Genomic DNA, 288358 nt, shown 5'->3' on the forward strand with positions numbered 1-288358 from the left:
TGACCCATTGCTAACAGTGAGGAGAAGGCAGTAGTTTCCCTTCAGGAGGCTGATGGGCAAAGAGCATTCCCTCTCATTGCTGCCTTTTCCAGACCTCCCTTCCTCAGAGGGAAAGCCAGGGAGGGAATTCTGTAGGAGACTGTTTTCTATGCGAACGGGTTGAAAGCTCCAGCAGTTTAGCACAGTAAATATTTTTTCTTCCACTTTTCTTAGTGGCAGAAATCAATACAGTTGACTAATAGCAAGTCTCTCCTTCTTCCAAATGTTCTAACATAGGAATTCCAGGGAATTAACCTTCAAAATGCCTCTTCTTTGAGTTTCTTGTGTTTTATTTATCTTTACAAGAAATGAACACGGTTCATGTCACTGTTCTTGTTTTTGTAGGGGATTGGCAACCTCTTTTTTTCTGCCTGCAGGCCTTGGAATAAATGCAATCTGCAGTCTCTGTAAAACCATTAGTAAATGTTTGTGTATTAGAGGAGCAGCTCCTAAAAGAAACGCCGATGTGAACTTACCAAAATAAGAGGCTTGAAAGGCCACAAGTCCTGTAAAGCAATCTAACGTAACTTAAGGTAGGCAAGTCTTAAAACATACAGGTTTAGACTTTTTAATCCTCCTCTCATAAAAGTGACAGACTAAATACAAAGTTCTGTTTTCCTTAGAAAAGGCTGTTTTCTTCAAGACAGGCAGAGAGCCCAGCTTTAGCTGCTTGCTTTCTGAGATTCCTGTCAGCGCATAAAATGTAGGTAGTATACATCACCCTTTCTCCTAAAATGAAAAGAAAAACTTCCCTGATTGGTGGCTGAAGTTAATGGGGATTGATAAATTACTTTCCATCCCAGTGGACATGAATTCGCCGAAGTTTTAGATTTCAATTGAACAGGAAATTACTTCTGCAACTCAGTCAACAGGATCGAAAGTAACTGTGGGGTTTTAATCTTATCAGAATGTGACAAAAATCAGAAAATTCATAGCTTTGTGACTGCAATATGTGAATGCACAAGTCACAAGCACCCTGTTTAGAGACCCCTAATTTATGAGTGCCACTTTCACATTCACAACACTCATTTAAAATGTCAGAATCCTTGGGATGCAGCTCCACAAGTACTACCAGCAGCATTGTCTGGAGGGTCTGGAGGAAGGGATGATGCAGAAAGGGTTACTCCTTTAGCCAGACAAGCCCTGTTTTCACACTTGCCCTGGCACACCTTGCTCTCAAAGGCACTCAGAGCTCTCAGGCACAACAGTTAGTTAAAATGCCATGGTATGCACAAAACCACTGGCTAGAGCTGGGACTTTTCTCCTTTTTATGTCTCTCTATTTGGAAACTTCAGCAATAATCACTTACAAATAGTCTTTTAGAGGAATTCATTTCTCATGTGTTTGCGCTACCCCAGGAGGTGGGGTGGAGGACCAACAGGGCTGTGTTTGCTGCTGCAGGTCTGCATTCTCACACAAGCCCAGGGTTAGCAAGCTGATACAAATGAAGTCTTATTAGAAAGGACATTTTCCAAGTGGCGCCTGAGATAGTTATGAGAGAAACTGCCCTCTCCGCAGGAGGCATTTGCCCTTCAAACAGAGTGAGTGGCATGGAGGCTGTGTGTCCTGTCACAGCCAATCTCCCCCAGATATAAATAGCAGCCTCAGCAAGACATGCCCTCAGTCAGCCAAGAGATTGCAGCCGTTCATCCCTGCTGGGGCCAGCGCTGGGATGCTCCAGGCTTTACTCACCTCCAGGCTACTTGCGGCAGCACTGGTGGGTGATGTGATATGCAACAAATCCAGGCAAATACAGTGAACTGCCTGCCTTAGACAAGTACTCTGCCGTTGCCTCTCCACCCATCCTCCCTTCTGCCACATTCTCTGCTGCGAGGTCTTGGTGCTCCCCACACATCCCACTTTGTTCCATGGACCAAAGTCTTTGCCCTGCAGAAGCCTTGACCAGCACAGCCCAGCAGCACGGCCTGGCTGGGTTTCTCCTGGAGCAAGGCTCGTGCTGGGAATGATCTAATTTAGGAACGTGGCACAGAGTTCAGATGCGTATCCAGAGTTTGGGGAGCAGATGAATATTTTATTCTGCGAAATTTGGCTAGGTCTCGAGGTCCTTATTCAGGCAAAACTACAGCTGGCTTTAATGGGAGTTCTGACAGAGGAGATTAAAAAACAACAACTGAACACCTTAACCCCTGCAACATTTAGCTGAAATTCTCATGAGATTTGTTCAGGCTACAAGAAAAATTTCAACACACATTTACTTTTCTGCTTCCAGTCACAACCTTAATCCTCAAACGTCGAAATAAGTGCCAATGAAAAAGATATGAGAAAATCTTAAGAGATAAAGAAAACAGAACAAGAAGTCAATCACTGGACAAACAGGACAAAGCCTTATTTTATTCCTGGATTTGTAAGGAACAACAAAAGCATGGTCTCTCATCCTTCACCAAGAGATGTATATTTTAAATGTGCCTGTTATTGTATATGTGCAATGCCACATATGCAAAAAGTTCTTTCTTTTGACTGTGTAAAGACCCTGTCTGGTCTGAAATACATTAAACCAGCAACGGCTGCCAGCGATGTACATCTGCCTATGCACGACACAGAGAGAGTGCTGCTGTAGTGCACATGTACTCTGTTATTTGTGGAGGCTCTGTGTGAGGAAGCCAGTCATTTTCTCTCTGACAATAACAAGCTCGATAGCCATCTAATCGTGTATGGTAGGAGTGTAACTGCCTACTTCCCACTATAGCCACAAGACACCATTTTATTTCTGGCTCATCTAGCTGTTCAGTCTGTTGTGTCCCTGAGGATAATTAGTCCTCAACTCAGGGAAACTATTTATCTTACACCAGGGATATTCTATCAAATACCTCTTCACACAAAAACTCATTTAAAAGGATAAAAAATACTCCCTGAGGAATTGAATACATTTGCAGTCTTCTAGTCAGTTCCAGCAGGTGACATATCTGAAATCACAGAGCCTCCCTTTGGTAACTAGGTGGGAGACAATTAGCATCATTTTGAACTGAGGAAGCTGCATCACGACAGCCTCTGAGGAGCAAGTCCTGTTTGCTGTAAACAAATCTGATTTACTCAGTTTTGCCTCCCTACAAATATTGTACAACAGCCATAGAGAAATTTGTTTTACAGGGCAAGCCCCCATAGTCACTGAGAACAGGCATTGTTTTTTTCTCCCCAGGGAAGGAAAAATAAACATGACAGTTTGCAGCTACCACAGGTAGTGGCTACAAACTAAACTCTCTTAACAGAAATTCCCCCCAAGGCTCCTTTAAATATTCCATGACTTAACTAGGCCCAAATGCATCTCCCAAATGATCAAAGTACATTTTTCTTTCATTTGACAAAAGGCACTGAGCACTTGCTATCTGTTTGCTCTTAGTCCTTTTGCATCACTGAAAGAAATATCCTTTGCACTTTTCTTCTGATGCAGTAACTGTCCATGCCACCAGGGCTTTGCCTCGGCCAGACATGCCCATAGTAGTCTTTTGGGGAGGACAAGCATCTTGTTCACACCCCATTAAAAGAGGGAGCTCAGCTTTCACAACAGTTTGGCAAGTCTCTGACTCTGTAACTAGAGGTTTTCTGGCCCCGGAAAAAGAAAGAAACCCAAATTAATAGGACTAGGAATTTAAAGCAGATGAACTCATTTATAGCTAAGTCCTAGGTATGTACTACAGCTTAACTAGTAATGCAGGCATGCCCTGATCCCCATATTTGTAGAAATAAAGTACCTTTAACACATTTTAAAATTAAAGGAGTTAAAGGACTAGAGCACTTACATCTGCCTGGGTCTTCTCCTGTGTGCAGACACAGCCCTCGTGCACTGTAGTCTGCGGTATGAGAAGTTCAAGCAAAGCCCTTCATGAATCTTGGCGGAAGACTATCTCCTCTGCAGTGAGCATAAAAGGCACTTGCTCCTTGTGAGCAGCACAAGGTAAATCTGAAAGCCTTGCACTGTGTCACAGTTCCACCCTTACTGAGGAAAAAATCTCCAGTTGAGGACTGAATAATGGTGTGAAGCTAAGACATGTTTATACCAGTCGATCAGGCTAACTGGCTTAGATATGCTGCCTGGATAATAAATGCTATTCAGTCCCCATTAACTTGTCCTTTATTAAAACCTGTATGGAGAGGGCAAAGATAAAAATTACAATGCATAAAACTGACACCAGACATGGACATCATGGTGCAGGCAGTGCAACATGCTGGCTCCATGGGAGTTTGCCCTTGCTTTCCTGGGGAAACTAGATTTCCAAATTTAAGCAGCAAGTCAAGTGCAGGATGTCATATCCCAGCCTGCTAAGATGTTAAGCAGAGGGCTGTGACCAGGTAGAAAATAAAGTGATTTTAGTATTCTTGTTGACCTAACATGGGTAGATCTGGATGTATATTGCCTAGGTTGAGAGCCCTCTAGGTTGTCTATACTAAATACCCATTAATCTCCATTAATTCCAAAATATTAACTTTTTTTTCAGCAAAGCTGGTCAATAAAGTTCTTGCCCTCTCTTCAATCTCAGGCACTAATACTTGCTTCTCTCTTTCTCCTGTCTGGGAAGTCATGGCTTAGAGAAGGTCGTTGAACAAACACAAAAACCAACAAAACATAACATGGAAATTTGGAAAGGGCTGTTTGTACTGTTTTACCCTTACAAAACATTTATTCGCCTTAGGCAGGGTGAAAGCTTGTCTCCCTCTATGCATGTACAGCAAGGAGTACATGCTTCTTTTGAAATGGACCATCACCCTATCCGAAGTCCTGATTTGGTTTTGTTTCCGTCTTCAACAAGTAAAAGCTCCCACAGGTATCAGCTCTCATTAAGGGCTGGATAAGGAGATAGGACCCTTAGCAACATGTTACTACTGATCTGCTTTCCAGAAGGCCCCACAAACAGCCGAACTGGTGTGGCTGAGAGGAAGGGAAAACTGCAGATGGAGCTGTGGGAAGGGGAAGAAAAGACTGGAGAGACTGTAACACAAAACCCAGCTCCTGGGTCCCTGAGCACCTGGGAACAAAGTGTCACTGTCCCTCAACTTCACCATATTTCCTTGTTGTAAAAGGCCTTTCCCAACTAAAACCACATTGACAGGGCTTCATTAACTGAGGTCTGTGAAGCACTTTAATGAAGACAAATGCTGTGTTAAGTTGCCAAGTATTATACTTCCATGCATGTTAAGCTATTAACAACAAAGACAGGGAGCTAGGAAGATCTGGCAGAAGCATGCTGAACTTATCATGCTGTGGTAGACCAAAGTGAAGTAGACACACTCTACAAGGCATGTCTCCATAGCAGCAAGATCAAGATTGCATTAATTGTCATATTTATCTAGACTTCACCATGAACTTAATCATTGTGAGGGAAAAACAGACCCATAAGAAAACAAAAAAGTCTTGAATAATTATATTATATTAGACCCCTTAACAATATTGAATCCTCTGATGCTAAAGTTTTTCTACAGTTTATTTAATTATTTTTAACCTCCTGGGGATCTAAGATCAGGGAAAAAAGTGGATAAAGCATCTGTGTTTTGCGTCCTTCTGCAGCATGCACATGCACTTGACAGCTGTAAAAGCAACTGATTTTAGCTGATTTTATTCTTCAGTAATTCCTAGGTAAGGAAAGATTCAGCTGTCCCTGGGTCACAGGCAAAGAAGAAATGATGCTCCCAGAAATTCCCCCAAGATGAATTTTGGTAAATACCACCTTCATAACTGACGTCAGCAGACATGACAAAGCAAATGAAGAGGACTTCTTAAAACAAAACATGCGGGCACAGGGCAGATGAGTAATGGGGCTAGATGAGGCATGGTATCGGGTTTTGCAGAAATGAGGTTTGTGTTTGGAAGCTGTCAGAGGTATGAGACACAGTCTCAGACAGGGATTTGGGAATGAGTGGAGACTAGCAAATGGTATTTATTTTGTTTCAAAATACTCCAGAATGCTCATCTGAAGCCCTGCATCATCTAAGGCCACCCCCTTCTGGGAGACAGGTCATATGTAGTTACATAAAATAATTACGTATTTTACTAAATACCTGAGGACTTACTTTTAAACATGTATATTATAGTCATCCCACTGCTAAAATCTTTACATTGACCTATCTCAACCCATGTGTACACACCTTTTGAAATGTATATCACACTCTTCAGGTCACAGCAACCTTAAAATCTGTTACCACAATTCCTCCAGGCTCACAGATCATTACTGGCAATGAAGACTTTGCAAGATAAACAAGGTGAAAGCTCTGCTGATTGAACACAGGGATAAGAGCTTGTAACATATTTCATAATAGTTTTAAGAAACAAACAAATGCACAACTGTATCTGTGAGCATGTGCCTGAAGCAAAGTATATTCAAGGAAAAGCTGGTGAATAAGAAAATTATGCTTTTCACATTTTTTCTAACTTAATTAAAGTTTAAATTTCCCCTTCAGTTTTCATGAGGAGAATATATTTTTAATTATTGCACATGACCATTTTTGTATTTTACCCTGAGCATGAAATATCTGGATCAATGAAAAGCAATTTAAAGCAACTTGAATGAACACATGCCTATCTGACAGAGGAAGAATGTGAAACTTGCACTCAAATTTCAGTAGCTCTTGAACCTACCATCTCATGTGGATGTTCCAGAGCATTTAGGAGACCTCAGCGAAGGACGTGTACTTCCATGAGAAGCAGAGCTCTGCCCTCTAACTGGTAATACACAGAGTCATACCCATGCATTTTCCTGAAGGTTTTTTTTTTTTTTTTCTTCTGTAGTCCCCTTTCCCTTTACTTATCACAGAATCATAGAATGGTTTGGGTTAGAAAGGACCTTAAGATCATCTAGTTCCAACCCCCCTGTAATGGACAGGGACACCACACACTCAACCATGTCACACAAGACTTTGCTTTTCATAGTTCCAGGGAGCTGAAGTCCAGTGCATGTGGGAATTCAAGCATCTGTGCATAACAGGACCTTCTCCACTGCAGGACTTTCCACCAGCTTTTGCGGGAGTTTTTCTTTCTCCTCGTCCTAATCTGTACTCATTGCAATAAAAAAAAGTCATACATAAACTAACAAATAAGCCTATTCATCCACCTAGGAAAGAGTGGTGTGGACTCTTGAGAGCTGTTGCTTGGATAAATAAGGTTACATTTAGCAAAAGAAACAGAAAAGACATTTGACAATGTCCAGACATCTTGGTTCAAGAAAACACATAAAGGTAGAGTAGTTTGTCAGAAGTGTACATCACCCTCCAGCCACAGAATAGCCTTTTGCCTCCTTTCATTCTGCACTGAAGTGTACCCACCTGGTTAGGATTACATGACCTCAGGTAATGAAAGTTTAATATAAAAGTGAAAAGCATGTCTCAGATTAGTATTGTGAAAATATATTCTTTTACTGGAGAACAGCACATTTTTATTGCAATAATAGTGTACCAGAGTTGGGTGAACATTTCCCACCAAGAGTGGAAAATGCAAAACTGCTGAATGACAACTGCAATATCAGCATATAAGCATCCAGGGTAAGATGGAGTCAAAAAGTATTCTAAGAACAAGTCCTTAGAAAATTCATTTAGCATCATTATCAAGAATAACATAGTTTTCATGGCATGATGGAGCAGAGGGTGGGAAAAGACATGATCACACCAAGCCGGGCAACCTTCATCTGTTAGTCATCACAGAATTGTTCAGAATTGGTTCATTAGACAAATTAAGTCTTTGTAATCAATACTGTACAGTGAATTTGTGCCTTCCTTGCAGATTTAAAATTTTGTTAGGATTTCATTTAAAAAAGGAAAAAGTGCTTCCCTCTGCCATGCTCAACTCATTAGTCTTATCTAGGAATATAATTGTGACTTTGTAATCTCTAAACGATAAAGCCTGAGCCATGAAACCCATATGGAAGTATAGAGGTTACTTAGAAACACAAAGGAAAAAGAAAAAAACACTGTTTCCCAGATCTTGGTAGAAGAATCTCATTAAATAGAGGGAGAAAAATAAGTTATCCTAGAAGAGAAGCTATTTAATTAGACACAAACATGTCTGCAATTTTCTGTTATGAAGTATTGTTGAAGGCAGAAGACATACTGCTTTTTCAAGTGGCATATATATACATATGCACATTTATATATGCATTTGTATCAGCCACTATTGTTGTCCAGTTCTGGACTCCCCAGTAGAAAAGAAACATGGAGCTCCTGGAGGTTCCAAAGGGCTATTAGAATGATTAAGGGTCTGGAGCATCAATCTTATGAGGAATTGCTGAGGGAGATGAGCCTGATCAGCCTAGAGAAGACTCATGGGGGGATCTGATTAATGTATATAAGTATCTGAAGGGATGGTGTCAAGGGGATGGAGCCCGACTCTTGGTGGTGCCAGGCGACAGGACAAGAGGCAACAGGTTTGTCTAAACTATAGGAAGTCTAAACTATAGGAAGTTCCACCTGAACATGAGGAAAAATTTCTTTACTGTGAGGGTGACTGAGCACTGGAATAGGTTATCCAGAGAGACTGGAGTCTCCTTTTCTGGAAATATCCAACAGCCATCTGGACACAGTCCCGAGTAATGTACTTTAGGTGACCCTGCTTGAGCAGGGAGGCTTGACTAAGTGTCTTCTGATGCCTCTGATTCCAGACTCAACAGTTCTGTGACCCTGTGATTATTAAGGTAGTCTTTAATAAGCCCCATGACCATCCCTCTCTGTCGCCCCTCACACTTCCTCCTGGTCCTTCCTCTTCTGTGGCCCCTGACTCAGTGTTGCTTGCACAGCTGGTTTTGTGAGTGCATGTGCCAATCCAATGGAAATAATTCTCGTTGTATGCTAGGTTAACAGCAGTACACAAACAAACTGATTTTTAGCCTGAGTAGTCCCTGGGTTGCACTGGCTTGCACCTGCACAAAGGCGGGGGAGAGAGATGTTTAATATAATACTCCCATTAAAATAAATGCTTGTGATACTATGTTGTTATGAACAAAGAATGGGTCTTCTAAGACTCTAATAACACACAGTTGCACACAAAGGCGGGAGCAACTTTTGTATCATGGCAGCTAGACGGATGAGGCTCACTGATACCTTTGCATCATTATCACTGAAAAGGTTAAAAGTAACATCCCTAGGATGCTATGAGAAATTCTCAGACCACTCATAGTACACAAATGCCTTGGCTATCTATAACAAGATCATGGACTCATATGGGTTTGTCATATAAAACCTATCTCCCAGAGAAACTGAACCCAGTCAAAAAAGTTTCCTAAAATATCCTTAATCTCTAAATAGCCTACCTGCAGAGAAAGGCTTCTACTGCACTTTTCACCAAGGACAGAAGGGATCCTCTTGACTGATTTCGTCTTGACTCTGAAGGAAAGGTCAGTGTCTGGTAATACAACTCTTCTGTTTGCCACACCTACGAAAAAGACACAGTCCTGCTGAATTAAATTTTTTTACCAATTAACACGTGGTCCACACACATGCAATTGCGGTAATTGAGCTGTTCTGGGGCAGAGGTATAAATAGGGTGAAATATTTAGAATAATACATTAATAGTCCCAATAAGACTCAAACTGAGAATCCAATTTGATGGGTTTAGAAAAACCAGGATTATTTATTTTTAGTGAATAAGTCTTAGTACTGGGATTCAGGTGATTCATCCTGATCCTAGCTCTGTCACTGATTCAGAATGGGAGTTTGGGCAAGCCACTTTATTCTTTTTATTTTGCATCAGAAATGACAAACGCTATTCCTTTCAGCAGAACGCTTAATGATGTCCCCAAGGAAACACACAAATATTTTTACCTCTCTCATGTATATGATATAGACTGTGATACAATGGACAGCTAAAGGAATTTGCCAAGGTTGCCTCTATGGATCAAAGGTAGCTTGGTGGGAAGAGGACAAATGATTTCAGAGGAAGTCTATTCTAAGTGGCCTCACAAGGGTATTAGTCACACTGATGACTCAGGGAAGGTAACTCTTATTAAAGCTATTGGCAACCAAACAAAATGTGAGTAAGGCCAGTTCCTGAGCACTTTAGCACATAGCACTGCTAATGACTTTTATATTAAAAGCTACTACTTAGCTGGAAGCAAGGTAGTGTCATCAGAAAGTTTTCCAGCGTTGTGTTGGCAACACAACAGCAATGTTATGTTACATACAAATCATTGGATGCAGTTTTAACTACCTTTTCTAACGGCTGAGATACCTCCCCAGATATCAAGCTAATAAAAGTTACATTGTGTAATTTCACAATTGACAGGTCTGCAGAATACAGCTGTCAATGAGGTGGTTTTAGTTCAAAGTAATACAGTTGCTGTCTCAGACAGATTAGTCTCAATCTCTGTAGAAAATCATGAAACTTGCAACTATATACTCCAGGCAGTCTTATCTAAAACCAGATATCTACTCCTCATCCATTCCCCCTCTCTTTTGGCCTGTTACCCATGCAGCAGGTCTATGCTCTTCCTGGCAATAAACAAAACATCTAAACAAAAAAAGAACTCCTGAAGAGCAACACACCTGACATTGATGGATCTCATTAATGCTCCTTTCATGAAGGACAGCTTTATCTACTTAACTGAATAAAGTTCATCAGGTGCCTTGCATAAAGCCATTTCAATCATTTGAGGTCAGATCTTCCTCACCTCTTTTCTGCCCTCTTTAGAGCGGGAGTGGGAGGAGGCCAAGGAGAGAGGACTTGAAGAAGCAACAAGAAGGAAAAGGCAAAATAGCACCAGTACACAAATGTTCCAGGATTTCTTTAATCCTTGACATAAGGTTGTAGGCTCTGTGCTTGTATAGGAATGAGATCGTGTCAGTTTGATGGAGTCCTGGCAATGGACAGTAGTAACAAGTCCACACTTAATTCTTTCAGACTTGTCAGAAACACCAAATATTATACTAGGAAGCTCTGCTGATAACTGGGAGCTGTGGCACCATGGAGAGTACTACCACAGTGACTCATTGATGGGCCCATGGATTGTACAGTAGCAAGGAGTAGTGACTGTGGCGTACGCTCCACAGTGCAAGACCAGCACGGAGCAGTTCATGTAACAGTGGTCAGACAGAGGTAAAAACCACTGGCCGCCAGAACCAGCTTATCTAATTTAAAGGTGTTATGGATAAATCCTTTTGATGCCTTACTTTTGTAAGCTGCAAAGTGTGTCAAGACACCAATGGGCTGGGCAAATTTAACCAGTGCAGGAAAGAAGGAGGTATAGTTTCAAGATATTGCTGACACCATCATTGAGATAATATAAATGCTGTTTCAATGCATTTTTAAAGCCACTGTGCATGAAGTGAAAAATTGACAAGCATACTGAAGTTATTGTAAAGAGTAAAATGCGTTGGTGGCCATCAGTGATCTCCAGCCCTTATGGTATATTGGACACGTGTCAGGATGTATGAAAACCAAGACTGTAGTGCATTCCAGACAGGTTGGCCCAGAAAAAAAGCCTGAGCACATTGGAGGATTATCCCTAAAAAGTGGCAGTACGAAGATGCTCTCAACTAATAGATGAGTCCCCATGAAGAGGTGGAACAAGCTTGGATGAAATGGGAGCTGTAATCTCGTGGCTGAATGCATGACCAAAGAGACACTAGTTCCAAGATAGTTGTCAGAAAAGCAAGTCACTGGCCATTGCTTGGAAGCATGGCTTGTAGGACAGAAGCAAGAAATTTTATCCTGTGGTACTGCCCATTGGCAAGAGAGATAAGCTACAGGAGAGGTCAGGGCCTCAAGTATTTTCCAAGTGCTTTCAGTAATGCAGTGATTGTGGTCAGACAGATCTCTGCTACACCTGTGTACTGCACTGTGGTGTTCCCAAGGGGTCAAGCTGAAGCCCAAATGTCTCTCAGACAAGGTGTGGGGCAGCTGTGCACTGAGGCAGGGGATCCTGATACACACAGAGGTGTAATTCCATAGGAGTAAGTGCAAAATCCTCCCCTTATGTAGGAGTAGGTGGTGAGGTTAGCAGGGCAGCAGCTATACAGGAAGGGGTACGCACAGAGGTAAAACAGCTCTTGGGTATGCCTCAGAACACAACATGATGCTGCTTGGGTGAAAGCAGAATGTCATTGTGGGATGAGCAGAGAGTCTGTGTTAGTAGGAAGTGAGAAATGATCCATCTCCCCTCCACAGCACCACCCCAGGCATGACGTCCTCTCCAAAGAAACAGTGGGTCCACTTTCATGCCTCAATAAAGACACGTGCCAAGCCAAGGGAGTTGAAAGTTTGAGAGGGTGAACAGTCAGAGGTCTAGAGATGATAGCGAGCAGAGAGAGGAGGATGGTGGTTGTTTAGTGTAGGGAAGAGAGGAGCAAGGAAAGACATGATAACGCTTTTCTAAAAGCCTGCTTTAAAGAAAAGGCAAACAAATGTTCTTTAGCTCTAGGGAGAGTAGGATAAGAAATACTGAGCTTAGGCTGCAGCAAGAGCAACTTAATTTAGATATTAGGAAAACTTTCTAATTATAAAGACAGTTAACCACTGGAATTGGTTATCTAGCAAGGCTGCAGGCTCCCTGTCATGGGAGGAGATTTAAGGCCAGCTTGGACAAACAAACAAACAACACAGGAATCTGTCTTAGAAAGGGGAGTGAGCCAGATTATATTAACAGGCCCCTTCCAGACCTACTTTTCTCTGATTCTCTGTCCTAGCCATAAAATCCAGCTGTGACTCTCTGGAGCAGCCTGTGTTGAATACAGCATGGTTTAAATGTTTCTTGAATGAGTTTTCTGAAAACAAAACAACCACAACAATAAAAAAATCTTAGTCCTGCAAGCTTTTATGACTTTGTCTTCAGTCTCACTGTACTTGACCCATTTTTTAAAACTGTGGCTCCTGGAGTCAAGCAGATTCACGGAAGCTTAGCTTAAATAAGCAAAAAGCTGTCTAAATTTATGGTGCAGGAAAAAATGAAATAAAACAGATAAAAAGCATGACAGAGAAGTACTTCCAGCAGTTATAAATCCACAAGGGTGGTAAAATGCATTCTTTAGCTTAAAAAAACAAAAAAGGGTTGATTAAAAAAAAAAAAAATGATTGGGACTGACTCCATTTCTTAGTGTTCATTAATGTTTTAGTCTAGGCCTGAAGTTGGCAGAAAAGGAAATTGTGTCACTGAAGAAAAGGCTCAGAAACCAAAAGTCCTTCCCTCTAATGGCATAGAGATACCCCCTTTCCCTCCCAATGAAACCATCAGGTGACAAAAAAACAACGAACCAATCAACCAACGAAACAAACCAAACCAAAAGCCAAGAATATTTTGTTCTCACAAGAAATGCAGCTAAGAAAGAGGAAAGTCTTGCCACAGGATGCTGCGGATCCTGTGTGTGTGCCTGGCAATGCTGTGATTGTGCCTACATATGTGAGCCTTCAGTGCAGGAACCCTAAAAGCCACAAATTGTTGGTGACTGGGGGAATATTTGGGAGCAACTAACACCCTGCATTTCCTCTTCTTTCATGGCACGTTCCCCCTCCCCACCAGGGAGCTCTTATGGGTCACTGTTGAAGAAAGGCTACCAGGCCAGACTTTTAATGTCACTACGGAAAGATGGTCTCTTGTTCTTTTACTCTTTCATTGTGTTCCTGATGAGCTGAGGCATACTGGCAGGGCTGCATGAGGAAATTTTACATCCGTCCTGTGAATTGCAGACTTCTTTTTCCAAGGCTGTCAATCACACTCTGCCAATAAATTCCCTAAATAAAAACTTTTAAAATAAATAAAACCCACAAATAAAACTGATAGTGAAGAATTAGTTGAGTGCATGAATATAATATTTAGCATAAGAATCGGTGCAATGTGAGTTTTCATCTGACCCATCATCACTCTGTGATCTTTGTCATTATCATAAATCAAAAAGCATTGTTTGGTTTAAATCTCTTGCTGCTTAAAGATGAATCACCTTTGATTTCCAGAGTTTTGCTTACGGCAAAAAGAGGGAAAAAAAACCTTTCGAAACTGTACAACAGTAAAAATTTCTGGTCTCAATTTGCATAAAAATCCTCAAAACTCGGAGAGCTCTAAAACTTAATCTAGCAAGCAACATAAAATGGAATGGAACTGCAATTTGGGGGGGGGGGGGGGGGGAATATTTCTCCATCTGCAGAGCTATTAATCTACAGCTTGGTCCAGAGAGTTCATATACAGCAGTCTGTGAAGAGGGACCCCAAGCTCTAATGGCTTGAAGAACATAGGCCCTCAAATGTTTAATCTAACTACAGGTGCATATCTAAGCTTCTCTGTAACATCTGTCCCTGTGGATAAGAAACCACTAAGCATCCTGCACTGGATTGTGCAGACACCAGCTAAGTAGCTTAAAGCATATCCTGTATACTGATGAATAATGTGCAAATCACCCAAGCCACCCCAATAGGTTTGCCCAGCGAGCTCCTCCATTTGAGAAGCAGTCCTCCTGTCCATCCCACCACCCTGACATTATTCCCCATGACCAGAAGTGCAATTAGATTCTTCCCACTTTTTCCAAAGTCAGGAAAAATAGGGTCATTTAAAAAGTCAGTTGAATAAACTGATGAGCCCAATGGGCTGGAACAGCAAAACAGATCACAACTTGGTGTAAATCATGCCGAGAGGGAGACACAGAAATAATATGCTGCATGCAATTGTATCTAGGTTTATTCTGTGAAGAAAATTCTCATAAGAAAAGAAACAGCCCAAATAAAACAGGCTTCATTCTTTATGTCTCCCATTAGCTAGAACCCTCATGGCAATTCCCATCAATTTAACTTTTGGATGTCTGGATACTAGCCAGGGAGCACTCAGCTTCCATATGCTCAGCAAAGAGAACAACAACAACTATGCAATACTGTTGTCAGGCAAGGCAGGTAAATCACTGCATAATTCTACACAAGGCAAATTTTCTGAACCTTGCCACTCAACTTCAAGAAACTGAAATTAGCAGAGGCTGGTAATGGGCCCTGTATGTCCCACAAGCAACCCTCAACCTCAGAACCTGCCTGACAGAGCTGGCTGTGTTTGGCCATTCAGCCATACTTTTCGACCTTCCTTTATGCCTGTGCGGAGAAGTGCAAATGGCTTCCTGCACAGAATCTAGAATTTTGTTGTCCTTGGGAGGCAGTATAATCTGAAAGAAGGGGAAACGGGGGAAGACTGGAGTTGGGTTCACAGGTGTCTGAATCTCAGTTCTGTTGCTAACTGTCTTCGGGGAAGTCAGCTCATCTCAGCCTCACTTTCCTCTTTCCCTATAAAACAGAGACCTTATACACAACTGTGGGGAAAGCGTGCAATTTGTTAAACATATGAAGCAGTAAAAGGGCAATTCATCTTGTTAATTTTAGCTGTCTGTAAGTTAGTATCTGGTCTATCTAGGTTGCCTCTATAGCCCATGGGCAGACAGGAACTGCATAAATCACCAACTTTTCCTCCACTGACTGTAGAAGGAGGCCAGGCACTGGGCCACATTTAGGCAAAATTAATCCCATCTTCAATGTCCAGGGTCACAGTAAAGGCCAGGAATCTTCTGTTGTTGACATATCCAAATTCCACTATTAGAAAGCTGAAGGATGCATTCATGGTGAGTAGGCTTCTGAATTTTTCTCTTCAGAAACTGGGTAAGTTCAGAAGCTCTCTTTTCTTTTACTTAGCCCTTGATTATTTGAGACATTAGGAAAACATCACTCCCTGGCTTTGATCTATCACTGCTACTAGGTTGCCAGCTTGCTCCCTTCTGGCAGTACGTCAGCCACTATGTAGTACACAGGTGGGATTTTTTGTCTGTGAGCATCCCTTGTCTCAAGTTCAAATCAGATTATTGTGATAACATGCGCATATACTTTAATGAATACCCCTGACACTGCACAGGCAACCAGTACAGACCCCACTGCTCACAATCTTTAACTAGAAGTTAGATGTGTCTTTTGGAAGAGCAATGAGGGAGAGAGGAGTGCAGTGGGGGTTATAAGCCCACAGTCTCTCCTTAGACCTCTAAATTCTACACATGTACAGTGATATTGCAGAACACCCTCAAATCTAATATATAAGCCAAACAGACATTAAAAAAGAAGGACTTGTGGTCACTACTGCCTGACATTGAATTCACTTGCAAGTCTCAAGGAAATTGTACTGAGTTTTGAAGTCTGACCCGTGCAGTCACGGGACTGTATTCTTGGTGGTATCTTTCCCTTCAAGATGAAAGTTCATCATATGGAATAATAGTTCGTACTTCAAAAACCAGCCACTGGTGAATCTGTGGTGCCTTTTGCCCTCCAAGTCCCTTGGCTAAGCTAAAATTTTCTCATGTGTTATATCACTTCTATTAACGGTAATAAACAAGCATTTCCATAGCAATTTCCATAATCAAAGGTTCTCCACTCGAGAGCTCCTCTGGAACTATCAGCTGACTTTGCAAGGAGGAAACCAAGGCAAAAGAATTATGCAAAATGCTCAAAGCCACAAAGTGAGTCAGACTCCAAGGAAAAAAAAAAAAACAACAAGAAAAAGGGAAAAAATCCCTTTAGTTCTTCTATCTGTACTTATGCCCCAAGGCAATCCCTGTCTCTCACAGCTAGGGACCAATTCAGATAACATTTACACAAAGATAATTCCACTGACACGTTCAGAGTTAGCCCTGATTTACTGCACCATCTGCGAGATCAGCATGCTGCACAAGACACTCTTATGACTGGAAAATACTTTGCTGACAAGGAAAATATATATACATTTTCCTTCTTGCTCTCTGCACTAATCTTTAAAGGCCACCTTTCTTCAAATGCCTTCACTCAATTTTTGACCAAAGCAAGAATTTTTCAAATTTAAGTAGCCTTGTTAATTGGGTTGAGTATGATGCATTACACTGGCCATGCTGCTCCTTTGGCACACAGTCTGACCTTGTTGAGACGCTTGTCCTAGTACTTCTCTTTTCCATTTGATTGTGTTTTCTGCTTCTTGGTAATACAGCCGTCATCTACATTTTGTTATTTGCATTACATCTCCCATCTTCTCAGCAATAATAACAGCCTGTCTGTGGAAAAAAATCCTCCAAACAAAACCCTGTATCTTCTAGCCACTCATTTGATTACAGGGAGGTCCCCAGCTATACCTGGAGAATTTTAACAAAGCACTGATGTCTCACTGAATCATCCAGCATTGCTCCTCTCTGAAAGGTATGTATAAACAACACTGTCTGGCACCTGTGCTCATGCAGGTACAATACATTGAGAGTGAAATAAAATGTTTACTAACACACAAATAAAAAGAAGTGGCCTGTAACTAGTGTATTTCCAGTGCTTCTCTATCCTGCCTTTCTGAAGGTATACTTGCAAAGTCACTGAAAGAAAGACTTATTAACCTTATTAACAAGTGTGAAATGAAACCACTGATATTAAATCACTCCAGTGATTAAATCACTCCAGTGTGAAAGATTTGGTTACCCAGGGGAGCCCACTCCCTAGGTTGTAGTTTAGGTGAATTCCCGTATCACTGATTGCCAAAACTTCTGAATCGTTGCTATCTCTTCCCCACTTTGGCACAGGAGCCCATCTGGGATGTACCTATCTCTGACCCTTCTCATGTTGCAAATTCTAATGTAAATAGAGAAAAAGTCCAAAGCTCATCTGCGCTGCTTGTAAGCAACAACAAGCTATGTCCTTCTTCCCCTGCTATTCAGAGAACAAAGGGAGTAAAATATTAGCAACTTCACTCTTGCTTTCCCTTGAGCTCCTGAGGTAACTTTGCAACAGAGAAAAGCCTCTGCATCCTTCTCAGGCTGCTGCCCAGGCCCCTGCTGCGTGAGGACCAGGCTTGTTTGCTCCTCTGAGGGCCATGCAGCAACAGCAGTTGTGTTGGGGCTGCTAGTGCTGCCAACAGAGTCAGCACAGGTGTTGTCAAAGCGACCAAAACATCTGGGTCCGGGACCCAAAGCATCTGTGTTGTCTTTCTGGTTACTGACATCAGTATCCGAGTTAAATTAAAAATACATGGCCATGGGTATTTGTAGGTACAGCACATGTAATTTGTTCTCGTGAGCACGTATCCTGTGAAACACTGGAAAAATACTAATTCTCATTTCAGATCTTACCACTAAAAGGCTCAGAAATACGTAATCTGGATAATAATTTTAGGGCAGTTGCTCAGATTTCTGTGCTGTTGAACTGGTAGTGAAAACTGTGGTTTCTGAAAAGTGCAATACCTTACACTACTAAGGCAACTACGTTCCAGAGAAACTTCATTTTGGGCTGCATCTCCTTCTGCCCTGAATGCAGCTTCTGTTGGACCAGGCTGGAAAACAAAATTCTTCCCTTGGTCTGTCTGGGCAATTTATTAGTTCTTGATGGTACCTGGTTTTTTTACCATGTATGAAATTACCATCAGTGATAAAGCTGGTGTACAAGAAAAGATTAAACAGTGGCTCCTTAGCTAAGGAGCTCCTTAGCTTGAAAAAGGAGATATGTGACTGAAAAGAATCATGCAAGATGTCAAGAATGATTATCAGAAGTGCTTTTAAAAACTCAGCGGGGAATATTACTTACCATTCTTCGCAGTGCAGAACTGTGGGGGTTGTCACGAAAATCATCAGGCTGCAGGGTAAAAAGGAGAAAAAGAAGTACATTTTCACATAGCACCAGGTTAAACTGTGGAACTCATTGCCACTGGACAGCGCAAATACCAAAACCACAAGCAAACTCATGTGCTCATTTTAAAAGTCTATAGGAAAGAGCCACTAATTGAGGCTAAATTGATGGACCTAACCTGAAGTCCAAGAAATACATAAACTTGCCAGTTATCCCAGGATATCCTGGGAAAAGGACAGACACAGCCACTGAGCAGACATCCACCTGCATCTGCTAACAACATATATATCCTCTTCATTGGATGTGGCTAGTGTGAGCTGGCTGGGATCAAAGATGGATGGCAGAAGGGGAGCAGAACCCTGACTAGGTCTCCTTTCAGCTCTGGGTGTATTAATGTTTGTTCAGGTAAGGAGCTAGCAATCTGAGAAAACGATTAATAGGCATAAATACCTAAATCTAAATTCTGCTTTAGCAATCCTGACTAATTTGCCCACCAGGAAAACAGGAACTGCAAAAACTTTCTTCTCAGAAGTGTTTTGCGGACTAACCACATCAAGACCCTGAAGTGTTTCTAATTCTAGCAGCGGTATCACCAAGCCACTTAACACGTTCATTCCACCTTTGGCCTGTGCCTTTAGAACAGCAGCTATTAACAGTGACTTTGTAGATGCCACTCTTGGCCAGGATCCTAAAACACCCTTGCTCTTTATCAGCTCACAGATGTAAGAGGTGGCAAGGGAGCTATTTCCATCAGTGATGTTCCATTTATCTCAGAATGGAGAAAGTAGATTTTTGTCTTGGAATTGGAAGAGGCGGGAGAAAGGGAAAAAGAAGAAAAGACAAGAAATTCTTACCACACATATGACAGGTTTCTGTAGGTGGGAAAAAACATAAGCTCCTTGGGGTCAGTCATAAAGAAAATCTGGAACCCTACCAAAGTATTATCCCTAATTAGTGCCATTAGTTGAATCAAGCTGTGTTTTCATGTGGAGAGTGCTAGAAAGACACAGTGCTCATCTCCTGCCTCTGTCTTCTCTCCCTGCTGCTCACCACCAGGCTGGTCACATTGCAGAAAGCGGCTGAAACCATCCTCCAGCACGCACAGCTCTCCTGAACCCCAGTCTGCAGGCACACCAGCTCCAGCAAATTCTGCATGTGTCTTTGTATTCCTCTAGATACACATAGTCCTTAGGTCAGTGTTAGCTTCAGACAGCTGCTTCAGAAGTCTGCATCAGATAACCCATTCACAGCTTAGGGAGAATCCAGGAGTACAAGGGCATAACCAGTTTTCTCAAGAATACCAATACATGCTGTGCTAGCTGCAATGATCCCCTTATGCCCTAGGCCTCGCATGAGCATCCTGGTCTTGGCACTCATCATCTCTGGAGCACAGGATAGGGGGCCAGTTTCAGGTTCCTCCAGGCCAATCTCCTGTTATCAGGGCAGTCATGTAACAGTTACTCAGTGCTACAAACACAAACCCGTGCTGCCTATCCAGCACTGCAAACCCTGTCATAGGGAGAAGAAAGGGAAGAACAAAGCTACAAAATCTCTTGCCTCCGTCCACAACTGAGGTACATCCTTTCCCCTGATGTTTAGCTGCTGTTTGGCACTGACGGATTATAATGCAATGTGGGACCTAAATATTTGTCCTGAAGGTTCCTATGTATCACTGGCTGCAAAACCAGGTCCTTTTTTGCCTGACAGCACAGAACACAAAATGCAGCTGTGCAAGGCATTATGGTTAGTAACGTTCAGTTTGGGAACCATTTTATGGAAAATGCCTTCTTTATGATAGGTGTTGCACAAAAGGAGGTGAATCTCTTCCAGATAAGGACAGTAACATCATTTAGAACAGCATTTTTTTTTTGTCTGTTTACCACATCTCCATCAGACTTGTTGCTGTCCAGGATAATATGGTTTCTCCTCTTACGAATGAGTTTAGCCTTTTGCAGGCATGTAATTAGAAGGCCAGATTGACCTTAAACAGGGTACATAAATTAAGAAGTATGTTACAATGTTCTGCTTGTCTCTGGCATGCCACACATTAGTTGACATTTACTTTCAAGTGGCTGGGACTGGATAGTACTCAGAAATCTTTGCTAGCAGGATTCAGTGCCCTGCAATCTGCCCACCTAGAGACCTGGTCTTTGGAATTGAGATCATAGAATCATAGAATGGTTTGGGTTGGAAAGGACCTTAAAGATCATTTGGTTTCAACCCCCCTGCACTCACATGGTCTTCTTTTGGCACAAGACAAAGATGGAGCACTCAGGACAGTCTCACTGCCCAAAGCTGTAAAGGAGGCAAGTCACCATATACGTCTCCTGGGTGTATTATTTGTTCATTTGCATTCTTCCCTTTCCTAAACCAGCCATCCCACCATGTTTACAGTTGGCATGCAAGCCAAGCTCCCCAGTAGCCCAAACTGGGTTATTATGTTCTTCAATATACAAAGGTGGGTGCCTTTTCCACTCTTCAGTAAGAAGTACAAGGGCTGGAAAAACTGGCAGCAGAACATACATGCTCTCCCCTGCCAACCCCGGCAATTCCGCAAATGACATTTGCTATCTCACATGGACTCAGGATGTTAACTGAGCTGACAAGGACTATACAGCAAAGAGAGGAAAGAAAGAAAACTCCTGCTTTTCCAATCCAGTGGCTGCAAATAAATTTACTCTTAGGAGTCTCTCAAGCAGAGCATACAGAGGGTTTTGAAAATCTGGGGTCTCCTGATGAAAGTGCTGTTATGTTATTTTCAGTGTCACAGCTAGGCAGGGATTGTGTTTTGGTCTTCTGAGAACAGGGAGATAGTTTCCATGTCTACTTATACTGTTTCTTAAGGCTCCCAGAGTAACTTCACTGCACAGAATCACTGAACATATACAAAGTGGGCAAAGGAGGACTGATGCTGCCTAAGAAAGTTTCCATCATCATCTGGATGATTCATCCTTCTCATACGTAAAGTCCTAAAGAGTACACATCCTATCTTTTTCACAAGAAATAGAGATATTCTATTTAAACTGTAAAGCCTGGCTTTCTGTTGAACACTGTGAAAATAGGCATATAGCAGATGCCTGCTGTTAGCATGACATATAGTAATGAATCAGTTAGCAAAGAAATTTCAGTGGAAGTGTTGATTCATGACATGAAAACAGGAACTGAGTTTTTTTACAGCATCTTCCTGACATACCAGCTCCATTCAAAGCTGTTCTCACAGCACCACTTTTCCACCTCAGGTTTCAGCAGTTGGTTGAATACAGCATCCCTTTGCAGATTTCAGGGGAATAGCACCATACAAGTAACTTTGGGTGTTGGAAGCCCTTGAATTGAAGAACTTGTGCTCAGAAAGAGTTTGTTCCATATTCTTTCCTTTTTACTGAAGATTGGACGTGCAAATCCATCATGTCTCCACTTGACTCTGCACTGCGGAGACACACACTGTGACACAGAGGGATTTTGGCAGTAGAAAAATAGGCTTCAAAAACACTTCACTGAGCCTTGAAACATGCCAAAAAATACCAGGCGCTAAGGATGGAAACCTGCCAGGGCATTTCTTGGTTAGAGGGAGGCTCATCTGCCCAAGAGGGTGAGGGAGAGCTGTTCTCCAATGACCCACTCCCACCCTTCTCAAAAAAGCATGCCATGAACACACAGCAGATGTCAGTCATGGCAGAGCAGCAGGATTTGCTGTCCCTCATCATATCCACACCACCCACAATTTCTCCAGGTGCCCAGCTCCTGTGTGGGATGAGGATTTGAGCTGGGGTGGCCCATCATGTCTGACAGCACTGCAAAGCACTGCTAGTTCTCAGTTCTGAGCTCTGAGCTCCCACAGTGTCTGTGGCAGAAGATTGTGGGCCTTTTTAGCTTCTGTGATGATGCACAGTTGTGGCGGTTTTTCTCTCACACTGCCTAATCTCTATACCTGCTCTGGAGAGGGACTTTTTACAAGGGCATATGGTGATAGGACAAGTGGGATCGGTTTTAAACTGAAAGAGGGGAGTTGTAGATTAGATATAAGGAAGAAGTTCTTTACCATAGGGGTGAGACACTGGAACAGGCTTCTCAGAGAAGTTGTGGATGCGCCATCCCTGGAAATGGTCTAGTGGAAGGTGTCCCTGCCCACAGCAGGAGGATTGGAACTAAATGATACTTAAGGTTACTTCCAACCCAAACCATTATATAATTCTTGGTATTTAGCAGATAACTTCCTTATTAGAAAGATCAAACATGTATTTGAGAGGCTTCATTTTTTAAATGTCACCATTTCGGTTTACTAGATTTCTTGCTGTGCTTAACACAAACAGTGGGTATTTAAAGTAACAACAAATATGCTGTTAGCTGGGAGCACTCAGCAGCAGGCAAGACCTGCCCCAGGACAGCCCTTGCTGGTGCTACCAGGACAGGGGGAGCTCAGCGATGGGCCATTGGCCCCCTCCCTGAGCACCCCTGCTCCTGCCTGGCTCCAAATCTGCAGGCTGACAGGGAAAAACACCAGTACCTCTTCTGAAAAGCCATTTCCCAGCTTCAGCAGGATCAGCCTAATTCTCTGCAGTGGTCCCTGGCTGCATCTTCTCCCTGACAGTATTTTGCTGAGGACATGATGGAGTCAGATTCACCAATCAGTGGATGCAGGGATATGCCATCACTTCAGCTCCTGGGTACCACTGGCACCAGCCTCTGCGAGACAAAATACGCACATGATGCTCTGTGCACAGAAACAAAGGCAATCCCCTGCTGCTCTTCAATGAGACATCTGCAAAAATTACCCAGGGTGGGGAGATGCCTGATTTCTGCTTTCATAATTCTGTCAGTAACAGGTCAGGAAAACAAAACAGCAGCCCATCTAAAGAATGGTTTGGATGGGGGAGGAGATTGTGGGCAGAAGTCCACCCTGGAGTCAGAAGAGAGGATTTCAGTGGAAGTGTGCAGTTGGATGCTCAGCAGTGCAGAGGATAGGGAGCACTGGTGGCACAGCTGACCCCCTTCTAAAAGAGACAATGGCACATTGAAGGACAGCTGCAAGAGTGATAAAAGACCTGGGTTTGAGCCACAAAGCTCTGATCCAGGTTGCCCCCAGGTCTTGGCTCTGGGTCCAGTTTCTCTGACAAGCAACATTTTTAGAGTTAGACTGAGTCACCTGCCAGTCTGGATGCTGGTACCTACAGGGGGCACAGTCCTGACATCAGGTTGTCATAGCCATGCAGCCTTACAGCCAAACTAAATCTCCCTTTGTTCAATTTTTGGTGAGAGTGCTTTTATTGCTTTCCAAAACAGGGATCCCCAATTTCTCCAGCAAGCCCCTAGGAGGAATGATAGGTGCTTGCCATCACCTTCAAAAACCTTGGCTTACACCTTCAGCAAGAGCTGGTAGTGAATAGGTTAAGAATTAGTGAGCCTAAAAGACTGCTTTTTGAGGGGTGGGTTTGGGGCAACCTGAATTAAGGAAGCAGCCTTAACAATATAAGAAAAGGAAGTGCTGGTCATTGGTTTGTTTGTTTATTGTTTCAGCAGTTTGTACTGTGTGTGTCTCCTGCTATCTTCATTCCTCAGTCTCCCAGCCGGTTAATTATCCGGGGGAAGCAGCGCTTCCTGCCAGCGACCTCCTGGGTCCCCTCCCATTGTTCCCGGCACTGACACACACTGCTGGAGACAGCAGAAAGGGCTGCTCATGCCTCAGCCAGTGAGAAACACTCCAGAGGCTGTGGTTAGTTAATAAAACAGATGGGTTTATTGGCATCGGCAAATTTCAATGCTACTGATGCGTTTAATAGGGTTCATCCAAAGAATATCCCAATAAAAATAAAAAAAAGGAGTTTGGGGGCAGGTGGATAGACATAGGAGAGACAAGAAGATGGTCCATACCTCCATCATCTCCAGCAAACCTGCAACTTCTCCACAACCTTCAAGTCTCATCAATGGGATCACTCAACAGCTCTTTCTCTGCTAGGACTTATAAGTCAAGTCAGCTGGAGAAGAGATCCCTGCCTCTAAAGGCCAGGCTCAGCTGGCCTGAATCTCATCAAATCCTTATGCTAAATGGGGTCTTCAAGTTCCTTTATACAGGACATCTGAATGATTTTCAAAGGCCTGGTGATTTCCCTTTACTTAGTACAGGGGCTTACGTGGAAATGAGGATGACTCCAAGCCCCTAATACTGCAAAAACATTTTCTGCTAAAGCCCCAAGTGCCTTATGTCCCTGCCGAATTTCTTTTCTGTGCCTCTGGAAAGATCAGACAGCAGCACGTTACAGAAGGAATGTGCTTCTCCTCTAATGCTGTACGGACACTCCAGTATTTATTTTTTTTAGAAGAACACTATGTACAATCCCGAAGTGGGGCCTGCAGCAATGCAAACAACAGCAAACAGCAATGGGCTCGAGCTGTAGAGCTGGGATCCAGATGTGCATCTCAACGTGAGGAAAGTTTGAGGGTGCTTAAGCTGGGAGTGGGTTAATCTCCCTGGAAAATCAAAAATGAAGTGAGATAAAGGGAGAAAACATAAGAAAAATGCAATTAACAAAACATAGAGGGGCACCCCTGCATCTCTGTGTGTTTGATAACTCCAGTCTTTTGAAAGATGTGACCCCATCTCTTGAGGAGTTAGGAACTGTGATTTGCCAAGTTTTTGCTCACTGACATCGGCAAAAGTAAAGCAACCTGTTTCAAAGAACTGCTTTAAAACACGTATCTCCACTTCGCTTATACAGATATTAGGAGAAAGAGGGCTTTGCTCTAAGTCACGTAGTTTTGTTAATTTTCTCCACATACTTTCACTTTCTCGTGGGTGCTGTCCTATGTAACTCCAGTGCCCAAATGCATCTTAGAAATTGTGCCCCATTTGGGCCAGCTTATGGCATTTAGGAGTCAAAATTCACTTGTCTAAAGTTTGTGAGGAAAACTAAAAGCAAAAATCCCGGGGTTTCTGTTTGGAGGGAGATGCCATTTCCAGCTGATTCTTCCCTTTTGGGACAGGAAGTGGCCAGAGGAGCACTGTCACTGCTGGAAGTTTTCTTTCATGAGGAAATATTATTTACACATGCCACATCCAAATGACAACAACGGCAAAGAGGACCGTCAATCGATCCTGCTTTAAATAGCTAATTTTCTAAGGCAGGGAGGAGTGTTTTCATGGCCATTTCCGTAACAAGATGTTCCACTCACTTCTGGCCCAGCAGTTCAGCATCTTGATATTGCCTTCCCTTCCTTTCCCTTCCCTTCCCTTCCTTTCTTTTCCCTTCCCAACCCTTCCCATCTCGCCTTCTGTCAACAAACATGTAAGAAAAGAATTTCACCATGTCAGGAATTTAAGGCTTTTGAGATGGAGCGCACACACTTGACACTACCCAGCCTCAGGACAGAGCTGAGTTGTTGGCCAGATGGGAGGTCAGTCATGATTTTTTACAGATGTTTGGGATCAAATCATAGCGTTTGAAAGAATAAAAAAATAAAAGAAAAACAAAAAGAAAAGAAATCTCCAGACGGTGCAGAGCCATGATAAATAATTTAGAGAGTGGTTAGACAAATCATGTGAAAGCTCTGAGACTGGATCTTTTGGCTCCCTGATGGGGATACACTTAAATTAAACAGCCAGTAAATAATGAGCCAAAGACCATCATGCCCCTGAATAACAAAAGCAGTTAAAGAGCTGGATTGAAAAGATGAGTGGATATTGAGTGCCTGCCATCATTTCCCTCTTCCATCTTTCCCTGATGAGGAAGAAAAGGGAAAATAGTAAAGAATGAGCAGGGTCCTGGCATCGTTCATATCCTCTTTCCTGGTGAAGAAGCCATCAGAGATGAAGAAACAGAAGGAAAGCAGAAATTACTCATTTTCCTCCTCACCCTCCACTCCCCCGGAGAAAAAGAGAGTAAAACAGCCACAAAGACAGGAAAAAATCCTTAGGGAATTTACTCTTGTTTGTCAGAGTAAAACCTTGCAGAGCTGAGGGATAGCAGAGGAATGCTCCCCCTCCCCACTTAAGTACTTTGCCTTGTTCTGTTAGTCTGCATTATTTAATATTTTCAATAATTACAAACAGCCCTGACATCAACTCTTTCAAATGTATAGTGACCACTGAACAACTTAGGGAGCTCTTTCTCCTGCAGAGTTCTTCTGGGGCAGAAATTAAGGCACTGCCATTTTTCAAATATTCCCAAATCCAGACCAGAGGAAGAAGCAGCTACTTATTTTCCAAAGGACTAAAAAAAGGGATGCACTGATTTATGTAGAGTGAATTAAAAGCTGAAAGCAACCTGTATTTAATGGATGGGAAGGCTAATCAACAAACACTCTTGACTCAATGTTACCTAGTTTGGCAAAATCCCTAACACTGTTATTTAAATCTAAGGACAGATTATCATAGACACAAGTTGCTTCTTGAGGGATGCATTTCTACTGCACGCTGTGAAGCAAGGCTTCTGCTAAAATCAGCAGGAACTGTGCATGGTTAAGGACAATGGATCAGGCTTCACATATAAGAAGTTTCCTGCTGCCACTGCAACACCGGAGGGTAGGTGATGCTCAATAACCAGGAAAATCTCTCTCTGTATAACTATATAAAAGCTACTGAGTGATGGCTGAACACAAGGGCTCGTGCTTGGGACACCAGCTGCTTCCTGATTACTGCAGCTAATTTTGTCAGTGGGGCAGGACTGCGGTGCCTATGAAACTTGAGGCAGGATATAGATTATAAACATTGTTTCCCTGAGATCTTGCTCCAAGTTGCTGAAAATTATTTTCAAAGGCAGCACAAATTAATCCTCCACCCACTCTCCTCTGAGATCCAGTCATATTTAACATAAAGACAACAAACAGTCTTCAGACTGCAGACCAGGGTCCAGGCTCCTTCTCTCGCTTCCTCCAAGACCTTTTCCTTAGCATTAGATCTATGCTGGAGCCTTTACCAAGGCAAAGTGCAATAACTAGACTTTTTTCGTAATGCCCATTGGCAATGTTCGTGTGCCACCCAGGACAGAGCTGGGTTAATTAAGAAATTCTCTTGGACTGCCTGTTGCACCAGGTAAGCAGCCAGCAAATAAAGAACAGCAACATCCATTCAACCCCTGCCAGCTCACATGCTCCCAACTTTGATTGCTTGTGGTTGCTTTGGGCTGAAAAAGAGAACATATCAGATCTCTGCCAATGGTGGGTCTAAGTTATTTGCAGATAGAAAGCCGCACTGTTTCTCCTACAATAACAAGTAGTAACACAAACAGAAGCAGCCAAGCCTTGTTTCCTATGGGCGGTGTCCCTAGCTGAGCTCCCGTGTGGAGTCTCTAGCAAAGGGTGATCTTGTAGCCCAACCTCCTCCACGGTGGAAGCAGGAGAAAGAGCTTGCACTGATCATTTCCTCCAAGCTTGTAGGATTTACAGTCTGTGAGCTCTGTACCTCTCTACCTCGCCAGGCTGAAATTAGCTCACGGGGACAATTTGGAGAGGATCTGGCACATCTACCCTGCTCACACACACGCAGCAATCACATGAGCCTTGTTTCATGGGAAACCAGGTCTGCATCAAACGATCTTCTTGCTGAGATTAACTTCAAGACTAGAGGATTCAAACCACAGACTTTGGCAACAATTAGAGAGGCTGGATATTCAACACGATTGGTGTTTCATTAACAGCTGTTCTCCCAATGGTGCTCTCCCAGAGTGTAGCTCTCAGGGAACTACACTCAGTTTATGGGCAAGGAAACTGAGGCATGGCTTTTCCAAGAGAAACGGTTGGGTGTTGGTCACAACCCAAAGTAAAACCACTGCAAGTGTGCTCCTGCTCCAGGGTGTGACGCACAGCTGGCCAGCAGGGTGAAGGACCCCCTTACCAACCGTCAGACCATGGCATGGGGTGATGATAGTGCAGAGCACTGGTGCATGGGGGCTGTCAGTGGGAAGCCTTCTGCCTGTGAAACCTCTCTCCTCAGCCCAGATTTGCTGCGTGGCCTGTGCAAATGCTGAAACAATTGTTTTTGCAGTGCCAGTTATGTCTGAAAGGGTACCCACCAGCACAGCGAGAAGTGTCATTAGGCTGCTGGCTGGGCACTGGAAGATGGATGTGTTGTTCATTTTTGTGCAGGCAGTTAACAGCACAGCTATTTGGTTACATGAATTTACAAGCTTAGCTGCTGAATAAAGGAGACCACAGGTTAACAGCAAGGGGTGAAGGTGCTTGTAAAGGTGCAAGCTGAGCCCTGAACCAAGGTGATTACAGCTCACTGGGAGCCTCTGAAACCCATTAGTGCCAGAGCAAGGAGCTGTCAAGACCCACAGATGAGCAGTTAAGTCTGCAGACTCAGAGGTGACTACGTGCAGGGAAGGGAATTTGCTTTGCTCTCAGATAGTCTCTCCCTCTTCTCTCTCCCACACCAGCCACCTGCAAACCGGCCCTCAGCTTCCTCTGTCAGGGACAGGGAACTCCCAGCCCATCCTCCTTTTGAAAGCCACACCGCTACCTCCACCCCTGTGCCTCCCCAGCTCCATGGGCAGCATCCCCACTCTTTGCCAGCGCCTCGCAGGAGCCCTTTCACCAGAAAGTACTGCTGATCCCCGGCCTGGACCAAGCTTCAAGGTGTGCAAAACCCCTCCACACTTCAGAAAGCAACAAAAAATGGTTTTCCCTAATAAGCCTCTTATTTCCTTGTGCTGTTCTCCCCCCCCAAAATAAATAAAAGTACTTCAAGGTGTCAGACAAGCTGTCGCACTTTAATTTCTCCCTTTGGCAAGCCTAGCCACTAATTCAGTCTTGTTATGGTTTTCCCACTAGAGACAAAATATATACTGAGCTTTGAAAACCCATTGTGTAGCAGCAATTGTTGCTGTAAGCCGGTGGCTGTTTTGCTTTGTTCAGCACTGTGTGCTTGTGTCTCCTGTGAGATATTGTTTTGTTAAGGCCTGCTATTGATTAATAGGGAGAGGAACTGAATTCCAAATGAGAGTAGCTGAAATGTTCCAAAATGCTCCATAAAAAATGTGAACATTTAAAATCATCTTAAAGACAGGTAGCTCTCCTAAACCAGATCCATTTTTCCCTCAATCTGTACCCACTGCAGTATCTCATGTCAGGGCAGTCTTGCAGTTCAGGCTAGGACAAAGGCCACATCCTCACCCACATCTTTGGGGCTGATGGATGTTGCTGAGCAATCTGGGGGCTGTGCCAAGGGTGACATCAAGCTCTGGGGCACTCTACGGGGAGCAGCTCTGGGCATTTGTCCTGTCTCCTAATACTGCTTCAGAGGCACCACAATCTCAAGTGAGGATACAGAAATAAGTAAATAGGCATAAAGGTGTGCCAGGCTCCTACAGCTTCATCTTCTACCCTATACAAAGAGATTGATTATTCCCTCATTGAGCATCAAATAGATTGTTTTGGTCTACAACAGAGAATTTTTGTCACTATAACTACCAAGCTGCACCAGAGTAACATGACAGGGGGTGCTCCAGCAGAGCAGGGCAGGGGCTGAACCCACCTGGCTGCTGCCCCACCACAAGCAAGGGGGAGGGAGGGCAGGGGTCCTGTGGGGTGCCAGATGGCAGCCCCATCACCAAGTCAGACCTGCTCTTCTGCATTGCCAGCACCACACAGCATATGCTGCTATCCATGCCAAGCCACAGGCAATTGCCCAACATGTCTTGGATCCTCTTGGTGGCACCAGCTGGATTCTGAGCTGCAGCACCAGAGGCTTATGGTGGTTGCACAGTCTCCTGCTGCAGGCACTTGTCTGTGTATTGTTTTAGCCCTGTTGTGCAGAAGCCACAGGATGAGGAGATGCTGTGGCACTGGTTTTCATCTGTCTGGGCAAAACTCATTTCACTAACCTTTGAAGTAGTTTATGGGGTGGAGCTGAAGAGAGAAAGGATAGATTTCTAAAACCTCTTCTACCAGTTTCAGCATTTGCACTAGAATAATAATTGCAGGGTTGTGACATCTTTGATGCAACCTGCTAGGGGTAGTGGATCTACCACTTGGGAAAACCTGGTGTCATTTAATAAGAGAGCAATTCAAGAGTGTACTGCAGGAGTTAGACTGAGAGATTTTGATAAGGAATGGTGGAATTCCTCTAGGATTTTCTGACCATCCCATAGAAATAATAGCATGGAACACATATCAGGTTTGCTGTAGGATTTAATAGAAAACAGAGGTTTTCATAAGACCTGACATGCAGCCTGCTGCTGGCAGTCTTCAATAACAAAAACTCTGCTTGCGCCACTGTGCTAGAGGCAACTTACCAGAAGATACAAGAGCAGAGGCAGACAGGAGGAGCCAGGTCCCTCTTCCCACACGCTGCTGGAGGAATAACCGCAAATAAATGCAACAGAAAAGCACAAGGGACCACAGGTTGTGTCTCCACCACTGATTCCTACCCACTTTACCTTAGAGCCAATTAGCCTTTGCCTTCAAGAGTTTCAGCTCATTTTGCACGTTACCATGTCAACATTTAAGTATGAATGATAGTAGTATCACATCTGTAAGAACTCCTCTTGGACTCAAGAGTTCTCAATAGGCACTAAGCCCAATGCTAAAATCCCTATTAGAGGGATATGGAGCTAAAATACAGCTCTAAAGCAGGTGGTCCGGAAGATGTGCTTCCTGAGGTGAGATCCTGGCAATGATCTTGCCACAAGCAGCACCTTCCCAAGCTAGCCATGCTCAGCAGTGCAGCTCTCCCAGAGCAGCTTCTCCCAAAGGACACATACTCTGTGCTGAGTAGCACTGCTGTACTCACAGCATCAAATAAAAACCTGCTTAGCAAAAAGAGAGTAATGGTTACAAAATGTAGGCACACTTGTTCAAAACGTCATTATCAGAGAGTTTTCTGGAAAAGGTGGCTGTGCTTGACAGGAACAGTCCTGTGTTTCAGCTGAAGGAGCACCGGCAGCAATGCCCCCCACTGTGATGTGCAGCAGTGTTTGTGGAAATAAGGATACAGGGTGGATCAAGAGCATACGCAGATTACAGCAGCCTCCGCCTGTGTATACATCCCTGGCCCCAGCCCAGGTCGCCACATAACCCTGTGCTGGACAGTGATCAAAGGGTTCAGCGTTAGCTGAGAAGGTCACACAGGGAGGAGGGAGAGCGGCAATCCCCAGCCTCCAGCCCACTCTTTGTTCAGATCACTCACGAGTTTCCTAGTTGTGTTTGAACTCCCATCTCAAATACTGCCAGCGGTTTTGGGGAGATGAGCAATCAACCTTGACTTCACATTAACTTCATCTGAATTACATTCGGGTCATTTCCAGATAAGCATTTTAAAGCTTTTTGTTCAAGAGAGGGTGTAGACAGGAGGGGAAAAAGAAGAGACTGCAAACATGGGGGAGGGAATTATATTTGAAAGAGCCCTTTGGAGTTATTTCAATTAATCTGGGTACCAGAGACTGCTGGAGAAAGGCTCCTCTTAGAGCTACTGAAGTAGAACAGAGCGTTTCAGGGTCTCACTTTCACACTGGAATAGCAGCAGCACAGGAAAAGAGCTTTTCCTCCCAATTCATTTATCTTCATGAATAGGGCTGCTCTCAACACTCACAGCAGCAGCTCACCTCTGATAGGTTTTAGAAGCATGTGCCTGTGGCCTGGCAGAGAGGATGCATGCAGGCACAGCACCAGAGCCCTCAGACATGGTGATTTGAGAAGTGGAAACGAACAATTAATTGTGGCACTAGTGACAAATGGGGGCCTGCTGGTCATTCCTCACCTTGCTGGTCGTTGATGCTAGCTGGGTGGTCAATGCTCTGAAGCATGGAATATGGAACAGCACTTGATTTAGAGGACCCATTTGTACTAGGCAGAGCCTTCTTGATGAAGAAGCCCACTTGCACCTAAAGGCTTCACAACACATCATCAGTAGGACTAAGAGATTTTCACGTAGGCAACCCCTCAGTTATGAATTTCCAGGCATTCCTCAATCTTCATAACACCAAGAAGATCCCTCAAAACAATCAGGCCAAGACCCAAAGAAGCGCACTGACTGGTTTGCTTGCAAAGACTCTTGTCATTTCTGTCTCTGGTAACTCAGTCTTTTTAGCAGGAGAAGCTGAGTGACTGTGTACATTGGCCTACGTGTGTCCTGCAGCATTTATTCCCAAGAGCAACACAAAGCAGAGTAGTAAGAGGAGCAAGGCTGGCTGGGCTGCACAGCATACCAAAAGGGAGGTTGTAAAGGTAATGTGCCTGAACCTATCTATTTTTGTCGCAAGTTAACAGGCCAGGTTTCTCAAGCAGAAGCCCCTAATTGACAAGAGTATGTCCTGAAGGTTGGAAACAGATTGATGGCTGACACTGAATAAAAGCCTATTTCCTTTTGGCTCACAGCAGTTTGGCACTGTTGCTGATACCACAAGTGTCTGAGCCCAGTATCAGTGCATATGTAGCAGAGAGAATATTTGTTGGAAACAGAGCCTAAATTATTCATGAAGGCTTTACAATCTTGAATCCTTTAATTCCTTCATGTCTCCAGTACAAAATAAAACACTAATGTTCCCTGCTTATAGATTTTGTAGAACAAAATTGGCCAGCAAAGCCTGACAGGTGAAACAAAAAAAATAGTTGCTAAGCATCGGTTACTGTACCTTCCCTGCTGAAATTAGTAGAGCTGATGCTTGAAACAAAATCTGAGACAGAGCTCTCAAGGAAGCAGTGAACAAGTTTGTTTGCAGGCCGTTTGTAATCACCCATTACAGCAATATTTGCATCTTCCTCCAAAAACTCAATGTGACTACAAGGCAGGACTCAAGGCTAGATGGGCTACAGGTTGGATCCAGGTATGTGGCAGTTGCCACCAATGCACATTTGTTTGCCAGCTATTCCTTTCAGTAGTGGGAATCTGACTTAAATCCTTGTTGACACTAGAAAAAGGAAAGGAGACCAGAGTCCTATAAATTGCTGTTCAGACTCCAAGTCCAGTATCAAAACGCTTCATAATTACTGGCCAAGTGCACGTCCTGTGGCCAATGACTTTTCAGCAGGAGCTCACAGATATTATTAAATGTTAGAACAAGCTTTCTCATAGGCAGGAAAATTCACCGATGGGCTACTGGAGTCATACTTCATCTTCTCAAAGGGTCCTCTGGGAGCTTTCAGCTGGACAATATCTCTCAACACATAACAGAGAATCCTAGTTTGGACAGAAATGCCTTCCACCTGAAAACTTCTGTCTCATCTTTCTTCAGAAGACAATGGGCTACAGGGGGGAAATAAGTCCTTTGTCAAGAACAAAATCCAGGTCTTTCAACCAGGGCTGCATCTTGCCAGCAATTTTCATGTTACTTCTCATTCTTCTGTATGGAAGACCCTCTGTCCATTCCCAAAGGGTGAGTAGCTGCCTGGTATAGGAGAGCTACCAAAATGCACTGTATGCAAAGTTGCCCAGTACACAGAGGAAACAAAGGGAAGAAGGAAAAATTTCTCCACTGACAAGTAATCTTACATGTTGCTTATTACAATGGGAAGCAAACAACAGGCAGAAAGATGATTTTTCAAGCTGACAGAACTGATTCCAAGCGTAGAGCCTAGCGGAACCCCGGTCCAAGCCCACAGTGAGTGCTCGTGAGACCCTTTTCACTTACAGTAGAATAGATGGGGCCAGACATTCTGGCAGCCTCACAAAGGCACAATGAGCATGAGCCCTCTTTCCCCATATTCATATAAACACACACACTCTACAATCTTTCACTGCAACGTGCCAAAGCAAACACCAAATCAACTGGAATATTTCAGAGAGATGGCAGAAGCTCATAAATATATTCCATGCGATCCCCTGGAACAATCCAGTGCTTTCATTAGCACAAAGGTGAAAATATGCATAGTGCAGAAAAGAGAGATTAATTTTAGAAAGAAACATACCTAAACAGAAGCGGGTCTCAGTTTGGCCAGGGCTCACTCTGATCCCAGCAGAAGCAATGCCAAGTTTGAGCACTAGGGTGCAAGGTCAGGCCCACCTCATGCAACACATCATGCTTTGTTTCCAGGTAGGTTAGCTGGCAGTTGCAACTCCTCAAAATCCTGTCCTCCTTGACGCAAACTGATTTACTTGAAAATGGGTGATGCATTCACATCCTTCTGCTCCAACACAATCTCTGTTTATGAAACAACAAGGTTGAGGCAATCAGATAGAGGATGGCAAGCCAGGCTAGCCAGTCTTAGTGCACTTACAGGCAGCAGGACCCAAAAGCTACAAGGTCCCATCCCGAACGGCTCAGGAGACACCGATCTTCCTATAGGCCTATGATGAATCTCAGTGTCCAGTAGCACGTGTGATGTGGCCAATAAACAAATGACTAGATTACAACTAAAATAATGGCAAAACAGCATAAGTGCTGTGCATAAGTGTTTAGTGGGATTTCATCGTTTTGTGTAGCTTATTTTTTGCCATAAACTTGGCTTGGAATCAAACTGTCATCTTCAGCTTGTGATTTGTGGAGCTATGAAGTTGGCCACAGTCTGAAAAGAGCCTTTTTGAAACCCAGAACAAGCTGAAGCACTTCTTGCTGTTTGTTCCTACTGTTTCACTATATCCCACTTGCATCCAGATGAATTTTCGTGAAACCATGAGGGGAATCAACTTAAAAACAGATGAATAACAAAAAACAAAAAACTTTCAACCTGAACTGGTTCCCCTGATGATTTGCCATGTACTCATGCCAGACGTTTGCTGACACTACTGAGTTAACAACACAGGAATGTAAGGGAAATGCTCCTAGAATTGCATTCTAAGGAAAGCAAAGCTCTTGTCAGTAGAGCGCTATGCTCCCCTTTCCAACGGGAAACATCTGTCAGCTAGGTCAGCTAGGACAGTTTCAAGTGTCCAACCCATTCAGCACACAAACTAGTGATGTTCAAGCTAAGTCAAGGACTTGAAATGCTGTTAGGTTTCCCTGCCAAGTATCTCTTCTCCAAGCTGAACAGGCCCAGGTCCCACAGCCTCCCCTCACAGGAAAACGTTCCAGGTCTAGCCATCCATGAAGGACCTCAAGATTTCTCTATTGAAATTTTATTTACTGGTCTAAAATCTCACTTAAAAACCTGCATTCACAAGACTCACAAGACTCTCACATCAGTATAAACTGAAACTGAGGATAAGTTTCCCAGATGACTTGTGACTCTCATATGAAACCACTATAAAGAAGATTTAATGGTTGTTGTAACGTAATAGGAATCTTATGCAATAAAGATGACTACATCAGGCTTAGCCTCCAGCACAGTAGGGTCATGTATGCGGTTTCACTCGAAGGTCATGAAAAGCTTCCAATGTTTGAAAGTTTCAAAAGAGATATAGCAAAACAAAAGCAAGGACATCTTGCATTTGCCTACTAGCCCAAAGGCATCTGACTTGTGCACATGGGATTCATTCACCAAAATCAAATCTTGCAACAGCGTACCTTTGGAGGTCCCTCCACACAGCATGGACCAGGCTGAAGGTGGAAGTGAAAGCGAGACAGACTGAGAAACAGAAGGTGGCAGGAGGTCTGCTCTTCCACCCTTGCCTTACCAAAAATAGTTCAAAAAGTTACCTCAAAGGTGTTCATCTGGTAACTGTTGACCAGCAAACCACAGCTGACCAGAGAGATTCAGTTCAAGTCACCTTCTCCTAGAAGGAAATAAAATACAGAAGAGCAACGTCAATTTTAAATTAATTCAGGTAGAAAGCATGACTGATCATTTCTTAATGCCATTTAATTTATCTATGCCTAGTGTCCTAACTAATTTACCACTTTGTAAGCTCCATTTACTTTTGGTGTTTCTCCCGAAGCAAATACTAAAGATCAGATGAGTTATTTAAGTTTTAGGTTTTGTTTTCTGATTTTGAGAGACAATTCAACTATGGACCACAGAAGTTCATATTTCTCTATATTCAGTGAAGGAAGACTGAAGAAACCACTGAGAGCACTGACGCAAGACACCCTCAACAAAAGTTAGCCTTTGCAAATATTATTCTTTACAGGCTTAAGTACTGTATCTTACTTGTTGCAAATGCAGCAAAGGCAAGGTTTAACCAACTTATCCATTAATTCATCTCTTCATATATTAATATTTAATAAAATTATCTATTATTTTCATGTTACATTTCCTAAGGTGAAATGGAAGACTTCCCATTTTTATATTTTAAAAGCAACATAGATAAATTTTAAACCTAAGATTATTTCATGCAGCTCCTTAGTTTTCAGAATTCCTTATTATATCTGTGTTACTTAGAAGCCATGTAATAAGTACAGATCATTGAACACCTGATAAAGGGAGAAATAATAAAGTCAGAAAAGCCCATATCTTAAAGTAATACATGAAATTGTGCTTACACAATTTCAAAAAATTCAAAAAGTATGCAACAAAATGAGGAAGAGGACAGATACAGAGATGACAAGAATTGTCAGAGGAATGGGTCAGCTTCAGAAAAGGGGACACTAAATAAGCCTTGGAAAAGGAGGAGACAACAAAGCAGAATGAGGCTATTAACCATTGTTTTTCTTAACACAAGGGTAAGAAGGTACTAAAAGGAGTCATCAGGCAGAAAGCTGGAAAATGAGCAAAAAAGTACCATTTTACAAAGCTATGTGACAGCACTGTACAAAGCACCCTTACAAGATGTTGTGAAGCCTTAGACCACCCAAAGGTTCAAGAAATCATTAAACAAAGTTATGGCAGAAAGGTTCCTTCAGGGCTGTTAGATAGACGCAAACATATCTCACAGCTCAGAACATCCCAAGCTGCGTAGGGTATAAGGATCAAAGAGGGTTATGATATGGTCAGCATTATTGTACACTAGCCCTGTTTCTTATACTCCTTTCCAGAGTGCTTGCTGTTAGCTTAGGTAAGGAAAGAGAAGCCTCGGGGGAGCTGAAAGGCCCTGTTCTTGCATTTTGCCTTCAAGATTAGTCTGCTTGAGCCAGGACACTCTGTCACTCAGCTGAGCTTCAGAGGTGACAGCATCAGGCAGACTGGGAAGAAGCACCACAACACCTCTAAACGCTTCCAAGAAAAATGATCCCTCTTTATTATGCTATAGCTTGTCATATAATAGCAATAATCACAATTGCTTTGTAATACACTCACAGCAGCTTTGGAGATTGATTAAATGCTTCAGCTTCCCTTCAGGTTTAATCAAACTCAGCAGCTGTTTATCGCCCAGAATACTTTCAATCAATAGAGCTTATGCCTTACTTATACCTTTAAAAATAGTATGCTCTATACTAGCTCCCTTGAAGCTGCAAGCAGTTAATTACAACAACTGATTGTACTCCATAGAGTCAAAAGTCACAAAATTGATAAAATCTCTGCTGTTACTAGTGTAACACACTTGAAACGCAGCCTTTCCTAGGTGTAGATTTATCCTAAGCTCTTTTATAAAGGAGGGACTGGAAAGGCTGTGAGCAAAATTCTGCTCAGACCCTGCATCAGCTTGAACATAAGGACCAGAAGACAAAGGAGGACACTTGCCCATCAACCTCATAACTGTCCTCCAGGAGCCCAGCAGCTGAGGAAAATCACAGGGTAAGGTTGCCAGGAAGTCCTAAGCACAAATGAGAATACCTCAATTTAGATGATAGTGCAACAACTGAAAGCATCAGTTTTAATGATTCCATGAGGCACACTTCTGCCTTGTGACTACGCTCAGCCAGCAATTTCAGATGCATATTTTGATTACATAAAAATATGCAAAAATAACACTGAAGACAGCGTGAAAACTCCTGACTGACTTCCACAAGCCTAGGACCTCACACTCTATTAATCATAGTGAGTTAAGTGAATGAAAGTTGAACTCCAGGCATAAAATCATCAAATCCAGATGAAACATACTGGAAAAGTCCATTTCATCATGCTGCCAGACAAGACAAGACAAACTTTTGGCTGGTGCCTTGAGAAGACAAATATTTGGACAGGAAAAGAAAAGTCATTGCTTCTAAAATGATATGTTATGGAAAATCATTGCATCACTTTTAGCAACAGTTCACAGCTAGTCATTAATTTTGCAAAATTACAGCAGCTGCTACTCTCTGAGGTCTTCTGGAGCAGCAGAGTGTCTTGTCTACTCATAATGGGACAAAAAGCAATGCCTCAGAGTACCACCACATGAAAAATAGTGTTTATGTGGAAGGTGACAAGATTTGGTTCATTCTATACACAGCCAGGACCTGTATTTGAAAGAGACAGCATTAGGACTGGCTTTTCCGCCCACACATGCACAGCAATACAAGTCGTTTCCCCAGCAGGGAAGACACTGTAATATGGTATTAATGTCAGGTTGTGTCAACAAATACATAACACACCAGGATTTAGGAACCCTTTATGTGGGCTAGCCCTGAAAACCTCATCTGATCCCAGCACAGAAAAGGGAGAGGAGCAAGGAAATTGACAAACTAAACTACTTTAAAAAGCACTGCAAAATATGCCACATACTACATTTGCTTAGTTAAGAGATTGAGGCATATGAGGTTAATGATCAATAAAATCTAATTAAGAATGGAGGGGGGAACATTCTGGGTGCTTAGAAGGCCCCAGACTTCCAGTCAGGCAGGCAATGGTAGGAGAAAGTGGATGAAATGAGATGAAGGCAGCCTGCCGTTATCATTGCCATTCAGAAGAGGAGGAATGTGGGATAATCTAGAGCTTTTCCACTTTATTTAGTTTTGCTGGGTTTCTCAGACTTGTCTGGGATTTCAGCTGTTAAAAAAAGGAGGGAGATGAGGAAAGACTGGCTCTTCAAGTTATTTTATTAACCCAGCAAACACTTCACGCCTTTAAATTTCTGCCACTCTGTGTGTTTCTTTTCACACTGCTAGCCACTTGAAAGCATCTTGCAGGGGAGAAGCTGCCAGAGAAAATAGTTTTGGATGCTCCTTGTTTATTATATGCAGATCAAGCAGTTCTTATTAACTCAGTTTCCGTTCTTCCCTCATAGGTAGCAGTGCTGTGATATTATTTGCAAGAAGCCAAGGTAATTACCATCCAGCAGGGTCCAATTGTTTTCAATTAAAAGCTTGACTGAAGTCTTTAGTTTTTAATACCATTGTGACCATCTGCTTTCACTGAAGTTCATCAGCAAAGGCACAGGTCTCATTCTAATGCTGCTTAATTATATGGAGGAACTTTTTTTTTTTGGTCAGAGATTCATTTTTCCCTGCTAAAGAAAAGAAATGGGCAGCAAAGGGGCTCCCTGTGTTTGCTAACAGCCTGCAGTAAGATGGAGCATCCAGGAAGATCATTACCTTTCTGCAAGATCCAGCTGTTATCGCACTGACAAGAAGATCCAGCGGACCAACAGGAGAAAGCAGTTAGCCTCAGCCACCCTCCTCTCCATTCAGCCACTTGCCTCCTTCTTCCAGCAAATCTGAAAAGGCCACAGGAAAGAGGAGTTCATCTAAAAACAGGCATCACAATCCTCCCCTGCTGATTACACTTTCAGACTCCGTTCCAGGCCAGGAACTCAGGCAGGCTCTCCTGTCTGGGCACCGCTCCCTCCTCCTTGCACGTGTGGTGAATCTCTTGCAGTCCTGTATCATCTCAGATCTGAGTATCTCCAAATCCCTTACAGGCATTCATTAAGCCCTGCACAATCCTCAGGAGAAGTAAGTAAATATAATTTTCCAGATGGGGAAATTAGGGTGGCAAGAGGTTAAGTGACTAGCCTGAGGCCAAACAATAAATAAGTGGCAGAATCAGCATGAGGATCTGCAAAGTCCCAGGTTTCGAGCGCTAAGCTCCAGAAAAGGAAAAACAACACCCCAACCCCCAAATCCTCAGGACTCTGAACTCATTTACTGCAGCTCTGCTTTATATGTGCCACTGCTAATAAGCGTGACTTAACATTTCCAACTGTACTGTGCAGAGAAAGGCATAATTCAGGAACTGCTGCTCAAGGCAGGGAAGCACATTTGATATTGCTTCGTACTACTGGGCCAGGCAGGCGCACATCTTCATTACAGGTGCCTGCTGCCATTTCTGTTACACATGGCTATTTCCAAGGATCAGCCCCCCAAGAGGCAGGTACTTTGCCAAGTACCAGTTAAAGAAGAAGAATATATGGTATAACACTGTCAAAGCTGAGGAGATTCACTGCTCTAGTGGCAGTTTGAATCCCTATAACAAGAAGCTGGAGGCCTTTCCATCTTCTTAGCTAGTCCTATAGGTACACTCATCTCTCAGGTAAATCCCAGTAGCATTCATCCAAGACTTAAGCCCTGCTCATCACTAATCTTTGGAGAAAGTTGAGTTTCAACCTTACACCTAGGGAGGCTGCTCTCCTTGGCATGTGCCTTCACTCTCTAACACAGTGCGTTAGACCCACATAACACTCCCTCCCAAAGGCCGACTATCCTGCTTCAAGATGGTACATCACACAGGAGCACTAAATATATTAAATAAAGACTGTTGTACAGCCAAGCCCAGCCCAAGCCTCTCATGCTATACTGAGACAGCTCCTCTGCAAAGGCATTGCAACTGGAATCTGAGGCTTGGGAGAAAATTACTTCAGGAAACGGTGTAAATGACTTCAGTATTTTGAAAGTCTTGAGGTGTTGCTCTTCAACTACCTTCAGCTATTGCAAATGTAATGCAATCTGTTCCCATACAGGTTTCTTTTAAAGCTGAATGTAGTATGTGTCCTAAATACATAATTACACACCAGAGTATAATGGCTCATTTGGGCTTATTTTGTAACCAATATGCATTTTAAAAGCAAATTCAGAAGGAATATGTAGCGACAAACATGCAGCACACACTCTGGAAGATAGTTGTCTTATACTCTTGCTCCTAAGAAGCTCCCAGAGGCCTATTCCTGCCAGAGAAACAGACAAGAAAAAGTGAGAAGAAATAAACCCTTTCCTTAAGAATTACCTTGAAGAAAACATAATGATCCTGTTAAGAAAATAGTCCAGTAAACACATTCTTGGCATGACTGTCCTGTGAATTGGATGGCCTAGGAAACTGGTAATAAGATTTTGTATCTTCCTGCGTTTGAAACTAATCTGTGCTCATAGCCAGTCAGCGTAGCTATTCCAAAGAGCTTTTCAGTGACCTATGCAAAATGATTTGGCAGTGTCCTTTCGGGCAGCTCTTGCAGCACTATGCGTGCACTGCAAGAATTACAGAGAAACTTCTGCCCATTTCCTAAGTACTCTCTATAATCCCCTGAAATCCAGTGAAAAGTCCAACAGTGACAGGAGCAATAATGCATCAGTGCATGCAAGTGAAAGATTTAAACAGCACTCGGCTGATGGGAGTCACCTGAGGTTGATCTCTAAAAGTATTTCAGACGACCACTCCTACCTAAGTTGTTAGTAGTTCAACATGCTGCTTTATTCACTAGTTCTAGCCAAAAATGCTTGGACTCTTCTTTCTTTTGTAACCCCATTGTTACAAATTTAACAATGTTGTGTAAGTTGTGCAAGACAGGAGCTGCTTTTTGAAAGAAGTGTATAACCTGTAGTAGTGCCTTCCCTTACATCTTCTCAGAAAGCTTCCGACACTATGAAGAGCACTAGATCCATCATGCTGAACTGGGAGCATTTGAAAGGGAGATGCTGAAATCGGGTCCATCTGCATCAGGAACCTGGCACTTCCACAGGGCGCCTATGGCCTGTATGTCCTTTCAGAAGCATTTCTCTTTCTCCACCAACTACAGAGGCAATTTAGCACAAACAGGCTCCTAATTCAGGCACCTGAGTTAATTGCTTAAATAAAAATAAGAATTAATTGATTCTGCCTCTTTGAAACTACCTGTTAGCTATATTTAAGCACAGGAGCTACTGGATGTCAGATGCTCCCTGTTTTAAAGCTGAAAGGGAGAGAAATACCTTGCTTTCTACTTTATGGTTATTGTGCATGTAAGTAGGTGAGGCAGGGCAAGAAGAGAGATATCATGAGTCTGCATGCCAGTGGGTAAAGCCAGTGGTGTACTCTGTGAAAATCCATTTGGGCAAAGAGGCAGGGGACTGTAGGTCAAGTCAAATATCAGAGTCCTTGTGTGAATAACAGGGACTTGCTCTGCTTTGGTATCTGGCAATGACTCTATGGCATTCTTCAAAGCAATAAATAAGTTAAACCACACTGTCATTGCAGAGAGGTTTTGACCATGTTTGTAGAGGGGAGTGAAACAAGCATGGAAGGCAGCCCAAGTTTAGCAAAGGCAGGAGGAAAAGCTGAATATCTGAAGGGGGCCTGCAGGGATGCCAGAGAAAGACTCTTCATCAGGGGCTGTAGTGGTAGGGCAAGGGGTAACGGATCAAAGCTTACGCAGGGAAAGTCGAGGTTAGATACAAGGAAGAAGTTCTTTACTGTGAGGGCAGTGAGGCACTGGAATGGGTTGCCCAAAGAAGTGGTAAATGCCCCATCCCTGGCAGTGTTCAAGGCCAGGTTGGACAGAGCCTTGGGCAACATGGTCTAGTGTGAGGTGTCCCTGCCCATGGCAGGGAGGTTGGAACTAGATGATCTTGAGGTCCTTTTCAACCCTAACCATTCTGTCATTCTAACATAACTGCATTCTAGCTAAATATGAGACCACATTATCAAATCTTAGGTGCAAAATAGACAGCTCTTCCCACTTTCTCTTTATGAGCCTGTAGCCTATGCACCTATACTGTACAGAAATGTGCTTTTCTGCCCACTTGGCAGGCCCATGCACCAGCAAGCAAACAAGGCCTGCACATAAACACCCATGATGTATAGCTATAGGTTTCTAATCTTGTTTCTGAAAGTGCAAATAAGTCTGCAAGAGGCTGACACGGACACAACAGTATTTGAAAGGAAAGTAATAATCTCTTCTTTACCAGATGAGCTAATTCCATTTTTCCTATTATTCTTCCATCTGACTAAAGTAAAAAAATCCAAAGGTTATTTCTCTTTGTCATTGTTCTTTTGATTAATTCAATATAAACATCATAGAATTTTTAAGTGAAAGTATATGAAAATTACTCACAGCCCTGGGATTTGTCCGCCAGGTCTGCAGCACATCATTGCTGGAGCTCCAAAACAAGGAAAGCTTCATTCATTTGCCTTCTTCCAAATAGCACTTTCACCGAATCCTAACGGGATCTGAAATTTCAGTGTATGTATTTGAGGTCAAAGAGCTGCAATATTAATTAATGTTGATATTTTACCATACTTTTTCAGAACTGAGGATAAAGGAGATTTCCAAGTACATCTGCATCATAACACCTCTATTGTATCTCATAATCCATTCTTTTTAGATCTGAATATTGCAGTTCAAGTCTGAGACAGCTGAGCCTAATGAGATGGATCGGTGGAAAAGGACCCTTCGGCCTTGAGACACGAGAGGCGTGCCACACCAGTCGGTGCTGAGGGGGAGGCTGATTACTCTTTCAGGTTTTTCTGGATGATCTCTATGTTTTGGTCTCCTGACTTTTTTTATCTCTTCTCCCTAAGTAATTCAGCACCCACCCCACTTTTTTAGAAACATGTATTCTGCAGCAAAATGCTTCAGACCCAGCTGGAGGTGAGGGAAAAGAAAACCAGTATCTCACACTTTGTACATTATCTTCTGCGTAAAAGAAAAAGCTCTCTTGGTCTTTTCACTGTTCTTATCTCTTCTTAAAACACCCAGACAGCTTAAAAACATAGTTGCATATATCAAGAATATATGTGAAAAACAATATTGTCAGAGGATCACTCTGAAAACTTGTATTTCAGTGAGCTTTGTGCCATTTCCTGAATAACACCCTCAGATCTCATGTAGTGTCTTATAATTACAAAAAATATAACTTGATATAGCATGCACTATGTCAGGTTTGATTATGCCAGCAGAGAAAGACATGGGATACATAGAGAGAATAAAGGGAGAATGATGGCTGTCTACTGGCTTATCAATTTACATCTCTCTACAGTAAACGTTAAGTCCTTTGTGCTGTCAGTCATGCACTCCTACGACGGTGATTGCTGGAATATGAAAATCACAGCTTTGAGATCCATTTGTACATTCACATATTTGCACCTCCTTTCTGGGCTTATTGTTTCAGCGGCTGCAGCATCCCCTATCAGCATAGGCCCCGTGATTTGAGGCTTGATGTTTCCCTCTGCTATGCAGCTTATGTGTGACAGTTCATACCAACACTCTCTTAATCTCCCTCTCCAGTTCAAATTAGGAAGGAAAATGGAAAAAGTCCTCAGGAAACTGTAAAGGTAACAAATGATCCTGTGCTAGATGACATATTTCAGGCCTATAAATCCTGATAATATTTTGTGATTGTGGCTAAAAATAACACACCTCCTCATCAAATATTTGCTGTGACATAAATAGCCACCTAGCCGACATCATGCTTTTGAACGGATTAAAGCAACTGCATATTTTCAGCTGAAATGACATACTGGAAATTAATTGAGACAAAATGACATGAACAAAAAACACCTCACTGATGCTGTTGCTTCTGCAGCAACTCTCAGCAGCAAAGAGCAGCTTCCTACAAATTTCAGAGGCATGGTGCTCAGGAAACAAAAATCATTCAGGCACAGCACGCGGTCATGTACACATATACACTAAAACTAAATTTCCTGTGAGCTGAGCAGTAATTCAGGGCTTCACCCTTCCCAAGTTCCCTACTGTCATGACCCACAGCCAGGAGTGGGTCAGCAAGGTTTCTTGCAGTTGTAAAATACAAGTGGTCATAGAAAAACTTCCCAAACTTTTCATACAGCCAGTGAGGGCAAACACTCCAGCATGTAATTTCCCAAAGGACCATAGGTAACTAGTAAAGAGAAGAATCAAAAACCATCCTTGCCCCAGAGAACTGCCCTCAGCTATTCCTTTAACATGGAGTAAGCATTAAAATCTGTAGCTGAGTACTAACATCTGAATACCTGAATATAATTTGCCTTTAATGGGCTAAGAATTGTGATGCAAGGAAAACAAAAGCTACTCGGAAATATAGCAGGGTAATAAATTATTGCTGATTTCCTCAACTTACATAAATTGATCAGAATCCCTTACAAAACTATTCAAGCAGTGTTTCTGTCTTAAAATTCCCCGCATTAAAAAAGAGGAAACCGTCATATTCATGCACTTGGCTTTTGAGCTGCATTCCGTAAGGCAAGTACAATTCTTCCAGATCAGCAAATCTGTACAATATGGCAGTGTTTGGTTCCCACACTGAATAAAACGTGGTCTGTCCTATCCAAACCTTTTATTAGACTCAGCATTATTTTCTCACTATAAACATTCCTAATAGCTTTGGAGCTTTTTTCGTCATGAAGTAACAAGAGCACAAAGTCACCGGTGTGCTTAAAATAAACTCCTACATTATGTTTTGGGTTGAGTTTTTAACTCATATTAAGGCTCAAGTCTCCTAATGCTCAGTATTCTATGGGGCTTCTGCCACAGAAGGTTATTTCCTCCTTGCCATCTCGTAAAATCATCAAATTGATGCATCTGGGATGAAGGGGCATTACAAGCGAGTAAATGACAACAGAAAGAGCAGAGACAAACTTTTTCATAACTTACCCTTAATTTTAACTGGAAAAGATACTTGAGACTTGGAGTTCAATTTCAACTAGTAAGGATCCTCATTCAGGGAACAAAGTTAGCAGCAACAAATATAATTTTGCAGCATTTGTTACTGGTAATAAATAACCCAAAATAATATTTTCTATTTTTGCAGCTCCTTAGACATCCATGATGCCTCCACTCAAAGCCAGTTTCCCTTATGGTAAGACCATCACCCTCTGCACCATCAGGACTAATAGCTCTGGGATTAACCTAAGGCCCACCAAGCTGGTAGCCTGCTACTGACAGTGGCTGACTGACAATGTCCAGGAAGCAGTAAAAGAGCTTCACCAAGCCACACTCATAGACGTGCATTTCTCTTCCATATCTGTGTGCAGCGTGAACTAGCTTGACTTTTACATTTTAAGCTGCTGCCTGCTGCTGCCTTGGTAAGTCAAAGACAGAGCCCAAAAACATAGTGTAGGGACTGTCTAGTCTTGAGTTTTAACTAACAGGTCTTGACTTAATCTTGCCAAAACCCTGAGATTGTATCCGTGAGCATAACTAGAAAATCCATTTAAACACTACTCAGTATTTCACCCACTCTGTGTTCTTTCACTTTTGAGACACGTTTTTGCATGAGAAGTATTTGAATGACAGCCCTAGCAGCAGCCTATCACCCTGCAATAATAAAGGATTAATTACCTCCATCATCAGCACTCTATTATTATTTGTAGCATCAAATGCCTGCTCTTTTCTTGTGAGCTACAAATGCCTAGGAACACAGAAAAGAAGACACTATGCAATAATTCAACAAGTCTTCTAGCCTGCACCTGCTTTTAATTAGTTACTCTCAAATCAGACCTGCAGAGCCAGAAGCTGCAAGTGAGAGCACCGCTGACTGCTGGCCTGGCTGGGCTGCTGGCATAATTAATTGCATTCTTACCATGGCTCTGTCCTCTGTGCCAACAAAAGTCAATCATCTGCTGGGAAAGTCTGAGCTGATGCTTCTCCGCCATTTGAGCCAGGGCATAGAACACTTCAATAACCGCATCCCCCAGCTTTGTATTACTGCCTGCCTCCCAAAGTGGCATGCTGACCACCTCAGTGCCACTGGAGACTACACAGAGGCAGGGGGTGAGAAGGTATAAAGGAAAAGAAAAGAGATGTGAAAAACTGAACTAGAGAACTGCTGACCACAGAAACCACCACTCAGCAGCTGTCCAAAAAACAAAGGCTTGCTCGGACAGAGGTTTGGCAAAATGACAGCTAATAACCTGGCTGTGTTGGCATTCCTCTAGCCCTCAATGTTACAGCATTCATGTAAGCTTCAAGCTATTCATATACATTAATTACTGTATCCCCAAAGTACTCTTTGGGAAGAGGGAAGTTCATTATTGCTATTTAACACATGACAAAGAGAGTGGCTAAGGGTCTTCTCCAAAGTTTCCACAGGAACCAGCAGAAAAGCAAGGTCCACTGTGCCTTGGCATGGCTGCTGTTTTCAGCACAAGAACATTCCTTTTTGCCAGGAGCTCGGGCAACCACAGGCTATACCTCACCAGAGGGCTGGCAAGAAGACAGTGCAGAAACAGAGGTTTAGGCATGGAGCTGCTATACTTCCAAACCAACAGTATCTGTGGAGCATGTTTGAATGGAGAGGACAGTGTACAGGTCTGAACAGGAACCTTGCACTTCCATTGCTGCAGAGGAGTGAGTGGGTTATTGCTGACAATTCCATGTCTTCTACGCTTTCCTATAAGTGCAAGCAGCACTGTTTCCAGGTGGTATTGATAGGGCTGGAGCAGAGATAGGAGATGCAGAACAGGGAAAGCAATGGCAGAGCTTGGCAAGCCTGGAAGTGAGAAGAAGGTTCATTGCCCTGCTTGCTGGAATAACCCTCTGGGGTGATATGAACTTTCTTCTATATGAATAAGCAGCAGATAGACTGTTTGTTTGCAAAGGGAGAAGATGGACTCAACGAACAACAATCCTTGAAGGTTTTGAAAAACACAGTTTTGAAATTATGGGCTTTCTTTTTAAATCTTTTTATTTCACTTTTTGAGAGGAGCCTGGTACATCTCTTTTTAAAATTAATGACATATACTTGATCAAAAATGCTAAAATGCTAGTTCCAGCAAATTACACAGATAATGAAGCCTAATTTCAATAATGCTCTGAAACACTATTAATAAATCTTTGGGCTCTTGCAGTCCTTGAATATACACAAGCTACTTCATGAACACCAAATTCCACACTCACAGCTCCTTTTCTGTCGAGCTTTGGCAACCCCAAGCTGAATTCTGCTGCCAGTTATATCCCTGTAAATCTGGAGCAACTGCTTGTCCTCAGTGGCATAACTCAAGATTACAGCTGTGTAAATGAGTGCAAAATGTAGCTTGAAACATTGTAAATCTGACCTTCAGCTTGCTTCCATGAAAGGGGAAAACCCAGGAACTTGTTTTCACATCCAGTAAGCTTCTTGAAAAATGATCCTGCGTAAATATTATGATTTCAGTCATACATATAGCAGCACTAAAATGGAGCTAAAACTGCCCAGTGCCTAGGTCTACCAGGAGAGGGCAAGATGCAGTGTTATGAACTATCACAAGCTATGCTTGTTTTCAAGCACTGATATGCACTTTGTCCCCCTACTATGGCATATCAAGACCTTCACCTTATTCTTGGTTAGTAGGTTGGTGTTTGACCTCAAGATACTGAGCATTTCATCACTGGCAGCACTTGAATGTTGATCACTGGACCTCCCAACCCACGTAGCTGGATCTGTTCTTTTGGGGGAGCTTGGGGACTGTGAGCCTCACAGACCACCAGAGAGAATGAGACCTTTATGGACCTGGGCAGCAGCATTGCTCCTGCTGAGCTGTTAGCATACTGACACCCCAAAAACCTGATCCAAGCTATGTGGGGCCACCTCTTCACATGGATATGGACAGATTCTGTCCCAGTGCTGCCCTATGCAATGGGCACTTATGTCTGTACTCTCCAAATTCCTGCATACAGAGAGGGGCCAGGGAAGTGAAATTTGCCTCGTTGCCCCAACTCCTCATGATGAGCAGGGCAAGCAAATAAGAAAAACACTCTCATACCTCTGAGTACTTTCCCAGTCTCCTCTTAGTCACCATTCCTTTGAAGTCTTCTCTGTACAGGACTTGTTAAACAAAGAGTATTGTATAACACACTTACCAAACTGCGTTAGAAGGAAGAATATCACAAAAACCAGGCTTCTAAACACAACACCACAAAGAAAAGAGAATATGATAATTTCAGTGTCTTTTGTTTGTAGGAGCACAAGTTAAATAATTCATGATTGTTCTAAACAACTGGCTTTGGAGAAAACATGATTTACCAAAAGTGCAGTACAATCCTTGCAGGGTTGCCACTTGCACTTACGAAAGAATATCTTAGTTATTACTTATATACACTTATGAAGCATTAGCTAGATTCAGGCCAGAAAAAAACCCACCAAAATGCTGCACAATAAGTGTTCCTATACATGTTGATTTTGACCATCAGGCTAGTCAAACCTCTTTTCCCTGTCCTGATATGTCCACATAACATTCAGAAATCTTTATCAGACCACCAAGTAAAACAGATAACTGGCCTATACATTCAGGACTTTTATCTGCCCAAAGAATAAAATGATGGCTCTGTACTACAGCACACAGCTGGACAGAGATAGACAAAGATGCACATATCTGTGGCAGCAAGGATATTTATCAGTGGAAGAAAAGCCTGCAGAGGATATGCCAGCATTTTATTCTTGCTTCTATGCAGCTTCTAGACTGCATTATCAATCTCTGGCATTACCCCAAATTAAAAGCCGCTGCGTTTATGCAAAATACTTTCAAACAAGCAGCATCTCTTGTCTTCATTTCTAGCTTTCATCTAATTTGATGCATTACCATAAATGAATGAAAGAGCCATGAATCTCATCAGAATGTGAAGGGAGACTGGATCCAAGTATGATGGCCTGTAATTCACCTGCCACTGGGGGCTGCTTATAAAAAATGCACCAAATTCACTTAGCGCCGATTGATATTTTAACCGCTTTAAATATTTTAAAATAACATTTCTTTTTTTCTTTGTATGTTAAGGAGTGAATGTGCTTTCTATTTTAATTCCTAAACTAAAAAAGCAATAGAGCAGTGTGTAAAAGCCATTTCATATACATGTCAACACAAACATGTGCCTGGAGATAGAAGAGGGGCAATATTCTTGACTAATGCCAACAGACCCCTAGGAAACTCTGGCAGGTCAGCTATGAACCTATATCAGTGATGAGAAATAAGATGGAATTTCTCTTTACTTAACAATGAAAACAGTTTCCATTATCAAATGCTCCTAGTGCCTGGCTTGTTTTGGAAACTCTGTGGGATCCGCATTTCCTTCTGCAAAAGGGGGCTGTGAAATCAGAAAAAAATCTCCCATGGGTATTTAAACTCAAAGAAATAATTAATCGAATCACCCAGATGTAATGTATTCTTTTTTTTTTCCCCTCCCCTGCTTTCCACGAGCTTATCACTTCTTCAGAGTTTGTCTTGAGCTAAATGTCACTGCAAACTGAAGTGCTGGGTGCAGAATAATAAATTTCATCCAAGGCCTTTTAAGTTACAGGTGATTTAATATAGTAACTGTGAACAAGCCAGGCCCCCATTGTGCTCCCACTAATGTCAATGAGTATTTGTTGCCCATGAGTTCAGAAACGGATGCCATCCCTGGCTGTGACAGATTGCTCCCAATCTAAATTTGTCACACTCTGCCACTGTCCGTACCTCATTTTCTGGGTGCCCATCTTCAGGAATCCAAAGGTTAATTTGCAGAGGAGGCAGATGCTATTGGAAGCGGAGGGAAAACCATATTCACTTTGTGCACAGACACTCTTGTGTTTGGATGTAGTTGCTGTCCTTCCGGCACAGCCCTTGCGAAGGACTCTACCCTGCTTCCATCCTAAATGCAGGTGCAAAGGGGAGAGCTTATCTGGTTATTGCTTTGTTTCTGCAGCAGAGTGGTAATAGCTCAGGGAAGCTCAGAACATAAAAAGTGGAAACAAGAACTGGGATTTTATGCCTAGGACAGAGGGGGGAAGAAAAAGGGGGGGCAAAAAAAAAAAAAAAGCCATTTTGCACCATTGCAGGCAGAAATCTGGATGCAAAGACACTGTAGTTCACACTTTAGTTCTCCTTTAGGTCAGGATGTGTATGTGTTTGTAAAGAAGCCCATCCTGTGTTAAAAACAAGCAAACATCCCATACACACACCCCAAAACAAGCAAACAACAAACCAACCATTTTCTCCTTTCAGCAAAAACTATCAGCGACCTCTTGTACCTGGCTAACATTCCAGGTGGAAAAGATTAAGGCCACAAAGCTCAAAGCAATTTCAACAAAAGCTAGGTCTTCGAGTACCCTACAGGGATCTGCTCAATTAGCTGAGCCCCTTTTTTTGATTTTAACTCTCTACATCTGAGTTTTTCAGGAAACAAAAGGATGAGAGCACTTCAAGTGCACCCAGTCAGCTGTGAATATGCACAGGATGAAGATGCTCTGCTGAGAATGCCCCAGAGAGAAAATGACTGATCTTCAGAGTCCAGGAAACCCCAACTCCCCTACTGAATAGCAAGAGTGCAGAAGAAGAGAGAAAATAAACCCATGTGAACCACAAAGGATATTTATTCAGTCAGGAAATACCAGCCATCCATAGCCATCCATGTGTTTCACTTCACAATTCTGATACGTTTCAATACAGTTTTTTCTAGGCCACATGATATATTAGTCATTAAATGCATGCATAATATTAGTCCTAAAAGACTGAACAGTTTCCCTTGCCAGCTTTTCTGTATCAGATTTTCCCATGTTTATAATGTCTATCTCTGTTTCTGCAAGATAGACCTATACAAACAAAAATCAATCCCTGCCTGACTGCACAGGGAAACACTGACCCTGAGTAACCATCACGTGCAAACCGTGTGGACAGCTTAAATTTCACAGCTTTAACCTGTTCAACTCTCAGGATTTTTGTAACAGGACTTTGATTTTTTCCAACAGGTTTGTTCTCCTGGGGTCACCACATGACTATTGGAGGACAGGAGCTGCCGGCTGAACACAAGGAGAGCCTGCGGCACAGCAGGTCAGCAAAATACACACTCCGCAAACCCTCAGATGTGTGTTCAAGCATACAAATAGCAGGTGAAACTTGGTCCCAATGACATCAATGGCAATTTTCGTATCAACATCAATGGAGGGACATTTTATCCAGTGAGATTAATTTATGAGTTTAATGTAAAGGACCAGGGCCCAAATTTTCTTTACTAATCAGAAATGAATAATACTGAGTTTGGAGTAACACCAGATAACCAAATTACACTTGCAAATAAACACATTATGATGGACTGCAGCAGTGTAAGTGGAAAACATTATTCACCTTCCAGGAGAAAAGAAAGAGTTTTTAAATGAACCTTTAATTTAATCTATCCTTTAGAATATTAGCTTAAGGGAAAAAATTATTACCCTTTAGGAAATATGGTCATAATGGAGGCTTCCCAGGTAGCTCTCATGGAAACTTTCAAAATGGATGTGAGCACATATTATAGGTTTCCATAAATGTCAACATTTATTTCTGGTAAATATTGTCTCTTGCTTTATCTCTGCCAGTGGTATCCCCTCAGACCAATAAATGTATGCAGAAGTCCATACCAGCTTATTACTCTCATTGGATTAGCAATGATTACAAGTGACTGTTGCATAGAGGTACTGGATGGAGTCTCCAAACTCTTCCCTCATGGGACATCAGGCTCACACTGCTGCATGACCCCCAGGAGGCATTTTCCTTCTCAAAGACAGTACTGGTGTTTACAGCGAATCAGGAAGGTCTGCCCCTCCCTGCTCTCAGGTCAAAGTGACCACCAAGCATTTGTTAATGATTTGTTGTCCCAAGCTAGAAGGGCCATCTTAACATCCTACTCTGCCTTGCTAACATCCATCTCCCTGGCTGACATGCAGTAATCACATACACTAATCATAGAGACCAGAGGAACTAGATGACCATCAAGGTCCATTCCAACCTGAACCATTCTGTGATTTGATGATCATTTAACATATTTTTGTCAGGATTCCCCTAGAAGAGATTCCATGCCAATTTCTCAAATGAGAAACAGTACATACGTACCAATACAGACCTATAAACAGGCCTTTGCTACCAGTGTGGCAAATGGCAATCACAGGCAAAAAAGAGGAGCCATCTGGATAAAAGACTCTGCTAAAAAGGAACGGACAAAATTTACCCTGGGACTGCACTAAGCATACAGTCCTGCAAAGCAGACAGTCTAAGAGCAAGGAAGCAGAGTGTAATGCAAAGCAATTCACTGGTTTCCCAAAGACGACACTACTGGCTGCAGGCGGCACACAGCCAAGACAAATAGAGATGCGCTGACTGTACATCTGCCCAAAGGCTAATTTTGTTGTGGGAGAAAGGAGCGTCGGAAACCTTGAGCTATTTCCCATTGCAGGAAGCCTTGGTGATGATGGTGCAGTACAAATTGTCCATTCTTTCCCTGGGAGTGAATTGTCCCTGGACTGCATCAGGTATCAAGTCTGCTGGCACAAGGTCCCTTTGAACCAAGACTGAGGATGTGAGGGAATCAGGAGAGAAAGATGAAAGCAATAACAATTTCATACGAATGTGGAGAAAGGCCTTTAGCCTTTTGCTAAAGGCAGAAAAAAGTAACAAAATCCACTGGACATGAACTCCAGTGCCCCTGAGTGAAAGCCTACCCCTACCTCAGGAGAATGAGAAATCAAGCTATAGAACAGTAGCTGTGACTACTGTCATGTAGCAGACTCTGTGATTTTCTGTTTTATTGACCACAAGCAAGGAACACTCAAGAGAATCCAAGGAAAACAGTTTTTGTGCTACTGGTGAAAAACAAATACTTGTTACGTGGAAAACGAGGAATCTGGAAACAAGACAGAGACTAGGAAGCCCTGTGGTAACTAAGCCTAAATAGCAAATGCAGGGAAATATCTGGGAACCTTGCCTCTGTACAAGTAACAGTATGTTCAGTGATCCTGAAGCTGGTCTCAAAACATGCTCAGACAACGTGCTTGCACTGTTTCAAGTTCATGCTGAAGACAATTAATTTAAATAGATGGAGAAAGCCAAATGGATGGCTTGACCTTGGAACTTGGCCTAGAAGGTATTCTTAGTCTCAGCAAGAAAAGTGCTGTTCATTTTGCATAGCAAAACCTGAGAAGAGGGCATGAGAAACCCAGGGATGTGCTAGTGACCTACTTGTGTCTTCTGTTCACTTAAAGCCACCTCAGGCTTCAAGCTGAGTCTTTTCTCCACTTGCCACAAACATTCCCCAAGCCCCAGAGGGGCATGAAATCTGATCCAGCACTTTTCCCAACATGTAGCTGCACAGACCAAGAAGTCAGGAATGATGGAACAAGCTCCAAGTCAAACCTTCCCAGGTTTGTGGGAGGCTAAAGCCTGACCTTGCAGTACATATAGCCTTCCACTGGGAACTAGCCATCCTGCCAAAAGACCCTTTCTCATTCGGTGAAGGACAAATGCAGCAAGGAGGACCTGCCCTGAGAGGCAGATAAACCTGCTCACTTCTTTCCACAGGTAGATGGAGCATTCTGGAGATGCAGCTCCTATGTCAGGAATAATGGCTGGTTTGTCTTAAAAGCTGGAAGTAGTTATCACTTGAATTGCTGTTACTGGAGCTATCATGACTGTGGATGTTGACATGGGTATGGAAGATACCAATGGGCAATGATCCCTCTTACCTTTCAATCTCTGTGCTGGCTTATCTTGCTGAATAACATGTTTCAGTCTACGGGTTGGAGCCTCAACTGAGTCACTAGCATAGTACAGTTCATCACATTTAGACAGCACTTTCAAATCATTCTCAAGCCCATGTAAAGTCCTCAGACTTGAACTTTGTGGCATTTGTGTTTATAAGCAGTGACTTACATGTTGGACTCTGTCCCTTGTGTTGCCAGCCCACCTGCTTTCTAGCAAAGATTCAGGGAAAATCCCCAGCGCTCTCTGCACCTGCATATCATCCAGGCTATCCAAAGCAACATGTGGAAGAGCCACGAGGCACCCCAGTATATTGCAACACAATAGTAAGTTGTGATCAACTGTAGTAAGAAACCCGAGCAGACTCTCAGGGGTGGGGATGCAATGCAGCACTGGTGGCTGTGATGTGGCAGCTCTCACATGGGCTAACTTATTCCCTCTTTGCTCCCCACGGACCTGCTGCTAGGAGCCACCCTTTCCAGGACTGACATGGTCCTTCCCATCTTCTGGAGACCCACCTCCTCTCCGGGCTGCTTCTGTCATCCCATTCTCCAGGCACTAGCATCAGATCCTACACCTGAGGTGAACCCTGAGGACACACATCTGCATCACAGTGGATGGCTCAAGACAAAAACCACTGCAGTGGGAGATTAGTCATCTCACATCCATCCCAGCGAGAGCCTGTCACCTGCTGAAAAGTGACACACCAGAAAACACAGAAACTTTCTCTGCTGCCTTCCCCATTCCAATCCAGCATAAATCACACGAAAAGGCAGAAGAAGAAGCCACTAGTTAGCTTTTTCCCTGCACTCACTGACCTGTCCTTCTGCCTGTGCCCTCTTGCCAGGATGAGAAACAGAGGCTCCAAAAGGCCCAGAAGGATGTCCCTCAGGTTGTCCAACCTGGTTGAAAGCAGAAGGTCCTCATGCAGGTGGCATGAAACCTGGTTTTGTAAGAGCTCATCTTGGAAGTGCAGAGAGCTCAAGGCATGGTTTGAATTTGGCAGCTCCCCTCCAGGCTGCCCACTGTTTCCTTGGCACAAGAGTGAGCTTGGGACATGTCCCAGCTGGACTCTGGGATCCAGTCTCCTCTGTGTGAGGCTCCAAAAACAAAGGGACAGAGCCTGTAAACTGCAGAAAGCCTGCTCCTGAAGTCACTAAGAGACAAAAGCAAATTAAGAATCAATTCATTGAAAATACAAGCCCAAACATGATTCTTAGCGTTTCCATACCCAGTACTGTACAATATGCCTTCTACAACTGCTTTTTAACCACGTCTCTGCTGATCCTGCCTTGTGCCCACTCTGGCTTCTACTTAACTTTCCACAACAGACCATACTCACAGCTTTTGGCACAAGAAAACAAATAGATTTCTTCCTTTTTATTTGTGCATGTCATTAACATTAAACACATGATGCTGCAATGACAATGGAATTGATGGCTTAATGGGATGAATTTTAATTCAAGTAATATTTCCATTAATCTAAAAGCTCTCCCTTAAAAGTCTCTAGAATTTATTTATTGGAAAAATTCCAGCATAATTCTGCTGAAAAGTCCCCTCTGAATGATAATATGTCAGACTTTTAAGGGTCTCTTCTGGCAGGTTTTCTTTTCGCCTTTGAATGTTACTGACACAAGAATACATTTCTCATGAGCCTTCTGTGTAAGGAGAAAAAAAAAAGGAAAAGAAGAAAGAAGGACTGCTGCAGAAATCACAGTAGGTGCAAAGCACCACAGCCCCAGGTCTGTCCCCTTGGCTGGGGAAGTGCATCCCAGATTTGTTACTGGTTTATTTTAGGTGGTGAAAAATGCAGAGGATTAAAAAGGCAGAGGGAAGCAGATGCCATGCAGAGAGAGGCAGCTAAAAGCCAGTCTCCATCTGAGAGTACAGAGGCACTGCACCCAGCACAAGAATGTGTTTTGAGGCAAAGCTAAGCTGTGGCAGCTGGGGCTGGTACAGAGAGGTGCAGCTGCGCTAGAGGATGCGAATGAGCAGGTGGCATTCCTGATCTCAGAAAACAGCAAAATCCACCGTGCAAACCAAATAAATGCTGGCCTCACACCCTCCGTGTTTGTACTCGTTGGCTTCAGAGCACAGAGGAACGGGATGGTGTTGGTGATGCCTCCAAGCCTGAGCTCAGCCTGCAGAGACAGGTTGTTCCAGGTTTGCCCCTTCCCAGCTGCATGCAGAAGGCACTGATTGTGTCTCCTCTAAGCGTGTGCTGTCAAGGCTTCACCTGCACACGTCTGCACATGCTCTTCTCTGTGACAGCAAACCCAGGTATTCTGTCCACACGTGTTTCAGGGAGAAGAGGAAAGACCAGGGACACATGACAGTTGCTATCATATTACTTCATATTCTGCTGGACAACACATGCAATCCCCATCAACTCCAGTTAGGCAATGCGAAGTGCCTGAACAGGACAGCATGGCACAGTGCTCAGGATACCACAGGTCCATCAAAGGACATTTGCCCAGCCTTCATCTCCTCCAGCCTGGGGATGAGGTGGTTGTGCAAACACCAGGGAGGTGCAGGACGGTGAGGATGACTACCTGTCTCCCAAATGGCAGACAGCTCCTCACCAGACAAGTAGCACAGAGTCCTTTGAGTCAGCACAAGCCTGAGAGGCCCTCTCAGGAGAGGGCTTCCTCCTCCCCTCTCCAGCCTGCCAAAACTGGCCAGCCCCAAGGCACAGCAACTCAGCACCACCCCAGGGCCACACCAGCATAGCCAGATCCTCCTGTCTGCTGCTTTGAAGGGTTCCGATCCAGACTGAGCACACCGAGAAGCCACCTCATCTGCTCTGGCTGGTACAGGTGTGTATCCCCACACCACAGTGGGTCCTCTCCTCAGCTGCACAGGGGTTAGGTACAGGGCAGCTCTGTACTTAGACCCCAGAAGACATTAAGATATCCAGAGCAACACTGGTGGGCAGCGCTGCTCTTCCTTTTCCCTGTTACAGACCCTGGTTAAGCAGCAGGAGCAAGGTCTTGGCCAGGACACAACATCTCTCCACCCTCCACCACCAAAACACCCCTGGTTATATCGAACAGCCCTCTGCTTTCGCCAGCAACTTATTCGTTTTAATGTAGGGTAATTGTCAATAAGAGCTCAGAAATGAATCACATGAAGCAGCAACACCTCAGCACAGCAGAATATACTTAGGTTTTGGAAGTGCTTTCTGCCCATGAGAGCCTGTCTCCACCAATGGGTTGTACCTCTAAGACAGGCTGCTCTCTTGAGCAGGGAATGTGGAGCTGCCCCAGCAGCAGGTGTCCAGCATCTGGAAGACTTTCCACCCAACTATCTAACTTGGCAGTGGGAACACCACTCCAAGCAGCTCCATACAGGACCACATAAATCCCACTTCTCTTCCTTGCCAACAGGAGATTTCTTACGGAAGGCGGTACCCCACAGTTTCACAGTACTCACACACAGATGTGAATGGAAAAGAGTATGTTCCCTTCCAGCCACAGCCCTGTTGAGGTCTGTCTTTCTCCACAGTTAGGGAGGGTCAGGAAGGGCAGCCAGCCCTTCATGTGTGGCCTGAGCCTGGTCAGCATCTTTCACTCCTTATCACGCAGCCATGCCACCCATCTGCACTGGCTCTAGATATCTCTCCCCACTCCTTCCTCCACAGACTGATTTTGTGATACATCCAAAGGAAGACAGTGAAAAATACATTATCTCCTACCTGGACAATATAAAATGCTCCCACTCTTTGCCACCCAAAGAGCTAAGTAAATCCACCTGCCATCTACTACATGCAGCATACTGATGTTGACTATCTCCTTACAGTCTTGTGCAGGAAAATACGCTGTTAAAACACAACAATTCTGAGTACCTGACCCAGAGCGCACTGAAGGTAATCAGTCTCGTTAGCAGCCATTTGGTTAGTTCATAAAGCATCTGGAGATTTACAAGGATTTTGCCTTCACAGGCCTTGCTCTTCTCATGAATGTATTGCCTTCTTTCTTTCTTTTTCCCTTATCCTCCCTTCCACTCCTAGCACCTCCCCACACCCACTCTACTGTAAGCCATGGCTTGTTTGGTTAGGCCCAAGGCTGACTGGCAGCTCTTATAATTGGGAGCCATTCACACCTCTGCAGCTGGTTCAGCCAATATCATTGAAGCCCTTAGTGGCTCTTTTTCCCCAGCTGCGAAGCAGTTATGCTTACCTACTTTGGGAAAGACATTATTTCTACTTAATATACTGTAGAATAGCATGGGGTATTGTTAAATTGGAAATCTAAGGTGAGAGAGAGTGTCCGCAGACTGCTTTGCACAGGCACACACAGCTACAGGAGAGACATCTAGGATCTGCATCCCCCAGGGCTGAACTAAAAAAAGCAGCATCAAGATAACATCTGGAGGAGCCCATCCATCTCCCTCCTAGCAGGGTGTTAAGCAGCCACACTAACAGCAGTTGACAGTGGGAAAGTTAATGGGTGCATGCATTAACCTACACAAGCATGTTTAAGCTAGGAGGGCTAAGAAAAAATCCAATGGGTTAAGTTTCCAGGCCTTCTGCTCCAGAGATCATGAAAACAGTTCCAAGGGCTTAAGCTCTGTCTTGGGATGGCAGTAAGCAGCTTCACATCATCACATGTTTTACCTCAGCCTCATCAGTGCAAATCTGTGTGTGTACATCAATGTATGTGTCTGTATAGCCTGCTCAAACGGATGTGATGTTTTTCACTTCTTCCTACTACCTCCATAAAGCAGATCTATTAATGCATTATAGAAAGAGAGGTTTGTTTCTTTAGACTCAGAATTTTTCAAGTTTAACGTACTCCTGCTGTGCTCACTGGTCTAGGCATGCAGTTCACTATGGCTTGGCACAGGCCCTGTGCAAGCCACCTAATACATCTGTGTTGTAGCACCAAAAGGTTATGGTGAAATCTTATTTTCTCAGCATAAGCAATAGACACTACTGTTGGGCCTAACAGCAGATGCAGAGCCTTGAAGTAAATATTTCATGATAAACAAGAAACCTGTGTAAACACTGAGTGTAGATATATAATTGATGATGGATGCACTTGGGACTGCAGCAAGACCTACAGCACCTGGCTTTAGACACAGTATGCAAAGGTGTTTCTTCTCTCTCCAGGTCTGACCCCTGACACGTTCTCCAGGGCAAGCTTGTTCAGCTCAGCTGTATCTAGGAGCTCCAGATGCCCGAGAGAGAGCAAGACATGTAGGCAAAGAAGGAGAGGGAAAGGGCATGAAGCCAGGCTTGGTGTGTGGAAAATCTCTCCCATAAAAGCCTGCAAGACCTTTAAGGATCATCGTAATGGCTTTTGGTCGTTGAGGTTGTAGGGATCATTTTTTAAAACAAAGAGATAACAGTTGGTTCATTTCTTTCATTTTGGAAAGGGCAGCTCCTAAGCCCTTATCGTTAAGAAATAAGAGCAGTGTTACACATTCAAAGAATTTATGTGAGGATCCTGCCGTTTGTTATGGGAATAGCAAGTACAACTGCAAGTCCATTATCATCCCTCCTTGCCTCTGCATGCACAGCATGAGCAAGTGAGAAAGATTAGGGGTAAAAGCAGTGGAGCTTACAAAGTCAGTAACAAATATTCAGTACTTAAAACCCCTTCTAAGGCTTCCTGCACCAAAGCGAGGCTCTGATTTGGTCAGCAGCCAGACAAGGACCTACTGGTTTTCCTTCAATTTACTACAAATCCCATAAAATAGCAACCTCTATTCATGATCCTACGGGTGAGGAACAAGCAACCCAGTGCCACCACAGCACTCTCCCAATGCCCCAGTGAGCTGTAGTGACAGGCAGTGAGTGACAGACCTGATACAGGTAAGTTACCAGAGCTGGAAGGAGTTTATGGGCACTTGGCTGAGTAAAAACCTGCCAGTTTTAGCTGCCTTTTTACTTAAAAAACATCACAGCGCAATGGCATTACATTCTGGTCTTGTTTTCAAACCCACGCTTCCTCTGACCTCCGCTCCCCATATCTTCACCCTCCCACTCACAGCTAATCTCTCCCTGCCTCCCCTTGCTCCTCTGTTGTTCCTACAGACAGCACGTTTGTGTTGCAGCGAGTTTGTAGCAGACGACAGCCCATTCCTCATAATAAACCACTCCTGGCTGCACAGCCAGGCTGGGCCACACTGCGTGAGCAGTCACAAGTTTATGGGTTCTGAAAAGGAGAAGCTTTGCACTCAAGGTAAAAACCACATCTCCTGTAACAAAAACCTGTGCCAGGGAAGGCACAGCCAGGTGGAGGGTGAGAAGAGCGGGGACAGGGAGGTTTTGGTGCACCCCTCCGTGGTGTCCCATGGTCAGCTCTCAGCAGCGAGCGTATTGTGGATTGGAAAAAAGAAAGTCAGTTACCAAGAGGCAGCAAGGAACAGCAAGGCACCTGCTGGATTTACTTAGTGAAAGCCTTCAAACAAAGGGAAGGTTTCTGAGGAGCAATAGAAATCAAAACCGCAATTGAAGCAGCTTCCTGAGAGCATGGCTTAGCTGTTCAGGCACGTCCCTCTGCTCAGCTCTTCTGCCTGCAGATGCAATTAGGCACTGGTGCAAACGGAGGGCCCTGGAAAGAAGAGCCAGTCTGCTGTGCCTGTTTAAACAGAGAGCTCTGTTTTCCCATCACGGTGACCTGCCAGGGCAGTGGCTGACGCCAGGACAGGTTTCAGGAGCAGTTTCCCAGGGAAGGTGTCCATCAGGGAGAGGTGGCTAGCTCTGAGCTCCTGCACAGGAGCTGGCAGCTCGGGGAGGGCTGACCCCACACCTGGCTGCATCTGCCACCCCACAGATGCGGCAGTGCTCCCGGCATGGGGTCGGGGTCCAGCGTGCCTGAATCTCTGGAAGGGCAGCAACTTGCTCCAGCATGCAGGGCTGTGACCAAGGGGTGAGGAGGGCTGGATGGCAACGATGTGATTCTGTGATTCTGTGATTCTGTGATGTGCCCTACAACCACTGCAGCTGAAGCTGTCATCAGAGCAGGCAGCACCTTGACGTAACTCCTGGCAATGAAGTTTTAGCATGAGCAAAAGCTGGAGTACTGTAGTGTGTTCAGTTCTGGGCTCTGCAGTACAAAGAAGACAAGGAGCTACCAGAGAGGGTCCAGTAGAGGGCCACAAAGATGACTGGGGGACTGGAGCATCGCTCTTACAAGGAAAGACTGCAGGAGCTGGGCATGTTTAGTCTAAAGAGAAGACTGAGAGGAGATCTTATTAATGCATATGGATATCTCAAAAGCAGGTGACAGGAGAATGGTGCTGGACTCTTTTCAGTGATGCCCAGTGACAGGACAAGGAGGAATGGCCACAAACTGAAACACGAGAAGTTTCACCTCCACATGAGAAAGAACTTTTTTTATGTTGAGGGTGGCAGAGCACTGGCAGAGGCTGCCAGGGAGGTTGTGGAGTCTCCCCCTCTGGGGACATTCCAAATCCGCCTGGACATGTTCCTATGTAATCATCTGCTCTAGGTGGCCCTGCCTTGGCAGGCGGTTGGACTCGATGATTTCAGGGGCCCCTTCCAACCCCAACCGTTCTGTGATTCTGTGAAAAGGGGCAGGGAGATGAGGAGACGACTACATAAAGCAACAGGATCCTGAGCTAATGAGCTGCCAGGGAATCGATAGGGCTCCTCAAGCTGAGGGCCACCCCCATTATGGACTCACTGCTTTTGGAAAGAGCGGAGCATTGAAGGAAACCCCCTTCAGGAAGAATGCATGAGCAGCAGAGGAGCACCTTGTCAAGGGAGAAGAGGAGGAACAGGGGGAAGTTGCTGTAATTGTTCAGTCTAATTACAGTGGTGTCCTCCTCAGCCTCTCCAGCAACATTCCTGTGCCTAGGGTGTCTTCCTCCCCCTTCAGAGGGAAACAGATTTATTGGCTCAGCTGACATTATTCATTTGACCAGAAATTTGAGAGGGAGCCACTTGTAAAAGTCTGTGTAAAACAACAAAAGAAAAATGGCAGAGGGACAGGGCTGGTTGGTATTGACAGTTACAGATGTCTGTCTGAAACAGGAGAACTGCATGGAGTACCCCAGCCACCTGTACCAGCAACAGGGAAAGAAAGAAAAGGATAAAAAAAAGCATATTTAAAGGACAAACAGGCCCTTAGGCTTGCAGAAATCTACGTGTCGCTGTATCTGAGCTGAACTGCTTGCTGCAGGCCCCTGCAGCCACCGCTGTGCCAGAACAGGCCTGTTGTGAGAGGCCAACGCAGCTACCACACAGAGCCTGAAGTACAGCGTGGTAACTTCTAAACAAATCAAGATGTGATAGGAAGCACCAAAGCTGTGGGAACAGCAACTTTGCTCTCTTTTGGCTCTTTTATTGGAGCCTCAGATGCTTTGGACAGTGATCAGCGAGGAGAAAACAACAGCATTTTCCATCTGTATTTGCTAAACAGACACTTTGGAATGAGCAGCTGCTGCAACCAGGGCATCCCACTGGCATCTTCTGCCCACCAGTCCATGGCTGGAGCAAGATGACTCCTGCTACAGAGGCTTGGAAAATGCATTGCTTTATAGACTAAGAAGTTTGGTACCAGTGAGACAAGAATTAAAACAATGGCCCCAGCAAACACTGCTTTTAGTATCAAAACTGGTGTCAAAGCACTAAGTGGAGGCTGCCAAAGAGCACAGCCAAATTGGTAAAGCAGTGTGGCACTTAGGAGTTGCAGCCTCCAGAACAGCTCTGGCACCCCAGCACGTAGCAGGATTCAAGGCCAGGCATCGTGAGGGTCCAAATTCCCTGGCTCTGGGGCCAAATGAGACACATCTCAAACCACTGCTACCAAGGCTTTCTGGAGCAAAAGAGCCAGTGCAGAGGAGAGAAATAATCACCCCACAAGAGTGAGCAGTGAATGAAGACTTTGAACCAGAGGTCAAACTATAAACATGGGCCTTTGGGAGAGGAGGCATCAGGAGATAGTGGAGCCCAGAGACACAGAATCATAGAATAGTTAGGGTTGGAAAGGACCTTCAAGTTCTTACCCACCCTGCCATGGGCAGGGACACCTCACACTAAACCATCCCACACAAGGCTCTGTCCATGCTGGCCTTGAACACTGCCAGGGATGGAGCATTCACAACTTCCCTGGCCAGACCATTACAGCGCCTCACCACCCTTACAGTAAAGAACTTCTTCCTTATACCCAATCTAAACTTCCCCTGGTTAAGTTTTAACCCATTACTCCATGCACTTGGTTGAACCTCCTTGCCTGAATGGGTCTGGCAGAGGCACCACCCATCAGCATGGATGGTACTGGTTACCCCATAGCTGACGGAATGGCCTGATTTCAAGTAGTGGTGAGTACCTAGCAGGTTCTCACTGAAAATTCAGTCTGTATTTCAGGCCTAATAAATCCTCACCTTAAGCAGCTCCATGGAGCTACCTCTTCAGCAGTCACAGCTCAAGGTCCATGTGCATACATGTGCCTGGAGTGAGTCCTCATGTTCAGCCTCTCCTGTGCCAGGGAAGCACAATCCCTGCACATCACTCTCCTTGCTACATTCCTCTCAAACTTGCCTTCCTCTGACACTGGAGGAAGCACTGGGAAGCCCCTGGGGATGGTGGGGGAAGCTGTGCTCAGAGCCCTGCTTCCGAGTACGAGTATACCCACTGGGACCAGCTGCTTTAATTCACCTTCCTGCTGCTGCTTCACATGTTCTGGCAATACTAGTGGTGTCAAGGGCATGTTGGCAGGGACAGGTCTTTATTAAACAGACTGCAGAAGAGGAGGAGGAGAACTGACCTTTCAGTAACAGAGACTGGGTGAAAGTGTGAATGTAAAATCAAAAATCCCCATGTTGGTGTGACATCATTCCTCTCACAAACAAACATCAAACCTGATCACTAGGGTGGTGGGACTGCTGCAGAAGACTTTAACCGCTTTTGGTAATGCTTGTGCCTAAAGCCATGGTGAAGATAGTGTTTGCAACACAGAAGAATGTGCCTAAACCACTGCTCCATTGCTCAGCACCACAGTGTACCTGATGGTGACATTGCCATGTGCTAAATCTGGCCTTTTCATCCTCCAGAATGAGGGAGGTGCGGGTGCTTGGCATGCGTTACCTGCATTACCAAAAAGATCCTGTAAATACTTCCTCAGCCTCTCTACTGCAGTGTTCAGTTCCTGCAGACTATACCCATTCCTTCCAGGTCTTAATCACACCATGGATGGGGAGCCCTTCCATGGCCCCTCCATGGCTCGTTATCCTGGCTCTCCACCAACCCAGACCTCCTCTTCCTCTTTACTCCACCGTCCCCACGGATGGGGGATCTCTGACCTAAACCTATCAACTGGTTCATTACCCTGGCAGCAGTGAGCAGGAAACTCAGCAGCTTTAGCACCACGGCTATGCACACAAATCCAGCACTTCTGTATCTCCTATGGCTTTTACCCCTCAATCCCTTATGCAGAATTTAATTTGCACAATTTGGCACATGTTGTCAGACATGTGTGTCCAAAGCACCATGAAGGTGCCTCTCAAACTTCTCCATAATTCCCCAGTTTCTCTGACTCCTGTAATTGAATGGATGGGAACATCAACAGAATTTTGTATCACGTATAGAGAACACAAGACTTAAAATTAAACCTGAGTGACCTCTGAGGGCTCAAAGCCACAGACTCGGTAAAATGCATGGCAGAGAAGAACATCAACACATTTGTTTTCATGAACCCTTTTTTCAGCCCGTCTTACAATTTACAAGCCAGGCTGATCTGACTTCCAATTTTGGAACATTTGGACCTGGCAGCAAAAGATGCCCCATGCGTGTTTGTACCTCGCTGTCTCTGAAAAGGTCACCACCACTCATTAAGTGGTGTATCACTGCTTTCGTGGATAAAGCATCCACACAGCTGGACAAGGGATGTACAACGAAGCTGCAGTATGTACTATGTTTTATGGATTAGGATGCTGTTTCACTGAGGGACTGACCCGAATAGGCAGCTTGGTTTCCTCTGTCTTTGTAATTTCCTGAGATCCTGTGATGTCAGAGGAAAGTTTATGAGAAGAAAATGTTACAATATTCAGTATACTCATGTATCCACCACACAGTGGAGATGTAAATGTGAGATTTATTTCTGCAAAACCCACTTTCACCTCTCTATTGTAGTCAGTAACATCCTTTTTCACAGCTCACATGAATTTCCATACTGAGCTAAAGAGTTCACCAAATGAACAGATTATGTTACAATTTACTTTGGGATTAAAATCCCTACTTACTGTTCATCTGTTTCCAAAATTACAGAACCTGTAGATGGGCAAACCTGCAAAAGAACAATACCAGAAAAAACTCATACATGTATATTAAAACATCAAAACTGTCTATAAAATGAAAGGTTTCTCTTTGCTCTTCTTAGAAAAACAAACTAACCAACCACATGTATTTGAAATCATGAGCATAAAAAGGATTTGTTTCTATTCTAGTACTAAGCAGGGAGCAACGTATACTACAGAAAGGTTCACAACTATGCAGCAATAAAGGGGTTTACGTCAGAAACACTGCAAAAACCATCATGGAGCTATACAAATACAGAGTGGTTTGCTGTCCCCCAGTCATCCCAGTTAATGATGCTGCCATGCCACGACTACATGCCCATGATGGGTGGGTCTCCAGCAGTTCTGTTTTGCACCCATGGAGCTGACTCAGCCTTCAGACAGATGCCAGGGCCAGTGCCTTTTCCTGGGGAGGTGGGAGTGGGGCAAAAAAGGGGATGGGGGAAAGAAGGGGTCCTTGGTCACAGCTCTGATGGCTGGAGAGGTGACAGTGGAAGGCTGAAGCAGGTTAAGTGTGAGGAGCACTGGGAAGGACAAGTCCTCCCTCTTCCAGCAGGAGCCACTTCCCTGCATCCTGCCTGCCCTCCCTCAACAGCTCTACCCAGCTTAGCTTCTCTGGGCTGTGGAATGGGCATTCTATGATGAGAATCATAAGATGAGACAGTGACTGTTTTTCTACTAGAGGCTTGCCTTTCCTGTGCCTGAAACTGGCCCCATGTGCTGGACATCATGGCTGGTTATAGCAGTGTGACTTTGTTTTAAGCAGATATCCAAGCTTCAGACCTGACGGTTGTTGAAGTTGCCAGCATGGACCAGAGACAGCTAAAAACCCAACGTGTTAGTTTGGTAATAATGACCCTTATCATCCAGCAATTAATAAAAGCTGTGCCTGTTAACATGCATTTGATGTTTGCACTGAATCATACATCTGTATGTTTGTTTAAGCCAGATGAGACTGAGACAACTCCGTCACCATCATGCTGGTTTGAGCAGGTACAGCTTTTGGAAATCCTTCCTCTCCTTTTTCTGAAAATACACCACCCATTTTCCTGCCTCCTCCCTGGTTCCTGTGCCTAACAGCGGAGCAGGATTGGGAAGAGGAGCTGCAGTCATAGATCAGGACCCTCCTACGGCAGGCAAGGGCTCAGGACTCTACCTCGCATAACCCGTCTTCTTCCCATTGCTTTCAGTCTGTGTGCATGTATTGCACCAATCTACAGTTGCAAGCTCAACAAAATCAAAGTAGCGTAAGGCTAGCTTCATGCTGAAATGAACCAGACCACTGATATCCAGGTAAAAGTTTCAGAGCATCAAATAATGTGGTTTTATTACTGTAAGGGTTTCAGCTAAGAAAGGCTTTTCGACATGAGATTCGGAGAGGCTCTCTCCTCTAATTCCCTGAAGAAAACCCAAAAGCAGAAAGTAAGACCAGCATTCCATTGTTATATTGGCTGATGGGTACAAAATCTTCTGACAAGTCATTTGCTCAGCCCTGAATGGAAAATATCTTTAATTAAAACACCACATCAGAATCCTGAACCAATTTCATCCCAGCTCTGCTAAGTGCTTTGTACAAAACATTAACTCTAAAATCTCATTACACATTAGCAATCCCTGTGACAAACATAAATGATAATTTAGCTCTAATGCATTCTGGAGCAAGCCATTTTTAAGAGAGGCACATGATATCAGCTTGCTAGGAGAAGGGGAAGGGTTGAATTTATCTGTCTCTTTATTTTTAAACAAATGGCTCTAGCTGGTTCAGCAATGGGCTGTACAAATCATTGTAGTGTGTGGATCTGACAGTACACAGCAGCTGTTCAGCCCAAATCTGGGCTGGGTTTTGAAATCCCACCGGCAGTGCCAAGATCCCAGGTGTTTAAGCATTCAAAGGAAAGCAGGGATGGGGAAGGTGGGGGTGTTTGTTGATTTTACAGGACAGTGGGGAGAGAAATATATCCACAGACAGGAGGTAATCTGAGCTTGCTGAAAGACACAGGCAGAGTCAGAGATGGGGAATGAGGAGGTAGGACTGACAGCCGGCAGTCACTGCAGCTGGCTTCGGAGGCAAGAAGTGTGAGGGTAAAAAGAGCAAGACTTGCAGCAGTGGTGTGATCCCTATTGCTGGTGGAGATTTTGCACCACTAAACATTACACAACCCAGGCAGGACAAGAGGAGACACTGCAGTGGACAATAGTTATATGAAGTACAAGAACTGTCTTAACGGCACTTCTAGGCCAGAGGGATGGCAGTGGAACTACTGCTATTTGCACTGTTCATTGTCAGAAAGATGTAGAAGATCCCTTCTTCGATTAACAGCGACACCCTCTATCTCTCCCCAGTCTGGAAAATGACCTTTCTAAACTCCTCAGGCTGCATATGGATCAATTTTTCTGTGTGCAAGAGGGCATGTGGGCATTTAACTTTGTGAAGCTGGGAAAATTATGGCTATTTACTATGGGATTATAAAGCATGTACATGATGAATGTTACACATTATAAAAACAGGCAAAACCCAACAAACCTATCTTGCCCCACATTTCCAAGTCCCACCTACCAGATTTGGTCATTTCCTTGAAACCGGGAGCTGGAAGCAGGTTTTTTTACTGGCTGACATGAGGTCAGTGAAGTTTTCAGTGAAGGGAGGGCTTTTCCCTCATCTGCACTTTGTGATTGTACTGGAAATCAGAGAGATGATTTCTGATCAAATTTTGTTTGGGGAGGTGGGAGGGGGAAAGATCACCTGCATCCATTCTCTTGTCAGAGCTGAGACATATCCCTGTGGCTCTGCGGATGTGATGTTTTCGGTGGAGACAGACTGTTGCATCTGGAAGTAAAAATATGTGAATAGAAAAACCTTCAAATTTGACATTGTTTTCCTGTAAAAACACATGAAAACATGTATGTTTGCTCCAGCAAGGAACAACCCCCCTTAAAACCTGTTGTAAGATGGATGCATTTTCAACCATCTCTTCTTTCAGCAGCAGCTGTGCTTAAACTCTGCACCACAGAAGTCAAGATGCTTCCCACTAGCTTCAATGGGTGTCAAAGCACGTTCGCTCCACACGCTTTTGAAACCTCTTTCTCTTGTGGTAGAAGAAAGAAAATGACCACACTAGACTAAAGAAAGGGACTTCATTTTTCCTTGCAACTGAAATGTCATTCCGCGATTGTCCATATTTCCAGTCCTGAGGGCACTACCTGGTACTGACAAAGCAACACAGCTCTGTACAGGGAAAACTGCTCCTTGCCTTCTCCCCGAGCTCTGCAGTGGGTGGAAAGTCCAGCAGTCTCATACAGAGATCTGCTAAGTGCCTGGCATTTTAGTTACACCTCCATTTCCGAAACATCTGAAAACTGTGACACATAACAGACAATGAAGCTCTGCGTGAGATGCAGGAAAAATGAGAAGCCCCACAGGAGGTTTTTGTGAAAAAGCAGTGAACGTTTCTGCAGGGAGGCTGACGGCTGTCAGATGGGGGGAGCGGGGGGGATGGCTGGTTGCTGCAAGGCCAACTGTTCCTCGATTTTTACTACTCAATAATAGTAGCTTGGGGTTGTTTCCCTCTCTCTCTGTCTTAGTCTGCAGTGAAGATCAATGTCACAAAATCATTCAGCTTCTTTAGAAGACCTTTCCTTGCAGGGTTCTGCCTTTCCACCCTGGCCACCCAAAGGACCCACTGGTTCTCAGGAAAGCCTTTCTGATGCTTCCCATTAGCTACTCTTACCTCTTCAACTGCTAGCTCTTACAAATTCAAAGAGGGCAAGTGACTACCATTTTCCCTTCTGTATCTAATTCTCCTTCCACTTAGCTTTGTTCAGATTGGGTTTCTCCTTTCTGAAAAAGACAGAAGATGGGCTTAAATCAGGTGTTGGACCTTGCCACGTTATTATGTTGGGTTTTCCTCCTTGCCTTGCTGGTTACTGCTGGAAAAGCTTCCTCTGCCTTACATTCATATCAGATAACTTGAAGGCTTCCTGGTAGGCCCACAGACCTTCATTTTATCACCTTAAATAAAGCTTTCCTGAATTACCTTCTTTCTTCTATAGGATTTATCTTCAAACCATCCTGCCATAGTGCCAGATTTCAGCATGGTTTCCCTTCCTCTCCCCTTGCCACACATGCCTCAGATACTGAATGCTTTTATCATACACTTTCAGTAACAAGTAGTGTGATGTGAAGGTAGCCCTACTGCTACCTAACTGTACCTATGTTAGGTAGCCACCCCATTTCTGTCCTCCGGGCTGAGAGTAACGCACCACCTTTCAAACACAGTTCAGTCAAAAAACACTGCGTGTTGCCCATGGAAGGGGTGGAGATTAATTTGAGCTGATACTCATCTTTCCTCCTCTGCATGCCCTTTGGCTAATTGCTAAGTCATGTTTGCTGGCTCTGCAGAAGCAAGTCCATTTTGGAGGGGACCAGCTTGATAAACACCATAGAGTGGGAACAGGAGATGTGATTAAGTCTGTGTTTGACAGTGACAATCAGCATTATCAAGTGATGCTTCATTAGTCATGTGAAGAACTGGACAATGCTGTTGCTTTATTTTACAGCCTTCTGCCTCAGTTACAAATTCATACCCTGCCCTTGGTCCATATAGCTCCCGTCATAACACTGTCCTTCTGCAGTCTGTCTAAAAAAAAAAGTCATTAAGGTCTTTGATGACTCTTGATGTGTTTCACAGCTCTGCCTACACCCCTACACAGCTGTGTACCGCACCTGCCTTTGTTCAAAGGCACCAACTCAGCCAATGTGGCTTTAAAAAATGAAAGAAAACAAAAAGACTCAAAGTGCCCCACTCCTTAGTTCAGCTTAGCCTGGAAAAAGTCACTCCTTGTATGCTCTGTGCCAGTCACATGCTCAAAAACTACACTTGGTTCGCATCAAGAAGTTTCTTCTCAACACTGCTCCAGGAGAAAGCATAAGGTTCACTTTCCGTGGAATACATTGCATTGGTCCAAAAATAGTCTGATACTTCTTCAGCTTGTCTAAGAACAATTGAGCTACCTGTTTGAGAGAAAATCTATAGCTACAGGCAGGAACTATGCTGGAGCAAGGCAAAAGACAAATTAGCTCCTGAGCTGCAGCATGGTGCAAAGCGGCAGGAGGAAGGGGCAGGAGAAATTAATCAGGATGGGAAGCCTGAAGGTTGCAAGGAAACTGACACAGCGAAGGACAAGAGAGAAGCATGGACAGGCCTTGCGTATGTTCTCACAACCATGGACCACATATGTCTGGATGTGAACCAATTAGATGGGTGGGTCAGATACAAATAAGCCTGCATTTGTGAGAGATGAGGTAAGTCTAAACTGGCAGTGACACCACAAAGATTAGAAAATGACTATTTCAGACCTGCAGCTCTTCATGCAGCAGACTCTGGTTCACTTGCAGTCTGTCTGTGGTGGCAAGAAGGCTCCTCAGTGCTCCCACTGCCTTCTTCCAGCAAGGGCCCGCACTAATGCTGTTTACTTGGCTTTTGTACACTTTCCTCTGGGGGTGCCCATGCCATGACCTGTCCCATTAGGCTGCAGCTTCTCCACTCAGCTGGGGCCTGGGGAAGGGAAGCATGAGGCAGAGGCACATCAAAGCTTGCTGGTTCAGGAATTGCCCGGGACCAGCCTGGACGTGCCACTGCCCAGCCACTTGGGCAGCCTTTTCCCTCCTATTGAATGGAGAAGACATGACAGCATCAATCTTCACAGGATAACCACTGCCCAGGTGGAAAACACCCTCTTGGAATTTCTGTTCTTGGCTCTCCTCTCCCCACCTTTGCTCAACCAGATGATACTCTCTGGCAGCAACATTTCTGCAAGGAGTTTCTGGTAGGACACCCACAAGTGCTGCTGGAAGTGGTTGGGAAGCAAGGCGTGGGAAGTGGTAGGACTGATCTGCTTTCAGATACAGATCAGTGTCCCCTTTTAGAAGGGGCCTGTGCAGGTCATTTTCCAATGCTGCAGCCCTTGAAGTATCTATGGCATCCCCTTCATAGTCTCCTGTTGTTGTATGCAAGGGGGGAGAAATTCCCTACCCTATCACACAGGCTGTACCTGTCCCAAGGGGCGGCTGCCCTGGCTTGTGGTGGTCATGATGTCCTTGTCAGTAACCTGCATTCACAGTGATTTGTGACTGACTATAAGTGTGCCACCCATGCCTGGTGCCACCAGAGCTCTCCCAGGAAAGCCCCTTGCTGTGGCATCTCTGCCTGATGTTGACCCTGTAAGGGAGGCTAGGATAAAAGCAAGCTGTGCTGTGCACTCTGCTTCATGCAAGGCATCCCAAGGCACAGAGTGCAGCCATCCCTGTGGAGCAGCTAGGCTGGCCTACAGCAGAGCAGCCAGGGTGGCCCACTGGCCATGCTGGCAAGCCCTGTAATGAGTTTTGCTCCAGCATCATCCTACACAGGACAGTAAGGGGTCAGCCATGACCACCCAAACAAATGCAGATTGACTGCATAGGCTGAGGGGCTGACAAACATAAGTAGGAACGGGGTGTGCAGCAGCTCCTGGTGGGATCAGAAGCAGCGCTGCTTTCACACAGGTTTTGCTTAGCATAAAGGCTCCTCTGATGTTTCATGACTATCAAAGGCTTTGAAATTCACAGGAATTTCAAGGAAGGCAGAAGTTCATCTGAAATGAGAGAAAGATTATATTTTCCCTCCCACCGTATTTCCAACTTCCCAAGAATTTTCCTTTGAAGACTCCACTACTCCTAGAAATGTCTTTGTGATGTTTTTTTAAGCCATTTCCTATACAGGATCATCACTGCACAGCACAAGCAAACGGCAGAGGTTCAGAAAGCAAAGTATGGGGGTGAGAAGCGAGGGTGTTGGTGAGCTTCAGTTTCTCAACAAAACCACATCATCCCACCATGTAGTAGTGTGCCTGGGAAGCAAGTATACCAGATGTCCAATACTGGAGAGAGAGCGGACCCTTTCTGAGAGGCAAAACCAGGACTGAGCAGTGCCTTACTGCCTCATGGCTGATTAGGGCAAGAATACAGATTTGGGCTAAGGGAGAAATTCCACCTTTTAAAACTTTCTCCGAAGGGAAAAGGGTCTCACAGCGAGGCATTTTGCTTTGCAGCCCATGGAAGGGGACTCCTTTAACCAGTCTGATACCTGGCCACCAGGGAATAGAGAAGAGTGAGGCAGACTGCAGAAACTATGAGATGAAACTGCTCCTTTCCCTCTGATAAAATGGAGCTGGTGTTGAAGCTTTTACTCAGATTATAGTGGATCTGAATTCGTTTCCCCTTAAGCAGCAGCTACGGAGACAGGGCAGCTGGATTAAGTTTCATGTTCTTATGCAAAATGACTTAACTGGGTAGATAAAACTTCATATATTTGGGAAGCCTCATGTGTTTTCCTGAGACTTGATCTCAATAATGCTTTATGAATGCCTTGCTGATTGTTTAATGAGTTATTTTTCTCCCCCTCGGACTGTTAATAATAAATTGCAAGTAGAAGGAATGTACAAACTGCTTGAAATAATTCCTCTGACATGAGTTCTGCTGCAGAGCTTGCACTGTTTTGCCTCCTGCTACCTCTGAGCAAGTGCTTTAGGTGAGAATTTTGGGGCAGAGGAGTTTCCCCTGTTCTTGTGAGGTAGGAAATCTCTAGGGACCTGAAGGGCAATGAATGAGCTGCATTGGGGAAGGTCAGCTTCACAAGTACATGCCTTTGTAAATACGGATTCAGCAGGAACCAGCTAGCTTTGTGCACATTGTTGCATACCTCCCAGATGGACCTTCATTCTGCAAAGCAGAGCCAGGAGGGACAGAGAAGTTTCGTAGACAGGAGGGATAATCTTGTTTCAAGGCTGTGGACAGGACTAGGATCTCGCTGTCTATCTCACTAGCCATGGGTTTCAAGAGTGGTTCAGCACAAGCCTTATTCACCTTGCATTGGTTTTGCTGTCTGCAGGGCTCATGTCCAACCAAGCCAACTACATGGGGAGCCTGGGCAGGACACAGAGTTGGAGAACAATTCCCCCGATATGTATTAGACTTTTCTTCTAATCTAGGAAGATCTGCCCTTACAGCTGCCCATGTCCTTCAGCTCATGAAGGAGGGAGCTGAGCTGAGAAGCCCAGACCAGGACTAGAGTCAGGCACCCCACTGCTGGTGCCAACAACACCCACCCATATAGGAGTGTTATGTGGACAGATCTCTATTAAAAAGCTCTTAACTATAAAGGGGGGTGGGGGGGTGGGTTGAGGTGATGTTAATACCCGTGAGCTATAAGAACTTGAAGTTCTTAACAGCTGAAACTGTTTTCAGTATAATCCAGAGATTACAAAAGTCTGTCCCTTAGCACAGCTCACCATAGAGGCTTCATAGATCATTTCCCTTGCAGGGTTAAAATAACAGCCCACATTATACCCATAGGCATGTAAGCGAATCAAACTCAGCTATCCCAGTTACTCTGAAGCACTATGTTCACAGGGGCAAAAACAACAACATTAAAATAGAAGGACTGAGCACCAGAAGAGAGTAAATGAAAGATGGCATGAAAGACATGGAACGCTAGAATGTCAGCTGCATTTATAAACTTCCATTATTAGCCTTCACCTTCATCCTTGCCTTTTCCAGATGAAAGTGCTTTCACTTTAAATAGCACTGTGAAGCCACTGAAAACATCCAGTGGCGCAGTTTCCTGCATGCAGCCAAGCCACGCCATGCCTTGCATTCAAACCAGAGGCAAATGGCTTTCATAAACCCCAGCATGCTGGTACCACAGGTGGAGCTTGAAACCATGTAAAAACATTGAGGACATCCATTCACTCAGGGGAGTAAAGGTGGCAGAGCAGAGCAGCCTTTGAAGTGGTGAGATGGGCACTGTCCCACTCTATGGTGTAGGCAGGGTGGAGAGCAGGAAAGACAAAGGGGCTGGCATGCTTTGTGCTGTCCCCAGGAGCACAGGGCCACTTGTCCAGGGACAATCCCACGTGCTTCTCTGCCAAGCTGCTGCACATCAGCCCAATCAGCTCCAGCTGGCCAGGTTTCTGTGGGCAAGACAAGAGTTATCTGCAGCTGAAGTCCTGGTGGTGAGGTGTACAAAAGTTATTCAAATAAAACCCAATTCTGCAGCTTTAGAGGGAAATGCCAAATATAGAAAAAACATGGAAAGCTTCCTAATTACTTATACTGAGTGCTGGATCATACATGGATACTACAAAAGCATTCCTTCCGTTAGTAAGAATTGCATTAAAACTACTGTCCCAGGGTCCCCTCTGCCCAAAAGGCAGCCCTGAGGCACACCAACGCTGCAGGTTGACTTGGAGTCTCAAGTGAAGAACCATGAGACGGGCAGATGAACACTTTTGGTATTGCTCATTAGAGTGACTCACAGCTTAGTTAGACGAAGATTACTCACTGCTCCCTTCAGCTGATCAGAATCACCTCTTTCCAAAACTAGAACTAGAAATTGCAAGCAATGTAAGTCATCCTGTGCTGAAACACTGCAGTGCCACAGAAGGGCCAGGAGGGATGCTCTGGCTTTTCTGCTCTGTCGGCTTTCTCTACAGCTCCCACACAGTATTAACCAGCTGGTGGCACATCGGTTTCCCAAGACCACAGCTTTAGGGACTCCCACCCCCTGCACAGGGCACAGCCAAGTCACCGGCAGTCTCGGGGTTGGAGGCTGTGAGGTTTTAAGCCACTGAATAACATTGCTTCCCGACTGCCATTTGTGTGAGCCAAGCTGCTGGTCTGCCTTTCTCAAAGGACCCAGAAGTCACTGAGGTCATTTCAGGAGAAAAAAGATCCCAGAAAAGTGTGAAAGAAAGATAAATAATGAAGAGCGAGCCTGGGCAGCTGGAAAGCAGAGGCAAAAGGCAAGGGCTGGAAAAACAGAAATGACACCCAGTCTGAAAAGTGGTGGCTGGCAGACTTCTTTGCCCTTAAAGACATGTAGGTACCTAACTGCTGACCGACATCAAGGGTAAGGTAGATAGATATGTTTGTTCCTTTAAAACTCATGGTGTGGACTTCTCCCAGGCTGGCATCTTATCCTCAGAAATGACACACGAAGGGCAGATCCCCAGAAAGTTCTTCTGTTTCATCCCAGGTATTACAAAGTGGGGTATGACAAACATCTGAGGTACCCCTGTTCCTTTTTCTCTGCTCCAATAATGAATATTTTGATCTCAGCTGCTCTCCCCCACCTCCTTATCTACATAAAACCACCATTTTAAAAGCATTGGCTTTGGTGCTGCATTGCTGACTCCTGCGCTTGGGCAAAATTGCATCAGAAATCAGAAACCACTTGTGGGCCAGCATTTAATAACCTTGTATTAAACTGTGTGGTCATTATTGCCCTTGTGTTGCACTATGCTCTTGGCAGTCACTACAAGCTCTTGTAAAAATACCTACTCACGTCTATACTTTCATCATGCCGCTTTGCTAAAATAGCTCCTGTATGGAAAATGCTCTTCCATGATTAGTTCTCTCTCCCCAGCCATATTGCTTGTACAGCTGCTCCTCCTTTGGTTGTCAGACCCTCATGGCACCAAACCACTGACCTCTCTTATGTTTGGCAGGGATCTAGGAAGCATTTCTGTATTTCCCCACTATAGTAACATCATTATTTTTAGTATTTGGGATGTTAGAGAATAGGCAGAGAACAGAAAGGAGATTCTATCAAAAATACATGCTCCAGTTCTTAAAAAATGCCATGTTTCAGGCATTAGTTCAGCCTCTAGTTATTAGGGGCAAGGCTAAGATAAACCCTGTAACTAACAAACACTACAGCTGCTGGTTGAAAGATCTTTGGCCTTCCTGTAGCAAATCACAATAAAACATCTGGTGGTTGAAGTTATAGCTTATTTGTAAGGATGCCTTAAAGCAAAATCCGTAGGAGAGGGAGAGGAGGGAGAAAACGTCTGACCAGAAATGGTATTTAATCTATGGGGGAGCAGGTGATGACTTAGGAGATCCATGAATCCTGTTTTTACAGCCATGAAAATAACACCAAACACTGTAGTTCTACATTCAGGCCACCAAAAGAGAACGCTCCAAAAGTGAAGCCAGCAGGTGGGGCTGATTTTAATGCAAGGAGGAACCGTCTCTGAAGTTATCCATTTTCCTTTCAAAAAGATTCGTGCAGCAGGCAGGGATCAAGTAATTACTTTGCCCCTGTTCACAAGATATCTCAGAATAGTAACAGACCACACACCCAGGAGGTGATTAAAGGAAGTCAGGGGTCAGGAACACAGAAAAGCTTGTGATACAGAAGAGGAGATTTACATGGCCATTAATATTTCATGACTTACCAGACATGTGGTTCAGAACAAGTATCTGCACGATAAAGTGGAATTGTCTGCCATCAGGTTGCATATTTTAAGACATACCTGAGTCATAAAGGTATTATTTACATGCGTTTAACCATGATCAGAATGCAAAACTCTCCGGATCCTTGTACCTGTGATAAGGGAAACTGGAAGAACTGTCTGAGAGCTTAGCAGGATTTAAGTGGGGCCTCTGCCCTGGGTTAGACCTCTGCACAGAGTGAGTTTCAGCCTAAAACCAAAGCATAAGTAGTATTTTTCTTCCTGCAGGCCTATTTGGTCCAGTACAAAGGAAAAGAGCTACTGCATTGTTGGTACATCTCTTCAGGCATTATTCCAACCCATGAAACAAAAGTGCTATTTATACACAAGTTTATAGGCAGAAGACCTTGTATTCTCTGCCATTATACCCATTATAGCCACATCAAAGCTGATAATTACATTCTGGAGAAAAAACCTCCCATAAATGACTCCTTTTCTCCTAATAAAAAGAGCAAAAAGGGTCAAGGATCAAGCAGAAGTATTTCATCCCAGCATCTTGGCAATTGTGCTTCATGAGGTTTTATTCTGAGTGAACAGAGTTCACTGTGGCAGCACAAGCAGGTCCTTTCCTCAAACGCAATCAAAGCTGGGAATTTTCCCTGCCTGCACATGCGTGTATGTGGCTGGAATAAGCAAGAGGAGCAAGTGGTTCGGCTGATTCACCAGCAGAACCAGACTCTCCTGCTGCCCTGAGCCACTGATGCAACTTTGTGCCTGCCTTTGAAATACTGCTCTCCCTTTCCCAACCTGTCAGCAATGAGGCTCTTGACTTGAAAGGAACATTGAGAGCCAGAGAAACATTGCTAAATTGCCCCAAGGAGCTCCTCGAAGGAAAAAGGCATGTTGGCATTGCTGGTCAGAGCAGCGGCTACTTTCATTCTCTTAGAGTTCTGTGTGTGAATGAAGAAAAAGGAGAGGGAAAAGGAGGAGTTGTAGAAAGAACTAAAAAACAGACGGCACTGGAATTGCACCCAGTGTTTTACGGACAAGATATACAAGTCCTTGCTTGGAGAATTTATAGCTGAAATGAGTCTAATAGCACAGGGCCTGATGGTCCTGTCTGTGTGCATCACAAATTACTCACATGAGCAGCCTGACTGACTCCGTCTGAAGAATTCTTCAGCACACACACAGTCTGGCTCACAGTGATTAGTGACAGCAAACTGCAAGGGGAAAAGGGATGACAGAGGAGAAATTGCTCTAAGGCAACATTAGTTACTGCTTCCCTCCCTCCTAAAAAGAGCCAGAAGTCTGACTATTTCATTCATTGGTTTCAATTCTGTTTTAAAACAGGCACTTGCCAGAATGGAAATCATTTATTTCAAGGTTTCCTCACACAGGGAAGTCTGAAGACAAGCCCAGAGCAGCTGAGAGTCCTGCTTCATTAATGTAATTTATTATTATCACTGTGATGTACATGACAACTAAGAAAATGCGGTTGCTTACTGCACCAAGATAAAACATTTGAAGTGTCTGGACTGAAAAGCTAAATCCCCACTTCTCCACCTCCCACTATACTGAGGCTGGCCAAAAGTGTTTGTTAGCCGGCTGACTTGCAGTGGAGTGTGACCAAGGATAAATCAGCTAATACTGGGCTTTTCTGGGACTGGTGGTATGAGATGATTCTGTTTTATACTTACCTGCTAACACTGGCTCTTGCTTGAGAAACCCAAAGCTCTGTCTCACAAACCGCATGTATCTCTTTCCTTCAGAAGCAAGTAGAAAGATCGTTGCAAAACTGGCATCCCAATGTAACTATTCACAGCTACAAGCCTGAGGCTGCAAACACAGTTGATCTTGCATCAAAGGTAATTATTTTAAGGCATTTCAGTTTCAAACATCATAGGGTAGCCTGAGAGTTAAAACAATCAGAACCTCACATAATTGCAGAGGAGATCTGGTGTTTGTATGCTAAGGTTTGCACTAAGGACTAACAATATTAACAAAACAAAAGGCAACATCCACCTGGATGTGGATTAAAAAAAAGCTGCTGATTTTTAAGTTCAGGTCTCAAATTCAGATGGCGAACGTCACAAGTATCCTCTCCTACATCCAGTAACACTCACTCGCCTTTGTTTCAGAGTAACACTGAATGCCACCTCCCTGCATCTTTTTCCAGCCCCTTGAATTTACTGCGTATTATAAAAGATTTACATTTGTAAAGGGCATAGTGTGTTAAATCATCACTATATTGTAATGGTATCGGGATTGCTATTATCAAAATATCAAAGTTGCTCAACCTCAGCACACAAAAATCAGAGAGAATATCTGTGTGCTAGACTCTCCAGGAGGCTCTGTGAATGCCAAAGAGTTCTTGGAGTAGGCATTTTCCCAAAAGGCAGCAGAAAATTTAAACAAGGTTGGTATTTCGAAGCCTGACGATACTAACAATCCAATAAGTAAAAAGTGGCATGCTAACATACTGTAGTACTATCACCATGCCTGTCTCCCGTGTTGCACTGGGAAATTCTGACTTGTACCAAGCAGATTTGCAATACAATCCCATTTTGCCTGCCCTGGATCCCAAGTGTAAGCAGGATTCCCCGCTTCTACATTCCATTGGCAAACACAAAGCAGCGCTGTTCCCTGCAGCTGCATCTCTGTCTCTTCCCCTCTCCTTGGACATGTCAACTGTGAAAAACTGGGATGCAGCTCAGTCCATCCACAGTGAGCCTGCAGGATGGAGACAGTTATGAACACAAGTCAAACCAAAGCAAGAGACAGCCATCTCTGCTATTACTGGTACCCACCGAGGTAATCTGGTCTGAGACTAGGACTCAGCCAGCCTACGAGATTCTGTAATCTTTTTATATCAGGGGTTTGACTAAGAAGTCAAGGTATTTTGTCTTGCTTACATGCTTTAAGTACATTCCAGATTGTAAGACACTTGAACACTGTGATGATACTAGAGAGCACTCAGCATTGTAGTATCTGAGCACTCCAGAGTCTTGAATGCCATCATCCACAGCTGATGCTCTACTGGGGTACTCCTGTTAACTTCATTTCACTGATGGGGAACTGAGGTACTAAGATTCAGAACAAGAGCAGTGAAAATACTTGAGTGAAACGGTACTGAGCTTCCTTATGGGTAACTGGGGAATGCAAAAGGCTAAGTTAGGACCATATGGATTGTGCACATGAAAAAGAGACACATACCCAAGCAGCTGAGCTGCTGGGCTAACTATAGGTGCGGGTGGAAGACAGGCATTTATTGACAGTACTTTTCCCCCTGCACTCAAGCCAGGTATGTTGTTTCTGGGGGTACTGAGGACTTTCTTTTTTGTTGATGTTATCGCTAAAACCAGACAGAAGATAAGGAGATAGTGTTTTCCCTATGAAATAACATTAAAAGACATTTTTGATGAAAACCTATGTAATCATACTCCATATTTTGACACCTGAATAAGGCCTAATTCCCACTTCAGGTGAGTGTTTTTTCATGAATTTAGCTACAAGGGTGCTGTCAAAATTGCAAAAATCAGCATCGAAAAAAGGAACATCTCAAACCCAGGTGTTCCAAGTGTTACATTTGTGCCCTTCATCATGGAGACATTCCTCTTCCATCTGCTTGAATGGAGTCATGTATATTTAAAACAGCCTTTCTAAATAATGTCACACTTGCACATCCTGGATTTAGACCTGAAGTCTTGCTTGTAGTCTTTCTGTACCAAGAATGAATTGTGTCACCTCCTAATGTCTATGAAATTTAAGAGAGTGCAGAAGGGGGCAGGGCAGAACCTTAGAAGAAAAGAACATGAAATTCAAATTAGGCTGAAGAAGTGAAATATTTCCAACAGAGAAATTAACAAGTTTGCTTAAGATAACAGGGAGATATGGCAAACCAGCTCTTCAAGGACAGAGAGCATTTTTATTCACTTAAAATTCCAGCCTACAGACTCTTATGAACATCTTGTCAGCATAGCACAGGCTTCTTGTCAGTGCTGTTCTTGTTTTGGTTTGCCTTCCTCCTGGCTCATATAAAGTCCAAAGGAATTTTATTCACCTGTCCAGGACAGGATTCAAAGCTCTGACATTACCATTATTCCTTATCTTCTTTCAGTGCAGATAGGTAAACATTTCCTACTTTCTCACAGAAACAAAGCTGAAGATGTGCTTCATTCATTGACTTTCGGGGAGGGGGGAAAAATATCAAAATCTTCTCTTCACTAAGGTGATACAGGAAAAGTCACATAAGAGTGTGCAAGTGGTGGCCTTGTGCCCTGCTCTGCAGTGCTGGATCCACCCTCTACGAATGATCCAGAGACATACTTGAGTAGTACGCATGTGAGGATCTCCAGATTGCACCCATCTTAAAAATAAGGTATGGATTTTGCCATGCAATTAACATCCAAGAATCTCAGAATTGGCAACAGATGTGTAAGCTTCTGGTAGAATAACAAACCATGCTTCCTGCATCACTATTTTACCATGTATTACCTAAAATCTGAAGCCAAGACCTAAAAACCTCCCTTTGAAAAACATTGTGCTCCATGCAAAAGCATGTACGTAGGAGTGCTTTGCAGTATCTTGCCATTTTACTTCCTCCAAACTGTACAAGGTCCCATGAAAACCACCCTGCATGGAAGCCACAGTTGAAGCAAGTAAGTTAAATATTACACTATTATTACCCTGTGCATTTCTAATGCATGTAATACAGTGAGACTCCAAAATAGCGATCCTAGAATCTTTATCATAAACGTTTCCCATAATACTCTTGGTCACTTAACCTGCCTTTTTACTGCAGCAATTTCAATTTAAAAATATCCCTGTAAAACACTGCCCTGCAAGGTAGAGATTGATACATTTTTCATGATATTAAAAAGATCTGTATATAAAAGATGGGTTTCATTTTTGTTATTTAAGACTATGAAAGCAGGCCAGAAGTAACACTGGGACAATTGCTTGCTGAATTACTGACAAGAAGTAATTCAGCAAGAAGACCTGGGGTCTTCCCAGCTTCAGGCAGTGGAAGTACCACGTGTTTCAGAAAAGCCACCCTCAGGGAACTGAAAATCCATCCACAGAATTAATTCTGAAAGGCTCCCACTAACAAAAGTAACTTCTCTACTTAGCTTCTTGTCTTCATAAGTGATTTACAAGTATCCAAGATTGAGAGAAAGCACCTTAAGTGATAAGCTGCTGAACTGATGCCATGTTGAGAGGCATGCCATTATTTGGTGTTTTTTTCTTGAACCTCACTACTGAGTTTATTCAGTTTACTATTCCTAGTCGATCTTGTTTGTTGCTGAAAACACTTTGAAAATGCAGTGACAGAAAATAAAAAAGGCAAATATATGCTATGCTATTTTGTAACAACGACTTTAAAATGCCTAGTTTGAGGAATTACTGGTGACTTGGGATTGATAATTTTTAAAAGAGTTCAACTCAACAGGAGCTGTTAGTTGTCTATTTTTAACTGTTTGAGAACTCAATAGGGACAGAGAGAAAAACAGCTAGATCATGTCTGCTTATGTTGGTAGACCTGAACGCCAAAGACAGTAATTTCAGACAATGAGTTTTGCACTCCTTGATACAAATGCTTCTCATTACTTTGACACAGATAATGTTAAGTTTGTATTTCCTCAAGGGAATTACAGTAACTGCAGTAAAAACATTCAGGAAACATCTCATAATGTTAGGCCATCCTCCACTTACACAGAAAGCATTGGTAGAACAGTAGTAAAATCCATCAACAGAAACTTTCCAATCATTAGATTCCACTTCTAGCTTTATTTTGTAGACCAGTTAATGCAGTTCCTAGCATGAACAGGATCGTAAACAGGCATTACTGACTTAGTGCAAGAGATAAGGAATTACAGTTCTGTTTTCCAGGAATATAGATGGGTTTGCACAGCCAGACAGCACAGGAAGTGAGGCTGTGCCCACACTTCAAGCCAGGACTGCACTGCACAGGCATGCTTGCATTGCCATCCAAAGTAACTGCAACAATGTCGAGGGCCTGGAGTGGCACACGCTAAATAGCATCTCTACGTTGTGTGAACTACTGAGATTTAAGCTAGCTGAGATATAACTATGTGCCGTCACTTGGTTTGATTCATCATGGAAGCTATTTTGTAATGCTAAGTATGCAAATTTTATTTCCTTCCTGGAGGAGCACAGGAGAGGATGTGGGCCTAAATGTTGGTATTCAGCTTCCTCTCCCCTATTCTACCAGACTCCTGAAGATGCCATATTTCATCTTATCCACTGTACACTTACATCTGAAGCAAACCATTTTTCATTTGAACAGTGTAAAGCAGAAAGACTTTGTAGCAAATAATACCCTGGTAAAGAAATTATGTTAAACTATCATCACATAAATATTACTGAAATTGTTAAAACACCATGATCTGTTTCTTCTCCAGAGTGTTTCTCACTTGGTTCATACTAGATAGGGTGTCAGATTTGTTATAATTTTCTATAGCAACCAGAAACCCCCACCCAACAAGTATGCTACTTTACTACAAAGTAGTACTCCTCTTCCTTATTTTGCTCTATGCAGTTGTAACATTGATTACAGAAATACAGTAACATAAAAATCACTCTGTTGTCTTTCAGAAATTGATAGAATCGGTGCATCCACAAATCTACATTCAAAATGTGATCTACATGTTTCCAGTATGTAATGCATACTTGCCTTATTTACAGTTACAGACAACAACAGCATATGCAATAAGAAACTGTTGAGCAAAAAATACCTTGGTAATCAGATGTCCATGAAAATTCAAGCCTCTTCAACAATAACATCCTTTGTAACACTGCTAAAAGCATCAATGAAAATTGAAGTGTGAAAAATGTACATTCTTTATTCTGCTGTTTGGATACAGAATAAAATTTAACTTTTCAGAAAATAGAACTATAGCTACAGCTTTGAGAGCTGTCAGTTTGCTTCTGAGGATAAAGTACATGCACTTTTTCCAGTTACTTTATTGCACATAATGTACAGTCATAAATGGTGTTTTTATTTACATGTGTTTTGGCAATGTCCACGTTTGTTTTCCCCCTTCAGAATACATTATTTTGCACAAACAAAACTTTAAATGTTTCACACAAACTGCCATAATACAAGTCAAAGCATATATGTATGTATGTTGCTTGATGTTGCTGTTTTCTCAGTTAATTCTTCTAACATCTCATTTAATCTTTGCCTTGGGAATCAGATTCCTCCCAGTTAGTCTGCTGTCAAAGACGGACATCTGAACTGCTGGCACCAAGAAATTAGCACCGCGACCTGCTGTGCCCAACACCCTTCTCCTACACAGAACCACACCACCTGCAATTAGTGCGCAGGCACATAGAAGGAAGAGCACTGTACTTTCGTTAACCAGTTTGATTCAACATTGATTACCATGTGTTAATGCTACAATTCATGTGTTATTTGGACACTATTCCATTAATAGCGTTTTAGAAAAATATATCAAATTTATTAGAAACATAATAGAGATTCCAAAAACAATTACGTACTTTCAGACCTACGAATGCGTTACTCAGATTCCATTCTGTACAATGCGCCGTTTATGACAGCTGCTACTTTTACCGAGACACAAAAAATCAGGTTTCGTATACTTAGTATGTTTCCCCCAAATTAAAGCAATTTCTTAATGGATGCCAACACACTTCCATGTTTCCCTGCATTTTCAGAGCAGAAAACTTTTTAGTGGTCCCCCTCAAACAGCACAATCTACGAGTAAGCCATTTGTTATGTATGGATTTGGGATTACTTTTTAAAGGTATGTTCAAATAAAGTATCAATGTTGTCAGTATACACTAAAAACTTTCCAAAGATGCCCCTGAAGACTCTTTATAAAATATATTCTGGATTGATAGCACAAAAAAACCCCCAACAAACTCTTGGAGAAACCAAATTTGTTGTACTTTGCTACAACAGTTCACTTTAAAGATGCGAATAGCATTGCTCAGATTTTACTTTGAAAGGCTCTGACGTGCTTTTGTTTATATTCTGACCTACTGAAAAAAATAACAGATTTACCTTAAGATAAATCCCACTTGATTGGATCAAACAGCAATTCTCCAATTGACTTGAATGCATGATCTTTCAAATGTTAGGACAATTTAACCCCAGAATAATAATACAGGACAACCTGGCTTCAGTGACGTAGCAATACTGAAGTCATCCTTAAATTCAGCTCTAAAAGTAACTAGTTTTTTTACTATAAGCAGACAAAGTATAAATAGTTAAATTTTCAGACAGGCACTTACGTAAACTGAGAAATACATCTGGTGGACAACAATAGCTAATAAAGAATTTTGACTTTAGAGTTTTCCTTTTTTTGCTGTCCTTCAGCTTATCAGTACTTCAAAACTTACAGCAACCTTCACTACTGCATATAATGAAGAATGAGATGAAAATGCACTGTGGACAAAGTATGACAGTATTTCGTATCTAATAAAAATACAAAACAATAAAAACATTACAGAAATGCAGTAGTTCTGGGAGCAGAAGTATTCTTTAACATAAAATACTAATCTTTTGTCCCATCTGAATATTTTCACCTGGAAAGAGCACTTTACCAAGTTCAGATGTGTGTCTCGTGACAAAATTCTTTAGGAACATAAATTTTTGACCCTGAAAGGACACTTGTGCCATTATACAACCAAAAAGTCCTGATGTTATCTGTACTAAATGTCTAAGTTTATCCTCTCCCTGTGGCTGACTTTTAGGATAGCAAGGTATTCATGATCTATTAAATTAAGAAAGATTCCTGTACATGTAAAACTACATGCCATTAGAAAACTAACATCTTCATCAGAGCTAGACTGTTCTTCTCTATAAACACGCATTCTATTTTAATTCCTACCAATACTGTGAGAACTTCTTAAAATTAAGGTTCTATATCACATGGATTTCAAGATATGCAATTTTAAACATAAATTAAAGAAGGCATTTGAACAGATGCAAAGACTCATCTGAATTTTTACTATCTACAGGAGAAGACTAAACTTTCACAAAAACTGTTGATATCTGAAGAGTTATCTACATCAAGGATCTCCCTTGACATTAGCTGCAATCACTGTCCAGTTAAGATTACAAATCTGGGAGAAAAACCTGGGGATATGTAAAGGAGCCTCAGGCAGCAGAAGCTTTCGGAGAGAAATGTTTCTATAAAAATATTTGCATAGATGTACATTCAAAACAGCATTTTCTCCATTTCAATTCCCTGCATTCATGTTGCTACAGTCATCCACAGGGATAAAAATGACATAAAGACAGCCCTGGAATCTGAAATGGCTGTTGCTTGGTAATACAGTGAAAGGTGTATTTTTGTACTTTCTGCAGTCATTAGGAAATGATCTGGTTTGACCTTTGGCTTACAGAAATTGTACTCCCCTGAGCTATGCAATACTGATAGACTATAGCAGAAGTACAAACAAAAGTTCAAAACTGTGTGGCAGGAAGAGTAAGGCACTTGTGGCAAGGAAAACCTCCAGATTTCAATGTACGGTAATTCTATCTAGAAGTATTTTGTGCTTAGAAATGTCGCATGATGCAACAGTGAACCAGGTGCCAAAACCAACAAATCACAAATTACTAAGAGATTAACTGCAACCTCTGAATGGTTCAACAAAGAATCAAACTGGTTTCTGTACACCGTCACGATTTACCAATATATAGGCATCTTTGCTCTTTTGCTGTGAGCCGACAGTAATTATTTTAGAGAGAAAAAGAAAGTGTGGAATTAGTAATGCAGATGCTGAAAGGCGAGTGGCAAGACTCTATATAAGAAGAATGCCTCAAAAAATGCTACTTTGTTCCCATTTCTACTGGCACCTATTCCCCAAGGTAAAAGGCCAGAATGACCAAAGGCAACTTAATAGTAGTGTGCAGAATGTCAAGCCAACAAACAACATAAAAACAAGTCACGTTGTGTTATCTGTGGTCACGTTCTTCAGGGTTAGTCCAGTAACTCAAGACTTTACATTCTTCCGTCTTTATTTGTTTATTTTAATTAAACATGTAATGGTTAATAAACAGACATAGTCCAGAGTTAGTAGGTTGGTATTATAACATTTATTAAAATAATGCTATGGGTTAATAGAAACAGCAAAGAACCAAAGAATTTAAATGCAAGCTATGTAAAAACCCAACTAAAACCCAAATATGTCTAATGTATTCATCCAGTAGCTAACTAAAAGCCCAAGAAAGACAACACTCCCAATATAATAAAGTACTGCAAAACAATTGGCAATTTTTCAGTTATCAAAATTGTGGGTTTTGCATTTTGTATCCTTTTTTCTCAATCAGGAAAAAAATTCTTTTGAATGTTATATAACATACATATAAAACAAGATAGAAAAATACATTATAAACTTGTAACAATGGCTGTAAATACATTATCTTACATGTTTCTCATAGGCAATAGGTTGGTTATGGTACATACATTGCATGAAACTACTAAGATAATAAAGAATAGACAAATACATGTCATCTGTACGGTTACATACAAGCGACACTCCCATCTACCCACTCTAAAAAAATTACATAATACTGTCAGAAAGAAGTCTTAAAACTACTTATTTTAATAAAGAAAAAGTAATTAAAGAATGATAATACTGAGAACCAAGGCATTCAGAGATTTCAAAAGTCATGCTTTTTTTTTTAAGTTCATCCAAAATTTTGTCAACTAAATTTTCAGAAGTTTGTTCAGAGCAAACATTACTTTCACATGTCACACATCTATATTTCATACACTTCCCCTCTGCCCCAGTAAAAGACCTTTGATAAACATCTAAAATGTCCAGGTTTTATCATAGTTGAGATGAAACTGGATCAAATACTGGTATTGTTTTAGCAAATCTCTCTTCAAATGTTTGAGTGTCGCAAGTTTATTCAACCAACCAAAATAAAATCAAAATGGCACAGCATATACTGTAAATAAGATCAACACAACTGTATGTGTAACAGGAAGACAAAAGCCAGTGGCACAATAAACAAAAAGCTAGCTGAATACGAAGGATGAATGTCTATTGCATAGTAAATAAACTGATAATTATTTCCAGGTGAGACAAGATGTAAGATGAGGTCACCATGCAGGTGCTTAAAAATGTAAGCCCTCTTAGCTTACTATTGACCTTTCATTTGGAAGCTGTGAAGATTTGCAGGAGGAGAATAAGTTGACAAGAGGGGAATAACGTTATCACCTGATATTTGCCAAGCTTAGTACTGAGCCCCACACAAAGTAATACTTAATGTTGTCAGAATTAAATACTGTGCGTTCAACATCTTCAGCTCTTGCAATTGCTCAGCTGTATGTATCTCGTGGAAATAAGGGTTAAAAATAAAGTACAGCTGGACTTCAAACACCTAACTGACGTCTTTCTCCTGCTTATCTTATGAGGAAAAGCCAGTGGGCAAATCTAACAATAATCAAGGAAGAGCTGAAATAAGTAACTTGCATGCTGTTTGTCACTGCAGCAGCTGCTTGTGAAAACCAGGGACATACTCAGACTATCACTGAAAACCAGCTAAGCACTTTCGATTTCATTACCCACAGAACATCAGTTTTCTGGGTGATGCCAAAGCCTACTATATTTGATGTATATTTATTCCAACCAAAAGCAAAAATACTCATCTCCATCCCTGCACAAAAATGACATACTTCCAGCTCTAAAAACTTTTGTCAGCTAATAGTCTCATTTAGCATGAGACAGTGTATCACAGAACCCTTTGGTTTACATTGCACAAGTATGGCATTTGCTATGATTTAAAAAGTAGAGTGGTTGAAATACCAATGGGCTGGTTTGGCAAAACATTAACAAATATTTTATGAAATGAGATTTTGGCAAAGTCACGTCACACTAGTTATGGCAAAAATCAGGTAATTAATATGGTCAACTCATCATTTGTCTTCCCTCACAGCTTCTTTCACATACTGGGCGACTGAGTGGCATGCAGTAACTTGTCTGAGGGAGAAGCTGATTATACAAGACATTTGACTAAATGACCATGAAGAAAATAAGGCACTTCCTTTTCTTTAGACTTATTCCAATACTTAAAAAATAAAAAAGAAAGACTAAAAGGCTCTTTTGGTCTTTTGTTTCTTGACAACCACCAGAAAAAATCATTTAATGAAATAAAGGGTTTCTTTGTTCTTTTTTTCTTTTTTTATAACACTTGAAAGTATAAAATGCTACATTTCAAAAAATATATTTTTTTCTGCACCAGCACCCTTGTATAGTAAAAGTATCTACTTTTTTGTTCATTTTGTTTCAATGCACTACACTTTATCTACAATTTCATTACATGTATACAGCAAATAGGCAAGCATGGCTTTTACATCCTTAATGAAATTTTTTCTATACAGGGAGGTTTTAAAAAAAATATTTGAACAGTTTGCCCAGTAATGTGACACATAATGCATGTACCTTGTTCTCATGTAATCTTCCAAGGAGATTAAAATATGGTTAAAATAATTTAACGCAGATTTTGTTTTAATAGTGTTGCTGTTTTGTTCTCTGCATTAACGTAGCTCTAAAAAATCATCGTCATCTGCATTTCATGGCACACTTTCCTTTAAAATGTCCAATTTGGCAGGCAATATTAAAAAAGGCTGCAACATCTGCCCTTTGAGGGCACCGGTAGTGACTAAACAGCATATCAAATTTTGAATACTTTTTGGAATCCCTTCCCCAATGACGTCCCTGACCAAAGGTTCATGCATGATGCATCATCACACAGTACATTCAGAGAGAGCTTTGACTTCCTTATTTTAGTTTTTTCTTTTTTTTTTCTTTTTTTTAATTTTTTTTTTTCTGAGAAGAAAAATATTCCTAGAAGTCTCTCACAGTAACTGCCTCTGTCATTGGGTAGTTAAGGGACATCTGTCTCCATCTCGTGCGAGGCCTCCTTACCGTTCGCTTGGGGCAGGACACTAGAGGATGATCAGTGCGGAGGGATGAGTTGGACCTTATTGCTTTACTACTATTCAGTGCAGGTTCTAGAACCACTTTCACCCAAACAGGAGAACAACAAAAAGCGGAGTTGGAGGACAACAATTTCTTTGTCTGTTTTGTTAGATGGTAAGACGAACGGACAAGTGCCCCAGCTCGCTGCACTGAAGACAGGCAAGCAAAGGCGTTTACCAGTTAACTGATCAGCAGGCAGGCATGGTCAGGTCATCATTGGGTGAAGAGTTCAGAGGTCAGAAGGTCATAGGTTAGTTGCCGGTGGCGGCTGGGTGGTTAGAAACAAAAAAAAAACAAAACAAAAAAGAAAGAAAAGATAGAGAAGAGATTAGTTCCAGCTAGTGACGGCTTAATGACAACATGAAAACTAATCACAACTAATAAAAACCAAGCATGTTTAATTCTGACATACTGATTGACACCATCTACAGAATGCAATAAAATCATGACAGCCCTCCATCATGATTTGGACACGTGAAGGAGAAGCCCGCTCCCACAAAACCGGTTAACAGGAGAAATAGAGATAAAATACGACTATCGACTAATGGTTAGTAGCAGTCGATGAAGGAAATTGGAAAACAAAAAACAATGAACAGTTTTGGAACTGGGTAGAAGATTTCTGGAACAACAGTCAGTGCACAGCATCAGTATCTGACTGCTATTAAGCATTAGTATCTCCCCAGGTGCAAGCATTAAAGCAACTATTAATGATGGATGTGATTATTAATAACTGGTTGTTAAAAGAATGGAGTCATCTAAGGAATTCTGGACTTAGAGAAACAATTTGGATCAACAAACTATGGGCCAAACAAAGGGTTTTTGTTCAATAAATTTTTTATTGCCTTTCATTTATTCTATTTACAAACAACATGGAATTTCTTGGCCTCATGATACAAAGCAATACTAAACTGTAGTCTAGCAACGTAGGCATCATCGTGGGAACCAGGAAAACGCTCAGCCTTCTACTTTAGCCAGCATTTTCCCGTTCAAAATACTATTTTACACATATAGGACACTTATAAAATGCACTTGCATGTAAACACTGTAAAAGTCCTGCCATTTTAAAGTCTATACTTAAAAGCTCTAAGTACATCAAAAAATAGAGAAAATATCTAATTGGTACTAATAAGGCATTTTAAAACTACAAACAGCTCTCTTTATTCATTTTCAAAGCTAATACTCTGCAAATACAATAGAATCTGACATTTCATATACATTCCTGCTTTATATTTTTATATTTTAAAAGAAGCCACCTGTAAATACTATTTTCTCTTAAAAAAAAACCAAACAAAAAAAAAACAAAACAAAACAAAAAACCAAAAAAAAAAAACCCCCAAAACCACAAACAAATTACAGTAAAACATAAAAAAGTTCTCAAGTGGAAAGTTATCATTCCAAATGTTCTGGAGCTGTTCCTTCTTTAATCATTCTCTCACATTCTCCTTCACCAAACTTGGTCCACTTAACAGTAGTATGATTTTTTTTTTTTTTTATTTTTTTTAAGACTCATTCAACAGCTTAATTATAGCTAAAATAAATTCTGAGGTTGATAAAAGTTTTTGTACTGTTGCCATTTTGACTAAGGCAGAGGAGATGAAAGTGAGAAAGGTATTCAGTGCAAAGTCAGATTTGTGCCATTACATAAAATGAAGTCCAGTAGGTATAATATTCACAGATAGTATTGATTTAGAAATCCTTCTTGTGGGCTAATTTATGTTCACATAATAAAAATGGCCTATCATTTAGGATACAGTTCATAACACTACAAAAAACATTACTACTGTAACGTAAATGAGACCACATGCTCCCTGATTTCAGAATCATGCTAAGTGGGATTCCTTTAAATTAAAACGGCTCTTTCAAAAATAAGCAAAAATAAAAATAAATATCTTATGTGGCACAATCTCACCACTTTACAGGTATACTAGAAACAGACTCTTAAAGCATTTTGATACGGATTACAATTTTGATTAAATGGTATTAAGATTTATATATAAATTATGTGAAAGTTGGTTTGGATAAAACATTCGAGAAATTTCTCAGCATTAATATTTCTTGTGGAGTTTATAATCAAAGCAAGCTACCTTTTAAAAATACCAGTACACCTGTGATACATCCTCTGCCAAGTCTCTGGCCTTCTACAGTACACACAGGTTTGTCAACTGTGCAACACCATTTACAGTTTATTACAATTAAGTCAGTCAGTCTCTCTGTTATATGCATCAAATTCAATTTTGTATTATTTATAAACTGGGGAGTTAAAATAAGCTATATTTTTCAACCCTTCACCAATTCTAAATGCTTAGTTGTAAAACATTTACACATTTGGGGATTCTTGCTTTAAATGCAGTGCTTATCTATTAAAAAAAATCACCCCATGCAAAGAATAAAACCTACTTAAAAAGTGAATGCAGTAGTACTACAAAGTCATCTGAAAGTGGATTTAGAATTTAAAAACCCAAAAAAGGAAACAACTTTAGACCCAATGAATGTGAATATAGATTTAGTGATATCCAACTATATTAAAAAAAATGTTCTGTATCAAAGAAAGAAAGAAAAAAAAAAAGTATTTCGGTTTGCTGACATTGTTTTTCACGGCTACAGCTACAGAAGTATACTGGTGACAGCACTACCAAATAGGTGAGTAATGTAAATACTGATAGTACTTTAATTCTACAACATAATTTTAGCACATTAAAAGAAACTGTTTCATTGCTGAACGAAGTTCTCTTCAAAATCATCGTGAAACTTATATCTGCGCACTGAAATTTACGATGTCAAATTCAAAATACAATGAAGTACAGTTGCAAAATTAATTTTTGTGTAAATTTCTTAATACACACTGGGATTATTTAGACAAGACTTCAAAATAACATTCTCCTGAAATATCAGCATGGTTTTCATGCTAAGAGAGGTATGCATGACTTACTCAACAGGAGATAAGCCATGTGTGTTTATCTACCTAAGACAGTGAGCTTGCAATATTGAGAGATGAACACTGTATCATCAGAAATTGGTTGTATTTTAAAAGGTGAATTGATACCAATAATTATTTTCAATTACTTGTAAGTGACCCAGATGAAACATCCAGGCCCTTCACAAAATATTTAAAATCTATGTTGAGTAAACACTACAATGATGAACTTAAAACTACAAATTGGTATCCCCCCGCCTCTCTCCGTGCTTTATCTGTATACTTACTAGTTGTCTCAGGCAAATACCTAATTATACAAAAAGGTAGTTTCACTTGTCACCTGAAACTACCATTGCAGATCATAAAAGACCATTAGCAAAAACTGATTTTGCAACATCTGGTCTTGCTTTCAAAGACAACCAAATCCCTACTATCCATTACTCTTGTCAGAGATAGGTTATAACCTTTTTTTCTATTTAATTCCCCCTCCCGCTCTTTTCTTTTGGTAAACATGGGCTATGATTATACCCTGTTGCCCACTGAAGAGTTCTCAAGAAATGAGAAAAAGCCAATGGGCTGTAAATAGTGTGCAGTGATATAAAAGAAGAAGCAGTCTTCCAGAAAACTTAAGTAGTGTCTTGTTCTCAGTTTTATACTTTCTGTAAAGCCTAAGATCATATGCACAAATACAGCAACTATCCATTAGGGCCCTTCTTACTGTATTGCCTGAAATTTGTATTGTTTCTTGTAGTTAATTTATGGAAGGTTGTGAGAAGTGAAGTGTAGTCAATGTTAGGAGATGTCAGATCTGTCACCTGGATTTGGCTTTTGCATATTACAATATCATGGAAGCCTGCACAAGACTGATTTTGATGAGAGCAGAATAATAATACTTGGCACGTAACGCTTTGCATCCTCAAAGCCCTGTACAAAACAAGAACCCCCACAACACCCCTGTGAGGTAGGGAAGTATTATTATCCTTGTTTCACAGATGGGAAAGCATACACAGAGAGATTAAATGACTTGCTGAAACCCACAGTGAGTCAGCAGCAGGGATAGGGTAAGAATTCATCCCACATACTGCTTCCTAACCAATGTCAATAAACCGAAAATATCACTTTTCTCAATAAGCTTAAATACTTCATTCAGGGGTCCAAAGGTATTACACTTGAGGAACAGGAGAAAAATGAAGATTTACTTTCCATTCAAGGGTTAAAGAGAGATGCCCAAATATTGGATGTCATCTCACCAACAGGACTTCAAAAGTTGCTTCTCCTTCAGGTTACACATTTTAGCAGCAAAAGGCAAATACCAAGAAATAGATTTTGGCAAAAAAACCAAAACACGCTCCCTTCCCCCACCCTCAGTAATTCAAACTCAGACAACTTTTGAAGTATTATCTTCACAGCCCTTACCTTTCTGAATTCAGTCAGGTATCTGAGAACATGCATCCTCCTCATAATATACAGTACAGTGGCTCAAAAGTTTATTGGAAAAAAAGGAATCTAAATCTTCAGATTTCTCCAGACACAGACAGGAGGCATTTATTCCTTTACTTCTTTCTCATTAAGCAACCATCCATTCATTTTATTTTGCAACACCAATCTGATATTTCCACACCAATTAAAAGAGCAAATAGGGGGGAAGAAGGGGGAAACACGGCCAAATTAATTACTGTAGTACTGAATTCATAGTGTTTCCTGATACAGATGGATCTTTAAATAGTTTTTAAAAGGGAATCAGTTATATAATTTGCATTAAATGTATCACAAAGCTTATCTATTTAATTTGAGCTGGGAAAGCCAAGTTTACAAAATGTTTTTAAAACCATAAGCATTCCCAAATCTTTAAAACATGAACTGTTCATATTTTGCGGAAAAAATAATGAATGGGTGAAAACCAGGTATTTGGTTAACCAGCTGTGGTGTTGCAAATCTCATGTACACTCAAAGCACTTCTTACAAACAAGAACTGCAGAACTAAACTAACCTCGGTCTGCGGTCACAATCCTTTGGTAAGGATGGACACGCATATCGTGCCTTCGAACTTTAGTAGCCACCGCACCTAGTTAAATTGCAATTACCAAGACAAAGTTAGAAAACATTCAAAGAAAACATTAACAGCAGGTTTATCAAAATGGATTTAAATGATCATTAACTACAAAAGTTCATTTTAAGAAAAGCAACAAGTTAAGGCACAGTAGTTTCAAATCTTAATCTTAAAAAGAAGTTTATCTGTGCAGATTAATATTGCATTTATTTTAAACATCCTGGCCTTAACCTGTTTAATCCATTCATTTACAATCCCAAAATTACAGTATTTAATGAAATCTATTAGACCCAAGCACATTTAAGCTTTACTAGTCACATATTCACTGAAGTGCCTTTCTTGCAGCAGGACTATTTTAAATAATGCCATCTTTTAATACTGACAATTATTTGCTAACCTTAAGATCACTTCCAGTTCTACCACAAAAAAGTTTTAAAGCAATTCTTCAAGCCTACAGATTGTGATTTTAAACTTTAAGTCAATAAGTATGAACTGCAATGAATTAGGTGATTAGTAAAGCAAACACTATATAGAACACTTAGCAGTCAGTATACTACTATACACTCATAAATTACAGCTACTCTGTAATAATAGGAGCTAATCCAAATTAATAGCACTATTTTATTTTAAATCTATGTGCAAAAAAGTGCAAGTAAGTCACTGACTGCTAGGCCAAGCTTTTTTCAAGGCTGCTGAAAACTAAGCATTTGTTAAAATTCAAATCTGATGAAGGATCAGTTAAGACCGTTCTTGAATTCTTAGCCTTTCGTTGGGAAAGCCATACCTGAAGATAAAAGGAAGGGAATTGAAAGTTAGTCACCAACTAAAATTTGATCCCAACACCAATATCCCCAGAATACTAATAGGGATGCACTTCTCTGCCATTTTAGAAATAATTTTGCTAAGACATCTTAAAGGTCCACCACAAAAATGGACAAAATATAACATACTAGGAATGAGAATGAGCATATTATAAAATAAAACTCAATAAAAACTAATTTAGTTCAGTTAACTCTATACAATTGCTCAGATAACAGAGCAGATGTATGAAGAGCTACTGATTTAGTGCTACTTAAGCCAGAGTGTGGTCTTCCCCCAACTCTCTCCCTGCCTTTTCCTATTTTAAATACGATTATTTGGTGAGACCTGTTTTGGCCAATACACCTGTGCTCTCACATCTAAGCCCAAAAAGAATGCAATGGTTTTAGATGCCATTTTCAGAGTAATCTTCCCCACTCTTTATAGAAAATTTTGTGAGAAATCAAAAAAGTTCCCTGCGTCATATTCAATTATTATTATGGAATAATGTATTTCTTTACTCACTATTAACTGAATTTAGGAGAGGACTTTGCCACTAACCAGCAAATGACAGCTACTGCTATGATCCCTGTTACTGTGACCTTATCCCAGGACATACCCCAGGTGGACTTGCCGACTGAGGGCAGAGGAGCACAGGAGGATATTTACATGTTTGTAAAAAATAAATAAATGATGACATCATCATATGTTCACCAAATTTTGGCTATGGGGTAGCTGACAACTATAAGCGGATTAAAGACAGACCTTCTGCATATATTTGTCCTACCGTATTTATATTTTGTCCTATTAATATTTTAAAATATTATAATTTTTATTATTGATTCACTGATCCTGAAAGGCTAAAGTCTGAAATACATCATCTTTTTTACTGTAAAAAATATAAAATGGGAGCATGCACACATACAGGTAACTCAACAAGTATTTGCCACGTAAGCAAACAATTATTTTTTCAATACTTTCAACAAAATACTGACTTTGAACATTACTGTCTAGTGTTCATTAGAGATGTTTAGAATTTGTTTAAGTCAATAACTGCCACTGAACAAACTAAGATCAAAGTCCTATAAAATCAACATTATGCAGCACCAAGGTCATACACAATTCAGAACAAATGGAAGAGAAAGATTATTTAGATTGTGTAGAGGGTAGGGAAGAAAGAAACTGTTGGAACTCCTTGTTTCATATTGACCAGTTAACTGCACTGCTTTATCATTCTTGCCTTCACACAGCAAGTGTTATCACCTGAAATATTAGGAATGATGGACATTTCAACCCAATGTACGTAAAAAAAGCCATCAACAAAACTGCTAACTGTGTCATCCTTTAGTTTGCTTTATATCAATGCACTGAACTTATTTTTTGGTTACAAATTCAATAAAGACCCTTCCAGCTTTACTACTGAAAAGGAATAGCAGAATAGGAAGTTTTCTCATCCAGAGGTTACTGAACATTAAAATTGATGTTAAAGAGAGCACAAACAAATCTGACTATTTACAGGAGCCCAAATGACATATAACAGATGTCAACTGCTTAGGTTTGGGTTTTTTTCCTTGCCTGTTTATCCCACGATCCAGCATCACACAAACGTTTTGAGTAGTCTTACTAACATACTAAACACACTTAAACATTTAAATATGTTTTGCATTAAGAGTTACACCATGTGAACAGTTTTCCTATGTAGTTTTGATATACCTGGGATAAGATTGTTGCTTCAGTTTTTTTTCTTTGAGCCCCGTAACAACCTCTACCTCGCAAATACCATAAAAGCATAAGCAATTTATTCTCCAGTCATCCGCATACAAAGGTCTTACCTAATACACCACTAGGTTCAATAGGATACTCAAGGATTGATGTAGCTGGTGCCAGCGTGTAGGGGTATTCATATGGTGTGTAAATTAAACCAGCTTCGGGTCCGGGTGGAACTATTGCAGCGGTGGGATGAGGAGTTCCGTTTGGCATGACAGCGGTTTGTATTTGTCTGATCAAAGGCATTATGGTAGGGCCAGCTGGCGTAGGAGTACGCAGGGCAGCTGGTGGGAGAACAGGCGCAGGCCCAGTAATAATCCTTGGAGCCTGGGCTGTTGCTGCAAGAGAAAAGGCAAGGGCTGCTACAGTAAGCAAAGAAATTCAGAGGAAAGTATGGAGATAGCAGTACAAAACGTGGAAAGAATGGGAAAAAAGGGGAAAAGTAGGAAAGAAGAAAAATAAAAGGAAATCATTAGTACATGCGCTGATCACACAGTGCCAAAGCACACCATTCAAATGCAAACAGCTTTCCATTTTCCAGTGTGATTAAGTATGAACATGCAAAATAAAAAAGCCATTGTAAAACAGTGAGGTAGATTTCTCAAACAGGTTACACAGCACAAAAGCTCCATTTAGACCACATTTCTTCATTTATGCTACCAGGACTGCATGAGACTGAGATGCATGCAGGAGATACAAGGGAAATACTGTCATAATCAGAGTACAAAATTTAGTGCCACTATAGAGTCCACAGATACTCAGTTATGCAGAGCTGCCCTATGAATCTACAGTTCTTACATGTCTTAAAAGTGTATTTAAACACATACACAGTTCCAGTTCCCAGGATCAATAAAGATGACCTAGAAACACAATGTATCCCCTCTCCTACTCTAGCATGAAAAAAACAAACTCCCTAATGATTGATTTCCGTATCAAATTCCCCAAAATAAAATACCTGCTTTGTATTAGAAGAAAACAGGTGTTGGGTGCTTTGGTTTTGTTTTTTAAACTGTGCTAGTACATTTCATTACATGTTATCTGAAGCCTGTTGGTACACAAGATTAACTTCTTAGAACACTAACACGTCAGCTGCTAACAGCCAATCTTATAGGGCTATAATTTATAGATTTCTGTGCACTACTGTCAATCTACACTGATTCCATTAACTTATCGGTGGTCTGAAAAGAGAAATGTGATGGCAGTTATTCAGATTTGAGACTGTTTTGTTTAAAAAATTAAAATATTTAAAAAATCACAAGTGCTCAGAGTGAATTCATAATTAAACAAAACAAACACACCCTCCAACTTTTTCACTTTCTTTCTTAAATGGAAATAAACCATTATTGCTTCTAGACCCTCAAGTTTTCAGTAAAATCAAAACACAAACAATGAAACTGTATTATCAGAAAAAGTGAATATGAGTGTGGAAATCTCTAGTTAAAAAAAAAAATAAATCTCAATCTTCCCGCTTACACTGATACAAATAGACCAGTGGGAATACATCAAAGATATTGTTCCAATTAATACAAAGGTTTCTATGCAATAGTTTGCATCAATTTCAACTAATCCAAAACCATTTTACTCATAAATTTGCAATAATTTAGAGACTAAAATACAGTTAAAACTCATCTAGCTTTAAATATTGCAGTGTTCACTAGGGCTGAAAGATTTACCATTACCATTGTAGTGGTTAAAAGCCCTTGCTTATGTCTCTTTTTGAATCTGAATTATTACACTGGTGTAAGCAGTCTCAAATTGACCTAACTGCATTCCAACCTTTAAACATATTCAACACTGAAATGGTGACTGTGTGGAGAAACAAATTTGCAAATATCAGTAGGCCCTTAGTGAAAAGAGTGATTTAACTGTGCTTATATTTGACATCTGTATCACAGCTACAGCAAAATTTACTTTGGAACAGTATCAGCAGCTACATTTTCAGGAGGAGAAATTAGATTTTCCACTAGAGAAAACAGTTTTTATCACACACGATAGGTATACACTCTCATTAGTAGGTGTATTTAATTAATTTTCAAGTGTAAACCTGTGCATACATGCATTTGCAAAAGCATTTTCACACAAATGTAATGGAAGAAACTGTAAAAATGGCTCATTACATCACTGATCCCTGTGAACTCGGCTGTGAAATCAGTTGATGAATTGTTGGAAAAACATAACGTTGGGGGGACACATGCAAGCAAGATGAAAGGAAGGAATACAATACAGAAAAATGTATCCGCAGTATCCTGGACATCTGTAACATTTTCAAATTACACCTCTAAAGATAAAACTGAAAAGAAGTCTATTGCCCTTTATACGCATTTAAGAAAAAAAAAAATACTGTAAAATAGAAAAATCTGTCTTAAGGGTTGAATTTTTTTATCTATATATTTGTAAATATTTCAACCAAGACATACTGTTGAAAGAAATGGGAGATGATGGACTAAACAAAAAACCCCAAACTGATAGAACTTATCTCCAGAAGATCTTTTACAACAGCTGCTTACTGTTTTGTTGGGTTTCCACTGCTTTCTATTCTCAAACACAGCTGCTACTGCACATTTGCCAAAAAGTAGCTTTAGGAATCAAAACCAAATCAAATACTACTATGGCATTGACCCTTGGAGTTTATGACATGCTTACGTGATTTGATGTTGGCATCTCTGTAGGTGCCATTCAGAATTGCAAGCTCCATCAGCTGCATCTTTTTAAGGCTGTCTTCTCCTTCTGCCTGCATGTGAAGAGACAGGAAGAAAGTCAGGCTTATTAATTTACTAGTGCACAAAATCTAAGGGACCTAGAATAAAACGCCTTCAAGTTTAACCAAGCAAATTACCTGCTTACCATTAGGCACAAACCTGGTAAGCTTTGTCAGCTTTTCCTTAAAATTAAGTGAAAATTGCCTGTTGTCTATCATTAAGTGGTGTTGATAAATACCTTAAAAGTCTTGAAAAAGGCTCACACCATAAACTATAAAAACAGAGTTAACTGTGAGCTGTGCTTGATGGAAATTGTTTCTCAAGGTTCCAAATTTTTTTCTCAAGCTTTACTAATCGTTTTTTATGTATTCCTGAAAGGATCTTTTAAAAATGTATGTTATTGGGCTGGAGGGAGAATAGACACCACAAATTTTAAGCAACTCCAGTTTACTGTAACTTGCTCCACTCTAGCTGATACCAACTACTTAAAATAACAAACTGTGAGTAGCTTTCCAAACAGAACATCGACAACTACTCTAAGGCAGAATTCATAATTATGGCACATGTAGATGTATTCTGGTTAGGATATAATTACTATTTGCACAGCATACATTATTCTTGTTTTTTCATCAATACACATTACTTCCTTGGAGTTACCTACTCCATTGCTATATAGTAAAAAAAGCTAACTTTTTCAGTTACTAAGCAAAAATATTTCTGATTAGTACGATTTTACTTTCAAGACCAGGCAATTTCTGATCTGCCTTTCCAGAAATACTATCCTTTGTTTAGTCTGTATCTTATGAAGCAGAAAACAAGATCATGACACAAGAAACCCAAGAGAGATGGTCAGCATCTAATGTTAAGTTACTACCTTGCTTTTTATATTGAATGCCACTGATGAAATTCTCAGTCAGATGGAAAAGAGCAGCGTCAATGTCAGCTGCACTGCATTCTTCCTTTGCTAAACAAGTTTTCTTATATTTTTGCTTATCTTGTCTATTCACACAATGTTTTTCAGATATTTGGAACAGCATTTTCCAAGTTAATGGGAACCCAGATAATAAAATACTGTGCCATCCACTCTGAAAATCTTAAAGTCCGGTTATAGAGAATTATTCACCTATATTAAACCACAACTCTTTTACAGACGGTTTGAACTAGGACTTCCAAGAGCACAAGTGATTACCAAAAAATGACAGAATTAAAAGCCAGAAAGAATAGCAATCACCACCATCAAGCAAAAAAAGCCCACACCCATTTAATAACTTTGTGGCCATTACAGCAATGAACTAGTGAAACTCTCTCTAGGTAACAGGATTATTTACATGGGGTCTTCCACATGTACAGGGACGTGTTTTTTCAGGCCAGTTTGTAGGATAATGCTATATATACTTTATTGGCAAATTACAGAGAAGTAAAGCTTTTAAATCGTATCTAAGCAAATACAGTACTTAGTATGAGGTATGCGCAAGGAACACCACCCCATGAAATGGAAATTTTAACATCTGATTTTTATCAACAACTTCAAATAAACATGATAAGATGGATCAAGACTAAATTACTTTCAGATGGTAGAAATGAAAACTCTAATACTGAAGACTTGCATAAACACAAAGACTACACACAGTAAGAATCAACGTTGTTATTAAACATTCAGAACATACTGAAAGTTAGATATTTTCTTTAAACACTGTGTGACAATCCAACTTAACACCAACACTGAAAAACTTAAAACACGTTCAGTTACCATTCTAACAAAAAAAAAAATAAAAAATTGTACAGTTAAGTACTGTACCGTCCAGAAAGCTCAGACTCCATAGTCATTAAACTGAGACCCTCTGGAACACAAAATGCACTGACTACAGCACGCTTAATACGACATCCTCAGAACAGGCTTATAATTTATACGCAACAGAAAATTTTGAGTTTTTCTTTTTTTGTTTCTGTTTGTTTGTTAAGAAACTATTATACCATTGAATCTTTCCAGGTAAATTATGTACACAACCATGACACAATAAAACCAGTTCCAAGTCTATCTCCCCACCCAGACATCACAAATTCTTGTATTTTGGATATATCTCATCCAATTTATTTTACCCATAAAGACTTTCTAGCACTTTCATTCTTCTTTTCAAAATGGCTATATTTTGTTATTGGCTTTTTGCTTGGGTTCCTTTATTTATTTATTTAATTGAAAGCATGCAATGAAAAAACTCCTCACAATGTCAGCTGCATCTCCCATATAGTTCCATTAAAGTTACTAAAATTACTCACTTCCTCCAAGTAAGAGTTCTGGTGATTGATCTGACACCATTACTGAATCTCAGTAAATGCTGAGTCTTATATTCCACTTGCTAGGATAATTTTAGTAACTCTAATCCCAGATTTTGCACCACAGTGACTATTTCCCAAATATAACTACTTATAGGATAATAATTATAAGATAGAAAATATTTTTCCCTTCTGACATCTCCAAAAGAAGGAGTTATAACAACTTAAAGGCAAGAAAAGGCAAAGCAATCATTCTTACTTTGGATCTTCCAACATTTTCCTATAGGTCACTACACTGCCTATGAGAAAAGATGTTGCAATTATCTAGGTTTTACAAAGTATGTTTGCAAAAATAATAATGGACTTCAGCGTACAAAGCAGACCACCTTGTACTGCTCAGCAGCTGGTAAAAATTTGGTCTTTTAAGCAGACTCCAAAACATAGTTTAAAACTCTTCCTTAAAGACTGTATCAGTCATAATTCACAGACATAAGATGTGGACTTGCATTACTAGACATCAGAAATCTATTTCAATTTCTGATATCTTGTTTTTCAAAGCATTTATTACATAGAGAAAAAAAACCACCACAAACCTGCGAAGAAAACAAAACAAACAAAAAGCCACTAACCCAAACACCCAAAGCAACAACAAAGAAATCTCAAATAAAACCTCCAAACCATTTACACCCCATCTTTAATACTGACCACAAGGACATCATTCCGACTCCTCCCAGAAGATGGCACTGTTTATTACACAATACTGTCTCCTCAAGACATGGGTGCTTGGCACTACTCGCAACCACCCTATTAGTACTTCTCAAACCCCTGCTATGCCCTCACACCCTAACAGATGCTTGCCACCCTTCTTCAAGGTGTAAGTCACAGAAGCGGTCAGGACCCTTTCAGACACGCTGTCATGACCTTCACTATCTGGCATCAAGCTCTCTGCTTGATCCTCATTCACCAATAGCCAAACCCCTCAAATTTCCAAGAGCTCAGAGCAATGGGCGCCTGGTTTTGCCTGCCCTACCCTCTTGGTTGCTGATTCAAATGAGGCTCACCGATGCAATCTATCTTAGCTCCAGGCATTTCTTCAGGCACTCTGTTAAAGCAAAGAGGTTGCATCAGGGGTACAAAGGCAATCTCTAAAGGGACAGTATATTACCTGTACAATAACTACAACAAAGCTCAGCCATTTGTACCAAAAAGAAGCCACTTTGAGCAAACATCAATAAGGTTATTTAAAGCCAGATTTGCATTACTAAGTTGAAGCTCAAGTGATTGACTCAAACCTCTCATCCTCTTAAATCTCCAATGCTTTCCTTGTATTTCTCATGTACAATGTAACACGCAGATAAAGAAAAAACCCTTAAATGGTATCTTGAAAAATAATTCTTTAAACATAAGCACTTGCAACTGCTCACTGAATACAAATACTGAAAAGACACAAGCAGTAAATCCTGACAAAGCCAACTGTGTACAGACAACAGTGGTGACCGATTTTGGAACACAGGGCTGTAGTCACAGTAGCTCAGCCCTGCCTGGGCTAGCAATGAAAAGACCTGAAGGACACCAAACGCCAGTGACCACTGCAGTTAAGTTGCTTTCTAATCTTTATCAGAGTAGGATTAATAGTCACGAGCTTCAAAACACTAGTAACAACTACAAGTGCCCCTACATGAAGTCTCCGGGGAAACACTTTCCAAAATAAAACCATTTAAAATGAAATACACAACGCTGACAACACTGATGCCCAGATAAAACCACAATTCCATCCCCCACACAGGGCTTCAAACAAAAATAAAAAAAGAGGACTGCAGTTACGTAATAAGCTGCTGTTAGTAAATGTTTGTTTCATGTCACGAAATGGGGAGCTCACGTAAAGCACTCCATGTCATTTTTTAATGACTTCATTTCATTAACAATGTCCAAGCAATGCTTCAACCTCAGATACCCCAAGCTCCTCAGAGAATTCTTCTGTTTAATGCTTCTGAAATTATTATTAGGCACTTAAATGCCTCAGATTCTCATACAGTGTTCCCTTAAGAGTATCATACAATTTAACTTCTTATTTAGGTATGACACATACACACACATGATAGATATGGTATCAGTGTGGAAGACAGCCATACAGGCTCCAAACAAAATGCATTTATTATGTAATGCCAACGAAGGACTTCTGAAGACTGACTTCATCTTCATAGGTGACAGGTACACTATTAGATTCTGTGTACAGTCAACTCTGAGAAGCCTATACCACATTACAGTAGAGAAGGAAAGAAAGATACTACCTTAGAAGAAGGATCAAGTAGCAATGCTTGCTACAGAGCAGAGATCCACGAGGTCGCATCCAGGGGAGAGAGGCAGTGCCGGTACTTCCCTGCCATACTGCTGCTGAACTGAGCCTGACCCACATAGAGGGTGAGTGCAGCTGAATTAATTCACAAAGCAAACAATACACTCACTTGTACGATAGTAGGGACACCTTATCCTGACAAGAGCCGCACAGTCTTAACCTGGCTAAGAGTTAGAATGTACTCTGATTCTCATTACCACCAGCACCAGCAGGGAAGGCTTTCAGAATTTTTGTACAAACATACATACTTTCTCTGTAAAATGCTCATTTTCCTTTTAAAATAACTGCTTCGGAAAAGATACATACACTTTCCCTCCTCATTCCTAATAATATAGATACACTTATTTAGGTGATGTTAGTGACTTTCACTGACAGTCTAGCTTCTGAATGTCATGTATTTTGGATGACATTTTTGTAATCCTATCACACATCCTTGCATTTCAGCTGAATTCTCATGAACTGAACTGAGCCCAATCCTAGGAAAGGCTGCAGACAGTTTTATCTTGCACCAAATGTAGCCAAGTCTGCCTTTGGTTAAGGGAGCAGTCCTTTATAAGCTGTTCCAGGGCTATCGTTTTAGGATAAGAGCAGAAGCAGCAACTGGCAACAGGAAATGATGGTGAAGGAAAAAAAATGGGTAAATCAACTGCAAATACAGAGGCTAAAAATGAGTCTTGATCTTCCCCAGCCACGTGCAAGCAGGCCTCTCCCACCAGGCAGCCACAGCAATGCAAAAGCATCAAAGAACACCACTTATTTTCCAAGCACCTCATTCCAAGCACCTCAAACTTCTCATGCAGACTCCCTGCCTGCCTGCCTCACACAACCTCAGGTTAAACAGCAATACCCAACAGCAGCTTCACACCTTTCCTGCCATATCTGGAGAGACCTCCTCCTCCAGTTACCACATTTTGTTGAAGACCACGTGTTTTTCTCAACATTTACTTCAGGTAGAGAATTTTTCCAATAACACATTGCATTGTCTAGTACCCAGTTAAGGCATTAAATAATGTTACACACACTTGAAACGGAAGTGCAGAGAACTTGGCAATTATGGAAGAACACACTGTACTAATGAGCAAGGGTAGATACTCAGGACTCTTCTTCAAATAGAAAAAACCATTTACAATTGCCACATACAATCAGCATAACTTTTCTATCACTGTCTCTGCAAATATGTTAAATACAAAGACTTCTATGATTCTTTAGACTGCGTAACTGTACAAGCCATCTGCAATTCGCTAATTTAACACAAATTTTGGTAAAACACAATAGCAACACTGAAATATTTTACTGTTACTGATCTTATCCTTCTTGTGAAGGAGGCACTGCTGCCCCTCAGGGGGCTGTCACCCTGCCTTTCTACAGTCCCTAGCTGCTACACATCTGCAGCTTGGAGGCTTGTGCTGTGACACTCGCTGGACTCTCCAGGCTCTAGAACAGTTTTATCTCCCTGACAAAGAAAAACGTTCCACTGCAATTCACTTGGAGATCAGTAAGTATTCGTCAACATACCATGTGCCAGTCAAACAGCCTTTCCACATGAATGTCGCAAGGACAAAACCCTTCCATTCATAATTTATAAACAACAAACCCTCACAAACAATATAGTACAAACTCCTACACACACACATATTAAACCAAAAGACGGATCTCAGACATCAATATACTGCAAAACCAGATTGGAATTCTTGAAACTAATGTATACACACTTAAACCTATTCTATCTTCAGAAGGCCTTTCGTCATATCTAAGTTGTTAAAGAGACTGAAGTATCTATGGCAATGAAATCCTAAGTAAGCTGACAGGTAACCAGATGTGAAACACAGAAAAGAGCCTTCTAAAAGAATCTGAATGCGAGTTCCTAACCACCTACTGTAAGACATCACATTTCACTTCTGTAAAGCCTTTAACTTCTGGTAAAATATTACTCAGTGTTAAGGAAAACATCCTGTTATTGCTTCCCCTCAAAAACTTTGACAAAGACTTCCAATTTTCCCATGTCCAGAACATAAATATTGATAGTTAGTTGTTGGTAAATGTATGCTACTTAGACTTTCTCATCCCACACCACTTCTGACTGTGATGGAGCAGAAAGCCTACATGCTGAGAATATGCCAGAGGTCTTCTCTGACATCATTTTGCAGCTATTCTTGAATCAGAGGAAACTTTTCCAAATAATCTTGCGACAAAGTAAAACAAATCACTACTCTAAGACCGGCCATATTTCTTAGAGCCCTGTATAGAGCCCATCAACAATACTGTGGCACTGAATAGGCGGCAAGCTATAGCTCAGTTATTTCTCTATTTCCTTTTCAACACTGACATACACTGCTACATCTATGAGGACAGGCAAAGATAAATTAGCATCATTATTTCTTCTGGGCAACACGGTCTGCTTATCTTCTTCAAAGCAAGCTCTCAGTTCAAACGATATGCAAAGACGACTGTGCTGTTTCACTTGACAAATTCACTGGTCATTATGTTAAAGATACACTAGGGGGAAAAGGCAGCATATCTTTTTACACTTCCCATCACCTTATCTGACATATCCCTGTTTAATCATGATACTTGGCTTACCAGTAATATTTTCGAGAGTCCTTATGCCCTCCCTACCCCACTTTCCATTTCTGCTAGCAGAAAATACAGATAAGGTACAGAAAATCAGCACGAAGCACATTTTATAAGCCAGGCTGAAACACAGCATCAGTGGAACTTCTGGGTTTGCTTCACCACCTGGATACTTTGTCAATATACTGGGCAGGGGGCCCAGAGGGAATGACCAGGTCCATTCTGCTTGACCTCCAGTAATTTTTATGTCTACCCCAACATTTCTTTTGGACAGACATGACGGGCTTGTATTTAAATCACAAGGGTTTGGGCTTTCAAGGAAATGAGGTCTCCTGCATCAGTTACACTATACACACTCAACAATACTGAGTTCCAGAATCTGTTTTATATTTATTTATTTATTATATATTTATTTATAATTATATTTTCTATTTTTTTAATAATTCCGCTTTCCCTCATACCTCAGCCTTTTTATGGTGTTAATAAAACCAGTGACAATAATTTCTATATCCCACACAGAACAGCTTCAGCAATTCATTAAGCTCCAAAACAGGATGCATCTTTCATAACCCCCAAAAAATCCTAAAAGAAAAAACATTCATACAGTACCTTCTAAAATGTTTTCAAAAAGACAGAACTCTACTGAAATAAATTCACACTTTGTTAGTGTAGACATTTGCTAATATCTGCATTAAGATTCAAATGAAATAGCTATCAATAATGCAATCTAAAGCATTAGATCTATTTTTAGCAATGTACAAGCCCAATTTAAAAACTTTCAGAATTAAACACTATTTTTGGTATTTCTAATTTTGGAATGCTAGACATTCAAAATTCCTTGTCACTAGTTAGTTTAATTCTGAAACCAGGAGCTAAAGCATAAGTATACTGAATGAGGGACTATCAGGCAAGTTTCTGGTATGAGTTTCCTATATACAGCTCTATCAGAAACATCCAGAGCACCACGAACATCCCAGGAATCTGAACAAACCAGAAATCAAACACAGCCTATATTACGCAGGTCATTATTCCAGTTGTAGCCTTTCAACCAGACTAAACTATGCCCAAAACGCTTTGAGACTATGTTGACACGCTCCACTTTTATCAGGACAAATGCTTTAACCCATCCTGAGTTTAAAGTAAATTATAAAAATAACCAACCTACGCTACACAACTACGTATGATCAAGGTGGTGGTTCTAATAGGTACTGAGTACAGGCAGTTCTTAGAAATATATCAATGGAATAATTAAATACTTGTAAATTGTCTGACCTGGCCTGCAACATTTATTTTAACTCTGATATCCCAGGAGGTTTATATTCAAGTTTGAATTATATACTTGGAATGGCTGTAAATTCCCCTTAAGTGCAAAGACACTGAACTCAGGTAACAGTGAGGGGACCAACATGGAAGGAAGGACACACAGGGAACAGACAGGGCCACACTGGGTTTCAAAACTAGCATTGTGTTGCAAATTCTAAAGACTTCAGTGCTAGCTAATTTTGTTTCCAGCTATGCTAATGTTTTAGTACATAAAAAAGCCTTTCATTCTCAAAATGGTACTGAAATATGACCCCATGTTTTCATATGGAAAACATGTCCATTATGTTTTTAATTTGTTCCTACCCAGAATTACATTAAAGAATTTAAGAAATATGACAATTCATATTAAATTTAGTAACCAAGAAAGAATGTGAGAAGTGTCTCTCTACAGAGCAACAAAAGAAAACTAACTGCTGGTGACGAGGAGTACAAAGACTGTTGCTGTGAATTAGTACATCTTTCAAGTCTTAACATCTCTTACGTGTTTCATTAAACACAAGATACAGGGCTGCAGACTACCACAGAGGAATTCCAGCTGCAGTAATGACTTTTAAGACATTTTTATCTTCAGCTCTAGATGTCCAAAAAAAGTAATACTGACTAATTAAAATAATTTCATGTATTACAATACAGAATAAAACATGATTGTTTAGGCTTATCCAATTATAAAATGTTAGCATTCAGGGAGCAGCGGTCTTCCAATAGCTTCTTAGACTGTCACACTCTTGTAGTCACATTTTCAACAAGAATCACGACAGCTAAATGTGATTAAATGAACTGTTTCTGTATTTCACCTACATTCTCTTTAGTATAAATTAAAAAAAAAAAAAATGGTTTTATTTTCAAAATAACAGCACTGTCTTTTTCTATACACACACAACCACTAAAGTGGAGTCACCCAATGACTTTTTAATCTAGAACTCTCTATAAAACTATCACCTAGAAAAATAAGATTTTTTATTTTATTTTTTTTAATGGAAGATGACCCAAAATCCAACTGACCTGAGTTTTAAATTTCTAGTCTGAGGAAACACAACATTGAAAGACCTATGCACTCAATACATTTCAGTAATTCTCACAGCTGCTAAGAAGTGAATGAGTACTAAAAGCTCACAATTAGTTTCAGCTGTTCACAAGTATATAAGCCACCCATAGCTCTGTTGACTCTATCACATACATGTCTTAACGTGTGTTTTACTGGTACTCATACAAATGTTACTGTTTAAAAACCCAAGTTAAACCTTTCAAAAACACTACAGATGCCTCTCCTGTTCTTGCAGTTTCAGGACTGATGAAGCCCAGGAGGAGGGGGTGGTACTATTCCAACTGGCTAGTCTTTTCTCTTGTACAGCTGGCTAAAAGCCGCTTTCACACAGCTTAAAAATACAGAGAAGTGAAAAAACGAATTGTGAGCACTCTCTTTAGAGGACAAATATGTCAATCATATGACCTTCCATTCAAAGGCTCAAGCTGCTCAAGGCATGTGTTGCTAGGCACAAGGCTTTCTTTGCTATTTACTGGGCTTTCTTTTCAGCTTTTAGAGACTGGCCAATGCTTATTTTCCTGAGACAGAAGCAAGAACCTGGCGCTGCCTGGCAGAGGCTGGCACAAAGGGCCTTTGAGGAACCTCTTCCCCAGGGAGCTACACCGCTGGGCCCACCTGACCAACTAACCACATTCCCTTATTCACAAATAGATCCCTAAACTATGGCTATCACATGGGCAAGCAACGCTTCCTGGCCCAAGAATGAAAGATGAGAGATTCTTGCTGCAGAAGGCTGCTATTAGGAGCATGTGCTGCCAAGGAGCAGCCATATGTGTGTATTGTGAGCTGTCTACCAGGGTAAGAACATCAGCTATTAGAGCATTCATTTGATGATAAACTGACAAAAGGCAGCTCGGACTCCAGGTAGTCCCTTAACTCATGGACATTCATGCTGTCACGTAAGAGCTGAGGGAAGGCATGAAAGCTGCTTCTATCAGTTTGTATCATCATTGTATTTCTACATGACAAATTTAGCATTAAAAAATACTTTTAAAGCTTTTTAAGGCAAAGTCTCATATATTTAGCAAAAAGACTTTCGACATTTAGAAGTATTACAGAAAAATAAACATGCAACAGCTTTTCATTTTGTAATCAATTCCTTTAATCTCAGCATCTTTAGTTACAAAAGATTAGTGGATTCTTAGTAAAACATTAAAAATCATGCAACATACTTCAGCTGCTTTTAACTACTCCAGAATAGTAGAAGTGATAATTTGACTTTATTTTTTTCAAAGCAGCCACATAATTTTCAATTGCAATCATCAAGATAAATTCAAACATAAGCAAGCCTTATTTTAATTATACATTATAGTTCTTGGGGAAAAAAAACAGGAACTTGGAGCTGGAGTAAGAACCATTTGTTGTGTTAAAGCAAATTAAAACAGCTTCTTTTTTCAAGATACCTCTTTGGGAATTTATTACATACTTATAGGTCAGTATTTAGAATCCAGGTTTTGAGAAATAAAAACAACCTATTCTGCATAGTGTAGCAAGAAGCTTCTTATGATATTTAACTTCGTACATGAAATTTTACACTGCAGCATGTTTTAAGGGCATATTATAAGCCCATAATACTGAAATTAGGAGACATCAACAGTAACAATCATTTAGTTTTGAAATTATTACAAGCCCTGTGAAAAAAAAAAACCCTACATTCTGAAAAAAGGTTACTCAATTGCAATGAAAATACCTTTGCAATTGCAAATTATTGACCAGTTTGCACAATACATGTATTTCAGCTATATAGAAAGTAGAGTTAGAGAAACTTTCCTAAAACTGTTGTTTAATTAGAAAAGCCCCAAAACAACAAAAACCAACCCAATATAAATAAAACAAAACAAATTTCCATTTAAAAAAGAAAACAAAGAAAAAAAGCGTTATCTAGAGTAGAGTGCACATGACTTACTCTCCCGCCTCCCGGCCAATGCCTTTGATAAACAACAGTATGTATCATTTTCTTATGTGGGTCATGTTTCAGAATGCTATCTCCCACAGACAGTTATAGGTAATGACAGTTCACATACAGAAAAGAGACTGTAGTATAACAAATGCAATGTATTCTTCTATCCAGAAGAGACTGGGACCATGAGGTATCTGAGTATAAATCAGAGACTCGCCAACAGAAAGGACTAGTTAACCTACAGAAAATCGCCAAAGAAATTACTGACCACAATTTTTTCACCTCTTCTTTCCTAAAATACGAAGTTACTAGAATCAACTAATCAGCATTTGTTTTCTGTATAATAATTAAATGAAACCACATGATTAAAGCAATTAGGTTAAGTCTAATTTTCTATCCTAGAATGAGAGAAATATGTATCAGGCTTATCTTAAAGAATTAATTTCACCATCCTTTCCTGCTACTCTACACACTAATTTAAAGAACTGCTTCCTCAGCAGAAACACAGACACTACACTTAAGTAATCATTTAGCAGGAGTCACAGTATAAAGTTAAAGGCTATACTGGGACAGAAATAATCAAGACTTCTGTGTTTCTATTTGTTGCTATCTTTGCATGTTCATAGGGTTGCATCTGAACAGCTTGCTATAGACTCTGGATGGGATCTTACACCAAAACTTCATTTAACAGTTTTTCATTTTCTAAGCAGCTGAGCACTTGAACTGTAGCCGAAACAAACTGCAACCACCAAGCCTCCCTGGATCAATGCTGTTACGTCATGCTCACAAAATCATTCTTGATAGGCAATTTCCAACAGTTTTCAGAATGATCTTTGAGTCCTTTTTATACAAGTAAAACTCTCCCATTTCTAGATTTCATCCTTAATTGTTTTTCACATATCTTTGTAAAAATATGCTTTAAATACTGTTCAGACACTCTGGTTCCCTAAACACTTATTGTTCTAATCCAATCATTAAGAGAAACCAACTCTTTCCATTTAGATCTTTGAAATATGTACGATTACACTGTATTTCAGAGACTCTAGAATTATATTTTCATGTTCCAGTAGACAAGGTGCACACCCATAAGTAAAAGCAGCTTACAATACATTTTTCTACAAGATAAATCACCTTAGTCTCTCTTAATCTCCTGAATTCCAGAACTTCATGAATATTTAAAACTAATACCTAAATTCACATATTCACTAACTTTATGGATTATATGCTTATACACAGTATTTGGTATTAAACCCCTACTTTAATGGCTGTAAAAATTTTACATATATATATATACCCAAAACCCAAAATGAACCCAACTTAAACCAAAACAGAAAAAGTACAATTAAAGCTTTCAGTTACAAGACGTGGCAGAAAAACTAAGACACGAATCTAAAAAGCAATGCAAATTTTTGCATCCTATCTGAGAATAAGTGAAGAATATTAATTTACTCATCATCTATGGGAAGATAGGAAGAGACAAATGAAGTCCTTTTCCTTCAGTCAAGGGAAATATAGACAACAAAGGTCCAAAAGGCTTGAAAAGCTATGGTATTTCTGAAGCAACTCAAATGGAAAAATGAATGGAATTTTGTTTTCAGAATGTGTAAAAATAAGCTGCTGTATATCTGCCCATGATCGCATTCAGAAAGCTGAGACCTTAAAAACCAGAGAATGGAATGGGAATCAATCAGATGGAAAACTTACAGAGAGTAATTTCAGAGGAAACATGTTCAGACAAGTTTAGCTAGAAAATAGAAGAGCTGATGCTAGAACGTAAAAAATTCAAATGCTATCTTAAGGCTTTTTCTCAGGTACAAGTTAGTTCTGGACGATTAGGCTGAGGTTTTATGCTGCTGTCAAAGGAGTCAAAAATTATTTTTGAAGATGTAAAAAGCCTCTCAGCTGGCATTTTTGTGGTAATTTAAGCCAATTTAACTGGTGTTGCTCACAATCCTACTCTTTCCTCACTGTTGTTTTCCTGTATCCATAGCTGTATCGATGACTGAGCCATGTCAACCTGCTCATCTCACAAGACAATTTTTTTTTTTTAAATCTAAATAGGTTTCTGTCAGATTACAAAAGTGAAAAAGCTCACTGAAGGCTCAAATGTATGCCAGTGTAAAGGGAAGGGAGTTGAGATCTCCCCTGTTCAGAGCAAAGTTGACTCAGCTGCATGTAGAATTAAGTCTTAGTCTTGCTAATACTGGAACCCAGCAGTCTAATTTCCAAACTAGAAGCATGGATTTTTCTTTTCTAACCGGAATCTACCACCTGACAAGCAACTGAACTTTTTCATATTAAAATATTAGATTTCTCTTTTCTCATTCCTGTTTATTTTACGTTTGTTGTTGGTCTTCTTTTTGTTTGCTTCCCCCTTTTTTTTTTATTTTACTCAGTTTCTGCCCATTGCTCTTTACTGCAATCATTCTCCTTTCTGATTTTCTTCGTTCTTGATGCTGACCTTCAGTGAAGGAATACCACTGTAGCTCCCTTGACCAACTGTACTAATCATGATCCTCTACTGCTTACCTTAAACCATGTGAAGTACACTTTCTAAATTTGTAGATTTACTCATCAGAAGCAAAGGCTACAAGCTCAACCATTTACTTACTACTATAAATATCTATATGCATCTGTGTTTTGCACAGACCTTTGAGCTTCTTTGGTATTTGCACTCTGTGTTCTAAAAACACTGGGGAAAAAAAAAATCTCTTCTAAAACATCATCATCCTAAACTGGCAATTTTTACACCTTAAGACCGCACCAACTTTAAATCCACACTAGTTAAATAGTATATCCAGTACTTAGAAAGCTCCACCTCAACAAACTGAAAATAATGTATGATTTGATAGTGAGTACCCTACAAAACCAGATCTCATTATTAATACTTTTCCCTTTTCCTGTACCATATTCTTCTATAGAACTATCCTAAGTGAGAATTGCTGATTTTCTTCAGCCAAGAATTGTATGACTTAGGATGATGCATTTTATTCTCATGCCTTTGCATGCAATGTTAATTTTAGCCTAACAGTATATAAGAACTATTCTGATCTGGAGTTCAGATACCAGCAATATGCATGCATAGTTTCTGCTTCTGAAAGCTTACATGTTAGTGACTAAGTGAAAAGAATTACTGAAAGAAACAAATTGTTGAAATCTAAAGATCAGAGGCCAATGTAACAAAGCCCCAGCAGAAGCAAAATTAAATGGAGAATGGATAAATATACTTTAAGAGAGTTTACCAGAAAAGGGGGAGTGCCTTGAGAAGAAACAGCTGCTACCCTTACTGATCTAGCAGAATGCACATTTCTTTGATTCTCTGGATTCCTGGACCAGCAGGAGCCAAGAACCCTAGAAATATAACAAATTAAACACAGAGAACAAGTACTTTGCGTATCTTCCCACTTCTCTGCTATGGCATTCCCATTTTTTCCTGTATGCATGCCTCTGATACTTCCTCTCCGTGCTCTGGTGCTGGTGAGACATCAATAAACCAGGCAATTTACCTCTCAAAAATCACCAGAAAATTCTGTGGGTTACTTTTCTTTAGCAAATAAAATCATCTCATGGGAAGGCCTGATAAGTGCTATCACAAAATAAGTAGCCTGCATTTGGGCTCAGTGATGCAGAGAAGCAGAAAGTAGACTTTTGCTTCTAACTGTTAAACAGGCTCATCACATCTCATGAAAACATACCATAGCTGGAACCGAATCCCAGCAGGTACAACTCTGTTTTACTTAAGACAACACAGCAGATAACTTGACTCCTTGTCATACTTTTAGCTGATAAAACCATAAGGTTTCTCTGCACTGCTCATGGGGTAAAAGACTGAATATCCTTCAAAGAAAATACCCATCTTCTATCAGATAACCTGTCTGATGCATGTCTTCATTTACTCTGGAAAAGCATGTTTCTGATGTGACTGATCAATAATTTTCACGTTATAAAAAACTTTCATTAAAAAATTAAACGAAAGGCAGCATTTTCACTTTTCCCCCACATAATGCAAAACTTAACATCATATTATGCAGCTGAAATTCAGCTATCAGTAATTATCAAATATCCCTATCCCTACATTTGACCTGACAGTAAAAGCAGCTAAGCTGCCTGTACTCCCATTGTCACTTATTTCCATCTCAGCTGGCAATTTGAAAGCTATCATACCTATCAAGCCCCTATTTTTTCACTGCCCAGTTTCTGAAAATAGCACTGATTTGCAGAACTGCTGTAAGCTATTGGTACTATGGAACTGATTGATGCACTCAGTTCAATCCAGTACCCTAAGAGTCCTCTCCAGCACTGCCTTTTCTACACTTTTTTTCTGGTGGGTTTTTTGTTTGTTTTTAAATGTTGTTAATGTCCTCTCATCATTTAGCATCCCTCTTGTGATACAGACTGTAGAAGTATTCATAGTTTCAGTTTTGCAAACCACTTCAGAAACTCTTAATACCTTTACATTTTGCTGTCACATTCTACTAACTCATCTTAGAAAATATGGGGGTGGGGATCAAGTCTGATAAAATCAATCTGATGGCAATTTTAAGTACACACACTGTAGAGCACAAATAATTAATATGAGGAACCAATACTTCTTGAAGTAACTGCAAATGAACAGCTAAAATTCCAAGTATCAGTAATAGTAAATGCTGCTCTTCATCTAATTTCTTTGGAGATAGTTCTAAAGTTTCACAGAAACAGTACCCTGAGGCTACCAAGCAGCGTTTCAGCTGCATCATTAGTAACAGTTCAGGAATTTGTTAGAACTTAGCAGATGTTCAACCACTGAATCACCAGCACAAATTTACTATTTTCCTTTGCTAATTTACAGGATTCCTGCTAGTGATGTAAGATTGTATCAAGGATTTCTAAGCATAGTTTTACTGCTTTAAACAATAGTCTAAATTACTGCCATTTCAGCAGTACTGCTCTCTTTCTAATTAGTTCCTCCACCATATCCTAATAGTTACGATGAGTAAAAATTTGAGATACATACTAAAAAGGATCACAAGGAAACATTTAAGCCTTAAGCTATATATGAAATATAAATTATTTTTGGGAAAAAATATCACATACTATTCCAAGTATGCCATGTCCTTGAACATGTACTTTTTTAAATCTAGTATCAAAGTATTCAAGCACGTATACACTTCCATATTTCTTTCTGTAAATTGTCAAATCTAAGTGACTAGAAAAATGTTAATACATGCTTCCAAATAAGCAGTGCAAAACACTGGTCATCAGATCTTACTACTACAGCTGACGTCTTGAGCACAACTGAAGGTTAAACAAGCATAAGTGATGTTCATCACTTGAGACATTTGTGAAAGCACCAAGTCCATCTTCTCACATTTCAATAGCATTGGTGCTGACAAAGAAGTCAACAGGTCAAAGCCCAACTCCCTTCTGAGAGAAGGCGGGCTTGAGCTGGGAAAACATTTACATGTGACCTGAAAAAAAAAAAAAAAAAACCAGTTCGAAGGGCCATAGCACTTCATGTGTTTTCAAAAGAAACCTTCAATGCCCTCCTCCCCTTTCAGAAGCAGATTTGACAAGTGTTGTAATAAATACTACATGCACAGAGGAAAGTTGAAATCAATAGGAGGTTAATGTTTATTGAAACAATACAGAGAACCATTTTTAATAGCATTACTTCAAAATAGATCTAATCTAGCAAAAGAAATTCAATTTATGTTTAGAGCAATCAGATTTTGTTTTTTACTCCAGGGATTTGTTGCAAACTCCGTCTCTCAAAATGTGCTTACTGTACTGTATTTAGCAGAAACAGTTTAGCCTTAATAAGCTGATAGTCTGCACGGGAGCATGGATCAACTTATTCTCATTAAGAATGTAAGCAGCTTTCTAACAGCCTTCTTTGCTGTTCAGCCTATGCCAGAGAAAGCAGGGATCTCTCCTCTAAAGCCCATAATTTATGAGTTTATTCAAACCCGGCAAATTGCTTTAAGTAAACGCCTCTTATATTTGAAAATTCCCGTGGCAACTCATTTAGTTTGGCAGGAAGGCAGACCCAAATTCAATCCTTTTATCCTCCAGCTAAACCATTACAATGGTAATTCTGCTCTGACAATCTGAAGAGACTGCTAATTACTGTACTCGGGTCCCTAGACAGATTTCCCATTCAGATTAAAATGGCTGTGCAGGGCAGAGAACAGCAGCAACACCTTTATGTACAGGAAGGGATGCGCTCCCACATGATGGCTTTTTACAAGAGAGGCTCCCTAACTGCAAAGACAAAGAATCTTCTACGGGCTAAGTTGTGCAGAACAAACATTACAGAAGGAAAAAAAAAAAAGGGGGCATGACAGCAAAGTAGACAACTGAACCATTAACTTCAGGGTTTTGACTACTGGAGTTACTTAGTCACCTCACAAATGAAATTAATTCATCTTCTGCTATTATTATATACTGCGTGTATTAGTCTAAACTACAGATCAAGAAACTATATAAAACACTACTGAATCTTGTATCTTGTGCCATTATACTGAAGGTGTGTAAGCACCTGTCTGTCACCAGAACATCTCAACTTTAAAAAAGGCAACCAGGTTCTTTTACAGCATTATTTGTTTTGAGAAGGGGGAGAGAGGGAGGGTTTGTGACAATGCTTCCCCCTCCCCCCCCCCCCCCCCCATTTTTAATCAAGAGATGTGAAGGAAACGACTGCTCCCTTGCTCTTCTGCCCCAGTTGTTCCCTCTTTCCATTGAAATGTAAACAGCAGCTCAATGTTGAACAAAATAAACCTTTGCTGTCTCTGGGCCCACATTTATTGTATAGGAAAAGCCTAAACCCTAGCTTAATTTTGTCTTTTAAAGGAATTAAGATAGTGGTCTCAGCGTCCTCCTATCAAATTTATTTTCTCAGCACTCTGAAGAAGCAGAAGGTAACTTCTGCTTTTGTAAAAGTGGGAAAAGGGAAGCAGGAGTATTAAAAACGTGTACAGCAGCTGAAAATCAGACATCCTCCCTAGACTAGCAACTTCCAAGTCATTTGAAGAAACGCTCTTTGAAAAATCTTAAGATATATTAGCATCTTTTACAAGCGATCATAAAAACAAGCACTAAATCTTCTGATAAAATTTTAGCATGCTTTCCTATAGGTACTACACCTTCTTCCCTCATGATTGTGACAGAACTAGCTACCCCTACCACAGTGGTTTAGCACAGACACCAAAAACAGGACTTACCAGTAGCAGCAGAGAGCAAATGCACTAAAGCGTTACAACTTATGAACTCTTATTCTTTCCAGTGTAGGCAATGATCTCTTTACCAAGAGTTCTTGGCATATAAAATGAGTTTGTATGCTTTTATTTTTAAATCTTCCATAGTTCCATTATAAATAACCTACAACTTCCCAGTGTTAAGGGATTATCTCTTGAAAGCCTGTTTTAACAACTTATCCTAGTTAGCTCCTCATGCACTGTATTAAGTAATCTGTAGTAGTTTTGATCAGCCTGCATTCCAGGTTCCACTGAATATCGTAGTTCCATCCAATGAAAAGAGTCAGCATAAGGAACAGTATTTGTCTAAGTACTGCTAGGCCATTTTGGCACTGAACTTGAGGATTTTTGCAACACTTGACTTTGAGAATAACATCCATGCCAGCAAGCTACACTTCAGAATGAATGTGGTTGGTTTGCAGAGTTCATCACTGAAAAAAGTCACAGATGTGTGGTTAACCCAACACGCATTTTAAAGAATCCTAAACTAACTGGTATGGCCATGGCTGTAAAATTATCTCGTAACCCTTTTACTGGAAGATGAGCACCAGCTTCAAACCAGGCTTTCTCTAAATGACTATTTGTTAATTTTTTTTTTTTTTTTTTTTTAGAAAAGCCTCTCTTCTTTTGTACAAGAATCAGGCTGAGACACATTAGAAGGTATGGGGTACTGTACACTGACAGCTCTGGCTTCAACAGGTCCTTTTTTCCAAGTAAGTGTAAAGCTGGGAATGCTTTGGATACAAACCTGACTTCCCTCTTTCTCAATCCTAGATTTAATACATGACCCATTGGGAATGAGTTTTCTTTACTACCTTTCACCTGTATAACCTTAACTAAATTATACTATTTATATAAGTTTATAAAGATTTTACTTTCACTCGTTTATAACGCAGAGAAGAAACCCATTTATTGATATGCCTCAGTTAAACACACATAAACCCTTCGTAAACCCACATATGAAACTGACTTCTTCACTTTCACAAAAAAAGGTTGAGGCTACTGTCATGAATGTATTGCTAAAACTTTTCTACAAGATTCAGAGATACATGAATACCAGTGCTCTTCCCACTTTATCTGAAAATGCTCATGTCTACAAATCAAGGCGTTTTGTTGGGTTGGGTTTTTTTTTTTTGTTTTTAAACTCCACCTCTTTATCAGCTTAGAGGAACAAAACACGGATGCCACAGATATCAAGGATGCTTATAAATCACCCCATCATTTACTTAAAACATGTGCCTTTCATACGATACATAGCATGCCCAGCACAACATGTTACCAGGATATTACATCGGTTGGTCCATTCAGAAACTGAACTGAACAGTTTAGTGACCTCTCAGTTGAAGGTTTTTAACTCTTTTCCTGACTTCTGAAGACCTACTAGAGCCAAGTAACTTATTTCAATGCTGTAATTCCAGCCATTTCCCCACATTTACACTTGACTTTCTCATTTGCTTCACTTACATGTTTATTAAGCTATGCATTTAATTAACATTTCTAAAATGGAAGTCAGTCAGTCAGTAAGGAAAAAGAACCAACTGTTGAATGCCAACTTTGTTCAGTTTATGTTTTCCACTGTTGACCGTGACCTGAATAGCTTTTTTTTCATCACAGTTAATACACTTAAATAATTTAAAAATAATCTGTTTACATGAACAATATTTTAGATGGTCAGAATTTAAGCACTATTTTACGTTCATATGTCTATCATTGGCTTCCCACTGAGAAGAGTAATCTGTCATAAATACTACCAGCATTTGCTCTGAAGTTTGACTGCCTCTCACACCATTCTTCATTAGAAACAGGGTTTCAGAATGACAATATGCATAGGAAACCCTAATTACATTTTGTTTACACAATGCTGTCTATGCTTATATTCATCATCACATTGCATTCAGACGGTTCAGTTTGGAAAACAAAAAGTACTCTCAGCTTCCACTCAGAGGCCTCCATTTACTGCTATAAGCAAAAAAATCATACTTTTACAATTCAAAGTGTTTTGACATTTTCATATCAGAAAACATAGTTGCAGTGAAATGAAGTGTTCTCAAACCACAACTACTGAATTAGCCTTTAAATCCTCAGGATGCATGTATACATTTATTGCCTTTTTTTAAAGGTAAGCATTGCAATTTTGGAACACTGAGCTGAAGTGTCACTGAAAAAATATTCAATTTAGCTGTAAATGTGTCAGTTCAGTAAGTATTCATCACAAGAAAGATAACTGTAATATGCCCAGCATATTTAGGACTGTACGGCAATCAAGACAAAAAAAAAAAAAAGGAATACGTCCCCCAGAAAGCTCAAGAATGTGAGGGAAAATGGACTCGTCGCATACTCAATCAAGGAGTCACATCCATAGCACCCAAGGCTTCAACCACTAGAACTTAACAGTCCCTGTGTGGTGGGAAGCTCCACTGAACAGACAGGTAGGTGCCTTGTGTTGACTCCAGACACTCACACACACACTTCCCCTTCTGGCTTGACCTTAGGTTTCCTTGAGCAGAATCTCCGGCAGAATTCAATAATTTCATTTATCTGGTACAGTGGTGAGGTACAGCTCGAGCTGGGTGCTTCTGGAGAGGGACCCTGAATGAATAAATTCCGGGGCAGTTACATCCTTACAGTCTGAACTTCCTGCCCTTCACCTGACACTTTGGTACGATAGCAGCACTGAGGCCTGGGGTCAGCTTGTTCCCCACTGTGTCTCTTCGCTGTCTCTAGGCAGGCCATTTCTCCTCTTATCTCTAAGGTTGCAGCTTCTGCTGATAGGGGTAGTGCCCTTCCTTATCTTCTCTGGTGCTAACTAGCTCTGGGGCCTCCTTTTACTTAAGTAGGTAAAAAGCTCAGTGTATCTATGTGGAATTTCACAGCTTGCGGCCTGTGGCTTCAGCACAGCTAGCCACTAATGCTAAGCAAGTTACATTAAGCAACTGATTTCCTTTATCTCTTTAAAAACAAAATGCAGAAGTACCAAATCAAAGCTATGTGGAAAAAAAAAATAATGGTGCAGAGTCACTAAATATTTCACTGATGAGGTGAAATTAATTAGACTCGATGCTTCGTGAGTCACTTCAGGAAACAGACCACAAGTCTAAAAAGCTGTTCCAGATATGTGCCCAGAACAAAATAACATCAAGACAGGAAACAGCAGCTACAAAGTTGCACTTATATAATAAACTGTTGTAGGAGAAGTTACAACATTGGTGAGGACAGAGCTTTGAAAGGGAAAAACTCTCTGGAAAGCAGCTGGAAAAAGACCTTTTATATAAAATACAGGACTAGGAACAAATATCCTTTTTACTCATAACACTGAAGCACAAAGGCGAACTTTTGACCTTTTCTATGAACTACTGAATTTTGGTCATATTGCCATTCCTTTTAGAACAAGAATACCTATAGCAAACATCATAACTTCTCTTCCTTTCTCCAGATGAAAATATACCGGAACTAGTAAAGAACTGTATGTGCAAAAATTAAACACATTCTTAGAAGTTACACAAAACAGAAGCAAACTCAACTTTTAAAATGTTAAGTACTTTGTTTCAAAACATATTGTCTGTTTTCTCTTTTCATCTAAAATGTCATAACAGCTAACATCTCATTTTCTCAAAGTATGGTTTTAAATTCCACATTATTTCAATTCGTAACATTTGAGAAAGTTAAACTTTCACTTCTAAAAAAATACTGAGACATTCTAAACTTACTGCATTTTTGTTTTAAGAACAGATTAAGTTCTAACATCCTACACGTGGTAGCAAACAAGAAACCCAAAGACAATTTTATCACAAAGCGCTTCTAATGAAATACAGCCATATTGTCAAAAACATCTTTTAATTGTAAGCTGACTCATCTAAGAAAGCAGTCAGACCCATCTGTCCCAATTAGTGAAGCAGAGCCTACAGCTTCTATTAACAGAAAAAGCAAGAAAAGTGACTGATATATTGTTCCACCTGACCTCTACATGCAATTCAGCGGCTTGTAAGGATGCTAGTGAAGTAAGGACCAGTACCACAGAATAGGTACACTCTAAAATAATGCATTGTAATCTGAGATGCAAAGAGCATTTGAATGCATTAAGTATGATTGCCCAAATTATGTATGTTGGTTTGGTTTTAAAGTGCCTGCTGGTGTTCTAGAAACCTGTCACATATCTTCATATGCCTGCAAAATATTCAATGCATACCTATACTGTAGCATCAAATACTGCACATATTCCCCTACATACAGTGCAAGCTCTACAACCAGAACAGAAGATCAGCTCCACTAAAGAGAAGCAACAGCGCAGAAGCCCATACAAGAAAGCAGGTCTGTTAAGCATTTTATATGAAATTTCTCTTCAGCACATTAGGCATTGAAGTTTACAAGTATATTACATGTGAGACATGAACTATGCATATTCAATATACAGTATGTTGACAAGTACTGCATACAAATTCTTCCATAGATGAATGAGTGCCACTTTCACCCTCCCTAAGGACAGCTTGACATCAAATGTCAACCATAGAAATACTGTCTGTCTTCATTTAAACCAAGTAAGAATTAGTGTCTGGTATTAACATTTTAATAAGTAGAGGATTTTGATTTTGGGGTTTCTGATAATTTTCTAGGTTGAAGACCATCCTATACTCTTATATTCTGCAGTTTATGAACAGAAAGCTCTGTCTGCTTTGTTGTGAAGTTAAAATACAGATTACCACATTACCACCCTTAGGTTGCTTCATCATTTTTTAAGTATTTGTACAGTTAATCAGCCCCTCTGGTCAGTGTCCAAAATCACTACATGGTTGCATACTTTGTACTAGATTTTGATCTTTTTATTCAGTTACCCCATGAGCCACCAAACAAAAACAACAGGAAGTATGGGTTTGCTTGTTTTGCTTTGGTTTTGACGATGAAAGTAATTATCCATTTACTAAAAATGCTCAAGACATCTTTAATTATCATCCGTGCCCCCAGTTTTAACCTTCTGGAAGCTCTTATTTCAACAGTCTAAGACTGTCACGGATAACTGCCAGAAAGGTGTAACTGTGAAAGAGATTAGTGTCTAGAAATATAATTAAGCATTATACTTAAGGAAGATCTTCAAAGGTGATATTCAGCAGTTTTCTTTGCCCTGTTTAGTTTGAACCTATTTATACTTGCATACTTGGAAGGTTTCTTGTTGCTTCTTCCAGTATCTACTTACAAAGACTAATTTTTGGAGGTTAGAAAGAAATATATAATGAAAATATAATGAAAATAGCCTTGAAAAAATATCCCGATTCACAGGGGATTACACTGGCCTAAATCCACCGCATTATAAAACACACACTGAATTAAGTGCAAACATGCACCACACCATATGACAGCAGCAATCAGAGAAATGCCACTTATTCAAATCCACTACCACAAACACCTTTTCATATGTTTTACAGTGCAGTTCATTTCATCTCAAACTCCTGCCATACAAAGAAAATTCATATAGATTAATAAGGATTTTTAATAAAGAGTTTTGTTACAGAGATGTAATTAGCAGTACTGATATTGTAATATACATAAACTATCTTTCCACAGTTTAAAAGACTCAGAATACAAAATCTGAGAACATTTCATGGTAAAGGAATGGTTAAGCAGTCATTTTGAGGAAAAACAGCCTACTGGGAAGAAGTGAAAACATATCCAAATCCCAAATCTACCTTAAACTTGGTTCTTAACTCCTTCCCAAAGCAATGGACCTAAAAATGCTAGAGTGCAGATAAGAATACTTTCACAGATTAAAAATGTAGCTGCTAAAGCTATGAGTCTTTTCAAGATCCATGGATAATATTCGTCACTATGTGCCTGTACACAAAGCAGCAGAGATACTGACGACACAAAAGACACTCTTGAAGCCAGGAATCTGAAATTATAATGAAAACATAGATTTATCTGTTTTGCATTGGAGAGTGGCAAGGCGGTATAACAGACTGTCAGTCTTACCAGGGAGAGTAAGGGGTATCTCAGAAGTAAGAAAATCCAACTGGTTTACCTAAGGAAAGACAAGATGACCAGCAAACAACATATCAGAGGCTTTTGTGCAAATCAGTACATACAACTATTGAGTGTGCACAGAAGCAACCAAAGGTATTCTTTGTATGTCGCAGTGGTGAGTGCGAGGTCTGGATGTTAACAAAAGAGGCCTAAGTGACAGACTGCTTCACATACCATTTTATGCATTCTTTTCCCAGAACATCTTGTGGAGGAGGCTGTAGGACTCAGCAAGGATTCAGAAACACCAGTTGCCACACTTTTCTGAAAGCAATGTATTTGGAACAAGGCAGCAGAACACAGTGTAGCGAAGATTTTGGAAGGCGTTTTAGACCCTACAGAAGACCTAGGAGACTCCTTCCAAAAATCCAGCTGTGAATAGATTAATGTACCGAAGAACTGTGCTTGAACAAAGTGCTCATTACTGAAACAAAAGGCAATTTCTCTTGCATCATATCCTTCAGGATTATGAGTGCTCTCCAAGCAGGATGATACTCTGTCTTTAAGACATTCTTCTTCTCCCTTTTACAACCGTGCAGAACTAAAATCTACAAGAAAGGACAGGAAAACCATGCTCTGGTTAGCATCCCTAAGATGCCACATTTCAGGTATCAAGAGGAAAGGAGGGCCCTGAACTATTAACACCAAGTACTTCTTGTAGGAAAAAGAATTGAGAGGCAAATCATGACCAGATCTTTTAATTCCTCTAGATCAAACACTGATACAAGTGTAGGAACGGTTACCTGTCTCAATCTCTCTTTTCCAAGAAACAAAATGGAAAAAACTTTTTAAGTTCAATCATGCTTTCTAGATGGTACCACTGTTTGTCCCTCTTAACTGTGGATTGCCTGCCACACATTCATGTTCTTTTGAGGAACTTTCATCACCAGAAGCAAAAAAATGCTCCTGACAAAGTTAAGGAAGGGTAGTCATATGCCTGACGTCAAAGCCAGGAAAAGAACTAGTCTAATTAGACTTCTAAAGTATGAAGATATGTATAGAGGAGTACTGAAAGGGTAATTAGGAACAAAAAAGAGTCTCCTCTACTAAAAGCCATTATTTCTGTGTTTTTCAGTGCATAATTTAACTTGTCTGGATTAATAACACATGCTAATAATATTAATGCTTTAGAGGAATATAGACATGCTTACTGTTTAATTTCTAAAATTGCAGCTCTCGAAGTAAGACTTTTTTTCTGAAATTACTTTAAAAAAATTCTTAAGTAACTGGAAGATGTCCTAAAGGTCTTTTAAAGACAAAACTTTATTTTTCTGCCTTTTACATGAGCTTCCCTTGAAGCACAAGCTGCTTAGAGAACTCACAAACGAGCAACATTTACTGCTTTCATACCAGTAATGCTTCCCTGCTACTACACTGTTTTAAACAGGGTTCTATTTTGACACTTTGATTAAAGAAATTATTAAAGCAAAAATCAAAGCTTATAAAGAAACTAAACTGATACCAGAACACCAAAAGGGTAAGGTTTTCCTCCCTCCCCATGTGCTAGTAGAGCCACCTCCACCAGTTTACTGAATCTATTCAGAGAAGCCATGTATTAGACCACAGGTGCTTTTTATTAAATGACATTTAATCACACATCTAGTATCCTTGGTTCACGTCAACTTTAAATTCGGTTCCAAGCATGTGTGTGATTCACGTTTGAAAGAAACCGATTAAACAGATTAAAATGCAGCAAAAAATAAATAAAACCAGCACCTAGAGAACATCTCAACTACATCATCACAGAAGCTGTCTTCACAAAGATTCTAAAGTTTCCAAATCAACTTGAGACTTCTAGTAAAAATCAGTTCCTAGATTTCAAACCTAAACCACTGATCATTACTATCATATCCACACAATCATCCATCTTACTTTCAAGTTCCTAAAAGTAACTAGACTAGGATTTTTAGAAGAGCCTGTATACCCTCAGATGTACTGGACTCACTTAGGACCTTTTTTAAAAATCCCAGCTACAGTAAGTGGTGAAAGAAAGTATTATTTAATGATGATTAACATTTACATTATTACTTAGGGCTGCTATAAACAGATTACTTCTAGCAGCTGCAAAATATACAGAATTAAAATCATGGCATAGTAAGAATAAATTGCACTGTATCAGCTTTATATCAGCTATATCAGCTTAACCTTATTTTCCAAGCACTGCAATATGATTTACAGAAGAAGAAGAGATGGCATTTCTCAAATGGTACTGTTAAGTCCCTTTAAGACTGTCTAGTTGAGCACAACTCCTAGGTGACTCTGCAATACTCCTAATCTTTATTTTTAAGGAAGACAAGATGTATCATTTAATACCTGATTTACTAGACCTTTAAAGCACAAAGGCTAAACAGCTGCATATATATATATTTATAAAGTTCCTCCGTAGAACTGTTTCAGTAATATGTAGAACTTACATGAAGGCTTGTGCAACAAAACAATTTCCAAGATAATTTCAAATTAATTCCAAGTTCAAATCAATGAAAAACTGTTTATTTGATTCTATATTCTTATCACTACAACTCTCTGCATGAACACCAAGAACCCTTCAGAGTTCCCCCCACAATCTCCAGTCTTAATAAATTAAGATTATTAAAGTAATCTTTGCTCATTCTTCTGTTTTCAGGACCACCTGGCAAAACTACAGATTGCTATAAAAGCATTCACATTCCAGTAATGACCTTTTATGTAATTTTTTTTTCAGTAAACATTTGTCCCTCAATGTTTTACAAATCCGTAAGGAGCTATAATCACACTTTACAGATGAGGATGTTAACATTTATTTAAAGAGTATCGTTCCTAGCATTGGGGAAAACAAGTGTTTCTATAACCAGAGGAATTTTTAAAGTTTTTTGGTTTTGTTTTTTTTTTTTTTTTGTTGTTGTTGTTGGTTGGGTTTTGTTTGTTTGTTTTGTTGGGTTTTTTGTTTGTTTTTTTAATGTGTATCCTTCTTGAATCTCACTGACCTTTCAATCTTCAAAGGTATCAGATTTCCCTGAAGCTTTGTTCACTGCCAAGTAATAAAGCATAGCTTTCCAGAGTTCTTCACCATCTACTAAGACTGGAGAGCTCATACTGCAAGGATCGCTAAAGGAGTCCCTACAGAGCCCAAGCACCTTCTTTAGAAATCAACCAGCAATTTCAGGAATGACTACTGAAAGGCAAATATATGCCTTGGTTTTGCAGGCTTAAGAAAACAACCAGTATTCTTCTCAGCATTACAGCAATAGTCTAACTGTTCCAAATGGTAAGAAATATCATTAACACAAAATCAGATCATCACATTACTACCATATGTATTACAGAGGGTTAAAAATGTGGGAGAAATTCAGACATCCCTTTTAGTTCCCTTTGTCTTTCAGACTTTATCTTCCACGGTAAGCCAAGTGGTTATTATACTCTCTCAAACAAATTCCCTGCACAGTGACATGAAGATTTTATTATTTAACACATCTTTTTTGATTGCACTAATTTTGATTATAAATTCCAACCAACTAAGCAAACAAGCTATTATTTCAAAACTCTTCTTAAAAACCCTACCAGCTACAGAATCATAGAATGGTTTTGATTGGAAGGGACCTTAAAGATCATCTAGTTCCAACCCCATGCCATGGACAGGGACATCTCCCACCAAACCAGGTTGTTGCTCAAAGCCCCATCCACGGATGGAGCATCCACAGCTTCTCTGGGCAACCTGTGCCAGTGCCTTACCACCCTCATAAGTAAAGAGCTTCTTCCTTATATCTAATCTGAACCTACTGCCTTTCAGTTTAAAGACATTCTGCTTCTCCTGTCACTACATGCCCCTGAAAAAGTCCCATTTCTAGCTTTCCTGTATGCCCCCTTTAGATACTCATTAAAAACTAAAAGCTCAGACCAGCAGATACAGAAAAATAAGGCCACTGGCTGCCTAACACAGCCAAAAGTTTGATCAAAGAAATAGAACTGACTGTTTGCACAACTTCTATCACTACGTCATTCAAGTGTCTGTGAGTACATATGACAAATCTCTACTCTTCCTTCTAGTCTCATTTCACCTTTCCACATATATCATTTGCTTATGTTAGTGCAACTGTACCAGTATATTTACTATAGCTGCCAAGAAAGTCAGAGTAGCCGAAGTTCAAATTCTATTTTCAAACTAGGACATATAAGCTAGAGAGTGAAGAAATCCTGAAGGAGCTACTTCTAAGATGAGAGCATAGTGGTGCACGCAATTACACAACTGAAAACTAGTTTTCATCAAGAACACTAAAAATGATCTTAAGACAAATAACCTCTTGCCAACCGCAAATGGCGAATTTGAGGGTTTGACCTTCAGCCTCATAAAAAGATTCGCAATGTACAGTTTCTGAAATTAGGAAAGTATCCATCAATGGCTGATTTTTTTTATTTATAAACAAAGCAACTGACATTCTTAGTATCTACAGGTGTGTTTGGTCAAAAAGAAAAAGTCACATCTTCCAGTCCATTTATAAGAGGCTGCAATATCAAAGGACTGGGAATAGTGTTAGAGACCCCTGATTTTTTCCTAAGATGTGATGGCTGTTCATATTTCCTTCTCAACAATAACTTCAAGTGATTTGGAATTGAAAATATACTCCACTTTCTAGATATTGTGTAAATATTAAAAATTAGCTAATAATGATAACACCGAAAATGCAGAAGGCAAGTATGTTTAAAAAGAAGGCAGAGCTTTTAAAATACATTCTAAAATATATAAGGAAAAAAACAACAAAAACAAAAACACACACAAAAAAATTCCCATCAAAAAAACCTAAAACAAACCCAAACCCACAGAAACAACCACCAAAACATGCCATTTCCTACAACACACAAAACCCTCCCCAAAACCTACTCTTAAATGCCTCTCACTAATAATTGCTATTCCAATCAATGTAACTTTCCAGTAATCTCTCATCTAATCTTTCATTTTCCAGGACAGTTTACCACTCAACAGTTTAATCAAAAGTGTGCTACAAATGGCCCAGTCTACAATTATGTAAGCTATTTAAAATAGTTCACTCCCATCTCTGATATTATGTCCACCTATGTTTCTCCTGATAACAGGGTGCAGAATATTCCCATATTAAAGCCCTACCTATAAACAACTTAACAAAAGGAAACCTTACTAGTCCTCCAATGAAAGCTCAAGCATTTCTTCACTGGTTTAAAAAAAGGAACATTTGAGTTTTCTATTGAAGAGTAGCTGAAAAACACTGGGCACTTTTCCAAAGGTTAGAATCTTCCGTGTTCTGACGTCAAAACAGCATAATGTAGAGCAACTTGATGACTATAAATCATCAGCCAGCATGAAACCACAGATGCTTCTGTGACACACTTTATATTTGTATAATTAGGAATCTAGATTTCAAAACTAGCACTGGCAGTAAAGAATGTTTTAAATAGCTGGAAAACGGAAATGTTTACTGTACTTTACTATTACTTCACACAAAAATCTTTGCAGTTGATAAGATCCCTTCAGAAGCCACTGCCAATATAACTTACATACATAAAATGATCTGAGCTCTTCAACATAGTCTTGTTTATATTTAGTATAAAAGTGCAGGACAACTAATTTCTACTCCTTATACTGTCTCCCCAGGAATCACAACTCTACAACTAGCATTTCTTCCACTTAGGTATAAGGCTGTGATTTCAAAAAAGAAAACCAACCAAGCAAAAAACCAACTGTATTAGAAATGAAGGACAAAAAATAATGTATGGGTAATTTGTTGCAGCTTTCTTATAATCTTTATCAAGATGGACAAGGAGAATCAGTTTCATCAGCTATTTCTTGCATAAGAGGACAAATACTAACAAGACTAATATAAAAGATCCCAGCTTATATATACTTTAACAGCCATCAATAGAATGGGGGCAGACTATAGGAAAGGATGGAAAAATAGCCAAGAACCAAGAAAGCAAGTTTAAAAATGGGATGAAGAATGAAAAAAAAAAAAGTTACAGGTACCACAGAATTAATTACCAGAATAGGTCAGTAACATTTCTTTCTTCCACAGCTGTATCTACCAAAAGCCAAACAGATCAAGTACACTTTCGGAAGACAGACAAAACCCATGCAGAACCTAATTAGAGACCTAATCAATGTATAATCCTGCTTTGGAAGGACGTGTGCCTACTGAGTTTCAGGAAACAGACTTTTGTTGTTTCTCTTTGAGAAAAGACTATTTTGTAAGTTTCTCAAGGTCTTTTTCATAAATTAAGATCTACCATTTCTCCAATTATACATCTGTAACAACTTAAATGAATTATTGCATCTCCAATAAATATTTTGGAGAAGGAAAAAGGGAAATGAGATAGGGTATTCAGCAGCAACCATAAGCAGGCAAAATCAACTGATTTCCCTAGGTTCTAAAAGCCATCAAAGATGTCCAGAAGAAAATGCAGAGTAACAGATTAAGGTGTTTTGCAGTAACTGTCGGAGATGATTCTTTTTCCCGTTAATATAAGAAAAGCCTAGGAAGAACAAGAATTGGTATGAACTGCTACCTAAGTTACAAGCTAATAAAATGAGACTGATTATATCTGATTACAACATATCAAAATTTGTACAACAATCAACTGAAATACATGAGTGCACAGATCCCCGTAAGTTTGTATTTTCCCTTTATTTGACAACTTTTGGAAAATGGGAAGTTGAAAACAAATTAATAATCACAAGTGAGCACATTTTATATCTGCTTTCAAAACTATTCTCATGAACAATATTCTGATGAATATTACTTTTCTCCTTAGTACTACAAAGATATTTCAGGACAGTTGATGAATTTAACAGAGTTTAAACACGGTTTTATTCAATCAAGCTGTGAATCACATCGATATCTTGTAGTAAGTATGATCTCAAAAAATCACCTCCATCAACAGACTTTTTTTGGTGCCAATGAACCACTGGTCTACAGAGTTTCCACCACAGCACACAATGATGGAGAGAGCTGTTTCACACTTGCAGCTGGTCTGAAATAATTTTGGTAATTGTCAATACTAGTGTAAGCTGAAAAATTTAACCCTGCAAAAACATACCAAGTACAATGCATAAACACTCCCTATGTGAACTGATGTAAGAGATTCTTGTCCTCATATTTAAAACTCAGACTTTCATTACAGTAAGAACTTTCAGCAGGATAAGACTGATAAAAAATATATGCCAGAATTTACTAAAGGACTGCTCAACATAACTAATACTTTATTCAACTTGTGAATAAGTTACTCAAATTACCAGTACTAGACAAACTGGACAGTGGGAAAGAGGAAAAACTACACACAAGTAGGCTTTCCTCTTTTGTTTTCCACTGTTGTATTCTACTACAGGGAGTGTCTGCAGATGAACATACTCACTCACAGTTCTACAGAAGGTTAAATTTATTTAAGGGTGGTCTTCTGCTACCTCTGCGCTTTCTCATTCCATCACTTCTGTCACTGCTAAAATAAAACTGACTCCGTAACAAGTCAGTTAATCCAAGGTTAAGCTCTCCACCAAATGGACTAGCTACACGGTCAGATGAAGGCCAGTACTTTCTGATGCTAAACAGGAAGCAGGAACAGCAAATCATAAAGGAATGGCAGGACTGCAGCAGCCCTTGGTTCATACTATCATGGAAACATTAAGTCTGCTTCACACTACTAAAAATAACACGCTATCACCTCTCCTCCACATCAAAAAGTTTACCACGTGTCATCTAACAGTCACTCCCAAGAAGCTTGGCTGCTTCATTTTAGTGTGAGGCATCCCTGTCCATGGCAGGCGGGTTGGAACTAGATGATCTTAAGGCCCTTTCCAACCCTGACTATTCTATGATTCATTACTCTATCCACAGAGCTGCCCTTTTGATCATTTACATGATGCGCACTGTGAGACACTTGCATCTGACCTGACAAAACAGATGTAATGCAGGAATTTCCTAAAAAGCTTTTAAGGACTGCAGGGTCCCTTTTCTGTTACTGTATCACTTATCCATTTGCTAACTTTAACTGAATAAGCAGCAAACAATGGATTGAACAGCACACCCAACATTTCAACAGGGAAACTATAGAAGGTGGCACTATATTCTCTCACTTGTGAAAACAAAAACGTAAAACCAGCACACCATGAAGGAGTAAATGAGAATTATTCAGGAAAGAAAAACCTGCATGCAGAATTTATTGTGGCTTTTTAGATGCCTAAAACAAATGAAATCATCTCCTAATATATTTCCATTTTCAAGCTTTTGCTAGTTTTTGCTACATATAGGGTAAACTATGTACAGCATTACTACAATATCCACTTTATTTTTTCTTGACTAAAGCACGATTAAAAATTCATAAAGTTCTTTGTACTCCATCAAGTTTTTGCTATGGAATTCACAGCGCACAAAGTTTTCAAGGAAAAAATGAAGACTATACAGCCAAATTTCAAGATATTCAAGACTGAGAAGTCTAAAATCACTATTATAGGCAAGGACCTAATGTAATAACAAAATTAAATAATCTTCTACTGAAACACTATTTCCTAGCCATCACAATCTTATAATTCTATTATTGTAGTGGCAAATGATTTATACATTTTGACAAGGAGCATCACTGACTAATAACATGTTACAGTTGTCTTCAGACAAGATGGAGGCATCAACCAAGTAAAATTACAGAACTTGAAAAACACTGATTCCAGACCAATTAGAATAATTAAGTAGAAGCCACAAATATGATCTTTTCCTCTGAAAGGAAGAATGTGGAGTCAAAGGAAAAAGGGATTAAAAATATAAGCAGTTGATGTTATGCATCAAATTATGGATGCACTGAAATTTGAATTGTTGTATGTACCTCATCCTATATAAAAACCAGTTAGTATAAAGGTGGATTAGTAATTAGAGAGATATCTCTGTAACCAAAAGAGCATTGAGAAAACACATGCAGCTAGATGAGAGTATTCAACGCTTCTTCAAACATGTAAAAGCTTTATATATTTCTAGCAGAGGAATTCAGCCCCACTGCCTAAGACCTTAAAAAGTAATTCCAAACCCTTAACGTCACTGGATCTCAGTATGCTACACTTACTATGTACATTCTTTTACACAGGCTCTGAGTTGTTCCTTACATTCTCCAGTGCACAATCCAAAGCATCTTTTGTCTTTCCTTTACAAGAGAACTGCCCATCCTTACTGAACCCTTGCAAATAACAAACTCTCGGTGATCTCCCAATGAAGATCAATAACCTGTAGGATTCACTTTAGGAGGGATAAGAATGGTACACCTCAGTGAGATCCCAAAAGCTTGCAGACTGCTTTATTCTTCCTGCTTTTCTTCAGAGAAAAACATGAAAGAGGCAGTACTGTATTATCCTGCAGGCCCAGGTAATGACCAGAATCTCAGTGAAGTAGAACAAAAGAATTAGTCCTACAGAACATTAAGTACAGCCAAAGTAAATAATAAGAACAAAAAAAAAAAAATCATACCAAAGAAATTTAAATTAAATACAAAATAATAATATATATTAAAAAAAAAATAAATCTTGTTCTTCTCCTTCTGGAAAAAAAAAATGGCTTATTCAGCCAGTCTGCCTCAAGTTGTGCTTTTTATTTGTAAAGAAAAACTGTTTGACTATAACACCATCTTGGTAAGAAACCAACAGCAAGTGGAAAGGGAAATTAAAAATTCACATCCACAAGGAAAAAAAAAATCTCTAGTGATCCAGATTCACAAAGAAGCATATTTTACTGTTGAAACAGTATCTCTTCACCCAAGTACCTCCAAAATGGAAATCTATTTAAGAAATGTGCCTATTTGTGCACTGCTGCTATAAAATGTAATTAGACTTTTTGGAATCTTCAGTGTAAAAATAACTGATTATTCCAAGAAATTAGTAACTAATTCCCATCTCTAACACTAGCTTGCTTTTCTGAAATGTATCTCAGAAAAGCAAAGCACTGCCACTACAGGGCAGGCATGAGACTGCGTATTTTCTTCTATATAATCTCAAATTTTATTCAAGGTAAATGGAGCTAAAACAAAAAAATACATTAATATAATTTATAAATCTTAAATCCTCTGACATTTATCTGGAAAACAGTCATAGTTACAGGTATTCTACCATGTGAAAGGGAATCCCCAATTTTCCGTTCTTATATTTTAGAGCATCTTGGGTATCTTCCAGCATCCACAGTTTCCCCACATCTCATTGTAATTAGCTAGGATTCATTTTTCACCCCTCATGCTTAACCTGATTATTTAAAGGTTTATGGTTTCCTTCACAGAAGCTTTCAACCTGTATCCTAAACCAGAATTTTTCAACTCTCAAACTGCCTGAAACCATACACTGATTAAGCAGCCATTATTTTATACCAATTGAACAGACGCAATAGGTAGCACAAAAAGCAAGTTCACCTACATACTAATTCACTGGTATGTACTACACATGAGTTCACCTATATATTAATTCATTAGTGGGTACTACACACGCCTGTTTCAACAAGCCATAATATTCAGAAATGGGAGACAACAGACCTTTAACTCTTGCACATGTAATAAGCAGCACCCAAACTTCTTATGCGTATCTGATCTTAGGTAACTCTTAAAAAACGTATTCTGAATAAATATGTTTATAGAGACTGCATATGTCAGCACAAGTTCCCTCATAGCCAGCATCTATTAGCATTCACCGAAGTGGCCAAAATCATTTGGTCATTTTAATACCACCTACTTTTTTTTTTTCCACAGGATAATCTTCATGTTTTCTCACAATATGGAAATTTATTTCCACCACTGAAGAAGATGTCATTCATTTTTATCATTTTATAATGGCACAGAAGTGGTGGTAAAAATAACAAGATGCAAGCTAATTGCATGGGATGTGCTATACAGCCACCCTGAATCCCCTTGCTTTGAGTGAGAATGCAGGGCAGATCTAAGAGGTTCTCAAGGGTCATTCTGGTTCCTCCAAAAGACTTTAAGTCATCTGGATAGGCAGAGGCAGTTCATACATTCAGCAAATGAGAAAGATAATCAATTTTCCAGCTGCACTATGTTTATTTTTCCCCCAGCATATTGACAGTATATCCTGAAGGGTTTTGTTCTTTTTGGAAGGTGTTCAATGTAACCATCTAAGAAAACACACCTTCTTTAAAGTATCATGATCACCTCAAAGTGAAACATAAAAGCATGTCACATTTCCCCAGCCTTAAACATAAGCATCCTTACTCTGAAAGGTGAGAAAGCTAGTATTTGTTAACAGTTCAGCATTACCTTGTAAAGGTGATCTGCATCTCTTTCTAAAAAAAGACAAAAAAAACCCAACAACAACAACAAAAACAAAACAAAACAAAAACAAACCCAAAAAATAACATCTCTTAAAAATATATTCTGTTCCTTGGAATAATTTTATCCGTGAAGAGGCACTTTAAAGATTGCTAAAGTATTACAAAATAATATATAAATTTATTTGACGATGCTGCTCTGCAACCTCACCCCTACTGCTGCAGCATTAATTGTATTTCAGAGGTAATTTCTAGAAATGGAAATGGAAGACTTGCATACAAATACTTACTGCAGGTATCAGCAACTTTTTTACTTCTTCAACAGCCCTCTTCAGCTTTATTTCTGCTCTGTTCTGAGCATCCTCCACAGTGATAAGTACGTGTAAATCTTCATTCAGGTGTTCCCAGTTGGGCTTGCCTCGGTTCTGTTCTTCCTGAAAATAAATAAATAAATAGAAGCTATGAAGCACATTCCATATAAAACAACCAAAAACACTGACAAACTCAATTCTGTGAATAGTACACACTATTTTCAAGAAGACGGGGAAAAGACTTCTTCATACTGTGAAGGCTGTTTTCTGTTACATGGTTACTTATCAAGAAGTTAGGCTTCAAAATATCTTTTGGGGGATTTTGCTTGTGTTTTGGAACCTCATGCTTTTTTTTTTTTTTTTTTTTAAGACTACAAAGAAACCAATTTAGAGTACCTTTCCCAAGTGAATAAATTAACAAGTACTACAAACACAGTACTGCTTTCTTTGGAGCTTTTCAAGGGTTAAGCAGATAAAACATACTTGCAGTTAAGCATCCTAATATTTTTAAGAAAGTGGAACAGACATGATACACAAAAACTCCATCTGAATCACTCCAAAGGACAACAGAGCAATCCTTCAGTGTTGAAAATTGCTTTTAAATGCTCATGAAGAAAAGGTTCAGGAACCAAACATTACAAAAAGAACAGAAATGGAGGGCAGAAAGGAGATGACAGGGCTTTAAAACTGAAGTCACAGAAGAGCATGTAACAAGTCACCATTACATAAGTACTCTCTTACATCGGTGGCATTCATAATCCCAGAGATAAATCTTAGCTTGCTGTTTTCAGAAAAAAAAGGGCAGGCTAAACAAAAGTGGTTGTGGTTTGTTTGTTTGTTTTTTTAATATAAACATTTCTAAACAATAGAAATCAGTAAATTTAAGTAACACATTCAAGCATCCAGTCTTACAAAAACCAGAAGAAACCTTCCAAGAGTTTTTATTGAATAACAAATAAAGTCAGCTAAATTTCCCAGAACCATAATCTAAATTTGACAATACTTTAAACGTAACAAGTTAAAAAACTGAAAGGAGGAATATAAAAACTTCAGTAAATGAGAAAGATTTATTATAACTTTCACATCTAAACAAAGCCCTGCACAAACAAAACACACTTACTAAAAATTCGACATCCTTGGCATAATATGAGTCTCCTATTTGTAAGTAAGACACTTGAGGCTTAATCACAAATCACATTTTAAAAAATACAAGGCTAGCAAAGTTAATTGCAAATGTGTCTTTTCCCCCAAATTTAACTTAAATTCTTCCAGGAAATTAAACAGAAAAAATGCTAGAAGACTGAATACCAACAAATGCTTGCAGTACTTCATAGTCATATATACATAAGGCTGAGCTATTCCTTAGAATGTTCTATGTTTAACTCAGTTGCTCCAAGTCTGAAATGTTTTGTGCAAAATGCAAGGATAAAAATGGAGAAAAAAAAAGAATCATGAGAGATGTATGAAAAAGTTATGTAAATGAATCAGTACTTTAAAGGAAATTTATTTTCACTAGTCTTCATGTAACATGTGTACATGTGCACTACACTCCATATTGTTAGGTCCAGTGTTCGGGTTTTTTAAAAGCTAACTTAGCCAACTTTCTAAACAATGGTGGCTGTAAAAGTATCTTTGTGAATTTCAGAAGCTGAAAGGGAGAGAGAAAAATAGCCCTCATTTATAAAACAGAACCTGACGCAAAGTGCAGCTGAGTTATAACATGTTCTCTGCTGTAATTTAATCTTTGAAAGCACTATCTAACACAAGGTATTTGCAGCTTAAGATTTCACTCAATCTTGATCAAAACTCCACTATTACTATTTAAACAAATCTATTTATTTTTTCTTTCTTTTTTAATCCAAAGCAGGAGTGAGTTGTTTTCTTTTCAGATGGTGACAAGCAATATTAATATAATGTAGCACAAAGTATTACATTACAGCTATGATGAATGAGAGAAGGTCCCTAAACCAGCAGAGGGCAGAGCAAGAAACATGCCACTACCTCTTCATGCGCTGACTGATGGGGAGTTGACGCAATACTGGAGTGAGAAAGGTACCGGTTGCTAGCACAACTACAGTACCACTAGGGAGGAAGGAGAGGGTGAAGGTAAGAGGGACAAATGACAAGGAAAGGTGCCCCCAGGTAAAATGGCAAGGCCTGTCCTGAAAGAGAAGGAACGCCTAAATGCAGTTTTAGCTACCGTGTGATAAAATGGCATGCTTACACGTAGTATGAGCAAGCATAAAGGGACTTCCTTGCACTGCATTGGTTTCTTTCATAATGAAAATAATACGGTGAAGTCTCAAAAACTTGGATGATCTGGAGGAGCTCAAATCTGACAGCAAAATGCACAATGTTGTAGTGGATGTACGCCTGCTTTGTAACTTCTAGAACACAGAAAAATACTTTCTTTGTTATATAAAACAAAGTAGTCTGCCTCTACTACTTGATATTTAAATATTTTAGATTAATGTAATATGAACTATTGGTGCCGAACTTCAAATTATTCTGTTGCAGCACAAGGATTTTTTATTCAAAGAAAAAAAAGCTGTACCTAGGACAATAAACAGATGATACTGTAGATATTTTTTCCCCACATCCCCTGAATTACCTTTTAGGTGGAACACACTGTGTACATGGTTAATAATTACATATCATTATTAAGATCAGACCTCACAGCACATACTAACATACAAATACTTACTGCTAAGTTAACTGAACTAGTTTATCACTAGTTCTAGTTATGCTTTTTCATGGTTAAGAAGTACATTAATGAAAATCTGGTTGCTGTGGAGAGCACTACTTCTGAAGTCAAACAGTAAGACTGAAAGGAAGCTTAAGAATGCAAGTTCACACATTATGCTTTGAAAAAACAATTAGTCAAACAGATTCAAGAGTTTGGAATGGGCTTCTAATTTCTTCTGTTCTAGCTCAGCCCATTGGGGCTTCAAATTCTTCATTGCTTCCATCCTGTCCCATGAGGTTGCTTTCTTAGCGGGTTAACAGTTTTCCAAGAAACGTCTTTTGGTTTACCAAAAACGCAAGTGGAATGTTATACCAATAAGTATGTATTTGCTTGCTTTTACCAAAACTGGGGAATTCAGATCTACACTAGGTCAATTCATTCAAACAGAATGTCAGATGCAAATGCATGACAGGGTTAGACTCACAGGAGAGAGAACCTGCAACCTCTTGCAGTTAAGAGCTGCAATATTTTTTTTTTATGCTAACTCATCCTCCTTTGAAATCCTGAAAGGATGATCTGGAAAAATATATTTTCCCACCCAAGTAAAATTTTAAATTAAACTAGTCCTCTGCGTAACAAGTCTTGAAAACATCCTTTCCCAACCCTGTTTTATTATAGAAAAGGCTGAACGGGTATATTGAATAGATCTGGAATTCAATTTGGGAGGTATCTTTCTTAAGCCTCGTAAAATAAGGTCCAAAACTTTAAAGGTTAGTTAGGAATTTCTTCTAAAATTGTTTGAGGAGAAAATGATGAAAAGATGGGCAGGAAAAAAATGACTACTTGCGTTGCTGCATAACTTTGTAGAAGGAAAATACAATCTGTGGCTATCTTGAAGTGAACCACAGCTAAGACAAACCAGACAACTTCACAGAACCACAGAATGGCTGACAGAGGAAGGGACTGCGGACATCTTCCATGTCCCTTTCCATGAGTCCCTGCTCAGAGCAGGGTCAACTCAGGCATATTGCCATATTGCTGAGCACCAAGTTTTAAGTATCTCCAAGTATGGAGACTCCACCATCCCTCTGGGTGACCTATTCAGTGTTCAAACAGTGTTTGGTCACAATAAGAGGGTTTTTCTTATGTTTAAATAGACTTTCATATTCTAGTGTGCCCACTGCCTCTTGTCCTTCAGTAGCAAATGTTGAGCAATTCAGCCTGGTTGCCAGGTCTACCTATAGAAAAAAAAGGGGAAGAAACTGCAATGAGGATAATTTTGGGCAAACCCCCCATTTGTTACCACAGCAGGAATGGTAGGCACATAGAAAAGAGAAACAGCACCATGAACACCTGAATAAAAATCTAGGGAAGAAGATATTCAATTGCATGTATTCAAAATTATATTATATACACAGAAGTAATTTACAGCACGAAGTTTTCCTGCATCCCAGAGACTGTTTATGGAAGAATTATACAGGAAAAATGGAGGCAGTGATGATGCAGGAAAATACAGAGTAAAATGATTTATACCACAACCTTGGGGAACAACAATATTAGAAAAGCTTAATTACAACCAAACTATCTTGTCTGCTAAATTAAAGAACATTATAACCAACATAACTGGCAGATGAAATTTCACTATGCTCCTTGTCTGGCAGAAGTTTCAGTATCCTTAAGTATAGCTTAATTCTGTAAACAGATTTTGCTTTCATTCTGTTGCCTGTGTGTATACACTCATTATCCTCGGGGTGCCTATACACAGTAATGGACTAGAAGAAACTGCTCAATATTTATCTTGCTATTAAGGTCAATGTAGTTTAAAATAAAACAAAAAAAAAAAAAAAAAGCACAAAAAACAAACAAGTCTTGCTACAACTCCTCAAAATTTAATTGCACAAAAATAAAAGTAACATACTTATAGATTTATACACACCCCCCACCCCCACCCATTATTGTTGTCTTGGGAAGGGATTATGGGGAGTGTCAAAAAGCAGAAAAAGGATGCAACTGACCTGCATCTACACAGCCAAGCTTTAATATTAGAAAAGTTGTTGCATGAGGAAAAATACTGAAGTGTAGTCCCTTGCTGATTTGTGCCCTGTGTTTTCCATACACTTCACCATAGGATTTCCAAGTCAGGGTCTTACACCTCCTACATCCCAGGCCCTTAAGGCCATTACTACTCACATCTTCACATTCCATCCCAAAGCTTCCTTCTTAATGTCTCTGCTATTAACTTAACAAGAGAAAGACGGCAGATTACTCACTTTCTGTGACTTACACAAAGCAGATAACTGAAAACTCAGTACATCCCTTCCCCCCTCTAGAGGTACTAAGTTACTCTTCTTCTCTATCTAGCCAGTAATTTTCAGAAAACATTAAATCCAAAGGAAAGAAGTGCCTGTCAAGCTGGACTGAAATGGTTAAAAAGATTTAAATGGTGAAAGCAGAAAATAATTTCAGAAAGCAAGCCATCACAAAATATTATTAAGAACTTAAAAAAAAACCCTCAAACTTTACTTCTCACCACAAAGACCTCCACAGTATGGACAGCTGACTAACAGTAAGTTGAAAAATTCAAAACTGGTGAAGTAGAATCCAGTCATTTCCAGCTGTCAGAATTGCCATTAAAGTAGAATAAAATAAACACTGAAAAGAAATGCTTCACTAGGATCTGCTTATATGCAGGCAGAGATATATTACTTAAGACAAGAAAGGAAGAATGAATTCAATATGGTAAGAGTGGAAGGAAGTTTTCCACTTGACTGTTTGGGTTTTTTGGGGGGTTTGGCTTTCATTAGTTGTTGTTGGTTTTGGGGGGGGTTTGGTGTTGTTTTTTTTTTTCAGACAGCTATGGCCTGTAGCATTAAAAAGTGCAACTCCCATCCTATGTGCTTTTTCCACTCTCATACAATTTCCAGTAATGTTGGCCACCACAAAATGCAAACATAGCTCAGTACTACAGCAGGCGCCTTTTGAAAAAATAAAGCCACTGACTCAAGGTTGAGAATCAACTTTACTATCCTCACTCATCTTGAAGTGACAGGTTATTATATTGTTTTCACCAACCTATTACAACAGGCTGCTCTCCCTACTGAATGACAAAAACCACGGAATAGCTAGAGTAAAAGGAAAGACTGTTTTCACGTAATGTTAACTTGAACACTAAAATTAAAAGGCATCAGAATAGATTTAGTCCTTTAAACCATACAAAGGTTTAATTCAAGTATATTCTAAGAACTTAAATTAAAATTATCCTAAGATATAAGAAACAGTATCATCACTCATAGCCACTTCTTGCAGTCAAGTGGAAGAGGTAAGATGTGGAAAGAAGAAATTCAGCTACTTAGTAAAATCATCAGAATGGATTTTGTCTAATATATTGTGCTATAGGTACAATTGACAGTATTTCTAGGTGACTTTCTTCTCCATAAAGAAAACATTCACACATATATATCAAAGTTTTGAAAATAGAAGAGCAGTTTAAAAGCTGCATGAATTAAAAAAACATGTTGATTTAAAGCAATTTTGAAACAAAAAAATTTAACAGAAAAAGGGATAAATTATAAAGATCACTGTAAAGAAATTCTAGTTTTTCTCTAATTTAAGTATTCTTAAACAATATTGTAGCCATGGAACAATGTCAGGTCTGACTTGAAGAGTCTGAAATGTTACTCAACCATTAATTATGGATTACATCCTACTTCTGTCAATGGAGTTGAACTGGTAAACCCAAGCCAGAGGAATCCAATAAGAATGCTCTTTCCCCTAAACTAAGTCATTATTCTTAGCCTTTCACAGGCCACAGGAGTTGTTCAGCTTGCGTTGTTCAACATTAACTTCTGATCTCTTAACTGTTCTGTCTAATAAACTAAGCTACAGAATTCCATTTTTAAATATTTGGCACCTCTGCTGCAGAGATAATTGAAAACATTTGGAAGACAGAGGATTTCTGTAACATACTGTGCAACGAAGAAACAACTTGTAAGTCTCAGATATACAAATACCTCCACATCAGCTGATACGTATTCATGAGAGCTCTAGTTCTAATGAAACAAAAAATCCCTTGAATCATCTCTTACTGTTGTCTTACTGTATCCTTTTATACCCTCTTCTTTCCCCCTCATCCCATTTTCTGCTGGGCAAGCGAGTTGCATTAGTTCATGAGGGGCTACTGATGCCAGCACAAGGTGAGCGGTAAGTAGGAAAGGTAGAGATGAGGGACCATATTTTAACACATAAATGCCACTTCAAGACTGGCTCACCATGACTCATAAAACTAAGTGAAATCTAATTATGCATGTGCCAGGGACTGAACACATAGTTGCCTTTATTATCTGACACAAAGCAACTTGCTCATCTATTTAAGAACTAGGTATTAAATGCTAGTATGAAATAATAGCTAAATACAAACGTGAGAGCTTCCTCTTCTATTTTTGCCAGTGAATCAAAGTCTTGACAGCACTGACCAGGGAAAAACAAACAAAAATCCCTTGAAAAACAACCCCCGCCCCAAGCCTGTATTCACATGCTATACTCCTGACATTAACATTTCAATAAAATTTGTTACTTTAGGAGAGGTCTGCAAGCAAAGTAAGTGCTTAGGTAAGTAGCAAAAATAGAGGAGTTTATCAGAATACACTGAGCCAGCCCTGCAGAAAACCTGTTTGAAATGATGCACTAATTACAGTATCTGTTTGAACAACAGAAGTAATTTTATAACATGAAGCATCGGAACACACTGATTGCCCTAACCCCTGCTGATAAACTGCTTTAATTGTGCAGTTACAGTCAGGCAAATTAACATAGACTTTTGCTCCTACTGAGCTTCTAATGGTAGCAGTTCACAAGCACAAAGCTAGTGAAAAGTAATGTAACAAAAAGAATGCTGAAGGAGCAGCACCAGGCCAGGGAGAAAGAACACTGGCTTACCCCCACATGTAGAATTTCTGACTGAAGTTTTCTCCTATAGAAGCAACAGATCAACTGCTTAAATTAAGTCACATACTTACTGTTTTTAATGCCAGACAAGACTGTTATTTAGCATGTCTTAAATTATCCATTAGTACTGCATACTAAGTCCCCTTCAAGACAATTCTGGGCCAAGAACTGTGTTTTCCAGCTCATACTAAACTAGCCTGTAGCTCTCAAATGTTGTCAAAAGGCATTATCTAAAAAATCTTTTAAGGTCTGTTCTGAAGAAAGCTGACGGTATGAAACAACCTAATGTTTAGATGCACAGAAGAAGATTCTGTTCTCTTCTGTGTAAACTTCTGTGAAATTTACCACAGACTTTGTGCTTGGGAAACTCCACACTAAGTGCCACCCCAAGTTCAGATCTGCCCTGCAGACAAAATGGCTCCTACAGGCACAAACACCACACTGGATCTTTCTAAAGCTGTGGCCTCACAGCACAACTGAGCTGATCCAACAACCAGTCTGCTGACAGAAGAGGAAGCCCCTGTCACTGCCCAAGCCAGCTCACTCTGGACAGTGAACAGCCGCAGAGTGGAGCCAGCAAAACTCTCCACCACAACAGATAGGTTTCGATGAAATAAGCAACAAGATTGCATCTCTTCAGGATTTCCTTCTTACCTATTTGTCTCAAGTTGTGCTAGTGTGAAGAATAACAGTAATTTATATAAAAATAACAGATTTGTGGAATAAGCTCTGGCGTCGAATGCTATCAGTACACAGGAGTCTGTTAAGACTGAGTATTTCACTATTTGGGGGTGAAAGTAACTAAGTATGCACTGGTATTCTCGGGGAACAAATGAGAATTTAGCAAACAAAATGCACACCATAAAGCTGGATGTATTTTTTAGAGATTAATGTAACTGTTAATGCCAATACTTAAAATTACCATGAAGTCTCTGACTTTGGACCACAGGTAAGAATTTTAATGCTTTAACATTAGCAGTATTCCTGAAGTAGTAAACTGTGTATGGAAATAGTTACACCCATATCCAAGTATAATTTTATTCCCTTATAGGAGAGGGAATAAGCAGTAAAAAGGATGAACACAAGATGGAATGCATCATCCAAGCATAACTACAGGCTGAGAATGGATTGAGAGCAGCCCTGAGGAGAAGGGGAGTTGGAACTAGATGATCTTTAAGATCCCTTCAAACTCAAACCATTCTATGATCATCAGAGCCTGTGGCCTACTGAATTGGTAACTTAGGGGAAATACCTCAACAGTGGCTTCACACTTCTGAAACTTACTCTGCTATTTAGAGAAAAGTGCTACCACTACTCCTCAGCTACATTTAAGGAAAAAAAAAAGTGTCCATTCATTGGTTTCTCAGTCTTCTCCTCTATACAGTATGGTACCCCCAAAAATTTCTTCAGACATTTAATAGTTAAAAAACACCACCAGAAACACACCCCCACTCCCCCCAAAAAGAAACAACAACAAAACAATAAAATCCACCCCCGAAACAGTTCTTGACTGCAATTTGGACTACCTTTCACATCATACTGAATTTTGAACACCGCAATCGATGAAGTATTAGTCACCACCACTTGTACAAGTAGAAAAATACAAACTTATGTTTTGGCATTCAGTGGAGAACATGATCAGCTCATAGGCTGGTAGTATAATTTTACACTGTTTGAAACATATTTCTTTCCTCTTTTGAAGTACTATCATGTAACTTTCATCAATAGTAACTGCCCAAGACAATGGTGGCATCTGTCTTCACTGAATTTCAACCTTTTTTATTTATCTAATCCATCCTATTTCCCCTCTGCCTTGCTTAGATTTGACTGCTGCTTTGCATAGCAAAGCTGGTCAATGCATGAACACTCCCCTCCTCAATAATTTGAGCTCAGAGTTAAAACTGATCCATTTCTGAGTTAAGCCCATCTTCAAACACCTTTGCTCTGGCTCTTCTACGACAGCTCCACATATAAGTGATGTTGAACAAGCCATGAGGATCAAGAGATAATAAAATAAAAGCACATTTTTCTTCAGGTTCTATGTGTTCTTAATCTAAGCATGAATTGGCAAGAATTGTCACTCATTTATGCTAAGTCTAAAAAACAGACAAAACTACAGTAACTCATGTAAAATTTGCCACATTTCTTTATCACTAGGAATAATAGAATTTTTATTTAAAAAATTCAAGACTGAATTTACAGCACTGTTAAAGAAAAGGAGGAGGAAGAAATACAAAGAGAAAAAAAAAAATGTAATCGATAACTGACCTTTTGGAGCCATCAGAATAAACTGCTGCTTACACCCTGCATTTTGATGCCAACATATCCATATTTCTCCTTTCTGATTTCAATTTCCTATCACTTTTTGAGTCCAGTTACTCAGCCTCTGCTTGAAAATCCATTTTGCTTTTAGTATTTCCTCAAGCATGAGGCACACATATGCCTCATATATACACACATACACAAGAAAAAAAAATATTAATAGGGATTCCTTTGCATAAATCTTGTTGAAGGTCATAAGTGAGCATATTGTGAAGACAAATTTGTAAAATGACAATGTAGTCATGCCAACCCTTCATTTTTTTAGTTACAAAATAATTGTAAGCTTTTAAGAAGGAACAACTCCTCCCCATTTTCTCATGCTGTTAACATTTACAATAATACGTCATTACTAACCTCCTTAACTTCTTTTTAGAAACAGCTTAACACTTAGTAAGAGAAGTGAAATTTCCCTCATTCCAAATCTTTGCACAAAAGTATATGAAGATGTCACTACAGAACATTTTTAACAGAAACTCAGATTGAACATGCTAACATAACCTCAGTGTGCCAAGAAAATTAAACAGTACCACTTCTTAACCCACAATGTAATAGACAAGTTTCAGATAGTTATAAAACTCGGCACAGAACTTAAAAAAAAAAAAAACAAAACAAAAACCTCCAAAGAAAAACTCTTCCCTATTCCTCCCCCCAAAGTAAAAAAAGAACAAGTTCCTAGTTTTTACTTTTTGAATGTACAAAAAAAGTTAAGTGACCTCTTTTAAAGAATATAAGCAGTTTCCACTGGGTTCGGTTTGTTGTTTTTATTTCTTAATCAGATGACTTGTAAAATAAAAACATTTTTATAGTAACAGGTTGGTTGTTTAGCTCTATTTTAGGACACTGTGATCTTTAGGCTTTTACTGTTTGTCAAAGCAACAAAAATAAGAGACTCGTGACTCAAACCAAATACACCTAGGTAGTAGTTATGTTTCCAATAACTTCCTGAGCCATAAAGAAGCTAGTTTTGCTCAGTGAGTTTTAAAAAAATTAGAAGAGCTAAAGCAAACATTCATCACCTCTGTTTTTTAGATAGGTTTGGGGCAGGCCAGGGAGGGGAAATCTTACAAGGGAAGTAACTTTAATCAGTGACAATTTGCCAATAGTACTTTACTGCTGGCCTACAAAAATGCAGGCTATGCACAGAAAAGCATAGCTGGTTTTACTGTCAGGGCCAGGTTGATATGGCTGCAATGCCAGAGCTTTAGCTTAAAACCTGTCTCTTATACATGCATTCATAACAGAAAGAGCCATTCCAAAGCAGTGCAAGTTAACAATACCTTTGAGTTTCAACAAAAAACATGCGCAGCCAGAAAGCAAAAAAGAGGGTAGATGAGTGGAGAGGTAATCAGTGTTACAACAGATCTCCTGTATAAGCTGAAGCGCTTAGCAGCGCTTAATCAAAAAAAAAGAGTATCAGCATTGAAATACTTACACCTAATATTTTTCTTATTGCCCCTGTCTTTTCTTATTTCCCCTATTCTGTTTCAATCCTTAGGATGAATCTGCCTTAAAGATTTTCTCAAAGATGCATAATGAAGACCAGGTGCCTAAAGCACTCCTGCTTCCTGGACATCTGCAGGGATGGTAAGAAGATTCAAGTGCCTAGGCACTGAATAATTAGATCCAAATCACCTCGTATGGCAATAAGAAAAGTGCTAAACAGAAACCAAACCTTTTCGTGTTACTTAAATGAATATTGCCAGCTTTAGACACAATGTCTGTGCTTATAATTAGAACACTGATCTTACCTAGTCACCTCGGAAAAAGAAACTCCCAAAGTTAGAATTGTTCTGACTTTTCTTATATAGAAGAGTTTCTTCTGCAGACTGCTGTTCAACAACAGATCTGAAATGGTAACTACTCACTTCCACCAAGTGGCTCCATTCTCTTCTCCCTCCTCTTAGCTCCCTGAAGAATGCTTCCCACTTCTTTGGACTAGCTCTCACTAGGCCCTTACAGAGCCAGTTTAACATGGCAGCAAACTGCTGTCAGGTTAGGTATTGCCTGTTTAGCAAGCTGAACTGGCTCAGTGACAAATTCCACAGGTAGCAGCAGACTGAGGACAAAGGATGGCACAGGCATATCCCCTCTGCAGGAAGCTGCTAGCTGTCAGTCACACTTCAAGCAAAGTTTGTCCCACCACTCCCACAGCAGGGGGTGATGATAAGGGAGCTCCGCTCTGACTGACTGACCTGCGATGCTGCAGACATGTTGGACACTTCACAGTACTGCTTACATCAAATGTAGTTTCGCTGCCATACATAAATTGCTATTTAAATATTTTGAAAACTCAAGTTTCCCCTCAGCTCAAGTGAGGTGTGTAAAACTGTAAATGTCACATCTCAGGTGCTTACCTGAGAAATGAACATACTATTCCCATGGTTTTAAATAAGGGTGGGGCAAAGACAAAACCCAACAACTTGTCACTCACAGCATAGTGATTAACTCCAAGGAAAAGTCTGTTTATACAAATAGGTCCTAACTAGCAACCTTCATTCTAGCATCTTCTCATTTGAATTTGCAATCTCAACATTCTTCTTCAAACCACATAATTTCACAGGAAACATGAGCTGGGTTTCAGCGGCCCCATTTCCCTGTTCATCATACAGCAGCACTAATACTGCCCTTTTACATAAGGCTTAAAAAAAAAAAAAAAAAAAGCCTTTTGTAATCTCTTCAGCATGCTTTCCACTAACGAATTATGTAATTAATATGTCACTCAGATATTCACGCTCCCTCATTTCTATATACAGGGATTTCTCCCACAGTACTAAATTCTGGAATTTTCAGATTTACAGAAGCATTAGAAGGATGCTTTGCATTTTGGATTAGAGAGGACTCAGACCAGAAATGATGCTCAAAGTTAATCCTGCAGACAGCAGGCCTTCTGAAACTATTATAGAAGGGCTTTGTCTTAGTGACCAGGCGCTGTTAAAACAGATGACTGCCCATGGTGGCTTGTTCTGCTCTAAATAGTGGCCCCCTCTACTGCCTGCGGGTCTTTTGGAGAAGAGACAAATTCATTAACTAATGTAACAAACTCATTTCCCACACAACACTGTTGTTAAACAGACAGTATGCTACAGGTAGGGTAAGCTCACAGCATGCCCATGTGTTGTCCTGACATGGTAAGAGGTTCTTCATAAGCCAGAAACAACAGAAAAGCTGAATTTCTGGGTCACTCTAATCCATATAATATACTGATTTGCTCCATAGCTAGAAAGCTCAATAGCTAATTCAAATGCTTTTATTCAGGTTGAACCTCCCTTCATTCATACAGGTCTTCAGAGGTTTTGGGTTTTGTTGGGGGTTTCTGTTGTTGTTTTGTTTATTTGGCATTGTTTGGTTGTTGGTTTTTTTTCCTTGAGGAATGGGCTATATGTTGTCTGTTTTGGATTTGAACTGCGGCAATACTTCTTAGCAGTACAAGAATAATACTGGGGTATGCTGTTTATTCATGATTTATTCAACTTTTTCTTCAACAGTGATCCACAATCACTAGTACAGTAGCGAGTAGAACAAAGAATAGCATTTTATTACTGCTGAGACTGTTACATTTGATCACATTTAATAATAACAGTCCACCCTTATATCTTATCTCCATTCTCTTATTTTTTGCTAAGTTATTAAAACAGGAAATTTACTCTAAAACTGTAATAATTTAATATTATGGTGATTGCACAAGCAAACATTTATGTATCTTTGGGTTTTAATCATTTTACTCCTTGCTCCCAAAATAGTTCAAATCTTTCCAAAGAATCATAGACTCATAGAATAGTTAGGGCTGGAAAGGACCTCAAGATCATCAAGTTCCAACCCCCCTGCTATGGGCAGAGACACCTCACACTAAACCATGTCACCCAAAGCTCTGTCCAACCTGGACTTTAACACCACCAGGGATGCAGCATTCACAACTTCCCTGGGCAACCCATTCCAGTGCCTCACCACCCTAACAGGAAATAACTTCTTCCTTATATCCAATCTAAACTTCCCCTGTTTAAGTCTGAACCCGTTACCCCTTCTCCTATCACTACAGCCCCTAATGAAGAGCCCCTCCCCAGCACCCTTGTAGACCCCCTTCAGATACTGGAAGGCTGCTATGAGGTCTCCATGCAGCCTTCTCTTCTCCAGGCTGAACAGCCCCAACTTTCTCAGCCTACCTTCATATGGGAGGTGCTCCAGTCCCCTGATCATCCTCGTGGCCCTCCTCTGGACTTGTTCCAACAGTTCCATGTCCTTTTTATGTTGAGGACACCAGAACTGCACACAATACTCCAGGTGAGGTCTCACAAGAGCAGAGTAGAGGGGCAGGATCACCTCCTTTGACCTGCTGGTCACACTACTTTTGATGCAGCCCAGGCTGGCTTTCCAGGCTGCAAGCGCACACTGCAGCCAGCTCATGTTAAGTTTCCCATCAACCGACACCCAGTCCTTCCCTGCAGAACTGCTCTGAATCTCTTCTCTGCCCAATCTGTAGCTGTGCCTGGGATTGCTCCGACCCAGGTGTAGGACCTTGCACTTGGCATGGTTAAATTTCATGAGGTTGGCATCAGCCCACCTCACAAGTGTGTCAAGGTCCCTCTGGATGACATCCCTTCCCTCCAGCATATCAACCGGAACACACAGCTTGGTGTCATCAGCAAACTTATTGAGGGCGCACTCAATCCCACTGTCCATGTCACCAACAAAGATGTTGAACAAGACCTGTCCCAACACCGATCCCTGAGAGACACCACTCGTTACTGGTCTCCAACCAGACACTGAGCCATTGACCACAAATCTTCGCGTGCAGCCATCCAGCCAGTTCTTTATCCACCGAGGGGTCCACCTATCAAATTGATGTCTCTCCAATTTAGAGGCAAGGATGTCGTGTGGGACAGTGTTGAACGCTTTGCACAAGTCCAGGTAGATGACATCAACTGCCCTACCCCTGTCCATCAGTTCTGTAGCCCCATCATAGAAGGCCACCAAATTGGTCAGGCAGGATTTCCCCTTAGTGAAGCCATGCTGGCTGTCACCAAGCACCTTGTTGTTTTTCATGTGCCTTAGCATGCCTTCCAGGAGAATGTGCTCCAAGATTTTGCCAGGCACAGAGGTGAGACTGACTGGTCCGTAATTCCCCGGGTCTTCCATTTTCCCCTTCTTGAAAATGGGGGTTATATTTCCCTTTTTCCAGTCGTCGGGAACTTCGCCTGACTGCCATGATTTTTCAAATACGATGGCCAGTGGCTTAGCAACTTCATTCGCCAGCTCCTTCAGGACCCGCAGATGGATTTCATCAGGTGAAATCCGTATTTATTCAGTTGCAACAATTACAACACAAATAGTATTTCTGAACATATAACCCAGACATCAGTTCAAGACAAAAGTAACAGGTGAGAAACTAAAGCAAATTAAACATATTTCTACTTCAAAAATAAAACAAAGTTTTGTTATAGAGAATACAGAAAGCTACCCAAGTTTGCCACTGAGTACAGAAGTGACAATAAATACTAGCTAATGAACTTCAGTTGAGCCCTTGAAAGAATTCAGAACTACTGCCTCAAATGATCTCAGCAGACAAGCTTTCTATGTATTTATGGCTGATACCTTGTACACAGTCTGTAATTATATTGTTTTATTGCAGCAGTTGCATCAAATCCTTGGTACAATTACATGGTATTTGACACACCCAAGTTACCACCTAGATAACTCAAAAGTGTCACCACTGTTACAAACAGCGTGACTGATTTCATCCGACAACTCTGATTATAACAACTGCAGAAGAAGGGGTATCCAGCATGTGGCATGTGTTCTCAAGGCCTGATAAAAATTTAGTAACAGCCGTGCCAGTTAAAGACTCTATAACTGAACGCCAGCTTGGCAACAGTTATTAAATGGCTCAAGAATACTGCTGATAATGTATTAGGGAAGCCTTTCCTACAGTATATAGCTGACAGAGCTTCAGGCTTGGTATCCCCCCTTTACCTCTCACGTGACATCAATCAGTGACAGAAGAAAGTGAAAGCTTTAATTCAAAGTCAGGTGCCATGATGTTTTTACTCTGCATACATGTATACCAGTCTCAGGAGAGAATGTCTAGACATGCATCCTTCAGGATCATTTTCAATTAGCAGTCCTACAACTGCTGTTTAGGAGACACCATACTTAAAGAAAGACATCTGATTTCACATTAACTTTTTGAATCCCACAGATCTTGGAAAAACGTACAGCAACATTCACCAATGAAAAGTAATTTTTTAAAAAATATCATAAAATAGTGAATCTGCTGACATTTACATTTGCAAGATTTTGAGTAAAACAGAGTGCAAACTGAATAAAACCCACAACTAACCAAATTATCGAGCTCGCTCCACTGCAAGTCACCATAATATGAAAAACTGAGACTTACTTAATTATGCAAAATTTCAAGTTCTGCTTTCTCAACACAGTGCCCAAAGAGAAGCACAGGTAGATCTAGTCATGTCCCAAGGCTAAACAAAGGTATTAGTGAAAGAGAGAAATATAATGAATACACCCTGGACAGATTAAAAGAACGAAACAGAATGTTAGTACACTATAAAGCGACAGAAGGCAAAGGAAATACTTGCTGGGTTAACCAAGTCTGAAGACATTTAAAGTGAGTAATTTTTAACAGATTCAGTATATTATCAGAAGAGTTACTAAAAAGAGTAACTGCCTCTCCTCTTCAGCAGGCAAGTGCCAAGCTTGTTTTGTTAAAATGTCCATTACATACAGTTTGAGACTGCACACTTATCTACCCACAAAAAAAAAAAAAAAAATCAAACCAAGAAGTTCTACAGTTTAAATTAATGTAACTTCTGAGTAATAAAAGTCAAAGATGGTAAGGCTGGGAAAAAAAAGCTCATTACGTGCATGCCTTCCTTATGTCCTACAGTAGTTTCATACATCACATCTTAGAAAATAACACAGTATTATGCATTAATTGGGGATAAAAATAATTACATGCTCAGCTCACATCCTAGAGAGATGGGTGGAAGAAAGGTGGCTTCCTTCATCCTAAGCGTTTTCTACTCTTCAGGAAAGCACAAGTATAATCCCTTTCTTCAAAAGGCATTTTCAACAGATGACAAAGATTTACTGCCAACCAACAGATGCTGAACTCCCACTTCCTGACCTGGCCACGTTCTTTTTTCCCTCCTCTCCCTTCTCAAACTGGCACAGGTATTAGTTTGGTTTAGTAGAGCTTATTAACTAGCAAAACTTTTTAATCCCTTGAACTATACTCTGATATTAGCTGGCCAAAATCTGGCTTCTTTCTTGTCCACACTGTACCCCTCTAATATTGCACATTCCCACCCCACCTCCCCAAAAGAGAAATTGAGAAAAACTGTCCCAAATACATGTAGCCTGTCATGAAACAATTTAAATTGACTCTTTTTATTTATGATAAGCAAGAGGAAGACAAAAAAAAAAAAAAAGCTACTTTCTAAATGAAAAGGTTTGAAGAAGGTTCTTTACAAAGCATTCAAAGAAATGCAGCTACAATTAAAAGCATCAGCATGCTACCTATTTTCCATGTTACAACTGTAGGCTGCCAACAAAATCAAAACATCTCTAAGTATTTAGTACATTTAAACTTTGCACTGTATTATGATTTAAGAATTCATCCAGATGCGTCACAAATTAACTTCACTACTTTCAAACAGGAAAAAGACACCAAAACCACAAAAAACCTCTAGCCCTTCCCCCCCCCAAATCCTCTGATATTTCAAAGAACTAAACCCAAGATGTACAGTATCACAGCTTTGCTTCCCCTGTTCTTAGCACCCATCTAGTATCATTCATAGTTGAAAAACTCTGAGGTTTCAAATGTCTGCATCTTTAAACAAGAAAATTAAGCCCAGCAAAAAGACCAACAGTGGTGGAGAGAATGAGTACTTCAAGCCTGTACCATATTTTGTGACTAAAAAATTATCTGGGGACCGTGCATTTATCATCTGAAGATATAAAAAGCATCACCTCCACAGCATGTCAAGAAGCCACAGTCATCCACCTCAACTAATGCAAGAACAATTAATGAACTTTGCCTAAAGCCCGTAACTGCATAACAGTTTAAGCTATTGTTAAGTCAGCAATGCTAGTCCCACCTTGACATGCTTGTGATCCAGTACATGGCTTTCAAAATCAAGAGGAAGTTTCCAGCTTTAGTTTCCACCTGGTTTAGCACTGAAGCAGGTCATGACAGTCATTTAATCACCAGTAACTGTCACAAGGCAGGGAGAAAAGTATGCCTAGCTAAGGCTGTGCAAGTGGTACTGAACAGCAAGTACTGACTTCAATTGTCGTAAGAGCAGCTCTGGAACTACAGTCTGTGATACCTGAAGGCATCAAATTTCCGGATGATTAGTAGCAGTCAGAGGCTGACTGATATTTAAAACTTCAGCAATGCAGACGGATAATTCCTTCCTGTGCCTCCAATACACCCTTCAGAAAAATGCAAAAATACTAATTTAAGAACACAAGTGATACCTTCAAGAGAAGCTCAACAAGAACTCTCAGAAATGTCCCCAGCATAAAAATAATTACAGGTTTCGATCCAGTACGTAAGAGGCTGTTGAGAATGCTGAAGAGCCAATTTGAACACCAGCAGTTGGAGACAGCAAATATCAGCCACGTTTTTTCTTTTAAACAAGATCACTGTGATGAACAACTCAATTTACATTTTGCAGATAGTTTCAAAAGACAAAAATTCAGCAACTATTATCACAAAAACCTTGCTAATATTGAAGTTGTATATTTTCACACCAATGAAATATTGCATTGATGTGACACCTGTCAGCAATCCATAAAAGTTCCTCACATCAGGCATACTAAGCCAATTCACCATTTAGGGAAGAGAGGGTTGTGATTCTTTTCCAGTCAGGGTCTCCTCAAATTCTAGGTGATTTGAAAAAATGCACTGGCATGTTTACAAGAAGTAAAACATTTACTTGCCTCTACCTCCAAAACTGCTGGATCATGGTTGTCTCTGCTCTTAAAGGAGACCTGAAAAGCAAAAAAAAATTGGGCTTGTGCCCTATTTTGCTTCTTTAAGATGTTTAAGAGATTCATGAAGAGTTGGAATTAGTGTTTTTATTTTATCCTGTGCTGGACACATTTTACTCTTTCCTCATTACACTTGAGACTGAGATCCCAAGAAGTCATAATATAAGACAACCTTGTTAAGGGAAAATAATGAAGGAATCAACAAATTCTATGATTTCCATGCAACTATTTATCTTGATATCCCTTCTACCTATGTAACTATTTCCTACAAAACAGTAAATCCTATTTAAATGTTATGGAACAGAAGCAACTAAAAGATTTTTGAAAAGAACTGAGAATTATATCACAGTATCCCAACTACCACTTTCAATGCTATTCTCCACAGTAACACACAGTAATCTGAAATAAATTAATCTGCTGCTGTAATTTACAAACAATGCTTAAACCATATACTCAAAGTTCTTGAGCATGGTCTCACAGGAAAAGGCACCTTCACTAAAGAGTGTTCAGAAAAAAAGAGTCAGAAAAAGTTGCCAGTAGGAGTTTTTTTCTCTATTAGTAAAGTGTCCTTTAACTATTTAACAAGCTACAGTAATACTCAACAGAGTAAAACCGAAGTTTTCACTGCAAGTCATGCCCATCAAAGAGTACACAGTATAACCTCCACAACCCCTCCGTTACACCCATAGCCCTTACCCTGCAGGTAGGGTTAAGATGTAGCTCACTTCTGTCAGTAGAACACCACATTCTCATAATGGGGATGCTAAACTCTGCAACTAGCTGCAATAAAATTTTAGCAACTAAATTGATTTAGTAAACAATATACAGCTATTTAACACACCAGCACTCAAGCTCTTCAAGGCAAGAAAGGGATACACTGCAGGTCCATTGTATGCAAAGCAAAAGGAAGGCATAGCTCATCATTTCTGAAGGAGTTAAAACAGGTCAACAGGATAAAATACACAAATCAGTGGACAAACAAAGCACTTACAAACATTTCACATCTGGCTTTGAGACAGCTTTCATCTCAAATGATGAGAGTGGGGTTTTTTTATTGTTTGGGCTCTTAATACACACACAAATTGGTTTAAAAAACTTTCTCTAACCTAATACAACACACCCCATAACTACCTATTAAGAGTTTTAAAACACTGCCCTGTCTTAGACAGGAGGTGCTATTCCAATTCTTTACGCTGAAGGTACCAAGAAATAAACTCTTAAATGTGATAATCAAATAGTGCATAAAAACGCAACACACAAAAATTCAAAACCATGGTTTTCCCCAATATACATACTTCATTATAGGCACTAGGAAAATAATTAAACTAACAAATGAAGTTTACACTGGTTATATTCACCAAGAGTCTGAAGAGCAGTGGAATTTAACTCTGAACAAGCATGCAACATCTGAAACTCCAGGCACAGAAATAACTAGAACACAGCTCCCAACCCAGCTTTTCATTTGTGCATTTCAAATGTTTCCCTTTGTAAAGGGATTAACGTTGTTTTTTTTTTTGTTTTTTTTTTTTTTTGTGGCATGTAGGCAACCATACACAGTCTCCTCCCAGCTATGTCAGTGAAGGACACTGAAATCCATGCATTCTGTAACTTTTGTATGTCCTAATATCCACTTCCACGTAATTATGTAGCTCTTAACACTATAACCACAATAACTGCTGATATGGACAGAGTGAACAGACTGCCATTCAAAGAAGTAAAATACCTAGTTTGACACATATGAAAATAACTCTTCTCAATTGCAAAAAGTAAGAAACTGTTTATCATCATAGAAAACATTTTTAAAAATTATAAATAAATCAGCATTTATGGATACATTTAAGGAAAAAAACAAACATGGGCTTCTGCTACTGTTGTCTCTATTTTGTGGAGACAGTGTCTTGTTCTCACTTTCCTACTGATCTCTAAGATCTGATCTTGTTCCTTCCCAAATTTGCTATAGAATTTCATCTTGTTGCTTATATAGCAACATCATGCTTCACTTCCTGGTCTTCCCCTTCAAAAATCCTTGAAGACCATTTCAAATTTTTTACATAGGTGAATGCACTTCACCTCTTTTCTTAAACCTCAATACTCTAATCATTAAAACTTGTTGCTGAATACTCTTCTTGAATTCGGGATCAATGAGGCACTGGCTACTACAGAAGTACCCTACTTGCAATATGTATGACCAAGGCAATAAAACTTAATAATATTAATAAAAATATAATGCCCCTACACAATTTAAATATAAATCCGCTGAGATTACATGTAGCTAAACCATACTGGAGCCCCAAAATTTTTGCTTTATCCTCACCAATAAACTATTTTCATTTTAGCATATAGGAATTTATGAAGCCTGTTATGCCTAAAGCTGGATATGGTGCGGGGGGGTGGGGGACACGAACACGACACGACATGACATGACAGACATAAAATGCAAACTATCTGTAGACTTGTTACATACCTCAGTGGTGTACACATAAACAAAAATCATATATACAGTGAGAATGAAAATTTGTGATTCATATGAAACTTTGACAAATTGTATGCTCCATTATACTATATTGAGATTTTATTGAGTACATTTTACTGTTATCCCTCTTCTTATTCCTAAGCTTAACTCCAAGTCATTTTTTCCAATTTCAGAGACTTTGACCAGAAGGAATCATCAGAATGATCTAATGTGGCCTCCAATACATCATAGGCCATTACTTTTCATCTGAAAAAAACCTGCTCTGACATTAATCATTACAAATTGGTTTAGAGAATATCCAAGGTCATCATAACTTGACTCTGCTAATATATGGAATTAAAAGCTTGTTTCTAGATGGATCCTTCATATTTTCAAGAGAATTCCGAATCACTCAAAATCTGATTTAAAACAATTCTCAGCTTTGAAGGACAGACATTCCAATGGCTAAATGGTATAGTCTCCTTACTTACTTTCACCATAAATTTTGAATTCTTTTGCCTTAGAGAATCACATTTTCCGAACTATCCAAATGGCTAAGAAAACGGAGCAAGCACATAAAAACATCAATATCAGCACTAATCTACTTTAAATTATCTACTTTATGTAGTTGTGCTCAGAATGACCTCAATAGAGAGAATACTTCAAATATCAGATGTATTTGTAATCAAGTACATTGTTACGCAGCTAAATAACATAACTACAAATATGAGACATGCTCTATAGATCCCAACCATAAATAAAATATTTTCAGTATTTTAGTTGCTGAGCCTACACAGGCAGGATCTGAGCATGCTGGAGTTTATGATTCATTGTGTACATCTGCAATAAAAGCAAGTTTTATGACATATCTTCAGCAGTGCTGTATTCATCAAAGAGAAAAAAGCAGGTTTAGCTGGTGTATATACATTTCAAATGACAAGTACCATCAACTTAGATTACAGGGGGAGATAAGGAGTCTGGATTTTCCTCATGTGGTACATAAACCCTGTCACGGGAATGCTTAACAAACAATTTTCTTCTGGAGGACTTCTTGGAGACCTGGAAGTCAACTCTCTCAGCTTCTATATTGTTCGTGTCCTAAAGCTTACTGGTAGGAAAAAAAAAAACCCACCTTTGTGGGTTCCCCCACTTACCAAAGGCTACCGAGATAGTTAGCTTTTGGTATTTGATCAAGTGTATGATTTAACAACACTTTTGTCCAACTTGAAAACAAAAATCAGGAAAAATTGTTGATGGACTGTGTGCAGAAATTACCTAATTTGTTCATTCCAACTGTGTTTGTTTTTTTTTTTTTTTGTTTTTTTTTTTGGGGGGGGGGTGTGGAAGAAAGCTGGAATAAGGAATTTCCATTCAGTCTCAGACTTAGGAACCTCGCCCAAGGACACAATCAGATATACTGAAATTCCCCCCAGAGGTGACTACAAGTCCTAGAAGAATAAAGAACTTAAAGGGAAAGCCTGCTCATGCATGCAAGAAGAGTCTAGGAAACACAATAGCTAAAGGAGAAAATGTTCCTTAATTTTTCCACACTTCTGAAAGTTATTTCAACACAGAAATTCTCCTCTCACCAAAAAGTTCTGCATGTAGAGATTGCAACAAAACAGAAGATTATTTATTCAAAACCTGAATATCACAACATTCTTTATATTTAATACAGAAATAGCAAGTTTCTCTAAAAGAAGATCATTAAATAGTTCCTCAAAAATCTAACTGAAATGCCTAATAAACGCACAAATGTTAGTAAATTATTTTCAAGTGATCCAAGCCAATTAAATATAATCAGAACAATTTAATTTAAACAGAAAAATCTGACAAGCTTATGATCTTTGCTTTCTGAAAACAAACAGTACAATATGTCTATTTAGGATTATACGCCCTCAAATAATAAGTTCTCAACTTCACCTGAAGTCGGGATTTCGTATTAAATTAATGGAAGTTTAAGGAAGCTTCAACAAACTAGCTTCAATACTAGAAAAATTAACTGCTACTGGACAGTGTGGGTTGCAATATGCACTTGCATAGTGAAATGACTATTCAACGAGCATGTCCGATCATAGGAAGCTATTTAATCACTGCAGAACCTAATCCTACATGGATGAGTTATAACAGTTATGCTAATACTGTATTTCAGAAGCACTGTGAGGCCATGAAATAATTCTACTAATCTAAATGCATTTCAAACTCACATTCCACTTTTTTTTTAAATTGGAAAAAGTTTAAAAATGGACAGAGACTGTTCCACTTCAAAATGCTAGATCATAAAATTTAATTTTATTTAATTGTATTTAATGCTTATCACAGTTTATCTGAAATGGTAACTGTAAATTTGTCCCTACTCACCACACATTTATTGATTTATGAATTATCTAAAGAAAACATAATCAATAGTCATGTGATAATTTATTGCTAATGATATGCAATTAAATAATTTCACGAAACTTGCCATTTAATAGGCACAGAAAAATATTTGCTTCAAAAGAAAAGCAGATTACTTCAAAGTCGTGCCATTTATGAGAGCTTATCAAACCAAGAATTTCTGCAGTTGTCTTTCTGTAAACCATGATAATTTCAGTTTACTTGCATCCTGTAAGACTACAAAGTCCCACTACCAAACAAAAGCTAGCTTTCTGCTCCTTAACAATGACACTCTGTTGAGGGCTTCAACAATGTAAGACCTTTCAAGTTTTCCACACCTTACAAAACCTTTCAAAGCAGTGTTTTACTTGCAGTGATTTTGGGTTTTGTGTGTGTCTAATTCTAAGGTTGTACCTAAGACTAGTCGTTACTATTCAGTATGTTCAATATGCCTCCTGAACAAACTGTATTAACTGTGCCTAATTATTGCAGGCAACCAATCTTACTTTCTGCATGTGACCTCTATTCACCTAACAGTTGAAGCTCTGACGTTCTACTTGAATTACCATGCTTTGCCATATCCGCTGAGATCTTCAAAAGAATTGTGTGTTTGCACTTTAAAGCTGTTACAGTAATTACTCCTTTTCATTTACTGTTTCACATTTTTGGCCAAATTAGTCTAGCATCACACATTGAGCTTTCACCCCAGAATAAAGCTACCCAATAAGTAATCAGAATAAAGCTGTGTTGTTGAACACAGACCGTCAAAACTCCTTAGTAAAGCAACAAAGCCATTTCTTAATTTCTTTGGATGAATGAAATAAAATGCATTTAAGTATCACTGTAGCAATTCTTTTTTCCCTTATTGCCTACTGATGTATTTTGTGCATTTTTGAGTTTAGAATATTCTTCAGCATTGCTACCTGAAGAAACAAAAAGCAACACAGATTATAAAGTCTTTCTTCCACATTAACTTCCTTGCCTTCTCCTTGTTATTTCTGTTTAGATACGTGCAGAAAACAGCTGCTACTTAGAGAATTTTCTGAGGCTGAAAGGTTCCCACTGAAAATACTGCATTCAGTTTTGTTAGATGTTGAAGAAATCAAACAGGAAAATATTAAGCTGATTGCAAAATCAGGTCTGAGGACATTTTTTTATAACATAAATATGAGAAGAAAACTATGTTAGAAAATATACTTCTAGTACTTGGAACAGAAAAGCTCAGGCAATACATTTGAGTTTTAAAACCCACTTTTTCTGACATGCAAGTAGTGCAATAGATTTCAAAAACCAGCAAAATCAGGATCCATGACAACAGACACTTCACGCAGAGAAAATATATGGAACAGGACAGAACAAGCATCTTGCAAATTTGTAACTTCCACATTAAAGGTAAGGAGGGTTTAACTTTCACCGTAGCCGTTCTTAGTAAAGTGCGAGATTTAAGAGTGGAAGAATTAAAAAGAAATAATTAAAAAGAAAAAAAACAGCACAAAAGGACCCCAAACCAAACCCCACCACACCAAAAAGACAAAACTCATTTGTCTTTAGTCACTAGGTTCACAAAAAAAAAAAAAAAAAGCAAAACAAAACAAATCTGCCTCCAAACAGCCGAAAAAGTCCTGCTAATTTTCTTCACCTCACATCTTTCCCACCAGATAAACGAGGGCATTATCACTGTTTAATACAAGTTTTAATAGAGTACTGTCACTGGTGGGAAGAAAACTGCAGAACCACTACTTTCCATATCAAACAAAGCAGGTAATTAACAGCTATTCTGGCACAATCCCTTATCACCAAAATACACAACACTGTTAAGTTCTCTCAATGCCAATGCTTTGCTTCAACAAAGGAAAGCTGATGTTTCAGGGTCACATTCACTCCTTTAATACACAGGCATAAATTTACTGCTCAGTCAGACACCTATAATTAAACACAAGAAGAATATAATTCTAATATTCAGACAGGCTTGCATATGAGTGGGATATTTCCCCCTGTAAAGATGATTGCCTTTCATTTTTTGGTTTCAAGTAGCTACAGTTCACTTAGTTTTGATTACATAGCAATTAGAAATGCAAATACAAGAGATCTAAAAAAATGCTTTTTCAAATGTCAGATTGTAAGCAATCAAGCTTATTCTTTTCTCCTGTACACACAAGCTATTCATTAAATAGCTATTGTCTTAAAAACATTCCAACAGATTGCATTTATCAGGGTTTTAGAAGCAAATATGGAAGTGCCTATCACTCAGAACACAGCTCATTAGGGAACCAAAATGATCTTACAATTAATTTAATATATACATGATAGTGGTTAACTATGCTGGAATTAGAGATCGTATTCTTTGGGCACTTTGGTACTGTTATTATCAATACCTAAGCTCACTGCATCTTCAAATTAACAAAAACTCATTAGCTTAAATATTTAATGATACTGTTCTGGAAATAAAATGCACAGAAAAAAATGCAGAATTATTGAGCATTTTTTTCACTGTAGACTAAAAATACATTCATATAAAGAAAGTCACTATGAAACCACGTGGTTAGTATAATTTTTGCAAGAATAGCCATTATGACACGCACACTCCATTTTGAGGACCTACAGATATGTTCTACTACAAATGCAGACTTCACGCACCTCAATCACATGTGCTTGGTTCTTTGTGACCCATTTCATAGGGCATCTGGAAGCAGCCCACAGCTTCAGAGATGCACTGATCACAGGTTAAAATGATGGGAAAGGATGTCTGGTGGTAGTTCAGAAAAGCCCCAAAATGCAGAACTACTCTAATATTACATGGTAATGATATAAAAAATTGTTACCCACAACCATGGTCTGTCACTGACCATCTGAAAGCTTGCTCTTGCAAAACTCTAAAGAACAAAATGGGACAGGAACAGGGATTTATTGGTTGGTTGTTTCTCTAAATGATCACAAAATCACCTCCAAGCTATCAGGAGGCAAAAAAAGATCCCCCAAAGAAGCCCGTGTTTTCAGAGATTCAGCTATGAGGAATTGGCACTAACAACAGAAGCTGAAATAGCTCTTTCCTAAGGCTTAGCTTTCAAGCCAGGTAACTAAAGTAAATAAAATGCTTTCCTAGTTGACTCCATGATTGCCAACCACCCTTCAAGATGTTTCTTGCAGAAACACAGATCTTTTTTCAAGGTCAAGATGCCCAATGCAGAGGTCCACTTAAAAACCTGAAAAAAAAAAAATCAGTTTAACTCTGAAACCCAGCTATAGGCCCTGAAACATTCTGTAAACGCAGATCCAAGGAAAAAGCTGCAAAGGCTTTTTACAAGAACTGACATTTATGAGCTAACAGATAAATGTGTGTCACAAATTATTTGACATTTGAGGGCCTTCAAATTTGTTTCATTTTTTCCCCTTAAACGTTCAACTTCATTTTACCTTTCCCTCCTTCTGTAATAAAGAAGCCTTATTCAACCAGCCAGTAAGGAAAAACTCATTCTCTGTCAGTTTGCTGTTGCCCCTGATTCAACGTTTATATCCCTTCTGTTGCTACTTCCTTAAGGGTCACTATAAACAACTGTCTGAGCAGCGAATGTAACCTGAGTATTTGAACTCCTACCCACTACAATCTGACTTAAAGAATGATACTGCTGACAGGAGAACCTGAACATTCCCTGCCAGTGGTGCCCCTGCAAACACTCCCTCATCTATTATGCGGTTCTACAAGAAGGACACTAGGAAAATCTGCATCTAATACTGTGAAAGGCCAGAATCTGAGAAGTATACTCAAAGCGTCAGATTCTTGACAGTTTCTGCATCTGCAAAGATTGGTAGTACAGCATTATCCAGTTAAATTTATTATACTTAATAGTACAACTTGCAAAACCAGCCAATTTAAAGTGAGTTTAACAGGAACACAAGTAATAGGCCAAGTATGATTTATTTTATACTGTTACACTTTATTTTACCTGGTTGGCTATTCTCCTATATGCCATGAAACATACTCAATTATGATGTAAATAGTAGATCTGAAACTCACAGTGACCAAATAAAATCAGATCTCCTTAAGAGAACTGAAACAATCAATAGGAAATCTGGGGTTTGTTTCTTCAAAACATTTGCTTCTTCAGGCATATATAGAAAACATGGCAAATTCAAAGTTTCTGATTTTTCTTTGAAATAAAAAAGTGTTGTTTTTTTTTTAAAGGAAGATTAATTTTACTACCAAATTAACTACTCTAAAAAGATGCACTTCAAGCTAAATGTAACTTATTTAAAGGCCTGGATACTGAAAAATTCTATTAATCAGGCTGAGAAAAAGGAAAAAAAAACAATTGGCATTTGCAATACCCCTGTCTCCTCACCACACACTGACTAATTTCCAGATTAGTTTCAGTATTTCAAACTGCATTAATAACTACAAAATTTATCATTTATTTTGGCTCGTAACAACTTATCTTAAGACCTTCTCTGATTAATGCTGTTATGAGTCAGCGTGAGTTAGCAGACATAAGATCTAGGCCTTTTTGTCAGTCAAAATTTAAGTGAACATTCAATTCCAGTGTTGTCAACTTGAAACATAAATGATTGTTTCAAAGCCACCTCAAGGACTACTTGGTCATTTGAAGCTCATTTATGCACTAGATGGAATCTGAATACAATATATCTATTACGAACACAAAACAACTTGTGCTTTTCTCTATAAAAAAAAAAATCATTCTAGATCTTAAATTTGCTAACTACCAGCTTTCAGATCTCCAAATTATGTATTACAGTATGTTTCGTGAGGTCAGCAGGCTAGTTAAAACAAAATGCCACCAAGACCCCAAGCAACCTAAAAAATTCCCTTGAATACATATGGTTGTAAATACATGGAGCACTTGAAATTAATGGTACCGCATCTTAAGCGGCTCCCAAATAATCCTGTAGAGTGGACCAATCAAATCAGTCAGGGACTTCAGGTGATTCAGACAGTTAGCTAAATGTGGTTTGGCACTCCTATTCTGCAGCTATGTCTGATTGCTAGGGAAGCATTAACCGTTTCTATACAGCTGCAGGACTTAGCATTCCAGATAACCATTTCTAAAAACACTCCAAACTGTACCCAAGCAGTGATAAAGTTGGTATTAATATGCAAGGGGTCCCATTTTTCAAAAACATGCTTCTTCCTTATGCAAGACAAACATGCTATTGCTAAAGTAAACAGCAGCTTTCTCACAGAACAGATCAGGTGCTGTCAGCACTTCTTTCCTTACACTTCCAAGTGCCACCACAGCAGAAACACTAAGGACCAATAAATTAAGGTACATGATCACACTCACTAAGTGGTGTAGGGTGAGTGGGTGCAGGATAACCATACCAAAAAACCCAAACAAATTGTTTATCTAGGCCCAAAAGTCAGGTCTGTCATCCAGAGTTTAAAGATCTCTTGGACAGAACAGGAACCAGCATTTTGGAGAAGCATGGGAGCCACAACACGCAGAATCCTTTAGGCTGGAAAAGACTTTTAAGATCACTGAATGCAACTGATAACCTAACAATGCCAAATCAAACACTAAACCATGTCCCATGATTCAGACAAGATTCATAGCATGAGATATGTGTCAAATTGGTCAGAATAGTCAGGAAAGAGTTTGAAGAAGTAATATCTGCACCAGACATACTAACCACGGAATAATTTATTATCATAACTGACATAGTAAGAATTATACCCACACATTTAGATTATATGCACTTGCTGGCCATGTGCCAGATAAAGGTGTTCAATTAGCAGGCTGTTCTTTGCTTTTGAAGAAACCTTTCCTGCATGGAAAAACACCGCTATTGTACTTGCAAAGCAATACATAAAAGCCAGGACAGTTAAGTTCATAATTTCATTGACTATTTTACTTCTGTCAGGACTAAAAATAGATATCAAGAACTCTAGTGGAGATACCAATAAATCTTAATCTTCTTAATCATTCCTCATGTCGCATCTACAAATCACCTACAGAAACCTCTAGCCAAGTCTGAGGGCAATGTTGTTATCTACTCTCCATATCTCTTCAAAAGCTACTAGATTCGGAGTTTATGTTCCATTTACTTTAAGGCAAGTAAATATTGCAAATTCACCAATCACCCTGACTTTCAGAAATATTTTTTATGATACTTTTCCTGTTGGATTTTTCCTTCCCTTTCAGATGGTCTTTCTGCATGTCGAACGATTTTTACTGTTCATTACTTAGCAGCTTGGAAAGCCTGTCATTGATTTTCTTATGTCTCAGGTTACCTGCCTTGCTTGAATTACTCAAGTCCCCCAGCTGCAACATTGTTTTGCTGAGATCATTCACTACCTTCATGCAAATATATAAAGTGCTGCTAGAAACCAAAAGTCAGTTTAATGTACTTTCATGGCATCTCATCATACTTTCGGAAGGTAAAAGAAGCACCACGGAATTTCACCCTCCTTCTACTGTAATAAGCATGTGACTGTTCAGAAGGAGGTCAGCAAGTACCAAGATGGAAAAAGGAGCCACAGAAGATCTCCCTAGAGAACTAAGAGGAACCTTACGTCAAAGCAAAGCAAACTACTGTGAATTATGAAACAAGGGAGAAGTTCATGAAAGAGAAAAAAAAAAGTTTCCCTAGGAGAGAGGGGAAGGAGCGATTTTCACAATCCTGTAAAGACTTGAGAATAAAAAAACAACTCCCATAGCTCTGGCTATGAAAATTAACTGCTCAGTAAATGATTTTGTATTGTTCTCTACACTGCTGTGCAGTTAATTCCCCAGAAATACTAGCTCTTCAGACATGAACTTGCATGCCCAGCAACCGTCGCAAATTCTCTTTTTTGTACCACCCAGGCGCCTCCTCCCTGTACTGACTCCACCTGTTCTCATCAAATATTTTACATAATTCTGTAACATCTTCTCATGAAACCAACCAAAACTTTGGTATTTCCATTGGTTTTCTACAGCCAGAGTCCACCTTTAGCTGCCAGTTATTTCAGTGTCAAGCATGCATGAGCTACTGCCTGAAGTCACTCTTTTGTGATGTTACTCTCAAGACCAAAACCAGCTTCATGTCTTCTTCATTTCAGTCTGTTAATGTTAGAGGACAAGATTTTGGCTGCCTTGTAGGAATATTGTTCTGAATTATGATACAAATTATATCCAAGAATTACTCACATTACCAAATCTGTCAAGCAAGCATGAATACTGTATGTTTTGTGTGTTCCATAGCGAGTTTTTGGCACCTAATCAAATCAGATAATACAATCTGACAGTATAACTTAAGTTAATCAGTTTCCAACAGCTTCAGTGGTGGTCATTGATCAGTTAAACACGTTAACGAGTTTTCTTTACTAGAAAAACAGATTTCTGTACCTGGCTTTAACAATCATTTGAGTAAGTTTTCATCCATTCATGCAGGTACTCAAAACATACTTAAAATTGAATCATTATGAGTTTACAAGGGTTTGGTTTTTTTTTAAAGATATATTCACTGTGTGCATGCACTTGAGTGAGTTCTACAGGCATCAAAATATTACCCATTCACTGTCCAAAAAGATGTGAAAAATGTGAATAATTACCAGGCAGAAACTGCTAATTATTCTCAGGAAAGGCTTATAAAAATGTGCAACTGTTTGTCAAAAAATCCCTCTCCATCTGAAACAGGATGAACTGTAAAGTAAGGATACTGTCCCACTGCATACCCATTAACTCCTACAGAGCTATCTGGATTTCATTCATAGTCTTAATATATCTTATTGTAGGCCATACCTTAACAACAAGTAAATAACTGTGATTAGTAACATCTTTTAGTCCCAGTCTAGGCAAGGCAAAGGCTAATGCAGTCAGCAGATCTGAGAAAAACTGGAAAATTGTCACCATCTAAAATCAAGCTTGAATGTCAAACTGCTCAGACATCTCAGGAATTAAGATTTGTGACTGTTATCATACAGTTGACTTTTCCAAGTTGAAAAGGAATTCAGTATCTTGCCACAATGAAATACTACAGATTCGTTGTCTGTATCTGGAAAACAATAAAGTAGCAAAAAGTTAAGTATCTTTATCTTCTAAGTGTTCAATTAGTAATTTAAGTATTTGGTTTCAGCAACAGCGGTGTATTATTTTGTGCTTACTCTTCTGCTCCATGTAAAAGAGCTTCTTATCAGTCTCAGTCAAATTGTTAAATCTGACCCTAAGAAGCCACATCCAGGATGATAAAAAGGAACCTGTACTATGCCTGCCAGCAGCCTCCAAAAAAAAAATAATATGGAGAACCAAGAGCTGGCAGTAACTGACACCTACTCAGGAAACACACACACATGCTGCCTTTCTCCCTGAGCCAACAGGATCTGCCTCCATTCCCACATCTAAGCAGACTCTATCTTCAGGCACTCCAGGGAAATTGCTATGAGCCTCAAACCAAGTACAGCCTTTCCCACACAGGGCAAGCACAGTTTCACGATGCTCAGCAAACACACTCAAACACAACCCTGAACACAAATTACTTCTGGTAAGCAAGCTTATAATATCACAGCATTAATTCTTAAGAAAGTTCTTTTAAAAAACAGCCTTATTTCAAACATGAAATCATCCAGCAACAGGCAGCCTAACAGGTTAAAGATTTTAACCTAGAAAAATCTGGAAATACTTTAATGGCACTGATAAATGAAAATCGAGGTAAAGTCTGCAAAGTCTGTTGTCCTTCAGAGTGCATCATAAAGATATGGAAGTGCCACTGAAATTTTGGAATCTCACAAGAATCAACTCCCTCATTTTAGCAGTATTAGACGATGCTCAACACTATTACCCCTGCAAGAGAAGACTAAAGTTTTAAGAAATCACATGACTGTACCATAAGAATGCCCACACTTTATTGCTAAAACAAAGTCTCACCTAGTTCAGTAACTCATCTCTCAATTTTTTCTGCTGAATAAGTATGGAAAAACTTTCAGGTTACAGCAGATTTTCATTATATAAACCATTCACTTCTTTAACTACTTTGCCAGATAAAGTAAAATGCAGGACCTATCTCTGCAGACAAGTTTGTCAATACCTAAAAACAACTCAGCATGAATTGTTCCCCAAGCCTTTCAAAACTTCTATTTATATGCCAAACAGCTGTGAGCTGCAGCCTAGTCAACTTTTCTATAATACAATTAACACTCTCTGTACTTCCCACCTAACAAGCGCCTAGGAGTAATTTTGCAGAAAGACAGTTTCTACCATGGCAGAGATTAAGATGAGTCCACTACTGTTCAACAGACAAAGAATTTTAATGCATAAAACAGAGACTTGTTTATACACAGATGTTCAGGCAATGAATCAAGGTTCCCTTGATATATACTTTTTGCACTATACTTCGTGATTTTTTTTTTTCCATCTTCAGCATAATCTAGATTCTCTTTCCTCTTGATCATAAATGTTGGGTTTTTTTTTTCCTCACAGGGAACCATAAAAAACAAACAAAAAAAAAAAAAACAACAAAATGAAAACAAAGTATTACACAACTTGCTTTCTACTAGCATGGCTTTCATTATACTGCTCCAGTTCTACAGCTTCCAGTGTCTTTACCAAAGTAGTTCTTGAATGCCATAAAGTCTGTTGCATCCATATCTAATTAGTTCAATAACCAGTTAAGTATTTACCAGCTTAAGTGTTGTCAGAACAAACTGACATAATCCAATACTGATACCAAAGTTAATCATAGTCATAGGCTTTGGCTACTTTTCACATTACATAGAAAAATATGTGCCTTATTACTGCTAAAATCTGCTCAAAGCTGCAACATTCTGTATTGAGCACATAAAGAAACATATCCAGTATATACTGGATATATTAAGTATATAGCCAATAAAAAGCAAAGGTAGCTAGTGAAATCAACTCACCTAAAAAATGCTATGCATCACATACCGTGATATCAGAAAATGTCAGTGATTTCTAATATTTTCTAATATTATTTCCCAATAATTGTTAAGGCTCGAAATTTTTCTGTACTTCAAAATAAAACCATTCTGCTCTTGAAAGTAAAAGCACCCCTCAGAATGTTAACTGAAAAGATTTTTGCAATAAATTACTTCAACTGAGAAGCGTTTGTCAAATCATATACACAACTTAAGGAGAACATTGGTTTTTGTAAAGTTCACATTCCCATACGTAACTGAGCTAATTGCACCTACACTGCATTCTTCAACACTGTCATTGTGAACTGAACATTTTTTACTTAAAGATGTGTGCAGGTTACATTTCAGACATACTCTAGGGACTCTGGACTACAAAACCCCTGTGAACAGGCTTAAAAGAGTCAGCCTTCAGTCAGGGTAATTCAAGAAATAACATCCATTACTTTCAACATTGCTGCCTTTTGAATATCCCGAAGTATAGTTTGTACTTGTCAGCCTTTAGCACTTAATTATGTAATTAACAAAGCAACTTGCAAAGAGGAATTTTATTATTCTTTGCTGATGACTTTTTTGTACTACTGGCTAATAGTATAACCCCTTATCTTTTCAGAAGGTCTTTGCTCCCAGACTACCAAGGATACAACTCAAGAGATGTCTGTTTTATAGGTGAAAAGGGAGAAAATGCTACGCTCCGACAATTCTTTAATAAAAGTAATAATGATAAAATCCAGCTTTACAACTCCTCCTGCATTCAAAATAAGTGGTTACAAATGTAATAAAGGTTTTAAAATTGGAATAGAAAGCCTATTTTCTGAAGTACTTGCTACTGAAAAAGAAATTACTATCTTACAAGCAACCAAAATTATTTTCATTATATCTATGATTTACAATGAATCTCTAGGAAGGCAAAGTGGTATCAACCACCAAGTATATTCTTAAATGGACTTGAATTCTAAGCTAGAGTATTTTTCTCCACCACACGAAAGCTACACACAATTTTTCATACAGCTTAATATGGTACATTCTTCACTGCGGATTAAAATGGCAGTTGTGATATGCTGACTATGTAAGGTCAGTAGTACGTTTATGTGAATATGATTTTTTTGTTTAAAGTTAGTTTCATAATAAAACACCAGTTACTACACTAATAAAAAAATTAAGTATGAAGAAAGCCTCCCAAGTTTGATGAATCCATTTGAGAAATTATCTTAATCCAGACATGCATACCAAGAAACTGTGTTTAGAGGAAACATCACTGTAGAAAATGCCAGACTCTGAAGTTAATTGTTTTCAGGGTAGCATCTTAAATGCTGCCATCTGAATGCCTTAAGTAGCTTTCTGTTAAAAATTTATAACCTGAATGCAGTAGATTTAGGAACATGCTGTATAGGTAGTATCTCAATCCTGAGCAGCCTGCTCATACAATGACTTTTGATGTATACTCACTGAAATTGATAGCAATTACAACTGAATATAACAAAGTTGCAGCTCTCATGTTCAACAAAAGTTAACAAAACCACAATCCATTATATCCAACATACTGAACTGCTACTCCACACTGCCTCAGCCAGTGGGGTTTCCAGTAAGTAGAAGTCAATTAATTTTAACAAATAATACACTTATGATGGCTATTGACAAGGGATTCTGACAGTTATAGTTCTAAAAGTAAGCATCTGACCTCCAGAAACCCCATAAGCATTGTCAGAAGAGGTTTCTTTTTTTTGTTAAAGTCATTTCTAGTTGCATGCTACATAAGTGGACTTAATTTTTCACTTTTACATGCCTAACATCCCAAATCATTTAAAGATTTGTTTTTTCCTCCCATTATTCCTAACAGTACTAACAAAGGCTTAAAACCCCATCTCTGCAACTAGTTAGGTGGTTTTTTTAACTGCTACTCCAAACCACTGATACAGTTTCTCAACACAGACCTATGAAATCGTCAAAAAGCAACAGCATGCTTCTGTGTAGATGCACAATTTTAGAAGCAACAGGCCCGAGCCATGTAATTTACTCCCAGAAGACAAGAATAAGGGCTGGTCAACTTTTCAATCTGAAACACAGCACAACTCTACCATTTGCTACCATCTGCTAAATATATTCCATTTCAGTGTATGTGTCAGGACCACAGCTTTTATTATTTTTTCACTTTCCACAGAATGCAAAAGTTGAGCATCTTATAATTAGTGTAGCAATAACATGCTCTTCTAACAAGGTGTACTGAAAAGTACATATTATTTAATGTCTGTAACTTCCAGTTATAAGCTAAACTGAATGTTTAAGATTTTCTATTGGAAATCGAAGTATCTAACAAATATACTCAGAGGTATTTCAGAGACTAAAAGGCATTAAAATCTTACAAATACATAATACTTCAAAATTCTATACAGTACGTAAACACAGTAAAATACCCTGATACCCTGATTTTTTTCACTGTAATTTTTTCCTCAAGCTTTGCACAGGTATCAAGGATAATTTTTTTATTCCTTTTTAGCCTTACTATAAACCAGAACAAAACTGGAGAGTCCAAAGAAACGGAATTATCTATTTACTGCAACAACTCTGCACCAGCTAAAGGACTAACTAGACTGGTACTAACCAAGAGTTTTGTCTTTTGTGAAACCTTATGTAATTTCAGCTTGTAAGGTTAACAGTGATATAGGAACAAGTAAGCTGTAGGTCACAAACCACAAATCGGTTCAAGCGACTTACTATGGAGCAAAGCGCAATAGATTTGAAGCTGCTGCAGTAGATGAAAGCACTGAGCTCTTCAAGTTTAGAATTGCACAGCTGCCTGCTTTTCTCTTAGAAGTAATCAATTTTAAGAAAAAATTCAACTGTAATAAAATTGTAAGAAAAAACATGAAGATGCTTTCTCATGAAATAGAAAAGAATGTTGCCCTCTTTTCATACACTTCTGTAGAAGATTCTTGACTAAATGTAGGAAGAAGAAACTGGAAAAAACAATGTAGTTGCCAAGACTGCCACAAGCCAGCAGCCTGATGCTGTAAGGCTGCATACACTTCTAAGTGATAGAGGGGTAATAGAATACCTATAGAGCTGACTCCATATAGGTATGTTAATGTCTGTTTTATGGAATTCATGTAAAACAAGGGAAATGACAAATACCAGTGTTTTGCTTATCCATCATTGGACAGTCTTCCCTTTAATTAAGCAGTACGCTTAATTGGTGTGAAAATTGCTAGTTTTCCTCATTACCTAATGAGAGATGCATTCAGACTAAGCAAAAACCACCTTGGTTTTAATAAAGTTACACATTCATTAGCTTTTGATAAATGCTTGCAACCCCTCTCCCCTCCCCAACAATCTCCTTCAAGCACCTCCAGGCTTTAATCACAATAGTCTCAGCAATTACGGTTTTGATTTTGAATTTGCCTACAGCTGCCCAGAGAGATGTTCTGATCACCACCTGTGCCTCAGATACGATTTGACTATTTCCCTTTCCTTCTGGGGGAAGTCTGTCACAGATTTTCAAGATTTGATTCTAGCTGGAGTGATCTGGCCACACGACAAAGATTTATAACTCATTACTTTTGTTTGTCGGCTTACACAGGAGAGCAGAATTTTCTATAGGGCAAATACAAATGGTTCATTTTCCAACATGTCAGTCTTTCTATTTTCTCTTGGATTCTGCAACCACTAGCAAGGTAGGAAGAAATGTGTATATGGACAGTTTATTCTAGGAGATGGTATTTAGTACCACGCAGCTGTCATATTACAGACTGACACTTGTTTAGTAAGTAATTCCTTCCCACATCCAATAAGGTTTCTTTTATAACTATCACCTGGCAATCAGGTTTGCAGATATGAAACATACAGAATATACATGCAAATTAACCTGCACTTCTTATTTCCTCCAAATTGCAAAGTAGTTCAGTAAAAAACTGGAAAAACCTTGAATACTCACTTTTCTAAATAGGTTTTTCTTGTATGAAAAGGTTTTAAAGAACTGCTAGAGTAACCTAAACTTTCCTGAGAGAATACTATTACTTCTGCATTTTACACTTCGAAGTACATCAGCGTTTTGAAGTAGAGCCTGCAAAGAGAGGAACCCCTTGAGAAAATAAAAAGATGGTTATCATTAAAAAGACACTGACTGCCAAGTCGATCAGCTTGCACTGCAAAACTAAGGAATTCATCTATAAGTATAATTCATCAGGAAAAGAGGCAAGAGCCAATAGCAAGAAGCATACTTACTCCTCAAAGTGATAAATGTCACTTGTTCTTACTTTAGTCTGTTTGTGATCACTGAGTCTTGAATATAGCTTCCAAATCTTTATTTTTAGAAGAAACACCATATTGGGGTGCATCGCAAACTGCATCATCATCAATGGTTATGAAATCCTTCCTACTGCAGCAACAATGGTATAGCACCAAAAAGTTCAGTCTGAAAAAGATAAACTACTGGCTAATACCAATCACCTCAGGAGAGAAAAGAGCAATAGATTAGGAATGGACGGCATGAAAATAGGTTTTATCAAGAAAATTATTTGGTACTCAACATGGCTTTATAGCCAGTATTATACTATTGGCTATTCAAATACATTATACTATTATATCATTCAAACATACTGAACTACGTAATATTCAACACTAACTGTAGAATTATCTCATGAAATCAATGGTCAAATACACTGTGCTCTGAAAGTATCACACAACAGACAACTTAGAAGAGGTAACGGGCATTAAAGCACTGGCTGGGTCAGTTTGTAGCTTTTCATGCATACAGAGTTCTAGCTGACTTGCCATACAGAACTCATCCTTACCAAAACCAGCTTCACTTTTCTTACTAAACTTCAAAAAAACAGGAGACTCGTACTCAGAAGGTCTCAGCTCCTGTTTTCTCAAAAACAAAACTCCAGTAGATGGAGCAGCTAAAAAATAAATAAATAAAACTAAAGAGAGTGGCCACAGCAGCTGGGGGTGGGGGGGTGGGTGGAAATCAGTCCAAAACATAACACTTTCCCAGACAGTAAACCTGCCCAAACTCTCTAGCAAGATGACCCCCACAGGAGGCTAAGTTCTGAAGTACAGTAGTGGGAGGCTGCGGGCACTAAACCTAACAGCCATTTAGACACAGTCCTAGGCAACCTCTTCTAGGTAACCCTGCTTGAGGAGGGGTATTAGACAAGAGAACCTCCAAAAGTCCCTTACAAACCTGACTGATTCTGTAAAAGACATTTCATAAACTCCAAGACCTACACAAATGTTGACTAGGTAAGTCAGAACACGTGGTGGTGACCAACAACACTGCAAAGAATGTGCTTATCCTAGCTGGCAGCTGAGAGTAATGAAGGACGTGGCACATGCACAGGTACGACAACTGGCTGGAGGTCCCTTAAGTCCCTGCTCTACTGGTAACATGGTAGCGGCACTTAACATAAAAAGCTTTCAAAAAACAAAGGCTGTTACAGCTCTAACAAATGCTCTGTTAGTCATACCCTGCAAAATGGCTACCATACCCAAATGTGGAATTCACTGGGCCACATTGGTTTCTGTTCAGGCTAGTATTAACACAGACAAGGAAGAGATGGAGCATGGTGTGGGTGAGGGACGGATTACGATATGCGGGCCAAGGAACACAGCAATTTCCAGAAATCTAAAGTAATTTTCACTTTTCTAAGTGATTTCCATTGAAGAGTCTGCAAATTAAATATTTATAGGAAAATGGGTCCCTTAAGAAGAAAAACTGAGGCCTCAGATACAGGTTTTTTTCTTTCTTTTTACACTGTTGCAGCTGTTTGCAGTATAGCTATTGCTAACACATCTAAGTGTGATTTTCCACACAGCAAAGCTAGTCTGCAAAACTTTTAAGGATGTATCAGAACATCATTGTTAAGGACTATTTTAAATATACATACATTCACTACTAACAGTGAGACATTATTTCTGGACCATTAAGCTTGGGGCCTCAGTCTATACTTACAAGCTTCCTAATGTTTTAGCCCATGAGTCTAAATGTTTTAGCTTATGAGATCTATGAACATAAATGAACCAGAACAAAAATTTTTATTCAGTTACATAATCTAACTCCTGATGATCTACCCCAACCTGGAATTACCATTCCTAAAACAAAGATGAAGCAGCAATAAACTTAAATTTTGCCCATAAATGAAGATAAGGTTTGTAGTATTGATAAAAATATAATGTCTTTTAAAGCTATGTTTAAATAAGAAAAGAGCTGAAAGAACTCTTAAGTACTCACTTTTTTTTAAGGCATCAGTACTTATCTTTGGAATTAACTGCTTGAGAACTGATTCGTTGAAAACTAAATTTTAGTGTATTCCTGGTGGTGAAGATTTACTTTGTTACAATTGGCATCAGAAGTCATAAAGTCTAATTAATCTACCAGTCAAAAAGTGGTAGCTTTCAAGAGTAGATTGAATAGTTGTCTTTTAAAGGGAGGCACTATTTTCACTAGATCTCCTGCCCTGGGATATATACACACACACATGCATACACATATATGTATGTTTTTTTAAACAACATAACAGAATATGTAAGAACTTGACTACTATTAGTAGTCACAAACAAAGCTGTATGATTAAGATTGTTCACATATTGGCAAACATAAACTTTCCTTTAACATATAACATCTACACCCACATACCTTGGTACGTTTGGTGAAGCATGCTGGAATTTTAATACTCAGAAATTTTAACGTCTCCTAACACTCCCAGTTATAGGAAACCCGTGTTTCAAAATCCTCTACTAAAAACATCAATTCTACAAGTTCTATCGACCCATCTACCACTTAAAACCCCACAACAGTAGGAGTTATTTACATGTCAAATGTGCCCCCAGCCAAGCAGTAGAAGGAATTCTGGACAAACTGTGTTTTGTTGGCGTTTTTTTTTTTTTCCTTTTTTTTAGGTAAACCTTCATGAATCAAGTCTTTCTTTAAAACAATGTCACCCCCTTACTTCTAACAGAACATACGCAGCCAAGAACTCTCTAGGTTAAAACAGATCTTTGCTCAAAAGCTAGCAATCTAAACAGCCAAAATAGCTATGGGAAGAATAAGAGAAAGGGTGGTGACAGTATTTACAGCAGACTATGAAAACAAAAGGCATCAAATGGATTTTGAAAGCTACACAGTCAAACTCTGGGAAGTCTGCGATTTGTAAATGGGTAGACATCAGCTTTCTATTTTAATTACGATGTGGTACATATGCATCAGATGGCTGATCAGATAAGGAAAAGAGAGGGAGAACAAAGAGGAAACAAGCACACGTTTCAAAAATGCAGTGGAGATGCTGATGCAACTTGAGCAGCAGTAACCAAAGATGGAGGGAAATAGCTAGAAAACAACCTGCAAAACAAAATCACTTCCAGGAGTTACCACCAGAGCAACTTGACATGCAGGATGTAGTTCCCCTGTTTATACCCGATGCTCATACATATTACAGGACAGAGCAAGGAACATCCCTAATTACATTGCAACTCCACCTGAACACAAATCCAGAAACACAGTGATTCTTGGTTCACTCTCAGAATTCACTACCAGTAATGCATTCACCAATTTCCCCAATCCACACTACTTGCACAAGACACTATTTTGGTATTTTAATACTAGAATGTTTTTAACAACACTTATAAGATTAACAAGTCTTCCTTAGAAAAATGACACAATTAGAAGTTAGTTACTGCTAAAAAATACTTCATAATTGCTAGTTAGACTCCCAACTGCACCATTATGGAGTATGCATATTTAACTTCTTTAGGGTAGACTGTGTTATTTAGTAAGGCTGTAAGAAAGACTAGATGATTAAAAAATATACAGTAAGAACACAAATAAGAGAGACACGAGCTTACCCCTTTATCAGGAAAAAAAACGTGCACATGAAACTACACTACCTTTCAAAAGCTTACCTTCTTTTTGTCCCTCATAGAGCCCTTCCCTCGGACCATTATCTTGCATCCTGTTTCTGCCTCAAGCTGTTTAGCTGTTAGTCCTCTGGGCCCAAGGATTCTTCCAACAAAGTTAAACTGGAGGAAAAAGAACCATAAATTATTATTCCTATAAAAGCAAGTAAAAAAGATTATTTTAAAATTTTTAAATTCTTTCTCAAAAATATCATCAAGTGTTTATCAGTTTAGAGCACTACACTAAATACCTGAGGTTACAGAATGAGGTAAGTACTATTTTCATGCATTAGATAAGTAAGTGACCCTTACTTTGAGGGATACAGGTTTCAGGTGAAGATAGATTTTTTGAAGATTAACATCAATTAGTCTAGGGCAGTCTACGTAGTACTAATTTCCTCCTCAGTAAGTATCAGCTTACAGAACTTACAGAACACCTCCCCTCACCACTAACATGACTAGACATGCTCATTACTAGGCAAACAATGTGCATCACATCACAGAAGCACAAGTGTTCTTGCTGCATGACCAGACATACACGAGTCTCACCACATGGAAGTTGTGTGCAAGTCCAGTCCCATAATGGCAGCAGGGCCTCAGGCAAGACCCCTATGCCCACTATTCGTTTGTTCCTCACCTACACCTAAGGAGCCTACAAAAAACATTTTTTTTTTCACCTTTCCACACTGTTCCAGTGGGCTCAATCTGGACAGCACACTGCCAGTTGGCCACCCACATCTACAGAAGCTCTTCTTTATCTACCTGTGCCGTAGCATTTCCTTTAGAAAAAGACCTGAGGCCCGCTTGTTATGTATTGACATTCCTGGAAAACACTCTGCTTGTGTGTGTTTATATATGTGCATATATAGATACATGACAAAAGCACATCATTTTTGTAAGTCATGTACTTTACTCAGTTGTGCATATGTACAGAGCAAGTATTTCTTGTTTAATTGGCTAACTTCAATAACAGCAGACAACCCCCTGCCTATGCTTAACACAGTAATACTGCCATTTACCCGTACATAACAGTATTTCTTAGTTATTTTCCAGGTTTTTTACCTTTCATTATTTTCAATCACACATTCTGCAAATTATGACATAAATAAAAAAATAAAAGCATTAAATGCAGGTAGCATTAAGAACATACAGCAGTACTCTGCGACAACTACAGTGCAAAGATGAAGTACCAGGCTCAAAGGATACATAAACCTAGAAACTTCAGAGTGAAGATTAAATTCAAAGAAGCTATTAAGAGAACAGAAGCATTGCAGTAGTCTTGATACTTTAGATCCTGGTAAACAAAGCTATTCAATGGAATTATGAGGAAGCTGTTGGTTTTCATTTCCCAACTAATTAAAACTGGTTTTGAGTTCTACAACTCAACATATTTCAAATCCTTATAGAACTGAAAGGACCAGAAATGATTTAGGACTGAGCAGAAATTATGAACACAAAAAAATTAAAAGTTCTTCGACAAAAATTATCATGTTTCTCAATGGCTAAACTGTTCATAGGAAGATAAACTCCAAAATTATTCAGCATTCCAAGCTCAAAAAAACAAAGACATACTACAAAGTCTGAATCAACTGTTCAGGTAAAAAACTAAAGATTAAAAGGCACTTGTGAATCTACACATGAACTGTGAATCACAGGAAATTAAGGAGGACTCACTAAGACTGGATAGAACAATGAACCAGCCACAAGTGATAAAGTTCAGCCCTGAAATACTATCCAAATCCTGCATTTGTTACACATTTCATGTTTAATACCAAAATCATGCCACTATCATGACATAAACAGAATCTTACAGCCTTTCTCCACAGCCACACTTACTGTACACTAAATCTTTAGCTAAATATCCCATTTCACTGCTAAGGCTAAAATAATATTGTAAACCTAACCTTGAACCACTCTTCTAACCAGAACACAAGGCAACTATCACTACACTCTCTATCTCCCAAGAAAAACAGTATCCTCTAATGTTTTATTAACTTAGATCATGATTAAAAGAATAATTAAAGTCTAAGATAAGATAATTTGGATAAAAAAAATTTAATAGAACAATTTATAATACTAAGAAAAAAGGCAGGAATTTGTATTAGTCTCAAGCTTGCAACTTTATCCATGTTGTCTTAACATTATTTAGAATTGCGGCTTTTAGTTGAGAAACTGCTGACTTAAACGGCAAAAAAAGGAAAATGTTAAACCAGTTTCTTTTCTAGCTGCTCTCACAGTATTCTTACAAAGAGCCTTCATAAATCTTTCGAATGTAGATCAACCCTGTGTCTTTTCTTCCAAAACTGCACGCTTTAGCCTTTGAACCCTTTTGAACAGGTATTCTTTCTAAAACTGACTGCTCTTGTAACCTCTCACGGGCCCTCCAATTTGCTCATTTCTTAAAGCAGGATGTCTGGACAAGGCAGTACTTCAAAAGAGACCTCAACAAGGTCAAGTTACTGAGACCAATTACATCTTAAAAACCACATTCCGATTAACACATGCCAGCTTCTTCTTTCCCTCCCAAAATAATTCAGCTCTTATGTTTGATTCAACATTCACTGACCCCAGATACTCTTTTCCATTACCTCTGCACTGCCAGTTTTCCCAAGTTTTGGATTCATATGCAACTTTTATACCACCCTACAACAACACATTGCTCTGCATTTGTGCACTGAATTACACATTGCTGTTGTGCAAAATTCACTCTCTTAAGAGACAGTAAATATTGGGAGACTGCACACAATGTTGTTGTTGAAGGTAACAAACAAATGTATTAGGTAAAAGTCTGCTCTAAATCCTAATTTTTGCACCTACTCTGGAACATTAATGATTACTCTGCAGCAACTGATGCTCCCAAGACCAGACAAAATTTCTATCTGGTGTTCTACCTCATAAGTCCATTGCATCAGAACTTCCCTAATAAAAGCAGCTTGGATTCCCTATGCATAGAACAACTATCTCCCAAACAGACAAGGGGCTCTTACAGTCTTTCTATACCTCACCAGAATCTACACTCAAAACAAACATAGTAAAGAAAAATAGGAACAAACTATGCTAAAGACTCAAAGCTGCTGATTAATAAGAGGTTGCAAAGAAGTGTGAATGGGAAATGCAGTGTTTGAGAAACTTTCCATGCAAGTTAAAACCCGAGGAACTTAAGAGAGTCCAGTAGTACTAAGTTTCATACTATTATTGTGCCTTTCGTATTTTGTGTTTTCCTTTGAAACCTGAAAGTAAGATACGGCAAGATGTAATTTATCTGATAAAAAAATAATACCCTCTTCCCTTGATTACTGGGGAAGAATTTGAAAAAACATGATTGATAACCCAAGTCTCGCAAAAAAAAAAAAAAAAAAAAAAAGAGCATAAGCACATGCATCTGGTTAAACAATTATTCTTCTCAATTAAAAACTAATTTATTCTACCATCTTATTAGCAAATGTTCCAATGATTTGCTATACGCTGAATTTGCAGAGCTAGTTACTTATCACTGGAAAAAAGCCAAAAACAAGCTCTTCTTGAAGCTGATTTCAACTTAAGAAAATCAAGAAAAGTCACAGAAAGGCTTTTATGTTGTTCAGATACAATGCATATTTGAGTACAAGTGTTTTGCACACAGCCTAAACATTATTTTAATGAAAATCTCAGGCAAACTCCAGTAGTTCCTCGTTATAACAAAAGCAAAAGATACTCTATGCTTCACACTGACTTCTTCAATTAATAATACTTTAAGAAATAATAATAAATATTTAAATTCAGCTGAAGTTCTAATCACACAAAAGAGAACCTTTTACAATGATCCACAAGCTTTGCAATTTGTCTCATTTCTAGTAATCTAGCATTTGGTCTCACCTTCTGACCTCCGACTTAGAAAAACCATGTAAATTCTGCAAATTTCCTTAAAAACCCTATTAACTACTCCAAACGAGTACTTGTAACTATAGATGTCTACACTTGATGCAACTTAATTCTTAACGGCTTGCAGAATCAACTTCAGTATAGTTATGCCATACATGAAAACGTATTCCACATTCTCAGACTACCTATTCATACCATGACTTCCCCCCTTTTTAACCATAACAGCACAAAAACTTCAGGCTTCTGCAATAGTTAGAAAGCAGCTTAGCTTTCCCTTAGTCAGACCTTTTCCAATTACAGTATTGTATTCTATTTTACAACTAAGTGTTAAGACATAAGTCTGCCAGCTATAAGTGGATATTCATGAAGACAGAAAACATTCACCCTCCCATATGCAAATTAGCTTTTAGGTTGTACACTAATACATCAAACAAACTAAAGCATCCCAAAAAATATGGTTCAAAATGTCCTCGTGTTTTGTTTTCAAAGACATTTCCTGCTCACTTCATTCTCATATGCTTTTCTTCACCAAATAAAAAGCAGCTGAAGACTCTGCATGGTTCAGTGGTTAAAATGTCAAGGTTAAGAAGTAGCTGAAAACTGGATGTTATAATGGAGAACATCTGGCAATTTTATCTTAAGCAGCAATGCTAACAGTCAGTTCAGCCAGTTTAGATTGGATATAAGGAGGAAATTCTTTCCTGTTAGGGTGGTGAGACACTGGAATCAGTTGCCCACGGAGGTTGTGAGTGCTCCATCCCTGGCAGTGCTCAAGGCCAGGTTGGATGAAGCCTTGTGTGGGATGGTTTAGTGTGAGGTGTCCCTGCCCATGGCAGGGGGGTTGGAACTAGATGATCTTGAGGTCCTTTCCAACCCTAACTATTCTATGATTCTAACAGTCCTATTCTAAGAACATTTGGGAAGATTACTTAATCTGACAGAGTAACAAGCTAAAGTGCTAACTGTGGAAATGAAGCAATGAATAGACACAAAGAAACTGCAGTGAAGAGAAAGGCATTCAAAAGAAAGCGCAATAAACATGTATGACAATGCTTTTTTGTTAAATGTGAGTACTCCTTGTGAGCAAAACTAACATTACTCCTAAGCATTAATACAGTTCTTAAAGTTACAAGTAAATTTGAGTACTTATTTTCATCCATGGTTTTGAGGAAGAAAAGCAGTTAATGCATTTAACTGAAACATTTATATGCAAAATTAAATTGGAAATACTACTGTATAAGATAAAAGATAGCACTATGCTGACAAGACACGCAGAAGACAAGGCTCTGAACCCACCAAAACTGTCACTGGCACACCAAAATGAGGAAATTTGGGTTTGTGGGTTTTGTTTTCTTTTTAAAGAAGCACTGGTTTATGATACTAGTAATACAGTTATCTTTTTAAAAAAAGGTATTTCTGCATTTATTAGAAATAGTTTGAATAGCTTTAAGCTGAGTTTTAAGTAATCATAAAGACACCAGATAAATAGCCAATTAGATCTTTGAAGCCTGTAACTTGAAACAAGAATAAAGCCACTTGAGGGAGTGGAAACAAAATACAGCATATTAAAATCTTAAAAGGGCAATTACCATACACTTTTGGTTAGGTAGTTCATTTGATAAAGGAAACAAAACTTGTAACATTACGGATAGGTAGTACATAGACATTAAGGAGAATGATGTTAATTACAATAATGTACACTTATTTTTTTTCTTTACTCAAAATAATCACAAATAAGTTTGCCACCAACAGTTAAGATAACAGGAGGAACTGATTAAAGACAGCCTTTCAGTCCACATTTATAGTCTCCATCCTCAATTTTTTCAGTCTGAATAGGTTTTTTTTAATTACTTACAACTATTGCCACTATCTCATCCAGTACAGAAGATAATGGCTAGATTTTGGTAGGTGGTGATTAAGGAAATAGTATCTTTTCCACAAATAGAAAACCTTGGATATATTTCACGCCTTATCAAGTATTTCCAGTGATTCAACACCACTCATCACAACACACTACAGCTACACAGCTTTTGTTGAAGAGCAGTAAGAACTACTACCAAATAAAAACAAGTGCATCATAAACACAGCTTACTGAGGGACCACACCACAGATTAACTGAAAACAAAGGATGGAAAGTTTACGTATGTGGCCACTTGCACGAATTTAAGAAATCAAGTGGGAAAGGTATAATGTTTGAGGAATGAAAAAATTTTGAAATTACAAAATCTTTCACTAACTGCATTAACATGCATTTTGAGGATTAAATAGGTAAGAAAACCAGACTTATCTGATGAGATTTTACAGGAAGAGGAGCCTGACAGAGCAGATAGTATTATCGCTGCCAATACAGTGAACCCAGGCAAAAGTAACCACATACAGAAGTTAATTTTTTACCTACAAACTAGCTTTAGGTAGCCGGCAAGAATGCTAGTGACAACAGTGCGGTTGTTTCCTAAAGTCTCTTCCAAAAACACCTAGCGCAGACAACAATGCATGAGAAACATTTCCTCCACCCCTTAATGAAACATAGTTTCTATGTGAAATAACCAAGCAAATGCCAAAGTACATACGTAGTGAATAACAGCATGACACGTATAATCTGCTTATGTCAAATACATCCACTTATATTTGCTGGGTGTATGTGACATATGCCATTCTAATAATACAATCAAAACTAAATGAGACCTTATGAAGCATTTAAGTGATGAAGTTTACGAGTAAATTAGAAATGCTGTGCTGTAAGAAACACATAAATTACAAAACGAAATAGTCTCTTCACCACTTAAAGCACAAAACCACTGAAGTACGGGAGAACAAAATGCGGAATAACAACCCTCAGAAAGTTAGGATTTGTCATATTTGCAGTTATGTACTTCTCTGCTGGATAAACAAAACCGAAACCTCTAGCACACCATTTGAAATACTTCCAAGATTACTTCAAGTGTCAGAAATTCAATCCTTGGCATTTAATAAAACTGTCATTACCGCTGAAGCTGTTTAAAGCAGTCTGAATTCTCTGAAATTTCAGTGGTCACAAAGAGCAAAATCTGTATCACTGATGAAAAAATGAGATAGGAAAATATTTTTCTTCTTAGTTTAGAAAATGGCCAAACAATTTTCAGTGTCACTCACTAAAACAAGTTCCATTTTTATTTAGTACGCTGTATACTTTTTCAGCACAGGTTATGGGGATGTTTTCTTTTGTTCCCAATTCAGTTATGATAATCCCATTTCAACATCAAAGACAGAGAGTAACTCATCTTGTTACAGGCAAGGACTGACATTTATTATGGGTGAAGACAGGTTTAGTCTTGTTCCAAAACTTCCGTAAGTAACATTTATGCAAAAATAAAAGATACAAATGTAATTGTAGTATTATTACTAAACATATAGTATATTTGCAGCAGGAGAACCAAGTTAATGCTCTGGTTAAAAGACTGCTTTATATAAAAATATCAGCATCCAGCAGAATATGAAAATGACACATTAGCACAGAGATTTTGAGCATAACACATCTCAAAGGTTACAATTAAAAACTCACCTAGCAATAGAGCGAATTTCTCTCCATAGAAATACTTGCATCTATTGCTCTTTCACAGCTCAACATTTAATTTGGGCATTACATAATGCAGTTATTAGTGTAGCAGTACTCCTGGTAACAAATTACTTCAAATTGAGGGGCAGAGGGAAGTGGGAGGGGGTAATTAAATGCTTTGAGCACAACTTCTTAAGTCAATTGCAACAGTAGGGGTTCCGTGCAATCTCCAGAACACAGAAATATCTCCAGAAAGTTTTTCAAGCTCACTAGGCAAGCACTACTTGGGGAAGGGGAGAACACCTTAATTCTCAGTTCCAAGCACTGGGGTATTTATGCTGCATGACATGCATGAGTCAGTTCTCCTTCGTGCTGTTTAACCTTCAACTCACCTCATCTAGAAAGCCAGTAAAACGGCATCAGTACAGTTCAGACACTGAATAGTTAACATTATGTTCTGAATTAAAATATCTTGAATGAACATGCAGTGAGACAGTTGGCTAAGCAAAACTGAGCATTATATTTAGCATGTTGGTCAGTTAGTAAACAGACCTTGCCTATATAGAGAATGCACACAGCCTTTTAATAAGAAACGTTGACACAAACACTTATCTGTTTCCCAGTAAAGCTTTAACAGTAAGAAAGTAAAGAATCCAGGAGAACCTCTTTCTCCCTGTGATGTCCCTTTGGACATCAGCAATACATGCTTTTGTGATTTCAAGGATCGATTACCACATTAAACAGTATGGTCTACCTTAAGAACTGATCATTTATTACTTTATTAGTAAAGTTCTCTAAGTAACATTAAATAGGTGGCACAATAAATAAGAACTTCTAAGAATTTTTAATACTAAAAACCTGCAGTATTAATATTTTTCATTTTCTAAAACTACATTCTTTTAGTTACAAGAATGACAAGTATTAAATTTTCCAAAGGGTAACCCTGAGCCCTACTCAACTATAAAGTTCTTTTTGGTAGTACCTATATTCCAGCAATGTAACATTATTTAACAAATTTAAAACTGCTTCCAACAGTGTTCTGGATTATGTCAAAATAATCACCACACCATGAAATTTCACATAGAAAACTGAGGTTGCTTTAATTGGGTGATAGACTTTAATAAATACATTGCTTGTTTCAATAAAAGCTAAATTGTTTTTATGAAGCAGTAAAGTACAGTTTAAACCCCAAAACAGCACAGCCATATTAAAGAACATGACCATCTTAAACTCATCAATGTATTCCATCTAAAGACACCACAATTCTGCAAGGTTAGCTTTATTGCTAGACTTGACTTGCCAATTACCAGATTATTTATATTTGCTCCTGACTGAGCAGAGTATCAGTCACTAGTGATCATTCAAAAAGCTCAGAATCTTTATCTGATCACTGCAGCTGTAATCTAGACAAACAAGATTATCCATGTGACGTCAATAAAATACAGTTTTTACTCAGCAGACTGAATCCTAATGCTTAAAATGCTCCTTAAAAAAAAAAAAAAAAGGCATTTAAAAGTATAGCTGCGATTTAGAATGAATTACTAAATCCTTTAAATCCACATTATTCACCTCTAATAACCTCTGTGCTGAAGGCACTGAGAGCTTGTTTAACTGACAAACAGCTTTACAAACCCCATGTAAATACAATGGATCAGATCTATAAAAAAGGGGTGGGGGTGGGGAGGACGAGAAGGGAAGGGTGGAAAACCAAAACCCTACACCAGAAGCTACCCTTCCAAGTAATTCTAATAGTGGTGATAGAGCTTTCTTTGTCAAAGAAAAAAAGAAATCCCAGAGCACAGATTTTTATTTTTTTTTAACTAAGTAACACTCTGAAGTACACAGCCTTTTTTCTCTGCATTCTTAAATTGCATTTTATAAGAGAACCTGAGTAAAGTATTCAGATTAAGTATTTTGTGTTTCAATCAGACGGCCACATTTTTTAACACAATGTTATCATTATAGCTAGGAATCTATCTAAACATTTAATTTTTAGCACAGAAATTCTAATACACATGGCAGAATGTCAGCAATAGCTAAACCTAGTTGACTGAATGCATTACAACTAGGCAGAGAAGTCAACATACTTTCTTTTGTCATCTGTTTGAACTAGAGATCTGTCAGAACTTATTGTCAAAATGTAGCCATAAGAATTCAGGATGGATTCCTGTACATCCAAAAATCCAAATATTCAAAATATGTTCCTCTTTTTATCTAGTGTACCAATGTAATTTTCATCCCCACATGCAACCATGAAATGTAACACAGTCCTCCCAAAAAACCTATTTTCAGCTTCCTCGGGAGAAAGATTCCAACTGATTTTTTTAAACACCATGTGTCCATGTGTTATCAAAGGTGGGAAAGTTGAAAAAATATTTTTATATATCAACACAAAGACAGTATCTTTACTCTCAAGAGCAGTTTTAGTTTTGCCTGATTAGCTACTGAAGAGCTAACATCATTTTTCCACAGTTTTTGATGAATTCGAAGGTCCCTGTATCTAACAGCATACCAGAAAGTTAAATATCCTAATGTATTAGATTTGAAAAATTACATCTAACGGATACTCAGTTTAGTTTTCTAAAAGTTAAGATGTACATACTTATGCCAAGACATTTACCATTTAGTTTAAAATTAAGTGATTACTAAGCAGCTTTACTGTCCTAGGATTGTGCAAGGCATCTTTAATTTTTTCCGTTTTCTGTAGTAAAATTATACTTTTATTGTATAATTTTGGCATTATATAACACAACCTTCAGATGGAAGCCATAACGTAAAAGAAACCCAAAGGAAGATCTCTATTTTTTTGTGAAAACTAATGACATAGCACTGCCATAAAGACCTTACATTATATTGTCAAAAGAGTCAAGAAACTTTAAAACACTGCGTAAGTTGTACTTCTTAAGTTGCTTTAAATAGAAGTGGAAGTTAGATAAATGGACAAGGAAGTGTGAGAGAATTGATTTAAGAGTAATTTTTAAATTATTGACCTCTGACATGAAACTATGAAAGCTCCATGTCTCTGTCTTACTATGCAGAATTAGATCATCTGGAAAAAAAAAAATAATACTATAAACAATCAGCACTTGCATTAGGTAGAAGGAAATAAAGGTAAGTTGATTACATTCACTGCAGTTTTGCCAATTTATTCTGGTATTTTTGTGCTATGCATCATATAGGTAGTAATGGTATTGACCTAAAAAACTTACAGAATTCAACAGGGAGAACAACAAAGGCCTGTAGCTAATTCAGAAGGTAACCAGCACTTCATATAAATAGTATCACGTACCAAATGCAAGAAAATTACTATATAGCTCCACAGCTATAAATCTCACTGCAGAGGTATATAAAAAACAAATCTGACTAAACACAACACATCAAATTCCCTGACCAAAGAAGCTCAAATCTCTCTAATCTCCTTTACTCGAGGCCTGAAAACCATCTGATGTATCATCATACTATGTACGCGCAGTCCACCTGAATTTCCTCATATCCATTTTCCCACTCCGTGTAGAAAAGAAACACATACAAAGACAATAAATCCATCTCAAATAAGACTATCTCAAACCGACAGAAAACCAGTCTGGCAGTACTATTGTTACAAGCACAAGCTGCTTGGATCATGGGAAAAAAAAAAAACAGTTCTTAACATGAAGACAAATGAGCCCCATCTGCCATTGGTGCAGTCTTCTGCAAACTGCCAGTAAGCTCCTGGGCTACACCTCCCTTCTACAAATGCTCCAACAAACCTTACGGAAGGAGACATAACAGCTTCTCCTAAAAGGAGAGTATCTGGAATTTCGTGATCTCTTCCCACTGTTTTAGATCATGCTGCTGCACAAGGAGCCTGTCCACATTTAAGAACGAAAGAAAAAATGGCAAAAAGCTCTCTCCACTAAAGGCTTTTAGGCTGCAGTAGAGTTTCCCCTTTTTTAGCCCACTGCTTCTTTCAGAAAAGGCCAGGCCCATTCCTTATCACCTGCTAAGCCCAGCAGAGGACAACCTCTAGGGTGCCCTACCAACAGACACTTATTACAGATGTGAGAGAGGACAGAAAGGCTTGCACATTACTAGCTTACTTATTGAGGAGCCACAATTGAGATTTTGCTCTTCGCTGCTCTCTGGGTCAACTGACAGCTGTAAGCCAAGAGAAATAATCAAATCTAGGTCAAAAACTAAGTAAGTTCCTGAGAAGAAACAGCAGAAACCTCAATCAACAAGAAGCAGTAAACAGTAACAGACAGAACTGATCTTCCAGCACAGGTGCTGCAGTTAATTTCAAACTTAAATTCTAACAGTCTTCACTGCATGTAAGAGAACTGGATGTAGTTACAAGTTATGTATAAAATATGAGGCTTTTATGCAATTAAACACTGATTTTTCCAAACATTATCTTTCATTTTGTAAAGACCTCAAACACAAAATCACAATTTTTAAACAACGATACTTTTCCACATCTCTAATAAAGGAAGGATTAAGATACCATCCAAAAGCACTCATGCTTTCACGCATTACAAAAATAAGCATTTTTTTAGGTATTTTAAGTATTAAATGGTAAGATACTTAATCAAGTATCAAAATGTTTCCAAAGAGTCCTGCTAAGGAGTGAGAGAATGTCAAAAGATCATTAATGTAATATCACCAACGAACTGCTTGAATCAAAAATAACTAAGTACTTTTTTTGGACAGCAACTGAAGTATACATTTCTTTCTGCAATGAATGAGCCATGTAAAATTGCACAGTTTTAGACTAATTTGATAACACTATTTATATCAAATCAAGAATTCTATGTTACTAATAAAAGCACTCTTTCAAAGTTTGTCCTTCCAAACTCTTTAACCTTCCCTGTCATTTAGGCTGACTGATAAGCCACCAGCTGTTTTTTTTTCCTTCCTCATGCTACAATGCATTCTCTTCCTTTTTAAGGCTAGTATACCCAAGCAACAAACAGCAGGACTTAAGCCAGCTGCTAGAATGTCACAAATCTATATATTTAGCTCCCATCTCATTTATTGCCATTCCTCAGCGTCAGCCATTTAATGTCCCTTTTGCTCCAGTCTGCTGACATTCCTCCCCGAGCTGACAACACTGCAGGCTGGATCAGCAACCAGGAGGTACAAGAACACACAACAACAAAGCCAGACCTTATCTGTTGTTATCAGAGACAAAAGCCATGCCTTGTCAAACATACCCAAGGTGAAAAATGCTTCAGGCTTTAGTCACATCACTGTCATTCCATCCATGTCCCTTCCCCCCAGTTCCTGATCTCATTTTTGCTGTTTATAAATTGTGTAGCTTCTTACGCAAATACTAACTTTGTATCTTTAGTGAAGCAGCAATTTGTTCTTTTACCATATTTTATGAGCGCTGTTCCATCTTCACCTAACAGGACAGAAAACCTCCCATCAGTATTATGTTTATTTGCATTATTTGCTTCATTTGTACCTTCTCAGTGATTTTCATACATACTAATACAAACTGCACATTAAAGTCGTATTTGCTTTCATTTTAAGACTGTTTTAAATATTAACCCTTTTCCTGTTGCCACAGGAAATCTTAATATGATAGTTTAGATTCCAAATCAAATAACTATAAAATAATATCCCTCAAAATGAATTTTATGCTACACGTTCTGTTCATGTAAAAACACTAATCTAATTACTGTCATATTTTGGAAATAATTGGATTTTAAATTGCTTAGAATTATCAACGTAAGTGAGAAAGCTGTAAAGATAGACAAATTAACAATTTCATGGTTTTAAAATAGGAATCTCTGTTATCATTAGAGGCCCATTCGCAGTCATTTAAAGGCCCACAGTACAGTTTGGTAGCTCCCTTCTTTAAATGGTCATAAAAACCTTTAACCAGTAACTGAAAGATAGTTAACAGAAAACTCAGGAAATCAGATCCCGTGAACAATCTAATGGTAGGCATGCTTAAATGAGACAGTGAATAATCTGTTTCATCTTATTCACTAAAATTAGGTTTTCAGAACAGCGACAAGACATCAGTGTCAATAACACTAGGAGTAAAATTGTTCAATTCCATGCTCGGGAATCGTGACACATTTATCTAGAGAATTAACAAATTGTGCTGTGTGTAAATCGGTCTCCAAAAAAAACCTAATTGTAGGTTCCCACCAGTGCCCACTAAACCTCACAGTTCACATTAAGCTCACATTCCAGTAACAAAGGATCCTCAGGATATACAGACCAACAACCGATTTCCATAACAATACCTTTTAATTACATGTGACTACATGTGACATTACCCAAGGCACTTAAAGTTGGCAAATTTGCTGTAAAGGACTTCCAATTTTCAGTAATTAAAAGTGAGAAAGATATGTTTAAATTGGAGCAATATTGCAGATGGTGACACTGTTGTTAGAAAAACTCCACAGAAATGGAAATTCTTATATTTAAGGGACACCATCCCCTTTTTTCCAAAATTATCTGAGAAATGAAGTCACTCTTCCTCCCAGGAAAAGGAAGGGCTGACCAAGAAACAGACTTTGAGGTTATACTTAGGTTCATGCAAAGAAGAGGTCCTCAGTAACCATTTCATCTTACTAGTTACTGCAACTTTGGGCAAACTTCTGCACCCCTTTCAGGCAATGTTATGCTGAATTATTCAGTGTTTTATAATTCTAAGTTCCAAAAATAGATTTATTAGTCACCTTGAAAAGTGGGAGGAAACACGGAAATTACACACTCCTAAGTCAGAAGACCTTAAAAGCTATTTATATATAAAATAATAACTTTTTTCCTCCAGAACAGCACTTTGACAAGCAAAAGTTTCATAAAAAACAATAAAAGGGTAAAGCATCACACCAAGCAACAGAGCAAATAAACCCACGATAAAGCACAGCATTGTTTTGTGGACAATTTTTTTGTGGCATTATCATATGACAGCTGTGATGAACGTTTCCATATTCAATCAAGGTATTTGGGGAAAAGAATGCGTTTTTTAAATGTCTGAAATAACAAATTAAGGCATTTAACCTTCCTAAACATAAACATGCTTTCCATTCATGTGACTGTTTTTAATTACCTCAATACCTGACTAAATCGTAATTTACAATCACAATCAGTATCAGATAATTTTTGCTTTGCTCCTTTACTTCTACACACATTTGAGTATTGGTAACACAACTGCAACCTGATTCATAGAATTAAACTCTATAGTACAAAAAATTGTGGTTTCTGTGAACTCATGGGGGTGGGAGGGTATCAAAATTCTTGCCTACTTTGAGACAAATCAACTTCTGAAATAGCTATTTATATCTTTAAATGTACTGGATCAGCTCCAAGTATTTCAGCAATCAGAAGTACAAAACCCCATGATTTAAACAAAGAATGATAATGCTTCGCCAAAGGAGTTTTGTACATTGCAATTGATTTCTATGTACATAGTTTGCCCTGCATTAGGTTCATCAGGAATTCATTTACTATTCTAGGTCTAGAACTTCTTGACATGAAAATACTGAAAACACATCGCAAAGTAACTTTCAATTGATTCATCAAAACAAAAGAAGTCTCCCTCCCAAAAGTTTAGAAAAAAACAGCAGTGTTACATACTTGTTAGTGTTTGTCATTCTACTACAGACCGAGTAGTGGAATGCTTCAACCAGTGCAACAGAAAAAAAGGTTACTAGTTTTCAGTCTACTTGCTGTTGTCCAATTATTTCTTCTGAGAAAATCATTAACAGGTTTTTCAATGTTGACCATATTTAAAGTGAAAAACTAAACAATTCCATTCACCTTCTGAAAAGGCTGTTAGGGAAGTGTTAAATATACACATACAGCTGCCAGAATCAGTAATTCTTGCAAAATTCAAGTCTAGAACTGCAAACAGGTCAGAAATGAAAAAGGTATCTCAAAGTACAACCCTCTAAATACTTAGTTCTTTATGGCCTAATCCACCTTGTTTGCTTTAAATGACTTCTGCTAAAAGCTGTTCAATTACCAAAGCTTAACTCTCTGCTCTATCTGTAAGAAAGTAACATATAAAGAGAAAAATAAAGAAGCAAAACTGAAACCACCTGACACACCTTAAAAAGCCCACTGTTCAGGAGCATTTAAGGCTACAAGTCTCAGGACATACGTACTATAGAGTTACATGCTTCAGCCAGCATCATGGAGTACAGAGCAGCAGCATTACCGTCTAGTATTACAGTAATAATAGCGCCTTTGGATATCATATTGAATGTATTATTCTAAACACAACACTACTAAAATAGCACCTCATCAACAATTACTACATTCAGACTTCGTTTCTGACTGGATTTGCCTTTTACCCAGGGACTTAAAAGTAAGGAGACGGTCAGACATTACCATGTTGAACAGTTCTGTGATGACCACCACCACAACGCAGTCATTTCAACAGAAGAGGAACTACCTCAATATTTATCACAGGAAAAATTGTGATAAAGCTTTGAGATGCTCTTCAGGTTCTACCTGTCTGTAGTAACATGTACCTCTATACTCTAAACTATCTTCCAGCCCTATTGAAAGTTACAAACACAGTTCCAGGCCCCTTGTTCATCTTGCCTATCTGCTGACCCTCTGAAGAAACTGAAACCCTTCAGAAAGCAACACAAGCCCTTGTTTACAAGTTTCTAGGTCTCAAAGACATTTGTACTTGTAAAGGGGGGGGCGGGAAAGAAAAAAATTTTGGCCAAATTAACTCGAAAAACTCTGAAGAGCACAAAACCCAAGAAGTATTATTTTAGTATTTGTGTTGAGTGACGCCAACCATGCTTTGTTTTAAAAAGTGAATGTCATCATAGTAATCAAACACAGTCAAATGAGTTCAAAATATAAAATTCAAATGATTAATTTAAGCACTATGACCCAGAAGCTTAATATGTTAATTTGAATAATATAGTATCATCAGTACCTAAAATACATTAACAAGGTAACAGCTGGTCATTTCTACTGATCACGGTGAGTTGGGACCAGCAATACAGAAATATTTATTTCATGCAGCATTCAAATTTTTAGACCACTTGTACTTGGTGGAGGAAAAAAAAAAAATACAAGAAACTGCTGCATACTTATGACAACTTTAAATCATAATTCAGTTGATCTTCCCAAAGCAAGCATCCCTGACAACAGGGCAAAGCCCTTAGTGTCCTCTGATACTACAGATCATAATGTTTGTACCAAAAATTAACTTGAATTTTTAGGTCAAAATAATTCCTGCTATCTCTGGTTACTACTGCTGTCTACAAACCACGCTGCTGAAAGATATTTTTCAAGCTTATGTCAGTATTCTAAAGAAACAGAAGCTTCAAGAAAAAAAAAAAAAAAAAACCAAACACACAAAACCAACCAACCAACCAAAAAAACCAACCCAAACAAAACAACATTAATCAATCTAAGCAACTTATTTTAAGTGTTGGGTGGATGAATGTATGCCACTACAACAGGTGCATAAGCCTTCCCAGAAGATAGAGTATACTACGCTATATATAAGAGACAAGTAAAATAAGTGCAATTAAAGCGTGAGAAGGAACTGGCTGCTCATCAGCCAGGATTATTTTGTTTAAAATGCTGAGTGTATATGGAAAGAACAATGCGCACTGTTTCAAATAAGTGTAGTAAATTTTGAAAAAAAATCAGTACCTTTACAGAATACAACTATTTTACATTGTTCTTAAAAAAAAGAAACATCTAAAAGCTTAGAAGTGCTAATTAATATTATGCCAAAGTAACTGAAATGAAACAACTGTGTCCAACTACTGCTCTTACCAGCTTTAAGAAACAGCACAGACTAACTGAATAAATTGAGTAGATCCATACAACAACAGATGAATACCTACTAGCTACACAATCACAGAATCTCCTATGAAGAGGTATCTACTGAGGTAGCATTTGCGTTTTATTCTAAATCCAGTGTTCAAAACTAAGGCAGGTAAGCAACAGTTCCTATGCTATTAAACGAAACACAGAAGAAGGAAAGATCTGAACAGAAAAAGCTTACTCCTATTCTTCTGTGTCCTGTGCCCGATCTCGTCTGATCTCAGAAGCTAAGAAGGGGGGGCAGTGAGCGGACAGGCTGTGTGGTTTATGGATGACTTTGTTTAAACCACGACATTCTGAAATATGGATCAAATGTAAATCAGAAGTGACCGCTATAAACACATTACACTGAAGACTTTTCCTTGACTAGTGATACACACTTTATTAATGATTTCAAAATTTCAGAAGCAGCAGAACCTAAAAGCAGCACATCTCAATAAAAAATAATTAATTCCTCTTGCTAAAAGGCACCCTTTTTCTTTTATAAAAAAAAAAAAAAAATCAATATGCACCCCCCTAAGGCTTGTGGGCAGACTTATTCTAGTAAAAAACAACAGAGCAAGCATCGTTATTGAAGACTTGCATTTCACTGATCTGCCTCATACGAAGTTACAGAACTCATGTTGTCCTCTGACAATAAAGTATTGAGTTACTTTTGCAAGGGCAACTAACTGCATAAAAATCTGAGCATGTAAACAGAAACACCTAAGCTACAGAGCTCCTAAAAAGGAAGAAGTACCTAATATGCCTGTGAAAAGGTTACTGACCACCAGATATGGGGTGGGGTAGGCAAGGTGGGAGAAGTAAAGTTTTATAGGTCTCCTCTGTTAACTAACCAGAGGAAAAGTTTAAAATCCTCTTAATTCACAAGAAATACTGTATTTCCTACCTCCAGTTAGTTCAGCAGGTATACCCAAGTGCACCAGACCTACACATACCAGGAAGCCAAAATGTTACACTGAAGCTTTCTGTATAAAACCTTTATTTACTTATTTACTGCAATAAACATCTGAAAGAACAGACTGAAAGAAAAGAAAACCAAAATCAATATTTTATTATCTCTCTGCCCCACAACTGACATTTCATTATTTGTATTTGCACACAACTCTCCTGTATTCCATCATACAAGAGCTACTGCACAAGGTAAGGAGAAGTTCTGAGGGAAAACAGTTCAGTAAAAGGAAGTGTAGACAAACTGCCATAGCAGAGCTATCCAAGTTAACCACTTTTAGTAAGATTTATTCTAGCTAAAATTGTTTATATTTCATTCACAGAAAAACAGGCATCTACAAACTGTTAAGATGTATTTTTTAGCCTGATGTTCTCCTGACACACTTGGCTTCCCCACGCTCTTCCTCATCCTGAAGGTGCCCAATTGCCTAGCACTAGCTGTTACTGTCAAATTAAAGGACTCCTACCCATAATGAGTCGTACCAGTATAGTGACTAAACAAGAGAAATAATCCACTTTCTACTACAAGTGTCATATACATGCTGGGCATCATTAAAAGCTTAATCCTGTGATGTTAATTTGAAAAAGTTATTCACACATGCATCACCATAACAAACTGGTATCCTAAAAAGTATGTTCAACTTGTGTATCAGTACCAGATGCAAATCATTTCTTCTCCAATTTCCAAATTTACTTTACAAAATATTACAGGAAACATTATCCCTAGCTGAAAGAAAGGATATTTACACAGTCTTTACTTGTCTTACCTCCACCTTGCCTCCTCCCTCCCTTTTTTTTCTTATTTACACACACACAAAGCAGATTATCTGCGAATAGTCGAAGAGCAAAATTTGAGAATAAGCATGAAATGGGAATGAGAATATTAACAGATAAATGATTAAGTAATCATCTGTCTAAATGACACTCAATGCTTGAAGAGTTAAATAGGGAAGAAACAACTCACTATGAGATACAAAGTTCATCAGTACCGCTGAACTGATGCTGAGCCTGGAATATCACCATCAGAGACTAAAGAACAGGGTATTTATCTCCAGTATATTCTAGACTGTCTTCCACACTTTTGTCTCTGAGGACAAACATGCGCGAAAGATTTCACAGGCTTATTTCTGAATGAAATTATGGCAACATATGTCATCTTTCAGCAAGGTGCTACAAACAACAACAAAAAACAAACAACCTAATGAGTGTAAACCAGAGCTCAAAAAAACCTTATCTTTCAAAAGGTGAATCAGGTGGCCAGTAACAGAAGGATATCCACTACAATATTAGACAGAAAGGTAAAACAGATTGATACAAATATTAAGATATGTCTCTGTTTCACTAGCTTCTCAATAAAGGGAATCTTTCCCAATAAATCCATTCCCTTACCACTTGGCAATGAGAGTGTGTAAAGCTTCTCACATATATATGTGAAGTTCAAATGTCTAACTTTTTGTTTCAAATATTTTTCCAAATATCTCATTCGGACTGGAAATGAGTAATCACACTATTTTAGTTCTTTCATGTACATTTGTACTTGTATCCATTGCTGACCTTTTGCCAAATCTTCCTTCAGCCCTGCTGGTACTGTGCAGCTCAAGTTTATTTACAGGGACCAGCTATATTCTGTCTTTGCTTCCTACTGCAAGGGTAAACAAGGCCAGCTCTTTTAGCCTCCTTCCCTGTTTACCACTTGGGAATGAAGAGCTTAAGTAAAAGAATCAGAACAATAAATAAAGATGATGTTATCATTTTCCTAATCCATATTAGGGATGCTAATAAACTCTGATATTACCAATTGAAAAAGGATTTAAATGTTTTGTCAGTAAGTTCCCCATAGTAAAATGAATCCCTGTGTTCATCATTCTGTTGTACTAATTAAACAGTTTTAACTAAAATGGTCAAAAAGTATGCACAAGCTGTTTATCACTGCTGGCCTTTGAGCTTCAGTATACTCAAAGGACATGCTACTTTAGATGCAATAATTACCGAGTTCTTACATTTTTACTGAAGAGGCACAGAAGAGTTCCAACAGAGAATTTCACATTAATCAGAACTAACAGGGTACTTATTAATAATAAAGCCATGATTATAATAGGAAAAAAAAAAAAAAACAAAAACATTTATTCGGCCTACCATTGGTAGGTACTAATTCCAAAAGCTGTTTAAATTGATATCAGACAGAAACTTTAGTCTCAGCTCTTTAGGGAAATTCAGGAAAATTAATCATTTTTCTAAAGCATAAGAAATGCTAAAGACTTTTCAGTATTCACCCACAAACAATAGCACATCCTCTATTCTTCTGCTTCCTAAGAGCTCAATCATCTTACTTTTTTAAACTCTGACAGAAGGTATTTTTCCATGAACTGGAAATGCCTTCAAACTTTAGCTGTAAAGAGAACAGATTTTGAACTGAAGGACAAGTAATGGACACCTAATGGAATTTCTTCTTCCAGGTGCCTTCTGCACTTCTCTCTCAGGTTTCAGGAGCACACTTGGTTCACAAAAGTTCAAATCTCGATTTTAAGACTAGAAACTCTGTAAAGGTCTAACACCTTCCCAGGGTGTTAGAATAAGCTATACAAATACAACTGCATTACTACAGCTTGCAATGGAAAAACAATGAGACAGAGGGCAGAGCACCCCAACAATTACGCAATACATCAGATGTGATTACATCATAGAAAAATGTTCCTTATTAACATAACATATGAAACAAAATCAGCTATTCTTCTAGCAAGATTTTTGCGTATCTTCCACTTACTAGTACAGGAGTAGAAACGCAGACTACACAGTCAGCATTTAAAATCAACAGGCTGTTTCATACAATTGCTTTTTTGGAAGTTAGAACCTTGCATCAACTATGGTCTTAGAATAAATCTCGGCATAAAAACACTCAGTAAGAACTCAAAAAACTAAATTAATATATTATAGGGGATAATATATATTTATTTTAGCTTTGTAATTGTATTTTAGATATTCTTTCCTCTGTGTAGGTATTCAAAGGACAGTCAAACAATAGTATTGAAGTAATGTAGGCTATAAAGATCTACCATTTCATCTTTTACACATACATGCATATGTTTATATATACATAAAACAAATATGTTTAAACTTATGACAGACCATTATTTTTATGCCTCAATTTAGGATTCTGTGCACAGAATTACACTGTAGTATTCACTACAGTCAATCAATATGCTTACAACTGTAAGTCATAGAATCATACAATAGTTAGAGCTGGAAACGACCTTAAGATCATCTAGTTCCAATCCCCCTGCCATAGGCAGGGATGCCTCACACTAAACCATCTCACCCAAGGATCTGTCCAACCTGGCCTTGAACACCACCAGGAATGGAGCATTCACAAATTCCCTGGGCAGCCCATTCCAGTGCCTCACCACCCTAACAAGAAAGAATTTCTTTCTTATACCCAAGCTAAACTCCCCCTGTTTAAGTCCCTCCCCAGCATCCTTACAGGCTCCCTTCACTGGAAGGCTGCTATGAGGTCTCCACACAGACTTCTCTTCTGCAGTATCACCTCCTTTGACCTGCTGGTCACGCTCCTTTTGATGCAGCCCAGGATACAGTTGGCTTTCTGGGCGGCGAGCGCACACTATTGGCTCATGTTAAGTTTCCCGTTAACCAAAACCCCCAAGTCCTTCTCCATAGGGCTGCCCTGAAACTCTTCTCTGCCCAACCTGTAGCTGTGCCTGGGATTGCCCTGTTCCAGGTGTAGGACCTTGCACTTGGCATGGTTAAACTTCATGAGGTTGGCATCAGCCCACCTCACAAGCGTGTCAAGGTCCCTCTGGATTGCATCCCTTCCCTCCAGCGTATCAACCTAACCACACAGCTTGGTGTCATCGGCAAACTTGCTGAGGGCGCACTCAATCCCACTGTCCATGTCAGCGATGAAGTTGTTAAATAAGATCGGTCCCAACACCCATCCCTGAGATAACGAGACCACTCGTTACCGGTCTCCAGCTGGACATTGAGCCATTGAAAAATAAGCCAAAGAATAAAAGTTTATTAGAACATTATTTCTAAATATATTGTTAAATCTAAATTAGAAAACTGCTTCTGGTCACTCTTCTTTGCATAATATTTAATTTTATCCAGCTTTATGCCTTTGTAAGGCAGACAAGATTGTCAGAAGACAATGATGACAACAGAAAGAATTAACTGGATTTATCTGACACTCACTCTGATTGTGTGCACAGCATGTCCTCCTTGTATCTGATATCAATCGCTAGATACAAGCAAGAAGTTTCACGTTACTCTGTGATTACAATTAAATTATCTTTACAGGTGAAAATAAACATTAAAAGTGAAATTTACAGGCAAGTTGCAATCACTGTACTCCAGACCTTCTGAACATTGTACAAGCCTGAATGCACAGCAGGTTATTTAATTTTTAACTTGGAGACAGATCTCTCCTTTTTGTATGCAGTGGTATATTCTAGCTGCTTTACCGATTACTGAGGATGTGCAGATCCCATTATGGGATCTAGGAAGAAATACAGAGAATATGTGGACAGGCAGGAGCACAAAGAGAACACTGGGCTTGGCTCTTCAATGAAGCTTTAATTGCCAAGTACCACAAGAGTGGTAGAAGCTGTACATTTTCGAGCAAACATTACACATCATCTCAGAAGAACTAACTATCATTTTATTCTAGGTCACATGCATACAAATCATAAGTCTCTCCAACTTCTGAAGTTGTAAAAGTTTATTTAAATAAATTAGTGACCACTTCAAGAGCATTTTTCTGAATGCACACAAAGAACTAGCATTAGCTAGAGCTATCATACACCCTGTTACACAAGTGCTTTGACCATAAGTACAGAGAAACTCTCCTGCTTATTATTTACACTACACTTAATTATTAACTGGCAGTGAAGAGCTAAGTTACACCACATTTGATTTCTAGAAGAAAAAAAGCTTAATTATATGATATCCAATCCCCTTTTCTTCCTCCTATCTCACGATCCTGGTACAGCAAGCATCAAGTTCTGTAAAAACTACAACTGATAACTAAGGCAACTATTTACAAAGGATGCATTGTCAAATTATAAACCCAAAGATTTCAACAACTAAGCTATGTTTTAAAAAGCCAATAAGCAATATAACTCTAAGGTATATACAGATATCTAAGTAAAGAGCTACTTGTATCGCTTTATGGCACAACTGCATAGCAAAGTTCACAGAATCACAGAATGGTTTGGGTTGGAAGGGACCTTAAAGATCATCTGGTTCCAAACCCCCTTCCATGAGCATTGACACCTTCCACAAGACCAGATGGCTCAAAGCCCCGTCCAACCTGGCCTTGAACACTGCCAGAGGTGGAGCACCCACAATATCTCAGGGCAACCTTTTCCTCTCAAAAAGAGAATCTATATTTTTGCTGTGAGGATACGTATGCATGTGCTTGTGTACATATAAGTATGTATATATGTATATGCATTACTTAATTTTGAAGAAAAACCAAAGGGGAAGGAGATGCCCTTACTGGCAATGCAAATTCTTTGAATACTTTCCTCTGTACAGGTATTTTAACCCAAAAGCATAAAAACAGCTTTGTGAATACTGAAAAGGGAGAAGAGACATTCATTTAACTCTTCTGTGCTGAATAACGACTTGCACTCAATTTTCTTAATGGAATATGGCATGACATTTTACAGTATGGAGTATCCCTTTGGTTAGTTTGGGTGAGCTGTCCTGGCTGTGCTCCCTCCTCCTGGTTTCTTGTGCCTCCCACCTCTTCTCTGGCAGAGCATGAGAGACTAAGAAGTTCTTGACTTAGGGTAAGCAATACTTAGCAACAACTAAATCATAGGTGTCATTAACATTATTCTTACATTAAATCTAAAACAAAGCACTATACCAGCTACTAGGAAGAAAATAAACTACATCTCAGCTGAAACCAGGACATAAAGTTCAATTTGGAGAGCTTTATCTTATTAATGATATAAAGAAAAGCCACAGAGATACACAAGTGTTACTTCAATTTTTCGCCGTTCTGTACTTTCTTCCTCTTTTTATACCACTTCAGTGTGCAAATGCCTCACTTGGACCATGCACTCCTCCACTGCAACAGGACATCTAAAATAACACAACCTTCTCCCACTCACGCTCACTACAAATCAAGCCACAAACCAGAACATACACTGCTTTCCTAACAATTATCTTCTCAAAAGCAATTCAGTGTGATCCAAGGGTAGCATCACATGAAATTTACATTTAAAGACGACCACAAGGATCAAAAATAATTTAGGGACTAAAAAGATATACTTACATCTGGATATTCTTTTACAGGCACATATAGTTTCTCTTGTAACTGTACAATAGGTCCCACAGCATCTGGTAATTCTGCACTTCTCTTCTCCGTACTACCATTTAATGTGTCGTTATACATGTCTTTCCGTACTCTGCTAATTTCTGTGGGGGGAAAAACGTATATTAGGTATTAAATACAGTAACAGATTATAATCTAGCATGACAGTCTTCCTCTAATCTTTCCCCAATCTTAATGCCACTTTCTTCCTCTCTACATAAGCATTATGGTAGCTTGAAAGAAAAAAAAATCTGCTCTGGTTTTGTTTTTTGTGATTTTGGGGCTTCTTGTCTGTCTTTTTGTTTTGGGGTTTGGAGGTTTTTTAGGAGAAAAGGGCATGTGACATTTTGGGGTTTTAACTCCACCACAAACACCTTATTTCTGTAAATTTGCTGCCTACTCATACTGTTTATGAAATTCAGGTGTTTAGGGAAAAATTACATGCAGCTCCTTAGAACTCATACAAGATTGTTCACATCATTTAAAAGGTGTGTAAAACCCGTTTTTATGCATTTTTCATAACAAAGCATCTAGAAAGCAAAAAAAAAAAAAAAACTAGAAATCTGTGCCTAACAAAAAATACAAAAAGCATCTATACTATCTGCTAGTTACGAGATTAACTATAGCATTTGGAAATGAAATGGTAAGAAATCTGCCAACTCAAGGGTGCAGTTGCTGAGTACACACTGTGACAAAAAAAAAAAGTAAATTCTGTTCTACTGACTACCTCCCGAGAGATTATGAAAAAGTGAAGACAAGTAAGTCATCAGAGACATAGGCAACCTCTATATACACCCAAAAGTCCTTCTACTTCCTTGTAAAGTAATGAAAAACTCCTTGACAGCACCAGGGAATATCACAAATAGGCGCGTAAGTACTGTTTCTACCAACACCTGTATTACCCACACTGATTCCCTGGCAAGATGTAGCTGAGTAGCTATAAACGAAGTTCAAAATGGATAATTTGATTCAAATCGAGGTTTCTTTCACTAATCTGCAACAAACAGAACTAACACAAAGTTTTCTCTTATTTCAGGCTATAGTTAATTTCTAGAACAGTTAAACTGGTATTTGAATTGGTGCTCTAAGAGTAAAAAAATAATCTTTTAAATTTCATAATTCATGGAATCCCTACTTGTATAAAATGCTATTAATAAGTTTATTCCAGTATCACTAGGAATTACTTAAAACAAGTGTATTAACGAAGCTGCAAAGTGAAAAGTAACATTTAAACAGCATTGTTCCCAAAGCATTAAATCTTACAATACTGTGGGCTGTAGAGCAAAAATGCGTAAGTCCAGTTTTTACTTCAAAATTGCTACAACTGCTTTCAAAATTTTCAGCACTGAAGTGAAACAAACATAAATTTCATGTTTTCATCTGACCACAGGAAGCCACAGAGACAAAGTCACACGAAACTGTAGCAGCAAAAAAGAGATTAAAATAACCTAAGTTTCATAACAGATTTCTTTCCTGGAAAATCATTTTAGCTGAGATTTCACCACTTGAAAAACTAGGGGAAGAGAGAAAGCATCAGAAATGAATGTCTGAAATGCAGCAGACCTAATTTTCAACTGAGTTAGTCTGAATTAGTCCTAACAAACTTACTCTGCATACTCAAGATCAAGTTATTTCTCCACTGGAAACTGACATACTCAATCATGTACACTATATAATAATCTGGTGGCTAACACTCGTTTTGAATGGAGAACACAAATTTTACCATCATGTAATCACATCACAAGGAAAAAAAAAATCAACAGCTGCTTCTACACTGACAATTTTGGCAACAGGCACAAAATCCTCAGAACTACAAGCAGTATTTATACTGGCTTCGGTATATAAAGAATTTTTTTAGCACATCTCTTTGAACAAATATTATTATCTTTTGGCACACTTTGTTTCCTTTTCATTTTCAGATTTTCCATTAACTTATGCTACACTGAAACAAGCTAAGGCAGTCTGCCGAAGAACTGAAGCGTAAGGAGCAACACGGTCATTTTTACTTATATTTGGCAGCTACAGAGTAGCTGCACCAAAAATTTAATTTTAAGTTGTATATTTTATGTAGAATATAATCACTAACATTAGATATCCTCGTTTTCACAGGAGAAAAAGAATGCTCATTTTCACCTTTCCCTTCAAATACTCATATATCCCATTTGTGACAGTAGAACCGAACATTCGGAACGCACGTGGATGAGCATGATAAACTGACTTGAGGACTACCACTGAATTACAGCTTGTGTGAAACCTAAGCCACCTATGCCTCAAATGGTATGTAGAATGAAGACACCTGCCAACTTAGGATTTTCTACTCCACTACAGGACCAGAAACATGGAATTTAGTTTTCATTGAATATGTAGGATTTTATCTTCTCTCCCTACATTCAAGCCATTGGTAACACTGACAAACATCAGGACAGCATCAGCCAGCTACATCAACTCAGTGTTATCATCAGCTCCTTAAGTGCTACTGTTTCTTCTGCTTCTTGGCAGTTTAACTTCTCTTATCTTAGATATCTTTCCCAAGAACTCAGGAGAAACATTCAGAAGCAACAGGTGATATAACAAGCATGTATTCCCAGTTTTTTCTTTAACTGTCAATGAGGTCTCCAAACTTCCCTACTATACTACAAGACTCTCACTTACCTTCTATTTAGCAGTACTGAAGGACTACTGATCACATGTCCAGTTCTCCCATTCTCTCACTTCAAACTACAGATAGAACACAACCCATCTTTCTTTCCAATCTGTTAGGCCAGCCAGCCACGAGCACTCTTCAAAACACACAACTTTTGAAGCTACTTAATATGCATCCTGGGTTTTTCCAGATTCTGCTGAATCTTTTTACATATCTTCAAAATTACTCTTTTCTTCTATGACTAACAATAGTTTTCTTAGACACCTGCCTCTTGCTTTATCATACCTCTTGTGTTCTCAACAAGACTGCATACAAAAGTATTGAATTTTGATCACACTTTTGCAGTCCCCATTAAGCCAAATGCAAGCCTCTAGTCTCTCAAGTATCTTGCAACTTTGCCGCTCACTTTAAGCAATTATAGGTACCTACAGAACTATCTGCTGCTGTATTTCCAGCACCTCCCTCAAGAGCTTATCAGAAGTGCAGGAAGACTCCAGAAAGCCTCACCAGCAGCATATTACAAAAACTAAAAACTCTCATATCCTTTCACCTCTAGCAAGTATTTTACTACGTTCTGAAATACTTAAAAATACTTTAAAATCTGAGGCCAGAAATAGTACTGAAGTGGGAAGTTCACATCCTCAAAGCGCACCTTTTTATTTTTTTTACCATTAAATCCAAATATTAAAAATAAGAGAACATAAGTAAACCAGACTTTTATTTACATTTATTTCACATAATTTCTTGCACACTACTTAACAGATGTCTCATCTTCCCTTCCCAAAAGCTTCTTTGGCATGTTTTACATGAAATCACACTTCCCAAGTTCATTTACAAGACTCTAGCTCCTCCACATTTACAATTCTTTACAAATTCTTCCACCATGGTATCTCACAGAAAGCCAACTGATCTAAAAATATGGAATGCTTTACTTTGAAAGTGAACACCTAAGTACAATTCTACTTTACTTCTATCTTAACATCGCAGTGGTTATTATGCTGTATAACACATGGGATTTAGAAGAGAGTTAGTAAGGAGAAATATTTAGTTATCATAGCAGATATATCAAAAGAGCATACAACAGTTTCACCATACCTCTGAAACCTGTGAGCTCTGCAAATGCAGTAATAGGTTCCCTTTGAAAAAATCCAAGTACCCATCTTTACTGTAGGCAGAAGCAGCAACTCATATGAAGAATTTCAAAATCCACATTATTCACCTTTAACAATACTCTGGTCTATATGTTATAAGTAATAACTTGGTCAGTAAATGACAAATTTGTTTTGCTGACAGCAGTGCTGTTCACAAACAGACTGAAAAAAAAAAAAACCCACCAAAACCTGATTTCAATATAGTTATCTTGTTCCACGTTAATATGGCATGACACTGTCACCTATGGTGGCAATGAAATGCATTCTGGTCCAGGAGAGCATTTTTCTTCCTCTGTCCCTGGAAGCACTGCAAGTAATGTAATCTTTTGTTTCCTTCATCTATAGCTAGTATTTTTCAAACTCCCCAACACTCAAGATATGATCAGAAGCAGGACATACTGTTTATACTGACTATGTCTGCCTACAGGGATGTACTTTTTTGATTTTTTTCATGATACTTAATGATAAAGTATTCTTCCCTCTTGAGCACATGAAGGATTGTGTTCAGATGAAAGTTTGTCATCACATTAAAATACACTAAAAAGTTACTTCTTTTCCACTGTCAATTATCATTCCCTTAGAGGAAGTAAGGTTGCATGTATGTCGAAAGGCTGTTGGACTGCAACATAAAATGGGTTTACATAAACCACTCAGCACGCATATTCCAAGTACGAAATCACTGAAAAGGTTCAAATTCTTCCATCACTCTCAGAGCTGCAAACCACTCCAGTGCCCACAACTCTAGAATTTCTCAGCATGAAGGCTTCTTCTAAATTACGAATTTTCAACTTTTAAAGGAAAAGCTGACTTAACACTGATTTTAAACCGATGCATTTAAACCAATGCACTAATAATTTGAAGAACTGGAATAAATTTTCTGATGCTATTTGCTCCAATTTAGCTACAGCTGTTTAAACAGAGATCAACTGATACCACTCTCAGCCCACGTTCCTTTCCCAAGTCTAACACAACATTAAGCCATCAATACACACAGAATTCTTTAAAGAAAATACAAAAGCATTTATCTGTCACAGAAGAGCCTCTTACCTATTATTCTTGATTATTACAATACACAACAAATGCGGGTGGAGAAAACCAAAACGAATAGCTACAATTGGCAAAGAGATTCAAAATTAATCCAGACAGTAAGCATCTTGAAACATCAGCCAGCATACTTAAGGAAGCAGAGCACCATACTTTTAGTTCCACTGTTAGTGGAAACAAGGCAGCTTCCATATAAAAATAAAAAAGTTCAGAAATTTATGTTGGTTTTTTTCTTTACTAAAATGTTAAGAAGTATGGCAAGAAAAACAGTTACACTTATACAGCTAAAATCTATACAGTATTTGGATCTCAGTGATGCATAGAACATTCAGTTTCAGTTTTCTACTTTCTCACAGAAATCAAGTTATGCCTAAAATATCACTAACACAAATTTTTTTATCTACACCATAATTTTACATGTTTTGACAAAGTTAATAATTACTATAAATTTGTTACTTACAGACTACGGCACTAAAATCAAGTGTAAATAATGCCTTCACTATTTCCACAGTAATGTTTTGTAAAAGTAAAAATTCTGGTAACTATCTAACAGAGATAACTAGCAAGTCTACTCAAATACATGACATCGGTATGCATGGAGCTAAGGGGGGACAGGTAAGGAAAACAACTAATTCAAATCCCTTCTTATTCTTTACTACTAAGTATTACAATGTTGTCTGGAGCGGAAAGCGAAGGATGTTTGGTTTTGGGGTGCAGTTTTTTTTATGTGAAATGCAACAAAAATATGCACAGTTAATAGTTTTATAAAACATTTTTGCTGCACACAGCTGCTGCTGCTGTCATCAATTTTGGAAATCGAAAGGTACTTCTCCGCAATTGAATGCATCTTTTTCCAATTCTTTTGCAATCAGATAGGTCCGGAAACTAGTAAATGAAGGTCACAACCATTCTAACATACAGACATACAATTCACACTTTGGAGGGTCCAAATCCACTAAATATGGATTTAGGATTTATAGAATAGAATTATAGAATAGTTAGGGTTGGAAAGGACCTTAAGATCATCTAGTTCCAAACCCCTGCCATGGGCAGAGACACCTCACACTAGACCATGTCACCCAAGGCTCTGCCCAACCTGGCCTTGAACACCGCCAGGGATGGAGCATTCACAACTTCCCTGGGCAACTCATTCCAGTGCCTCACCACCCTTATTCAGAAAGACAAGCCATTCCATGTTCTATGAAAACATTACCCACCAATTAGACAATTTCACTGTTTTAGTCAAACAGCATCTAATAATACTGTAAATGAAGCACCTGAAAAATGTAACTAAGAATGTAGGAAAAAAAAGCAGAAAAACATGTAACTCTTATATGCTGCTCTTAACCAAAAATCTCTAAAGACAAGTGGATAATGACCTCTCTGAAAGAATTCTGAAGCCTAATACAGAGCTTAGGTTCAAAGTACAAGATGTGTGCTGATGTTCACATCCTGCCCCCCCCCAAAAAAAAATTAAACACAGCCTTTACTATAAAAAATTGAAACAGGAACCAAAACAACATGACACTACTCCATTTATTCACTAAATTGATCAGCACTTTCAGAAGAAATTAAAATTTCTACGTTCTGGACACTACCACTGAGAATATGGTGTACAAGCCACACAACAGTCTCCATTTTCCAACACCCTGGGAAAACTAGTTTATTCGCCTTTACTCCTCTGAGGCCTATCAAGCAATATGTTTTCGATGATTAAACTGTCAGTCCCATGATAAGTAGGTAGCACCTTAAGCAATTTACCAGCACTCTCGGTATCAAAATTCAGTCACTCCTTTTTTCAAGAAGAGGCGGCAAAACTCCTTCTGTTGTGGGCAGTTGCAAGGTTTGCATCAAGCTGACTTCAAAACCAAACAGAGCACACTCATCTGTTCTCTTTGTATAAATGTCAACAGAAAGCTTTTAAGTACTTTATTATTGGTGGAACATTGCAACATTGCAACTCATGTTTTCTAATCTAGCAGCTTTAGTATGCTTACTTGGCAAAGAAATAGTTGGCTTTATTCATCACAATTTTAACAGTCTTTGCTGTTAACACCAATGCTGTTTGTTACTATTGCTGATGCAGCAGAAATAGCAATGTTAACAAACAAGTAATTTTTAAAGTTCTGCCACATGGACCTGTACCCTGCATGCATCATCAGTGTACAGACTAAAATGTTAGCAAGCACTTACCCTACCCACCCTTTGCTATTAATCAGCAAGATGCCTGAGCATCACGCAAACAAAATTCCTGTTATCTTTCCTTCAGAAACCAATACAGAGTAAACAAAATTCAGACAAACATGATCAAGCATTAAAGTTGATGAAGCAGACAGTCCACTTCATATAAATTTCCATAAATCAGCAGTTTTGGTTCAGAGCATGACGTTGAACTGACATGACTAACTGGCAAATTTAACACAGTTATGCATTTGTTTCCACTTACTAAAGCTTGCATTTACGTTATTTAGTATGATGGTATGTCAGCATGGCCAGAATAGGTCTGATCAGAAGTCCATCAACTCTGCATTACAACCTACAGCGGCAATCTGCGTTCACTTAGGAAAATAATCCTAAAAAGATTAAATACAGTCTCCTCATTTTCTCAGTAACTCAAAAAAAGCTGTATATTTGGAGAGAAAGTCCTGTGTCTCCTCATTTTCAAGTACTAAGCTCCAAAAAACCTAAGTATCTTTAGTATAAAAATCATTTAAAAAGTTCCTAAAAGGACAGCTGAACAATTCTTTCAGCAGTCTACTTGGCATCTGCAACTAGCATCATCTAGCAACTGACATACATTATCCATCCACATCCAAGTTATTACCTCTGTAAAGCTTCTTGAGTAATTAGCCAGACAGAAAACAGTACAACTAAGAAGTCAAGGAAAACTAAGTGTTTTAAAAGCAATGTTCATCTCAATGTTAAGTCTTAGCACTACACCAAGCTCACACAGCAACTCAGTTAAAGTGAACATATACTCTTCTGCTTGATACAAATTTTCCTTACAACATGGGTTAAATTAGCAGTATTACACTCTTCAACATATTTTCTATTACTAAAGTCCATCAGCACAGTGTGAACACTGAGACAGATTTAGCGGTTCACATTCATATTAGGCTTAACTATTGCACCCTCAAAAATCTACTTTAGATACCTTAAACAGCAATTTGCCCCCAAATACTTAGCTGCAAGTAGCAGAGTTACTCAAACATTAGGCTGCTAAATGTATTCGAGGTTATTTTTTCCATGCCCAGTCGCATGAATCAAATGTTTGGCAGCTAACCATAATAATAAACAACTTGGATATCTTTGACACAGCAGAACCAGCAATAATACAATTCTGTGCAAACTACTAATCGCAATCAGAAAGATGGAAGAAAGGAGCCATCCATTCTACAAGATTTAAACAACAACATTACTTGTTGCTATTTTAACAACATCAGCTTAACAGTATCAGGTCTAACAGACAAAAATTCCATGGGTTTAGTTCCTCAGCTGTGTATTTTTTAAACAAAATGTGTTCACCTCAGGTCACTGTCTGGTTTTGAAATTGCTCTTTGTGAACAACACAGATTGACTGGTCTGCAATGCATTTTCCCTTCCAGATACTGTTCCACACTCCCTATGTTTAAATTCATCCATTCATGACAGAATCAACTGTTGTCCAATTTCTACATGTATCTTCAGCATATGAAATAAATTGTATATATGTTTAACAACTATGAAGTGATGTAGTCAGGAGCTCTCCAGTTAAAGCTAGAAGGACATCTCTGAAAAAGTATACTGAGCACTTTGGAAAACAATAGTCTAATTCACACCAAAATCCACTCTGTATCAGCAAAGAAAGCCTACACCCTATACTATCCCAGCAGTATGTGCAAAGAGTGCCTAAAAGTAAAAGGCAAAATGCTATTGTATAACCTTTAAACCAAAACAAACCAACTGAAAAATTCCTGGCTGAGATCCTCCAAGATAATCAGTTTTGGCATTTAGTGGAAAATTAAAATTCTGATGAAGTTACCTAAATTTCAGTTTGTTTTAGTCTTGAAACTGACAGGAAATTAAATAGTGAAAATTACTTAACACACCAAAGAAAACAACCAAACAAAAAGCAACCTTGAAAGAACTAAATAGCAGTACTGTTAAGATTTTTTCCCGTCTTCCAATGGTCTTAACACTTACCATTTATAAAGAATAACATAAAGCATTGGCGGATTATTTTCTCAATCTTTTGGAAACCATCCTAGCAATTACAAGACGGCATTCTGTTAATGTATTGTCTTTTGCATGAAAGGCGTGAAAGCATTTTTATTTTACTTCCACGATCACCCAAAAATAATTATCTATTCATTAACACAGGAATGTTATGGAAGTCTTCTACTGATTAAGGCCAAAGTAAATTCCACGTATCTTCCACATACACAAGCAATCTGAGAAACACAAAAGGCTGCAGCTACTAGAAAGTATTTCAGGAAATGCTAGGAAGTGAAGATGTAGATGTCCTCTCTCAATTTTCCACATAGCTTTGTATCAGCCTTTTACTTGCCATAAAACTGTCTTCTACAGTAAATGCACACTGTGAGCACCTGTTACGTTAAAAAAGCTAGATATCTGTACAAAACACACTTGGTCAGTTAAAGAAAAATATTCATCAGCATCAGCTGATTAGTCACAACTAATTAATATTACGCGTTTGTTACAAAAAACAAAAAACACTGTACTGCTACGGGGATGCTGATGAAGACACAAATAGAAACCTCGATTTTGGCACTAAATTTTTGTACCTGTGACATCTGGGGTGGGGGGAAGTGATCATTGGTTATCAACCACAGAATTTACACAATTGTGCAAGAAATAAGACACCAAAACCTAAGAAAGTAAACATATGTAATGATAAGCAAATGATTCAGTTATAAAGTGAACATCTCTAATTCTAACCTGCTAGCATATTTAAACAAAGCTATTTCAATATTCATAAAAAGCAATGTCTCTACATATATGAAGTACTTTTTCCATGAGAGGCTGACCTGACAGCTTTCATCACGTCAACTAGAAATAATCCATCTGAATAGGACTGAACAGTTCCTCTCATTCTCAATTTACTTTTTAACTGATCATGTACAACAGTAATACAATCCCACTTTTGAACACACTGCTCCCTATCACATTGTATTGTTTTACACACTGCCCTACCCTGGCTCTGTGAGCACTGTATTGTATTCACAAGACTGTAAGAAAGTAACAATTTCCGGTTGACAAGTACCAACACTGAAAAATAAGTCATGTATCACATTAAACATATTAACTATTGCACTGCTGACATAATACGCACCATCAAAAGATACTATGCAACTTCAAACTAAGTTGTAATTATTGGAAGACTTCCTGAGATAAGCAGTACACAAACAAAATCTCTACTGATAATCTCAACTTAACCAAATAAACAGCACTATAGCTTTAGAAATTTGATACTACAACTGACCAAACTACAGCCACAAATTAAGAATTACTCATCTGTGTTAGAACATGTCCAACATATCTTTAGCTTATATTTATTCAGTTACAAGGCTTAACTAACGCATACAAAACTTAGCACAGCAGTAGTCAGTATTCTTGCATGCGATAAACTGATATGTTTATCCATTACTTTGCTGACGAACCAACAAAGTTGGTTTACATTTGCCTTTAGTAAACAGAGAAGACTTCAAAAGAGATGCCTATCAAGTTATAAACACAGACCTCAAACAAATAGAACAAAAAAAAATTACCTAAGCTTAAATTTCAAAACTTGATGGAATGGAATTTGTTAGCAAAATCATCTGAGCAGAAGAGGTCAAAGATGAATGTTGAAAAGAAAACTGGAAACTCTCAGTTGGAAGTACAATAATCAAACACGTACTCAATGCAGGAAAAGGCTCCAAAATTTACTTGAAAAAGGAATATTCCAGCCAGACAAATTGGTCCATTTATATTACTATGCCGAATTTCAGAAATGTTGAAGAACTTAAAACACTGCCATGAGTCTGTAAAACACGCTACAAGCTTACCAAAGTTGGACTCTGCTAGGCTAATATAGTAACTATTAGAGTGCTTAAGAACACAGAGCAGTGCTAAGTTGAGTTTCCCATGCAACAATTTAACTGAAGAATTGGTGATGCCTTGAAAGGCTAAAACAAAGTGACAATAGCTGTGCTAAAGGCAGAGCTAATTAAAAGGAGGTTGACCAAAGGTGATGTAAAACCTCATAAAGGGTGAACTTAATAATCTCTAAAAATGAAATAGTGGAAGAGGAATCTCACAACAAATTGCTAATGCTGTAAAAATAGGTGTGTTTTTATGTCTGTCCATCCCTCCCACCCCCCCACTTAAACATGTTCTATTTCACACCGACAGAATGCAAAACCCATTATCAGCCACACACTGACCTGGAAGGGATCAAGCAGTGACAGCAGTGGAAGAGCAAATATCTTAATTGATGTAGGCCTGTATGATATTTTTAACAAAGAATAGAAGAACTGCATGAAGAGCTGTGATAAAACTCTGTATGCAATTTTGGTCATCCTCATTCAGAAAAAATACTGAAGATAAGGGATATTTGGAGCATGTAAAAACAGCCAGCCACTCACAGGTAAACATAAAGAGGCTGGCTTGGAGGAGGGCAAGAAAATGCACAGACAATTGACATCAGAATGAAGAGTTACAAGGGCAATATGTGCTGTAAAACTTAACAGATTTTCACTGGCCACAGGTAAGTGCAACAGGGAAAAAAAACACCAAACATCTGAACTTGAGACGTGATTTTGGAAGAACCCATTGTAGTGAATCACCTTATCTGGGGGAAAAAAATTGTTATATCTGTTTTCAGATAACATATATGATAGACAGCTTGGGAGAGGCATTCTTACCAAGACAGTCTTAAAATTACATCAAATCGGACAGGCTGCACACCAAGAAGACTGTAACTCTGTATGCAAACTGTTTTTCAAACTGCTGTATGACCCACACTTATGTATAGTGAAATTAAGTTTTTAATTCAAGCACCTGTCTTAAAAAGAATCCATTAAGAACACTACATATGCTAATAACTATGGTTTTATCTTACTGCAAATTGTAAATTATTAAACAAGCACAATCAGTAACAGAAATTTATACGAAAAATACAAGTAAAAATTTTTAGTAACATCATTAAATATTTTAACAGTGCTGAAAGGATAAAAGTTAAAATGTCTGGATTTATGCTGAGCAATACATAGAGAAAACAGCACTACTTAGAAACTTGTCACTGAGTTCCTCTATTACAATTGTTAAACAACTTCAATTGAAGTGATTAAGATAACCAGTCAGCTTTGAAATGCTGCTCATTTTTCATCAGCCTAGAGGAAAAAAACAGTGTGGTTGAATTCACTGCAAATACACACACCTGAATAATCTTCTAAAAGATAAATATACCTATGTAAACATGGTTCTCCAGGGAACTGAAACCTGGCAACAATTAAACTAAATCTTGCATGACTGAGGCCTAACTTCAAGGTTAAAAAAAAGAGAAAGGCTGTTTGTAATTGACATTTTTACTAAACCTGAGCATTTTTCCAGACTTGAACATAAGTTAAATTGAAGAGACATATTAGTATACTAATCTTACTGTTATCCATCCTTTTGTACCATGCATTAGTTCAGCCATCTGACTCGACACATTACCAGCAGGCAGAAAATCAGCAAGGCAACTTTTTCTAAACATGCACAGCCAGCAAAACTTTAATGAAGAGAATCAACTACCAGTAAAGCATCACCCTCTGATAAAGTGAGAAAAAAAGATTGCTACTTAGGTTTCTTCTACTGCAGTGAAAAGTACTAGCTGTTATTTGCCCTAATTTATTTGTTGTTATTCCACATAGTGAACAGAATGTTCAATCTAGTTTGCAGTTGGGTATATTAAAATATACTTTAGTCCATCTTGCAAAGTTTTATTTCCTTCGAGAAAAAAGCTCTAGAACTACGGAAGACCTCCACCATGCTATGGCAAAATCCCACTGAGCATCAGAGGTATATGTAGGTTCACGGCCCTTTTGCTCCTTTACATGATAAAAACATTGTCACTTTCCAAAACCTAGCATTACCTGCTCTAACAAGTGGATTCTTATTACGATAAATACAGAACCACACTCACTCCCTTCAACCATGACAGAGCTTTCATCAAGAACAATGAAACAGTAAATGGCCTGCCTGGCCTGCCTACTCCGTAAACAGTAGTAAATATTTCGTTAGCAATACTTCTATAAAATTGCTTCTATAAGCAATCCTAATAAAGCAATATTAGGCTGGACCTTCTAACCATCCTCCTTTTCCAATTTACACACAATACTGTATTTGAATGTAACATTGGGTCCCATTAGGCAGATCTGCTTTGACAGGTGAAGTAGCCACAGTCAAAACTGCTCTCATAGTGTTCTGGTCAATGCAAGTCTAAACTATATGCATAAAGGTCTCTTCAAGGTACATCAAAGGCAGCTTATGCACTCTGCCATGAGATTCCAAGTGGCATAGTTAAGCTGGCTATCACAACAGCGTCAACTAAAACCTAATAGAACAAAACCACAGTCTTGCATCAAAAGACATCAGCTACACTCTCTTCAGGAATGTAAAGGGGTTAACATTTCTTGATAAATTACTACTATCTTTTTAGAGCTGCACAATGTAAACTCTCCTCAGAACTATACCAATATTCTCATACACCCTTGATTCCAAAATACATAGCACAACTGCCATTATTATTTCAAAGCATTCTTCAGATTTCTGATCCACAAACGTTATTACTAATCAGTAACATTAACTACCATTACCAGGCAATTTAGGCCCTGCCTTGAGACAAGGCATCAATCACTTTCAAGAACAAGCACAATGCTTCTTTTCATGAAAAAATATACACTGTCTTTGTCTATACCTTATTACATCTTTAAGTTAATATTCCCTGGTTCAAGACCAAGAGGTTATTTTTCTAAAAAAAAAAAAAAAAAAAAAAAATCTGAAGGAACCACACTTTCCTAGGAAGCAGACTTTTTTGAACAACCTCCTAAAGTACCAGAAAGAAATCAATGAGTACCTTCACATATTTTTCCTCTGTGATACTCAACATAATTGAGCCTAGAATCCATACTGCAAGCACCAGTATTTAAAGCACTCAGTGCATGTGTTTCACTTTAAGTTGAAAACTGAATACACTTGTAGCACGCTTTACTGTACTTTACAAAAAAAGGAAGCATGACTTCATGATGCCCTTCAGGGCACAGAAGTCTGTTTAATAAGCATTCACACCCTTAATGAAAAAAACCTTCCCTACATTTTTTTTTTTTTTTGGTTGGTTGGTTTGGTGCGTTTTCTTTGGTTTTACAAGAAGTTTAATTTGAGACAGCAAAATCCAGCACAATATGCACACACAAAACAAAGCTGCAGATGTGTTATGCAATGTATTTTAGATAACTGGTATGCTTTCAGGTAACAGTGACTATTATTCATGATGCAAAAGTAAGATCGTTTTTTCTTCTTCCTTACTTATCCTTAATAAGCTTTGCTGTTCTACGAGTCACCTATGATAGAAACTCAAATCCAGTAGCAAGATGGTAGGATACAGCAACCTTTCAGAGAAGCACATCTGATCCTTACTCCTCTGCCACCAAAAAACAACAACCCAAAACCAAAATGGTGGGGACAGTGCTGCCGGAGATACCCCAGTATCAGAAACATCGCTTCCTGTGAGGAAATAAGCATGCCTTAAAGTCCTCATCTCTGTGCATCTTCTAGATCAATTTTACCACCACAACACAGTTGTTCTAGTATCTGCAAACTTGCTAAATACAACCAGTCAGCTAAGCTGTCATTTTTACATTCAAAGACCTGTGCCACATAAAACAGAGTATGAACTGTCAGCAGAACAAGATACCATCCAGCAGCAGAAGAGAAACAAGACTATTTGCCTCTGGGTTTGTCAGATGTTTCCTGACAGCAAAGACATGGCAAGACTCAAAACCTGGGTTTACTCCAGCCTCTGGAAAGCAGTTTCCTCTAGCAGACATACGCTTTTGCCTGTTTTCCTCATTCTAAACCCTCTCCTACTCCCAAACTCTTTACTTCATATTTGAGTCCTACTTTTTAACTATGGAAGATGTAATCCATCCTTCAGTAAGTTTTAGTCCCCACCCAACATTCCCTTATACTTCCAAATGGTTCACAAACCCTGAAGGATGGCTACATCACCAGACACTGCTACTTCCTGTTTTTAAAAAATAAAAAATTCCTTCTTAAGAGCTGAAATTTCAGAAGAAAGCAAAGCAACTGCTCACAACACAGGAAAGTAAGTCCCTTCTCTCAAGTCCATTCCCCAACTCCAGATACTGACAGCTATGTATCACATAGCCATCTCAGGCTGGGGTAAAGCTTGCCTTTGCTTTGCCTATTGCCACAGTAAGTGCAATAACAGAAACTGGATGGAGGTGCAGCACATGCTCAGCAGGACAGCATTTCTGGACATTTTTAGAGCTCAAAGGCAAACATGTAATCTGTCTCATTTCAATGTAAGCAGACTGCTAAGCAAAATGATGAAAGCACTCGCACCTCTCTGAGCAAATTTTTCAAGGAGTATACTTTTTTGTTTTAAAATACAAAAGACTTTTTCCCTTATGTTCACTCATTAAAACTTTTTCACTGTTTTAACTGAAGCTTTCAGTATATTTCAGCCTAAACCACACAGTTGGCATAAGAAGTTCCGGTAATTCTGCGAAGTTACATAAAACACAATCAGTCAATTAGGGGTAGTGGAATATATAATGTAACCTTAATCATAAGTTGCATCAGAGCTACTTAAAACACGTATGACAGCATGGCACATTCCGGTGGTCATATCTGCAACTTTACATTACATAACTCATACACTTCTTCAGAAACACACTCATTCATGAAATGACAGTTTCATTTTCTTCCGCCATTTAACATTCAAGACTTGTTTTTATAAGCTTTGAGTATAAAAGCAGCCAAAACCTGAGATAGCTTTCCAGGCTTTTATTGTTTGGTAGTTCCCGTCTCTTTCCTTTTAATTCTTCTCTTTCACTCACCTGTTCCAACATAGTGGCTGCAGGGTGAAGCAATTGTCTTCTGAATACATCTTTGAACGATCAAGAAAAAAGCATAGCCAATAGTCAAACCACTCCTGCCACTAGATCTCCAGAGTATCTGACATCTGCATTCAACTACATTGTGATGGCAGGAGGTGAAAAGCTACCAAACAAACAAAAAAACAGAAACAAACAAACCAGCCCCAAAGAACAGAAAAGCATAAAAGAGATTTGGGGTCCTCTATCCATCACAGATGCTTTAGAAACTCATTTCAACATAATTTTCTTACAGAAATGGGACCAGACTATCACACCGTAAAGTGTTCTTGGTAGTACCAACAAGCACTCTAGGCAAAGTTTATAAAGCTCCATAGAGTGTAACAAGGAAGTACAAGTACAACCAGTAACACTAGTTATAATTACTATCGCAAACAGCCTGGATGCATGCTGAATACATTTCAGCTTGCCAGGAAAAGCTTACGTGAGGAAATTCTATTAGCGTCCCTCATTAAGATCTTGGTATATTTTTTCAGCTTTGGAAGGCAGCAGCATCACTTGTATCAACTGTCATGCTTTCTCTTAAAGAAAAAGTTAACAGTGAACTGCAAATTGTAGCTGTGCACTTCAAATGAGGACACAAATACTGGGTGATCTGCAGTCCATTTAACTAAGTGGCTGTCATGACTCTACAACTCCTCAAGGATCAAATTAAAAAGGTACTATTTTGGGGAATAATTGCTGTCATGTACAATATTTCCCCTTTAGGTCAGTAACAAAACTAAAGTGAAGCATGGAGATATTGGTGATTGCATGATGATGATGGAGGAAGAAAAGCAAACTATTTAGATATCTGGACACCTCTTCAGAACTCCCAATACTGAGAGTATCAATATAGAAGCACGTTCTGCTATGAAAATAACAGATTGGTGTATTTAAGCAAACTACTACTAATATTTACTAGGACTTTGCCAAATTATTTCAAGCTTGTGAATGACACAGACATTGAATAAAGATTAAAATTTACTTTGTTTCTGGATTTCAGTAAACTGAGTTTTGCCCACTTCAAGGAGCAGCCATGACCAGTAAAACTGGGAAGAACACTCAGTTTTCTGTCCTTCCCTTCATTTTTCATTCTTGTAAGAAAAGTAACCTAAAGGCAAGTCTAATTTTACTGATTCATGTCCCCACTTCAATGTTTTAGTTCTTTCCTATACTTAAACAGTACTAAATTAAAAAAAAAATAGTTAAAAAAAAACACTTTTCTTTCTGAAATAATCTGCTCCTAACACCACTTTCATATCTGGTTAAGAACATGAAAGATAAAAAAAGCTTAGGGGGAGAAGGAGATGTTTTTAAAACATCTCAATGAAATATTAAGAACAACAACAAGATTGGACTTGCCATTTTTCATACAGATTTCTCAGACGACATTAATTCTCAAATTTAACAGATTTTGGCCTACAATCAGATGCACAGAACAATTCCTGAACTTGGGAATGACTAGATGCCCTGTTTAAAAGTCTTCCTTAATGACAAATGCCAAACTATGTATTTGCTAGATATAAACCAGAAGTAGAGCTTTAAAAATTCAACCATCAAAGCAAAACTGATTCTAACCTATGAACAGTAGGACTACAGTAAACAATAGCTATGAAAGCTATGAAATGCTAAAATAGATTCAGACTCTTCAGGAGGACTGGAGCATAAGTTGAAACAGATTAAATCCAATGCTACATGCAAAATAAGCTGCATGAAAAAAACTATGTGCTCTCATATATTATACTGCAGTTCAACAGCAGCAATTAAGAAAAAAAGTCCACACTATTCCCAGCAGCATAACAAAGACATTTAAAAATTAATGCATTTTAAGGCCCCTAAAGAAACATAATGGAATACAACAAACAGAGCATGCTGAAAATAAAACAATGGTTACCATTACAGAGTAAGTGAGCAGCACAGAATACAGATCAAAGTTTAAATAAATAAGAAATTCAGAAGACACTGAGTGTCTTTACTGCAGCTTAGAACAGCATCAAGACTTCTTGTACTGGGCACTGTATAAAGAATCTCTCACTTTAACCCAAAGAAAAAAAAAATAAATCTAAAAGCTTATAATGCAGGTATCAGTATGGGGAAGTCGAAAAATGAGGTGAAAGTAGTCAGTGTAATATATCTGGTTACAAGGAGAGACCTAAAAGAAAAAAACAGTTTAAGCAAAAGAGAAAAAAGATGAGAGAGGATGAAAAAGAAAGCAAACCAAGACTATTTCCCTTGTTGAAACCAAAGGAGAAGACCACAGTGGATGAAAAGGCAGAAAAAGGAAACCCATTTTGACATAATACAGGCAACACCACCAAACCACAAACATGACTTTATGCACTTACAGAGGATAAATGTCAGTGTAATCACTGCCATTAGAAATAGACCATACAAGCTTGTAAGTGCACCCCACACACTCAGAAATAGTGACAAGAAGTTCGAATATCCTCCCCTCTTTCCATGATGGGCATTTGCTCTGTGTTGATATGCGCAATAAAAAAAAAAAAAAAAAGGGAGTAGGAAAAAACTTGAGAATTGATCTATACCAGTGTTAGAAGAAAGCAGAGCATTAGTCATAAATTGTAATGAGAGTAAAATGTTACTACCAGAAGTTTTGTTATGCCTTACCACTATTTGTAACACGAGTCGCAACTCATTTTAAAAAGGCTGTTACATTTCTTATAAGTTTTTTTCAGGTTTTATGTTGTTTGTTTTTAATCTGAAATTTAGGAAAGATGAATGGCAACACAGAAGCTTAAGTCTACACAGACATTTAATCAACAGAAGAGAGAACAGTGAAAATAAGGTTAATCCTAACCAAATGGAAAATCCAAAGAACTATCACAGTGAGCTGTACAAAATTACTCCTGCTCTCATGTACAAAAGCAAATAATCGCATAGCTAAAAAGACAGCATGCTACTCATCCCAGAAAACAATTACAGATCTTGAGAAAGCTGAAAAAAAAAAAAAAAAAAAAAAGGAGAGAGAGAAAAAATTCTGACAGTACAAGAAAGTTCACTACTCTAAATGAAGGAGACTGCATATCCCAGATTATACAGAGAAGTCCAGAAGGAATCAGAAATCTGGAACACCCGAAGAGCGATACTCCAGAAAGCCAGGATTGCTATACTGCTTCTCCTTCCTTTGAAGGGTAAGCAGATTTACCAATCTTAAGAGCACACTGCTTCTGAGAAATTAAATCATCACCATCTTCTCACTCCCAGCTGCATAGCTCCTTACAATCTCCCACACCAGCTCTGCCTTAGTTAAGCCAATTCAACTCATTAATGGAGCAAAAGACTATTCATAAGTTCTCCTTTTTGTTTGATTAGTTTTTTCCAGCTTTCCTGAGCTGAAAGAGATCACTGAAACTTCACTGAATGCCAGAATTAGCAGAAAGGAAGTAACAAGGACACCTTCCTCAACAGGAATCTTTTTGCATCATCAAGCTACTAAATTAGTTCTAAACTATCTTGCATAACTTTTTTTCCAAGGTTTTCCACTAATAAAAATAATAATTAAAAAATAATTGAAAGAATCACAGCAAAAACAGGCCTGTACAGTTTTTTGGCAGTAAACAGGTTGGACATAATATCTTCTGCTGTTAACTCAGCATACACATTCCAGTTTCAACACTGCTCAGGACCTAGTACTTGCTCTTTCCTAACTGAATGCGCACCTCTGAATGCTTACAGTCAGAAGGCAACAACAGGCATCTGAACAGCAGCAAAAGACACACCAGCCATCTCAGGGTGTCCGTATATATCCGAACATGTCTACCAGAAGTAAAACAAGAATTATAAGTTGGTCCCTCTTACAACAAAGCATGGAAGACCAGTTAATGTGTTCATCTGAATCTACTGCAGTCTCAGAAAACTAACATAACGTAAAACAAGATGATAAATGCAACTGCAAATTTCTCAAGTGTCCTGGGTTTACCAGGAGCCGTTTTGCTCCTTCTTAGTAACTGGTGCAAGCTCTGTGTTTTGACTTCCAGCCTGGGCAGAGAGCTGATAATACCGATTGTTTTTAATTGTTGCTAAGTAATGTTTATTCTGGCCAAGGACTTTGTGAGTCTCATGCTCTGCTGGGGACGAGGGAGGCCGGGAGGAAGCAGAGACAGGACACCTGACCCAAACTAGCCAAAGAGGTATTCCATACCATAGCACGTCATGCCCGGAGAGGGAACTGGAAGTTACCCGGAAGGGGCAGGCTCTCGCTCTTCGGGGGGGTCGAACTCGTTCGGCGGTGGTATCGTATTCTCTTGTTATTTTCTCTTATCAATATTATCATTGGTGGTAGCAGCAGTGATTTGTGTTATACCTTAGTTACTGGGCTGTTCTTATCTCAACCCGTGGGAGTTACATTCTCCTGATTCTCCTCCCCATCCCTCTGGGAGTGGGGAGGGTCGGGGGGGTGAGTGGACAACTGTGTGGATTGGTTTAAACTACGACATCAAGTTAGGCCATGCTTTTCCTGTTACCAGAAAGTAGCATGGAAATTTATGTAGAAAATATATTCCATAGGAATTTTATTCTACATCTTCTTTAAAAAAATATAAACAATCCAAAATGGTGAAACGCATCTAAGAATTTGTCAACAATTCATTTTATTTTGCTACAAATCTGTACTTTAAGCAAAGGAAGATGGATAAGCTATTCATTAGCTACATACAGAAAGGGTATGTGGTAGACTGCCAGAATGGGGCTCAACTATTTTCACACACAGCTACTTAATAGCCTCTATACCTTCTGGTAATAACTGATACTGACTCTTGGAAGCTTTACTTGACTAAAATAATAAATAAATACATGAATGCAATTAGGGTTGGTAGCAGGTTTGCCTTCTAAAGAGCAGAAAAAAGTTAAATTGAGAGCAAGAAATGAGCAGCTCTGGCCCAACAACTGGGCCCTATTTTACCTTCAGGAATTTTACCTTAGGGACCACATAACCAAAAGAATTGTTCTAGCACAGCGCATACTTCTGACTTCATTGAAGAAGAGAAACTGGACCAACAAAATACTGAATATCCCTACCAGCTTGTTTCAAATGCCACCCAATGTTTTGCCAATGTGTTGCCACAGAATTAAGCATTCCTGTTGTGTTCACCCTAAGCACAGTGACAAAATCCAATGCTATTCTTTCCCAATTCTGCCCGAATGACGATCACCTCTCACACACCTAAAAGAGCAGTTCAAAGCGTTGCAGTGAGGACATTTATTTAAGTATCCCACAGAAGTATATATTTCTCAAGAATTGTTTTTGCAATTGCTTCTATGAACAGATAGTAAGTAGATCACATTTTAGCAAGCTCCCTAAGGAGTGCTTTGTCCTTTTTTTTTTTAATATAGTGCTCACCATATATGGGAATCATATATATAAAAATGCAGTTCCTACTTATCATATAGGAAGAACATCAGCACTTGACACTACTAAAAATAAGAGATTAACAGGACTGTTTACTGAAATATGTCAGTACAAACAATTTTGAAAAACTATGCGCCTCTATCAGAAACTATGTTATCAGAAACTATTAGAGCAAGTACCCTACCTTCCAGTGGGACTTCAAGAGCAGTTAAATCATTTACAGCACTGCTTCTAACATCAGTGTAATGCTGAAAGCAGCCTTCAAATGCACAGATATGCTTTTTTAAAACTCAAATCACATAAGGGTTTAACCTGACATAAGGGGAAATCTGTGAAGCAATTGATAAGTTTAAACTAATTATGCATATTAGGTGTTACTTTATAGCAGGCGTAAATTCCAAGCTAACAAAGGAATAGATTTTTTCCAAAAGCCTTAACCATGTAAAGTTGAAGCAGCAAGGTCAATTTTTTTTTTTTTCTTAAGAAATCCACAACACTGTATCTAGTTCTTAAATATAGGAACACTGAAGTGTCATCTATCTGAACTAAACAAGCCAAGCAAAATACCCTGCAATTCCTATGTTCTCCTCAATGTCGAAATGGGTGGATAAATTTAAAGCCTGCTCTCTCAGGAGTTGCTTTATAGGCAATTTTCTCCCAGTATCAAGGTCTGCAATTTCCATTTGGCTGCCAGTTTGCGATTAAATTCATCACCTTTATTATAAAAATGTGCTGCACTCCACGGCCTGCTGCACAAGAATCGTAAGGAAGACATTTTTCACTGCTAACAGCAGCATCATTCTGAAGCAGCCATCACATCCATTCAGACATTAGCGTCTCCAATGTAATGCAAGGACCTATCACTCACACAAAAAAGCCCTAACAGTGGGTATACCTCAGAGAAAGTTCTTCACAGGTGGTACCTTTAGTTCAACGTTTTCAGTAAAAGCCACCATTACCTCTTATATTAAGCGTTTCTAGAAGTCAACAGTTTAAAACCACGTATATGGACATTAAACTTGTCTACCTGCATTACTCAAAACATTTCTGACAATAAAACTACTCCTCATAGTGACTACAACTTCACATACACCTAGTAATCCTCATTAAAATATATTAAATGGTCTTGAAACATTTATATTTACTAAGCAATCTACACAACTTTTTTTAATGTACATTTTCTCTTCATATTAATTGTCCCTTTCTTTCTCACAATCTTTGTCTTCAAATTTCCACTTATTTTTCTCACCTCTCTACTTTTCCCCTAGAAGTTTTGGGGCAACCTTAAAAAGTAATGGTGGGAGGAGTGGAGAAGCAAGAAATAAAAAACACCCCCACCAACAAACACGAATATTTGCTGTCTCTCGATATGGAAGCAAATGCAGAAATGCAATTCAAGCAAACTACTCTACATGTTTTATTGTCCTCCTCTGCTAAGAATCAAAAGAAAAAAAATCTATCGCCATTTTGCTGCTTCTTCTAAATGCTACCTGAGCTAAGGAGGATATAATATAAAATTAATACTTAAAACCAGAAATACACTCTTGAGAGCACGGAGCAGCAAAGTGATAGCTACCAATAATTAGAGCTATCCAAAAACCTCATGCAAAACTTTATGAAGCATGGCAGTTAAACTCATAGTGACTTGTGCTTCACTAAATAAAAGACTCTAAATTACAGTAAAAAATGAAAGGTATCACTCAATCATCAATTAAAAATATTAAGCCAATAGTATTCTAGTAAAAAAAAAAAAAAAAAATCCCACTAGAATGCCATTTTAGCATGTGTAATAGCAGTAGTCATCACACTGAAAGGCAACCAAATTGTATTACAGGTAACTAATCCATATGTACAGTATGATTTAATTACACATATTAGCTTATTTAAGTATTACTCAGTTGTATTCACTAATGCTGCATATGAAAAGGTATGTTTCTCTCACAGTTTTTCAAAAATACTTTGTTACCAGATAAGCAAACAGTGTGTCGATAGTCAACTACTCTGGTATTTTCTGAAATCACTTCATGGCCACATAAGAGAAGAAACAATTAGAAATGGTAGTAATTTTGTTTTTCTTAAAACGTAAGAAAAAACTGTTATACCATGAATCTCAGATGGGTCACATGAAATGGAAGTGCCAACTAGATTTCAATGACTAATAAAAAGGACATACTGAATGGCACTAGCAGCAGTGTGAATTACCAGAAATAATCCAAAGAGCCTTTTCATAGACAAACTTCAAAAACTGAAGTTAAACCACCAAAGACTCTTTAGGCTATATATATAAAAAATTAAATTTAAACGGAAACTGCAAAATATTGCTTTCTATTGCAGAATAGTACTAGAAACTTTCTTTTGGCAATAAAAAAATGGCATCTTGTCACATTAATTAATTGGTTTCCACTGCAATGCAGCATAGAAAGCTGATTTCAACTCTACTGAAAACAATAGCTTGGTATTTGCAAGCTGTACTTCACAGCCCAGTGCATTTAACAACTGGCACACCAAGTTCCGGGACTATTAGATGAAATTATCAACTAGATAAGATAATGCAGCATCAGTGTTTACCTCCTGCCATTACAGCAAAAGCTGAGGTCCGAGCTTTTCTAACTAAAACCACAGAATGACAGAATAGTCTGGGTTGGAAGGGACCTTCAAAGGTCATCTAGTCCAATGCAACAAGCAGGGACATCTTCAACTAGGTCAGGTTGCCCAGAACCACACCCAGCCTGGCCTTGAATGTCTCCAGGAATGCGCATCTACCTCCTCCCTGGGTAACCTTTTCAGGTATTTTACCACCCTCATTGTAAAGAACTTTCCTCGCATCCAGCCTCAATCTCCCCTCTTTCAGTTTAAAACCATTACTCCAAGTCCTTTCACTACAGGCCCTGCTAAAAAGTCTTTCCCCATCTTTCTTATAGGCCCGTTTTAAGAACTGAAAGGCCACAATAAGGTAACGCGGGAGCTACCTTCTTCTCCAGGCTGAAAATGCCCAACTGTCAGCCTTTCCTCACAGGAGAAGTGCTCCATTAGTAAACCATGAGAGAAGGATTACTGTTTTGTCAAAATCCATAGAAGCAACCGAAATGTGGTTTACTCTGAAGTGTTCTGTGTGACACCAATAGATACCAGAGGACAGGCAACAACTAGCATAAAAATATTCTTTATATGACCTGCCATGATGATATCCACCATGTTTCTACATGTAACTTTCAATAGTGTATTTTAAGATAACCAGACTTTTTAAACAAAACATTAATTTCATTTATGCTGTCAAAATTAAAAAAAAAAAAAAAAATTACATAATTAAACCGAAAAAGTTTTCTTTTTAATGAAAATACTTTAAACAATAATAACTCTGGTATTCCTAGACTACAGTAGAATATTCTTCATTCATAAAGAGAACATTTCAGTTAATCAAAGTACATTAAAATCTGTCAGATAAGTGAAACCTGAAACAGTAGACTCTCCCCTCTGCCCTTCAGCTTATATATACTTTTATTATATTGAAAGCATAAATCTATTTACATCAGAAAAAAAACATTATTTCTAATCATATTAAATGGTGTCCATAGGGAAAACATTCATAAGTAGCCAACCTACTGAGATAAGAGAGGGGTATTAACTAGTATCATTACTACAGGAGAAAGAAAAGGGGAGCAGAGGGGGAAGTGGGGGTGGGAGAAAGAGTGCATCTGCATTTATCTACACACATGGCAGAAACAGAGAGAGTATATTAAAACAAAACTAGTATTTACTTTACCAGTCTGGTAGCCAAGATTTCTGCTATCCACAGAACTAACATGCTGGAGATATTAATACAAGTTTTCACAAAGTAGCTACAGAATCATCAATTTTCTCTTTAGGTGGCAAATTCCAAGTTTAAGAGCAGTCTCTTTTAGGAGTAAACTAACTATTTGAAAAAGTGCAACCCACCATACAAATTAAACATCCAATATTTAAAAACTAAATACTAACTATAAATCAATCTAATATTTTTAACCCAATTTTATATGCTTCTAAGCCAATATAGATTTGAATAACACTAGTTCCATCTGTTAAATCCACCACAAGAAGACCTTATAAATTAAGACTTCATATTCAGGATCGATTTACAGAATGAATTTACTACATAGGCAGGATCTGCAATGGACTACTATGTTACAAGCTACATTCTTCTTTTTTCCAAGTTCATTTATCACTAACACCAAACAACACGTACTTTCAGCTCACAGAGCTGTCTATTAGGGGAGGAGAGAAAATTTGGAGAAAACACATTTCCTGAAATATTTACAGCTAGAGGTACTTGAGCATCTGGAACTTGTTTTAATACCCTTATTCATGAATCACAACAGTGTGGCTATTTTAATGGAATTAAAGTTGAAAGCTATAGATGCCCTTAAGGACAGTTTACTACCGAAATCATTCCACAATAACAGCATACCAAACTAGAATTTAGTAAGTTATATCTCTCATACCTACTTTTGGCAATTAACATCTTAATGTTTTGGAGTTCCTGTGCTGCAAACCGGACTCTACTGATAAATACAATGAGATTATCTGCATCTCATGTGGGGAAAACGTCATACTTACTAGTTCAGTAAATATGCAATAGTAGGAAGTCCTAAGAACAGAATAAATGAAGGTAGGAGAAACAAGTTTTCATTTTCATAATGGTGAAAGCAATTAATTTTCATTATCTCCGTGAAGTTTGTTTCAAAATTTTACTGCGGCTTACAGACAAGGACTACTGCTAGCATGAAAATGCCCGGTAATTGGGTCTTCAATGTTTTCCACTTACAAACTGAAAAAAGTTCCTGAAAGAGGTGAAACAAAGGCTCACTGTAAGCTATTTAAATCTCCCCAACAACAGACTTCCTTTTTCTTTGTTATCTTCAGCAACTCTTTACATGCCATGGGTCTCCAAATCACAGATGGAAAATTACCATTCTGGTAACTCATACTGTTTTTCACTTAACTCCATTTACCTTGCAAACAAAAAACAGGTAGTCTACTTCAGAGAAGAGCACTGTCTCAGAGGTCTCACATCAAACACTATTTTGTTTTCATGCAACAGCAAAATATAAACCCTTAAGAGTTACGTTTAGTAAGAAAATCTCTTTGATGTTACTTTCTGTGCAAGTGAATGCACAGTTCCACTGCTGGTGTTGCAAAATGAAATACACCTGCTTTGTAATTCTTTGCTATGTCAGAAAAGGCTACTACAAGGTGTGGCTGGGGCAGCTCAGCGTGACAAGCATGAGGAAAAAACTATGGATTAAGTTCAAAAACGACAGTACATGCAAAGGAGATTTTCATTAGATTGTACAAACATGAACTTCAATGTAAAGTATCTCCACCTCTCTTAGCCTAAGAAAACGTTATGCCAAAATGATGTTTCTACCCAGATGACAAGCTACTTTGGACCTCACACTACAACAGCTTTTCTCAGAACTATATAAAAAACCCACCACTATTTCTAATCATATTAAATCTTGCCCATAGAGACAACATTCACAACTAGGTATGGGTATCATCTTCTTACTACTGTAGGAGAGAAGCATTAACTAGTAGCACTACCGCAAAAGAAAATAAGGGAGTAGAGAAATTACACCTTTGTATCTCAGCACTATTCTCCTGTCCTAAATCAAGCGTGGTGTGCAATCCCTTGAAGTTTGAAGGCTTAATAATTTATTATATTATTTTGGTGAATTGAAAACATCTTCAGAACAGAAATACATTTCAGTTAAATAAAATGTATTCCGATTCTTCTGCTCCTTTCACGCAATTTACCAGTTTCAAGATCAACAAATAATACAATTTTTGTACTTAGTTACACAATGTGTTCTTAAAGTGTACATTGTCTTTTGTTTTAAGTTTATCCAATATGGATGGGTGCATAATATTTACACCCATACTTGTGGCATTGTTGGATTAATTAGCTTAATTACTCTGGAAATTATCCAGGTTTCATTACTAGCAATATTCATTCCTTTACCTTCCAAGCAAAAAAAAGTTTGTAACAGCATAAGCTGCATTTCAATTATATATATTACACACTACAAGAAACTACTAATCCTCAGTTAGACTAGGAAGAAAAGCTCCTTAAGTGTTAGTGCTTTACTAGTATCTTGCCTTTGTATCTGAAATTCAACAGTAAGAGCGCATAACAAAAATTTGAAGAGAACGCAATACCCTTCTAATTTTTCAAGAACACATTTTAGTTATTAACAATCACTCAAAACTTTCAGCCACTAAGCAACTTAATCCAGAAGAGAAAAAAAATGCACTAAAAATACAGTTTGATCTGTGCAGCAATTTATACTACAACATACCATTACACTATACTAGTTACGACTACTTTCTGCTCAGGGCTGAAAAAGCCTGTACATATACTCTAGCCTGCACATATAAGTTTACCTCCCCATGGTAAGTAGTCAGAAAAAAAATCCAAACAGCCCCCACAAAGTAAAGAACTTGGAATGTTAATGCTTTAAACTGTTTCAAGTGTTCGACAACTTGATATAACAATGAACAATTCTAGCACAAAACATACGAAGTAGAAAGACCTGTGCACATGGCAAAAACTACTTAAGCTACTACATTGATAAAAAAACCCCAAAGGCAGTACTATTTCTGGTTTAGCCACCTCAAATTTCCAACTATCCTCTTTATCCTGTAAAAGAAAAAGTAACCAGTAACTGAAGTAACTGAAAACTGCGACCTCAAAGAAAGGTCGCATAAAACCTGAAGCAAAATTAAGTTCAGAATAAACTAAGTCTGCCTCAAAGTTAGGACATCCAAATTTTTATTGTCAAAAAAGGTTGCAAACATCAAGGGGAGTTCTGGAGTCTGTCTTCAAAATATAACTCATATTACCAGTCCTAAAGATTCATACAGCTTTTTTAGTAAAGTACAAATCAGTTGTCCATCTGTCATTTTAAGCTGATTTTAGTAACCTTCGTTAACAGTAGAAATTGTGTTTCTTTTCTACTCAGACAAGCAAAGGAATGCAGTCCCTCCTCACTTAATTAGCCAGCATACACCTAAATACCAACTGCCATCCCTCAACACTCCAGCATTAGCTGCAGTGGCTATCTACCGCAGCATCCATTTCACTTCTATTCATCATTGTCAGCTTTCTTGCTGACACTCTTCAGAGCAACATAGTTGATGAATTGCTCTGTTATTCATCCTATGTTAATCCGAGGCTGCTGCAGGAATACCTTTTTGAAGACACTTAACAGTATTAAAACTCGGCACTACCAAGTGCCCTCAGTGTGCATTAAACCTCCCATTTGGAACCAACAAGATTCCTCATGAATAGTTATGAATAAAATACAGTTACTAAATCAATAGGCAGTACGTTTATGTACCCCATTACCTATAGACGGAGCTTTCGCACAACTCCTTGCTTCCCTGGAAGCTACATGTAAATTATTAGAAATTGGAAGTACTTTTGATCCATACAGAATTTAACCTCAATTAACCCTACATTAAGTTGATGTAGTGAAGTTTTTACCTTCCTACTCCTCAAAATATCAGTAGATTTCCTAAATGTCACAGGTCTCTAAAGAAAAGTTATTTAAAGTCCATAAGCCTAATAAGCTTTTCCCAAGAAAGCCACTTATACTTTTTTTTCTCCCCGAGTTTCTTCCAAATTGGGTTTCATCTTTAGATAATGTTCTCTCCAGATATTTTCCCAACGGATCGCTCAACCTGTCACTAGAAGAAAATCTAACTATAGAGAATGAACACAAAAACACTGCAAGAAATTTCAAAAATACCCAAATCTCTGTAAACATGTTATTATAACAGCTGAATATATTTCCTTTCTAGCAACTGCACTTCCTAAGTTCACACCTGAGAGATACTCACCCAGGTCTCATTACTCCTCTCAAGATGTTTTAACGTACATCTAAACAGTATTCTGATAGAATCTTGGTTAGAATTCATTTTTGACCCCTACCATTTTATCTAGGCTCAGATTTTGTTCAAGTCTGTTTACTAGCTGAACACAAAGTTCACAGAACTATGTGAAAATTGGGAACAAAAGAATCCATATAAAGAGTCTTGTTTCAGGTTGATTCAGAGCCAGCATAAGATTTCCATGAAAGCCTTGAGTGATTTAAACACTTAGTAATTCCCTTGTAAACTGACTGCATATGAGCCTGACTATATTTATCTGTATAGATGATACAATACTTACTTAAGCAATTAAAGAACTATCAACAACTTTGTCTCTACCATCATCTAAAACGCGTATTTTTCTCTCTGCGCAGGCAACCTTCACAGCAAAAACATACTTTAAACAAGACAGCTGGGCCTATTACAGCATTTTAACCTTCAACTTTAACACACAAACCAACTGTAAGAGAACACACTTGTCAACAGATTATATATGTAGTATTTAACCAGTAAGTTTGAAAGTTTGGCGGGGGAAAAAGAGGTGATGACAACACTTTGAGAAGACTTTGAAAAAAACATTTCCGGTAATTTCTGATTCAGGGATGCAGCTCATACCCCTTCAATACGAGATAAACTGAAACTAACAAAAATGAGCATGCACAGATTAGCAGCACTGCTCAAAAGCAAACAGCACCACATCAGAGAATTTTCCCTTGTGTTCTGCTCCTCCCCATTCCTGCAATGAAATTAAAGATATTCCACAGCAAACAGGGCCAGCCTGGTTTGCTCTTTAAGTAAAAATATTGAAAATTATGCATTAACTTTTGATATAATCATTTGCAGGTTATTAGATTAAGCTGCATTAAAAACAACATTAACTGATTTGCTACTGCTTTGAAGTCTGATAAATAAATGGAAGCATTATGCAACATCAGCTGAATGTTTTAGTTACCATTTAAATATATGAACCAGAACATTGCGTTTTTATTAACACTTGTGCTAGACAGATCTGTTGCTTACTTTTTAAGATTTTAGGTGCATTCCATCTCCTAGACACTAATGAAGAAAACATACTGCATTAGGACAAGGAATTTCAACCATATAATGGTTACAGAGTTCTAAAATAGATCTTTAATCTGAATTAGACAGAACAAGAAGGTTCATTATTTCAACAGCTGAAGGATTTAAAGAATTCAGCAAAGTCTGGCTTCCATCTAGTGTCAGCTAGTCTGAAAATAGTCACATCCTTAAAATTCTGAATGGACCAGATGCACAATCAGTTGACAGCAACTGGGAGTTTCAGACTTTAGAGTAAATGTCTAAGCAAATGTAACTCTCTCCCCAAGGCTCAGCTCTACATCCTCAGTATCGAGCCTCTTCAGCCATTGCGCCACACAACTACTCTGAGATCACATACCCGAGCTCAATCACAGCCCTGATCTGCCTGAAAAGTAAGCCAGCACCACACAAACTCAAAAAAGCCCTGACCAGCCTAGAATATCAGCTGACCTTTTAAGCCAGGAACTGATCCACCAGATAAGGGTATAAAATGCTCTATTATCCTCCCCTGCCTCTGCTCCAACATCAGCAGCCGTTCTGATGATTCTGACCCCTCAGAACTACACTGACATAACTTCCCAGCGAAATAACAAGATTTTAATTGTTTGTTATGCTGGGATTTTTTTCCCTTTCAAATCAAGCCTTAAAGAACTGTAAACATTTATAAGGTTACATACTATTAAAAGTGTTACCTACCCCAACTACCAATATGCTCAGATGTCAGTCAGCTATCACACAGATTTCTTCACGATTTATAAAACACGAATACGCTGAGGACCTTCCCACCCAGGCACATCCTGGAGCATTGCAATGAAGTTACCAAATATCGAAACACTGCCCTAGTACAGCCTGTGCTGAAAGCATAGTGTATCTTCTCTAATCCACTACAGCATAAAGTACAAGTATTCAGGCGCAGCTTCAAAACAGTCAAAAATATAAATTCAAAAAATCAACTTCCAGTGAGCTACTAAATCAACTACACACCACCAAAAACACTAAAAGGAAGCCCATTAATAGCTACCTATTACTATTTCCCTTCACAAAAACGGTTGGTTGGTTTTTTTACAGTGAGCTAAGAAGCAAAATTTTCCCTTTTGACATGAGATATTAAAAAAAAAAAATATCAATGCCCAAATGAAACGTAATTGAAAATGCCTTTTCAAATTATACTCTGTATTTTAAATCATGATAATAAAATAGTAGTAATAAATAAAAAAGTTAGCATTACCACACTCATTCCAAGCACTAACACCTACTAAAATAACCTCAGAATATTAAAAAAAGCTGCAACTTCTAAGTTTGGGACCCAGACAGTAGAGGTTTAGTAACCCAACTGCCCAGACAGAAGCACTTTAACTTGCACTATCCTGTCCTCAGACACCCAACTAGCCTGCAACAGACACCTTTCTAATGGGAACCATAACACTGTGGAAGGGCAGCTCTACTGATGAAGCTGGGTATTATTTCTTTCTAAAGCTGTCAAGGCTGCTTTGCTCATTCAAGCATAAATTGTCTCCAAAATCTAAGCTCTGCTATTGAAAAGCTAACTCCACTTCTATTAAACGTTTCCAAGAAAAACAACCAGAAGAAACTCAAACCCAGAAATTACTTTAACTGCACTGCACAAGTAGTATGGCATATTTTCAAGCCAAAAGTAGAAATGTAATGTTGCTTAACTATCAGCAACCCAACCCTTTGTCTTGCCAGAGCAAAGGGATCTAATCTGGATAATAAACATCACACCCATCATGTTTCAGGATTCAAACAGAAGCTCTAATGTCCTCCGCAGACCTTGATCCTCCTGCTACATAGCACAGACTTACCTTACGTGGTACTTCTACTGACCTAACCAGTTGTGTTAAACATGAGATTAAATACAGTGGCAGTTTTACTGTTCTTACTAGTTTTCTTAGCAATGGGTTACTAAATTCCAATAAAATGTCAAAATCAACAGAGTATTTTCATAGTACACATTTTTATTAAAATCAATACAGAAAAATTCACACAGCCTGCATGAGAAGTTGTGAGTTATGTTTCAATAAAGACAAGGGTCAGTGAGTGAGGGCATTTCATTACTTCACAGCTTCCCTGGCAAGGAGTTTCCCTTGTCTCCCCCCCACCTCCAGCCCCCTGACATTCCATATAAGCAGTGGAATACAAACCATGGATCTCCATGGCAGACTCCAGTTGTACTTCAATCAGCCTGAGCTGTCAGGATGGTCTGGTAATTAACGTTAACACAGGTCTATCCTGTCAGCCAGAGAATATATACCAGATCAGCATCTAATAATACATCTAATTAATAGGATATCTACATCAGTATGCATTCTCCAAAAAGGAGAGCATTTTAAGGTTACAGACTAATTAAAGACAATCCAAATCTACGTGCTTTTCTACTGAGGTCTAAACAACTCATATAATAGTAAGCATCCCACTCTGGCTTTGGCATTGCTTAGTGTACTCAGAAGAAGAGTTTTAATGTAAGTACTGAAACAGACAATCTGATCAAAAATGATACTGAACTACAGAAGTAACTATTTATTTCATGTCCAGCCTTCTCCTCACACACACGGCACAGCGCTCATCCAACACCTGGCTTTTTCTAACTTGGCCTTTTCTCTTTTGATGCATGCAAACTTAATTTTCATAATTAAGACATTCTAAGTGCTCACTTAAAAAAAAAAAAATTTCTCAGTTGTCAGAGGCTGGGTGGACTTTTTTTGTAATATTAACTTACATACCTTTAGCTGTTCCTTTGTGTGTTAGGAAAGCACCATGAGCCACTCCCTAAACTAATCACCACCTGGTCAGCTGTTTCTAACCATAGCAAGATATTTTTATACAACACTAGTTACACTGGAAACTACTCCACAGCATTTCGGGTGAGAAAAATGCAACTCAATTCCAGCCTTACAGAACAAGTAACACTAAGCAAAAATGGTAAAAAATTAAAAAAAAAAAAAAAAAAAAAAAAAAAAGAATCAATGTCAGACATTTTAATACTCAATAACTGGCAAGAATCAGTGAAAAAACTGCTTTCAAAACATGAGCTTAAAATAACTGCTTTACTAACTTAACTTTTCTTAGTCAAAACAACACCCATCTTTTAAAGTTACATGCCAGGTGACTGCAATCCCATAAATATGCAGATACCATTCCAAAAATAATTTCTTTTTAAAAGATCTGAAATGCTTGGGGGGGAGGTTTTGAATATTATTCCCCAAGATTTAAAAAAATAAACTTTTTCTTAAGTGCAATGGAACTTTTGTTTTGATGTTAAGCGGCTCCCAAGGAATTACAAATAAAACCCACCCACATCTCAGAACAATTCTTACAAAGTTTTCAAACACTTAAACTCTAGAAGCTTTACACCCTCATTTTTACAAGGCAGCTATAAATCAGAAAAATGCCTCAGACATTAAGATGTAGAGAGAATTAAAGAACCATATTCAAAGCATACAAGAAATACTCAATGCTCTTGTCACACGCTGTTTTGTGCAATTTTAACATTACAACTCAAAGTTTAAAATTAGTTTAAGACACTGGCAAGCACCTACCATAAGGCCTTCATCCTAAACAATACTCATCTCCTAACTCTGCATTAAGAGGCACAGTTTGCAATGAAATAATGGGGTTTTATTGCAATATCTGATACAACTGAAAACCAGACATGCTAATGTGGCCAATGCCCCTTCACCAAATCTGACAAGTCAGCAAAACGCTAGCTAAGCATCAGCTACATTTACATAATCACAAACAATAAGGTCATGTACAAAAGTAACTAGGTAACTTCTCAGGGAGAACTTATTTACACCACCAGAACACAGCTCTTCCGGCCTAACTTATGCAGACATTTTGGTTTAGGCAGTAAGACTGACAAGCAAACTGCAGTTTTGGTCACTGGGTTCTGCAAGTTCACACGCACTTTTTTCAGTGAGCACAGCAGAGAGCGGAACGCCCAAGAAAAAATTATCCTACTTAATCCCTACCTAGACGTTTTTACAGCCAGCTCTGTTGTAACTGCTAGTCAGAAAGAGTCAGTCTATTTGTCACAAAATCAGATCTATCTCCAACAGCTATATGCAGGGCTTAATGCACGTTAAAGGTAGACTTAAGTCACCTTCAAAACAAGTTTGACAGGAGGAAGAAACCGTTGAGGTACAGTTTACAGAGAAAAAATTAGTTCCTACAAAAGCCTGCATCAAAACCTTATTTAAGAGAACTTCAGACTACAGATTTGATCTGTGTACATTCCAATAACATACAAGATTCTAACTACTTACAGGTTCAAGAAAACAAAATGCAAATATATAAGTTGCACTACCCAGACCTCAGTTAATGGTTCAGGCTTATTTGTTCACAATCTGCTGAAAGAATAAATCCAAAGTACCTTATTTATTTCAATAGGCCAGAGTACAACTGCAGAGTTTGAAACAGCCAATTTATTTAAAAAAATTAACGCAAGAAAAAAGGTACAACTTTATTCACATCCCACAAAAAGGATCATTAAAAGATACAAGTTTAAAAAAAAAAAAAACAATCTAGATTAGAACCACAAAAGTTAGTATCTTGAGAAGCCGAAGTGTAAAAAAATCAGGTCACATTCGATGGTGCAAACAATTACAGGAAATACAGCCTATTCCACATTCAGGAAGAGCCCTCTCTTCCCACAGGTTTGCACTAGTCTGATAAAAACAATCCAGCTTCCTAGTTATTATGATGTGCACTTTAAACATCCTTGTTAATCCACAAAAGCCTTATTTACACATAAGAAGTTGAAAGCACACATATGCAGAAATATTTATAACCTAAACAAAACTATGACTTTCATATTTTATTATAAAGTAGGAGTGTTTTTTGGGGGGTTTTTTGGTTTTTAAGTTTCTTCCATATACCTCTCACATTTAAGCTGATCTTCAAAACCAAATGCCGTAAGACAGAAGCAGTAAAATTTTCAATGACCAAACACTAAGATACAGTTCAGAAAGGAAAATGCGTTTGGGTAATACAGACAGAACAGAAACAGAATAAAGAAGTAGACTCACATTCTGAAACCTAACCAGATTAGTTGTACTGTTCATCTAGACCAACAGGTCCATTTCCGTCTCTTGGTGCATACAATTACAAGAAGTAATCACAACACAAGCCCACCTGTGTTTTGTTTAAATATTGTCATGTAAAAATAAAAAAGGCCTAGCATTCCAGCAGGGAAAGCAATCCCACGTTTTGTCTGAATTCTCAGGGTTGTGACTTTATTTCTTCAGTTCAATCAGCACAAAACGAAAGCCAAAGGCTGATTGTAATTAGTCTTTTCAAGCATAAACAAAATCTTCAGGAAGATGGTTGTACAGTAACTGAAAAAAAAACCCCAGACACATACCTAAAGCACAAAATAAACTAGAAACAGCAAACCAAATTCTAAGGGGAGGGGGAAAGGAAGGCAGCAAAGACTACATAGGAACACTCTATTTTTAGATTATATAAACCTATATATACACACACATGCCCCTAATATGTGGTATTCTCAAAGGTGCCATGAGACAACTGCTGAAACTATTAAATACTATACTTTAAAGCATTCCAAATCTTGCAGACCTCTCCAGCAAACCTACAGGTTGCTATTGCTGAACCCCTCAGAGGATGTCAGCATAGCATACAGTTGAAGGTATTTAACACGATGCCCCTTTAATAACCAGGATAAGTCTTTTACGGAACAACAGTTGTTCCAATTTCTCAAAAGTTCATTGCTATTGACTATTCCACCTATGTAATACTGCTTGTAAGCATACAGCATATGTAAGTCCATGCAAATACAAATCCTTGCACAAATCCACAAGTATTTTGTCATTCTTTGGTATCTGCTATTAAATCTGTTAATTTCACTACTTAAGTCAGTAATGGTGTTCAGAGGCCCGCCTCACGCCTCAGAAAAAAAAATAACTGGCGCCCCTTAGTGTTCAAATTCTGAAGTCTTGAAGCAATTTACTAGATTTGCATGAAACATTTTTTTCAACATTCCAAAAAGTTTTCTGCCTCCACAATACTTCCACCCAATTGCCAACGTAAACAGGAAAAGCAGAAAAGCTTAAAGGGATAGCAGACTTCTTCCTGAGACTATCAGCAACACAGAATGTATTTTATCTTTCTTTTAAAGAGCGCAAAGAATAGCTCCAACACAATCCTTAAACTTTTCCAGCAAGTCTCAACAGCCTCCATTTTGGAACTTCAATACTTCACAAAACGTACTTCCAGAGCTTTCAGTATTTTAAAGTACATCAAATGCTGTAGGGATTTCAGACATTCTTTTTTCAGTGTCCTTTTCATATGGCGAAATATTTTTGCTTTCTTTTGTTCTCCAACACATACGCACACCAAAAAAAAAAAAAGTTTCAGGCCTCCTCTGGCCAAATACAGTAAGTTGAAGAGATTCAGGAATTTAAGAATCCAACATTAAGCCTCTGGAAGGCTCATAACATGCTAAAAAGAGTCTTCTCAGTCAAGTTTCTTCGTAATATTTATTGTAAATCTAACTATCCTGAAGAGGGTGCTTGCTGTGGTGACCAAGAACATTAGTGTTACTTTTCACATCCGTACTTGCTCCAATACAATTTCAAATTTCACCACAAGTCTTGATTATAAAAATAGAATCTCCCATTATGTCTCTTCCCACAGTCCATCTTTCAGTATTCTTCAGCAGGCTTTTTTTACTCCTCTATAATTTATTTCTGAAGGCAGCATTTTCTCGATACGCTATTTTCTGTTGTACTACAGTCACTATCTCACTTTTACAGTGTTGGGAAAGGGCGGGGAGTTGTTCTACCAAATAAAACCAGCTCTTTCATCTTCCGAGGTCAACAACTTCCCAAACTTCTTTTACCGAGAAAGAATACGTCCAAACAAGAATCCTAACGTGAAATCTCAGAATTCAGTATTTCATGCTAAGATTCCAAACAAGTTAGAGCTGTGTAAATAATTTACAGCTTTACCATATTCTACAAAGCTACTAATACGATTAAACAAACAGGTGTCTCTAACTCTCTTTAAGGTGGTAAGAAATGAAATGCTTTTAAAAACAAACCTGCGAACCCAAGCATAAAGCAGATTTTACATTACTGAGAACAAGTGTATCGCTTGATTTTATCACAGATTTTTAACTCTAACACTGTCGTGAGAAGACATATGGGACAAAGTTCCCAGCACATACTTTTTTTTTTTTTTCCTTTCTAAACTGCAATTTTTTACTTGTCAAACTACAACTTAATGGGAGCTCTTTAGGGAAAAAGAAGGGTTGGGGGCGGTGTCAGCCCACCGGAACGGCCCCTCGCCGGGAGCGGGGCTGGGGGCGGCAGCGGACGTTCGGCAGGAGCAGATGAGGCAATTTCGTAATTTCTCTGTTTTTTTTTTTTTTTTCCCCTTCACTAAAGTCACACGTAGGAGTCTTTCAAGTTAGTTTCTTTAAAAGGTAAGGATAGCTGAGAGACGGATTTGCTCGCTTCCCTTGCAATATAGGGAAATTATAATTAGTTTGTGGCCACTTTGGGGTGGGGTAAAGCTGGAGTTGAAGAAAGAGCTCAGCCCCCTCCGTCTTAGTCATTCAAGTTCAAGCAGTTTCCAGAACAGCCAAATCTCGAAACCAAACTCCCTCCCGCCCCCCGCCCCCCCCCCCCTTCCCCCCGCCCGGGGCCCTCCGGCCGGGCCGCGGGCCGCTCCCCGAGGGGCGCCGCGCAGGACCCCGCTACCCGCCAGCCAGCCTTTCCCCTCCTCCCTGCCTTCCCCCAGAGCGCATTCCTGAGCTCCTCTCCTCGCTCCCTCCCCTCCGCTCGGTAGTTACCCTTCCCCCGGTTTTAGGAAAGGGTGCGGAGCAGGGAAGGAAAGAAAAGAAAAAACAAGGGGGAGCACCCGCCCCACACCCCGGGATCGCGGGGAGCCGTGCGGCCAGGGCTGCCTCTTCCCCTCCGACCCGTTCAGCGAGTCCCCCGGCACCACACGGCAGCGGCCAGGGCGGGGAGAACCCACACTTCCCCTTTGTTTTAAGCTCCCCAACCCGGGAGGGGGGGCAAGAGCGTGCGGAGAACAGCGGGGAGAGCGAAACAGGCCCCGGGCTCCCCCCAGCCGCCCGGCCGGGGCCGGGTGCAGAGCGGGATCCCGGGAGCGGCGCAGAGGCCCGGGGCGGGGGGGAGGCAGGGCCGGGCGGCGGAGCGGGGGAGGGGACGGCCAGGCGAGCGCTCTTACCTTCGTCCAGCAGCCTCTCGAGGTGGTTGAAGATCCCGCAGAAGTTGGGGAGGCTGCTCATCAGCTTCTTGTCGTTCATCAGCTGCATCAGGTAATCGGGGCTCGGCTTCGGCTTCTCCTTGGTTTCCATTTCCCCAACCATATTCCAAGCCCGCGCAGAGACGGCGAGCGCCCGCAGCAGCTCCGCCGAGCAACGCGACCGCGGCACGGGGCGCCCGGCTGGATCCGGGCGGGCGGGGAGGCGGTGGGGGAGGGGAGGGGGCGGGGAGGGGAGCTTCCCCGAGGAAGGAGGAGGAGGAGGATTCAAATCCGGAGACAAACGCAGCCCCGACGCCGAGTCCCAGGGAACGAAAAAAAGAGGAAACTCGATAGAAACCCCCGTGCGGGCTGCGCCCTCCTCGCCGGGCACAAGGACCCGCCGCCGCCTCTCGGTGCTGCCGCCGCCGCTTCGCTGCTCCGTGCGCCCTCGGCCGGCGCAGTCCTCGCTGTGTCCCCCCTCCTCCTCCTCCCGCGCACACACACGCCGAGCCCGGCTTCTCCTCTCCGCGCTGCCCCCTGTCTCCGCGGCGGGGGAGGGAAGGGACGAGTGGGGCGGGCGGGCGCTGCTGCCGCTTCCGAGGAGCCGCCGCCGGTGTCTCTCCGCTGTTGCCGCCGCCGCCGCTGTTGTTGCCGCCGCGCTGCGCCTGGCGTGTCCTCCGCTCCGCCTCGCGCCCGCCCGCCCTCCCGCCGCCGCCTGTGGCTGGTGAGTCTCAGCCCCGCCGCCGCCTCCTCACTTCTCCTCAGTTCGCTCCGGAGTTCGCTTCAGTTCAGGCTGCGCTGCCAGCAGCAGCGGCGGCGGCGGCGGCAGGAGGGGCGGGGACGTGCCGGGGGCGGGCCCGGGGCGGGGCAAGCGTTACTCGGTGGCGGCGGCAGCGCCGCTTGGCGGAGCCAGCGGGCCCTCCCTCTGCGCTCCGGGAGCCTGGCGCTGCAAGGCGGCGGGGGGGGGGCCGCGGTGCGCCCCAAGGGGCCTTTATCTCTTCTCCCCCGCCTTCCTCCGCGGTTCCCCCCCCTCCCCGCCGACCACTCCCGTTCCGAGGTTCTGCGCGCAGACAGGCTGCGCAGGCGCGCAGCGTCGTGTGCGGCTCCCGCGCGCCCCCACACCCCGCCGCGCGGACGCCGGGCGCGCGCACGGAACTCTCCTCAACAAAGTGGGGCTGCTTCACCCACCGCGCGCTCGGGGGGCGGGCGGGCCGGGTCACGTGGGCTTCCCCCGACGGGGCGGGGACAGCCGCGCCGAGGCGGGAGGACGCGCGCGCGCGGGTGCGCCTGCTGTTTACAACGGGGGCCGCGGTCTCGCGCGGCAGACGGGGTTTGGCTGTCCTGGCGCCGGTGCGCATGCGCCAGCGGGCGGGGCGGTGCTGGGCGGTGCTGTGCCGTGCCAGGAGCGGTTCGCAGTCAGTAGCGGGGTAGCGGGGTGGGGGGGATTGGGTAGGTGTGTGCGGGCCGGGGTGAGGGGAAGCGGAGGTAGCTGTTCGTTTCTCCGCTCTCTTGTCGGGCCGAACCCGTGTGCTGCCGGAGCGGCTTAATGACAGCCTTTGATACAGAGGGGCATAGAGTGGGCTGGGGGTTGGCCGCCGCCGGGGGTGGAGGAGAACCGCAGGCGGTGGTGGCTGCCGAGCCGTCCGGCCGACCCCGGAGCAACGACGGTGGTCCCCAGTGCCCGAGTCGGGCAGCCAGTGTCAGACCCGGGTGCCGGTCGCCGCGCTGCCTTCCTGCCCGAGCCTCGTCAGCAGGCAGTTAGGCTCCCTCTCTGCTTATAGGGCAGCGCCGTGTTTGGGGGTCAGCCGTGATTTGTTTGACGGGTTTGGATGGGAGACGTGATGGGAGCAGCAGCATCCGGCAGCCAGAACCAAAGTTAACGCGCTCCATCCACTGTAGTCGCGGAAGCAAAACAGAGCGACGCGGTTGCTTGTACGTATTTCTCCTTCGCCATGCAGCTACTCGGTGTTCTTACTTGATTTTTATTACTTAGGAGGTCGTCAGAAAGCTTCTATTGAGATTTTCGTTACCTTGGTAGAGCTCGTGTTGTAAAGCTAGGTAAAAATAACTTCATTGTTCGGTTTAATTCGTTGAAAACAGCTATTTTTAATGGGACTAATTATGAAGTCTAGCTATTGTCTGATCTGTAAAAAAAAAAAAATAAAATATTTTCGTACATACTACACGGTATTTGGAGAACCTCTACGTATTAGGTAAATCGCAATGAGCAATGCTTCCAAAACTAAAAAGGTGCAGCCGTGTCATGTTGACAGGTGTACAGTTTCATTGGTATTGTCAAACTGTAGTAGTCTGTTTTTCTTGAAAGATGTGCGTTGACAAAACGTAAAGAACGTGTAGTTCTCATAATAGTAAAAATGCCTTGGCCTATTGCATTCCTTTTAGTGTTTATTGTGTTTTTTCCCTTTGAAACACGCAGAACTCAGTATTTGGTTATGAGAGTTTCAATTGCATTTCAGGGGGTTGCTTACATTAAACATAAAAGGCTTATGTAAGATGAGTCTGATTTATTGCTTCTGTCTTTTTAGCAAAGAAAGAGTAGCAGTGTTACAAACCATTTTTTATAATACAGATTCTTAGTTCATTAATAGCATGCCCAAAGCACACTGCAGCATGGCTATGGGTGATAAAACAATACAGTTCGTATTTATTAACAAGATTGTGTTTGTTCTTTTCCAACCTTGTTTTAAAATGCTAGAACACAGCCTTATATGCTTAAACAAAATTGCCATCATTTTATTTATCATAGATCGGTCTGAAAGGTGATGCAGTTTTGGAGTCTTTTATTTGCTTATTTTTAACCAGTGACTGAAGGCTCTTTTTAACCCTCAGAAAACTTGCTATCAAAACCTTCAATTTGATTAAGGGTGTCTTTGAGAGCAGGCTTTCATCTTAAAATGAGATGAACTTAGATAATTTTAGAATAATTGTTGTGGACTGCTGATTTGCACAGTAAAAATAGCATACGGAGACTTTTTTTCAGCAGCTTTGGGGCAGCTGATCCCATACCACCTCATTATTGCTTCCTGCACATAAAGTGCTTCCAGTGCTTGCAGTTGTCTTACCTAATAATAGAAACAATATATCTTATCCTAAACTGTTTTGTACTCATTTACCAGAGAATAAGCTGGTGCACATCAGCAGCTATTGAGGAATCACTCTATGACTCCTCTGTGTTAATCTGAATTATTTTCTCAGTCTGAACTTTACAGAAATTGAGGCAATGCTGTGTGCTGAAGCTCCCCACAGAATTAGGCATAAATGACTGACTTAAGAAAAATTCTCATCATCGCTTTTTCCATAAATACCTCAAGACTGAATTTAAATAATGGGGAAAAAATATTGGAAAAGCCAAATGTTTACCAAAATGTAGATAACACACCATTTGTTTTACATAAGTAAGTCAGCATGATATCTTTCTTCATCAATTATACAGTAATTCAAAAACGCTACCTGAAAACCCCTCTCAGCATACCTTCCATTCTTCTCTCTGCCTCTACCTTCCCACACTGTAACATCCCAGGAAAGGGTTTCAGAGTGTGTGGGAGATGAAAGTTGAATTAGTTCTGGTTAAAGAGCTGTGAGAGGGTATAGCTCCCATCTGGAGTGGTGTGTCTACAGCCTGATCTACAGAGGCGCTAGAAATACTCTTGCACTATATGGAACTTTCCCATGGGGGAAGAAAGAGGACGGGGGGGGACACACATGGAACTGGGTGAACATATCCTGTGTGTAAGGGGAAGAGATTGTGTGGTACTGATGTTAAGGATGGGAGGAAGGGTGGTTGATTTGTTTCAAGGTAACTTATTGCTGATGTAAGGGTCTTTAGTAACTACCCAGCACCTTAACTTCTGTCCGGACACAAGCAGAAGTCCCTCTTACGTTTTTGTCTAGGTAGCCCTTCTTGTATCATGTAACCTGTAGTATTCTCCAGCGGCTTCTCTTTTAAGATGAAGTTTTATTGCATTAATGTAATCTTGAAGTAAGAAAAATTATGATAATGACAGCAGCAGCCTCTGTATATTACAGTAAAAGCCTGCAATGATCATAAAAAGCAAATTCAATTACTGCTATAATGTTCATAGCTGATAGCACCTTGGGAAATAGGAGAGGCTAAGGCTGATGACTACTGGGAAGCATACCCTTAAGTTAAAGTATTGTCTGTTACTTTCAGCATCTCTGTTGACCACATCATGGGTGTATACAGTAGGGTGTTATCAGCCTTCAGCAATGCTTCCTCTAACAGGAAGATACCAATGTGCTATACTACTGCTCTTTAGCAAAAGAAGCAGTTCTTCCTTACCCATTGCAGTCCCTCAAGAAAAAAAAAATACTGTTTGTGATTCAGTATTGAGTCATTCATGAGGTACAGGATTGTAACTGCTGTAAGAGTAATGCAGCAGTCAGATGTGGCCACTACCAGGTGAATATCTGAAATTCATTCATCTCTGCAAGGTCTAGAGCTAGACTCAAAAATCTCAAGAACCAATTGCGTTGAAATTCTGTGATGTGTCTGACAAGAAAAACATACTTTCTTTGACATTAAGCCAAGCCGACAGGTAGCTTTTCAGCCAGAAGCTGCAGTAGCACATCATTCAAAGTAATAAGCAGACAACGGTGTCTGCTTAGTCTACAAAGGGAGATTTGAGTGCCGTGTGTAATCTTGGAAGAGACAATGCCTGAATTTCTCCTCTACTGATGCTAAGTATTTGCTGAAGAAGTGGAAGATACGGGCTTTAACACACCTTAGTCTGGAAGGATTCAGATTTGTATCTTCTATACTTAACATACTTCAAGCTGTACAACAACTGTGAAGAAGGGTATAGTAATCCACAGTATCAATTCTGTTAAAACTCATCATTCCTCAGGTTGGAATAAGTACGTACTTTGGTAAGGTACGTACTCCATATACTTGAAGCTACTGTGATAAGCTACTCCTAGACAGACAGGATGGAGGGGCCTAAATTCTCCTTAATAAAATGTCACACATTTTGTTTGACTCTGTAATAAGGGAAAGCATCAGCATCTCTGTTGGGCTTCACGTTATCTAACTACCAATTCACCACAGATGCGCATGGAAAAGGTATGAATCAATATATAGTCGGAATGTTTTACATCAGTGTTCAAGATTGACGCAGATAGTATTTTTAAGTGGGCAGTTTGCATGGGTGTGTAATGTCTGTACATGCTGTTTCTTTATGTACTACTATACAGGCTTTTCTCCAGCAAAGACAAGCATCTGAGCAAGAAGAAAAGGTGTGTCTGTCTAGAGAGGGTGCTAGTTCTGCTAGGCTCCCAAGAAATCTCTCTGGATTAAAAACAAAGTTTAGATTGGTTTAATTTCACATTCTTCAGTAGGAGATGAAAATGAAGTCTCATGTCTGCCAGTTTTAACTATGATATTGCTAAGAAAGGCAGAAAATGGTGAGAAGGAGGGAAAGAAAAGCAATCCAAGAAAGCATAGAAAAGAAAAAAAACTGTCAGCAACTAGAGAGAAAACTAAATTGAGGTACTACATTGAAAATATAAAATCTACCAACTTTATCATCTCATTCATAAGAACACAAATTTAAAACCTTGGGGGAAAAAATAACCTAATCATTCACATAACATTTGAGTCCTGTATGTTGAAGGTATATTTTACCTCTAAGCTCATGAACTTCTCTATATCTTGTAATTTGTAAACACTGGCATTGGTTTTATGCATTTTACTACTGGATCATGAGCAATCGATACTCTTACTAGCTTGCTAAAAGAAGCCAAATACTTTCTTGAAATATATTGTGAACATTTCCATCCATGTTTTTAATCCCTTGCCCAGTCGTGTAGCTTCAGATAGCGTGCTCGATACTACACTTTCCATCTGTACAGTAACAAAACGACTACAGTAGCTATACAGCTCTCAGCTTGCACAGGGGAGAATTTTAAATGGCTTCTGGCCTTTCCATTTTGGAGAACTCATAGAAACGCTACGTGAGTCAGCCTGTGCCATGCATTGCGGAAGTGCGATTAGCAATGAGTGTGTACTACAGCAAGTGTTGCCTAGCTCTGTGGAGGTACTGAATTGACCATGGCTCAATATAATATCCCAAATCTTGTGCCATCTTTATTGGCATTTGTAGGCTGGTACATCATAAGTCCCTACTTGACTGTAACAGAAGCTCAAAGGACAATTGGTAAAACACAACTCTTGGGTTCAGAGCAGAAAGGTGAACATTTCTGGGTTGTTAACTAATTGAAGAGCTCTAACTCATTTTGAGCTATGGTCACTTCATACAAGATCATATGATTGTACCTATCTAATACTGCATCTGGTTATTATTTGAGTTCACTGCTTGGTTACATTAAGTCATAGTTACAAGTCTACAAGCACAATGAAGAATGGAATTCACTTGCCTTACGGTATTCCACTTGAACCTCCAGAAGGTCCCTTTTCTTTTGTAGTTCTTGTGTAACGTTTACCAGCTCTGTGCATATGTCTCTTACACCTTTTGGATGTGCGGAGTGGCCACTGCGAACTATTGATCAGTCAGCTGAATGTCACTGTAAGCATGCAGAAACATTTTTCTATTAACTACTTTTGCTCTCAGAATAGTCTGAGCAACAGCTTGGGTACAGGATTTTCACAAGAACTAAATGACTTTGTTGAAGGTAATGTGGTCGTTCCCTAGTTTTGGCTTTCAGAAGTGTGGTTGGTAGTATTTTACCTTCATCAAGTCCACTGTTTTGGATAGACCACAAAGTAGAGGAGTAAGGGAGGAGGCTGAAAAGTTCACTGTGGTGTAATCACTCTGGTTTAGATATAGTGGTCTGATAAAAAATCACAGCAGCTAAATTTGAAGTGTGTGGAAATGGTACTTTTAAGCTGCTGGCCATCTCTCAAATTCTCATTAATTTTTATTATTGTTCCTAGTTTGAAATGTTTCATGTTTGGGCTCTGACTGAAATACAGGGAAGGGAAACATGATGCCTTTCCTGTAGATGCAGATTACTTTTGTACAGATCCAGTTCACATGAGTCTAGGTATTCCTGTTCATTTAGAACATGAGAAGTTTCCATGTACATGTTAAAACTTTTCTTACAAGTTTTTGTCTAGAAGTTTTTAAGGCCTCTTTACTTAACAAGCAGCTTTATATTATGGAATTTATTGTATCATTCATAAATAAAGATGATCATTGAAATGTTAACATTATCTCGTATGGTATTGTGTTTGTTTAAAAATACTATTCTGGGCAGTTTTCTTTAACTTTTGGATATTTGCATAACTTGTCAAAGGTTATTACACTTACACTGATGGCAGGTTTGTTTTTTACAGAACAGGTATGACAGCTGTGTCTCTTTTTTTGCATGCTCGCATGCCCTCTGCACACCCCAAATCCCGATAGGACTGAAGAACTGTTACCCTATCAGCTTAAGGATTAGAGAAATGCAAAAATAAGTTTCCCATAGAGTATAGTCTGCTATCCAGTTTGCATAACAGTACTGTTTTGTTGTGTACTAGCAAATGAACGTTTAGTCTGGTTTGACAATATGTTCAAAACTCCAACAGGTTGTGGCAGGAAATACAGATTTAAGGCAAGGCAGGAAAAAAGTTATCTTGAATTTTTGTAATTCTGTTTTGATTAAAGAAGGTTAGCATGAGAATGGGTTTTAAGTAATCCAAATTGGGCAGCCTTCCTTCTTTCTACCTTGGAAAGGCCTGGAAACTCCCTGTTAGTTGAGAAGCTGGCAAACCACTTCTCTGTTAGAAAGGGAGAGATGATGTTGTTTGACTTAAAGCGTTTCCTCGTCTCTAGAATTTTTCTACTTTTAAAAAGTCATGATGTAGCTAATCAGATGGCTTATTTTCATGCCAGAAGGTGGTTTTCCCCCTAGCAAGTCAATTAAAGTATACATCCCTACTTCAGGTTTCCTTCCAGGTAGTCTATTTATAGCTATCCATCTGATTTTCATTACTAGAGGCATAATTGATCTTTTGTCCCATTTCAAAGTTTGTATGCACCTGTCTTACAGGTTAGTAGTGAAATCGATTATCCCTCTGGCTACAGATATATCTTGGTACTTCATTAGAAGTTTGTCAGCGTAGGTGGAGTCCTTTGTGTTAGATTGACAACAGGTGATTAGTGGGGGAGTCATAGCAGCTTGCATGCTCAGGCTTGTACCTTGATGCTACATTGATAATGTTCACTATTTTGCTCCAGTTATAGGGGTTTGGGAGGTCTGGTAACGAAAACCACCAACCAACCAACAAAAAACAGCTCTTTGTGTTTAAGGAGGAGACTGAAATAGAGATTAATTTGAAAAAAAAAGTATATACTTGGATTTTTCTGTTATAACAAGTACAAAATAGAAGATCAGCAATGTAGTAAGACAAGTGAATATTATGTGACTAAAATTATCATTTTGCATACAGTATTGATGTAATTCTTCTAGAATTCAATTTGTATGATTGGTGTGGAGCTTGATTAATCGAATTACAGTATTTCATTCTAACTTTGTCCTCACAGCAACCAAAAAACTGTTCTTTTGGCTGTCTATGCTCAATAATTATGTGCAAAATCATTGTTTGTGTCCTAATTACAGACTTTACTGGTTAGTGGCCTGTATGTCCTTTTGGTTGAAAAGGATACCTAAGCACAGCAAAAGTAGTCTGTTGGGTCATGCGCAGAAAGCAGCCAAGCAGTGAGACTGAGATTGTATTGACAAGAACAAGATGAATGGCCCCCTGGAGACTACAGGGTTTGTATGCTCATTTCCACCATCTTTTCATCCCTTTGTACCCCCTTTCAGTTCATATGCAGATTAATTCAAAGCAAGTCCTCACTAAATACTCTTTTTCGCTTTAGTTTTGGAAGGTAGATGGAGGAGCTAAATATTTATGAGGCTTTTTTCCTCTGGTTTATGATGCACTCTTGTTGAATGTTGAGGAATTACGTTAATGAATGCATGCCTGCACACACAGACACAGAAACCAGGCAAAAGGAAAAAAAAAGAAACACACACAAAGCATTGTCGGCTCTAATGTCGGCACTTACTAAAACAGTTCCCATTAAAAAATGGCAAAGAGATTTAAAATCCACTGCCAGGAGAAAAATAAATTGTATGGCTGGGCACAAAAGAAAGAACAAAGTTTCATCTTTGCCTTCCTCAGCTGCAAATGTAACTCTTGTTTCAGCTCTGAATCAACTTGAAATAAAACGTGTTAATTGAAAAATGAAAGCTTGTCTAAAAAGCCTTAGCTGGATTTGCGTTTTCAGTAATGAAGAAAAGGCAAAGCTTTAATCCTGCACAAGTTTCCTGTAACATCAGTAGTAATAAACATGATACGTTTTGGGGTTTTTTGTATGGTACCAGGTGCAGTTAAGTCTGATTTAATTTGAGTTACAAGTCATATAATTAAATGAAACTGGTTTTGCTATGATTTTGCTAACTTCAGTACATTGATTTAGGAGGGCTAGATTTTATGAGGGTTAGATTTTATGAGACTGGGGGCATTTCTAGAAAGTAAACTGTCATTTTTTTAAATTAGGTGGAATATACTGAGATTACAACTGGATGTACTAGAATATAAATTTATTTTCAGAATAGGTAGTTTAAAACTAACTTAAGGAACATGCTTTTTATAGGTGGAAGATTACATTGCATTAAAATATTTGAACTGAAATATGGATATATTAATTCTTTTAATACGATGTTGTCAAGAAGTCATCTCTTCAACTTTAATCATCCTTCTTTTCCTTCTGCTCCTTTTTATTCAGTAATGCACAAGTAGCTGTGGCAGAGGGGGCCCTAAGTTATACAAGTGGAACAGTAAATTAACATTCATGAGATCTTAAAACGTGCTTTCATGTTATCATTTAAAAACTTACTGAAGCAATTGCAGAGTGTTAGCTCTTCAGATGTAATAGTATTACACTGTCTAGGCTCTATTATTTTTCTTATTTATAATATGCCTATCCAAATTTCATAATAAATATGGTCATGTTTTTATTGTACTTTGTTGTCAAGGTTTCAATTTCATATGTAATTAAATCCAATAAAACCATCTACATCGAATTCTAAAGTTATTGTGATCTTCAAATACTGACTTTGCTATTTTCAGTGACTTTGGCTGTGATAACCAAGGGTTAAGTGTAAGAAATTTTGCTTAGCAGATCCCAAGACACTAAAGTTGCATATAACCTAACAAAAAAAAATCATATTTGACAACTGAAATTGCATCACTTCTGTTCAGTCTTTCATCCTGTAACCTGCATCTTCTCCCTCTTGCTTGGGTCTTGTGTTTTGGGGTTTTATTTTCTGTAAGTCTGCATTGTCAGTTTTTACCACAGATACAATTCTAGATATTGTTGAAGTACTTAAACCCCTTAAACTTAAAAGTCATCAAAAAATCTCAGTTTTGCTCTTAACTGGGGAGATTGCACACTTACCTGGACTTCCCTAGCCTGAGCAGATTGAAGCACTTCCGTGGGATATTAGTGAAACGTAGCTACTCATCTGTATGAGTTGCCTCTTTTTGCTTTGGGTGGATTTGCAGAGAGGGGAAGAAGGACTTCTTTCTGTAGATATATGTACAGGATGCAGTACATAGAAATAGGTGAATGAAAAAATGCATCAATGGTAAATGTTGGTAGGAAAGAGCAGCAGGCAGACGAGATATTTCAATAAGCTTTGAATAAGGAAGAATTGGAAACGAGGAACAGAAAAGCTGGGGAAAACACTGAAGAGTGATGTGATAGTAGAGACAGACATAGCGAAAAGCTATGGAGGGCAGTAAGGAAGAAACAAAGTTGACAGATAGCTTGACTTGCATAGGATTTTATTTATTTTTTTTTGTTGCTCCCTTTTAAGTTATTAACACCCTGAAGAGAGGAGAAAAAAAAACGACACACAAGCCAAGGTGAATAAAAGTAGTTTTTAGGCATAAGAAAGTTGGATGAATCACAGGCCTAAGTCAGGGAGTAAGTATGTCAGACTCCTGTAAAAGGCCTTAATTTATAACACTGGAAAAGTAGTGCCCCCCCCAAAAAAAAACAACCCAAAATCCCAGAAGCTAAAGAGGTTGTAGCCCACAGGAGCTCCATGCTAATGATGAGGAAAGCGATTGAACTGTCATTTGCCCAAAAGGAAATGCACAGGGAAGTACAGGAATTTACAAAGATAACAAGCCTGAGATGCACACCGTACACATGCACCCACCAGCTGCATCTTAGTCCAGCGTGCTAATGTTAAGGACGGGCCTCCTGCTCCAGTGTGAAGAGCCAGAAAGTCCTGTTTGGACCAGCTGGGCTCCTGGCCTGTGGATTAGCCAGCTCACATTCTTTAAACAGAATATAAAACATAAACTAGTTACCTAAACTGAGCGTTTATTTTCTTCCCCTGAAATCCATTTGCATCCACAGATTGCTATCCTATTAGAATAAGCTCTGCTTCAAGAAGATAAAAAAGCACAAATAAAACAGTAATGCTTTTAGTGGATTCTTCAAGGCCAGACCACAAATTTACCCAGTGATCTTCTGCCTTATGAAGCTTTGCCTCAGAAAGGACCAAGGGTAGGAGCACATTCTTCACTCTCTTGAACCAGAGTCCTACAATGGACTCAGACTTAGTCCAAATTCCTGGAGGAAAAAGAAAAAAAAGGTCATGGAACTGATTGCAGGGACCCAAATCCCAGTGCTGTTGGGATTACCGAACAGGTTAAGATTTCCAAGAGTAGAAATTCCCTGTTAGTTGATTGCTACATGAAGAACTTAGTTCACTTTTTTTTTTTACCCTTTTCCATTGTCTGGAGTTTGCTCAAATTCAGAAATCTCACAAGATATGTAAGGATAAAAAAAAAAAAAAAAAAATCCTAAATCCACACCACCACACCAGTGGAAATTGCTGGTAAACTCTCTCAACACTCATCCTTTGTGGTGAGTAACCTTCCTTTCCCTAAGGCTGATTCTGAAGCTTGTCACATTTTATCTGAAGGCACTGGGGTGCAGCCATGTGTTTTTAAGTACTTTCCATGCTAATCTTTAGGCTGGGATTCTTCCAAATGGATTCCTGCATAAATTTACTTTTTTCCTTCCCAAAATAAATTTCCTGCAGTTGAATCATAGCATTCTAAAGGGCAATTGCCGTTCTGCCTGAGCTATGACAAGTGTACCTGTTTCCATGCTAGTGTAACAGTCATCTCACAGATGGAAAAGGTGTATCTCCATAGGTGGCACTGAACTAAAAGGAAATCTAAAAGGCAATTAATTTTTTAGTGAGTTTGATGTACATGGTTATAATATTCCTCTTTGGTGCCTGAACAACTGATTTAAGTGTATAACGTGACAGTTGTCCGTCTGCTTCTGTATGCACTCATGCCTCCATTTCTGCTGATGGGATATACCTAGAGCTCCTAACAGACAGCTTACACAGTGCTGAAGCCACAATTACCAAAGTTCTTAGAGGTCTAGCATAAGATATCCTAAGACAAATTTCTTAAAAGATATTCTGCATGCTCTTCTCCTACATAAGCAGTGTTCACATTCATAGTGTGAACATTCACGAGTGTAGTTCTTCTAGGATTCCCCAAATCTAGTTTCCGGAAGTATCCCTCAGGTGCCTAACCTTCATCAATTAATTGATGAAGGAACCTAAGCCCACTTCTGGACACAAAGATGTATTACCTTAAGTACAGAACTCCTCTAAGGGTTGAGTCTTATAACAGGAAAGCTGTGAGATGCTTGTGGAGTAAAACAGAACATCATTCCTCCTGCTTCACAAATCAACACCAGATTTCTTTACAAATCATCAAGAGGTTAGCAGTTTTTCTTCCAGGCAAGCAGCTTCCAATATCAACAGTGCTGATTTAGGAAGAAGGAAGGTGGATTTGGGAGAGTTCTCCTCTCCAAGCACAATATTTTTCTTACCCTGCTTTCTCCTGTTTGAATTTCTTCATGTAAATGGGAAAGGGCAAAAGAACAGGCTTCAGGTTGGTAGCTGTTTTCTTACCTGTTACTTTTTCCAGCAGAATTTGCACACTTTTTATAAATAGAAACTGATTATTTGAAAGGGAAAACTTGCAGAATTATTTAGAGAATACAGAGTAAACTATGGAGCCTGTACTGTTATTTCAAGAATACATAGCTTTTATATCAGAACATCGTAATTTGACACCATTAAATTTCTGCCATTTTATATGCAATAACCACTGCTAATTTGTCAAGGATTTTTTTCCTTTGGCAAGTCGTGAGAATTTATGTTTGGAGAACTGTTGAATATCAGGAATGAAATCAATGAAGGAAGCCTACAGAAACCTCAGGCATCGTTCCTTCCTAAAGATCATTTAGGTTTAGTTAGTCCTAACCTCAGTGAACTGAATTTGTTCACACAAGTGTAATTCCACCAAATATCAATGTTCGTAAGTTGAATACTTACTATATGATCTCATTTTGGAGCATTCTAAAAGTTTATTTCAGAATCAGTTATCCTTTGTTTTATTTCATTTCTCATCTTGGTTTTCAAAAAAACAAAGTAATTGTCAAAGCTGGAAACAAGCAAATCAATTAACATTTTGTGATGCTTGCCTGAGGAAAACAAAAAGGGTTGTTTTGTTCTTTAAGCACTGCATCAGTCATTTTACCAGGGGGATTTTTAAGAATAATGTCATATAAATGAGGGAAATTACGTAGAAAGGCACTGGAACGAGACAAGAAGAATCTGGATTTAATGTCAACTGACTGTAATGCCAAGCACACTAAGCTGACCATGTTCATACAGTTAAGATTTCATCCAGTGCAGTGTGGTCACCTATCAAACAGTGCCCAGGAAGTCTTTGGGAAGTGCTAGCTGGCCTCCAGGATAAAATGTCCTGGGGCTCTTCTCACACTTGAAGACCATGACACCAGGGTGCACTCCCTGGCACTGCTTAGTTTCTCAATGCAGATGTAATCCCCGTGCCAGTTTGAGCAGAGCATGGGGTTGTTGTATCATTAAATGTCTCAGTGGGGAATAACTATTTTTTCTCTCTTGTTATCTAATCTACTACATCTCTTTGGATTATTGTATCACTGGTAAAAATTGTTTCTTTCTGTTATGTGTAAACCACCTGTTACAGTAAGATCATAATTAAAGTTAGTTCATAGTATACTAATTAGAGTAGCAATAAAAAGATTCCCAAAATTTAGAAAAGCCTGGTAAAAGAGAAGGAAGCCTTTGGCTTCCCATACAGATATATGTATTTCTTTAAGTATGAATCTGTAAGTATAATAATGTGTAGTAGTGTGTGTATGTATATACATACACACATACTTGAATATTGTCTGTGTGTATATATATATATATTTAAATATACCATGCAAAAGAGCTCTGCCTTACTGGAACCCTCAGCCAGCAGAATTAAGATAACAATCTCTTACAGAAATTTTACAGTCAATTGGATACACTTATTCCTGCATCATGAATGACTCTTCTAAAAAGCAGGACACATTTCCACACAGGTGTATATGACATCTCATTCAAAACTGACAGTGTTTTACAGAGAAAACAGTAGTAGCTAGTCTCTTTCTGTTAATCTTTTCAATTATCTTTTAAGATCAGGTTACATACCATACCATTTAAATTATAACATGGAAAACACCTTTGTGAAGGATGAAGTTAACCACAGAGATGAAGGATGGCACAAGAGAAGCAGAACCCAAGAAGAGTACAGGTGTTTTAATGATGACATACTTGAGACTGAATTTCCTTCTAACAGTGGTAGCTGTACATGAAACAAGAAAGGTAGTAGAGAAAACAGCAAAGGACAACAGTAACTGCACAAAGAGGCACCTTGCACAACAATAAAAAAGCAAGCGTGCAAATTGGAAACTTTAAAACAGGAACTCGAAAATTTATAAATCTCTTTTTTTTTTTCATTTTTTCTGGTAGTCAGAGTTCCAAGTAAAATTGGGTGAAATAGCCAAGAAATAAACAAAGTAGCTGTTTAATTACACTTCAAAATGGCAATCTACATATACTTCAGACTTCTTCTGGGTTTACCAGCTCCATCAAGAATGTGAATTTAGTACCAGCTGCCAATATTTCCAAGGACAAACATATTGAATAAATACTGCAGTGTGTGGCAGAACTTCCTCAAGCAATGGTAAATGATGTGACTTTGCAAACTGATACAGTACATCCTCCCTTTACATTAGGGAAAGGAGAAAAATAAGTGACAGAGCCAAACACTTATTAAGTCCCTTCAACCCTGATTAAAGTCAAATTGCAGGAAACATTTACTTTAATATAAAATATGCACAACAACATTAATTAGACGCACACATCTCTCAAGATATCAATAAATGTTTCCTTTTTGATAAGTCTGATTTAGTAGACTGTAATAACGGGAATGTTTCTGAAACATCATTTAAGGAAGTGGGAGAAATAAACAAGCATGAACATTTAAACCTCAACACAAATTAGCAGCCTATTCTTTTTGGAAAAGAAAATGCTGAATTTCAGATTTATTTAGTTTCAGCCAAACACAATATTGACATAGTTTTTAGAATAATTGGTTTTGAAACTTGAGCAACAGCTTCTGGGCATTTGTATCTTCGTTCACAGAAGCATAAGCAGTAAAACTTTTGGATGCTTTAGGTCTTAGCAGTGAATTGGAAAATACATTTTAAGAGAGACCTCCCCACCCAAAGTTTCTTTGTCTGTCCTACCTTTGCATTAAGGAGAAATTGAAAGGTCAGAAGCAGGATCTCTTGCATTGTGCAGCTATCTGGCAACAGCACCTCGTTCAGTTTAACCATGTGAGTTCTCAGCTGGGTTAGCACCTTGAAGCAAGAAATATATGGCATGTGCTCTCAGCAATTTCAAGCAAAGTCTTCTGTGTTCATTCACAGAAGTGCTTATACTCCCTTTTTGGCCATTTACACCACAGAAAAGATTTAGCAGTTTGCTTAAAACTGCCAAGAACAAAGCTCCAACATCTATTCTCATAAAGGTTTCTTTTCCAATTCAGACTTTGTGCGTCTGATCTGCGTTAAACAATGGCTTTGCTGGTTGCTGACAGAAGGGAAACTGCCGCTACGACAGACCTGCGAGAAGAAATGAGGACCCAATGTGTCTCCAAGCATAGGAGACGGCTGAGCAGAGGGTTTGTGTCTGGAACCAGTAATGGGTGTGAAATTAAGTAGTGACCTGATCTTTAAATCTCAGATCATATCATAACTGTTCTATGAACAAGGCCAGGGCTGCAGAACAAGGAGATCTCTTTACTTTTCCAGCAAGGAAGAGCAGAATGAGCAGTCCCACATGACTGCAACCTGTAAAAACACTTACCTGCACCTGTACCAATACTATTTGATTTTCTCAAAATGGTTTCCTGAGTTTTGGTGGGCTCCAGTTTCTCCTGTGTGAACGTAAACGGCCTCAGTTATTCTGCTGTCATGTGATGTGAAGCAAATGATTACTTTTGTTCAGGTTCTTGTAATTCAGAAGTAAGAATATTTAAGCATAAAGTCAATAGTGGATTTATACCACAGTCAGTTCATAAAACCAGGTAACTCTGTTTTTTTAAATACAATGAAGATTTAAGCCCACATTATCCTTTATCAATGGATATTTTGATTCACCGATGCCAGGATTTCATCCCTAATTTTCCAGAACGATGATTAAAATTACAGTATCCCGTTGAAAGGGGATTTTCTGAAAATGACAGTATTTGAAATGCTTTAAAGCTGTGTCTCATATAAATGGTGGCTGACCTGTACAATAAAAATGACAGATATTTCACGTGTATTATTGTTTCTTATACATCAAATATTCAAACATGCTGAAATAAAAGGCCCCACAATTAACAGCAATAGAAATCATAGAACTTAAAACCAGAAAACTTCACAATATCATTAACTGCAATAAACTGAGTCTCAAACTCAGCACTTTATCTCCTCATGACTTGATTAGCTCTTAAAGCATGAATCACTTTTACAAAAGTGTGTGGCCATGCAGCTATGAGCTGGAACACAAACATGCCGTAAGAAGTGATTTTTGTAATATCGCTCTATTGCCGATTATACCACGTTAAAAAAAAAAAAATCCACAAAAAAAATCCCACAACATTTAAGCAATGATTTTACAGCATTAAAATCAGTGGAACTGCCAGGCTGTCACTGTATACTCAGTGGAAAAGAATGAATACTGCATGAAGACCCCACTTGGATTACTGCATACAGTCCTGGTGTCTTCAACATAAAGAGGATATGGAATTGTTGGAGCAAGTGCAGAGGAGGCCGCAAGGATGGTAAAAGGGCTGGAGCACTTCCCGTATGGAGACAGGCTGAGAAAGTTGGGGCTGTTCAGCCTGGAGAAGCTGCATGGAGACCTCATAGCAGCCTTCCAGTACCTGAAAGGGGCCTACAAGGATGCTGCGGGGAGACTCTTCATTAGGGACTGTAGTGATAGGACAACGGGTAACGGGTTTAAGCTTAAGCAGGGGAAGTTTAGGTTAGATATGGGGCAGAAGTTCTTTACTGTGAGGGTGATGAGACACTGGCACAGACTGTACAAGGAAGCTGTGGCTGCCCCATCCCTGGCAGTGTTCAAGGCCAGGTTGGATGGGGCTTTGATCAACCCGGTCTAGTGGAAGGTGTCCCCATGGCAGAGGGATTGGAACTGGATGATCTTTCCAACCCAAACCATTCTATGATTCTATTAGGTAACCTCTTTTAAATAATTTGCATGGGGTGCTGGCCTATGTGCATATTTCCCTTTAATCCACTAGATCACAGAAGTGGTCAATGTGTAATGAGGCCTTTGAGGAAGAGGGATGGGCAAAGCAAAGAGCTTTAACCTAGGTGCTTCTCACTCCTGGTCCCTATCCTTCAAAGACATTGAAGGAAAAAATGGCCTGTTGCTGGACTTTATTTTCTCAAAGGTAAATGAAAAAATAACATGCAGAGAGGACATTCCCTGGGATCAGAACACAAAGCGGTTTCTTCCCTTTCCCCCCTTGCCACCAGCCCTGACCTGGTCAGGTCTTCCAAAATTTCAAAACCACTGACATGACCTTACTGCTTCTCAGAGAAAGTCTCAGTCTCAACAGATGGGAAGTAGGCCCTTCTTTTTCTTGCTGCCAGAAAACCACAACTATTCATCAGAAGCTGTGATGCATTTAAGGAATAGAAGAGCAAACTGCAAACAGCAGACAAAGGAAGCAGCAAACTAATGCTGTGGGTGCCAGGTCACCTGCAGAAGAAAGCATGCTCTGAAACAAGGGGGCTAATGTTCATCCGTGTGCATGGAAGTCAGGAGCTATAGACAAAGGATTTAGCACACAGCTTTAAGTGCCTCCCAACCTCCATTGCAGCAAAAGAATAACTTGGAAGTAGAGAAATTTAGAGAACCGGAGCAGATAACACAATGAACCCAAGAGGAATTCAGAGACTGGTGGCAAAGGACACTCATCACGAACTGGATAGAGCAGCCCCAGTAAGCAGGCGATAAACAGAGTGCCAGAGGCATGACGGCATGAGCTGTGGAAAAGAAAGTTTGTAACTGCAGACCTTTAAGAATGCATTCATTCATTGAGAACAGTGCAAAGCTCAGGATGTCCTGAGGCACAGGGAACTAACGGCTCCTCCCTGAAAACCCAGTTTTTCTTTAAAAGTTCCTTTTCATGGTGTTGGACGCTACACTGATACATGTTACTGAAACTACCTCCCTTTCCTGTTGTGCCAAGTATAAAGGGCCTCTGACTTTCCAGGTGAATGTTTTTACCCGTGCTTCCATTACTATCAAGTCCATAAATAATGATACTGCATATTGCATATAGATAAGGATATACAATCAAAAGCAGTGGTAGCTCTCTATCCTCTGCTACTGTTTTGTTTACTGTAATGCATAATCTACTTGATCTAGTGTTCCTTGCTCTCCCAGCTATAAGGGACATTTTTCCTCCCTTTTCTAATGCCTCTGTTCCTTCTTCCGCCCCCACAATACACATCTCACATCTTCAGCTTCCCTTTTTCCTCTTATCCTAATCTTCCACTACCATGCTTGCTTCCAGAACAGACATACCTCATCCTTAGAATCATAGAACAGTTAGGGTTGGAAAGGACCTTAAGATCATCAAGTTCCAACCCCCTGCCATGGCCAGGGACACCTCACACTAAACCATCCCACCCAAGGCTCTGTCCAACCTGGACTTGAACACCGCCAGGGATGGAGCATTCACAACCTCCCTGGGCAACCCATTCCAGTGCCTCACCACCCTTACAGTAAAGAACTTCTTCCTTAGATTCAATCCAAACTTCCCCCATTTAAGTTTTAACCCATTACCCCTTGTCCTATCACTACAGTCCCTAATAAAGAGTCCTTCTCCTTCTCTTTTACTACTTCTTCACAGTTCAACTTCTCCCCTTCCTTTTGCCTCTAAGCCCCAGATGATCCCCATAAAGCCACTCAAGTGGCCACAACTTCCTTATTCCTTTTACGTAGTACTCCAAACATATAATTCAAATAACAAATCTACTCTGTTTGCTGTTCAGCTACATCTCTTTTCTTTCATCTCACAACTCCTGACTCTCCAAGCTTCCTGCTAAATTTCTTTCCTGCCCAATTATCTGGACTTCTCCCATGGTGCCACTCCTTAGCTGTGCTACTCTGGTCAGCTTCCCCACACCACATAACCCCTTGTCCTGCAGTAATATACACCCTTTTCTCACAGCTCATACCCTTAAAATTTATCTTTTGAGCTGACCAATGTTATAGTATTCCCACTGTCACTACAGCTCTCCATTTTGCTGTGTTGTGCGGATACACAAAGGTTTCAATTAGCGTGTAAGCTTGCCAGGACAAGGATCTTTCTTCTCTGAACTATAAAGGACCTTTTAAAGCACATAACAACAAAAGCAGAGATTTTGGCACCATCTTCTTTCCAGAGGCCTTATTTTGTGGAAAGTAAAGCTCAGCACTTCCTCTCCTCCCCCATCTTCACTGTTCCTCTGATCCATTTGGATCTCCTGGCACAAACATGATTTCACTAGGGGCTTTCTGCAGCTCCACAAAATTGCATCAGACCCAAAGAAATGTAGAGGTTTCTGGGGTGCCTGTTACTCTCCTATGATAACACAGCCTACTGGCTGCTGTTTCCTAGTACACTGAGAGTTTAAGTTCACATCCTATTCTAACTACCGCTATTAAAAAGGAACTAAGTAACAGAAGTAAGGAGCACAAATTAAGAGACATACGCCTCCTGTTATTCTTCCATATATCATTCATCTTTCCTACAATTAAAATTACACTTTACTGTCCTTGCTCATACTTTGGATGTTTCTCCACTAAATCTTGGTATTAGAAGATCTGTGTCTATGTATCACAGACCAGAAGAGCGATTAATCTGAGTTACGTCAGTCACATCATGAAATGGCACCTTAGCTCTCTGCCTATTGTTTCACAATTCAGTAAATTCTGTACCTTGTTTTACTATGAGACGCATTTTAGTGCAACATCTGCATAGGCAAGAATTAGAGTAGTTTGTATAAAAGATTACGTAGCATTGTAAAACGGGGGCATAATTTAAATAGCTTACCAAATTTCTTTCAAGGAGTACATTAGACTTTAAGGATCAATTTCTTCTGCCAACATTTTCACAAAAAGTTGAATTGTTGATTATTGCAGCCTCCCCTGTGCATCAAATGGAATCCTGATCCTGCATTCAGGTTCTTTTTTTTTCCAACAACACTGCTCAAATAATCCCTCCCAACCATATACATATTACTCCGTAAGAACAGAGGAGTTTATGCACAACTGGCAATTTTTTCTATAGCCAATCGAAATGAGCAGCCAGATAAGACAGAAATTTGCTGAAATTCTGGACTCTTTCTGCAGGTTTAAAGATTTTACAAGTTATCATTTGTTTACTATAGAACATCTGTGGTCACAAGCATCTGTTGGTTGCATATGGGAGTTTAGACAAACTCCTTTTTTATGCTGCTGGAGAAAATAAGACACAAGTGTGTAACTTGATCAAAAAGAGGAGCACTACAGCAGCTTTGTTTGCATGATGAGCTCTCTGCCCCCTCTGAACTGGGGCAGAAACAATCAGCAAGAGAGGATGTACTGTATGTACTGTACCATGCACCCCAGGCACTCAGTGACAGACATGATAAAGCCTCATTTTCCCAGCTGGGCAGAAACGAGGGGTGCTGTGGCTGAGATTCAGCTCTGGCAACTCACAGGAAGATTATGAACAGTTCGTAATAAGCAGAAGTCTTTCTGGCAACTGTTTCATATGGGTATGCAGATAATTTATCCATTTGGAAAAACTGCAGACCAGGTATATTTAAGGCTCTTGAAACTCATGGATTTATTCCAAATCACCAGAAGACATGCTTATACATCGCAGAGCTTCATTATCAGAACTCCAGCCTTCAGATATCTGCCTCCAACCTCAGCTGTTTGTTTCAGTCCATTCAGCTCTATGAACACTGGAAAAGATGAATAAATCCTATTTTATAGTCTTTCCCATTCCTGACTATCAACAGTTCAAACATAACCATTACAAATGCAGCATTTACTTAATGGCATGCTTTGTTAAGTAGTCCTTTTGAATATGCCAGGAACCTAGGAAAACAACTTAAAAAAAATAGGAAAATTACCCTGACTCACTCAGTCTGTTTCCTTTTTTCTACCATGATGAAACACTGAGCTGTAAGAATGGAGGCTTCCAGGGAGCACTAGGGAATTCCTGTCACAGCTGAGTCCACTAAACATATCAATATGCTGTGGGCTTTTTTTCCCCCCGACTTAAAATTACCAGTTTATTAGGGTGCCTTTCCCAAAGGTGAAAGAGAGGAACATACTAAAGAAATAATAGCATAGTGACGAAAATAGGTATCACTGAAAAACAGAACAAAAAGGGCAATCCCACACCCTCAAACAGCAGAAGGATGGACAGCAGTGAATTTAAATCAGAAAAGAAGTACTGACTTGTCTTGGCTCTTCCTGGATTTTCTCTCCTGAGTTGAGACCTGCACATTTTACTTTCCTGTTCAACTTTCTCTCCCACATTGTCTCCTTCAGATCTTTTCTTCTTTCCACCCCTGTTGTCTGAGTCCTGGCTTTGAACTTTCTTTCCAAGTATCAGATCTTTAGTTTTTAAAAATATTTTTAATATTTTAATATTAAAATTGATAGTAAAATAATATTAATATTTTATGGCTGTCAAGCCATCTAATCAATCTACACAATAAATCTAAACTCACGCAGAGTGCTTTTCAACCAGTACTTCACCCAAAGTTCAGTCCTTCAGAACTTTCAGGTTTCAGACCTGAAATCCAAAACATTTTTCCAAAAATATCGTTGGGTCTTGCAAAAGAGATTTATTTCTTCTCCTCTGAAAGGAGCTATTCTTTTGCAAACACTACCACCAGTGTGCTCCTGGATGCAGCTTTTGTATGCTGCTGTCCTGTGCTGTATACTGTATTCCTCCGATTTAAATCATAAATTACTCAAAACCAGCACCTTGCCTATGATAAGAATTTTAACAAGGATGCTCTGCAAATAACAGTCCTGTAGGAGATCAGCTGTGTCATCGCTTTGCTAAAGTTCAGTACAGCATTTTGCTTCCTCACTGTATAATAGTGGCTTGTTTAAGACTATCTTGATCCAAAAATCACATTCAAACTTTCTATCTGGATTTTAGAAAACCCCCGAAGTTCAAGGCAAGCTCCAAAGGCTGGGAGTAAGTTTGCATTCTCACACCCCTCTCTAACACACTGTAGCTCAGGCAGTGCAGTATGCTATGATTAATGGCTTCATTTTTAGCCAATTTATTTTCTAATTTCATCTGGCTTTAGTTTGCGCTTTCACAATCCAGTGTCTCTATTGACACTGCAAGATAGGAGTAAGTCACACACAATGTCGAGTTTAGATGCTGCAATATATTGCAGAATACAGACAGAAATAGAAAAGGGCAAAGCATGTGCAAAAGTCATCTCAACTTTGCAAAGGCATTCTGGGTGTTTCTTAGGCTGGCTGCTATTTTATTCAAACTTTTACAGAACACACATCAATATTTTTTGTTTTGCATAATGAACATGGTCTGCTTAAAATCACATTCTTCTTTCTATGTAAACAAACCCCAGCCTCTACACCTCCTATATTTAATCCATTGTAGCAAGTAAGGCAGGGGAAAGAGATATTGCAGGAAAACTGTCTAGCTGCTGTTTCTTGACTTCCAAGAACTATTGGGCTTTTACAAATGAAAAGGGTGAAAAAAAAGTCTTTGTATCTAGAATCTGCTGGGTGCTAATTTGACATGGCAATGAGATGAAAGTTGGATTCATGCTAGTTTCAACATCAGAGGATTGGAATGCAGCCTACTTAGCATAGAAGTCAAACAATCCACTGGCAATAGATTGCTTTCCACTTCTAGATCTGCTAAATAAATAGAAAACTAATTAACAGTGTAGTATGGCAGATGTAGCAGGTTTGAATTTCATTAGAGCACTGGCTAAGAACTGAAAGAATTGAGATGTCATTATATGTCCTAATGTCTAATGAATCTTCCATAGTGTCTTTTCCATGGGGCACACACAATATTATTTATATGCCCTCTGTGTAAGAATTTCATGATACATTTCCACTTAAAACAAGAATGAAAGCCATTGAAATTACTGCAAGTATTCCTTTCATTTTCCATACAATTACTTTGATTCTGAAACAGCAGGATTGTGTTACTTTGTCTTGTGCATTTCTGTTCAGCTACTTAAAGCTTATTAATGAAACAAAAATACCCTGTGAAAAAAACATGTATCTGTATTTCTTTCTCCCTGATGAAAAGTGATAATAGTTTTTATTTCCTGTAGTAGTTAAGAACAGGGATAATACAAAAGAATACCTATAGTCGCACTTTCTGAAAAGAAAAAAAAGTTAAGGCATTTATTTTTACACTTTTTCCCCCCTAAACACACATTAAACTGAAATTCCTATATCCAGAATTGCATAACCAGATTTAGCAGTATTAATTAACAATAAAAGTAGTGTTTTGCCCCATAAGAATCAATAAGATAATCATGTTACTTAGGAAATTGTAGTCATATGATTTTGCTTTCTGTGTATAATGAATAACATTAAGTTCTCTGCAACAAAAAGGTTTTACAAACCAAACCAAAGCCCTAGAACCTGTCTGAAATTCTTCCAGGAAAGCCTGATTGAATCCCTGTAGCAACTACCTGATTTTACTAACTCTTGTGGGTATGTATATATGCTTGGAAACACATACTCATTTAATCAAGAAGTACATAAATTCTTAACTGTATACTACCAGGAGGTAGCTTTGGAGCATGCAGGAAATACCAGTACCATTCTGGGTTTTAATATTTGGACCTTGGAACATTTTTGTCACACTCTACATAGCTTCATTCCTGGACAAAAAAGAATTAAATGTCTTTCAAGTGGCCATTATGAAGCTAAGTGTTGTACATAAATATGCATGAGAGGTCATCATTGCCAAGAGATGATGCTTAAAAGGTTCAAATGTGTCTTATAAGATTTTTCTACCTGCTGTATGGCAGTAGAATGAGTAGTTCAATGGTGTAGTTGCATCTCCAGAAACTGATCTCTGTTTTTTGGCTTCTACCTCTTCTGTTTTCTTGGGGGGTCTTCCAGGGATCAAATATAAAATTGTAGGTATCCCCAGCAGTGAGCTGCTAAGACTGTATGCTGGAAACCACCCCTGTAAGCAGTTGTACTACCTTAGGGGTTATCTATACCAGGCGCCTAGCTGGGATCCCTGTCAGTCCTGAAGAAGCAGCAGTCGCTGCTAGAAGACTGGCAGATCAACTGTGCAGCCTTTGGTTTCAGCCCCAGCAGAAGCCAGCTCTGGAGTCAAATAAATGCCTGGGATCCTCCTCTCTACAGCATGCCACTCCCAACCTGCTGCACCTTACAGTCCCTGGTCAGGCACCCTTGAGGAGTCACCATCCTGCTCAGCAGCAGGCAGGGCAGGAGGTTAGCAGTGCAGCAGCACAGCTGGTTCATTCCCCACCAGCTTTCCAAGAACAATGGGAGAGTGTAATGCAAAGAGCAAGGCATTGAAATTGAAAGAGCAATCACCGTGGGTGTGATAGCAGGGCTCAGGAATGCAAACATACACTCCCCATAACTTTGGATTTCAGTCTATTCTTTGACAAAGCAAGATCCAGCAGAGATCACACAGTCAGTATATTTAGATTTCTGTCTATAGCCTGCTGTTTTTTGTTTTTCCAGCAAAGCAGTTACATCTCCCAGTGATTACTGTGGGAGTTGCATACAGTCAGCGTCTCTCTCCAAATCTTGGGGTAGACTCTTATCAACACTGTTTTCAGCAGTTCTGTCATGCATAGGATACCTACAGTAGCAGCAGATACGCTTGTCAGCTGCCACACTTACTGTGTATTTCCCCTGCCTTTTCCACCCCTCATGCCCAGTTTTTCCAGCGGGGTTCTGGCTCTCACGTGCATATTAGCTTAGTATGATACCATTCTTCCAACTGCATAAACCTTTCCAAAAAGCTTGTGAAACCTGGAACTGTTGTAGCTTTTTGCTGGTTTATTTGTTGGTTTTCTTTCTGAAAACATGTGGGTAGAAGCATGAAATACATATTCCCAGCCTTTACTCAGATGCAACAGGAAAGCTTGCTCTCGCACAGGGTAGCCTGGAGAAGGTGACTATGTGCCCTGGCTGATGTTGCTCCTTTTCCGCCAAGTCAGTTAGTCACATCCTCTGTTACAGATGGCCAACTTGTAGATAACACCGGGGGGCAAATAGGTCCTTCACTCCTGATCATAAAACTAATTTATTCTGGTGTCTCCCTCCTCCAAATCTCAGTTTCTACCACACAATATGATTAAAATGAAAACCTGTAATTATTTTTATGTTTCAGGTTTCTGCTTACTATTTCAATCGTTTTTAATAACATGGTCTGTATCCCCTCAGTACATCTAATTACAGGGCCATGGTTCAACTTGGGAGTATATTGGTGCTTACTCTCTGGTTAATGCATCCATTTCTTGAGTTATTGTCTTTGCATTGATCTCTATCGATTCAGTTAAAAGACATGTTATCCTTGTTTCCATTTCTGTGAGGGAGATGTTCTTGCATTATGGGACCTTTAATGGCAAGGTTACCTCTCGTGTCATAGCTTTCACCTGCAACATATTTTCCTGATGATTTTTCATGAGTAATCCTCAGCACAGAGGGTGCTTGAGAGATTGAAAAATCTACATGTCTGACGCTGTTCTGTATTTTGCACTTAGCTAATGAACACACCCATGCAACATGGATCACTGCTGGCTTGGACCTATTCTTCAGTGGTAAGGAAGGATGTTGTCAAACCAGTAAATCAATCCAGGGCACAGAAGGAACAATACCCAAAAGTATGCATATTACAAGTACACATATCCAGCAGAATTAAAGCTACAGTAAAGATGTGATGACATCATCTGAGAACAGCAAAGAAAAGAGCGGAGGAACAGCTGCCAGAAACTTCCTTGCTCCTTTATAGCCAGATGTTAAGCAAGACAAGTGGAGGTTGTATGCTCAGACAAGAAGCTGTTTGGAAACAAGGGAAATGACAGCCATCAGGAGGTTCACTTCCTCCACACAAAGGCAGCCTGGTTTCCAAAAAAACCTCCTTTGCTAATGAAAATGTTGCAAGTGCAGCAAAGTAGCAATAGAAGCTTTCTTGCTAGCTCAGCAAAAAAAAAAAAAAAAAAGAAAAAGAAAAAAGAGAAGATTGGTTCTTCCTCCCTCCTCAGCTAGAATCGTCTATGTTGGCGCACTAGGACTGTGGTGTTTGCTTGTCAGCCTATGGGCTACCTATTAGAGCAGAGGACAAACATCAGTAAGCCATTGGCCATAGCTTTGTTACTGAGCTGAGCTTGGGTCAGCTTGGGAGCTCATGTCTGAACTCTTACTGCATTTTAGGGAAATGAAATTCTGACCTCCAAAAATAAAAAAGGAGAAATGAATCTGAGCAGCTTTACATTGATTCAGCTTTCTGCTGGTCCCTGGCATGTTTCAAACACTAGCTCAGCTGCCTTTAAAAACAAAAACAAGAACTGGGGCTAACAATGTCTCAGCAGCTGGGTCTGCCTGATAAATACTGGTCAGATGTATCAACCTCCAAGGGCCTCAAAGTCAAACGTAATCTCTGGAATTCTAAGCTTCCTCTTTCCCCACCACCTTCCAACTCCTCCCTGACAAACTGCTAATTTTAAAACAACATGTCCCTAATCCTATTGCCGTTCTGTATGGTCACCAAATCACTAGACGAGACATACCCTCAAAGGGAAACTCGTGTCCCTGCATTGTCAGTAATGAATGGAATTATTTCATGCTTCACAATGCCCTTGAGGGGAGTCATGCCAATTAACATAACTGCGTTTTTCTTATTACATGATTGAAATTAATGAGAGGAGAGGGAAAAAATAAAGAAAAAGAGGAAAAAAGGGACTATGGTATGGAGCGGTGTTTTGTAATGCATTTTGGTCAATAAGTTGAAGATGCATGATTACATCAGCGAAGCCCAGGCCCTCAGAGATACAAATTGCCTCAGTACTGAGGAATGTGGGCTCTTTTTGTCCATGTAAGTCTGTCAAGACTGAGCCCTATTTCAAAATAAGGTTTGTGTAATATTTAAGTGTAGGACAGGCCTGGTGTTGACACCTGACATATTACTGCCTGAGTTCACTAAGGGTAAAGGTCTCGCAGAAGAGAAGTCCACATCTGCTGATGGAAATACGATGTAAATATGTAAGTGTCTAGACTGCACAGAAGAGTTTAATGCTTAAGGAGGCTTCACAGCCCTAACAATGCAGCTCTAGTGTCCCTTCCTGTCTCACTATCTACACACAAAAAAGCAAAACCAATTGCTTTGAAGATAGGTAGATGCCAACAGAAGTTAGGTTAGGAGTCAGGATCCCTGATTTGCTTTGTCACAGTTGGGAGTTAATAAAGATTTTTTCATCTTTTTTGCTGCTAGATTCATGAAAACGTGCATGAGGATACAGCTGGCAACACGTGCACCTTGGCCTACAAGTCATTTGCAATAACAGCTTAACAATACCAATTTGAAATACATAGGGACATTGTTACAGTAAAATTCATTCATTAGGGGAAGAATTTCTTCCAGGGGAAAGGGAGCTATTCACAGCAGCTTACTGTAAGGACCTAACTTCAGTGCCTAACTATGATCCCCAGGCTGCCTCTATAGACACCAAAGCATTCAGCCATCAGCTCAAGGGCCCTGGGCCATCAGCTGTCCCTCTCCACTCATGCTGTAGCTGCAGGAAATGTCATCATTGCCTCTTTTTTGAACCAAGGTCACTGACTCTTGAAGATGATTCTTGAGAAACTCCTCTGTTAACTGCACTCTATTACACCCATTCTCAAACTTGCCCACTGTCATTTCCCCATTAGCCAAATCTTTTTCCATCTTGCAGTTTCCTTTTTTATCCTCAGGTCCTCCAGCTTCACCAATCACCTATGTTTTCTAAGGAGGAGAACTAAGCACTTCCTTCATCTAGGACATAGTACAATTTAATCAAAGAAAGGTATCAGTCAATCTGGCACAATCTACTGCAGTATACTCAAATGTAGTGGTTTCTTCCAATTTCTCTTTACCTCAATGTATCTGAATATTCTCCCTTTCAAAAACTATGCAGGAGCTCTACATAGAGTTAAGGTTGCCCATTTTCCCTTACCTCCCTTCTGCACCCCTCCTGCAGATGAATGCTGGAACCCAAACTTCAATACCAACACGTTCAATTTTTCCCACTTTTCTTATCATGCTGGAGGACACCTGGGCCATGGGGGCTGGTCCTGCTGGGCCATCAGCTCTTGTTTTCTCTGTCAACCAATTGCAGCACGATTGCAGATTCCTCAGGAGGAAATCTGATAAATGTAATCCAAGAAGGCATTATACACAGGAGAGCTATGGGCTGAAACACCTCCAGGAAGAGAAAGAGCTTTGAACTCAATTTCCCTGCATCCCAGCCACATGCTCTGATTACTGTCATAATAAGAGGTTATAAGAAGTCAGCCAAAAGGAGCACCTGTAACCCAGCTCCAACCGGGCTCTGGCTCCTCCAAAGCAGCAAACACCCGATGGAAATAGGCACTGAACCACCTTATGCCACTAGGTATCTGCAGCACTTCTTATGGGATAATTGCCCACTTAGTGTGAAACAAGCTTTGGGTCCCATTGCTTTGAAGCTATGTCTTCTCATCCACTGTAAATGCATGTGTTAAGGTTATGAACTCCATCAAAGTATACAAACATTAGATATTGCAATGTTCACACATAGTTCTTTCATTCCCTGAATGTCAGAAAGGAACACAAACAGAAATTTGGCTGCCATCCTCAAATATTTTTCCTATGCTGATTTCCCCAGCTATCTCCTTAAGGTACCTTTACCTTGACTTTCATTTTTGCAGCTTTGCATGTTTTCAGGTTAAATTCCATATACAAACATCCTCTGCTGCCAAAAGCCTTTCTCCTCTTTGCTCTCAGTTATGCCTCTTTCTTTGATGGCCTCGCTTTCTTGTGCTTTCTTCCAAGTGACAGCTATACAGTGTCACAGAGTTCAACAGAGAAGCATCTTACCTCATTATCCACCTCTAACCTAAACATTCTCTACTCAGCCCCATACCTCCCATCTTACACAGTGATGTCTCATGGAGCATTGAATCCCTCTATTCTTGAAATCTGAGGATGCCAAAATTCAGTTTTATTCCTCAAACTCTTTTTTTTTCCTTCTTTCATGCAATGAAGTAAAAGAATTGGTTTCCATTTATATCTGCCTTTTTGGCAATGATAATCAGCTTTCTCAAGTGCTTCCTGAAGCTCATACTTCTTCCCCCACTATTCTCTTTTAAAAGTCTGGGATGCAGCCATGTCTCCTCCTCATTTCCCAGGTACCTCTCCCTTAGCTAAAGTTTTGTAGCTGATTTAATTCCTTTAGCATCTATTTTTTTAAAACAAATCTGGGGTGTAAATAGCCCACTTTTGTAATAGTTCTTTATTTTGGTGGGTTTAGGCAGTTGCTTGATTCCTTGGTAGCCTTTAGAGTTAGTGATTGTTTATCTCCTGTCCTTGGAAAATGTATAGAAACTGTGACAGACTTTCCGCCTCTCCCTGCTGAACACTGAAGTACCAAGCAGCAATTCATTTTCCTAGCAATATCACTCTTTTTGTCAAGGTAGCCTCCCTGTTGCTCAGGAAGGTGATGGCTGTTTCCCCTAGTGACCTTCAGTTTCCTATATAGCAAATTTATAAAACCTTTTATTGTGTTCACAAAATTCCCCATCTTCTTTTCATTTCTTAGCTTTTTGGATTATTTTCTTGCATTCTTCTTTCACAATAGGCTCTTGTACCCGTTCCTGCAGCGCTGACCCTGCTGATTTATAGGTCTCATATTCTTCTCTCTTTATTGCTCTTTGTGTTTTCCTGGTCATCTACAGTGGTCATTTCCACTCCAAGGAGATTTATTTCTCAATGGCATACAGCTTTCTTGAACTCCATGGACTACCCCTTTGAGCATTTCCCCCCTTTATCCTACCACTTCACTGTCTTTGCTGTTTATTTAAGAATACGTACGCCTCTCTCAGTGTCTTCTGTGAGTTCAAAGCTTTTGCACTTCTAATTTTGGTGAGTCACATGTTCCTGATTTCAGAACTCATTAAATTTGGCCTGTGTTTTCATATCCTCCTCCGTTAGCCCTTCAGCATGATGCACAGCGTATCTGGGCAGATGCCAAGTGCCACAATGCAAGCCCACAAATTTAGCTCTATATTCATAGCCTTTGCTATAGTTCCTATATAGCATATAAGCGCTTCCCAGATAGGAACAAGCTTGTTTTCACACTACTCTGTGAGTAAAGAAAGTGTAATTATTTACATTTTATGGAGAGGGAAAACAAGGTACAGAAGTTAAGATCCACATTTGTAAATGTGTTTAAGTGCGTAATTAATTCAGCTGAAAATAAAAACTGCTTTCTGATTCTCTAAGTTACTGGCTTGTTTGGGTGTTTTTTTCAGAAGCCCGGCTGCTTTCCCATTTTCTAACACTTTCCAGCCCCCTTGTCCCACATGCAAATCCTGCTCCACCAGCACTATTTTGTTAATTCCTCATGCCCACATGACTCCCTCTTGTCTTCCCCTTTGCTCTCACACAGAAGCTTAATGTATATGTCCTTATTTCACACAGCTGAAGGCTGGGCCAGCCCTCAGTCAGCATCACTTCCAGCAAGGCAGGACTCTGATAGCAGGGTTTTTTTCAGCTTGCTTTGTTTTCCCACACCACCTAAAGCATGGAGGGCATGGATATGACCCATTTGCTTTGTAGTGGTTTGAAGTATTCAGTTCCTCAGTGGTGGGAATTTGCTTGAATTTGCTTCCTACACAGATGCAAAAAAAGAGATGAACCTCCTGAAGACTGAATCCCTGTGGATGTAAGAGGCTGATGCTGCTGTAAGCCCTAAGCCCACAGCCCCTTGCTCCATTGCCAGCTGCTCCTTGAAGACCATAAGACTTGCAGACCCTAATATTTCCCCTGCTGAAACAAACCCCGCAGCGCCATTTCTGCACAGACCGGCACAAAACCCTTGCTGGTGCTGAGATGGTAGGTTACAAAACCAATGTTGTGCCCCCTCCGTCCACCCTTTGCCCCAGCCTTTACTCTGCTGTCTGCTGTCTGAGGGTCCAGGACAGCCCAAATGGGAAGCCCACCCTGGCTGTGCCTGCAGGTGCCCAGGTTCAGGGCTGCAGGCCACATGTGGCTGACTGAAATTCTAAAGTCAGGGAACAGCCTGTTCCTGGTGGTTTTCTCATCCGCAGCTCCATGAGGAGTTTGTCTGACAACATGTGGGATGACACGCGGCACAGGCACTCTAGACTGAATTTTTCTTGATCTTTGATGTTAAAGCAGTTCTGAGTTACCAGCTGGGCTTAAGCCATGACAACACCATCAGATTCTGTCACACATTTGAACAGGAACCTGCAGACCAGGGATCACTCTCCCCTTTTAGTTAGTGGCAATCAGCCTGCACATCCAGTGGAGTCAAGAATATGATTCACCACATCCTAATAGATGCCCACCTGGCCAGCTGATGCACTGACTCCACCCCTGTTGACCACCCTGAGGCCAGGACAGCCCCCTCGCTGCACAGGGGATCAGCTCCCCAAGGCCAAGTGAAGCCCAGCCAGGTCTCCCAGCACAGCAAGCCACCCCTTGGGCCATGGGATTTTTCTTGCTGTCTCCCAGAGTACTGGCACAGGTGACACTCAAGTCTCACCCATGAATGGGCAGAAATGCAGTGGTGCTCAGGGTGAGGGCTTCAGCATGAGCTCACACACAGGACATGGGACAGACAGACAGAGGCAGATAAAGGGAAATTAACAAGGAGAGCAGCAGGAAGGAGTCCATTGTGGTGCTACAGCCCCGCCTTCATCTGTATCACCAACTGAATGCAAATGACCTTGTTTCATCAGGCAGTCAGTAATCAGGCAGCAGTCACAGCACTGGGTACTTCATGGCACTAACCAGTTTGCTGTTACAATGAGATAGTAATATTTTGAACTATCAGGTACTCAACACCATAAAATAAAGCTAAACACTCTAGGTCCTGCTTAACAAGCCTGCTAATGCACTATTGAAATCAATGACACATTTGAACAGTAAGACCTGCCCTGAAGCTTTTTTAAGCCTGCTGTCCTTATTTTTCATTTCAGAAGCAGAAGTGTTCCTTCCAGGAGGGCACCTTCTGTTTGAAAGGCAATGGGACCAAAAGCACAAAGAAAAGGACATAGATTGGCTAGTTACTAGTGCCAGCAAACAGTGCCCAACAAGTCACTTCATATTTCCCTCAGTTTTTTCAGCTTGTGGAGAGCCAGATATAAAACCAGAAATGGTCTTCCCCAGTGCTCAAGTGCTCTGCAACTCATGGATGGGTGAAAATGCAGTATTAAAGGTTACAGAGAATTATTCTTAAATTGTCTCAAGGGAGGTTTGTTTACACAATGCAGACTTGATAAAGAAATTGCAGGTAAAAACATATGCCAAAAACATTTAAGCAAGAGCATCTGTCACAATCTAAAACATGGAATTCTGGGAGAGGAGAGAAAGAGAAAATGGGAACTGCATAACTGCAGACAGGAAAGGACAACAGGGAAATAATGACAACTCAAATATAGCAACTTTTTTCTCTCTCAAATGACACTTCCCAGTTTATATCAAAGGGGAGGGGAGGAAAGATCTCCTGTGTTTTTTATCTATTGGATTTTGCTCTGAATACCTGCCATGCTCTGGAGCTGTGGCTGCAGCAGGCCCAGCTCTGCCACTCTCAGCTAATAGGTTTGATTGCTTTCTAAAATTATACTTACAGATACTGACCTGTGAGTCAATCTGACACTCAGCTTAACAATGGAAAGAAAGGCCCCCAGATAAGGTGGTGTGAGAGTGACTGGTGCAGACTGACAGCCTGCAATGGAGTTCTGCAGCCCCACTGACACTTCTGCCGCTGCCTCTCCACTTGCACAAGTTACGCTCTTGATGGGGAGATAAGTTATTGCAATCCACAAAGTGCTGGTGTTTAGTATACAGTATTTATATTTTATGAATGTTAACAAGCAAGAAGCCCTGCACAACTGAGCAGTTATGAGCTCAAAAGGCTTTGTGAGATATTTTCTCTAAGGGCTCATTAATGTGGTCTTTTAATGGAGTACTTGCATATCTGAATCTTTAACTGTAGCTATAAATAGAGTTTCTAAGCACTTGACAGTGTGTGGCAAAGCTGTGTTAGCAGTGCTTGCCCTGCTTTTTTAAAAGTTCCATTTGCAAAGGATATATAAGAGGTGGAATTTAAACGTTTCCCAAAATGCAGACTTGTATACATCCTAATAATGCTACACTCTGAATATCGTTTTCACAGGGTTTAACATTCGAGGGAATATTTGGCATGTTCCCTCAATTAACTGAGCATCACAACACCTTGACAAAACAGCTAGTATTCCCAGGCTGTTGAAAGGAAAATTGGGGCATAAAGAGGTCAAGCTGCAACCCAAGCATTGCACAGCAAGTCAATAGGAGAGCAGCAGCAGAAAACAATGAGCTCTAATTACCTGCCTTAATCATTAAACCCAGAAAGACACATTCTGCCTTTATTTTCACTGGTGCTGCAGTACATATGTAAGCCACTGACACTCATGTGATGATATACCCTTCCCTACTGGGCTCCCTTGCCTGCAAAACATCCACAGTGTGCTGCCCAGTTGGCTTTTCCCTCCTCTCAATGATCATTTTAGGATAGACAGCTCATCAGCCCACATGAAGCAACCTTAAATATACTTTTGCCAGCCCTAGCGAGGAACCAACAGAATTACCCAGCTTAATGTACTATACAGGAGTGTTGGTTTATGATGATATAGTAAAAGCTGCTGGAGGATCACAGCTTTTAATAAATCACTACACAGTATTATCCATAAAATAGCCATTTCCATGCACTGCAGAACTTGTGACAGCTCTCTTGTTTTGCCTGGCCACCTGGGGCTGTACCCATGTAACACACCTGCACCACATCCACACTGCTGCCCTACATGAAGAAGCAATCACAAGTCAAGTGTGACAAATTTGAGGGACTATTTCCCAAAACATCAGTGACTTGAAGCATCCACCACAGCCTAAAGAACCTGCAAGGTGTACATAGGCTTTTCTTCACGTTTTAAAAATACTTTTAAAGAATGGATCTTTAAAACACTTCCCAGTTTAATGGGCTCTGGAAGCCTTGACAGCCTCAGCAGTGGAACTGGGTGGCACATCCACCTTTATCTGTCTTTCCATCATACTCATACTATCTGCTAGATGCATTGGCTTACTTCTCCAGTAACACAACAGGGACTGAAGCCTTCATGTGCCTAGAAAAGGAAACACCACACAGTTCCTGAGGCCTCAATGGGAGGCGCATTCCTACCTAGCTTCAGCGCTCAATGATATAGAGCATCTACTTGGACAGAATTACAGACAATTACTGGGGTGTGGGCCCTGAACAAATTGGCAAAGCCCCTTTAAGACGATTACAGGGTACATGTTGTCCTCTCTGGCTGATGGTTTTTATAGGTCATTATTTTACACTAGCTATTCTTAATGCTTCCATTTTTGGTTCATCTCTGATATGACTGCAATCGAGTTTTCCGCATGCATACACCCTGAATTTATTTTAACTGTGCTCAGTGTTTAGAAGGTAAGTGAGGATGCTATTAGCTACCAGTCTGCATCTATGAACGATCACTTATTACTTTCTCAGTGGTTTGGTTCAGACATGTGAGAGAATATGTTAGCTTGTAATGAGACTATCATAGGCTGAATTGTTGGAGAGCGCCTGTTGTCAAATGATTACTTTTACCTAGAGAGGGGAAAAAAATCAGCTAGAATAATTTATAGCTTCAAAATGCTGATTTTTTTTTTTTTTGGTGAGCATGTATTAGATGCTTTAACACATTAAACTATTGTAAACCAAAACATTATTAAATATTTAAGCAGTATTCTCTTTCTTACACAGGGATAAGTATCTATTTGTCTTGTATCACAATTTTATCCACTTAATGCCTTTTCAGCACCGTGGTGTCCCACAGTACAAGCTCAGGATTGGTACCTCCTGGAGGAGTGAGTGGGCAGCTATAAGGATGCTGATCTAGCAGCCATATCCTCCTGTTAGAGCAGAGAAAGCCCAGTAAGAGTTTTGACTCCTCCTGTCCCGCTGCCAGAGAGATACATACTTTGCTTTGCTCTTTAGTTAATTTGCATCTTCCTCCTTCTTTCTCACCATCAATCTTCCTTGCCTTAACCTTCTTCCCTCTGCTGCCTCTCTCCTCCCATACACAACTGGTCTCTTCCCTCTCCTCCCAGAACATTTGCTTATTTCATTAGCTGTTTTCATCTTCCTCTTAATAGACCAAAACCTCTCAATCCTTCAACTCTTTGAGGTTGAGTGTTTCCTCCTATGTTCACGTTGCCTCTTCACCTCGTTCCTTCATTTCAGTGGAGCTCAGATCCATTTTGCCTGCTTGCAGTGGACTCTGTCCCTGTGCAGAGGCATTTCTGACCACACACTGGTGCGCTGAGCTGAACACCAAAGAGGCTGGGACCACGTGGGCAGATCCAAGTAGCACTTGCCGGGACAGCAATTTATTTCTGCTGCCTCTCTCCAGCCTGGCATTCACGGAGGCATAATCTGTCTGGACATTTTTGCCAAGCTGCAGGTCAGCTCAGCTCCATCCCTTGAAACAGCAGTTGTGTATTTCTCTTTTGGCACTATGAAGTTGTCCATAGGAGGACTTTACAACCGGGGCCCAAACAGGCCATCAGATGGGGAGACAAAGCCCAACACACAGAGTCTGCAAACCAGCCACCTCCTCAGCATACTCACTGCTGTTTCTCATTTGGTGTTCAAAAGGCTGCTGTAATTGATTCAGACAGAAGCAGTAGATCATCATCCAGCTCAAGAACACAGCTCAAGGATGATAACATATTATCCCATATAAATATAGATAGGACCGAGCTAAAAAAATTACTGTGACCAACTGGGAAGGCTGGTTCTGCTCTTCAGTACTCAGCTATGAATCAGGTTTAGTGAGGCAGTGTAGAAAGCAAGACAGGGTGGGCAAAAGAAAAGAGCTCTGCCTTTTGCTTTCAATGCTAGATTTTGTTTTCCTGGAAGAGAAGCCAGAGTCAAAATGCACAGAAATAGCCCAGGACCCAGCCTCTGGCCATAAGGACAAATATTTCAGCAGGGCTTACACCATAGGCTGAACTCTCATTTGCTCTACAGCAGCATGTCCACATCCATATGGCACACCTCTCCAGCACATCCCACCCTGAAACATGCTATCTCTCAGTACAGCAGGCAAACCCTGTGAGCAACCACATCTGGGTTCCTGTATGGGATTTAAAATTTGGGGTTTGACCTGTTAATCCTGTTCAAGAGAGGCAACCCTTCCAGCTGGGGCTGCAGGGGACACTGTGCTTTTGTAGCCAGGAAGTTTTCGAAGCAGTTGTACCACCTGGGGAGGTGCAGACACAAATTTGCTCTAGGAGAAATGGGAGCTGCTGCAGTGGTCCCTACCATCACCCTGCCTGATCACATCCCCCCACCCTCACTGAGGCATCCCACAACATTCCCACTATTGCAGACAAAAGGTTAGACGGTCTAACAGGCGAGTTATTTTCAGCTTGGTTCAGCCTTAATTTATCTGGGGTTTATTCCTTCCCATTTCTGCTATTCAAATTGGGTTTCATAGGAGGAAAATGAGTAAGGCATAAACATACAGTTTAATGTTTCCCTGTTAAATTCAAGTTTAGAGTCTATCCCCTATTCCAGAACAAGCAGCTGCTATCACACGTTTGGTGTGTTGTTCCTTCTCCCCCCAGTTTAGTTTTGCTCACAAATTCCACATTTACCTGTGAAGAGGGTTGACCCCTTTCTGTCCTCAAGGTGTGCAGCCCCTGTCCCACTCCCTTCCCAGGAGCCTTTGGGCATCAGCCATCCCTGTTTTTTGTGGTTATTTTCCTCCCTCCCTAAAGCACAGCATCGGGGGGTGGGGTGCAGCCCATGACAAGGTGTGCTTGGGCATCATGTGCTGCAGGTGAGATGGGTTTTTCCAGTCTGGGTACCACATGCAGCAGGAAAGTCAGGCAGCTGCAAAGTCTGTAGTGCAAACCTTATATATGTGCTTTTATGGCTGAAATTGGTGAAGAAGCATAAAGTTCATTTGAAAAAAAGTCTTTCATAGCAAATTTCACAATTCTTACTATTGTCTGATAGCAGCAGTTTTGTATAGATTCCTGAAGAAATAGATTGTATCACTGATTCTTTGAAGCAAGGTGATGCTATTTCATATATTTTAATCATAGAATAGTTAGGGTTGGAAAGGACCTTAAGATCATCTAGTTCCAACCCCCCTGCCATGGACAGGGACACCTCACACTAAACCATGCCACCCAAGGCTCTGTCCAGCCCTGCCTTGAACACTGCCAGGGATGGAGCACTCACAACCTCCCTGGGCAACCCATTCCAGTGCCTCACCACCCTAACAGGAAAGAATTTCCTCCTTATATCCAATCTAAACTTCCTCAGTTTAAGTTTTAACCTGTTACCCCTTGTCCTGTCACTACAGTCCCTAATGAAGAGTCCCTCCCCAGCATCCCTATAGGCCCCCTTCAGGTACTGGAAGGCTGCTATTAGGTCCCCATGCAGCCTTCTCTTCTCCAGGCTGAACAGCCCCAACTTCCTCAGCCTGTCTTCATACGGGAGGTGCTCCAGTCCCCTGACCATCCTCGTGGCCCTCCTCTGGACTTGTTCCAACAGTTCCATGTCCTTTTTATGTTGAGGACACCAGAACTGCACACAATACTCCAGGTGAGGTCTCACAAGAGCAGAGTAGAGGGACAGGATCACCTCCTTCGACCTGCTGGTCACGCTCCTTTTGATGCAGCCCAGGATGCAGTTGGCTTTCTGGGCTGCGAGCGCACACTGCAGCCGGCTCATGTCCATTTTCTCATCAACCAGCACCCCCAAGTCCTTCTCTGCAGGGCTGCTCTGAATCTCTTCTTTGGTCATAATATATATCTACATATTTGTGTTCATTTTGTATTCATATTTAGTTTATATTTATACTTTTATACATTTTATATACTTATACAAAATCACAACATGACACAAGAGACTGAGCTCTCCAGTCTCCTGACATTTTCTGTAAAGTAATTTCGATGGTAAAATGCAGGTTAAGAGCTAATGAGTAAAACAGATTAAAACTGTGCCCACCAAAGCGACACAAAGATCAACTGAAATGACCCCACAGCTGTAAGATGGAGATATGGTTAAACTTAAATACGGTTCTTCTGAAGTACTGCTTGGGGTAGAAGAAAAATTACCCAGGAATAAAAACCTGCAACCTACCACACAGCAACAATGTAAGCGTAAGGCAAGGCCAGAGGCCAGTTCCTGCTCTCATTTTTCATGCTAACAGTCCCTTTAACTTCATTAAGGCCAATCCGAAGACTAAAACAGGCAATATGTAGCTGCTCAGTGCGGCTACAGCCATTTCTGAACATGCTGAACTGAAACCAGAGCAGTCACATGGCATCACTTCCCCATTCCACTCTCATTGAGACCAAGCAGCAAAGGGGAGAGGTCTGGCACCAGAACAGCATCAGCAGTTGTTAGTGCAAGTGACTGGGTTTCACCCTCTGCTCTAACATGTTTTCTGTGCGGCTTCAGTTTGCTCAGCTAAAAGCAGAAATAGCAACACTTCCTGATTGCAGGGCAGCACTTCAGGTTCCAGCTGTCCCTAGGGCACTGCTGGCCCCTGGGAAGAGGGCTCTGCAGTGGTCCACCATGTACAACAAGGAGTACAAAGGAAAGTGGGCTTCTGCAAGCATCAGAAGTGAGCGGTCACAGCTCTTCCCCAGTCTCCTTGTATGTGCAGCATGTATGTTGCTCCTGTTCTTGCCTGGAGCAAAGCTGGTAGAGAGAAGCAGCAGAGACATCTCCCTTGAAAAGGTATCTCATGTTCAAACCCTTGCCCTGGTGCCTCTGCCTCCTCCGCCCAGCCACCAAGCCTGGCTGGTGCCAATTGTCAGCTGCAGCCACCATCTGTCATGGCAAGAAGGAAGCAGATGCACAAAGACTTTGGCAGCTCGGTGCACACTGGGCACATCAAGCATCTCCTTTTGCCAGGAGCAGGTTGGTTGGTGCGGCAGGACTGGGCTCAGCAGCACCTGACCACCTCCGGGACCATGCACAGCTGTGTGAGGTGGCCACTAAACTAAGAACCCTGGGGAAGGGTCCTTTTCCTGACCTCTTTGGAGACCACAGTTTTGAGGGCATCTCCCAGTTTGGTTCACAAGACCAGCACCAGGTTGGGGCCAGGGTGCAGCTCATTTCACCCAACCTTCAGCCAATTTTCCAGACATCTCTGCACCTCAGAGGCACCACCCACCCTTTGAGGTTTATTCAGGAACATTTATGAAGGAGCAGGCATTTCTCCAAGCTTTTGGGATGGCGGGTGCATGTGTCTGCATAGACAAGGCAGCCCGGGAATGTCAGCCCCATGGTTTCACAAGAGGGAGAGGGCGACAACTTCATGAGATGCATGTCTCAGGCAAAGCAATTGAAACTGCACTGTATAATGCAAGAAAGACATTTTAATTTTCATGAGAAACTTGAAACCAAAAATTGGATATTAAAAACCACTGTTTGTACAACTGCCTTCTATTGATCAAGTTACAGAAAACAGCCATGAGTGAGGGCTGTGGGGAAGCCAAACACACACTCAACACACCATCCATCTCCATTCTCCAAATGTAATTATAACAATATGGGCGACATGAAAAGACAGTGAGTGCAACACTGCACACTGGTAATAAAAAGCTGGAAATATTTGTGGGTATGAGGGGAAGCTGCTGAGCAGAGGCAATGCAACCATCTTCTTGGGGTGCTGAAAAATGCTTGAGGAATAAAAGCTTTAAAAAAATCCCACTGAAAACAGGAATAGTATTTTTCTTTCTTTAAGGAGAAAACCCAACCATTACAGTATGGATGAAGGAACACTGCAGGATTTCCAACTGCCCAGTTTTAGTACTGCATGTGGTACCTAAATTGCCTTATAATTAAAACCTGCTATAAGACAGAACACAAAAACCAGTCCTTCACTATGTCAGTCGTAAAATTATTGATAGAAAAAGGTCTTACCGAGTTAATTTAGGCCCTGTTATTGTCATTGCTGGCTTTAAGTAGCAGGACTCATTTCTTAACGAAGTCCAGAGCACTGTTATATAGAGGTTTCATATATAGAGAGGTAGGGTTTAAAAGCAAATGGTCAGAATTTAGTAGTTTAGATTTCTCTTCTGTGATAAGGATTTATTTTTTCTTTCTACTGATATGGAAAAAGCCTTATTAACGAGGCCTCAGTGGTAGCTACACTGCTGCCACTGCAGCCCAAGAGATATACACATTTTTTTCCCAAAGAGGGTTTAACTGCTTTGTAGATTCATAAAGATATTTCACAGAGAAAGCTTTATTCAATTGGAGCTCTTAAACCTCCCCTGAAACGTTGTGGTATTTCGCAAGATACGTGGCCTCTGCTATGCACATGATGCCGGTAGGTTTTTAGACACGGAAGTTGAAGAGCTTTATTTTCCAGATAGTTCTTTCAATCAGTTCAGCTCGTTGGTAAGACCACAAGAGCTTCAGAAAGGAGGAAAAAGGAAAAATAACCCCTCACTCTCCCTGCCTCCTGCAGAAGTAGCCAGATTTCTGCTCTTTGCAGAGCAGATTGGACGCTGGTTTCAGCAGCTTGCAGGTTCACAGCCCTGGAATGTTTCTGGTGGGTTTTTCCTCCCTCGTTAGGCACATTCTTGTGATGCGGGGGATTCCAATCAAAACTATCATTACCCTTCCAGTGCGAGTCATTCCCCTGCCTTCGGATACACACAGCTGCTGAGCTGCCAAAAACATCGCTCCACAGCTACAGAACCCTTCACAGAGGTTTTTTTTCCTTAATGTTGCATTTTCACATGCTTGTACACCCAACCCCTATGGGGGAGTGAACAAAAGGCCTTTTAAAGGCAATCTTTCAGAATGCTTCAATTGTGCCCTTAATTGCATCAAAGTACACGTGGGCTCAGCTCTATGCAGACATAGTTTTAGCTGTAGGTTGATTTTAAGCAAGCCACACATTTTATGCCAAAGCGATGCATAAAAGCAGGCACAAGGAAAAAAGCTTTAATTCAGTCACATTACTCCTGTAAGTAATAACGCATAGCAAGCAATAATCGGATGCAAGAAGTTTAGAGCAGATGTTCCCTTTACTTTGATTCTTGAGGCAGTGCAGTAGCAATTTCTTCCTTTGTAACAGACATAAATGATTCAGTGTTAATAAAAAGTTTCGGGCATGGAATTCTTCCAGTGAATAGCTGAGGAATAATTCACACTGTGAAGTGTGGGGCTGAACAAGCGCTTCAAGTATTCCCCTTCCCCACACCCAGACCATTTGAAGAGATCTGGGTTTTATCTTTGGACTTAGAGTAGTGCACATAAAGCACTATTTTTATTAGGTACTATTATATTTTCCCCTCAGGAAGAATATAGTTGCTTTCTAAAGAGGGGTGGGACTGCACACTACTCACCTCAGGGTCTCTTGCCTCCCCCTGGGAACTGGCTGGCTCCAGCTCTAAGGCAACACCATCAACAGCAGCTCCATCAGCCCCTGGGGGGGAAAGGGGCAAAGAGGTTCAGCAGGTTGCGCTGCTGGCCATGAGGAGCCAGGCTCAGCTCTACAATGCCTGATGATTTTCTAGCTATAATAGTGACAACATCCAGTCCACCAAGGACGCTGCTGGGGAAGGACAGGCTGGGGAAGAGACAGCAGCACCTTGAGAAGACAGCTGCAGAAAATGCACTCTCCTCACCATCAGCATTAGCAGCTCCAAGCATCCCTTGAAAGTAGTGTAGGAAGTGAGGGGTGGAAGTACCAGGCTGCCCCATGTCCCATCTCTGGGGCCTTCACAATGAGCAGAGCTAAGAAAGGCTCCACCAAAGAAACACCAGAAAACTCCCAGCCACAGAAAGCACCCAGGTAGTATCTGGGGGAACAAATGTTGGCCCAGAGAGACAAGGGTTTGGGATGCACAGCTGCAAGCGCCCAAAAGGCTGGGCTAGCACAGCCTCTCAGCACTCAGAGCCAAGAGCTTCCTGACATTTACTCTTGCGTCATCCATCACCTGCAAAAGAGCTGCTCTTTCTCTCCCATACACCACAGCATTATGCACAAAGAGCAATGAGGACTTATTCCAGAAATGTTCTGCCTAAACTATGCCCAGGGAATAGCTCTGGAGCGAAAGAGACACAAGTTCCCCAAAACAAATTGCCAGGGACAAGCCTTTGCCGGAATAGCTGGTCCCTCCTTGCATTTTCTCATCAGCTGCCCCTCTACCCACCCCGGTCTTTCAGTGCCTCTTCCAGCTCAGTACAGCACTACAGGGACCTGGGAGAAGCAGGAAGCAAGAACAACAAAAACGAAGTAATGCAACTAATGCACAAGATGGAAGGATATCATTCCCTGCTTCTGGGGCTGGAGTTAGGCAAGATGAGCTTCTTTTCAGTAATTGCTCAGGAATTACACCCAGAAAACAAACTGAAACCTGATACAGAGTTGGATGGATAACACTTTAAAGCCAACACCCCCATCCCCTCACCAATTAAGGCAGTAGCGTGCAACATGAGTTAGCTGCTTTATGTCAGTCATTAATTTTGTCAGACTTATACCCCTATACCCATAGGCCTCAGCATCCAGCACTGTTGTACACCTGGCTGACAAGATGTGCTTGCTATTGGGAGACCTCTTTCAGCTTCATGATGATTTTTTTTTTTTTTTATCAGGAGCTTGTCTACATTTTCTTTAATCATTTTACCTACACCAGAGAGTAATATGATTTCATGCAAGGTCAGCATGACTCCACAGAGAGCACAGACCTACAGTGGTTATGATACTAGTGGCTGCAACATACCTACATGAGCCAGCAGTACGCACTCACAGCCCAGAAACCCAGCTGTATCCTGGGCTGCATCAAAAGGAGAGTGCCCAGCAGGTCAAGGGAAGTGATTCCCCTCCTTTACTTCACTCTCATGGGATCCCACCTGCAGTACTGTATTCAGATTTGGGGCCCTTGACACAAGCAGGACACGGACCTACTCAAGTGAGTCCAGAGAAGGCCATGAAGATGATCCGAGGGCTGGAGAACTTTGCTTATGCAGACAGGCTGAGAGAGTTGGGCTTGTTGAGCCTGGAGAAGAGAAGGCTCCAAGGAGACCTTGTAACAGTCTTCCAGTGCCTAAAGGGGGCCTGCAAGAAATCTGGAGACTTTTTACAAGGGCATGTAGTGACAGGACAAGGGGGAATCGCTTTAAACTGAAAGAGGGCAAATTTAGATTAGATTTAGATTATGAAGAAATTGTTCCCTGCGAGTGTGGTGAGGCACTGGCACAGGTTGCCCAGAGAAGTTGCAGCTGCCCCATCCCTGGCGGTGTTCAAGGCCAGGATGGACTGGGCTTTAAGGTCCCTTTCAACCCAAACCATCCTGTGGTTCTATGATATGCTACCAAAAGCACCCATGCATTACTCCACAATCACATTAAGTACAGTGGTGTCAACTTATCTCTACCAATTACATCTCATATGACCACGGAGGTGGAAGAGGTGCAGAGATGAGACCCAAGACCAACATGCTGCCACTGTGCCACAGCACAGAGGAGGTGGCAGCAGCAGGATAATATGTAACTGCTCCCTTTCTGCCCTCCAGCAGCCTCAACTTCTGATTTTATTTAACATTATGCTGATGCAGACAAACACGGGAAGTTTTGATTGCTGAGATCTTTCAGTGGACTAAGGGTATGTCACACTCATGTCTCGAGATAGGCATACAACACCCAACACTACGATTCTCTGTTTAGAAGGCTCCTTTCTTCCCATTACCTCGATGCATTTAACCAACACTCACCAAGGCAGAGAACAGAGGCTGGGATTTAACTTCTCTTTCAGCATTTGTAAAGCACCAGTATTAGTTCCCATTTCATCCCCTCTCACCCCACACCCTCAGCAGGCAGGGTCAGCAGGCCACAGCAGATGCAGAGCTGCAGAGGGCTCCTGTGCACATGGGTGCCCACAGCACTGCCACAGAGGGTGCAGTTCCAAGAGGCCCCTGGCCACACCAGTACAGCTAGGCCCTGCGCTTCCTTCCCCATGAGGGTGCCTGTTCCTTCTGTAGCTTGAGACTTCTGCTCCATGTGAGGCGCTTTGTTAGCAAAATACCTGAGCAGCCCTCCCTTTCTGCCAGAGGGAGGTGACCCAGGGCATGGGCCCAGCTGGCAAGTGCCACAGCAGGGTGGCAGAGATGAGGGGCTTCTGCTGCTAATGGCAAGCACAGAGAGGGCCGCAGTGCTACTGTGCTGGGCACCATGGCTCCAGCTGACACTGCGCTGTCCTGGGGCCGCCACAGCCCCCAGCATGGGGAGAGCACAGGGGCTGATGAACTGGTGGCTTGCAAGGGCTGCGCGGTTCATTGCTGCCTCACTCCCAAGTGTTGGTAAAATTTAAGTATTCATTGATCTGGGGAACAAGCACTCAAACTGTCATCACAAAAGGGACACTCGGCACACACCTGACCCCGTCTTTGCCACAAACATTCCCTCTCCTCCCCGAGGCTGCAGATAATCCCCCTCAGCTCAGACTTCCACCCACCTCACCAGAGACTATGCTGGAGGGCACCTGCTGCCCCAGAGGGGCTGGGCGGCCCATTCCTCCCTCTGGACACGCTGACCTGAGCAGGAGAGAGCTCGTAGTGAGGAGCCCCACAGACACAAGCAGGCTATATTCGCTAGGCAAAAACAAGCCCTGCTAAAATATGCCCCACCACACACACTCCCCTTCCCTCCCCCCCAAGCGCCGGAAGGATTATGAGGGTTGTGCAGGGAACTTCTTGTCCTGCCAGGGCATGAACCTTCCTCACCCGGTCTCCAGGAGGCACAAAGCAGCTCGGAGCGGTTGCAAGCAGAAAGGCTTTGTACAGAGTTCCCGCAAACATCACTGCTTTTATTTAAAGCAGAAAACACAGGATGTTACAGATGAGTGGAAAAATGTGAACTGCCCCACTGCTTGCAGAGCCCCTCAGACTGGAGAATGCTTTTCTGGAAGTCAGAGGGTCTCCAGACAGGATTAGGAAAGCACACAGTGTCTGCCCTAGCTTTTTTTATCTCCCTGCTTGGCTGAGGCTTACACCTCCCCGCACCCCCCCGCCAGGGTCCCCTACCTTTTCTCCTACTTACAGCTTCCCATAACCCTTTTGGTTTTGACTCCCGGGAGGCCCTTTTCAAACTCCTTTTGTCAGCTTCATCTCTTTGAAACACTGGAAAGCTACCAGCGAGAAGCCTGGCTCCAGCTCCCCACTGCCAGTGCTGGCAGCAGCTTGCCCCATCCTCTGCCAGGCTCGGTCCTTCCACAGGAGCCTCCTGGCCCAAACTGGGCAGGAGTTGCAGTCACCTCCATCCCTGTTCATCTTCACATACACAAATTGTACCAGTCCGTGGCTCAACAGCTTGCACAGAGACAGCTTTGTAGCACCCACCAACATTCACAAGTGCCAGAATTCCCAAAGCAGTGACACTTGATATGGAATTCCCTTACACAGCTTTGGGGAAGAATCATTAGAAAGATTTGCTTCATTCCTGTTTTGATGATTATGAAGATGAAGACAGACACAGGTAGTCTTTTTTTCTCTCCCCCTAATGTTACCATATGCTTTCTATTCTTCAAGCTAAACAGCTACAAGGTAGCCTGTCTAATATGTTTATCAAGATAAACTAGAGATATCTCACTTAGTTTCATACAGCCAGCACCTGTGACGCAGATTCCTTTACTGACACTCCTTACCTTGCAGTCACTGTAAAGCTAGAAAGCTGCAAGTAAAGCACAAATCACACCAATTCTGTAAAGCCAAGTTACACTTACTGGCACTATGCTTAATTTATATCCCTTGAAACAGCTGGCCTAGAGTGCCTTTTAATTGATTGCAATTAGAAACTGTTGATTGGCTTGCCCCTAGTGTCAGTGACCACAATTATATCATCTAAGGAAAAGAGAGGCAGTTACTATCTTTTAACCACAATTCCGTTTTTTGAGCATAGTAAAATAGCTAAGCAGTGTATTGAATGACATAGTATTACTCATATGCTTAAGCACCCAGGTCCTTGATCTTGTGCTTTATAAAGTGCTCTGAGCTGTGCTGTAATTGCCTATAAATATGCTGCTGATCATGCTTAAAGGGACACTGTCAAGGTTGGCAGACCTACAGTTTGGCTTAGTAAAATGATGTCTTAA

At 39.6% G+C, this 288358-nt stretch overlaps 1 protein-coding gene and 1 long non-coding RNA gene across 9 annotated transcripts; both read right to left on the reverse strand.

Moving 5' to 3' along the window:
* Window positions 1-21142: 21142 nt before the first annotated feature.
* LOC136014293 (uncharacterized) lies at window positions 21143-24502 on the reverse strand. The gene is made up of 3 exons (XR_010612613.1): window positions 24419-24502; window positions 23055-23233; window positions 21143-21976 (listed from the first exon to the last, which is right to left on the reverse strand). It is a non-coding gene; the product is annotated as an uncharacterized LOC136014293 (long non-coding RNA).
* Window positions 24503-84169: 59667 nt separating this feature from the next.
* On the reverse strand, window positions 84170-242150 carry QKI (QKI, KH domain containing RNA binding). 8 transcript variants are annotated; one of them, XM_065680436.1, is made up of 9 exons: window positions 241388-242150; window positions 202799-202941; window positions 178356-178472; window positions 155719-155769; window positions 136788-136931; window positions 100486-100573; window positions 97908-98180; window positions 95218-95292; window positions 84170-90581 (listed from the first exon to the last, which is right to left on the reverse strand). In XM_065680436.1, the coding sequence occupies exons 1-9, from the start codon at window positions 241527-241529 to the stop codon at window positions 90565-90567; spliced, it is 1050 nt and encodes a 349-aa protein (XP_065536508.1). In that variant the 5' UTR covers window positions 241530-242150; the 3' UTR covers window positions 84170-90564. The 8 variants fall into 8 exon arrangements, with proteins under 8 accessions (XP_065536508.1, XP_065536507.1, XP_065536506.1 ...); XM_065680435.1 differs by having other exon boundaries at window positions 97908-98201; XM_065680434.1 differs by having other exon boundaries at window positions 97908-98204.
* Window positions 242151-288358: the final 46208 nt, after the last annotated feature.

The sequence above is a fragment of the Lathamus discolor genome, chromosome 5 (assembly GCF_037157495.1).
Source record: "Lathamus discolor isolate bLatDis1 chromosome 5, bLatDis1.hap1, whole genome shotgun sequence".
In the NCBI taxonomy this organism is placed as follows: domain Eukaryota; kingdom Metazoa; phylum Chordata; class Aves; order Psittaciformes; family Psittacidae; genus Lathamus; species Lathamus discolor.

Coding starts and splice junctions, on each gene's coding strand:
- QKI (XM_065680434.1), bottom strand. CDS start 241,529: ATGGTTGGGGAAATGGAAACCAAGGAGAAGCCGAAGCCGAGCCCCGAT. Junction 202,942..241,387: donor CGAGAGGCTGCTGGACGAAG/GTAAGAGCGCTC, acceptor TTCCCCCCACAG/AAATTAGCAGAGTACGGAAA. Junction 100,574..136,787: donor AAAAGTTGCTGATACCTGCA/GTAAGTATTTGT, acceptor CTTCACATGCAG/GCAGAAGGAGAAGACAGCCT.